The sequence below is a fragment of the Arctopsyche grandis genome, chromosome 3 (genome assembly GCF_051622035.1).
Source record: "Arctopsyche grandis isolate Sample6627 chromosome 3, ASM5162203v2, whole genome shotgun sequence".
In the NCBI taxonomy this organism is placed as follows: Eukaryota; Metazoa; Arthropoda; class Insecta; order Trichoptera; family Hydropsychidae; genus Arctopsyche; species Arctopsyche grandis.
In genome coordinates this window covers 8,574,649-8,863,006 of record NC_135357.1, presented here as the reverse complement: position 1 = coordinate 8,863,006, position 288,358 = coordinate 8,574,649, and the positions used below count along the sequence as shown (strand labels likewise).

Below are 288,358 nucleotides of genomic sequence, written 5' to 3'. Positions count from 1 at the left end.
AAAGTTTGTAATTCCAAGCTAATAAAAAAAAAAGATGAAAGAGAAGGAGAATATATAAAATATTATATAGTTTATTACTCATGATCCGGTCCAGAAATAGTGAGATTTAAAAGTAGGTATTGAATTATGATTCGAAATAAATCAATATTTAAACTTAAATTAACCGATGAAGCCGAAACAATTGAATGGCGAAAATAAAATATTTATTGTTAACAAAAGAAATCAAATTTATTGATTTGAAAAAAAAAAAACGCTTTTCCTCATATTATATTATGTATATTAAAGAGTCGACTGCATATTTGTGAATATACAAGCGTAGCTCTGCATAAACAATCCAAGCCACATGATAAATACAAACATATCAGTTGTAACTATACGAATTGCATAGTTTGCTTCAAGTTTTGGAAAAAGTACAAAATTAGCAATCATATATATAAAGACGGTAATCCGTGTGTGTGTGTGTGTGTCCTAACTCTCGCCGAACATAATGAATGAATCGATAAAAATCGATAAATTCATTTTTCGTCGAGTCGACTTTGCCGCGACTTGAACCACTCATCTCAAATAGCCTGAATATAGGTCTAAATTGAGCTAATGGCCACGAACATCACGCCAAATCCAATTCTTCATTTCGCCTTTTTTTTTTTAAACATTAATTAAAATATTCCTTCTCACCATATAAAAATACGTAATTTTAATAATTTCATTTAGCGAGGTTTTGAACCATTTTTTTATATATTTATTTTTAATTAAATTTAAAATATTTATATTTTGACGATATTCGAGAAAAAAATTGATTTCATTCACCGCGGGCGCCGGGAATCGAACCTCGGACCCTCTGATCCAAACGCGATGTTCTCACGAGCCCGCGCCGAACGCCATATCCTCGCCCAGAATACGTGTTGTAAATACACATCATATGTATGTATATGCACGTAATTTGTTATGTGTAATAATAATATTCAACGTTACGAGGTCAATGACCGTTTGTGTATATTCGGAAAATATTACATTTTGTTATCCTTAATTAACATTTTGTTAACGTTGAATTTAAGAATTGAAAATTATTACAAATAAAGAATTGAAAACTATCTATGAGAGTCTACGAAAATAACGGTTCCGGTTCCGTATTATTTTTTTAGTTTTATACAAGTATATAATAATTTTATACCCATGCGATGATATTTCATCGGGCCATTCACTAGTATAAAAATATTTATCAAATGCTTTGGACTCTTTATGCAAAACTACGTTTCGTTTATGATTTCTATACAAATGAGCGATTAGAATCGCTGTATTTGACACTGCATTCTACCTATAGAATACACAGTGTCGATGTATACGAATACATTCTCATAGTGTTATCAATTTTTTTTACAGTTACTTTATATGAAGTGTAAAAAATTGCACAGATGCATATGTATATGTATCATCAAGATATAAGGGGTTCCAAATTATGCACATGAATTAGATCAGATAGTGTTTTATTATGAGTCTTATTGTCGAGCATGCCATAAGGCAAGTGTCTCCTCTATGGTTACAAGCTAGATCAGTGGTGGCCACGCGAGCTTATTTTGGGCGTAATTCATTTTTTCAGTATTATCCTATTGGATTATTTTTTTCTATAGATGCAGTTAACAGAGTATTATATTTTATAATTTTAATTATAAAATATAATAAAGTATTTTAATAAAATAAATAAACAAGTACTTGGTATTGTAATAAAATAAATCAATAACAATGAAAATATTTTCGTGTTAAATATTACAAATATCCTTCGTTTCCTTTTTCTCTTTGTCGGGGAGGTTCATACCTACTTTTGTATTTAGGCTTGCACTTTCATTTAACGACATCGATCCATCCGTTCATAATTAACACTATTTCCTGTTTTTAACTATTCGGCTCCTTTGAGATTATTATTTTTACAAGGTTTTTAATAGTTTCACTTCATCAATTGGTCTGACAAACTTCCTACACTTTTCTGATCGCTTTGAAGCTTTGCCATTTTGCAAGGTTTGGCCGCCGATAGAGATTTCAATTGGGTCCGCTATGTTGATGGTGATATATAATCGCAATAAACATGTTGAATAATCCAAAAATTTTGGAGATGGGACAGGTAACCCTTTGCCATTAGCCTGTAGCCTTATATGTTTGACTTTCCGCCCCCCACTGTTTTTTTCTGATTTTAATTGTTAAAACGTCTATATCTTTATCTTTTTCACACTTCTATATATATACAATTGAATTTCTGTGTGTGTGTGTCTCGAATAGGCTCCTAAACCATTGAACCGATTGCGATGGAACTTTCAGGATTTGTTGTATGCATGTCCGGGAAGATAACCGAGAAAAAACCTCTTAATAATAATATTCGTAATTACGATTTTACTGACGCGAAAGTAAAGCTATCCCGCCTTCAACGCATCACGCCGCGAGTGTGAAAATAATCGCACCACGCCTACCTCGCACTCAAATGTACTGACTTTTCAGGGCTGCACCACAAACACACAGCGGATGGCCCACGTCAACAAATATATCTACATATGTCTGTGGAACGGGAACGAGAAGGGGAACGGGAACGGGAACGAGAACGGGAGTTGCACGCGTTATTGTGGCATTGAAACGCATGCCGGGTTCAGCTAGTATCTTATAAAATTTGCAATATAGGCTCTCATTATCTCTCATATATATATGTATGTATATATTTTTACTTGAATTTTAGAATTTTAATATAAAAATGTTGATAATTTGATATGCGTGCTATGGCCAATACGGTAACTGTTACTTTTTGACTTTTCTCTGCTCGAACCAGTTGGTCTTTCTTTTCAACTTTCTGATTTCGACTTTTTGGCTTGATTTTAGACTGAGAGCGTCTATTCGGAACTGCAATATTTAAAAAAAAATATTTAATAAAATGAACATCTATGCCGAAAAAAATATTTAGCTAACAGTAATTTCATACAAAAATAGTCTCAATGAACGGGCATAGCAGGTACTAATATACTATAAATATTCACAGAAATTATTTCCATTCAAAATATGCGATAAAATACAACTTCTTGTGTATTCGTCTTTATTAGTCGTAAAAAAAAGTTTCACGCCAAAAATATAAACTACATCCAAAAAAAGTCCGCATACACGAACACTACCCATACACGCTCAGTACTATACACCCTGCACGATCAAAACCAAATCCTACATACTTACATCTAGCAATGCCATGATTCCACAGTATGTACAAAATGGCAACCCCTCCAACAAGTTTAACCAAAATATTAGCAATACTTGTTGCTTGCATGTGTATTCAAATTCAATAATCAAAATTAAACGACAAATTATGTTGGGAAAAATATTTAACGTTTAGATTTAGTACGATAGAATAATTTTGTTTATATCCGATCGCTGTTTCGAGCCATAAATCATTATAGCCTTTTACAATATCTTCAGTGAGCTGGCTGATGGGCAATTGAGTAATCGATACCTGATAGCACTTTGCTTATCTTTGTGTACCTACCTGTGCGGCAGGGGTTCCATTAAGCGGCCCGCGGACCGCACGCAATCGCTAAATATACATACACACACAAACTAATGCACATATCCTATATATCGTGACAAATTTTATCAATATTGCCCTTGTCAAAGGATATACATAAATACATAAATGATTTTGATAAAAATTTCGATTCTGAAAACCTTTAAAACTCGTGTAAGCACTTGACTTACCTGTACGACAGAAATGCACGGTAGGTTAGATACATATGTAAACTTTTGAACAAATATATACATACATATATAGGTTATAAATACACATAAGAGATGTTTTGAAAAATTCAACCAACAATAAGATGGCTCGGTTAATAGTTATATATGTATGTTTTTGACAGTTAAAATACAAACATCTCAAGAGTTTGCTTATATTATACATAAATTTAAATTTGGGTTGAGTTGGAATTCTAGAAATTCATTCAATTCTCTCGACCCTTTTTACTGTTTTCAGGTATTATATAAGTTGCTGGTAAATCTATAGGTTTTTTTAATTTAAAAAGGCTGTTTTCTGGATTATGTTTATGTAAGGATCTTATATAAAGTATTGTCCTTTCCTTTATTCTAAACAAGTCCTTCATAAGTCATTTTCAAGTTTATGAATTCAAGAGTATACTATGTAATTAAAAAAAGCATACATATGTATGTACCTACGTAATATGTAAACATATTTTATTAACAATACAACATAATAATGAATATAATTTTTTTAATAAATAATCAATTATTTAATAAAGTCATTAAAATATCAAGTAATAAAATATGATATTACACAAACGTAGTATTTTTAGTTTACCACTTTCTAGTCCCCATTAAGCAGTTGTGCGTACTTTTATTCATATAATAATACTTTGGTGCTTTTTATTAACTCAATATAGAGCGATATATGTATGTATGTATGTATGAACATTTGATGAGTTTTATTTTCAAATCTATATTACGAATAATCATAGCGATCATTTTCAATTTGTTTTAACGTCTTTTGTTCTGTGTAATTTTGCAGATTTATTCGAATTGTGTAATACGTATTGTACGATAATGGGTATCGTATATTTTTTTCAATAATGGCCGTCGGCCATTATCGGCGAGGCCGTTTTTAATTAAAGTTGCTCTTAATTAGCGCTTAAAATTAACCCTCGTGGCGAAAGTTCTGCGAAGGAGAGACTACCTCTCAATTAACTTTCATTACTGAGAATTGTGTGGAGTCATGGAGAGTCAGAAATTAATGCGGACGGCATTAAATATATAAATTATGGTGAAAGGTGAAAGGTACGCGCGTTCAAAGAGGAAACATTGGCGAACGTTCGGTGATAATATTACGAAAAAAATACTTGGTCGAAATTGAAAATTAAATCGTGTTTTAAAATGTGTAAACGACGATATTTCTTGTCGGATTACATTATAAAATGTTTTAAAAACGGTCTAAAAGTAGTAAATTAAAGCGATTGAGTCTGCGTCTGGCCGTTTTGCGCGCTGTACGCACTCTAACCGCTCGGTTCCTGTTTTCCAGAGTTTTTCCTAAGGCTATATTAAAAGCAAAATGGCCACGGGAGGAAGTCTGATATTAATATCGCCACCCACCCTCTCTCGCATTGTTTACCTTGAGGAGGTTGCCTTTAAAAGCTACCCCTCGTGAAAATTCAGACAAAAAGCAGCGCATATTAAAAGCCAAAAGAGAGTAAGTACGAGCATTTTTCATCAGTCAAACTTTACCTTCGAAGTATTTTTTAATAAAATATTTTAATGTTTTGTACATTTGTATCTATGTATTTTTATATAAACTAAAGCATTATGATGTTTTAAATTACTAATGTATTCATATGTCTGAAAATATCATATGTCCTTTTTATACTAATATATTTAATGGATCAAGACAATGTAAAGCAGCTTTATTTTAATTTAGACTCTTCCTTCAAACTCACAGACCAATGATAACACTAAGAAACAAAAAAAAACTAACTAAGGGAGCGGAGACTAATAAAGCTAATTGATCCACTGAACTCGAATATGACAGTATTTCTTGTTTATGATCGTTTAAAAAAATACGCAATTTTTACAGTTCTTTGGCTTAAACTTAAAAAATTTAGCATGGTTATGCTAAAAATGAGTATTGAAATCAGTATTTGGATGTTTTTTCTATTAACTCTAATTTTTTATTGCATTAAATATTTACTGTCTAGTGAATTTTAAGTCAAAAATATATTTTTTTACAATTTTTTTTCGAGATATCGTGCATTTATTGGGCCAGTTGTAAATTTCACTTAGTTTACAAGGATTGGTTTTTAATCTCGGTATTTTTTTTTATCTGAACGTACTAAAATGTGTAAAAAAATATATTTTTTTGATTATTAAAACTCGTTAAACATAAAATATACGTATTTTTAAGCAATGAAAATTACAATTATTAGACTATCGATTACAGTACTAAATTTTGAGCCAAAAATCTGTAAAAATTGCCCATTCTTATAAATGCTCATATCTCATAAACGAGAGAAAACCTACAAAAATTCATTGTCATATTTGAATTTAATCGGTCAAACTTAGTAAAGATTGATTAGTCTCCGCTCCGGTACGTAAAAACGTGATTTTTGTTACTCAATATACCTACATACATACATAATTATAGTGGATAATTTCATTAAATTTTATATAAATATATAAAACAGTATTAAATTTGATAATATAATATAAACATGCCACCAATGTTTGTATGTATGTATTTTATTATAAAAATTTCAATTTACTCAAAACGAAATGAAATTTTGGAAAGGCCTGAAAATCCCGCATTCAAATTTCATCAAAGTGAAAGAAGCCAAAGCCTCGCTCTTTATTGTATTCATAAAAAAATATTACAAATTTCATAATACGGAATCTCGGATGGATATCATAAAAAATGTTCAACGCGGATTGTTCAGCTGAAGTTAGCAATTTTGAACGCTAAATTAAATTTGACTCGTGTACAAATGAAATTGAATCAATATTCCATTATTTCGAATTGAATTGTCCGCTCTTGTGCACGTACTCCTCTCTCGACGGAAGCTGGGCACGTGTTCCCCGAGTGACACGTGTCCCGAGTTCCGGTGCCATTTTCCGGCCGACTTCCGGAAAAGCAGCGCCGTTTACCTCCCCCTACCCAATTTACTCTCCTACTCTCGATACGGATCGCGCTCTGGAAAAAATGACCATAAAATGAAATACGATCGAGGCTGGACAAAAGCGAACAGCTTATTTAAAAATCAATATGGCGTGATGGGACAGAAGGGCGCTTAATATAATATAATGTGTCGTGTACGTTCACTGGTTAATACTTCAGTCGAAAAAATATACAATTAAAATTTCACTCATTTTTAATTGAAAATGAGTGAAATCTTATTAATTGAAAAATCAACAGACAGGATGTACAGAGATAGGTATAAAAAAAACAAAAAGTAAATAAATAATATATGTAACATCCGAGTCCAATAATAGATTTTTACAAAAATGAAAAAGATAAATATAAGGAAAACAAATTAAAAAGTAAAGAATTAAGGCATGACAAAATATGTAGAACATTGCATAATTAAACTATAGTATTAAAATATTTGGAAAAGGTTATAAAATAGAATATAAGAAGAAGTTGAAATTTACAAATATAAAACAAATGAAAAAGGTAAATACAAAATAAAAAAATGAAAAGGAAAAGAATGAAAGCTATAATATGATTAAATAGCACATTACATAACTAAACTTAAGTATAAAAATAATGGAAATATTGGAAAAATAGAATAGGAGAAAAAATGAATCAATCGGTCAAGATTCTCTTGATGTTAGACCTGAATTGATGTAGGGAAATACCAAACAGATCAACCTCATTCAGCTCTCCGTTAAACATACGATAAACGCGCTGCAGATAAAAATATTTTTGGGAATTAGTATTGAAAGGATCAAGTGAAAAGAGTGCAACGCGTCTAGAGTATCGAACTGGGATTCTGAAATTAACCTTATTCAGTAAATCAGAACAATCAAGGAAACCATTTATGAGCTTAAAGAAGAATATAGCATCAGTATGTCGTCGCCTGACAGAAAGATTGTTAAAAGAAAGGATTTTTAAAATGTCGGAAACAGTAGAATGGGTATAGGTAGGAAAAAGGTAGCGTAAGGATTTAATAAATTTAAGTTGAACTTTCTCAATACAATTAATATGGGATAAATAAAAAGGTGACCAGATAATTGAGGCAAATTCAAGGTGAGACCTTACAAAGGAAAAATAAAGTAATTTTAGTACATAAGGATCATTAAAGGGTTTTGTTGAGCGGAGTAGGAATCCAAGAGATTTAAATGCTTTGTTGGTAATAAAAGAAATATGCTCAGAGAAATCTAGTGTATTATTGAGTATTACACCAAGATCTTTAATAGAAGATGACGTGTTAAGGATTGAATGATTTAATTGATATTGATTAGTAATAATTGACTTATTTCTAGTGAAATTTAAAATAGAGCATTTTTCTAGATTAATAAAAAGATCATTATTTAAACAATATATAGAGAATCTATCTAGATCTTCTTGTATCTTATGACAATCGTCTATGGTGTATATAGGTTTGTAAATTTTTAAATCATCAGCGTAAAGAAGTATAAAGGAATGTTTGAAGATGTATGAGATATCATTAATATAGAGTAAAAAGAATAAGGGACCTAAATGCGACCCTTGTGGGACACCGGAAGGAATATGTCTAAGTGATGATCTAAAACCATTGAGAATTATGATTTGGTGACGATTTAGTATATACGAAGAGATCCAACGAAATAAATTTCCTCGGATTCCGAGGGACCAAAGTTTATTGAGTAATAGGTTGTGATTGATTTTATCAAAAGCTTTAGAGAAATCCGTATAAACGACGTCTATTTGGATTCGTTTGTCATACATATAACACACTTTTTTTGCAAAGGTTGCATTTAAAATCTTAATTTTGAATGGGAGACGATTATTAGAATACCGCGTAGATTTACCTCATTCACTACATTCTTCAAAAAATGAAAAGGGAAGCTATCAATTGAAACATGCAACTATTGCGTATGTCATTGTCGACACTTTTGTACCGATAGTTAATCCTGTGTTGGGTTTTTATTTAATTTAAGACGAATGTATGGCATTTTTGCCGAACGTAAACATCTCTATTGATATGTATTGACGCAAAATCCTTCAATAAACACGCGTATCCTTTTGATTTCTAAGTTGAAATTGAATAGAAAGATTTGTACAAACATTTTTTTGCTCAGTTTATACTATATAAGAAATTTTGAACATAAAGAAAAAAAAAACAATAGAAATTTTATTTAAAAAATATATATAAAACAAAATTTTCAAACACAAGAAATTTAATGAACGTTTGAAAGGTGAAATATTTGATTCGGCTGCGACTTGCAATGTGACTGTTATCTTTTGAGCGATTCTCACTTTTGTGCCGCATATTGCCAATTCTGAACTATGCATAGAATTCGTTCAGAAATAGTCGAAGAAAAAAATGATAGAATGAAGGATTTGGTCGTTTTTCTTTTCGACACGACACAAAAGGGCAAGGCCTCCTTTTTGGCGAGGCGTTGGACCGAACGAACCCATTGTGAACCCCCCGACACAAAGAAAGCGTTTAACTACTAATGTTTGCTTAAACGGATTAAGAAGCACACCCGGTACACAATGGGTTCGATCAAAACGTACCCACTGAAAGAAATATTCAGCTACCGACTAAAAACAACGTAAAACTGGACAAAGAATAATATGTAGGTACATACATAAACACAGTTCAATTTGCAATTTGCAGTATTGCACAAGATTACAAACTATATGTATATGTATATATGTATGTATATATAAAAATGAATGTCTGTCTGTATGTCTCGAATAGACTCCTAAGCCACTTAACCGATTATGATGGAACTTTCAGGATTTGTTGTATGAATGTCCGGGAAGATTACTGTGAAAAAACCTCTTAACAATAATATTCGTAATTACGATTTTACTGACGCGAAAGTAAAGTTATCCTCGCGCCTTCAATGCATCACGCCGTGAGTGTGACAATAATCGCGCCACGCCTACCTCGCACTCGAATGTACTTACCATTCAGGGCTGTACCACAAACACACAGCCCACGTCAACAAATATATCTATACCTATGTACATATATATAAAATTGAATGTCTGCAGAACGGGAACGGGAATGGGAACGTGAACGAGAACGGGAATTGCACTCGTTATTGTGGTATTGCAACGCAAGCCGGGTTCAGCTAGTACAGTATAAATATGTATTATCATGAGTAGTACACATATGTAGATGCACATTTGTTTTTGATTTCATTGTCCATTATAGACATTTGGCTTTGAGGTACTCGGTGATTTATAGCAGCAATGTAGCTCAGTGGTTAGCGTATAATGCTATTATCCGAGGGGTCATATGTTCAATATCTGGCTCAGTGCTGCGAACCAGACCTTGTATATATGTATCAACCATTTCTTATCATAGTTAGCCAATTTATTTGATTAAATTATTGAAACTGGTCCAAACAATTTGGCAACCTATCCTGATTCGTCACAATTATTTGAGCCGTTATATTCGAAAGTGGCGGTAGTGCAATTTTTAGTTCCAAAAATACTATTCTGTTTGACTTCATTCACAACTTGTTATCACTTATTTTAATTCGATATGTTCAGAATCTCGGAAAAGCATAATAATTTATATTTTCAGTTATAATATATTTTGACTAGTTGGCATGTAATTCGCCATATGAATATGTTAAACGGAATATATTTCAACTAGTTAAAATATAGTATAATTGAAAACACACTTCAACTATCATATTACCACATTAAATTCAATTAAGAATCAACTAGTTGGTACCAGATTAGATGGAGTATATTCCAACTAGTCAATATATATTACAACTGGAAGATACACTTCAACCATAATGGTAACACTATTAGATACGTAATATGACATGATAAAAACAAGATTTTTTTTAAAAATAGGTTGGTCTCGAACCCGTTAGCCTCAAACTGATAACATTACCATTGAGCTTATCACGGATTTAAATTAATAATATATGCTGTTTTCGTACATTTGATATTATCAGTAAAACACTTTCCAACTAAAGTATCGGTTCATATGAATAACACCGTTCAATGATATTTCGATGTTTCGATATATTTCGGTTCGATGATATACCCTATCACCATTACATCTAGAACACCATTAGTATTAATTTCAATAAGCCAAATAGATTATCATATACCTACATATATATTTGACATATATATGTATGTACATATATGAAAATTGAATTATGCTTATGGATTTGTTAGCGACAAGGGTGCGCGCATGTGCACGTGTGTTCCGCGTTCTCGATAAGGGCGTGTGTAGGGTGTCCACGCGTCCTAGGAGGGTACCGCGAGCGGGACGGAGTGGTCCCGGGACAAAGGCGAGAAGCTAGAGGTCATAATAACTCATGGCCGGCCATAAATCATGGCTCGTAAATGAGCCGCGCTATCAGAACCTTTGTAAACCACCACCTCGCCATTACTGCCACACATCCACCCCCATTGATGTCCCGTGCCGGCGCATACTGATACTCAAAATAATGTCAAACCAACCACTGGTCTCGTATAATGCAATCTATAAATGTCCCGTCGATCCCGCACACAAAGGATGCTACTTTTAGTATAAACGAATTTCGCTCCGTATAGAATCATTCTGGTATATCGACAATGGATAGGAAAATATTGCTTTTTTTTAAATACAAATTAAAATCAGACCTACATATGTACATACATATACATATAGAGTACTTTTTATTTCGTTGCAGATTGTACGAAATGGGTGATCTTATGGCCTTTGATAATCATATTTATTTATTTATATTTATATTTATTTATTTTACACATATGTATATATTTAACAGTGAAAGCATATTTCAAGTGAAAATATATTTTCACAAAGTCAAGTGAAAATGTATCAAACAATGAATTTACAACGTTTAACCCTAACAACCCAATCTTAAATGAATAGGGCCAACCGTTACTTAACCTAACCTATCTTAACCCTTAAATAATACCAACCCTAACAATCTAATCTTAAATGAATAAAACCAACCCTGAAAATGTAACTGGTTGTGATTTCTGAAACTGAAAATGAAATTTTGTACAACTCGGCGAAATTCAAGATTGTTGAAAATTAAAGATTTACGAGAAAATGGGTAAGGATGCCAATTTTTTGGAACCGTTTCAGTTAAAATCGGATAAATTGGCAAATTCTGATAGGAAACGATCGACCTGTAGTCACAAATCCAAGGTCTGGTCAGCAACAACCAGTGGGACTCAAACCTGTGACCACTATGTTCGAAAGTAAATATGTAAATATTTATATGTAGGTATAATCAAATTCACATATTTTAATTTTAAAGCAAATCCGCAGGGGAAACTTTTTTCAATTAATAGACACTAAAAATGATGAAAACGTGAACTTCTTTCTGATAATTCGCAATATGATTCAACCTCAATATAATAATTCGCAATATGTTTTTCTCCAAAGCCTTTTGGTTTATTGAACTGAAATTTCATATTTAGAAGCTTTAGCTTAATACTAAGTTATGTATAAAATTTGGTAAGCATCCGTCAACCGTAAGTGGTAGTTTACTCTTGTTCGATTTTTCTTCCACTATTTTTTTCGACCCCTTACACATGTGTGCTCTATAGTTATAATTTTTGTATCAATGTCATGAAAATTAAAAAAAATCACTAAATTTAACAAACCGGAAATAGGATAGGAAGTAGAAAAGTCAAAAATATTGTGACCACGATTCTTTCCACAGCCCTAAACATATCAAGTTGAAAATTTACATTTGTATTCTTTATATACTAACTTAGAACTGATAAGATTTTGGTAAGTATTTGTAAACCGAAAGAAGTATTTTTTTTAAAATACGATTTCATTATTTTATTTCGACGTTTTAAATAATTTTTATCTTCTTGATATTTATTGTGTATAATATGTACATGTATAGTGATTTTAAGTAATACATTTTTTTTTAACAAAATCCTACAACCGGAAGTAGAACTTTTGTCTTGTGTACAAGTTTTTCTACATTTGTGTACGGTATGTGTGAAGGTATATGTATGTTTAATTATCGAATTTTGTTTTGGGACCTTATTATCCGAATTTTTTGTTTATACATCCAGGACCTGTATCTAAAATAAGTTCAATTTTTATATTAAAATGTTTCAGATTGGAAAAAATGGGGCTCAGTTACATACTTTTTTATACCAAACGCTACTTTTATGATTGGATTATTTTAATTACTAATCTCTTCTTAGTTCAGAATCGATTTTGTCGTCTGACCAAGTTTGGGCTCTTATCCGATCGGTTTCAAACTTTGCCATTTTGCTCGGTTTGGTCATCAATATAAGTGAAAACGACGTCCGCCACCATGGTGAAAAATAATCGTAATAGGCACGTTTTAAAATACTACATCTTCCTTCACGGTGACGTCTACGGTCCACACTGTTCTGATCGTTTTTTTCCCTTTTCGCCCCTCTCTCGCTATGGCAGACTGAGCACTTTGCCATACTCATGATCAAAGTTTACGGAGAGAATTGGTGATTTCTTAATTAGGTTTTTTATATATTATCTTATGAAGACATCTCAAGACATGAACTATCGAAGGCAACTGGTATGAATTTTGTAAATATATTTCTCACTGTGCTTATGTACATATCTTAAACATCTTTCCACTCACTTAATTCAAATGAAGTGTGAGCGCACGCGAAAGCTTATGTTTCAGAATAACCCCTCCACACGTTGGTGTGCGATGAGAAGGGCACAGCCGGGTGGAAAGAGGGTGGAGGGGCGGGGGTGGGACATTTCCAATATGTAGGGCAATAAGTGGAGTTATGACTTTGCACATTACGAGCGGTGGGGTGGATTTAACCCCGCGTCGCTTCGAAGAGAGTATATTTTTGTGAAACACAAAATATGACGTGTGCTAAGCCCCCGGGGGCTTATCTCTAATGTAATGCCATCTTTCGGTCAGTTCCGGCTCATCCGACCTGAATGAGACCGATAAGACCGTTGGGGTGAAAATCGCCCGCCGCTCAAACGACAAACGCGCGAACTACCGATGATGGGAAAAAACACAAAAAAAAAACTTTAAAACATGCTAATAATTCGTATCGTCATTTTTATACGGAATATCGATATACATATGTATGGGATTAATCGATTTTTTTCTGTCTGATTTATTTAGCATGTTCACGGCTTAATTTGATACAATGGTTATGTATATGTACATATATTCTATATGAATATATAAGGGAAAAATCCATACATGGTGGAAAAAAATTGAAAAATCGTATGGGTTTTTGTAGAAGAATTTTCTTTTGATGGCGTCTAAGTTAGATTTACCGGAAACCACTGATAAAAAGAAAACTATTGTTATGAAACTGTCGTCAACAATAGTTTTCTGTAGACACACTTCCCCTAAAGCGAAAGCTATTTTTTTCAGAAGATACTTATTCTCGTACATATATATATATTTTAATATACAATACATATGTTAATAGCAAAATTGAATATATTTTTTTACTTATTCTAATTTGTAATTGCTTTTTATGCGTATGACTTTGCCCATACGATTCTATCGTATTATATTAAAATTTACCATAAGAAGTGGAATCAAAGCGTATTACATTTTATGTTATTTCTACTAAAATACCACCAATCCAGATTGCATGTAGAAGATGTATTTCGGCACCCCGACATATGAACAAGAACGACAATGCCGCGCAGGACAAAACTTAATTCCAATATGTATATTATATTTTACATCCAAAAAAATTAAAAACATACAATTTGACATTAGATTCATTTGGGCACAACAAAACAGTTTTTATAACAGCTTAATTGGGGGGCTTCATTCTTTTCACAATAATATAAAATAATATTTGTTTTGTGGAAGTTTGCAATGAAAATAATTGAAAATATTTTTTTTCAAAAGTATCAAAAACGCCGAACTTTAACGGAATGCCAACAAAAGGAAAAAATTAAACCGTCATAGCGCTTTATGGTTTTAGTTTTAGACTAGAGCATCCGATGATTTGTTCAATATTTTGAGTCTGTAAACTAGTTACATTTTTGCATGAAGTTAAAGAAAACGAATCTTCAGTACTAGTGCTTATTTTTTAAATAGACTTTATTCCCTTATCCTCTCATCTCCTAAAAAAAACTTCTGTTTCATTCAATTTTGTTCTGCGCGACATTGGAAATTTAACGCGCGGCTTTGTCATGTCACCATATTTTTTCATTATTTTTAACTGTTTTACCGTAATTAATAATTTCATTACATCAAGTTCATATCCCAAAATATGTTACATAATTATAGGATAAAAGTCAAAGTAAATAAAACCGTGTCCGGACATTTCACCGCATGACCATTTCATTGCAGTGACTTTTGACAACTCATTGCCAGATTTCATATATGTAATCTTTAATTTTATGTTGACCGTACTTTTTGAAATGTACATACATTTGAAGCAATGATTTTTTTAATCATATATAAATGTAGTTACTCTACTTTAATAAAATTGATTGAAAATTTTCTAGCTTTCTTTATCAACAAAAAAATAAATTATATATTTTGTTTGCAAATTTTTATTGCCGTATAATATAATTAAAAAATAGTTGCATGAATTCTGTCGGTGAGTTTCCTCGCGGTGAAATAGTTGTGGAATGAAATGTTTTATAATCAAATAAAACAAATATTTAAATTCGATAGTTCTATAATAGAGATTTTACTGTATAATCGATCCAATCTAATTTTCTCCGAGGACCGTTCAAGGAGTCGAGCGTACGAATTTACCATAATAAAAACCCCATAAGGGCGAACGATAAAACGAGGATGAAGGGGTAGTGGGGAAGAGGAGACGGGAAAGGGGAAACAAGAGAGAATATTGTACAAATTGTACGTTCGATGGCCGAAGTTTGTATAAGTAAACAAGTTGTTTTTCGTCGAAAGTGGCGAGCGCAATTGTAGTGGCGTCTCTCTAATGCTATTGCAACCGGAAATCCGCGCCACTTCCGGCAAATAAGGCCGAATGCTCGTTGAAGGGATGGGGAGGGGGTGGTGGCTTTTTTACTATCCGCGTCTATAACTCAAGTTGACAATAGCTCTAGAGTACATACGTAACCCTACCATTGTGATAGAAACGAGGGCCGACTTGGACCTCTAATATATTATTTAAAATTTGTATATATTCCTTCAATTATATATATATATATATATATATATATATATATATATATATATATATATATATATATATATATATTTATATATATTTTTTTTTATTAAATATTTTAAAAAGTATGTCAAAACAAATGGAATAGATTCATACGTACACTCTAATCTTTTGTCACCTTGTTCTACTTACATAGGTCTGAATTTCTATCTTCGACATTCTACATATCTTTCACCGATTGTGGAGTATCAATCGATATGATTTTCAAATTTTCTTCAATAAAACCCTTTAAAGCTTTTGTTTTTTAGTAAAGATGCTAAAATTTATTCGTATGTAAGTTATCTTCGGCCCATCCGTTGAACAAGCCTTAATCAGTCTTATTAAGAAATTTCAAAGTATTTTGTTGCATTACTATTTTGATTACATTTAATATGAAGCTAGCAGTGGCATGCCATCATTGGATTTAGATTTATTGGAGAGATAATTAAAAAAATATCAACAATTCAATTACAATAAATTCAAATCGTTGTCCATATTGATATTTCTCACTCGGACTACAAATACTTCAGGCCCTACCTGAGGTATTGGTAGTGGATTGTTATGGTATGGTCCACCACGTCGTTCGCTTGCACGGACTCGCCGTCTCAATTCTGTTCCCTTCACAGTATTGGGGAGTTATTATGTATAGGCATTCCGTTGAAGGCAAAACACTTTTTTTAATTTACTCGTGACTTCAAGCATTTTTGGAATTTTCACTATGAATATTCTGATTTGTCAACATCATCATTCTGATTTGTCAACAAACATCATTCCGGACTATTTTTTTCTTTGTTAAAATAACACATGTTTACACATATTTTTTTTGAGTACAAATATGGCAAGGGACTCAACTCGCGAAACAATTCCCTCAGATTAAATCAGTGCGGAGCGCGTGGAAAAAAATAATGAGGCCTTGGCCTTGGATCTTGATAAATTATTCAGAAGATTAAGTTTTAAAGACAAACAAGATGTTATTAAGAAAGGTAGGCTACTTAGGATATTTCTCTTCGCATAAAAATGAAAAATTATAATCATCATTGTAAGACAAATTATTATGAATAATAATAAAAATACTTGAAACGTGTCTAGTTCTGGCTCAATCGTATTATACAGATACAAGTAGTAACCATATATCGAGGACAATGTGAGTGCGCATTTTGTCTGTCGATTTTTTTGATTGGTCAGAAATTTATTGCTCGGAAACTCCGAAACGTCCGTAATATTTCCGCTCTTTTATTCGCACTTTTTTCGGTTCGTTTTTTCGTCCCAAAAAATTCCGAGACTCCTCTATTCTCCTCTTTTTAGTCGTCTCCCCTCTTCGGCCGACAGAAGACAACCAGAACCAACTACCCCCTAGAAAACAGGGGACGGGGGGATGACAGTTCGGCATCGTCTACCTTCCGCATTTGTAAAAATATACTGGTGCAATTACATATCTCAGATGTGCGTTCATTGCATTGACATATTTGTATAATATGTGTGTGCAATATGTGGTTTTAGGCATATCGTAAAAATCAAATACGATGTATTATATCGAATCAAACCGGTCAATTTGCTATAGGCGAGTTTCGTTTGCGTACTACATACTACGTATGTATGTGGGTCGCGACAATTACTATACCATATTGATTTTCTGATTGTAACTAAGTACTGCTATTGATAACGATTGATTTACTTTCAGTACTCTCTCCTTCATGATTTTACTTATACATTTGTATAACTATAAATACAGTAGCGCTTCCAAAGTATTTTTTGGATTTTTTTATTACATCATTTCATTTTCATCTAATATATAATTTCGAAAGAGACAATGTATGTGTGTTTGTTTGTTTAGTTCATAGGATCCGTGACGTTCAATTTAATAAAAAATAAATGAATATTAAAATAAATTTAAATAAAATAAAACTATGTTTAAATTAACTAAAAAAATGTTTACTATTAGATTGGCCATGTTTAAGCGGTTTATATTACAAATACCGAGCGATGCCGGGTAAAAACACTAGTATATAATAATAAGTTGTTCTTTATTTGAAAACTAGTGTTTTTAGCCGGCTTCGCTCGGTATTTGTAATATAAACCGCTTAAACATGTCCAAAAGTTTTATTTTATTTAAATTTATTTGAATATTCATTTGTTTTTTTATTAAATCGAACGTCACGGACTCTAAGAACCAAACAAACACACATAGATACATACATTTCAAAGTCTATTTCGAAATTATATGTTAGATAATAGTAACAGATAAAATAAGTTCAATTATATATAATTGAACTTTATTTTAGATAGTATCAATCTATATAATTTGGTTACCTGACAACTCGTTCACAGATTTTCCGTAAACCAAGGATGCGCTCCAGGCATTACGTATACGGCCATCTCTTTCTCACCGCGTCTGTTCACCAAGATCTCGTTTACTATGCCATTACGTATGCAGCCATCTCTTTCACAGACCGTCTGTTATCGGTGAACAGACGGTCTGTGAAAGAGATGGCTGCATACGTAATGGCATAGTAAACGAGATCTTGGTGAACAGACGGGGTGAGAAAGAGATGGCCGGCTCGGTTTACGGAAAATCTGTGAACGAGTTGTCGTGTCACCATATAATTTCACCCAATCTACATACATATGTATGCACATACCATTAAATCCGAGGACTACTCTTTTTGTGATCTATCTACATATGTACATACATATGTACATATTTAGCCAGCAGTATGGCTCGGTGGTTGCATTGATGTTAAGCACCGAAAGGGAACCGGGTTCGATCCCGTGTTAATATTTAATGCTGCTGGTCAGACTCAGATATTTGTGACTCCGAGTCGATCGTTTCCTATCAGAGTTTGCCAATTTATCTAATTTCATCGTTGAAAGTGTTCCTCCATCAAAATTGGCAAAAATCATCCTACTCACTATGTCACCACTACCTGAATTTGATTTATGTACAACATGTAAAAAAATATGTACAAGTCTAAATCCATAGATATCTCTATGGATTAATTCAATAATTAATTAATAGCTAATTTGGTGTTCTTCGGCATCTCGACTCAATTCATCGATTTATGTAATAAAAAATGCTGCAATGATTGCAATTGGCTAGGAAGGCGCATTGGGGTTTACCTATTAGTATATATCTATGTATGTCAAATAAAATATTAGCGGTAACTAACACATGAAAATATGTATACTTATATTATTAAATAGAGCTTAAATGTGGCATTTGGCATCCAAGGAGGTCTCCCCCCACCTCCCGTACCCGAAAAATCATTGTATAAATATTTCATTCTTGTATTATTATACATCAAAAGTATATAAATTCTTTCCAGACAAATTACGTACAATGAACAAATAACACAAGCTGACCACACACACGTCCAGGTGGACCATTAGAGCTTTTGTCGCCGTATTTGAAGTGTGGTTTTCCTCTTGCACTATATTTTCGGTCAAAATATTGATACTGTCACAAAACTTTTGGCAGGAAGCGTTTTGTCCGCTGATTGAGACGTCAACGGGTTCCATTCGTCCGTCCTGCTGTCCTTCTGAGTTATAGCTTCCGGTTATGGCGACTGATGCTGGACACAACACTCGGTCAAAGATGATAATTAATGGCCGACAGAACTGAAATTGTGGTTTTTGTAAATGGACGCGCGTGTGGCATAAAGTTTGGACAATGGCTCTCTAGCACGTGGTGCAAAACCTATTTAGTGTGTGATTCATTGCTACAAAGTTCGCATTCAGCCGCAGAAATTGAAAACGAGCCGTTGTTTAGTTTGTATGTGTGTATTTTAAAATGTATTCTAAACCCTTTTCGCATTGATCAACTGACTAGTAAATAGATTATCTACACAGCTACCTGGTATACATTGTATATACATTAATAGTGTATCGTAAACGTGTTTTGATATTTTTAATTTAAAACTATACAACACAATGGCATTGTATTGTATGTAATTTGATTTGAAAATGTGAAGTGTTAAAGTCAGATAAATAGATATAATTTATTGTTCAATAATTATCTAAGGTTTTAATCGGCGCCATTAGGATTTTTTTATATAAATTATGCATGTAGACTGTAGATAGCGTTGTTAATAATTTCATACGTCGTACTTGTTCTATCAATCTCGAATTAAATGAATAAAATATGTAATAAATCATTGTAAAATGATGTTGAAAAGAATCACGTGTGGTCTTCAGTTTAAATCGCATATTGATTTAATTAAAAATATATATACGTACGTACATTTACAGTACATCGGAATACGACAGTGTTTAAAAAATCATCTTAACAAATTTAATAATAAATGTAAAAATATAAATAGCTATGATATTATAGTGTAATAAAATGGTTACCTATATAATAATACACATGCCAACGAAACTCTGAACAATTGCCAATCGGTGCTCTCAGATCTGTGAATATTTTTACTCGCAGTTTCTAAGAACAATGCAACGATTAAAATTGATGATAAATCAGAATTGGCACTTGTGTGCATTTTTTTTTCAATGAATTGACTTTTCTTTGATGCGAATTGGTATCGTTAATGCTCTGTCATTCGGTAGTTTTATTGAAGATTCGTTGAAAGGCTTAGTCTCTACTCTTTTTGTTTGTTTGTATTATACATAATGCTCTTTTCATGCGTGTTTTCCACTTCTAAATATCGTTTGAATCTAAAAGATCCATCGTGCATTAGAAGGTCAAAATAAAATCATTAAAAAAACACGTAGTCTTTGTTTCTTTTGGAGACGGTATTGAACGCGCTAGCTGGGTGGCTGATTCGACATTAATCTTTCGAAATTGAAAAAAAGGGGTTTAATAAAATCAAAAGTCAGCGTTGTTGTTGGTGTAGCTGCTGGACGATTTTTGATATTTTTTTTTCAAAAGGCTTTTCATGCTTAATGCGTTTTAAAGTGCGCCAGCTCCTTCTTCGCGCCTAAACAACAAGAAAAAGCCTCCTTTCATCGACGAGAAGCAGAAAATCTCGACCGTAATAAATTCAATGAAGCTTTTGATTATTTGATTAATAGTTTACGATCGCTCGAGATTCACAATACAAAACGATTCATACTTTATTATGAGTATCTATCTGTATATACACATTTTTTGTTTAAAATCACGTGAATAAAAACATTAGACTACTCTTCAGGTATAGTATACGTACCATACTTAGCGATTTACTGATTTATTATAGTCCAGTGGCGTAGCTACCTCATAACAAAGTCATGCAAAGCATGAGAACCTAGCTTAACGGTGGTCCAAATATTTCAGGGGGTCAGTGAAATTATGATTATCTTACTGACGTTTCAGTAAAAACATAACCAATTACATTTTGTCTGGATATAGTTCAGTGAAATAATATCCAATTACATTTTCATTGGCCCCTATTAGTGAAATTATAATATTTTACAGTTGGATGATGATATGAATCACACGCCCTCCCCGCAACCCTGCTCCTGTCCATTCCCATTCTCCTCATGGTCCACTATTTGTTTCGATTTGGATTTTTTTGTTGCCGCATATGTGGGACTGGATTCGGAAGCAAAAACATCATAAAAAAATGTAATAAAATAAAATAAAAAATATATCGTAGCAGCCAACACTTATTTATTTAAGGTTAGGTTAGGTTAAATAAGAGTTGATTTTATTTATTTACATAAGTTAGGTTAGGTTGGTTTTATTTATTTAAGATTAGGTTGTTAAGGTTAGTAGTACGTTGTAATTCGAATTCGTATTTTGTAATTCTATTATTATATCCGTACTCACTGCTTGTGGAATTATAATTTCACTGACAATAACAGTTTCACTGTAGCATATATATACATTGGTACACACAATATAATTTAAAATTGTCAAAAATATCAAAATATCGAAATTAATAAATGACTGGAGTCATACACTTGTACGGATATACATACATACATACATATGTATGTACATATGTATGTACATATGTTATATTATTTTGCTTCACTTTTATTTTGCGACGCAGAATTAATGTGAAAAGGTTCAAGCAACTACATATTTTGGTTTGTATCGTGGCAGACCATAACAAACCATTTGGGTTCAAGTGGGATAATTAATCGGGTAACACCACTATAAAAAAGAATTAATTGGAAATATATCTATAAGACTCATCATAAAATTTTAAAAATCGGCGAGTTGGTAAGTTAAATTTTTTTTTTGTGCAATTATTAAACTAATAGTCCTATGTAAATATATATATCAACAAACAATTTAATTTATTTCATCTCATAAAATTAATTATCAGGTTCGGTGGGGGGTGAGGGGGCTTTGGATCAATTTTGTATGAGGGCCCAAAGTTCGTAGCTACGCTACTGATTACATCTGACCTAAACACAAAAAATAACTAAAATTTGGCTATATAAATATATCAGGTTTAATTCAGAAAGTAAACACGTATATACATATGTAGACGTGTTATAAATTTTAAATATTTCGATCAAATCAATTCAGTGGGAGAAAAATGTATTGACTTATCTTTATCGAGGCAAATTTTACTGATATAAATAAATATATATATATATATATATATATATATATATATATATATATATATATATATATATATATATATATATATATATATATATATATATATATATATATATATATATACAATCTGAATGTTTTTAGCCTCTACTATAGAATACATTTCAACTATTTTATATAAAACACCGGAAGCAATTTATTTCATCCGGTTTTTTTCCCTCTCATTTATATATTAAACGCTATCTTTTAAGATTTTCTTCGGATGCACGCTGAGAAGATAATCTCATTTTGTTTCGATTGTCAGACGCGAGGGTGGACAGTTCAATTTATGGACAAACTGAATAGTTTCCGAGTGACCCTTCTTCCAGGTGTTAAAGGGAGGATTTTGTACAGGAAAAAAAACGATATAAAACCCTCACATAAAACGATAATACAGGCATACATACATATATGCGATTTCTTGGATATAAATTGTACGCAAAACGAATAGATACAACCGGTGAACATTTACAAACTCAAAAGTACCTGTAATAATGAAATACAAATTGCGGCTATCAACTTAGCCATGTGACGCGTGAATGAAAGTGTGACTTGAAAGTGCAGCGACGCAGGATTAACCGAATGCACTCACAAATGAGGAAATGCAGGATAACAGGCGTAAAATTGAGGACATGAGGTCTGTTGCACACTGGACCGCCGAGTAGTTTACCTGGAATTTGAAGGATTCATTCACGAAACTGCATAACAATGGGGGATACTTTTCATGCCAATATGCCAGCTTTGTAGGAGATTAGTCGGCTTGACCACCTCTTTCGAAGGTGCACAATTGCATTTTATGCATCGATATGTTTGATGCGAATGTGCAATCAAGATTTCTAGGTATTCATTTTGTGACACAATCCGTGTAGTATGTAGTGTTTAATTTATAAATATAGCGTGCGTTTGATGGAAATTTGCGATAAAGTTTGCGGTAAAGGGTCCGTTTTACTATTGTTGACCACCTGGTGGGTAAATTGGAAAAAAAGGGGACAAAGTTGGATACGTTCTGTTTTCTTTGTTGGTGTATTTTTTTTAACTGTCTTGGACAGTGTCGGCGACAGGCTGTCTGCAATTTCAGAAAATCCACTTTGTGGAAAAGTTTTCGTTTAATCTTACAAGGATTTGAATCATAATTCAAAGCGTTTAGTTCGAATTCCGATCAGATTTTTTCGATTCGAATCAAATTATTAGATACTATGTACAGTTGCTTGCAAGATTTTATTATTAAAATATGCACATTGAAATCTTCTAATAAAATTGTGAAGATTTATCTTGCTTAGTAAATTTTTTGAGACTATTTCATACAAAATTGGTTACTATGTAGTAACTTTTCGTAATTTCATTTTTCCTTTTTCAAAATGAAAGCTATTGGATAATACGTTTCAAGCTAACATACAAAGAAAACGTGCTTGGCATATCCCAAGCATTCACTTTTGTAATGAAAAGTTCAAAAAATAAATAATGTAATAAAAAATAACTATATCATCGACATATTGGATGATCAGAAATTCGAACCTTATGGTCACTAATTGGAAATGGCTATTCATATTATGATTTTATCTTTAAACCTCATTATTATATACCTATGTAAATTGTAAAAATATAAGTTGCGTAAATGATAACCACCGAGAGGTTTCCGAGTTCAAGCCCTGGGTTGACCTCGATTGAATGGAATTTATTCCAAGTATTTCAGCAGTGCTGCTGGTCAGAATTGGAGATTTATGACTCGAAGTCGATCGTTTCCTATCAGTCAGATCATTGAAATGGTTCCTCAGCAAATTGGAATCCAAAAAATAATTTATAATACACCCATATATACTAACTTGAAAAAACTGCATGCCATATATAATATTCCGTTTGTTACAGACAATACTAACTACCTAACCATTAGATTCTATGACAGAATCACTAATAACCATACTAACACACTTGTGAAGAGTCTCGGTGATTACAACAAAAAAACCCTTCAGGTATAAACACAGATTACCTAAACACAATCTGCTTTAGGTCATCGACTTTAGAGAGTCTTTAATTAATATTATGTATTAGATGTATTATGAACATTTATAAGGATTGTAAATAGGTTTTTGAGCTCTTTTTCCTATTATGCTGTAGATTAACATTAGAATAATATAATACTATAATTACTAACCAAATTAAATTAAATTGTAAAATAGAAAATGATCAGTAGATTAGTAGCTATTAAAATAGATATAAGATGTATTGTAAACATAATTTTGTAATAATAAAAAGCATTTAAAAATCAAAAAAAAAAATCATCAAATTGGAAAAACCATCCTACCTATGTATTATTTATCAGCATTTTTTGAATATGATTTTAAATTTATAACCAATTATTTTATATATGTACAAGTTTAATACATTAAGTGTCGCTCAGGGGCAACCCGTATTGGCCTCACGGTAAAAAATATAAATAAAAATGTTTTGTCTAACATGGTTATTTATTCATCGATTTCGATAACATCACTTCAACTTTTTTTCAGAAATTTTCTGCATTTTCGAAAGCTTAGTCGTCCCTTGTTTGGAAGAAACGATTAAATAAAAATTCGTCATTGCAAAATAAAAATGTCTTATCTCATTAATCCTTTTCATTATTTTGCCACCAGAAGACAAATATAAATCTATGTCAAGTGTCTTACTTAATAGCACCGTTACATGTACAAACCTTTACCAGAAAGTGAAGCCAAATAAATAGTCACACCTAAAATAAAATAAATTGCCTAATAAATTCTTGCTTGGAGTTATGCCACGATTGATTTAATTAGATGTAAAATTGTCAAGCAATAAATATTATACCTATATACATGCATTCATATGTAGATACATACGTAAATGACAGATCATTAAATCGCACTCTACATCCATAGTAGCCAGAAGTCAGTACCGCTGCAAAATTAAACGATACAACGGCGACTCCTTAAGCGAAAATAAATTTGTGGAAGCTCATTAGCGCAAAGTGAGGTGCTTTAACCACGAAGGTCCTAAGAAGGCATTACAAGTTCAATGAGCTACCCGGCAATACCCATTCACATCGTTCTGATCTGCTCTTATAGCTGGACAAAAGCTGTGCCCACCCAAGGTGGCTTCGCGAGTATAACAACAACACTTCGCTAATGCTCCACACATTATACTATGTCTAGTAATAATGCGTTGGATATTTGGGTTTGTTCTGTACTTCCTTCCGGTCTACGCTCTTGCATTCTCTGTATAAATAAGGTGACCCGCTTCTGAAAGTAACCCTTTAAATGTTTTCATAGAAGGCTTACACGTTGAGAAGCCGGGACCGTTGATTTGAAGACAATCTTCGAAAATAATGTATCAAATTGAACGTTAGCACTTGCCTTATTGTGCTAGATAAAATTCCGCCTGCTACAGTGTTGGACGCTAAGCGTCCAGTTAAAAATGTGTGTTTTGAGTTAAAAAAATGCAAATAAAAATCATACTATCGTTATTAAACGTCGAATAATATAAAATAAGTGCAATGAAACAAATTTACGTCGTGTCGATAAGAATTTCAGTAACCGATACTAAGTTTCGGTTCGATAGCGGTGTTCAAAAAATCCCCAAAATACACAGAAACACACACATTTTTTCTAGATCATGAAAACGTGATCAGTAATCGATTCTGAGTTCGAATCAGTCAAAATCTCGAGTTCGAATTTTCGCATGATCACAAAACTTCATCTATTGTTACTACGTACATAGATAAAGTAAAAATAAGTCAAGCCATCATTTCAAGGCGGATATCATTTTCATACTCACCGTTGAGTGCGGTGCGTACTGAATTCCCCTTTTCTCTCGCATCTGTGAAGCACTTGCACAAGGGGCTTCTCGCGAAAATAATTATTTTTGTTGATATTGGTCAATGTTTTTACTGACAAAATTCGAATCATAGAGGTTTTAATGAGCAATATATAAAATATGACGACTATGCATTCAGTGTATTTGGAGAAATAAAATAAAATATAAATCCTGGTCAGTCGCTATCCATCACAGTGCAGCAAATTTTAAGTAGAAATAGTATGTTAGATATGTATATCCAGAAGATATGGAAATCGAAACAAGTGGGTGGGGAGTTTGACTCAAATAGTGGATGGAAAGAAGGGGTTGATTTGATTTTTAGCTATAAGATGGGATAGAAGATGAATGAGCGAGATTCTTGAAAGGTATCCAAAAATAAAAAAAAGAAGCAAATGCGTTGGTTTACTGATCTATGTAGATGCAGCCTAGTGATATGTATCTAAATGCAGCCCAGAAATAATAAATAGAAAAATTTTATATTTTAAACATTTTTACTATTTATTATTATTTCCAATGATGCCATTACATATTGCCTCTGAGCGACACGTAAAGTTTTAAATCCGTACATATATATGTACATTTGAAATCATATTCAAATAGTGGTGACATAGTGGGTAGGATGATTTTGCTAATTTGATGAAAAACCGTTTCAACAATGAAAAACATTTAAATTTAGGAAACGATCGATTTGGAGTCGCAAATATTCAAGTCTGACCAGAAGCACTACATACATATTTCTGATTTAATACTTTTCAATCGAAGTCAACCCAGGGTTTGAACCCGGGAACCTCTCGGTGTATAGCAACAACGCAACCAGCGAGCTACGTAAGAGTTTGTCTGTGAAGAATTTTTTTGCGTACAAATCAATATATTATACACTGATGCTGAAACGAAAAAAAATGCACATTCTGCTACTTGGGAGGTATTCATATTGTTGCTGATTCAGAGAATCTTTAAATTGATTGAAATTCGAGGGCTAAAGTGGGTGTGAGCAAGTCTCAAACAACCGACGATATATATTATTGCAAAAATTCGATTTCTAGAGTGGGTGCGAGTATTTTACAAACGATGAGAAGTAGGCATATGATCAATTCGTATGAATGAATGATTTTTACAATGCGTTGGATTTCGGGAACCCCGCCCAAATAGGGGGTATATACGGCATTGTGTTGTGAGTAGCCACGGACATTGTGCTCCTCAAAGGCCATTCAAGACAATTTTGCGGTTTCACAATAACAAATGCCCAATACCCAAATATTTATTGAACACCCGACGGGGCGTATTTGCTTATTTTTCCATTCGGATGAATGCTGGGTATCGAGCGCGTGTATAATAAGTCTCATGTTCGACAAAGTGTCATAAGTGATGAGTAGTATGTATGTACCTGGTTTTGATTGTACCAAGTGCCTTTCAAAATGTTGAACGTGCGATAAAAAAATCGTCTTTGGATTCAATGACTCAAAATCATAGCAATTTAGCAAGTACTATATAGATTTACACCTGAGCTAAGTTATTACATAGGACATTTGTTCGTCAGGTTCCAAAGCTAAGATATTGACAAGCAATGATCTTATATTATATTTGATCTTCACCAAAAATATTGGTAGTTTATGTACGCCACTATGGGCGCTTTGTTATATATGTATTGTCTTTTAAGTATAATCCTGCTATCATGTAATTAAAAAATGGTTTACGAAGTTTGATAAATTGGATTTGGAATATTTTCCTCTAAGAAATTTTAAAATTTTGTTACAACATTATTTTTTCCACACTACTGAACGTGTTTGATCGGAAATTTATATTTTTATTATTTGTGTACATATTTACCATCTTAGTGTTGGTAAGGTTTTGATTAGAATCTGTTAACCAGAAGAAGTATTTTTTTTAAATACAATATTTCATTATTTAATTTTGTCCTTTTAAATTATTTATATCCTCTTGATATTCTGTAATTATAATCTTTATGGCATATATCTAGTGAATAAAATTTATGAACAAAATCCAATTACCGGAGATAGTGCTTTTGACTCACTGAAAATCCAAAATGTTTGAGTTTCCATACATTAGCGCTCAAATCCAGAACGTTCTAATAGTCGGTATTTTTTAACGTCTAGTTTTAATATTAAAATTTTTACTATTATAAATATAATATATATTAACTCATTATGAACAGCCTGAATTTTTCGAAAACTCTCTATGAGAGTTTTGCGTATTAAATGCAAAGTAACGGTAAAAATAGAAGGGTTTTGTAAATTAAACATAACCCATAAACCTTTTCACTAATTAAATTGAAAACTGAAATACAGCTTCTCTACAGTTGTTTTTAACTAATCAGTATTTCTCAAACTGTGGTGATCCTGTATTTAATTTTGTATAAAATGTATATACATTTCAATGTATAATATTTTCACGCAAATAAACGATACCTATGTATGTATCTTATACATAGATTATTGTGTTACTCATTTGAATAAAATATTAAATTTGAGAAGTATGCATGCTATGTGAGAAAAAAACAGTGAAATCCGATACCCGAGAATTTGAAATCATTTCTGAATATTATAATATTATTTTGGAATATATATTATCGACAAATTCTTCGAATCAAACCATATAAATATGAGTTCCTAAAATTAGATTTTTTTTAAATGTAAAGGGTTGCCACAGAAATCAGTATTATTAATAGATAAGACTCCTTCTCATCTGAATGAAACTACATATATTTAAAACAAACCACAGTCTTGTGATGGCTAAATTGAAGTCTAATTCGTCGTAATTCGACCATAATATCATCAACGAAACGGTTTTACATTAATAATTTAACATTAACGGTAATAATTTCTGGAAATTATTAGTGTATTAGATGCTATACACGGAATAGCAAAATTTTGGTCGGATTATCCGTGTTTTTCATTTATCCAGTCACGTACTCTCCAGCATTAGCCCGGATCATTGAGAGAACACTGCATAATCATTTCCAAAACTAACTTGAGGAGCCGATTCTTACCTCTATACATTAAGCAAAGTCGAATATAATCTATAAAAAATTCCATCAAAACATAGAGTGGCAAGAGGAGACACATCGGCGACATAACAATAATGGCGGCGACGGCAGAGACGTTCCATGGAAAAGCTCAGCTTCCAGACAATGGCGTAGGAAGCGACTAGGGCTTTTGTCGTTGTACGCCACCTAATCCACTTAGGTCGGTATGACAAGCGCGTGAATGGGTTTTCGTTCTCCCTCTTCGCCTTCTGGTCCCTATTTGGTCCCGTCAGCGGGGATTCGCTTAATTAGCGAGCCGTGCGCGTCCATATTGCCCTGCCGATGGGGATGAGGCTGAGGGCAAAAAAACGCATCATTTCCACCCCATTCAAGCCGGAGAGGACCGAGACTTTGATTATTCGACCATTCGGGACCTTCGCACCCCGGATTAAGCTGTCCACCTTACACTTCTATTAATTTATACTTTATATACACGAGTATATGTACTCGTACACTCTCTAGTTATACATAATATAGTACAATCTATGAAATTCATTATACATATGTAAATATGTACATACATATGAGCCGTTATATTTGAAAGTGGCAAAAGTCAAATTTTCAGTTCCAAAAACACTATTTCTGTTTGACTTAATTCACAAATTGTTATCACATCTTTTCAACGACGGATCCAGGATTTCTTTCTAGGGGGGGGGGGGGTTCAAAATCCAATGAACATACAACGAAAATATAATAAAAAACTGTAGTAAAAAATGAAAAAAATGTTTTTAAAAACCAGGCTTTTCTATGTTTTGTATATAAAATTTTTAAGACAATATATAAAATTATATAACATATTTATTTATTGTGGACCATTGTGGCATAACAGGGATTCCTAAAGCGCCACAATGGTCAAAAAATATAACACAAAAAAAAAAAAAAAAAATAACAATTAAACATAAACATACATAAATACATCCATACATAAACATAAAAAATAGCATTTAATAATAACAGATAAAGTAAAAATATCAAATAAAATATAGCATAAGGAATGCCTTGCACCTACAGCCAATTTCAATAAATATGTAAGAAACAACTACAAATACAAAACATCCCTGTAAGGCCCAAATGGAAGAGAGTTAATCAAAATTTCACTCATAAATCACAATCAATCATGAAAACAATGATGAGCGCAGACTACCAGATAAATGGGTTAGAGTAATTTCCGACAATTTACGCTCACTAAGGTGGAAAATATCACATTCAGTCTCGGCAGCAACGATTTCATTAAGAAGTCGAATAGCTCTTGGAATAGGAGCCATTCGAAAAAGGACTGTGCGGGCAGGAGGTACAGCCAGCAAATGATGATGTCTACCACGCACATAGTGATTAGGGACATAAAGTCCCAACTGCTCCAGCAACAACGGGCATGACATATTACCACGTAAGAGCAGGAGAACGAAACGAATTAATGAGAAGTTTCTCCGAAGTTCAAGGGAATTATACCCAAGCATGCCCAAAAGGAAAGGAGTGGGGTAGAGATATGGGTAATACCCATATTCTTTTCTATATAGAAAACGAAGAAATGCTTTTTGCACTTTCTCAATCATCAGAGAGTAATTTGCTTCATGCGGATTCCACACAATCGCATTATACTCTAGCTTACTTCTCACAAGCGAATTGAAAAGCAAGCGAGAAGACAAAGGATTGGAGAATAATCTTATAATAATATTAGTGAAGTTAAAATATATATGAGAGATAATGAGAGCCTATAATGCAAATTTTATAAGATAGTGTGAAAAGGATAAAATTATAAGCGTTTAAACAATTAAAATTTGATAAGACGAGTGGGTGGCGGAAAGTCAAACATATAAGGCTACTCGCCATCAATCGTCACCGTCTTTGAAATTTTTGAGTCTTTATTACGATTATTTTTCACCGTCGAACTATCAAAAGCGATTTAAATTTCTATCGGTGACCAAACCGCGCGAAATGGCAAAAGTTTCAAATCAATTCGAAGAATGTAGGAATTTCGACTGAATCACTAGCGAAGTGAAACATAGAAAAGCCTTGTAGAAATAAAAATTAATATTAAAAGCAATATATCGATTCATTTGAACATAAAGTTCCCAAGAATAGACGATAGGACTTTACGGGAATTAATTGTTTGGCACATTGACTGTCCAGCTGTAGGTAACAAAAGGACAACCATTTTGTACGCTGCGACAAAACAATTTAAAATCAATATATAATTTTCAAACGGCTGCCATCGCCCTCCCCCCCCCCCCCTGGACATATTGAATTAAAAGAAATTATTTTAATTCGATATTTCCAGAATCTCGGAAAAGCAGAATAAATGTATTACAGGCCACCAATATTTTTAAAAATTGTAAAACACAAAACATTACATTTATTGTTTTGCAAAATATTTATCTAAATAAAAAAGTGGACTTATGTCACGTTCAATTATAACGGCTCATATATTGAAAAGTATCATTATTTTTTTTCAACATTCATAAAATTATCAATTTTCTAATAGGAATTGTTTCATATTTAAAAAAGATACAATTGTGTATAATATACATACATATATGTAGATATATAATATTGGAAGCGATTCCGAAAAAACGCAACAAACAACACAATTCACCCTTTACATTCGAGGGGTGGGATATCAATTGAAGTCACAAAGCGAACAAAGTAACGACCATTTTTACTGCGAAAGAGGAATAAGAAGAAGCGATGGAAATAAAAAGGAAAAAACTTTCATTTCGGCGAAGTAAATAAGAGAAGAAGAAATATATAATATCGTCGGTGTACGAACGTGCGCGCAGAGGATTTAATAGAAAAGGCAAGATAAAATGGCTTTCTTTCTTTATACCCGTTTTTCTGGCGCGTACTTAAGGGCTGATTCCGTCTTCCAATAAGATTCTGGGAAAGCTTTCACGCTAAAGCTCCCGTATCATCTTGTTAACGTATCCAGAAAAACCCTTGGATCGTATCTTTGTCTCTCTCTTTAGCATTCCGCTTGTAATGCGGCGAAAAGAGACCGCATTAGTGTATCAAAGGCGGTTCAACTTTACGCCAAGAGTCAAGACGCAATATCTTTTCTTCACTGTAATCCTATAGGGGTGGAAAACATTTTGAAAACTTTCATTTTGATAAAAAAAAAAAACTGTCATAACCATATAGAAATTTCATAAAGAGGATCTTAAAAGATTCATAGTTCAAATTATGATCAATAAAACCGATTGCACATTCAATAGAATCTTATATTATTAATGTCGGATCCAACATCGATATTGCAATTTTCCGATTTAATCCGAGTTACTCTTTGTTAATAAGGTTGCGTACAATTTACATGCATATGTATTATCTTCATCGTTTGATAATAGATGAAGCTTTTGGGATTATGCGAAAATTCCACTTAGTTTTACTATTGGACATTATTTTTTAAAATTGTAATCGTTTGATATACCTATAGTAATAAAAACATTTCATTAATCTGGAATGAAAATGCGTGGTTTTCCAACCCTGCTTTAACATAATACAAGACGCCTGGAACTATTTCATTGAACGAGAAATGAGAAAACAAAAAGGACGCGCCGATACGATTTTCCGCGAGTGCGAAAAGGAAGGCTACAGTCGTCGTCAACTCGAGGCGTGAGAGCTCAATAACGAGGCGTCTCAGAAAAGGCGTTTTTCTTACATAAGGACCTCGACTACAGATTCTGAAACTTTTCTCGCCTCTATATAATTAATTAAAATCTATTGTGATTACTCCTTCCAAATTTACATAATAATAATACAGAATGATGAAATTATAATAATACATACATTTATCATAGATGAATATGAAATTAATAATTAGAGGGCGGAGATGTGGGAGAGGGGGGGGGGGTATTTTAAGATAAAAGTCTAGCTATATATGTTTTTTTTTGTGGTAACGTTAGTAATTATTTAAATACATAATATGACATACAACACGATATAAAACCAGAGAAAAAGTTGTTACCATGGGTGGGTCTCGAACCTGTGAGCCTCTTACTGTAAACTCGAACGCGTTAATGTTGGGCTGAACTAATCATAGGTTTCAAATTTGCCATCCACTGTTGGATGAAGGTCTTTCCAACATGGTTTCATTCGTCTTTGTTTTGAGGTAACTCTCATCTATCACATCCTACACTGATATCATCTCCACTGTGGCCTTCCTTGTACCATTCGAGCACTTCTTTCGGTCGATCTTACCATTATATCACACACCTGTGTCACATTTCTCACCCACGTATTCCGTTTTCTATCTTTTCTCATTTCTATAAACATACATATGTAGTATTATACATAATTAGCGACATGACCCACCCATTGCCATTTTCATCTCTTTACCCATATCATTTTATCAATCGCCTTTGTCATACTTAACCCAAATATTTCGTTTTTATCTCTCCTAGTTACGCAAAGCATACAGCGTTCCATACTTCTTTGATTGAATTGGACATTATACAGAATTCTGGCGTTCAATGATCAAGTTTCGCACCCATACGTAATCATTCGCAAGACTGAAGAAAAATTTGCGATTCGTAGGCATGGTTCTATTTTTTTATTTTTTTGATTAATCAAAAAATCAAATTAATCGAAAATCAAAAAATCAATTAATCAAAAAAAAAAAAAAAAAATGGGTATCCATAGCATATTAAAAAATAATTTCTCTAGTGCCATAATTGAGGAAGGGATAAGTCTAATACGTTTGTATGGACAAGGCGCTGGAGTCCAGCCCTCTTAACCTCTACACTAGAGTGGTAAAACCGTGTTGCCAGTATATTTGGCCAGGAAGGCGCATTGGGTTTACCTGTCAGGCCTTCTTGGTGTAAATTAAATAAAAAATAAAAATAAATAAAATAAATTTGCCCTTACACAAACACCTCTCCTATAGGTTTTTGAGCTCTTTTTCCTATTATGCTGTATAGAATAATATAATACTATGATTTCTAACCAAATTAAATTAAATTGTAAAATAGAAAATGATCAGTAGATCAGTAGCTATTAAAATAGATATAAGATGTATTGTGAACATAATTTCGTAATATTAAAAATCATTTAAAAATCAAAAAAACAGCTCTCCTTTGCCTTTCGATGTCACGGTCATCAAAGAGATCGTCCGTCAGCAGGTGTGTGAGGTACTTGACTTCCCTCCCGGTTTCAAGATTACGTCCATCCAAAATTATGAGGACCTTGGCCGTATCGGAAAATCAACACCATGGACTTTTGGTAGGCCCAACTAGAATGGTACCCGGGAGTAGCAGTGAATGGTGAATAGCCATAGGCGTACGGAAATATTCCACATATTGCGAATGGAATATACACGCATTCGTTTGTGGTTCAATACGAATTCATCTGAATATGAATCAAAACGGGCACGCGTTGTGCCAAATTGACGCCTCATCTTTCTTTTCACACGCATCCACATATCTTCCACATTTTGCGTATGTATTTCACTATCATTTGGATCCACGAAATTATAACCGTATTGTTGAAATTGGATCCGTATTGTTGAATCGCGTGGAATCAATGGTCGACTTGGGTATCACTTTTGATCCTCAATTCACCTTTCACAACCACATCAAGACAATCGCTGACGTTTCCTTTCGTCGACTTGGATTTGTCTTGAGATATGCTAGATTATTCTCCAACCCCTTGTCTTCTCGCTTGCTTTTCAACTCGCTTGTTAGAAGTAAGCTAGAGTATAATGCAATTGTGTGGAATCCGCATGAAGCAAACTACTCTCTTATTATAGAAAAAGTGCAAAAAGCATTTCTTCTTTTTCTTTATAAGAAAGAGTATGGGTACTACCCATATCTCTATCCCACTCCTTTCCTTTTGGGCATGCTTGGGTATAATTCCCTTGAACTTCGGAGAAACTTCTCGTTAATTCGTTTCGTTCTCCAGCTATTGCGTGGTAATACGTCATGCCCGATGTTACTGGAACAGTTGGGACTTTATGTCCCTAATAATTATGTGCGTGGTAGACATCATCATTTGATGGTTGTACCTGCTGCTCGCACAGTTCTTTTTCGAATGGCTCCTATTCCAAGAGCTATTCGACTTCTCAATGAAATCGTTGCTGCTGTCCCTGAATGTGATATTTTCCACCTTGGGGAGCGTAGATTGTCGGATATTATCTTAAACATATTTATCTGGTAACCTGCGCTCATCATTACTTTCTTAATTTGAATGTGATGTGTGAGTGGAATCTTAATCTACTCTCTTCCATTTGGGCCTCGCTGTGATTTTATTTTTTATTCATATTTTGTTTTATTTTATTTTACTTTTTCTTTCTCCTTTGTACATTTTTATATACTATTTTAATTTTGCTCAGTGTAAACAAAGAATGGGATTTATGGATTTTATTTTTAATTTTTACACTTTTGTTATTTTTTTTCTCTCTGAATGATGTATTATTTTCCTTTTGTTACTTTTTTTTTATTATTTTATTTTACCATGTTTTCTGCTTTTGCTTTTTTCCTTTATTTACAGTTTACTTGTTTTTATATCTTTTTCAAATGTAGGCCATTGTGGCGCATTAGGTTCTTCCTGTAATGCCACAATGGTCCAAAACTATTAAATAAATAAATAAATAAATAACCACTTTTACCGGAATTCGGAATATTTCCGTACGCTGCCCAACCGTCCGAAACTATATGCGAACCAGGCAGTATATGTATGTCAGAGTATTTCATCAGGTAAAAGTCGAGTTAATTCAGGGCACGGCAACACTATTGGCATCGCAAAGTTATTAAAGCCAATGGTTATTCATTCATCGATTTCGATAAGATCACTTCAGCTTGGTGAAAATAGCAACATGATCCGACACCACTAGACTACTGGATTCTCGCGATTTGAGAAGCACACAAGTGGGTGCTGAAGGGGCCAACCCACCCACCGATCCACCCGCCCACCAGGGGCGGTTAATGGAAACAAACGAGGCGCGTATATTAGCCGGTAACCGGTGGACCGGGGGCCGTCGCTTGCGCACTCCTGCGGCCGCTGAATATCCTGTGATGTTTAATATGGCGCGCGCGTGATTGATGGATCGCGACCACAAAGCGACTCAAATTATAATAAATCGCACCCACGCCGAATATACAAACACACACACACACACACACACATCAGATTATTATAAACACACACGCGATTATTTTACATCAATGTCGACTCTCACACCGGAAGTCGACAATGGAAATCCAAATTTTCGGGAAATTTCACTCGTCGTGTCTGTTTTTCCGCATTGCAGACTCTACATACATACCATTCACCGTTCCCACATATATGTATGATGGAAAACTTTCATAACTGACAAAATTATGATTACATCTCGTCACTGTTACCCCTTTGTATTGACTCGGCAAACACGGTGAGAGTACTGCAGTCGTAGACAAAACTAATTTTATTTATTTTTATTACATTTTATACCAGGAAGGCCTGACAGGTAAACCCCAATGCGCTTTCCTGGCCAATTACAAACAATACAGCATTTTTAATTTATAAGTCGCTGAATTACTTGACACTGAAAACTCACTGACTCAAGCAGTGAGTACGGATATAATAATATAATTACAACGTACGAATTCGAATTACAACGTAATACCAACCCTTACAACCTAATGTTAAATAAATAAAACCAATCCTAACTTAATCAAACCTAACCTAACCTTAAATAAATAAGTATTGGCTGTTAAGATATTATTATTTTTTTATTACATTTTACACCAGGAAGGTCTGACAGGTAAACCCCAATGCGCCTTCCTGGTCAATTACAAACAATACAGCATTTTTAATTTACAAGTCGCTAAATTACTTGACACTGAAAACTCGCAAATTAACCAGATATCTATGAATTGTATATACATTTTATTATACATTAATCACACTCAAATAGTGGGAAAGATTTTTAGCCAATTTTTAATCGGTAACCGTTTCAACAATGAAATCAGAGAAAATTGGCAAACTCTGATAGGAAACTATCGACCTGGAGTCACAAATATCCAGGTCTGACCAGCAGCACTACAGATATACTCAGAAAAATTCTTAACAACCGAGCTATGCTGCTGGCAATAATAAATAATAAACTAACCAGCAGATTATATGAAATAATCATTAACATATACTGATAAACTTGTGAAGATTCTTGGTGATTACAACCCTTAAGGTATAAACACAAATTAATAAAACTGTATTTTTTTTAGATCGTTGACTTATTTAAAAAGAATGTACATATGTATAACATGTCTTATGAACATGTATTTATAAGAATCGAAAATAAGTCTTTGAGCTCTTTTTTTATAATTATTTATTTTACTCTAACATTAAAATAAGACAATATTATATGTAAATACTAACAAAAAAATAATGTGTAAAATAGATAATGATCACTTAATCGGTAGCTATTAAAATATACTTGACATAATATTATACTTGTATGAACAATAAAAAAACTTTAAAAATAATCAAAACTCGATTGATTCGCAATTCCAGTTGCGATTAAAGTTTGATAACACTAAGTAACAAAAAAATTTATGAAGCGGAGACTATTCAATCTTTACTAAATTTGACTAACTGAATTCGAACATGACTGATTTATTTTATTTTATTATACTTTTGAATTTTAAATTCAATAGATTTAAAGTACTTTCAATGATTAATTGTACAAGTTGAGTGATTAATTGTAAGTATTTTAAAGCAATAAAAATTAAAATCAATAGGAAAAATATTTGACTATTTGATTGATACTCATTTTTGGCACAGCAATACTAGATTTTGAATTAAAGACTACAAAAACCAAAAATCCGTAAAAATTGCACATTTTTTAAGCGCTTATATCTCATAAATTAAAATCTCATAAGCGAAACTAACAAAAATTAAATTCAAATTCAGTGGGTCAAAATTGATTAGTCTCTGCTCCCGTAATGAAAACATAGCTGTAATTTTTTTGAAATCCTTTAACTTTATGAATCCAGATAGCTTACATACAAAAATTAGTTTGGTTTCATATTATACGAAAATATTCATGAAGTTACATACATTTTTATGTATACTATAGCTCAATTCTGAATCTGAACGTTTCGTTACCATTTTGAACAAGTCTCAAATTTTATTTCAAACTCAGGATTAATTTTAAATTATTTGTTAAAGTTTGACAAAGATTCTACATATGTATTTTCAGTAAAAAAATCGTTCAAAAGGTTCGCAATTTTATTTAAAAAAAATAATATTAGTATCTAATACAAATTCTGAAACTAAATATTAATTTTAACAATTATACGACTTGTTGGAAATTGTTTTCGAAGTTACAAATGATCAAAACGATCGAATAGCAATCTTTAGATTTTTACAGATTCCAAAAAGTATCTACTCTGAACATATTCAATTCATCTCTGAAACTTTACATGAAACTTATTTATTAGCTCGTACACGTACATATGTACATACGTAGATGTAGCAGTAAGTACTTATAGTTCAAAAGCATCCCCTCCTTAGACGGGTTGGTTTAACGAACCATCTCATAAATACAAATTTATATTCGGCGTTTAGCTCGTTATCAACCACCCCTGTTTTAATAAAAACGGCATTAGAACAACATTATTAAAGGGATGCCCTTATTGTGCGTGCGATTTCTTACCATTCACGCGGGTGGATTAAGAGAGACCATACGTGCCCGTGAAATTTATATCGCAATAATAATGTACGTATGTGCGATTAAGCATACGAGTCAATTGGATTTCGAAGGGCTGGGATGTGTCTAATAAACTTACCACCCTATTATTTAAAATTTTCATTCGGAATTGTCTCGTTATTGCTGTCATCGATCACACGAGCTGTCATCAAATTTACATGAATGTAATACTTCATTGTATCATATGTACATATGTAGATTAAAAGCAGTATCTGGTCTTTTCATTAAACATATGTCACTATATGTATAATATATTAACTTTATCCGAACAACTGAATAAATCAAAATGAAAGTTTTTCAGTAACTTCACAGTTGAGAAATTTTTAATCACATAATTAATTGATCATCAGTTTCCATCTTATAAATATTTCAATACACCAATATGTATATTTATACACTTCAATAAAATTTACATTAAATGTTATTTAATTATTGAAATAATTTATCGTCTAGAAATCAATGATGATACATAAGGTTAGATTACATCTGGTTATCAATAACATTACAAACTTATAATATATTGAAACAATTCATTCCTAAATTGTCGAATGAAAATATATCAAAGAAAAGGTAAAGGTAATCTGGGAGCATAAACCCCGTTTAGGACAGAAATAGGGGTAAATTTCACCCAGTCAGGTCCTCCCTCCCTCACCCGTCCCTCCGCCGCCGTCATGGAATAACTCTATTTGCAGTGCTTTATTAAGATTTATCGCTTTCTGGTTAATGTCCTAATATAGCATGCAGTGTTATTGATTTCTTATTTGTACGCTTACATGCGATTACGTTTTGGCGAGGGTGGCCACACCACTTCCACGAAGAGGGTAGTCCCACCCCGCCGCCGGTACACCCTAACGATTATATGGCACATCCGTTCGAAAAAATGTACACTAACGTTTATTTGTAAGCGGGGTTCGAATGACAGATAGAATATAATCAAGCTCGTCATTAAATTTGACATAAGTTGATGCTACACCCAATACCTACATTAATACAATACATTTAAATTTGTATTTAAGATAATATTTAGCAAATAAAAAGTACAGCAAGATATCAAATTAATGATTGATTAATATAGTACGTATGGATTGAGAGCGTAATTATAAAGCAAAACTTTTCTCAAATTCAAAGATATGAAATCATAATAAAAGTTGATTTTTCAGAAAAAAATCCAATTCTTTTACTTAATGTTCATCTCAGATTAATAATATGTACGAAATGTTATCAATTTTTCGAAATATAAAAAGAGAGGAATACATAGCCATTGATAACGTTTCTTTGTTTAATGAAAGAATAAGGGCGAAAACACACTGAGTGGTATGAGACGTCACGTCCCTGGCTTGTAAACAGTGGGTGTTCCATGACCATAAACAATAGGTGTTGCCCAAACATAATTCGGGTGTAGTTGCACGTGCAAAATGCATATGTTTGGGAGATCACACGTGCATATCCATATGCAACCGACAAGTTTCTCCTACATTTCTCCAAATATGCGATTCATCATTATCGATCACCGGATATATGTAAATGCAAAGATAAAATATCTCCGAAAACACTCCAGGGGCGATTTTTGAGACTGTGTACCATGTATGTATATGGACTAGGGGTGCTGTGTTTTTTTCGCACGTTTAAAATTATCTAAAAGAAAAACGCGTACCACGTACCACTCAGTGCGTTTTTGCCCTAAAGATTATTCAGTATTCATTCTTCGAAGAAAACCGTCAATTTGTCATAATCACGATTTATTTAGCTTCCAAAAACATCTCAAATAATAAAATTACTAATTTTATATTTAAAGCAGGGCTGTGGAGTTGGAGTCGAAGTCACTGAGTTGGAATAGTAGTTGGAGCCGTAAAAAATCAATCGAGCAGATTCCTTTTATTATTTTATTTAATTAATAAAATTTAATCAATAGAAAAATTTGTGTCGACTAGAATCTCCAATTTTAGTATTAAATCCACTAATAAACTGAAATTTAATATTTCATTTAAAAAAAACAATTATAAATAAAATAGAATCGCACGTATTTTGATGTGTTGTGGTCAAAACCGATTGTTTCCTCCGTATCATACTATTTTTTTTATTTATTAACATTTTTACCCTCACTTTTTTATTACATTGATTTTTTTGTGCATGTATGTAATTGATAAACATGCCTTATGAATGTACTTACTTTTTATTTATACCTATTTAAAAACTGTATTTATTTATTTATACGGTCAAAACTTTTTACAAAAATTTTATAAGTTGGCAAGAAAAGTAGATATTACTAAAATCGTCCACAGGAGTTAGAGTCGAATCATAAGATGGGAGTCAGTGAATTTTGAAGCGATTTATAGGACTTTTGACATTTTATTTTAAATTCGATAGTAGATTTAAAACTGTTATAAAATATACCATGTGACTGTTACAAAGCATGTACCAATCTGAGGCTCGAGTATTGTTTAAAAATTCACTATGTACTGCTTTATATATTATTTCAATAATTAAATACACTAAAATATTGTATAATATCAATGCATTTAACAATGAAAATAACTCAATATTTTTGTTTAATTTCAAAGGTGTATCAAAGCAATTTAACAGTCTCAGCGGGATATTAAACGCGTGCACTTATTGAGCGTGAAATAGCCCCACGGGACATCCCCATAAAACGCCCCTGTAATCGAAAAATCCCAACAAAATCGTTCTACAAAATTTCGACACACATCCGAACATGTATTTAAAAATTAATCCACATCAAACTTCAATAGGAAAACAAACACATATGTACATATAAAAGAAAGAACGACGATTGATTTAGCACCGTCTCGATACTCCTTTAGCGCACTGCATTTGCAGATGAAAAAGCATAAAAAACGAACACAAACACACACACACACACACGCACAAAAATAACAAACCATGAAAGTCAATCTTTCGGAAAAACAAAACGTGGGTCGCGACAATTTATCTTATTTATGCTCCGACCCCCCTTTCGGGGTCGTTTGCCCGTGTCGACAATATGTGCTTCGACACACAAGGGTTAATAAAATCCCATCCCTTACATTTTTCGGCGATGCCAGTTTTAAAATTGATCGTTTGCGGCCCAAGGACGACTTTAAAACGACGCAAAAATGAATCCGGAGGGTTCAAATCGGGGTGTTTGAACGTTTGCGAGGTCACATTGCACACATTTGCGTGCCATTATCAAAATATAATCTTTGACATTGATTCGCATTTGAATCGTTGATTTTAACGAGTACAATTAGTATACGTTTACGTTTTAGTGATGTATTCATTTCGTTTCCACTCCATTAATGTTTTGATTCTGTGCAGCAGTTGCGAAATGGCTTTTAGTGGGGATACTTCAGCTATTTTTGCACGTAACCTTAAAACGACCGCACCGGTGAATTTTGTAATCTCGGGTTTAATTTATAGGTATGCCGTTCTTGTGACGCTAAGCAATAATCTTATTTCATTATTGGTGCATATGATACGTTGATGGTTTCAATGCTGACATTTCAAATACATTTAAATACAGTGCAACATTTCTCGTGAAAATTGATAGGTAGTTTCTGATTCTAACAAAATTGTAAGTACATATGTACATATTACGTCTAATATTCTGTACCAAAATTTATGTAAAATTTAAAATAATTTAATTGTATTAAAAATTTAAAATGGCAAAACATATTTTTGGGAGCTTTTGGTTTGACGATGGATGGCTTTTGAAGGATTTTGCAATTATCATATCATCAACACTCCAATTCAACATGTGTATGTACATATGTAGTTTACAATTGCAAGATTGAGAAAAAGTTTTTCCTATGCACTTCACTAAAATGTTTGCCAAATAAGTGAAGAGGCAATACTTGAAATCAAGTAGGTACTGCAATAAAAATTTCAAGCACATAAATTTAGACAGAGCAAAATTCGACTTATTACCAGTCAAGTAAAACAACAATGTCTTTTTATCTATACCGAATATTTTTTTACCAATTATGCCTTCTTATGTTTATTTTTTTGTGAAAAGTAGAAAAGATTCTCAAATTTTAGGCTATGCAAACAATTTGCAACCGAAATGAACACTAAAATTTAATTTATTATTCTAAATAAATTTGTTTATTCATACCAAATAAATATATCTGCATTGAAATATAATATCTAGTCCATCTAGCCACTTCTACATACACACATACATATGTACAAATAGCCACAGCGTAGTGCATTGGTAGAGTTAATGCATTCCATTGATACAGTTAATGCATACCATTGATACAGTTAATGCAAACAGCAGCGTGGACTATTTGTTACCATATTATGATTTCGAGCAGAGTGGTCACAAGTTCGAATCCCACTAGAGTCCCGCTTCTGAATAGACCTAGGTTTGTGATTCCAAGTCAATCTTTTCCTATCAGAGTTTGCCAATTTTTCTGATTTTCATTGAAACGGTTCCTGTAAAATTGGCTTCTCCTTCCTATCACTCTTGCTAATCTCAAGTTATACAGCATCTTGAGGTTCGCCAATTTGATAATAAAATGCTGCAAAAATTTCGCCATTTATGCCACAGTGGACAATATAAGTAGAGGAAAAATACGGCAGTACTGGCAAAATACGCTACTAACGAGATATTGTGGTGATTAAAACATGTATCGGCCATTTCCTGTTAGAATTTTCCAATTTTTCTAGATTATTTGCTTTGACGGATCCAATAAATCAGTATCCTCCCCCTAAATTTCTCACAAATTCAAGTTATTAGCATCTTGAATTTGTTGAATCTTATAAAATGCTACCTACATAATATTTTTCTCGCAAATTTGCTTTGTATTAAAAAATTTGATGATTTTCCATAGATATCTCTATTGCTTTCTACATATGTCCTATTTTGTTGGAAAAATTGTTAGTACTTACGTACAAAAATAGTCTAACCATGTGTCGCCTTGGGGTAATACCTGTCAAGACGCATATGATGTACTTACATATGTATGTAATACAATCAAATATATTATAGATATATTTAATTTCTGTAATACAAGGGTTAGCCTAAATTCCGACGGCCGCGTTGCGGCCAAGTTTCACGAATTGAGTTTTCGAGTCGTGAAAACTCACCGGCTTTTCACTTAGCGTTTCCCATTTCTAATGTCAAAATCAATCTGAAACGCTGAGACGGCAATTTTATTTTCGGAACGTTTGCGCAACGTCAATAAAACAGATTTTCTTTTACGAAATTCACCGCACACACTAACCGCAAATTATACATACATATGTATATCACATAAAATAATCTATGAATCCATAAACAAAAAATGGAAATCGCTACATACTCGTACAACACGACACAAAGTCAAATCCTCAACAATGAGAATATCCGTGTTTCCAGTCAATTCACACAACGACGAATCATTCGAGATGAATTTCGACTTTTAGGGGACTAACAGCACTCACAACAACATCAACCGGATACGACCGGTCATTCAAAGGAAGCCGAATTGCACAAAGGATGCGCCCTTACGATGACACCAACCTTTGGATCAAATTTTAAAACATTCCCGCTGGCACATTCAAACCTGGTCGAATTTCAGCCCCGCGTCTATTTTCGCACGTACGATATTTTCGTAAGAATCGACTTTGTGTTTTTCGACCGTCGCATCCGATCTAGTCGAATTATGCAACTCCGAAATAATGCTCAAAGTGTGGTCACCCTCCTAGTCGGTCTGATGCAATGGTGGGTTTCAAAGGACGCCGTGTAGGATGTTTCCACCCACAAGATCTGTAAACATCCCGATTCGATCTGTGTGCCATTGTGTTCCATTGACTGCATAACGATCTGGACAAGTTTCACATAATGCAACTTCCGTTGCAAGGGCTCGCGCGTGAAGTTATGAATTATTGCATCGAACAATATGCATTTGTGCAACAGTGTTATTGTGAGTTATGCGAACACTCAAATGTATATACATAAGTATTTTGAATTTCAGTTTATGCTAGCTTGAACTTTTAATTACCCTACTTAAGTAACATATAAAACGGTTATATCATACAAAATGTTTATATAATAAGTAGAGTAACGGTCCCAGTCTCCGCCAAGTTAAGGCAAATTCCGTCAAATAAATATCAATTTTATAACATTGTGTTTATGAAAACATCTGAAGAAAATGTCTGGCTATCATGTAATATGTTTGATTTATTTTTAGTAAACCAATTTAATGTATTTTAGATTTTTTGACAAAAAGCGAAGGAATGACCATATATCCGTCATCTAATGCCAAAGTGGTCATCACGTTGTTGTATTTACAAGTATCCAACACGTGCAATATACACATTGAACATAAACGATTCCAAAATACTTACTACATGTTTGAAATCTAGACTATTTTCATCAAAAAATTTGACACATTTATTTCACATGCTGAATAAAATGAAGAGGACTGACTCAATGACAGAGATGCGTGTCGTTACCTTATATACTAACTTTATGATAAAAAATATAATATAATAATAATAACGTTTTATTCCAGACGATAGGGAAAATAGTGCAATCCCCATCGTCCATACAAATAATACATACATATATAGATAATACAAATGAATGATAAAATAAATACATGTAATATAATGATATAATAATAATGAAAATAATAATGAAAATAATAATATTAAATAACAAATAATAATAATAATAATAATTAATTAATCAATTGAAAGTCAATTTATGGCGGTCGGTGAAGTATCACCATCCACCGAACACACATACAGAAATGAGAAAACGCGGCAGCAAGAGCAGAATTTAACAATAAAAATACACGACGACGTAGGGAGACTGCTCTCATCCTGAGAATACTCCTCGGTAGCAGTAGCGAAAACACACTGAGTGGTATGGAACGTCACGTTCTTGGCTCAATGCTGTGACAGTGGGTGTTCCCAAAACCGAATTCGGATGTAGTTGCACGTGTAGAGTGCATATATTTCTCCTTTATTTCTTCAAAAATGGGATTCACCGTTATCACAGAAAACACTCCGGTGATTTTTGGGACTGTATACCATCTATATGGGCTAGGGGTGTTGCGTTTTTTTCACCTGTTAAGTATCTAAAAAAAAACAAGTACCACGTAAGACTCAGTGTGTTTTCGCCCTCTTCATTGTCTCTTGGTTGTAGATAGTTCATCCATTATTCTCCGGAATTGAGGCTAGTACAAAAGGACATAAATAATAATCTCTATATGTACCTATATACTGGAGTGGTAAAACCGTCTTGCGAGCATATTTATTATCTTACATACATTTTTCTTCTTTGCCTTTCAATGTCACGTTCATCAGACAGATTCTGATGTGAGATTATATATGTGCATGCATTATTAAAAAATTTTAACATTCTTGAAAGGTTATAATCATTTATTTTTATTTTAGGCGGCATTTCATACAATTCCGATTGGTATACAGAAATATTTTTTAAGAATAGAAACGTCGCTGCAATCGAAGCATTGCTAAATCAATTTTTTTTCCTCTAAGATCTCTCCATAGCAAATTCACATCTAAAGTAGAACCTAAATAAATACGTATGAGCCGTGAAATCGGCGCGAATGCGAATCACAATCGCTAATCGATTTAGGCGTTTTCCGTCTTGTGCAACGCGATTGTTCGAAATCGCAGACGACACACAGCATCCACCTCTACCCGAGCCGGCACATAATAATAAGAAGAATGAATTTCGGTTGTAAGTTTACACGTGTAAAATGGATTGTGCCCGTCGGGCATTGTCGTGTGTCGGCAACGCAACAGCATGCACTTTAATAGTGCCGAGTGCTTTGAAGCCGCTTCATTGTCCTCAGACGGACGAGAACCGGAAGTTGACATCGAATCGATCAAAAAAAAAAAATCTTTGCCCAGATTGATAATAATGGGGGAAAATGGAGGGTTGCTGTCGTTGTCTATTGAGTCTTCGTGAGGCGTGTCCAGTCGACCGTTTGACTCTTGACAGGATGTTAGCTCGAAAGTGCATACATATTTCTACCAACGTTAGAGTTACGCAAAGCCGACTGACACATTTAAGAATACTCTTCTGTGTGCTGATTCTAGAGATACACATCTTCACGCCTAACTAGATATGATCTCATTCTATTTTAATTATTTTTTCTGTCTCAATGAAAAAAAATCTAAACATAAAATCACTCTTCATTGAAAAATCTTTACGTCGTATTTTGAGCCTAGTTAACCTTGTAATAATTTGTAAAAAAAATGTATCTTATTAAATACAAATAGATGAGACCCGATCAAAGAAACTCGGGACTGCAAGTCGAATTAAAGTAGGTTTAATTTCTAATACATATAACCAGCGGAATAGTGGTTAGCATATTATGCTTTCTAGCAGTTACGATCACGGGTTCGAGCCCCACTAGAGTCCCGTTGCTGGCCAGACCTTGGTTTATGACTCCAGGTCGATCGTTTCTTATCAGATTTTGCCAATTTTCATTGAAACGATTCCCGTAAGATTGGATTTCCATTCCTATGTCTCTTGCTAATTTCAAGTTATTCGGCGTCTTTAGGTTCGCCAATTTGATTTTAAATTGCTGCAAATTTTTTTCCATGATGTACTGTGAACGTTTGTATGAATTCGTATTGTATAAAATGCTTATTTACATACATATATTGATTGATTTTATTTTGTTTAAATGCACTCATAGCTTTGTAGCAATGTTCGGCGGTTCATGTTCTATGAAATAAAATATACATACGTGCATACATATGTACGAATGTATATGCGTCTTGATATACTTAACTTATACGAATGTATATGTACATATTACACTACATGATCTATCCTAGGTATATCTGAAAGAAATTTTGAACAAATACCATTTGATAAAATTAAGAATAACTATTCGTATGGACACTCAAAAATACAATTGGTTTTAAATAAATAAATTCTTTTTACATGCTTTCTTAGCATTGATTCTTGTAACTAGTGTATTTAGATATTACTATATCTAGATAATTTGCCATCTGACAAAGGATTGATACAAGGGGGAAAGGCGAAAGGGGCAATCGCACCACAAGTATGGGAATGAGATTTCGGAACGCGGATAATTAAGAAGATTTACCACCACGTTTTTTAAATCTTTAAGCGTCCAATTTGTTCCCGTGAGGATATACCTGAAAGAGCATGTTCTCAATGGGCAGCTCAAAGAGAAAGTGTGTGCAGAAATTCACACATTAAGGCCTCAAAAACTAACTAATGTTATGAAAAATATGTACAGTCGGAAGAGTTTCGCTTTGGGAGGTGACAACGAGAAATGGACATTATTAAAAAAAAGCCATATTTTATACCTATTGACACAAATCTCAGTAATCGTAGGTTTTCAGAGATTATTTTAATCTATTTGACTGGTAGCCTACGCTCATCATTATTTTCATAATTTGATGTATTTGAATGGCTGCAGGCTTTGGGCCTCACGGGAATGCTTTGTATTCACGACCGGTTGTTGTACATATACATATATGTACATACATACATATTGATGCAAGACATTCACAGTTTGTCTCCTTATATTTACTACTATTATTGTTTGAACTTTTGCTTTGCTATTGTTACATTATCTATGTTTTTATGTAAATAATATAAATATGTATTTAATTTCTGTATAATTAATGTATTTTTTGTTTATTATCTGTTATGTTTCGACCGTTGTGTCGCATTATGAATTTATTCCTGTAATCATTACAGTATAATGCCACAATGGTCCAAACTTTAAATAAATAAATAAACAAAAAATCACCATATGTTCGATATTTATTGAAATTAGTTTAAAAAGTCATCAACATCTACTATGACATTTGGCTCATTCCGTAGTTATAAATTTTTTATTGAATCCGTCGCTGCTTCTGGCAGATATTGCTGGTTTAAATTCACTTACAGATTTTTTCAGTATAATATTTTCCATCCATTCCAAACCAGTAGCAGAATAAAACGTATATAACATTTGACCATTTAAAAAAGATATCATCATCGTTATCATCTACAGCCATTCACCATCCACTGCTGGATGAAGGCCTCTCCAACACGCTTCCACTCGTCTCTGTTTTGCGAAACTCTCGTCCATCTCACCCCACACATTTTCCTAATTTCGTCTACCCATCTTCCCTATGGACTTCCTTTTAACCTTTTGCATTCTCCCGGGTACCATTCTAGCACTTATTTCATCCATTCTTTTAGCCACGTGGCCCGCCCATTTTCCATTTCAATCTCTTTACTCTATCCATTATATCCACTAACCTTCTCATACTTCTCACCAAGTATTCCGTTTCCTATCTTTCCTCGTTAAGCCAGGCCTACAGCGTTCCATACTTTTTGAGAGCATTGGACTTTGTGTAAAAATATTAACATATATAAAAATACGCAAAAAAAAAACTATCACACTTACATCCGGAAAACTCCATTTGAATTTTCCCCCAATACATCCATTCAACGAAGCCTAATCCAATCGCCTAATAAAGCCCTATCGACAAGTGAGAGAGCATCGCTCAAACCTAAATAGATTAAACCGAATATGATAAATTACACACACCTTCCAGCGCTTCTCAAACAGGAAAACCTCGACCGAAAAACACACACACACACACATAAAACTCGAACACAACAAACGAAGACAAAATCTCAGCATACGTAACGAGCGTCGTTCGCGCAACATAACGACGCCGTTATTTACGGTGAGAGCGTCGAGTTGGCCGCAAAGCCGCCATTTTTATTTTATTTTTTTCCCATACATACATACATACAATACGTCTGCTTTTCGCGGCGTCGTCGACGGCCATTTGCGTTGCGGAATCACGAGTTTATACACATTTATAATATAAATACGGGTACCCCCGGCTCTGGGTTTTCCATCGGATGGATGGTTTCCTGGGGCCCCGGGGCCCGGCCAAATGGATCGTTTCCGGTCGACTATTTGTCATCGCTCTTCCACACCACCCAGAATATATTATATTATATTATATTTACGGGACGACCACCCTTTGCCCCACTTGCGAACCCCCTTCTAACCCCCCCCCCTCCACCCAACCCCTTATAAAGGCGGTGTACTCTCGTAGGAAATACGCCGCTGTTGCGGCTACATTAAATAACATATCATATTCAAAGCGCAGACTCGACAAGTATATATTGTGCTGTTATATTCAATGAAACAGGGGTGAATTTTTCAGGATCGTTTATTCAAATTAAATTGTGAAACTTTGGTGAGCTTCGCAGCCAATCCAATCTAAAGAATACACACATACATACATTTGCGTCCTTGACAAGAGAGATGTGGGGAGAAGGAGAGGTACGAGCCAAAGTTGGCTGCCGATTTTGAATTTTCCCGGTGAAATTTTCCAGCGGGGAAAAGCTCGACTCGGGAGCACTCGAGCGAATACAAAAGCGGGCCCCGTCTGGGAGCTGAAAGGAGCTGAAAGGAGCCGAAAGTTCGCCGGGCGATTCTTACTCGTAAAAGCTCGCGAAATGGATAAACTGTTTATTTATTAACGTCCTTTACGAGCTTGTTTACGTCGTAAACGAAAAATATACGCGGCCGTTACTGTTTAATATTTCGCCGTCAATTTTGAAATTTCTACCTTAAATATACAAAAACAACAAATAAATATACAATAATATGTACATATATCAGTAAAAAAATCTTTAATTAATAATTTTATGTTTTAAATTTTGCAATGTACCACAACTATATACATCGTAAAATACTAAATTACTATACTTAGATAGACATATGTTATAGTGCTTCACTCCGGTTCGTTCATGAATATGCCAGTTTGTTCATAAACGAACTATTGGCTTAACTTTAAGTGCCACCAGTCAAAAGCTATCTTCAAATAAAATCACTAGGTGTTTTAGGTGAAATTTGTTAGGTGAAACTTTTAGCTGTCAAAACTTTTGAGATGTTAAATGAAATAAAATTTAAGATCAAGAATTTCCATATACGAATAAATATATTTAAATTTGAATTTATATAAAAACTGTAGTACCAATTCTTAAAAATAAACCGCAACCCAAATTTGATATTTATACATATGTATGTTACGGTTTAAGTGTATCTTCCAGTTGTAATATAATATATGTATTACATCTAATCTGGCACCAACTACAGATATAATTAAAGTGTATTTTCAGTTATAATATATTATGAATAGTTGGAATATATTCCGTCTAACTCAAACGTAATATTAGCGTAATAGTATATTCCATCTAACGTAAGTTGATTCATATGGTGCGAATTACATTTCAACCGGTCAAAATATTATATATTACAATTTAAAATTCAGTTCAACTATAAGTTGGTACCAGGTTAGATGGAATGGTTAGGTTTTCGTGTAAACGTCACTCGATTAGTAAATTGGGTTGGAAAATCACAATTTTTTAACACATTCTTAGAGTTATCGTAATACTTAATTCATTACCTTTATTCGTAATACTAACAAATATTAACGCATTATTGAATTCTACATCAATCGTAAAAATATCAGAACTGTCAAAACTCAACCGTTATATTACAACTGACGTACATATGTATGTATGTACATTATTGAGAGTGTATTTCCGTTCGTGGAAATATAATTTACTAGTTGAATTGTATTCGAATATGAATGACAAAAGCGCCAATTGGAATATATTACAGTTGAAAATACACTTCGGCTGTAATATATACGTACATATAGTTTTAAAAGAGAAAAGTAAATTACCGGGGCCAAAGAAACATCTGGTTGTTGTGTCTGAAAGTAAAATTCTGAAGGAATCCTAGAATATGATTTAATATAAAAATATCACAAAGGCTGTTTTATGATACGAAAATTCATACATATTATATATAAACAATATACCGACATATTTTTTTAATACGAGAGATTTTTAGAGATCTTACATAGATATACAGATATCATTTTTAAAGGCTAATATGTGCCCTGAGCGAATAATCGCAGTGCTACCTACATCAGTTTAGTGATCACCTCCAATTGGATCCAAAATGGAATCTGTCAATTAATGAACGTTCGAACGCTTCCTGTGTGCTTCTGCGATTCAACATGGCCGCCATTGTGTCTCGATCGGCCATTGTGTCATCCGACGGCAACGATTGTGCAATCTTTTGTCGATTTGATGTAATTTGTGTGCAGCTGCTCGACTCGCACTTTGTCACGCCTAGATTTTCACCATCGAGGGTTGGGTTTTAGACATTGATAGCGTGCGTCTCGTCAATAGCAATACTGGCCGGTTCAAAAAACCACCCCTCACCCTGCCATTACAATATACGATATATATAAAACGTCATCAATACGACTCGACAAGAGAGAAAAAAACCCGATGCGGATTCAATTCGAGGGTTATACGATGTCTGAAAGCGGTTTTTCGAAATTTGCTGTTCATATTTATGACGCATTGTTGAGGCGGCTTACAATACTACTCGTGGCTTTATGAGCCAATGGATCGTTTTGTTTGAAAAAAATATATAGATTTCAATCAATCATAGTCTGTTTACGTATATATTATAGCTCACGATAATAAATTACGAAAAATATTATCCTATCATAGAAAGTTTATACAAGTATACGAAAGCGTGTGCAATAAATGTAGTCTTAAAGGCATAATCGTATTTTTCTTACGATTTATCGACTGAAAGTTGCAAGTTATTGCATTGTACGTCTTCGTAACTTTTAACTTTCAAATCAAAAAAAAAAAAAGTTATTCAATAATACAACATTTTGGTTCAAATTTGAATATTTTACACCACAAATTTATATTTTTAATTCAAATTTTAAATGAATACGATGAATTCCATAGCTTTAAGTGAAAAAATAAATCCAAAGTTTTGTTCCCGCCCTGAATGGAACAAAAAATGCACAATTTAGAATATCATTATTCAACTCATTGCCCACGCTTACTTTCGGGGTACTTTTTTTAGCGACTTTCCGAATCGAGTTTTCGACCATAATACTTATATGCAAATTGTAATACAATGATCCAAGTGATTAAATATATCAATTGCCATCTCAAGTATTTTTTTAAATAGTGAATAATCCCTTAAGTATTTTGTTTACACAGTGAATTTTGCCATTAGCGCTACTGGCATTTTAAGCATGACGTCTATAGCGATAATCGGCGAGAAAACGATTCGTAAATTTAATAAGACAAAAATTACATTACTTTAAAAACATTTAAAGAGATCATATGTAATTTTTTTTAATATTCTAGCAAGCTTAATAGCTTGAAGGCTTAATATAAACTTAAAATAGTCAAATATTATTCTTCATAGCTCAAAACAATAAGAATAGCTTGTGTATACTTTCAATTGAAAGCAAAGAAACACAATTATTAGATTGAATATAACTGCACAAAATTGTAATACAGTTTTTTGTGTATTATAGATATATAGAAATAAATCAAATATGATTTTTCAAGGGGTGGTGGGGTGGTGCCAAATTCAAGGTTTTGCCCCGACCGCAACTTTTTCTTCGCACGGCTGTCTTTATATTCATATATTATATAATATTTTATTTAAAATATCAACAAAACTGTTGAGATGATTAAAGATTTATAAATAAATTAGTTTCTGGATGTAGGAAGCGATTCTTACACAGCAATTATACTACGTTTCATTATTGATGATTTGAAGCTGACATACATGTACATATGTATGTATGTATGTTGATTTTGACACATATTGCCTTTGCCAGCTATTTAAAGTAAAAAATTAAAGTAAATATAATAAATTACAAATCACATAAATCATTTAAACATATTATATACATGGTTAGCATGTATATAATGCTTTGAACAGAGTGGTTACAGGTTCAAATCCCACTGGCTTCTACTGGCCAGACCTTGGATTTGTCACTCCAGGTCGATCGTTTCCTATCAGAGTTTGCCAATGTATCTGATTTTCATTGAAAAAATTCCACCAAATTGGCAACCTTAACCGTTTTCTCGCAAAATCTCAAGTTTTCAGCAATCTCGAATTTTGCTAAATTGTATAAAATACTGCAAATTTACAAATTTGACAATCATTTTTATTATGGATGTTAATTGACTGTCCAGGAATGCGCATTGGGGTTACCTGTTACGCCTTCCTGATATTAATTAAAGATAAAATAAATAAATAAAATAATCAGTCACTACTAAAGTATAACATTGACTATTCAAATGAATGATCGTTTTCAAAATTCACTCATATGTTCATATGTATTTTACATTCAATCACTCAATTTTATAACGGATATAAATCATACAAATTCCAAACGTTTCATCACAACAAAATCGCGATAAACATACATATTTTTAGCAAAATTTTTGGAAAAACTTCGGTAACAACACGACGAAACTTTTAAATGCAAACGAGTTGAAGCGAAGCCAATTTTGACACACTGCACTGAACAGCACAATTGCAAGTTGAAAAGCTAACGAGTTAATACTTAATCGATGCGGTCTGAAATACACTTGAATGCGTCAATTGGCAATTCCAGTTGGAAGTTTCGGTCGGAAAAACAAGTCGTTTCCATTACATTTTCAATAACAGTTGTATTTAAGTGAAGCGATAAAATCGACCGGAAACCGTTCATCGACTTGAACACCGATTTAATTTAAGAAACCGACCGCATCGCTACAAATATAAAGCCGATCTTAATTTATAAAACTATTTAATAGGTAAGTGCGCAGTTATACCTATTACATAAATATAATACAATGCATACATAGACGGGAAAAGGCATAGATAAATCATCGGTTAATGGTGATTCGGCGCCCGGGTGATAATGCATTATTCTTGTTTGATCGAAGACAATGGGATTATTGTTAAGGGGTGGCATCCCTAAAACAGTTTGCCTGGGGGGAGGGGGTAGGCATAATCATCATCGCAATTGGCCCCGTTTAACGGCAATAAAACGCGTTTTAAAACACCTGGATTTTCTCAACACCTGTGTGACCGGCGGAAAAAAACGCATCAATTCGATTCCAAATTGAGGGATGAAATCGTTAGAACAAAATGTCTAAATTACCCTATCGATTTGTAATCGAGCGTGATTCATACTTTTTTGAAAAGGTAATAAAAAATTGGGCAAAACAAACGTGAAATTTATCATCTGTTTATTTACATATTCTAGGCATAAATACTTTCCCATAATCGAAAAATCGAATCAAACTTATCGGATTTATTTTACGAGATATGTTTACGCAGATTTTATATTTAAATGCAATACTATTTTTTAGGATGGCTTATTAACCATTTATGTAAATCAGACATGTAAATCTTAAGCTATAAGGTTACGTTTCACAAGAATTTACGTACTAATGCAATGTGATTTCGATAATTTCGAACAAAGGTGTGAAAAAAGAATGTATCTAAATTGTTATGTTACGAAAAGGCACGATGCAAGTTCACGATTTGTGCAAAAATGTTTCAAAAATATAAAGAAAATATTGGACATGTACATATATACATATGTATGTTTAAATGGGTGGTCTGATCCGATCCCATTTCAACCAGTTTAAAAATAATATAAATTTTCTTAATTCATATTCCAAGTAAAAATCTAAAGCGTCATTTCCTAAATATCCCAAAGAATATGCAAGAGAAAGTAATATATTCCTAAAATATTGAAAATACGCATAAATCAGTGCTCTGATCCGATCCAATTTAATACATATCCAACTAGTTTACAAATAATATAAATTTTCTTAATTCATCATAGGTTTATCTTGACTAGACGATTTATAGGTACCTATAATCTAAGTAAAAATCTAAACTTTCAATGTCCCATAGAATATGCAAGAGAAAATAATACATTCCTAATTGGAATTGATGATGTTTTGACATCAAAAAACAATTTGGAAACTTTACATGGAATAGATTCAAATTTTAAGATTTAAGACGCTCACATTAAAAAGAGCATAGGATGATTTAACGTCGAAAACAACCAACAATCTCGCGAATAACATCACTTTAATACCTATTAAACGAGATTTATCTCGAAGACGTGTCGCCCTCATTAATTTTTCAGAATGAATTTTCCCCAATTTTCCGAACGACGCCGCGCGATTCATTCAGAGAGCTTAAATCGCCAACGAAAATAAAAATTAAATAACACGTGAACACACCACTATTGTTATCATTCGAATGTACTTTTCCAGGTGTGTAATTTGGGGGTGGGGCGTCCGCCAGGTTCTCACGGTCGGTCGCCCCCGGGGACTCTGCCCCCCCCCACCCACCCCCACCCACTTTTTGCGGGGTAACAATACCCCGACAATAGACAAAGGTCGACATTTGACCGCGACAATGGCGCCCCCGAACACGAGCACCATCAGCAGGCGCCAATTTGTCCCCAAGACAAATTTTGTTACGCGTCGTTAAATAAAAACACTGGGCTGTCGTCACACTACACCGTCGAAGCGGCTCTCAAAGCGGGGGACGCGCCCTTTGCAATTAACACCGTCTAAGAAAAGAACGACCCTGGACAGACTAATTACTACGGCGGTAATTTACGGGTATTTAAAATTTGAGAATTGCCACTGTTACAGATTTTCACTACTAGAATCGAGTCAGTCCAATTGGAATCTTACGGGAAATTTTCCCTTTTCTAATAGAACTGCATACATTTGTGATTCGCCATTTGATTTATCTGATTTTTAATATTAGAAATATGGGTTTTTGTTTAATTTAAATATGATATACAGATCATAAATCAGGCTCAATAAGGATTGCAGAGCTTTGTTAGAACTGACATTTTATTTCATATTTACTATGGTTCATTTTTACTGCAACGGCAATACAAAATTTAATAACATATAGTATTTCAATTTTGAAAAATCGATAAATTATTAATGAAACTAAAAACTTACGTTGCAGTTTGTACCTATACAATCGAAGGTTGTTCACCAATTAAGAATAAATGAGTACGGATAAATCTAAAATGGTTTCTCTCACCGTTTTTCATTCTACATTCTCTATCTATGTATTTTAAGTGAATAAAAAAAAATTCATATAATATTATATTATTGAGAGTTTTAGGACATATTAGTATGAATTACGTTAATAAGTAAAATATTTTAAAATCACAAATGCATACATGTACATATATAAATGTATTAAAATTATAAGATAAAATAACGTTTCATTGAGAGAGCTGATAATTTTTGTTTAAAGTTCACATTTTAATACATATAAAAGATAAAAATTTGAGTCGGAAAGTGTAGAAACATTTCAAAACTATAATATTATAATTAATTTCTATTCTCAAAATAATAACATATGTATATTTTACAGTAGCAGTGTATTTTCAGTTGTAACATATTCCAACTGGTGTTTTATGTCATTCATGTGCGAATAACATAAATAAACTAGTAAATTATATCTACATACACTTTCAACGATGTGTGCCAGTGTAATATAACAGTTGAGTTTTGACAGCTCTGATGTGTTTACGAATGCTTTAGAATTCAATAATGCGATAATATTTGCTAGGTATTACGAATAAAAGTAATGAGTACCGTATTGCTATAACTACATATACATAAGTATGTGTTCAAAACAAAAATGTAACTCAATTTACTAGTCGAATGACGTTTTCACGAATACCTAAACTTTCCATCTGACTTGGTAGCAACTTATAGTTGAACTGTACTTTCAGTTGTAATATATTTTGACTAGTTGGAATGTAATTCGCGCCATATGAATCAACACGCGTGTTAGAGGGAATATATTACAACCAGTCAAAATATATATCACAACTGAAAATACAATTCAGCTGTATCGGTAATTGGTACCAGGTTAGATGGAATATATTCCAGGTAGTTAAAATATATTACAGCTGGAAAATACATTTCAACTTAAAAAATACACGTATATAAAAATTACCAAAACCAAACCTAATTCAAGCCACAAAGAAACGAACGCATGTACATAATTGCTTGAAACAAACCCGCTTGAAAATTTTCCAATAATTTTCAAACACTCAATTACATCTCAAACCATCCAGTCAGTACACATATGTAATATAATACAATATAACATTTCACATATAAAAACGCCAACAACGATTTCAAAAGTCACCCCCTTGTTTAAAAGGTGCGTGCGTTCGAAACGATTAATTTCAATTAGGGTGGGTACACCTACACCCACCACCACCTACATACATACGTATGTACATCGATAATACACACATACGAGTGTACACGTTTGAGCTAAAGTTTGAGAAGCATTGACACCACGGAAGAGCGAGGATAAACAAAGGGTTGGCGCACGCGGCCTCCCGGAAGGAGGCAACGCACGGCCACCGGAAGTGAGAGGTGCCGACACGTGCCGCCATTAGCAACATCACCACACACAAACACACACACACACACAAACAAATCATTTCTAGAGAAAAACTCTCCACATATATGTATGTACATACAAATACCATACATCAAAGAAGTATGGAACGCTGCATGCTTGGCATAACGAGGAAAGACAGGAAGCGGAACACGTGGGTGAGAAGTATGACAAGGGTATTGGACATAGTGGATAGAGGAAAGAGATTCAATTAGCAATGGGCGGGCCACGTGGCTAGAAGAATGGATGAAAGATAGACAAAAGAAGTGCTAGAATAGTACCCGAAAGAATGCAAAAGAGTAAAAGGAAGACCGCAGCGAAGACGGGTAGACGAAATTAGGAAAATATGTGGGTTGAGATGGATGAGAGTTGCGCAAAACAGAGATGACTGGAAGCGTGTTTGAGAGGCCTTCATCCAGCAGTGCATGGTGAGCGGCTGTAGATGATGATGATGATGATGATATAACATATATACATAAATTTGATCCAGACTGACTACAAGTCACCGGGCCAATTAATTGTGATTTTTCCGCGTCTTCTCGTATGTATTAAAATTTAAATTCGCCCGTGCATCAGTGGTAGCGTATCCCTCCATGCACACAATTGCGTGCGCTAATTGTTGTTGGTGCAGTTGAAATTCTGTTCGAACGATGCACATTACAACGACACAATAGGTGCAGTGTTTAGTCGGAGGGGGGTGTAATTGATAATATCGGGCGTGTGCCCAAAATGCACCATCACCTGACGAAATAACAGGGGAGAAAGTTGCACTTAGTCAAAGTACTTCTCGTATTGACGATAGGATGGGTTGTAAACTCACAAAAATGCTATCCTTTGCCAAAAAACTGTTGCTCAAGGGTATTAAAAAGAGTCATCATTTATTTATTTATTTTATTTTTATTTAATAGTTTTGGACCATTGTGGCATTACAGGAAGAACCTAATGCGCCACAATGGCCTACAATTGAAAAATATATAAAAACATTATATAAAAACAAGTAAACTGTAAATAAAGGAAAAAAGCAAAAGCAGAAAACATGGTAAAATAAAATAATAAAAAAAAAGTAACAAAAGGAAAATAATACATCATTCAGAGAGGAAAAAAAAATAACAAAAGTGTAAAAATCAAAAATAAAATCCATAAATCCCATTCTTTGTTTACACTGAACAAAATTAAAATAGTATATAAAAATGTACAAAGGAGAAAGAAAAAGTAAAATATCAAAGAGATCGGAAGAGTAGAAGTGGTTCAAAATCAGCTCAACAATTTCGAACGGTTAGAAATTTCAGCTAACTAGTCAAGTCAAACTAATAAAAAGCTAGCAATGAAAAAAGACAAAGGCCATTTTACCACATACATACATATGTACATATAATATAATAGTATGCCTTTTTAAACAATTATTTACTCTATTTTACTCTTTGGATCTTTGGCAAAGTTATCAAAAGATCCATAAGTTCAATGTGAAAAAAGGCAGCAGCATAGCCGGTGGTTACGTTAAAGCTAACCACCGAGAGGTTGCCGGGTTCGATCTCACGAGTTGACCTCGATTTAAGAAAATAATTGATACTAAGTACAATCTGTGGTATTGCTGATTAGACTTGGATATTTGTGACTCCAAGTCAATCGTTTTCTATCAGAGTTCAGCAAATTATCTGATTTCATTGCTGAAACGGTTCTTCCATCGAATTGGCAAAAACTATCCTACCCAATATGTCATCACGATTTGAATATGATATCAAAATTTATAATCTATAAATTTACATATGTACAAATTAAATACCATAGATGTCGCTCAGGAGCAACACATAAAGACATCAAGGGGGAATATTAAAAATTAGTAAAAAGTGTTTATCATTTTCTTTATCCTCTCATAGTATTTACATATATAATATAAAGAATTCCGAAATCACAATAATCATCCTCTGTTTCCACATACGTATTTTGTTCTGTGATATTCAAAGTCATGCATCATTAGATATTTTTCAAACCCAACATATAAAAAATTAAGCTTATTAATCTGTACTTTATTTAAGATTCGTAAAGATTCTGAAGTATTTACAAAGGCCAAGATGATCGAAAATTTTAGCTCTGGACAAGTACATATAATAAATTCTTTTAGCACAGAGAAATCTATCAAAAATCCCAACAAAAGACAAGATACAAAATCAAATAAACAGAACAAATAGACAATATGTTGACAGATTCTTTTTTTCCAAATTAATACTTCATATAAACATTGTTTCATTAAATTTTTTGCAAAAAATATCATTTGCCAAATTGAATTAACCATTAAAACTTTCTCACTGCCTCAATTTGTAAGAAAATAGCGTATGAAATAAGAAGCAGAGTAGGAAAAAATACTAGACGAGTGCCAAATCTGTATGGGACCGTCGCAACTGTGTAAGTCAGATAAAATCAGAAAAGACTGCCAGTTTCGATTTAAACTACATACACACATCTAGATGTTTCCCAAGCAACTAATATTATACATACTATCAACCGTTGACAAATCATCCGTTCGATCGAATTATGAATCAGAATCATTCAAGAATCGGCTATACACACAACCGACAATTGGCAATCGTGACGAACACTGATTGCATCCTACACATGTAGATATCGTGAAAATCGGTACGACGCGGAAGATTTGATCCGATACGTGAGAACCCCCATTGTCTTTTTACCCCGCGAAATATAAAATTGGGTAGGTAACATAAATACATTTTTCCCACCATTAGCATCGTCACCATCCCCTGAGGTCAGCGTTAAACTGCGCGTAGTGTGAACCGTGTCGCCCTCGCCACAATAAAGTCACTTTCCCCATTAACTTTGCCAGATTTTATCACTGGTCATAAAGCGGTGTACGCGCGTTCATTCCTACATCGAAATGTATAATTTTATACACACATACATATACATATGTATGTATATCTCGAAAATTGACATTTTTGGCCTCCTTTAAATATTGAGAGGCTTATAATTAGACCCGTTCTTTGATTAGACCATAGAAGAATATAAGGCATCTGTTTACTATATTGTGTATTAACCAGCAACGACAGTGATTAGCGTGTTATGCTTTGAACTGAGTGTTCCTGGGTTAATTTCCTGTCCCGGTGCTGTTGGACAAAACTTGCATATACAGACTCCAGGCAATTGTTTGCCAATTTATCTGATTTTATTTAAACGATTCCACCACTACCCACAATACAAACATCTACACACCTTGTAAAATGTATGTATTTCTCATAATATTAGCATTATCGAATTTTTCCATAGGTGTCTCTATGATGCTATATACATAAGCATAATTGTTTATCGATGTTTTTCATAATACTTCCAATACTTATGTTTGACTATTGATGTAAAAATAAAATAATGGATGTACACCTGTATAAATAAATAAAATATAAAATGTGCTATTTACATGTACGTTGATGTTGAAGATGGAGCGTTCGACGAAAGAGACATTTCGTTTTGTTTTCATGTTTTTTGTTGTTTGCTCTCTATTAATATTGAATAACTAGAAAATATTTGGAAAAATTCCAAGGTTGCAGACAAAATGCAAAGTATAATTCAACGAGGTCACAAAACGTATAATATTAGATAATATTGCGAAAAATTATTGCTCTTTACAATACTGTAATTTTATATCTTTGATGCAGTATATTAACTTTTATTTAAAAAAAATTTCAATACTAGAAAAACAGCTTCATCAAATAATTTAAATATTTTATGTGTATCAATATGACTTGCGTGGAAAATTTTCGAATTTTTCCATGTTGAATATCTCCTGAGATTATTTGAAGAATGAGAATGGAAAGCAACAAAAATGTCTAGCTAAAAATAAAAATGTTGACCTATTTTAAAATCTACACTGTATATGCAAATTTAAAATTAATAATAATGAAATTCTGCGTATATAATTTGTACTTCAATCCAAAACTTAAAAATATAATAAAATAAAATCAGTGTCTTGTCTTTTTATTGAAACGGCGTTTTTTTAATATTTATTTATAAAAAAACATGATTCCTTGTACGCAACAATTTTTAAAGTACAAAAACGTAAATAAGATTAAATTTAAGCGAATAAACGTCTATTCATACTGGCACAGCAAAGACCGGCATGTGTACGTAAACATCAGTACAAATTTATTCTCTAGTACATTATATGTATGTAAATGGTAAAGACGAAACGGCAGTAGCCGACAAAATAATCTATTCATAATATACAGCAGCACATGTCACCGTAATGTATCAAGAAAAACCAGTTTTCTTTGTGGAAATATTCACGCACGACCTGACGCCATAGTAGCGAGTGCACGCGCACTAGCGAAAGTGCGCATGCGCATATGAATACTTTCGGAAACGTCATATCGTGACAATATTAACAAGCAATATTGCGCCGTAACATCGCGCTCTGTAATGTATATTTAAGCCAATTTTGTCTTGCACTCGGCGAAAGCTTGTCTGAACGAGCGCTGCTGTATAGTATGAATACAAGTAGTCTTTTCCGTGCACTGCTATGCTGGGCTGTAGCCTCGCAGTGTTGGATAGTATGAATAGACCTTCAAGAGTATGGTAATGAGTAGACACCGGATAGTCACAGTTCTATCCATTGTTATAAATCCTTTGTAAAAAAGGTTCGGCAAACCTTTAACAATGCATTTACAACCTTTGAACAATACGCGGCACCTTCTGGGTCCGGTGACTAGTAATGAGCATTCATATTGTATGTATGTACATATATAAAACTTAATAGTAAGCTAGACGATTAAAAAGTTTGAGAAATACTGCAATATAATAATTATTTTCAATTGCGTATAATCACGTGGACGTACCCACATACATTTTATATCTATATATTATATTTATATAAAATTTAATGTCTGTTTGTGTGGCTGTCTGTCTGTCTGCCTGTCTCGTATAGACTCCTAAACCACTCAACCGTTTACGATGGAACTTTCAGAATTTGTAGTATGCATATCTGGGTAGCTTACTGTGAAAAAAAACGGGAAAAACCTCAATAATAATATTCGTAATTACAATTTTACCGACGCGAAAGTTTGATGCGCCATTGTGTAGTCAAGGAAATGTATTTGTTGGTAACCACGTTGCCAGTTGGTTTATGACGACACGGCGTTGAAAATCATTTGAAACGGGAACGGGAATTGCATGACTTATTCTGGCATTGCAACGCATACCGGGCTCAGCTAGTACATTATAAAAATTACATTTTTAAAACTTTATTTGAAGAAAAGAAAGATATTTCTTAGGGAAAAAAGATTCGTGAGTATCCCTACAATGAAATATATTTAAAACAAGTCAGTAAATTCTAATTAAAAACGGCTACCTACGTCTACTATGACGATATCTTATGTGACTCATATACATATGTATGTATATGTAGTATCTAAATTTTCTAAAGAATGTCAGTTGAGAATTTTCTAGAAACCGTTTGTGTCATAATAATAGCTTACAATTCGCATTGTAAATTCTATAGTACTAGCTTGAGTTTCAACATTAAAAATAGCCTCAGTACGGCAAATCGATTATGTGTGTAAACATTTGGGTCAAGTTGAGCGAAATTAATGCGCACGTACAAAATCATTTTAAACATTTACTCACGATTTTATTCCGGGGAAGATTTGCACGCACGAGAAAACGTCATTCGAGCATCCGGTGACGTTTCATCACGATTATAACGGCAGATTTACATCGCAGGCTCGTTTGCAATGTCGACGAGACTATAATATACATATTATATTTTAATGTAAAACAAAATAGTGCGTGGAAATAATTCAAATAAAATTTCAAAGAAACAAAAGAACATTTCAGTTCAAATCCAAATAGCGATTGAAACCGGAAACTTCATTCGATTTTATCGATGATTGTGAATATTTCTAGCATCGTCAACAAGTTTTAGATGATCATAAAATCCAGATCAACCATATTTCTGTCGAATTTATAGGTTTCATCTGACAGTAATTGCTGTAATGACTCCATACAAAATCGGAAAATTATCCACCTAAGATTTAATTCATTCCCACTTCCATTAAAAGGTAAATTTTAAAGCATTTAAGATTTAAACTATTTCAATATATTGATGTTTATTTGATCAGTATTTTATTCAAATTTTGGTCAGTATTTAAATACAGACGATTACTATTATTGCAAGAACAATTTTTAACCGCTCAGTATCAAATAAATCATCTAAAAAAACACGCATTTTACTTAACGGAGCGAAGACTATTAAATCTTTACTAAATTTTATTCATTAAATTCTAATTTGAAAATGATTTTTGTTGATTTGCTCTTGTTTATGAGATATGAGATTAAAAAATTGAACAATTTTTACAGATTTTTGGCTTTTGCAGTCTTGAACTCAAAATTAGTTGTGGCAAAAATGAGTATTGAAATAAATAGTCAGATATTTTTTCTATTGAATACAATTTTTATATCTTTAAATTACGTATAATTAATTATCTAGAGAATTTTAAAAGTCAAAAATATTTTTTTCTTGAGCCATAGTGTATGTATTTATTGGGCCAGTTTAATATTTCACAAGGTTTACAAGAAATGGTTTTTATTTTCAATATTTTTTATCAAATCTTCGATCGGTAAATGATTACAAACTGTAAAACTTGCGCGTTTTTTTAAACGTTCATATCTTATAAACGAGATCAAACCAACGCAAATCATTGTCATATTCGAATTCAGTAGGTCAAACTTAGTTAAGTATGTATATTAGTCCGGTATATATATATTTTTGTCGCTCAGTGTAATGAATGATCAGTTATATACCGAAAAGTCAGTATTTTTATTAAATTATCAGAATTTTAATTATATGAAAAGTTTTATTTTAACAAAAGATCAGTTTAAATCAAATCAAATGATTACAATGATTTGCGGCTAGTTTTTTTGTTAGGTATAATATCTGATTGTCGTTAGTCAGATATACTGACCATTTAATTTTTTATACTCATCGTTTTAATATTCATTTCGTGAATAAAATATTATACCTATTGAATAGAATTATTTATTATTATTATTATCATGTGTGTATATTTTTCAACATCAGAAATTGAAATATTAGCGCTTGGTAACTGATTTTAAAAATTGAACCCGAGTAAAAAATAAAACACGTGTAGATCCCACATCAGTGGCCAAAAACAAAAAAAAGCACATAATGAAAAATAAGGTGGTAAAAATTATCCCACGGTTTTCCTGGCAGCGGGGCGGTTAACAAAATTAACTGTTTAGAGGTGACGACGCGCGCCAGGCAAGGTAAATATTTGCTTTAGCAGTTTGGCACACCCCTGACTGCTACGGCAAATACCTGAGTCAACTACTGACTGCACCTAATTGCGGCTGGGGTGACATTCGCGACATTCGGGAACATCGCTCAACTCAATAGACGGGGTGTAATTAATTACACGCGGCAGCGGAAGTGTCGCGTTTGACGCGTGCGAAAATAAAAACAAACAAAAATAGCAAATGTAATGTGTATGAAGTAGTGTCGAGCTTGAAAAGCCCTGGAGCATTCGAGCTTTCGTGTGAAGTGAAGTCGGGAAAAGTGGTTCTCCATAATAGGGGCGTTTCCCGGTTAATACGGGGTTGCGCGCGCATATTTCCTGGACAAATCCATAATGCAGAGCTTCTTAACATTTTTGCATGTGTATTCGATGCATATTATCTTGTCGTGTGTTCTTTGACGGTGTATATTCGGGATGATGCGGTGCCAAAACGTAAACATTACCACGGGATATTTGCGTGTGTTTCGACACATGTGAAAAAATAAATGTTCACACGCCACTAAAAATAAGCGGGAAAGTTCGAACGGCCGTGGGGGCGAGCGACATTGAAACGTTCAGGCTAATTTTAAATTATAAAAAATAAATAAGTGAAAAAAAACGATGAGAAATTGCAATCCGTCTGTCGTTATGCTATTTTTTACTTTATTTTATATTGCATTGCGTTTCTATATTTTTATTTCATTTCATTTTCTAAAAACAAATACTTTAAATTCAAAGTTTGACAAAAAAACCTATTTTCTATTTTTGATACAACCAAAATTCTGGGGAGTGAAAATTATACGAAATAATATAAAGTTTATTTATTTATTTATTAAAGTTTGGACCATTGTGGCATTAGATTAATCCCTAATGCACCACAATCGCCAAAAAACAAAACAGAGATTAGAAAATTAAAAATCTATATATGTATGTATGTATATAATAATCAATGTTTGTCTGTTTGTCTGTCACTATATTCAACCGATTGCGATGAAACTTACAGGAGTTATTGTGTGTATGCCCGCGATAGTTTCTGTAAAAAAATCGCACAAAAACGGGAACGGAAACGGGAAAAACGGGAATGAGTGGCATTGAAACGCAATAATTTCAAATGTTTTCGTGTCGCCACCTGCGTTGTTAGGGTAAAATAAAAAAACAATTGAATAATTTCAAATGTGTTCGCCGCCTGCGTTTTTCCGACAAATGGGAACGGGAACGGGAATTGCATGCGTTATTGTGGCATTGCAATGCATGCCGGGCTTAGCTTGTATAATATATACATAAAAATAATAATTTATATAAGATTAGCCAGCAGTATAGCTCGGTGTTTGCGTGTATCAAATGGTAGTATCAAATTTCGTAAACGTATATAATGACTCATTATTGTAAATATGTAACAAGTTTTCGTCAAAGTATACATATGTACATCATTATATTCCATTTGCAATTGGACGAGATAATGTTTGCATTAATAAGCAAATGAATGTAGATAATTAATACATATGTACATAATAACGTATTTATTTTCATTTAAATCATAATACAATTATGTCTTATTTCAACTTTAAATTATTTTAACGTGTATCAATTACGTTCTCTGTGATTGCCATGTCATATTTAATTTTGAGGAATTTTTAAATATGGCAACTCCAGCGCATGATTCTGGATACTTTGACTGAAACCGAATAATTTTGTGTCTTAATATATACATAGATTAACTAGTCAATTTTTCTTTCGTATATACGGTAACTGGCCAGATTTGGCAGTGCAAATATTGACTAGTTAGTTTAATTACTAACTTAGTTCACACTGTATCAATAACATATATAAATATTATAGTTGATTGTAACCATAACATATGTATGTATAATATTACGACATATTGAAGTGTCGAAATTTCAATGCCAATTTGGCTCGTTTTTGCAAATATATATCTTCTTTATTGAATGTCTCTATGACAGTGAACAATAGTATACGAAAATAGCTGAAAAACAGGTGATTGTTGTTAATCAAAAGAAGTAAAATGAATGTAAAAAAGATCTACAGTTACGTATGTCTATGTTCTATACAAATCTAGAATAGTCTTCCTATTTGTGTTTACAATTTCTTCGTTTTGAAATTGGCATTGTGTCTAATTGGTGCAAAAACTGTTCCGTTTCATTGTATCAAATTTATCATATGGTGATATTACAATATCAATCATCGTTTGATTAACAACGGCACGTCAATATGACATTTCGCATTTTATACTGTCAGTATCCGGCGTCGTTTACTTTTTTTTCTGTCTTTCTTCATATTTAATGTTTCGAAATGTCAGTCGTCCTCGTGCCAAAATGACGGCTTTTCCAGAAATAATCAAAAATACTCCCAGGCCGGGTCGACAACCTTGTTTAAAATACGTTTAAAATAACACCAAGGGTAACGTGTCACCGTGACAATATACTTATCATCGTTGAAAGCTTTTTTTAGATAAAGTATGTAAATGACGTTCGAAGTAACGTTTGCGCAATGCAAATATTAAAACAAAATTTACCCAATACCGATCATTTCAATGTTTATTTATTTTTGAAATGTAAATATGAAGACACATTTTTGGTATGAAAACTTCAAAACGAATTTTATTCTATGTATAGTCCAATCCAAGAGTTCACTCCGGATCGTTCATGAATATACTAGTTTGTTCGTACACGAAGTATTGGTTTTAGGTTAAGAGGGCTGGACACCAGCGCTTTGTCCATAAAAACGTATTACACTTCTCCCTTCCTCAATTATGGCACTAGAGAACTTATTTTTTAATATGCTATGGATATCTACCATGGGCACGTTTCTGTGGTTTTATTTTTTTGGTTAGTTATTTTTTATAGGAGCTAGGAGCCGCCAAACACCTATAAAATCACCTTTTTTTTACACCCACGAAAAGAGTCCAGAGTGCGTATTTAACGGTTGATTTAAAAAAAAAATACGAACACACAAACATAGAAAATATCTTTCTCATACCGATGATGAAATTTTTTTTTAAATTGGTCCAGTTTCAGAGGAGAAAACGGGAGAATACAAAACCTCGATTTTGTCAATTTAAAATAGGTATTATCTGGTCGAAGCGCAACTGTCGTATTCACTCAATATATATTGATATACATACAATGTATATTGTCGCATTCACTCAATATATACATTCACTCAATATATATTTCGAAGAAAGGTCCGGCAACAAAATTAAGGTTTCGGGTATACAGCCCTCTTAAGAGGGCTGGACAGCAGCACCTTGTCCATACAAACGTACTATACTTCTCCCTTCCTCAATTATGGCACTAGAGAAATTATTTTTTAATATGCTATGGATATCCACCATTGGGGTGCATCTATCGTTTTATTTTTTTTAATTAATTATTTTGTATAGGAGCTAGGAGCCGCCAAACATCTATAAAATCGCCTCTTTTTTACACCCACGAAACGGGTCCAGCGTGCTTATTTAACGGTCGATTTTAAAAAAAATACGCCGATAGATGCACAGAAAGTATCTTTCTCATACCGATGATGATTTTTTTTTTAAATTGGTCCAGTTTTGGAGGTGAAAATAGTAGAATACGAAACCTCGATTTTGTCAATTTAAAATACGTTTTATCTGGTCGAAGCGCAACTGTCGCATTCACTCAATATATACATTGATATATATTGTCGCATTCACTCAATATATACATACACTCAATATATATATCGAAGAAAGGAACGGTAACAAAATTAAGGTTTCGGGTGTACAGCCCTCTTAAGTGCTGGTAGTCAAAAGCTATCTTCAAATAGACTCACCGGGTGTCGCATGAAACTTTAGTTGTTAAAATGTTTGGAATTTCAAAACGTATTATTTATTTGAAATAGGAATTCTTATGGAAACCGCATTAGAACGTCTCTACAATTCTCATCACGCTCATTATAAAAATATTGCAATCCAGGTTAAGCATACATACATATATGTACATATGTAGGTACATAGAGTATGGGACAACGAGTGAGCGGAAAAATGCACTCAAGATAGTTGCACTCTCGAGACATCCAAATTTTCAAAGATGCTCAAGGAGAACGAACGCAATATAATTCCTCAAAAAAGCATCAAGGGTTTATTTGTATGTTATCCGAGGGTGCTAACCTTTTTTTGTGAAATTCTATTGTGTAGGTTCTTTTTGAGCGGCTTTGAAAATCATGACTTCTCGAAACTGCGCTACTATTCAGTGCAATTTAGTGCATCTTCCCTAATAGTTTGTGTATGAAAAAAGTAGTTAATTTGTTCTTTTGTGTACACTATAACTGGCCAGATTGGTTCATGTTTGAACAAACTAGTATGTTCATAAACGAACGAAATGTATACTTTAACTTTGAATAAATGTTTATAACATATATACATACATATGTATGAGAAAGATACTTATTGACTTTGTTCATAAATTCAAAGTTCATTTTGCAGGAAATGTTGTAATTTTAATCTCATTTTTCGTACATACATACATACAGTCATTCAATGATAATTATTTGTTAAAATTTTGGAATTAAATATTTGATGTTTCTCAATCTGTGCATAAAGTGCTACATTAAATTTATTATAAATATAAACATAAAGTGCTACATTGAATTTATTGTGTTGAAATTAGTGTAATATTGTGAAAGGATTGACTTTTCATGTAGGAAAATATGTATATATGTTTCCTATATATTATATACATATGTATAATAAAATTCCTTATCAATTTTTATTATTTATTTTAATTTTTAAGTATTACTATATTCATATTCCATGTTTGATATGTCTTAAAAATAAAAATAAAAAATGAATTGCTCCATTCGAAATCTGGGAAATTTCTAGAAAATTCCAAAAGCAACTTTAATTTCCTATGTGTATTTGGTAGTACAAGTTCATATGAAATTTTATAGGTTTTTAAGTTTTTTTTCTAAATAATAAATCCTATTATGCTATAAATACTAACAAGAAAAAATTTTTAAAATAGACAATGATCATTGGATCTGTAGCTATTAGAATCGGCCATAGATGTATTGCGAACATAATTTAAAAATTATAAAATGCATTTAAAAATCACAATAAGGAAAATTCCCAAGTTTTTAAGTAGCTTTTTCGAAAAGATTATATTTGTTAAAAAGTTTCTTTCATCATTTTCAAAATACGCGTTTTATATAAAGCGTGTGATACACGCGTACGCGAAATGCCAAGCTTTCCGTAACATCCAACTGTGATTCAACCAGTTATTTGACTTGCTTCTGGGAAATTTCTCGTAAATATAATCAACGACGCGCTGAAACCCCGGAAAACTGAAAAACCCAGACGTCCGCTTGGCTCTGAAACATGTTTTGGTCAAATCGGAAGATGTGTATGATGTCATGAGTAGACTTCCATACAGCATAACAAAACGAGCCGAGCCGTTTTGGCAGTGCGAAAGCTCGCGAGAAAGCTCTATTTAGCCATTCATCACATCTAATTATACTCGACCTCTGCAAGACCATACATAGAAGACCCCACACGCAATTCCAAGATTCGCGAATCCTATTTCGGATGCAGTGTTCCAGTGGGATGCGATCGGTGACGAATTTTCTCAAAGGTGGACATTGATCCACCTGTCGTGAGCGGTTTTCGGAATTTGGATCGTTTTGCCAAAATATCGTTACTCAGTTTGTTGGCATTCGCGACACGGTGAATCGTGCGAAATTAAAATAGACTCTACAGGTGGGAGAGTTAAGGCCAAATTAGAGTATTGAGTCATGGCGATAGGTGGGTTCCCAGCGTGTGTTTGCCAAATTTGAAATTTTGGTATTTCATTGCCAGATAATTTTCGTGGACCTCGTCTACTTTTCGACACTTTTGTTGACATGGTGATTGATTTTTATTGTAGTGTCATTTTAGAAACATTTATTATATTTCATAACTGAAATACTTTTATTATATAAAAACAAATTTCAGTTGAAAGTATTTGTTTTTAAATAGTACTAGTGGTTTTACTTATTTGTTTATTTTATTAAATTGACTGTCACGAACAAACGAACATGTATACTAAGTTTCTTTCGAAATTGTATGTATACCAGAATCCGGTGCCTGCGCCCCCGGTGGTGCCTGTGCCCTCAGCGCCTTCACCCCCGGGGACTTTGAATCGAAAAAAATACAAATCGAATGTATTGTCTACGAACCAACGAACGAAGGTAACATGTATACATACATACATACATATATACAAAGTCTCTTTCGAAATTAAATATTAGACTAGTGGTAGTACCAGACTTCGCTCGGTATTCATAAAATAAACCGCTTAAACATGGCTAATCTTATAGTAAACTTTTTTGAATAGTTTTATTTTATTTAAATTTGTTTGAATATAATTTTTTTTTATTAAATTTGACGTCATGGATTTTACGAACCAAAACTTACATACATAAAAGTCTCTTTCGAAATTATATATTAGACTAGCTGTATTACCCGGCTTCGCTCAGTGTTTATAATATAAACCGCTTAAACATGACTAAGCTAATTTAAATTAAAAAAAAAAAAAAATTTTAAAATTTTAAAAAAAAATTTTAAAAAAAAATTTAAAAAAAAATAAAAAAAAAATCAAAAAAAAAATCAAAAAAAAAATCAAAAAAAAAATTTTAAAAGATCAAAAAAAAAATCAAATTTTTTTTTTTGCCTTCTAGGGCTTCGCCCTCGGCACCCCCCTTAGCCTTTGCCTTCTAGGGCTTCGCCCCTCCACGCCCCATGAGCAATTGCCGTTTAGGGCTTCGCCCCCATGATCAGTTGCCTTTTAGGGCTTCGCCCCTCCGCGCCCCCATGATTCAAAGCCGTCTAGGGCTTCGCCCCCCTTAGTTAATGCCTTTTAGGGCTTCGCCCCCCGCGCCCCCAAGATTAATTGCCGTTTCGGGCTTCGCCCCCCTTAGTTAATGCCTTTTAGGGCTTCGCCCCTCCGCACCCCCATGATTAAATGCCGTCTAGGGCTTCGCCCCCCCTAGTTAATGCCTTTTAGGGCTTCGCCCCCCGCGCCCCCAAGATTAATTGCCGTTTAGGGCTTCGCCCCCCTTAGTTAATGCCTTTTAGGGCTTCGCCCCTCCGCGCCCCCATGATTAAATGCCGTCTAAGGCTTCGCCCCCATGATCAGTTGCCTTTTAGGGCTTCGCCCCTCCGCGCCCCCATGATTAATTGCCGTCTAGGGCTTCGCCCCCCTTAGTTAATGCCTATTAGGGCTTGCGCCCCATGAGGCTGGGCCCCCCGGGCCCCCTTCGGGGCCCCACGGGGCTGCGCCCCTTGTGGCGCCCCCTTTTGAGCCCCATGGGGCTGCGCCCCATGAGGCTGGGCCCCCCGGGCCCCCTTCGGGGCCCCACGGGGCTGCGCCCCTTGTGGCGCCCCCTTTTGAGCCCCATGGGGCTGCGCCCCATGAGGCTGGGCCCCCCGGGCCCCCTTCGGGGCTTCACGGGGCTGCGCCCCTTGTGGCGCCCCCTTTTGAGCCCCATGGGGCTGCGCCCCATGAGGCTAGGCGCCCCCTTTTGAGCCCCATGGGGCTGCGCCCCATGAGGCTGGGCCCCCCGGGCCCCCTTCGGGGCCCCACGGGGCTGCGCCCCTTGTGGCGCCCCCTTTTGAGCCCCATGGGGCTGCGCCCCATGAGGCTGGGCCCCCCGGGCCCCCTTCGGGGCCCCACGGGGCTGCGCCCCTTGTGGCGCCCCCTTTTGAGCCCCATGGGGCTGCGCCCCATGAGGCTGGGCCCCCCGCGCCCCCTTCGGGGCTTCACGGGGCTGCGCCCCTTGTGGCACCCCCTTTTGAGCCCCATGGGGCTGCGCCCCATGAGGCTGGGCCCCACGGGGCTGCGCCCCTTGTGGCGCCCCCTTTTGATCCCCATGGGGCTGCGCCCCATGAGGCTGGGGCCCCACGGGGCTGCGCCCCTTGTGGCGCCCCTGGCGGGGCCCCATGAAGCTACTCGCCTTGCGCCCCCGCGGGGGTGAATCCATTGAAACGAAAAAAAAAATCGGCGCCCATGGATCGAAAAAAAAAAAAAATCGAATCACGTGTTCGATGACGTCACCGATCTACGGACGACGACGACGAAGACGACGAAGACGACGACGACGACGACCAAGGATATTTACATACAAAGTCTCTTTCCAAATTATAGATTAGACTAGCTGTATTACCCGGCTTCGCTCAGTGTTTATAATATAAACCGCTTAAACATGACTTAGCTAATTTAATTAAAAAAAAAAAAAAAATTTAAAAATTTAAAAAAAAAATAAAAAAAAAAATAAAAAAATAAAAAAAAAATCAAAAAAAAAATAAAAAAAAATCAAAAAAAAAATTTAAAAAAATCAAAAAAAAAAAATCAAATTTTTTTTTTGCCTTCTAGGGCTTCGCCCTCGGCACCCCCCTGAGCCTTTGCCTTCTAGGGCTTCGCCCCTCCACGCCCCATGAGCAATTGCCGTTTAGGGCTTCGCCCCCATGATCAGTTGCCTTTTAGGGCTTCGCCCCTCCGCGCCCCCATGATTCAAAGCCGTCTAGGGCTTCGCCCCCCTTAGTTAATGCCTTTTAGGGCTTCGCCCCCCGCGCCCCCAAGATTAATTGCCGTTTCGGGCTTCGCCCCCCTTAGTTAATGCCTTTTAGGGCTTCGCCCCTCCGCACCCCCATGATTAAATGCCGTCTAGGGCTTCGCCCCCCCTAGTTAATGCCTTTTAGGGCTTCGCCCCCCGCGCCCCCAAGATTAATTGCCGTTTAGGGCTTCGCCCCCCTTAGTTAATGCCTTTTAGGGCTTCGCCCCTCCGCGCCCCCATGATTAAATGCCGTCTAAGGCTTCGCCCCCATGATCAGTTGCCTTTTAGGGCTTCGCCCCTCCGCGCCTCCATGATTAATTGCCGTCTAGAGCTTCGCCCCCCTTAGTTAATGCCTATTAGGGCTTGCGCCCCATGAGGCTGGGCCCCCCGGGCCCCCTTCGGGGCCCCACGGGGCTGCGCCCCTTGTGGCGCCCCCTTTTGAGCCCCATGGGGCTGCGCCCCATGAGGCTGGGCCCCCCGGGCCCCCATTCGGGGCCCCACGGGGCTGCGCCCCTTGTGGCGCCCCCTTTTGAGCCCCATGGGGCTGCGCCCCATGAGGCTGGGCCCCCCGGGCCCCCTTCGGGGCCCCACGGGACTGCGTCCCTTGTGGCGCCCCCTTTTGAGCCCCATGGGGCTGCGCCCCATGAGGCTGGGCCCCCCGGGCCCCCTTCGGGGCCCCACGGGGCTGCGCCCCTTGTGGCGCCCCCTTTTGAGCCCCATGGGGCTGCGCCCCATGAGGCTGGGCCCCCCCGGGGCCCCACGGGGCTGCGCCCCTCGTGGCGCCCCCTTTTGAGCCCCATGGGGTTGCGCCCCATGAGGCTGGGCCCCACGGGGCTGCGCCCCTTGTGGCGCCCCCTTTTGAGCCCCATGGGGCTGCGCCCCATGAGGCTGGGGCCCCACGGGGCTGCGCCCCTTGTGGCGCCCCTGGCGGGGCCCCATGAAGCTACTCGCCTTGCGCCCCCGCGGGGGTGAATCCATTGAAACGAAAAAAACAAATCGGCGCCCATGGATCGAAAAAAAAAAAATCGAATCACGTGTTCGATGACGTCACCGATCTACGGACGACGACGACGACGACGAAGACGACGAAGACGACGACCACGACGACGACGACGAAGACGACGAAGACGACGACCACGACGACCAAGGATATTTACATACATACAAAGTCTCTTTCCAAATTATAGATTAGAAGAGACTAGTGGTATTAAATATTCATTTGTTTTTTTATTAAATTTGTCGTCAAGGATTCTACGAACCAAAACTTACATGCATGCTTACAAAGTCTCTTTGAAATTAAATATTGTATTAATATATTAGATGCAAAACCTGAGATTTTTACCGATGATCTAAGGTTTTTCATCGAAATTCATTCAATCCATCAAATATTTTTGGAAAAAAATTCACCTTCGGCTGATTTTACGTATATATGTATAAAATAGTTTTAAGTGCACAGTATTTTATATATATGTATGTACATATATTACACATTAAAAATAATTCGAGATTTATTACAATTAGGGGAGATTGGAAACTATTGTCACATTTTTTCACAAAAGATTTTCATAGCTGCTGTACGTATGTACATAAGCACATGATCGAATTAGAAATAAAATTTCATAATTTGAATTACGTCACTTTAATCATAATATGTACAGAGAAGTTCCCAATGTCACCGCTGTGTCCAGTGCATTGCATACACATTTGTCATCGTATATTATATTTATCATACTAAATTTGCCAAGTCGAATTTTGTTTTGGTCGCATCGCAGTTATGTACTCTCACATCAGGGCAGTTAAATCTCGACCCGTAACCTGAAATATAAATAGATTGAAAGCGGCCGTGAATCTTTACGTGCCGACACTGGCCTGCGTCACACAAAAACCAATCTTGATACTGCACCCATACACGCTGTAACTTCAGATCGTTCAATTTAAGTTTACCCTTGTCGTTATTCAAATTTCAAACGTTTTGTGGCAGGTCACAGCTCGATTGGCTATCCTTTTAAAAATTTCATGTTCAAATTAATTTTTGAAGTGAAACATCCTTAGTGGTGTTGTGAGTAAATCTTCAATGTCGATGAGAAAAGGTGATCTTACGTGAAAAACGCTATGAAAGTTGTTGAACGATGCTGAAGAGAGAGGAAGAAAGAAAGAGGATGGTTTATCCAAATATTAGAAGAAGTTTTAGACAGAATCTAGATTAATATTTGAGACCCCTAATTCATGGTAAATAATGATCATTAAGAAATACCAAAAGGAACTACAAAATAAAATTTCAAGAAATCAGATCAAATTTCATTTTTCAGTATTGGCACTTTCGTAACCAAAATATTTGTAGCTTTATTCAAGCAATTGGCTAGTAAATATACCAAGGAGATGGTTTTTGTTAAAATCTAAATGAAAAGCTGGCGAATGATGATTTGTACTGTAATAAAATACTAAAGGCTGGCGAGAGAGGGAACAAATTCGCCAGGCCCGTACTATTTGGAGGGCCCTGATTCTGGCAACTTATTAAGGTATTTATGTAGTAGATAGTGTTTATTTTAACATTTAAATAATATGTACGTGTGTACATACATACATTAACGATATTTAAAACAGTTTTTTTGCCTGCGGCGAAGAAAAAGGGAAATATTTTATTTTCGGAATTCATTAATTTTCCCCCTCCCCCTCCACAATAATACCCAGAATTATTGTTTAATAGCCAAAAGCCAAAATTCTGTAAAAATTTTTAAACTTTAATGCCTCATAAACAAGAAAGAAACAAATATCATTGTCATATTCGAATTCTGTGGATCAAACTTAGTAAATCTTGATTGGTCTCCACTCAGGTAAGTAAAAACCATTGATGTATAATACACTAGATCCGCCCTCGCGTCTTATACTGGTCTCCCTTTTGGCGCATGCAAAATACATGGCGCATGCACAGTTTCTCTTAGTAGTGTTATGTGGTAGGATCTTACAACCTATGTATATACTTATGTATAAATACCCTTTAACCTTAAGTTTGAACATCCATTTCATTTTTAACTACTTATGATGTTATCTCTTAAAGCTATCCCTCATTATTTATGAGACTTTCAATATCTTTATTGCTTCCACACTGTACAATCAACTATTCTGTTCAACCCTATCTACTTAACTTTTATCTATTATAATTTATACGAGTTTCTAACACGATTGTTATATAAGACGACATAGCTAATGACCTGTTGAAATCCAAAGTATTACTTTTAATAATCTTTATTGCTATAGCTGCATTTTGTCCCACGACACATGTAAACCCTCAAATATTATTATCACTATTTATCTCTAAGATAAATTGTTTATCTACTCAAAAATGTCTCGATACTCTCAAAGAATACATAAATCAAATATTAAAACTGTCTTACACACGGATGTTGCTCTGTATCTTAATCACTTTGTTATTTACCGAAATTCTGTGATTGGTTAAAGCTTATCATTCTTTTGTGTATAAATGCTCATGTTAAATCTATTGAACCTCACTTGCGATCAAACACTCTAACTAGTAACTTGCGATTGAATAGTGTAACTTGCGATCAAACACTCTAACTGATCACTTGCGATAAACCAGTCTTGTGATTAAACTGCCTTACTAGTAACTTGTGATTACTACATAGTTACTTGCGATCAAACAGTCTCACAAGGCACTTGTGATTAAACTGCCTAACTAGCACTTCGAGACTAGTAACTTGTAATACAAACTTGTACATTAATCTCGTTTATATTTACTGCTAATTAAAAAATATAATCATTTGACAAAATCTGTGACTATAATATTCTACACCATCTCCTACTTGTCCCCGTAACAGTAGGTAGGTACAGGTACCGCTGCGTCGTAGAGAAAAAAAACATTTTTTTCCCCAACTTCCCCGCTAGTTAAACCCCCCGCACCCCTCAGTTAGTGAAGACTAGATCTCCGACCAAAATCACACGTCAGGGGCCATCTATGTGTATTATACATACATCAATGGTAAAAACGTGATTTTTTGTTACTCAGTGCTACCAATGTATTGTTTTAGTTCACATAACCAAAACCAACAACTGCACACGTCAGTACAATTCAACTTTAAGAGGGCTGGACAGCAGCGCCTTGTCCATACAAACGTACTATACTTCTCCCTTCCTCAATTATGGCACTAGAGAAATTATTTTTCAATATGCTATGGATATCCACCATTGGGGTGCATCTATCGTTTTAATTTTTTTGATTAATTATTTCTTATATGAGCTAGGAGCCGCCAAACATCTATAAAATCGCCTCTTTTTTACACCCACGAAACGAGTCCAGCGTGCTTATTTAACGGTCGATTTTAAAAAAAATACGCCGATAGATGCACAGAAAGTATCTTTCTCATACCGATGATGATTTTTTTTTAAAAATTGGTCCAGTTTTGGAGGAGAAAATAGTAGAATACGAAACCTCGATTTTGTCAATTTAAAATACGTTTTATCTGGTCGAAGCGCAACTGTCGCATTCACTCAATATATATATATTGATATATATTGTCGCATTCACTCAATATATACATACACTCAATATATATATCGAAGAAAGGAACGGTAACAAAATTAAGGTTTCAGGTGTACAGCCCTCTTAATATTCGTCAACTTACAACGTAGTGTGTATGATGCAATATCTTGTTTACAGCGTGTTCCATAAACGAATTAAACACCCTTCAAAAATCAACCTCTGCTATTTACGACTAGCAGCCGCCGCGCCACCGGCTGTTTACAATTTCATGAAATAAATTGCGCTTTAATAATATTTTTTATCGATCGTTATTAATACCTACATTTAACGGGTTGTTTTTGAATATTTGCGGTGATTGGCGGGCGGGGCTCTTTCGCGGCGTGCATGGCCGTCATGTGTGGTGTTATTATTGTAAATGAGAATAGCAGCGCGCGAAAATCCCCGCCCACGTGCGGCGCGCGCGGGCAAATTGGCCGAGATCCATTTATGGCACCCGTCTCGTGTTGCCAGCGTGCGCACGCGCACATGCACGCACACACCCTCGCCAGCACGACACAATCCCATGGGATGATGGGGAATTACATATGTCATTGTTACACGGACGACCTTGATAATGGTGTCAAGTGTCTGCGGAGCGGCGCGTTCCTATACGGTCCTATTTTAAGATGCCTTCGTGTTGTTATGTCTTTGTATCTCCTTTCGTATTATGTTTGAATGCATCTGGGCAGTGTTTTGTCTAAGTTTGCTTTTCATCTGATGATCTGAACAATGTAACAAATTGTTAAATGGCGCCACTCAAAGTGTGCTCTCCATTGTCTTATTTTATTTTTATTTTATTTTTATTTTACATATATACCAGGAAGGCCTTACAGGTAAATCCCAATGCGCCTTCCTGGCCAATTACAAATACAAATGCAGCATTTTTTTATTATAAGTCGTTGAATTGCGAGACACTGAAAAAACTCGCAAATTAACGAGACATCTATGAATTGTACATAAATTTTTATTGTACATCCATCAAATTTCAAATAGTGGTGACATAGTAGGTAGGAAGGATTTTTTAGCCAATTTTTTTTCCGGGAACCGTTGCAACAATGAAATCAGAGAAAATTGGCAAACTCTGATAGGAAACGATCAACCTGGAGTCACAAATCCAGGTCTGACCAACAGCATACTCTGAAAAATTCATTTTCATTCAGGGATAGAACCCGGCACCTTCTTGACGGTAAGCAGAAGCTTAACGTCCGAGCTATGATTGCTTATGATTTATTTATTTATTTTATTCTAAGCAGACCATTGTGGCATAACAGGAATTCCTAAAGCGCCACAATGGTCAAAAAATATAACACAAAAAAAAAAACAAAATAACAATAAAACATAAGCCAGCAGTTTGGCTTAATGGTAGCGTATATATTTAGCACCACTGAGGTCGAAGGTTCGTGTCCTCGTCAAACTGCTGGTTAGGTTTGGGGGTTTTGTGACTCCAAATCGATCGTTTCTCTATCAGAGTTTGCCAATTTTATCTGATCATTATTGAAACGGTTCCTGAAAATTGGTATTAGATCATTTCCTGTTGTCACAAAATCTGTGTGTATAATTTGTAAAAATTATGCACAGTAAGAAATCTATAGATATTTCTATAGACATCTCTATAATTTCGTGTTTATTATATGTTTAAAAATTGTACACAAAAATCGAAAAATAATCCATAGATGTCTCTATGATTATTATTTCTGTACTGATTAATTGTTATATGCTATGTATTCTGATTGTATATGTATTATTGTATTTCTGACCGTTATCGTACACTCGTCGCATTGGAGCGATCTGTAATGACGAGTGTATATTGATTGTAACAATAAAATAAAAATAAAATAAAATAAATTAACGAAAATAATATACTCAACAATTATACATAAAAAAATACATTTGAACATAAACATAAATACATCCATACATAAACATAAAAAATAGCATTTAATAATAACAGATAAAGTAAAAATATCAAATAAAATATAGCATAAGGAATGCCTTGCACCTACAGCCAGTTTCAATAAATTTGTAAGAAACAACTACAAATACAAAACCTCCCTGTAAGGCCCAAATGGAAGAGACTACCAGATAAATGGGTTAGAGTAATTTCCGACAATTTACGCTCACTAAGGTGGAAAATATCACATTCAGTCTCGGCAGCAACGATTTCATTAAGAAGTCGAATAGCTCTTGGAATAGGAGCCATTCGAAAAAGGACTGTGCGGGCAGGAGGTACAGCCAGCAAATGATGATGTCTACCACGCACATAGCCAGCAAATGATGATGAACTGTTACTTTAAATTGGGCCCTGGGCATTGATGTATAATACACATAGATGGGCCCTGACGTGTGATTTTGGTCGGAGATCTTGTCTTCACTAACTGAGGGGTGCGGGGGGTTTAACTAGCGGGGAAGTTGGGTTTTTTTCCCTACTACGCAGCGGTACCTACCTACCTACTAAGAGAAACTGTGCATGCGCCATGTATTTTGCATGCGCCAAAAGGGAGACCAGTATAACACGTGAGGGCGGATCTAGTGTATTATACAACAATGGCCCTGGGTAATTAATAATTCTAAGCCATTTGTGAGGGGGGAGGGGCTTAAATATTCTCGTTTTTCAATGGTAATTGGATTATTCGTCACATTGCGGTGGTTTCAAAGACAATTTTTGCTATTAAAATCGCGAATACGCAATATTTGGCACTCAAGTTCTTGTTAGTATGATAGTTATCGTTAGTGTGATGGACTTTTCAGCTGCCAGATGTTCCGTTATAGAGATTTTAGTGACTTTGTGACCAGTAATCACTGAACCTTTTCAATATGTTAAATAATTGTGAAAGAAAAAACTTGTACCGCAGGTAAAAATAATATCCTTTTATCTATGTATGTATGTACCAAATGTAAAAATAATCTATTAGTGAAGTAAAAATATATATGAGAGATAATGAGAGCCTATAATGCAATAATAATAATTTTATAAGATACTAGCTGAATCCGGCATGCGTGGTCATGCCACAATAACGCATGCAATTCCCGTTCCCGTTTCAAGTGATTGTTGGAGCTCAACTAACGTCTCTTCAAAGCATAAGTCATAAACCAACTGGTAACGTGGTTACCAACGAACACATTGACTTGACTACATAATGGCGCTTCAATTTCGCGTCGGTAAAATCGTAATTACGAATATTGTTATTAAGAGGTTTTTTCCCGTTTTTTTTTCTCGGTAATCTTCCCGGACATGCATACAACAAATCCTGAAAGTTCCATCGCAATCGGTTTTAACAATTAATTTTTTTGACATTTTAACAATTAAAAAACAGTGGGGGACGGAAAGTCAAACATATAATGCTACAGGCTAGTGGCAAAGGGTTAGCTGTCATCGTCCAAAATTTTTTAATGCTTAAACGTGTTTATTATGATTATATTTCACTATTGACTTAGCGGACTCAATTGAAATTTCTATCGGGGGCCAAACCCCGCAAAATGGCAAAGTTTCAAAGCGACCGGAAGAGTTTTTCCACACTAACGAACGAAGTGAAACTAATAAAACCTTGTAAATTAAGTTTCACCACAGACAAAAGTTTTAAAATAAGTTGCGTGCATACATATGTATTCTCAATTACCAAAACATCTTAGAAGGAATTGGATATAAATATAAGCCAAAACTGAAACTAGTGGAAGTACCTAGCTCAGCATGACTTCAACTTTGAGTAATTATTATAATAATTATATTATTCCCCCTCATATTGATCTTTTTTGTTGTTCCTTTTCTTGCTTACAATTTTTATTTATTATTATGTTAAAAAAAAGTTTGATTTAGAATTTTGTGTGACACAATCGGAAAGTACATAAATATAGTTTTATCAAGTATTTAACTATCATAATATCATATAATCTTATTAACTATGAGTATGCTATTTTATTTTTGATTTCATTTTTTTAAATTCTTTTTACTATTACGAAATTATGTTCACAATGCATTTTATATCTATTTTAATAGCTACTGATCTACTGATCGTTTTCCATTTTACGATTTTATTTTATTTTTGTTAGTAATCATAGCATTATATTATTCTAATTGTAATATACAGCATAATATGAAAAAGAGCTCAAAAACCTATTTACATGCTATTTTATAAATTTATGTAGTTGTAAGCTTTTCTTGAGGAATGTTGTTTTTGATCATTTTCGTTCCACCATGAAGTAGTTTGAATTATAGTAACACTTTAATGTGTCTAGGTAACAATGTAACACTGTGATCTCAAGCGCGAAAACTATTATGATATTGGCAGAAATAGTTTACGTATATAATCCGTATATCACTTTCACCTGCGATTTGAAATGCTTGTACGTTTGCCAGGTGAAAACGAAATTTGGGCCACTCGAGCGCGCCTTTGGTCCTTCAAACACTACGATATGGACAGGTCGCAGTTCTAAAAATGAACGTGTCAATATTTGGCACTGATCGTCATTATAGACTTAACACTTGTTGTCATTGGCACGGCTGACGTTTGCAGTACGGCCATGCGAAACGAAAATCAAAATGGCCGACTCGGTGACACGGTTAAAGTCAACTTTGTTTGAATATGTATGATGAATTCGAATTTTGTAAAAATCAACCTACTGAAAACCACATCTGCAGACATTACAGAAACACTGACCTCGGATATCTCCGAAAGCGTTGTCAGTTTGACCTAAATATCAACATATTTCAGCACGGGATATGTCCCGGTTGCGAAGCTGGTTCGTACCGGTAATTACCTGCAAAGCAAGTGAAAAATAAATAAACATCATTCATAACGAAAAAGGGTATCGTTTAAGTGAACATTTTTTAGAACAAACATTTGGCAAAATGTTTCATCTGCGCTGCCAATGCTTTTTTGTAATGTTAAATTATGTGTGCCCAAAAAATTAAAACGCTGCTTGGAAAATTGCATTTTCTTTTTTTTTCAAAGCTTTAAATTTTCATAATGTTTCTAATGCTTTAACAAATATAACACGACCAGCGATTTAATGGAACTGAGATTAAATTTGTAATATGATGGGTAAATTTTAAATCTGAAAAAAATTTCAAATGTTTGATTGACCTTTTGCTTGCGAAACCAGTCATTTTAAATACACAAATTAGACAGCGGAGTAAACATTAAAATGAACAAGCAGCTGTCAGATTTTCTATTCAGAATTCTGTCCTTGTTACGTAGTATATGTATTGTTTTCTAGCTATTTTGCGTCGAATTGTATTTAATTTCATTTGACGTATGTAGTTAATATGTTTACAAATTAAATTTGATACACGTTTAAATAATAAAATTTGACATTTTAAAAAGATTCCATGCTAATTCATATGAAAATATAAATTATGTTATTAGATTATCAGTATTTATAAATACATCATTATTGTATTGATGTAAATATACATATATGTATGTACATGTGTATGTTACAGTAAGAGTGTAAAAGTTCGACTCCTTTGGTTTTTAGCTAAAGCTTACGACGCTAGATTCTGCAGATACTCTTACTAGACAAAGTATACACTGAGGCGCAAATTCACGCACTTGCTGCTGTGTACTAGTAAATCTGCTAACGAATGAAATTTGAGTGGTTTGACAGCTGACCAAAGTTTAGCGTTGCTCTTCCGATGAATTTTATACTCAAGAATATAACTGGTAATAATATAATGACAAATAACTAATGTATTGTTGAATTGATACGAAATAGACAATAATTAACAAGGTTAAATCCAATGTGGAAGTTTTACAATTACATACATCCGTATTACCTACGATTACAGATTAGGTTACATTTTATTTTGTTCATTAATAATTGCATTCTTTCGGTTTTTAGTTTAATTTGTCATGGGCTGACAATATACTTGTTAAGAATGTCAACTTGTTATTCCTTTCATAAACATTTACTGCATACGGATAGCTGGTGTATGAATTTACAAGTAAACGTGTTCATTAATTCTCTCGTGTATACTGTTACTGAGTGATTTTGGTGATGCATACACTTACTAGTCAGCGTATACTGATTCGAGCTTTACGCTCTTACTGTAACATATACAAATAAAATGAAATATTGCACAGATAGATTATATAAAATTTTAAATCAAAGCAAAAATATTCCAAAATGATTCCTTTGTCTTTTTATTTAAATAAAAGGAAATACGTTAATTAAAAAAACATTATTTCAAAACAAATTTCTTTTGTTTTTTTATGTATGCACATACATATATAGTTTATTTAAAAACTTTGTTCAAAAATAAGTTCTATTTTTGATTCTGGCCATCTTAATTGAACTTAATCACATCAGCGAAGATGTTCATACGTACACATTTAAATTTTATGATAATTTCTTTATATAGCACTCGCTATTTTACTATTTTATGTTTTTTGGCTGGTCGACATGGTCAATCAGAGTTCGATTCATAAACGATAATTGACGTCACAGACACCACTTTAGCCACTACGCATTTGGCCGACACAATATTTTAGTCTGATAACAATAACAATAATCTTGATCAACGTGCGTCGATGTCAACGCCAATTAATTATACAGGGTGCAGACAAAATTCTCACCCTATTTAATCAAGTGAAAAGATTTGAAACCTTCGAACTCGAGGCACGAGGAGGACGAATAGCTTTGTGAAAAGAATAAATTTGATGTGAATAGAAAAACACATTGAAAAATCGTTTTGCAATGTGGGTCACGGCTACGAAGTATTCTAACCCTTTGATGATAATAGATACAAATAGTTTTCTCCACATAGAAACTTACTGTCGCAATTTGATTTTGTAAATATGAAAACAAACCTTGATCCAATTATAAATGATATTTTTAGTGGCTTTAAAGATTTAATCCACGTATTAAATATTTCAACGTCATTGCGGAATGCTATATTTAGGATAATTATGATAATTTTGACACTTTCAGTATGTGTTATCGTATTAAAAGTGGATTATAGCTTTAAGCTATGTATATTTTCAACGCCGTAGATGCTCGAGCGCGCGTCGTAGACCCCTGATAACCAAGCGCTCGTTCTATAATTACAAATTTTCAATTTTATATTATTTTCAGTGACATTTTTTCAGTTTCATTCAATTTTTTGTTTGTTTTTTTTCTATCTTCGTTGTGTATTTTATGTGTTTGTTGCGCAATGGCGTCAGCATCACCTGGAGACTACGATACACTTGTTCCTCTCGGGGTCGCAAATAGTCGTCCTAGGCTGGGAATAGCCACGGAGAGGGGGCCCAGAGGAACGGTGGGGTGGCCCAGGTCACATGGGGCCCGATGGGGGCTGGAGGGGGCCACCGGGGGGCCCTTGAGCCAAAGGAGAGCTCAGCGCCGGTTAGTAGCCACAGGGGTCTCACTGCGAGCAGCTCGCACATCGCCTGCTCTACAAAATTACACAAATTCGACACTTTAACTTTTCTTAATTTATATATTTGGTAAGCATCTAACATTAATTTCGAATTGAGAAAAAAAATTTTTTTGAACGTACTGCGATCTTACGCTGATTGCCGTTGTTGAACTACATTCGGGGTAGTTTACTATTTGCGAAATGGAACGCAGTGCATGAAATTTACACATATAAACAATTCAAAAGTGAATCAATTCCATCTAGTGTCCTCTCTACAAGTGTCGAATATCCAAACAAGTGTCCCAATACTATTATTTTACAACTGAATTACAGTGTTCAAGTGCCTCATTCAGTGTGTGCTCTACGACTGTCGTATGTATTGTGCTATTGGCTGATGCTATATTGATTGAATTGACATGGAACAATCATACATATGAACAATAAGCTTTATGCACATTATGTTCATTTGTGTGAATGGCCCATTAGATCAAAACATAATAAATACTTGAAGCAGAATTCAAACTGTAGTAGCTTTTATATTTAATTTTTTTTTCAACTTGTAAGATGTTTAACTATTCAAATTTATTTAAACATATTATATTTAAATTTTATATCATTAATATTTGGATACTTTAATGTTTGATGATTGAGTTTAATATTTACCCCCTTTCGGTATTATACGATGTGTGTTTAGGTATGTAGGTATGACCGAGTTTGCTCTAATTCGCAACAGGTGAGCGAATTAATGTCACCGAATTTAGCCGCAATTATTTAACTGACGCGATGACACAACGCAACGCGTCTATTTTCGCTCGTTGCTCTTGTAAACCGGCCAAATAGACGAGCAACAAAACCGGGGGAGAGAGAGAAATAGCCACAGGTGGTCGGATGAATCGCATAGTTGTCGTGCCTCGCATTACGACACTGTCATAATTCGAATCGCGCGCTGAAATGTCAAATGAATTTCATATTATATATGGAAATATTCCTTGTTTAATTTTTTACATATATTTTTTTTAATGCGAGCGATGTAATGCACTGGTCGCAATTGCAGCGCTTACGTTCTGCGTAAACGTCAAATCGAGTTCAATGCCTATAACAATTTACAATACGACCATTAATTAAAGCTTCACCTTTTATATGAATATTCAATTTTTTTTTATGTACACTTTATTTGATTATTTTATTTAAAGATATGTTTGCTTTTATATTCGTACACAATAAATAATTAAATGAAATGCTTATACTTACATATTTAAAATATTATAATATTCAAAAGAAAATTAAAAACAATTGAGTAGTTCCAATTTTTTTATTGTTTTAAATATAGAAATTTATGCTGAACAGATAATTAGATCAAGATAAAATCACATAAATTAAATAATTATTACAGCATTAATTCTAATACATAATTTTGGAAGATGTAAAAAGATCGAATCTCACAAATTCATATCATTTAATTTTACAAGACTCAAAAATTAATATATTGAATAATTAATTGATTTAAATTTGGACCATTTGGAATTCCTAATGCGCCACAATGGTCAAAAATATAACAGAAAAGAAACAAAATAATTGACTATACAGAAATTAAATACATATTTATACATACAATTCATAAAAAACACAACATATTTAGGAGAAAAATTAGGAATGCCTAGTATCAACAGTCAGCCCCGTATTTACATACATACAAGAACCAACCGTGAATAATAATAATACGTTGCTATCAGGATGTATAATACTAAAATATTTGTTACTGACAAGAAGTATATATTGGAAATGATTCTACAGAACGAATAGTCACTAGTAGGAAAACTTCATCGGAAAACTTTTCGTAGCTTGATGCAATCGAATTTCGCTATATATATATTTACGCTTTTTTATAGATTTTAATTTATTATACATAAGTAGATCATAATTTAGTATCGTAATTTGATTCTTGATAAATTAATTTTCGGTTAGTATCACACTTTGAGTGGGACAGTAAATAGTACAGGGATGTCTTGTTGTTTTGTTTTTTTTTTTGAAGATTTCGTCGTCTTTAGATTGGAATTCAGAGTGTTTTTGAATGGAATTAATTGTACACTGTGTGGGTGTTATGACACAACTCGTTTTAAATCCGACACCAGTTGTGGGGCGATCGTCGGGGTCTATTTGTGGCGGCGCCGGGGGCCAAGAGGCCCCACTCGCCCCACCAGCCATAACGGGCTGCTACCTAGTCGACTCGGCCTATATTTAACCCCGAGTGGCCATCGTTACTACACTGAACGTACGCCCTTGACTATTTTGCAAAAAAGAAGAAAGCACACGAATGCACTGCTGAATTAGAGCGTGGAAAACGCACCGATAGAAAGCTTCAATGGCCGCTATGAAGCACAAATTTTCCAAACGTTTACACCGAATTACATTTCAATGCAATAAACAAAAGCTTAAACTTCAAACAATCGAATTATAAAACAATAAAACTATTATCAACACTAGAATTTTCCGCCTTAAGTAGGGTCGTGTGCAAAATTTTCAACATTTTTCTTTTTTCCTAGAACGAACTTGATCTACATATTTTCGACTTCATACATATACATTATTTCTCACCGTGAAAATTGATAGTTAATCATATTCTGAGTATCGAGCAATTAGAACAAAAGGCATGTTGGCAGTTGAACGGTTCCATTGACATTTCTGCATTGTCTCAGCTTCCGCGTCTATTATTGAACTCTGTCGATAATTAACATTTAGACACCGTTGATTTAATTACTTTTCAACGAGGCGTTTGACCTGTATTCTTAATGGTATTGCCGATTGAGTGTTTGCGAAAACATAAGCGAAATTTATTGGAAAGCGTATCTAATTCAAATCTTTTTAGAGGAAGTTTTCCATATCAGATACGAAAATGGAAAGTTTTAAAATTTCATTTTTTGTTTTAATTCAAAATTTTTTTAACTACAACAGTATTAATAAATATGTTGGTTTTGAAAGGCAATGCATCAATTGCTTCAATCTCAAGCGTTCGGAAAACATACAGAATTCAATATTTATATATTAAAATCATTATTGATACAAGGCTCTTCTATATTTCACTTCGCTCATTGATCTGATAATATATGGATATTATATCCTATTGATCGTATTGAAACTTTGCCATTTTGCGCGGTTTGTTCAACAATAGATATTCAAATCAATTCCGCCAGTACTGTGGTGTAAAATAAACGTAATAGACACGTTTAAAAAATACTACAATCTTGACCATCTTGACGTCTTATTTAAATAGTTTTTCACATCCACAAAAACGCTACATCTACTCCGGTACGCCAAATCTTTATTATCGCGTCCCTTCGCAAGCTTCACTCCCTGGAGTGTTTTCAGTGATATTTTTTTCATGTATTAATATATGCATGTATGTATATACAGCCGCGGTTTATCATACATGAAAATAAGCGCTCGCTTGGGGGCCCCCCAAATGGGCCTTTTCTACCAAAATTTTCAACTTACGAATTTTTATCATTGTCCATAATACGTTCGTAAGCCAAGAATAAATGAAATTAATACATAGCATTTTAAAATAGAACTTATTTTATTCCAAAAACTGTTAGTGTTTCAAGTAATATAATAAATAAATAAAAAAATATATGGTTTTGTAAAATCCTAATGAAAAACCATATACTGAAAAGCATGGTAAAAAACAATGATAATATTTTTATACTGAAGTGGAGGGCCTCAAATTTCAAATGTGCTTGGGGCCCCTCATTTGCTTGATCCGCCACAGCATACATACATGTGTAGGTTTGGCAGTGGTCAATAACAGTGATTCCCATATTTTAAATAAATTTACGAGAAACTTGTCGAAATAATATGATCTTACGAATCAATAATGACATGAAGTTACGCCTCTCACAGCTGGAGTACACGTATACGTCCTGTGCCGCACTTTTAAGCGTGTTCTTTCCACAATATATACTAAATACTTTATCATTTTGTATAAATTTTTACCTCAATATTTTTTGAACATTTTTACCTGAACCTAAAGTAGTACTTTTACTCTAGAGAATCGAGGTTTTACATGTTTTTCTCAGAAACCTTTTAGTTTATTGAATTGAAATTTCGTATCTAGAAGTTTAAGCCCAATACCAAGTTATGTATAAAATTTAATCAATCGGTAGTGGCAGCTTACTCTTCCTTCCACTATTTTTTTCGACCCCTTAAACATGTATACTCTTCACGAAAAAATAAATTTAATAAACCGGGAGTAGGACTTTTAATATGTGAGAAAATTCAAACTGTTCTTAATCTTTTCTTTTTGTTTTGTTACAGCGAACGAAAAAAATCAATCAAAATGTTTAAAAATCATTTAGACATGATCGGCAGAAATGAGCCAGTGTCGAAGAAGGCCAAGTTTTGGCAATCTTATGTCAGGTCCCTCAAGGGTAAGTTCATGGTTTTTTTTTATTTTCACTACAAAATTTGTTTCAATAGATTGACTGACAGTTCGATTTATCACATACATATTGTATATACTTGTTAAGAGGGCTGTACACCCAAAACCTTAATTTTGTTGCCGTTCCTTTCTTCGATATATATATATTGAGTGAATGAGACAATATATATCAATATATATATTGAGTGAATGCGACAGTAACGCTTCGACCAGATAAAACGTATTTTAAATTGACAAAATCAATGTTTCGTATTCTCCTATTTTCTCCTCCGAAACTGGACCAATTTTTAAAAAACTTTTAATCATCGGTATGAGAAAGGTATTTTCTGTGCATCTATTGGCGTATTTTTTTTTAAATCGACCGTTAAATAACCACGCTAGACTCTTTTCGTGGGTGTAAAAAAGAGGCGATTTTATAGATGTTTGGCGGCTCCTAGCTCCTATAAAAAATAATTAATTAAAAAAAATAAAACAATAGATGCACCCCAATGGTGGATATCCATAGCATATTAAAAAATAATTTCTCTAGTGCCAAAATTGAGGAAGAGAGAAGTCTAATACGTTTGTATGGACAAGGCGTAGCATATAAAAGCTACGATAACTATTGTACCTATACAAACGGTTATGCCGTTTATGAACTTCTTGACTTTTCCAATCATGATTTTTTGCCTCAGTAGTTTTTCCATTTGTTTTCTATTCTTACTTTGAAACGATTTTACGTTCGAGTAATTTAATGGAGTCCTTATGAATGACGACAACTTTTCATCATACTTTCCAGGATCCGAAGACATCCGCGCTAACGACAGCGTGCACAACCGCCGCAGCGTCCTTCCGGAGTTGACCAGCTCATGGCCTTACACCAAATCCATCTATGATGACCCCATACACGCAGCTGACCGCATCACAGTGCCCGGATACCGTTATCTTCCAATCCACAGGGAGACCTATGGCTACTCTCCCAGGCCCATCTACGCACACAACTACCCATCATCCCTGGACCGGTACAGGCCAAGTACGTACCGGCCGATCAGGGGTTAAAATCACCCCTAAACCGGCGATATTTTCATCCCTAGTCGAACTTTAAGCATCGACGAGGGAAAAGCTTCGCAATTTATATAAATATATATATTTATCATATATAACATTATTATTAACATTTCAAACGTCAACCAACAACTCAATTAACGACAACTTACAAACACATAAAAAATCACATTCATTGTAAATATCTCAAACATTAGATTGCATCAACATTGACAAAGCAATATGCTGAATTGACTCATTTTTTTTCTTCAAAAAATCATTAGCTTTGGCCATACGCATAAAAGTGGGTACAATTTACTTATTTTAATATATGTTTATTTATTTTAACTATTATGATCAACTTACAACGCTTATACGTGAATTTACCAAATCATTACACCTGTTTAAAAATACATAGTTAAGATTTTCAAAAATTTTAATGACATTTGAGGCATTATACATATAAGCGTTTGAATGCCAAAAAATAAATCATATATATTATTATTGATTTGTCTATAGTTGATGCAATTCAAAGACTGGATGATGTCATTAATTTGAAATTTTTTCATTCCTTTATATATTACATTCATATAAAAAATGCTTGAATATTCATCTTTCAGTCTATATAAAGTCATCATGCACTTTTTTTTCATTTAACACTTTCATAGCATAAACATATGATTGAAATTTACTCCACGGCTTTCATTCTATGTTTGTATATAGATTTTTTTTAAATATATGGAGTTTACAAGCTTTGTACTGATTGGCAAAATTATCAAAATTTTAAATCAAATTTGAACAGTGCCGTTATATATGTATATATAATAAGCAATGTGAATCAAGTTAAACCAATATATGCTAGGTTTTTTTGTACTACGGCATCAATCAACGAGCTCCGACTGTGAGTAACAGTAGACTTTGAACATTTTGGCAGTCAATATGTGCAGAGACGATCATCAGTTGTTGTCTTCTTCGTTGGGCTTAGCTCACTTGTTGTTTGGAATGTTTCAGCAAAATAATTTGACACTGCAATCGGGGCAGCAGCCGCTTACCAGTTACATTGAGTTCGATTCCAACGCCGGACTATAAGCCACTGCAGAAACTCACAACCCAAAATTATTCTTATACATATATATATAACATAAGTTTTACAATACAATATAATATAAATTCACCACTATTGAAAACTACACGCATAAAAATTATATGACATGATATTTCACATTCATCGGGTGCATTCGCTTCACATTGTGAATTTTTTCTCACTCGTTTCAGAAACGAATCTGTATATTACATATCATATATATATATATGTACATTTAATGTTTTTACATGAACGGGTGTTTTAGTAATTGATTTTTGTATATATTCATATAATCGGTCTAGTTTATTTGCATATAAATATCTACATCAAGAATTGTTCCATTGTATACAGGTGCATTGTTTATATTCAGTGTAATTTTGTTTGTAAATAATATTTTGATGTGAAAAGGAAAAAAACTTTTTTATGTAAAACCGACAAGGAAGATAATGTGAGTGAGGAAATTATTGTCATATTTTGAATGGATGATGTTTCATTGTTCTCATCTCTTTGTTTTGGTGAATAAATCTTATATGGGACGCGATCTTGTGAATATCAGTCCCTGTCAAAGGCTCGAAGCTCTGCTTGGCTCGCTAGTCAGTGCCTTCAGCTTTTCTTTCTAACTCAGTGGCGTCCAACTACAATAATTCAAATGTATGTCCCAAAAAAGAATACCAAATTTAATCAGCACAATGTAACTCAACAACCAGATTTTGATTTATAAGCTTAGAAAAGTATTTCAATTCAACAGCGATTTTACTTCAAGGATTAAACTCGATTTTTTTTACCACTTCAAAACCACTGATCACAAATATGATATTAAACCACTTAATCGCCACGCGTTTGTAGAAACCGATTCGATTATTTTATTATATGTGTTTAGTGCTAAACGCTTGAATATATTACAAACTAACGAAAAATATTGACAATTTTTAAATTTCATTAGTATCACAGACTTCTTCAGTCACTGTAAAGAAACCAAAATTAATTTCGAGTCATAGTCCTAAATACGAATGAGCACGCACCGGTGCTCTTATGGCGATGGAGTGGTTAAATTTCTTCATTTGGTCCGAGTTTGTAGATAAAGCAAAAATTTAATAAGATTTTTAATATTTTTTTGCTAGAATATTAGCAAATAGAAATTTTTCAATGCGGTGCAAACGGTCGACAAGCGCCAGACAGACTGAACCACAGATTAACGACACGTGTACCTTATGCGTGCGCACTGCTCGCACGAAATCTACCCGAAGTCCCGACATACCTACCGTGTATACGTTCTGTGCTTCTGATGCGTTAGTTCCGAATTTTGCCTTATTAAAATCACCAGAAAGATCCAACTCAATTTTAATAATTACATATGTGCACATCGAAAGGTTACTCGTCATCTGACGTGCAATCTATCATTCGTGAAGTCGAGAATTGCGTTTAAAGCAGCCATCCAGTTAAATTGTGGTTCAGTCTGTCTGGCGCTTTTCGATCGCTTGCACCAAACCCAAATTTTTATATCATATTCATAGCAACGGGTCTGAATTAGTAAAAAAATATGAGTTCTAAATGCTGAGGTGTATTAAAAAAAGGTGAAAATTTGCTGTCCAATATATATTTAATAAATCTCAGATTCTTTTTATACTTTTTTAAGACTTACACATTCATAGATCTTAAATAAAATTGTATTAATTTTTATTTATAAAGCAACCAAACAATGCACTGTTAAATGTTGTTGTTGTTTACTAATTAATTACTATTAATCATGGTATACTTTTATGGTATATTCATTTCGATATGCCGAACTTGTATAACAACGCTTACGCATTAAAAAAATATCTCTGCAATAATCTTAAACACTATTACAATCACGTAGATGTTACGTGTAAGCTTTTAGCTTTGTAATTCATGTAGTCATCAGCGCACATAACCCAGGCTAAGCGAACATTGGCTTGTTGAAATATGCTAACTGATTGATCCAATGTACGCTCAGTCTTGGCACAGGTCATTTATATTATATAGCGATGGCATCATCGGACATTGTCGGTGAAAACCGTTGAACGCCACTGCTCTAACTGCACACTCCTGCATCGTGCTGCAAGTTCAGCTCCTTCAAGCGTTTGTCAGGGAATGATAATTGTTTATTTTTCTATTATTACTCATGATCTCCTAACTCAGAACCCTTCATGAAGCTTGCCAACTTCCTTTTTCAATCTCATCGCAACCAACATAGTCATCTTCAAACTGTTGTAAATTGCACATGCAATCAATTTAAAGTGTATATATGTATGTACGTATGTACACGCATTTACAGTATTGTGAAAAATATTTAATCACAAAAAAAATATCAAAATGCATTCTTCATGACATGTCATACTTCCGATGGAGTCAAAACTAACAAGGTAAGATTGTAAATATACTTATTAACTGATTAACCCACCATTTTCATGATAGTTTTGTATTGCTTTGTACTAACTAGAGCGCATGTCATGCAGAGCGTCATCAGAATATATGTTATATTTATAATGATCAATAGACGATCCGGTTTTACGAGTGCCCGTCGACACGTCCGTCCGTGTGAATTCACTTTTATTGTGTTTTGTATGGAATGTGTAGTATTGTAGGTATTTTGATATGTGAATATTATATTTATATTCGCTAATTATTTATCAATTATAATTCTGTCATACAAAGTCGACATAGAGCTGCAGTGAACATGTATGAGAATTATAATGTTCCGTGTTTTTAAAATATAAAAGAATTGAAAATTTATTGCATGGACATGTTAATAAATAATATGTACTTCAATAGAGTATACTATAAAAGGTGAAATATCAAATTTTTGATTACATCCAAACGAGTGTTTCTTCGGTTAAGTTATGCATAGTGATTTTCTTTGACTAAGATTAAAATAATTTTATTTGAGTTGTATTTTAATGTTGATTTTATTATTTAAAGCTTTTTCAAAATATATCTTATCTTCAAATTCCAAGGTTTAGTAATATAAAATCAATATTAAACCAATGGAACACCTTATTATTGAATAAATCAAATTGGCAACTGCACATATTGAATGGACTCACTCTAATCGAGTTCATAAATTGTGAAATTGTGATAATCCAATCAATCAATCAATACCAAGATTGTTTACTTTATTTTCGTGTGATGTGTGATTTTGATAAATTATTACATAAATCTTGTTACTTATGTGAAGTTCGAATAATATAAATCAGCACTTCCCAAAAAATATAGCAATTAAAAAAGGTTGTGGCTATTTGCAAGTACTATGTATATCTGCAAATTATTGGCTATTTTCAGGTACTATATCTGCGAACTATTGGCTATTTTCAGGTACTATATCTGCAACAAGCGCAAAGCCTTCTGCGCATGCGCGTTAACTGTCACTGTCAGCGTGTTTAGTGTTAAAATTTTGTTTAAACCTCTTAAAATTTAGTTCGAACTCGTAAAGTGACGTAGTATGAACGATTGATTAAACATATTAGATTAAAATAATGAACGATTGATTAAACAAGTCTAGCATACATTAAATGTAAGAAAATATAATCGGATAAGTTCATGCGCATGCGCAGAAGGCTTTTCGCCTGTCGCAGATATAGTGCCTGCAAATAGCCACAACCATTAAAAAATGTTATTCAACTATGAGGTTTTTATTAGATGCATATTATAAACATTTGGTAAATGCTGATTCAGATATACATATTCCCATATAATGATTTCGTGATATTAATTGGGATGTTTTTATTTTTTGGTGTTTAGTTTATCACGTTCCCAAGAGCCGCTTATCTCGTTTGGAGCCGTTCGATACCAATAAGGCCTGGCAGGAACATTTGAACCGTCTGGCTGACATTGACAGGCTGTATCCTTCTCGTTATGGACTTTACTTGAGGGACAGAGCTTGCCCACTTTTCCCCAGCAAAGGAGATGATCTCAAAGGAATCGAATACGACCCCGACACCAAACCTAAATTTGGCTTCAGTGGTAAGTCTTTCGAAATATAAGCAAACAAAAAAAAAAAAGTGTAACCAACTATATAGCTTTAACTATAAAGTTTAACTTTTTTCACAATTTTTTTGAAATTGCCAACATGAAAATACTGCTTGACTAAATAAAAGCGCAAGCTTGAAAAAAAAAAGTAACAAAAAAATATAAATATTATTCTTTATTATCTTAATCGAGTGTATTTTATACTTATACGTTAGGCTCACAGAAGTGAAATAAAAAAAAATGGATTTTAGGGGATTGTGCAAACGTAAAATCAATTTGAATTCAATACATTTTATTGTATTTGTACATAATGAATACACTCTTGATAAATAGCATGGTAATTTTTAAGACACATGCTGTAAATATATGCCAAAAAATTCTATATAATTGTGTATGTCTGTCCAAAAAACAATTTTGTCAACTTATATTACTAAAAATATTTGTTTTTTTTTTGTTTTATTTATGAATATCGTCTGTTATGTTATAAATATAAATTTTTTATATGCTTGCCCACCTGTATGAAAATTGCGTACCTTTTATAAGTGCATTACTGAAAGAGTATTATTAAGCCAAAAAAAAAATATTTTAAAAAACCCTTTGTTATTTTGTAAATATTTACACATATAAGTAATAAACCACAAATACAAAGCCTGTAGTTTTTCTTCTCGGCCGATGCAATTGTAGGACGTAGATTAGACATCGACCGTAGTCTTAATTTCCCCTCTATGCATTTTTACACATTTTATGTGCCTGTATAATTTCTATATTGTCATAAAACAAACACAATAACAAAACTCATACATACAATACATCTTTGCTACAATCAAACGTTGAGTAGAAACAATCGTCTTTTTCATAATTGGCAAACACACAAAACAAATTTTGTTTGGAAAAAGAATTCACACACAATATCAAAAAGATAATTAATTATTGAGATTCATTGGATAAGATGAAGAATCAAAATTTTTAATCATAAATACTTTTAAAATGTTTGTATATTTATTCGATGCGGTGCAAACGATCGAAAAGCGCCAGACAGACTGAACCACAGATTAACGACACGTGTACCTTATGCGTGCGCACTGCTCGCACTTACACTAAGCGAAATCTACCCGAAGGCCCGACATACCTACCCTGTATGCGTTCTGTGCTTCTGATACTTTAGTTCAGAATTTTGTCTTATTAAACTCACCAGAAAGATCCAACTCAATATTAATAATTGCATCTGTGCACAATCGAAAGGTTACTCGTCATCTGATGTGCAATCTATCATTCGTGAAGTCGAGAATTGCGTTTAAAGCAGCCATCCAGTTAATCTGTGGTTCAATCTGTCTGGCGCTTTTCGATCGTTTGCACCAAACCCATATTTATTATATCATGCATATTTTAAAGATGAAACCACTTGAAAGTAATATATTTACAATCCTAATTAATGCAGTGTGTTTTATTAATTTGGCATGTTTTCCTGAAATATTTACTATATACATATATGAGTCGATGTTTACATAATTCGCCAAAGTAATGTTTAAAAATAAAGCAGAAATTATGATTCGATTACAGTGGCATATCCAGGGTCAGTCAAAGAGGCAAGACTCGAATCTATTTATTTCGTATACAGTGAATATTTTATTGAAGCAAAATATGACATGAAAACATTTTTATCACAAATTTCATACACATACATATGTACATATACTATGATAAGATAACTAGTTTCAATAGTGCAGAAAAATGAGAATTTTTCTTTGTCTGGGGTACTTAACGTCTAAGGTTGACCCTGGTTTTAAAGACAATAAGGGAAAGCTGAATGAAAGCTGCTATATTTCAATGAATGATAATCGGGTTAATAGAACTTGCAAATCGTCGATGTCACAAATCACAGTCCTCATCCAGCTTATCCTGTGTACGAGTATGTAATATGCCACTGGAATCATTTATGTAGCTGTAATGATTGTGTTGCGCTTGGAAAGGAAAGAAATTTGATGACTTCGTGAAAGACCCGTTCGCGGAAGCTGACAAATGGCTGAATTTGGACCGAGCGGCACGCGGCCGATCACCAACACCAATTAAAGTGGGAGAATTCGCACCCAGAAGTTCAGAAGTCGCCTTTGATTCAGAGGGTAAGCTGTGTCAAATGGAATCAGTCTCCATAGAGCTTAATAGATATTTCAAAGATTTAATAGTCAATTATCCCCATATTTTATTGAATATTTGCATGGTTTTCTTTTTATTCGTCTGTCATTTTGTCCTAAAATCAAAAAGATTTTGAATATTTTACATACACAGATCCGACTGTGTTGTTTAAATAAAGTAAGTTCAACCTCAACATAAAGTGATGAGGAAGTATTAATAAAAATTGAATGATCACAGTCAACTTCGAGGTGTGCTATTTTTTTTTGTTTTTGGTTTTTTAAAAGTTTTCTCAAATTCTGAAAATATAATCGATTTATAAATTATAGTTAGTATAAACATAAAACCATTTAAATTAGTGAAAATAAAATAACTGCTGATTAAAATAGGAAACTGATTTGCATCAATACTCCTAAAAAAGGTTTGATTGGTTGTAATTTGTATACATAGAAAAAAACAACTATAAATAATCATTTTTATTCAAATTAAAAAAATATTATAATTAAATAAAATTAAATAGTGTTTAAAATTTAAATTTAAAATAAAAAAATCTAGTGCTCAATTGCTGAATAGACGACTGAAACAAATAGGTAAAATTTTATAAAGGTTAGTGTGTCTGAATGGATTATAAATGTTCTGTTACTTTTAATGTTTTAACTTAATTGTATAAATGTAAAATAATTTTAATTATTTCAAGAGGGCACTATTGAATTACTGTATAATATACATACATAGTTGCATGATGCACGTTTTAATGTTAATGTAAATATGCTTATTACATACACGCATAAATACTAACAAATATATTACATAGATTTTGCGAAATCAAACATTTTGAATACCAAAAAGCAGTACATGAAAAAAAAAAAAAAAACATGATACGACATGAAACTTTTAATATGAAAATTATGTTTTGCTGCTCAATTAAGAATACATTTACATATGTATGTGCTCATTTTGAAATTAAAATATTCATATAGTTAAATTTACTTCAAATTATATTTTCAAGTGATAATAATTAACTCTAACAAACAATTTTTATTGATAAATTATTTGGGTTCGGTGATTACTAGTCAAATGTGAACCGATCACAGGACAACCGGTCGCTCTAGATCGGTCACACGTGATCACCCGTCACACTAAAACTGGTCACTGGTAGGGTGTGACCAGTTTTCTCGTGACTAGTTTTAGTGTGACGGGTGATCATGTGTGACCGATCTAGAGCGACCTGTTGTCCTGTGACTAGTTCACATATGACTAGTAGTCCGTTTACCATTATTTGACAGTAGTTTGTGATTATTTTTATAATTGGAATTATTTGAAAGTCGTCTTTCAAATTGGTAGATGTATTGCATTAATTTTTTATGTACTTCATAAATAGTACTTCTCTTTATATGTTCGATAATTAACATCAATTTGCAATTTATAAAAATTTATATGTTTGAGAATGATTTGCTAATATAATCTAACAAAATTGTAACACAGGTATGTTTAATTATTTATTTTCCAATTTCTTTAGGCTTGCCAATCTACAGTCGAGGTGGTCTTGGTCGCAAACCATGGAATAGATTGTTCAATCCCAGTCCCTATCTTCCCATGTCAGCTATCACTAAGGATCCGTTCTGGTGGGATTTCCCAGAATTGAAACCATTCTACCCCTTTAACAGCTGGGGAAAGAGCCCGTTCTATGTAAGAGACTCTTACCTTTCACCTGTTAAGCGCACATACCTGTGGGACAAGCACCCCATGAGGCCGTTGGGTAAGCATACATAGTAATATTTCCCATTAAAATAGTATTACGCTCAACTATAATATATTAAAAAATATTCAAAGAGAATTAGACTCGATAAAAACTACTTGGACAAGTTTGTAAATTATCCTTGGATAAATAAATTGAAACAATTTAAAGGATAATTTTTTATACATATGTACAGCAAAATATGTATACCAAAATATTTTCCCTTAAAAAAAACGTTTTAAAATTGACGTTCATTTTTATAATCTTATTTTTTGTCGTGAATACAATTTCACTGACAGATTTTATGCTGGATAATCTGAGTCTCGGAGATTTCACCAAGATACAACCTTTTCTCCGGAATCTATAGAATAAGTACGATTATAATGCTTCTTAGATTTCCCCCTGCAACAAATTATTTTTAGTTAATAATTAGCCTAGTTAATAGCTAGTGATTCATTTTGCACGTTAGAAGCGATCCAGTAGTACCAACCTGCATATGTTTTAGATTATCTCTGTATTCTTCCCTAGCCCCCCCACCCCCTTTCATCGTTTGAATGCATTCTTTAAACTTATAACTGTAGTATGTAATCTATTTGAAATAACTTATGTAGTGTCATATACTTTCAATATTAATCTAATTTAATTTAACATGTGCATTTAAACAGCCGCTGTGTAAACGGTGCAAAGGATATCTCTTTTATTGTACCCAATCATGGATTAATCTCAAACCACGGTAAGAAATAGAAATCCTTGTGTATTTTAATTATTAATATAATTTAAAAAATACCATAGACCATTAATTAGAATTAATACATAGATAAATAATATTTTGTTAGTTTACCGTAAATATTTATATAATTCAACACTAAATATTTCTGTTTAACAAAATTTTAAACCAGATTTGATATCCAAATTTGCATTGATTTGAATACCCTTTTTGTTATATACATATGTATACTGTAATGAAGCTTAGTATTATAGTATTTTTATGGTGGTTGTATTTTAATAACATGTATGTTTTATTTTTCAGTGTGAAAATGACACCTAATCACGAGAAGAAACACGAATACGTTTGTTTTGTATAAAACTTACGTGTAAATTTATTTATTTATTTATTTGAGACGTTTTTTACACAAAAACATAATTTATCGTATCCACAAAGTGGAGATTAAAAGTTAGTCTCCATCGTTCAAAAATTATCGATAAAATAATAAAAAAATTAATACATCGCACATTTATTTATTTCATCTATTATATCAAACTTTATATATTTAAAAATGTAAAAATCTTATAAAAATAAACATAAATATATAAATGTGGTATTTTTTATTTCTACACAATCAATCTGTATGTAAAAAAAGGTTCGGTGATTATTCCGCACAAAGCAATCTCGCACACGTCACTAAAATTCACCAGTGGCGTGGAGTAATGGTTAGCATCTTATGCTTTCGAGCAGAGTGTCACGGATTCGATTACCACTAGAGTCCCGTTGTTGGCCTGACCTTGGTTTGTGACTTAAGGTCGATCGTTTCTTATCAGAGTTTACCAATTTTTCTGATTTTCATTAAAACCTGTAAATTGATTTCCTGTAAAAAATAAGCATTCCCTCCCCAATTTCCCTCACAAATCTTGAGTTGTTCAGCGTCTATTATATGCAGTAGCGGCTCGTGAGAATTAATAGTGGGGGGGCTGCAGAGATTAATCAGGCTGTAGTAGCTCATTAACCAAACTAGTGGTCGAAGGAAAACAAAAATAACATGCATATGTACTATACTGGGAGGTCTGCAACCCGCAGCCCATGTGGACGAAAAAAGTAGCATGAATTTGTACTGTACTGGGAGGCTGCAGCCCCGCAGCCCATATAGACGAGCCGCCACTGATTATAGGTAATTTGGTGTATTTCTTGATCTGTATAGTACACTCGTTGCTTTGGAGCGATCTGTTAGATGAGTGCACATGTTTAATCGAATAAATAAATAAATAAAATCTTGATTACGGAACATCTGGTACCCGAAAATTTCATCCATCGAGAGTAACCCACGCGAACTATCATACTTGAACTCGAGTGGCAGATATTCCGTATTCACGATTTTCGTGGCAACGATTGTTGTGTGCGCGATCGCAATGAGCGAAATAATTCGTTTTCGGTAAAAAATGAGAATTGACACATGGTCAGAATATGTAGTGTTTGGTGTTTGTTGTCTGGCTGTCATGTTTGAAGTTTGAAACGACAGTTAGTGGCTAGTAGCGACGATGATGCCGGGGTCTGCTGAAGAAGGTTCTCTGGGTGACGGAGCCCCAGAAAAGGGGGCGGTGCCGCATGACCCAGGGCTTCGCAATGCTGTGGTGCAACAACTAGAGTTGATAGCCACGGGAGTCAGGTTGCTACATCTTATATATATAACCTCTTCTATACAATCATATTTTTAAATTACAAATATATGTATGTACCGACCATAAAAATGTATTCAAATATTCAACTAATTGTTTGGTCTCAAGTAACGAATATTAGTAGTTTTGCATGATGGACACATTCCTGTTTTGAATTAGACCCAAGAAATTAACGAAAACTTAAATTAAATCTAATATATAATTTCGAAAGAGACTTTCTTTGTATGTAAATTTTGGTTCGTAGAATCCGTGACGTTAAATTTAATTAAAAAAAAAACAATTGAATATTCAAATAAAATAAAACTTTTCAAATATATTTAATAAAATGTTTACTATTAGATTAGCCATGTTCAAGCCTTTTATATTACAAATACCGAGCGAAGCCGGGTGAAACCACTAATATGTAATAAAATGGCGGATGTTTTTCATTTTAGTGATGAAGAATTTTTCGAGTGGTTGAAATTAAGAGGAGCCAATGTTAATTGGGTGAGAATGTTCGATTTAATCAAAAAGCAACTTTCGATAGACCTCGTCGAAGAATGGAACGATATGTGGGAAACAGAAAACTTAACAGAAAAAATTAACACTCTTAATCAACTAAAAGAAAAATATAAAAATGAAACGAAACAAGCGTGGTAATTAATAATCATTATTATTTTAATTTCTACAATTTGCAGCATTTTTTCTGGATACAATTTGTTTTTTTTACTAATTCATAGGCGACCTGAAACTGGCAACATAAAACCTCAAATCACAAACCTCGACGTCCAATATTTAACACGGTTGAAAAATCATTATTCGAAATTAGTCACAGAGAAAGAAGATAAGCTCAATAAATTAAAAGAAGAATTAACTGATGAATGGGACCAATTGAGAACATATCAAAATCAAATCCGAGAAGCTCAAAAACGCAACTCTCTCATGTGTAAAAGTATAGACAAAAGCTTAAAGGAAAATATTAATACAATTTCAAAAGCATATTCAAAATCTTGATAAAGTGTACTACATATATTTTTTAATATAATTAGTAGATAATACATATATATATAAAGAAAAAAAAACGAAACAAAATTTGAGGTACAATTTTTATTTATATAAGTTTGATAACATAATAAAATAAATAATAAATATATGTCACGACGAATTATAATAAACATTTGAACTTTACAATAAAAACATCGACAATTTCAGTTTGTATCAATTTGTACAATATAACATACAAAACCCTTCAACCTTTTCAGGCTTGGTACATATGTATATTCAAAAAACATTGCTCGACACCGACATTTCAACATGAGAACTGACTCGTCTTTGTGTGATAAAACGTTCATATCTCAAGTGCACAAGAGAGCCAGCCATTATATATTCTCATAAACTATACATAATTAGACTAAAATCTCAAAAATAGTGATACTCATTCGATGTATAACTGGCGGCTTATTACGTAGCGTCTCCATGTGGATTTTGTATGCTTATTGAACTGTCTTGGCTGGTGTAGTCTGGATCGGCCGTTGCCTTCTCGGCTTCTGTTTTGTATGGATGGAAATTTAAGTCGGCGTGCATTATACGTCTTAAAGTCCGGTCTGAAATGTTCAGAGATGCTGCGAGTCGGCGTGCTGAACGCTGTGGATTCTGTTCGATGGCCATCTTCACAGTGGCTATGTTCTCTGGCGTGCGAACGCTCTTTCCTTTGCCGGGTGGTTTCTGTTTAAGGGCTGAGCCGGTGCTTTCGAATTTTTTCACCCAGGTTTTAATGGCATTCGCAGATGGAACTGGTCTGTTTCGTTGGATGTTGAACTGTCGTCGAAATAATCTTTGAGCCACGACTACGCTGTCGTTATTTTTATAGTATGCTTTGATTGCGAACGCACGTTCCTCGCCCGTCCACTGCTCCATTGTTTTTGTTTTGATTCGGATCAAATGATTGATATTACTCGACGCCCATGTTGACAATGTGACAGTTGTCCGGATTGTCAAATTATGGCCATAGCAGCGGCTTAAAACACATCCATTTATAATACAAACTGAACCCAAATCATTAAACTAGTCAGTCATTATTAGTCTGTTGATCGAGTTTATTTTCAAGTTGAAATGTAGTAGGTAGGTATGATATATAAAACCAAAAAAGAAAGAATTGTATTTTAATAACTTGACAACTGATGATTATTTGATATTTTTTATGTTACTATACGTATATGTTAATATGTACGTAGTTTTACCAGTATAGTACTAGTTTTTTCATCATTGTTCTGGTAAATTGTGAGATTTAACTATGGTAAACGGATTATTCCGCAAAAAACGATCTCGCGCAATTCACTAAAATCTCGATCACAACATCTGGCACTCGAGTTCTCGTTAGTACAATATTTGGCATGGATAGTTTTCGATTGATGGAGTTTTTGGGTGCCAGATCTTCCGTGATCGAGAATTTAGTGACTTGCGCGAGATCGTTTTTTGCGGAATAATCCGTTAACCGAAGACCCTACAACAGAGCATCGTAACCTGTGCACCACGGTAATATATGTTCTCTGAACAGCACTTTGACCTAATGCGTGCGAGTGAGATCGCGTGTGAGGGAGAAAACCGATGTTAGTTAGTGTTTTGTCCCTCTGCATATACGGAATAACTAGCGATTGCCGATGAAGTACATATGTATGTACGTAGCTGACAAACTCTACGAGTCGTAAACAATGTGTGCCGCGAATATCCAGAGGTTACGATGCTCTGCCCTACAACATGGTTGAACCTAGGTTGCCATCGTGCGAGTTGGCACCAATTCGATCATGGTAGATCCCACTTTACTTACGATCGCCCAAAAGACAATTTTTGCCATGAAAATCGAGAATACGGAATCCGTATTCGCGAGTTCTTGTTAGTATTATGGACTTTTCGGCTTCCGGATGTTCCGTTATAGAGATTTTAGTGACTTTTGGGTGAGCGCTTTGTGACCAATAATCATCGAACCGTTGCGTCTCATTTCTATTGAAAGATTAAAAATACCACGAAGAAAGTTCCAGAAAGGCGCTCTGCCTCCCTGTATATATGTGCATATCAGTGGCGTGCGCTGAAATTCTCTCTCTTTTTCTTCTCGAACAGGATACAAGAAGAACAGCCTGTTCCTCTTGTATTCTGCTCGTGCACATTAAATAAGGCTGTACGACAAAAAGACAGAGAATTTCAGCGCACGCCACTGGTGCATATGTACATAAATATACATATGTATTCGATATTTTGATTGTGTTATCGGGGACCGTGTTATCAAGGGAGTCTACTATAATATGAATAAAAGAAGTACATTATATTGTATTTTTTCACTTAAAGGAAAATATCTCGTAAAGATAAGCATTTACTGTAATATTTTGCCAACGTAAACAGCAACTATTACTTACGCCGGCCGAGTTTTAACTTTTTTTGAAAAAATGGTCACTTTAGTTCTATGGAGGATGAACGAATGAGACGACTGGCATGTTAATGCACGTGTTTATTATATGACAGCTGAAGACAGAGTCAGTAGTGGCTCTCCGAACCCAGCCGGGTTGGTCCCCACTCGCAGGAAGGCAACCAAACTCGACCATGTCGTATAAGCGAGCCGCCACAGTTCATATAACTTAATTTTTTTTTTAATTTAATACTATTTCAATTATATATTTGTAGAGATATAGCACGACTTGTGATATCACCTATTTCCCCCATCGAACTTAATCTGTACTTAATCGTGTCCTCTTCTCGTACACGAAAGTTAGCCGTGGCCGAAATACTTCGTCCAGCTTACCCATAAAGGCGATTCGACTCGCTCCAGATACGCAATCACGAGTACACGGGAAATCCCAAGGAGCTACGCAACTACGCATCAAACAACGAACACAAAGGAAGACCTCGACCCCGTCGGAATCTTCCAGAACGTGATCTCACCAGCCCAGCTACGCGTTGCTCAAGCAACACCTTTATAAACCAGTGCATCGTCCCCAGATGCCAGTGAGCTTCAGGAACTCGACCTAGCTCGTTCCAGTGAATCCTTTACCTACTTCGCTGTACATACAAATACACCTGTATTAATCGAGTAATAAAGATCCTCTTCAAAATTCAACTGAATTTCCATAGGCTGGGAAACGGTCCAAAACCTCCAACCCCCCTATATATTCTCTAATTTGTATATTATAAAGGCCACGTATAACAGACGTGAAACTTCCGGGTCGAAAATGAAATGTGACCAAATGGACGAGTTGACGGGAATGAAGGAAACGAAACGGCGTACGACAGGAGGGGGGGACAGTGCTGATTGATAAGCGAACGTGCTAGCGTAAATCCACACTCGTTGGAAAGCACCAGCTTATACTCTCGCTACAACTTAAGTAACGGTTTTATGTTGAAGTTTACACTCCAAAAGACGTTTTCTGTCAACACGTTTGCACTTATGCAGGTGACGTTTGATCGCAGATTGTGTGCCGAGTATGGCCGTGAAAGTGAACGTTGAGTTAATTGTTGTGAGGCGACAGGCGGGCGGTTAGTGGTTAGGTGTTGGGTGTTGAGTGTTGGGTTTTCGAACGATCGTGTCTCCAACTGGGGCTGCATGTCTTCAGACGGCACCGCTGATCGGCCCGCCGAAGCGGAAGTGGAAGCGCAAGCGGAAACGGAAGCGAAGTGCAACCGCGAAGCGCAACCGTCCGCAGACGAAGTGGTCGAGAGCTTCTTCGAAGGACTCGATGAGGACAGCTTCATCGCAGACCTGCAGGTAGTCAGCGCCTGGGAAGACCGAAAGGCTCCCGCTGCAGTCTCACTGCCAGACTCGACCGTCCAGTCGGAGACAATATGCTCGCCGAAACCCACATCCGACATTCCTCAAATAGACATTGCAGACTCACCTTCCGAGTCGTGCACATTTAAAGATTACGAACCCGCTTCAGAATCCAATCCGGGCACACCTCTCGATCCAGACGAAGAGTCATCTATGCCTACAGATAATTCACCTAAAAAAATGTCTATGTTACCGAAGAAGTTTCCCACTTTTAAGAATGTTAAAATCAAACAGCAACGAACTTTCAACGAGGAGAGCGCTCTAGATAAGTTCAAATCCTTTCTATCAGGCTCGAATTTGATTCAATCCGTACCGAAATTCCAAACTCAAAATCCCAAGACGGTTAAACGGACGCAGCCCGTTTCGAAAGTAGTCGGCGATCAAGACTGCACTTCGCAGCACATAAAAAAGGAAAATCCTCCGTTGAATATAGGCTCTAGACGCGATCCCGACAAAACCAAACGGGACATAGAGAAAGACAAACTCAATAAAAACAAGGACACCTTAATAAAGAAAATGGAAACCGGACTTATTCCTCCCGGCATGGAAATGGAAAACGACAATTCCACATCGGAAAACAAACAGGCGTCAGCCAAGAAACAAACAGTCGAACCAAAAAAATCAAAATCACCAATTCGTTACAAATCTCCCAGCCGACCCAGATACGTCAAACGTCCTGCACCTAGAGACGGTCCCAAGTTTTCTAAAGAGCGACGCCGAAGAACGCCGACAGTGAGCCGATCGCCAAGTTTCAGTCCTCCGCGCAAATTCAACCAGTCCAAGTACAAACGAAGCCGCTCAAAGTACTTCGAGAGGAGCTCGCGGGAAAGGGATCGAAAATTCCGAGAGCGCTCCAAGCAGGAGCGGGACGGTTCTTACGACCGACGACGCAGATCCAAATTCAGGTCGAAATCGAGAGAGAGAGACAGGTCGCCTCGGTACCGCCGCAGTCGATCCAGCATCGAACGAGAACTCCGTTCCATATATTTGAAGGCGAAAATTCCGACCAGTCCAATAGTCAATAATCAATTCTTGGGTGTTCCGTTGGATAATAATGTTTCGTATCCTCCGTTGCCGGTACCGGCACCTGATACGACATACCCTCCCACTTTTAGCGCTCCGTCTTACTCGACGGATCCTACCAATTTCGACTTGGGTACGGTTCCCATTAGTGTTCCGCCACCCACCGACTTTCAGCCTGATTATTATAATCAGGTCGCTCAGTCCATTTACAATCAGGTTCCGTACACTCCTGATATTCCTCCACCGGTCGACTATTCTAATGGATATTCTCAGGCGACGGCATATCAAGTATTGCCGCCCGAAGCTGTATATACAAATACCAGTATGAACTATGACGGAAGTATGGTAATTGAACAATCTCTCTATGCTAATGTAAATTACAAATTTATTTGATTTTTTTGTTAATGATGTAACTTTTTCGCTTTGGTTTTAGATTACTACTGATAGTATTCTTCCAATGGAACTGTCTACAGGTTTGTAATTCTATCGATGCTTCATATGCTAGGTGTAAAAAAGTCTAGAATATTGCCTGTAAATTTGATATATGAATTTTGACATTGATAATGACCTCTGGTAATTTTTATATTAGTTTTGTTACCAAAATATTGAAAGTGTGCATGTACATATATTTATCTCGGGTTTTATTCTCATGTAAATAATAATCATACATATAAAGACGGTAATCTGTGTGTGTGTGTGTGTCCTAACGCTAGCCGAACATAATGAATCGATAAAATGCCTAAAAACTATATAAATTCATTTGCGTGTCGAACCAGTCACCCCTCACTCAGATACCCTCTTATAGGTGTATTCAAGTCACGGTTCATTTTGAAATTCTCCTTTTTTTTTAAACATTAATTGAAAATTTTCGCTATCGCCATATAAAAATACGTAATTATAATAATTTTATTTTTGATTTTGAACCATTTTTTTCTCTTTTCATATAAAACAGTTAAATACATATTTTTAATTGAAATTATTGAAATTAATTTATATTTTAGCGATATTTGAAAAATAAAATTAATTCCGAATCACGGAGTCGAAGCCTAGGTCCTCGCGCCCAGAACAGGTACGCTAGCCATTAGACTACGGTCTCGATATAAAAAACGCTCTAAAATTACTTAATATTCGATTATCCTTTAGAAGGGTCTACGTGACGAGCCAGAATGTTAAATTACAGAAAACACAAATATCGGAAGGCAAAGATCGAAAATCGAAAGATCTTAAGTCGAAAGATCAAAAAAAAGGGTGCATGGTAAACGGTACATACTCACTTAATTTGCGCGAGCAGGGTACAACAGGAACAAGAGGAACAGGCTTTTCCTCCCGTATTCTGCGCGCGCACATTAATACGGGAAGAAAAGCCTGTTCCTCTTGTTCCAGTTTAGAAGTATGGGGAACCAATCATTCGCGTATCTTCGGCTTTCGTCGACAATTGACTTTCGTTCGAATCGATTCCCGATTTCTTACGATCAACCATCAACTAGTATGGGGAACAATTTTTTTTTTTTCATTTTTTTGTGCCGAAGCCATCGGGGGCGCTGGGGACGAAGGCCCCGGAGCGTCGGAGGCGCCGGGGGCGAAGGCTCCGGGGTACCAAAGGCATTGGAGGCGTCGGCGGGGCGAAGGGCCCGGGGTGCTGGAGGCATCGGGGGCGTTGGCGATGCACAAAACGTAATTCGTAATTTCTAATTCGTGCATCAATTTCTTTCCGAAACCAGTCGATTCAATATCTTTAACTTTATTTTTATTCGAGTTTCAATTCCTTTTCGAAACCACCCGTTGAAATCAACGGGCCCTACACTAGTAATATATATATATATATATATATATACATATATATGCGGATGCGATTTATGTATGTATGTAGCAAGTGCGTGGACAAGTATGGATATTTCAAAAAAAAATTAGAATATCAGGGGTATACTTTATTTTTTATTAGAAAAAGAGGTACCCGAGAGAATGTAAAAGGGTGAAATGATGAGTAGAGGAAATTACTCATGTGGAGTGAAATAGATGCGCAAAACATAGATGATGACTCGTTTGTTCATCCTCATATGTTGGTTCTTAGCCATTTCACAGTAGACTTATTATTATTATTAGACTTATTATTTTTTGTGATATAATTAACTCTTTGTGATATAATTAACTCTTTGTGATATAATTAATTTAATAATTATTTTTGTGATATAATTAATTAATGTATTTTTCCATTTGCAGGTGTTTATCCGAATTATGAAAGTAATTTAGAAAAAGAAGAAGGTAAATATATTTCTTGTAATTTTTCTACAATATCCATTACGTTTACACTATATTTTATAAAAGTATTTGTCACTACTATTCATTGCGAAATTTTGACTCAGATTTGTCTTTCTAATCTGTTTGTTGACAAAATTTTTATTCTATGTATGATTTTGTGTGCAAATGTAAATAAGCTTAGATTTCATTTATATTCATTTTTGATAGGTAAATCTTCTAAGTAATACGTAGCTGACTTTTTAAACTATTTGTGTCACAAATGAAAAGCATAAGTGGCCTTAGGATAATTTTTATTCGATGCTGTTTAGGAATAGCCTTATATTTTGAGACTATTTCTAATTTGTATCAATCCTTAAATTTTTACGAATTCTTTCCTTAAAGGTGCTTGTCGTTATTTTATAGTACATGTCGTTTTTATTGTTTTATTATTGTACTTATCGTTGAAAAAAAATTGTGTTTGATTTATTATATACATATGATGTCTGCATTCAAATTATTTCTGGAAAATGTGACATGAACCTGACTCTGTACTGTTTAATTCTTGATTTTCAAATGTATGATTTAATTTCAATTACAGTCATTAGAAATTGCGAGAAAGTGGTGACAGGCTTGAACATGCCTCAAATGCCGACACACATAACTCTTCAGAATATCGATAGCACCCAACAAACGAATTCTGTTCACCCTATTGCCGTAAACTATTCTTCGCCGTTAAATAGAAACCAAGCAGTGAATTATAAGTTCACCAGCGTTAAAAATAAGAACGAAGTGTTATTAATACCAAGTTTAATCTCCACTATCGAGGGCAAAGCTGGAATAAATCTATCCCCCGTTCCCGCGCCGAACACCGACAAGAAAGACGCCGCGGTTCAGACTATGAGACCACAGTGCGATCAATGCCAGCTCAACGGATCTTTTCGGCAAGAGCACAAAAGCACGCAGACCATCCATAGGACATTTTTGAAGACGGTACACTCGCAGGTGACCGAAGAGGATTTGGCCAGTTCTAAAATGGTGTTCACGCCGAGTCAGAGTGTCGCATCTGAAGTGCCGAAACCGGTGTCTCTGACGCACATGACTCCGGCTCAGATACTCGTCGCTGAACTGAAAGCCAAAACTAAAATTATGCAACGTTCGGCCGTCGATTCGTACCGTCAGTCTGGAGGCAGCTTAGACGAAGCTCAAAGATTCAACTCCCAACAACAAGAGAATTCGAGGAACAACTATTCAAATAGAAATATTCAAACGTTAAACTCTTACCACAAGCCGATGCCAAAAAAGAACAAGAAAAATCAGTGGGCAAATTAAATTGCATGACCAATAGTATTATATTATATTACATAGGGTGAGGCAGAAACAATTACACGGTCTGTATCTTGAAAATTTACAGGTAGATTGCGAAATAAATATTCGTTTGCTAATAAATAAGCAATTTTTTTTAAATTAATGCCACTCAGGTATCCTTAGTATAATCTCCGAAATTCGTTTGAATTTCCATTTGGATGTTTTCTTTAAACTCTTGGATAGTTCCAGATCGGAGAGCATACACTTTCTTCAAATAACTTCAAAGGAAGAAATCTAACACTGATAAATCTTGAAGATCAAATAGCGGTTCTGAAATAAGACACGGCATATCATGAAAACATTTCTCATGGAATTTTCATACCGTTGAAACCGACCCATTTAAAAATTTTCATTGACAGATTATAAAAGAGTTCAAACCCGAGGAAAATATGGATCTAACAACCTTTTGGAATTCACTTGAATTCGGAAGATCTCGGCTGAGTGATATTTTTTTCATAACATTACCGGTACTTGTTCATTAGTTAGGCTCACGTTTCGACTACTTATATGTCAACGGATGTCTCAAGTGCTAAAATCAGTATTCTCGCGCGTTCTTGAAGTTAATACATACGTCTTGTTGCCGAAACGAAGAGTTGTCTTGAGGAATAGTCACGAAGGGTTCGTGTCCAGATACGAGTCCCAGTTCATTCCTCGTCTCCGCTTATTTCCCCATTTGACAGACGCATCTGTTGGATTTTTTCAAGATTCGAAGATGCCATTATTAAATGTAAAAAACTTGAGTATGTACGTATTGAAACGTATGTATGAACGTCAGGAAGGCGCGTGAATACTGATTTTTTTAAATATTTGAGACATCTGTTGACATACAGTCGTAGTGTGATGTCGTAACGAAGCGTAATAATTGGTTTTTGAGCACGAAGCGTGAGCCCAACTAGTGAACAAGTACCGTATTATTCCATGTATGTACATAATTAGCGAATGAATATTTATTTTTTTCAATTAAAGTCAATTTTCAAGTTACCAATTGTTTCCGAATCACTTTGTACATATTGTAAATATGATTTATAATTTTTCACTACGTCGATTTGTTTAACTTTTTACAAAAATGTACTCTGAATCAATTCGATTGCTTTACGGTTGTGGTGAAATCAAGCGCATATTGTGTATATGTAATACTGCTGTTTTAAATACGTACAGATCATTCGTCCGAAAGAGATTGTATTTTGCTTTGTAGATTCGGGTAGTATTTTTGGTAACCGGACTGTTGCGCACTATCCATAAATCGCAGTCGAACGTTGGGCACACGGCGATGCGCAACTGCTAATTGTGATTTATAGTTAATGCGCAATGTAACCAGTATCTTTGTCATCATTTAGCTGTATACACAGGTTGTGATTCGGTCTTTGTTGCAAATGATCTGTATTTATGTAGATTCAGGTTTCGGGTGTATGGATAATATGTAGTCCACGATATGCTCTCAAGTGCGCCATTTTCTGAAAGGGTAAATATAAATACATATATATTTTTTGTATCATTCACGAATCATTTGTTTATTTTTTAATGCACGCTTTTATGTAAGACGTGCGAATACCAAAATCGATTACTTGTTGACAAGTTCGACACGTTTTATTGTTGAAATGTTATATATTATATGTATACTTTTATTCATATTCAAGTTACTTGACTATACTGTATTCTTCTACTATTCCTTTTCCTCGTTTTGGAAATTCGCTTTGTGTCAATATTTTCACTTAATTTTATGTTACGCTATGGGGTATTTTTTTTTATCGATGAACAAGAACATGCTGTATGTAACTTCATTATCCAAAAACTTTAATGTTGTGTTTTTAAGCGGTCTCCGTGACGAGACAGAATGTTAAATGACAGAAAACGCAAAGATCAAAAAAAAATGGTGCATGGTAAACGGAACATACTCACTTAATTTGCTTGAGCATGATACAACAGGAACAGGCTTTTCCTCCTTGCGTTTTGCGTCACGTAGACCCGTTTTTAAGTGATGTCTATATCCATTAATGTGAATGCTTTTTAGTTTATCTTTATTATTTCTTATGTACGATTGATTTGTCTAATTGTTTGATTATTATAGAATCAACATTAAACTTGTTATCGGTTGTTGTTTCACATTGAATTTGCGCTTTAAAATTTTGTGTGGCTGATTAGATTTATTCGAGTGGTATGTTTAAGAGTAAATTTTTAAGTTTCACTTACTAAGAAAAATGTTTCGTTGTGTAATGGATACATTCAATTAGTGTTCTATCGGTAATATCATTGTCATTTAATGTACATTTAATGGTTTTGAATATTGTGGTTGATGTTCAATTAAAAGAAGTTGCCCGATTTTGATATTTTGTGATATATGTTATACAAAAAGCGAATATGTGTTTATTATTTTTTTTTTGTAAACCTTTTCTTGAATGTTAACTGCATAGATTTAATTTTATGTAAAACATTGAAATGTTATGTAATTCTATTCATTAGATACAAATCATTTGTGAAAAATATAAATTTCATGTTTAATTTTGTTTTATTTATTTATCTTGTTTTTGATTGTTGTTTTGCATCTGAAAGATACAGATGCGAAACAAATATTTAATTATATTCCGCTTACGGTGCATTTAAATACTTCCTGTTTTTAACCATATGGTTGATTTTAATACCAAAATTCATGGCATTTGACTATATTATATTATAGTAATTAAAATTTGCACAATGATATTGGTATTTTAATTTGTTTTTCATATTTTATTGAAAATTATCACCAGAAAAAAAATTGTCTTCATAATTTTCTACTTATTCCGTATATAGGTTTTATAGATCCTGTGGAAAACTGACAAGCTTAGGATTCAATATATAAAAAAATAATTATAATGCACTTCTGTTCGCGGTGTACAGTGTGATTATGAATGCAGTTACCATTGTAATTGTACATACGTGAAATTTATTGTAAGTAATTTACCAATTTGGGTATACATACTTAATTGTAATTTTTTAATATCATTGAAATCTTTTTTCACAATTTATTAGCCACACAGCAGAAAATGAACTAATGTAAAATCGTCTATTCGACACGAGATTTCGCCGAAGAAGACTACATTTTGAATGTAAAGGTATTTATTTAATTGAATTAATCGGATGCAAATTGAGATTTAAAAGAATTGGCATTCTATCTTTTATTTGGCGCTTTATTTTATTTTATTTTTAGGATTAGAGATATTAAAAAATAAAGAAAAAATTTTTTTTTCATACAATGGACTTCGTTTTTTTTATTTTTACATTTACCCTTTTTCCCTCCTACTTGTGAAACGTTTGTTGAAAATTTATTTAAAAATTCTATTCAATTACATATGTACACATTGAAACGTAATTATAATATATATGTGTAGTTCCAACCTCTAAGGTTTATTATTCTTTATATACTAGAAAAATTCGTATTTGCACAAGTGTTGTAACCAATAACAGAAGTACTAAATAAATAGACTAGTGGCTATTGACTTAAATTCTTGTACTGATAACAAAATTGATCAAATGGGAAATTAATAAAACATTGCAATATAATATAACTCGAAATAATTCTCGATCGATTTAACTGTGATAATAAATGATAAGTAAGTACATAATTGCATGCAGTATTCGTAAGACGCTGCATAGAAGTTAAAAAAAAGACCGACATACTCGTTCAGATTTTAAATTTTTCGTGTATAGCTTGATAGTATTTTACAAAAATATTCTCCGACTTATGTAATACAGAGTTTAAGTGTCGCTTTAATTGTAAAAACGAGGAATCGAGCGAGTCGTCTAAAATAAAACTTTGACGTGTCCATAGTATATGGCCGCGTTGTAAGATGTTATGGCCGTGAGACGCGCGTCATCTGTCATTTGTCAGTTGTCGGTAGTCGGTAGAAGTGGATAGAGCGGGGCCGAGGAATCGGAGAATCGGCGATGTCCAGCGGGGCAGTGGGGGCCGGGCTGGTGCCGCTGGTGGAGTCCGAGTCGGCCACCTTGGAGGCGGAGCGCCTCCGCTGGGGAATCCCCGCCAACCAGCTCTATCGCCTCGGACTCTCCTTCTACAGAGGTATTCAGGTGTTCAGGTGTTCAGGTGTTCACTCCCTCCTTACTTCCTTCTCCTTGTTCGTACTATACGTATACTTGTTCATTTTCACATTCACATTCGTATGATAAGCTAAAACCAGCAGATTAGACTAGTTTAGTGGTGTTATGTTGTGAATATCTTACAACCTATGTATGTACTTATATTACTCTTGTTCCCGCTTGTTATTTTGATCTTGATTGTTTGAGCGCACGCTTAATTGATATTTTTTATGTTATTTATGAGACTTCCAAAATCTTTATTGTTTTAGTTGCATTACTCCCACGACTCAATGCTATCTGCGTGACAAATTGTGTTTCTCACAAAAATCAAAACCCTCTCAAATCTGCGTGACAAATTGTGTGCATCTACTCAACCATTTCTCGATACATTCAAGGGACACATATATGTAAACACTAAAAATATCGTTTTTAATTAACTTTATTGCTTTTCTGCATTATTCCCACGACTCACGCTATCCTTAAAATCTGCGTGACAAATTGTGTTTTTCTCAAAATATTATTATCCTTCCTCTCGTGTACCCTCTAAGCTGCATAACAAATTGTGCGTATCTACGATGTAATATGTAAACACTGAACACATCGTTTTTAATTAACTTTACTGCTTTTCTACATTTTTCTCACGAGTTATGATTGGTTCAAATTGTTACCCTTATTGAATATATACTGATGTTAAACATATGGAAGATCACTTGCGATCAAACAGTCTTACAAGGCACTTGTGATTAAACTACCTAACTAGTAACTAGTAACGTGTAATACAAACTTGTACATCAATCTCGTGTATACTTACTACTATTAAGAGGGCTGGACAGCAGCGCCTTGTCCATACAAACGTACTATACTTCTCCCTACCTCAATTATGGCACTAGAGAAATTATTTTTTAATATGCTATGGATATCCACCATTGGGGTGCATCTATCGTTTTATTTTTTTTAATTAATTATTTTGTATAGGAGCTAGGAGCCGCCAAACATCTATAAAATCGCCTCTTTTTTTTACACCCACGAAAAGAGTCTAGCGTGGTTATTTAACGGTCGATTTTTAAAAAAATACGCCAATAGATGCACAGAAAATATCTTTCTCATACCGATGATGAAATTTTTTTAAAAATTGGTCCAGTTTTGGAGGAGAAAATAGTAGAATATGAACCCTCGATTTTGTCAATTTAAAACACGTTTTATCTGGTCAAAGCGCAACTGCCGCATTCACTCAATATATATATTGATATATATTGTCGCATTCACTCAATATATACATACACTCAATATATATATCGAAGAAAGGAACGGTAACAAAATTAAGGTTTCGGGTGTACAGCCCTCTTAAAGAAGATAATCGTCTTATAAAAAAAAAACTGTGACTATAATATTTTTACACCATCTCCTACTCGTCCCCGTAACAGTGGTTAGCATATAATGCTTTGAACAGAGTGGTCACGGGTTTAAATCCCACTGGTTTCTGCTGGCCAGACCTTGGATTTGTGACTCCAGGTCGATTGTTTCCAAACAGAGTTTGCCAATTTATCTGATTTTCATTGAAACAGTTCCAACAAATTGGCAACCTTACCTATTTTCTCGCAAAATCTCGAATTTCGCTGAATTGTATATAATGCTGCAAATTTACAAATTTGACCATAAATGCCTCTGTGGATGTTAATTGGTTTGTATTTACTGAATTGTTTAAAATGCTGCAAATTTGACCTTAGATGTCTCTGTGGATATTAATTAATATGTACTTTGTATAATACTGATAATATTTCTATCAAATGTAAAATGTTTCTGGCCAGGAAGGCGCATTGGGGCTACCTGTTAGGCCTTCCTGCTATAAATTAAAGATAAAATAAAAATTGTACGAAGATTTGTATTGATGTGATAATGTAATTTTTTCATTGTAGATAAGGAAGGCAAAGCTTTACACCTAAGCTATGAAGATAAGTTGAAACTTATAGCGTATACACAGCAATCGGCTCACGGTTCCTTCAATGACAAAACGGCGCCTCCGTTAGGAGTTTTGGACGTCATAGGAAGAGATAGACGAGCAGCATGGCTAGAATTAGGAAATATGTCGCAAACACAAGCGATGATCGCTTTTATTCATATGATAGATAGGTAATGTCGTTTGTCAATTATTCAAACAATTCGAACACTCAGTATATAAAACAATGTTTTGTTTTAAAATTTAGATTATGTCCTTTATTCAAACCGTTCGTCGAAGCTAATCGAAAGGATTCAGACGAGCAGAAAAAAATGTAAATATTTTTTGTGAAATATTCAGTTTACATAGTTTACGATTATTTAATTTGTGCAATATGGTATGTGATTCAGATCTTTAAAGCAAGAAGTATCAAAAGAGTTATTAGAGGTTCAAAAGCATGCTGAACAGGAGCAGCGAAGACTTCAACAACAAAAATCAGTGGAAGAGGAACAAATGTAACTTTTTTTGCTTTTGCTTTTTATTATTACGAAATTATGTTCACAATACATCTTATATCTATTTTAATAGCTACTGATCTACTGATCATTTTCTATTTTACAATTTAATTTAATTTGGTTAGTAATCATAGTATTATATTATTCTAATGTTAATGTACAGCATAATAGGAAAAAGAGCTCAAAAACCTATTTACAATCCTTAAAATTGCTCATAATACATCTAATACATAATATCAATTAAAGACTCTCTAAAGTCGATGACCTAAAGCAGATTGTGTTTAGGTAATCTGTGTTTATACCTGAAGGGTATAGACATTTTGTTGTAATCACCGAGACTCTTCACAAGTGTGTTAGTATGGTTATTAGTGATTCTGTCATAGAATCTACTGGTTAGTTTGTTAGTAATGTCTGTAACAAACGGAATATTATATATGGCTTGCAGTTTTTTCAAGTTAGTATATGTATATGGGTGTATTATAAATTATTTTTAGGGAATAACTTTTTTTAAATTCATTTCAATGCTTGCATTTCATTGTGTTTTTTTTTTATGTGACTTTTCTTTCTAGCCGTCGTATAAAAGATGCCTTGAATGAACAAACGTATGATCAATTTTTACAATATGCTTGCCAACAATTTCCCGGAAATCCTGACCAACAAGCAATCTTGGTGCGGCAGTTGCAAGATCAGCACTATCATCAGTACATACAACAACTGGCTCTCAACCGACAGACGGCTGCCAAGGAGCGTCTGTCCGGCAGCGAAAATTATAGCGACATGTGCGCTGAAAAACCGGTTTCGAATGATAAAAGCGTCAGCGTAACCGATATGTGAATAATTTTATTTTATCTAAATTATTTACATACGTATTTACATATGTTAATTGTTTTTTTTTTTTATATATATAGAACTAGTCATATTTCTGAATCGTTACAAAAGCAAGGAAGCGATACTAACGATGATAGCTCACCGGAACAACCGGAAGATAGTCAATCGGACGATGGCGGTGCGCATTTTCGATTCACGAACTTTTAAGTAATGTAACATTTCCTATATAAATGATGCTTTTGGTTTTTTCAGATGGGTTTCCGACAGTGGCTTCGGCTAGTATGTGGACGCGAGGGGGTACATCTCAGTTTAAGCAGACTGTTAGGAATGCAGCAGGTGGTGGTGGAGTCTTACAAGTCGGTCACGGTGAAACCGTCACTATACGAGTGCCGACCCACGTGCAGGGGCGTTGTCTATTCTGGGAATTTGCAACTGATAATTTTGATATTGGTATACAAGCCTGTACCTTTTCATATACGTACTGATAATATAGCATGAGTTATTCGTATGGAAAGATGTTTAAACGATAGCATATGTCATGGAAATGATCTGAAGAGATGATCAATCTCTTAAATGTCTTTCATGTATTACCAGGACTGTGGAGTCGGTTCAAAATGTATGTATTCGGATTTTATTTTATGATGATTCGAATCCAACTCCAAATTTTATGATTCTAGTAAGAGCGACTTTTTTGCCAACGTATAAAATTATAAGTAATAAAAATAATAGCGATTTTCAAAATAAAAAAAATTAAAGATTGACATGTAACCCAATTTAATGAATTATTGGTAATGAAATAGGTATAAATAAAATGTAAGTACATTCACAGTGTATTTGTATGAATTTCATACACAAATAATTCAATTTAATAAAAAATATGAGAATTAACAAAAAGTATGAGACGAAGGAAACTATCGGTTTTGGCCAGAACACATCAAAATATGTGCAATTCAACGATTTTATTTATGACTAGTGTTGTGCCCGATGAAATATCATCGCAAGGGTTATGGCATAGTTATTAAATAAAAAAAATTAAAAGAAATGTGTTGGTCGTGTGTTCGATCCGCACAGTCGAATTTTTTTCAAATACCTTTTAAATGCATTTAATTTATTATTTATATTTAATCGTTTAATATGAAGAAAAAAAATGGTAAAAACTACCTACCTACCTATGTACATATATACAATAGAAAAATTAATTAAATAAATTTTCTTAGAGACTTATTGCCCTAGCGGAAACATTGGTAGCAAACAGTATATATATATAAGTTTTTTGTTGATCTGTTATTATATTCGTACGTATTGTTGGCAGTATTTTAACTGTGACATACATATGTATGTCGAATCGAAACGACTATTATAGTACGGCGAGCGTTATCTCACACAGATACATAGACACACAGAATAGCGCTATTATATATATGATGATGTAATTTAAATTCATTATTGAATTAAAGAAATTATTAAATTTCAATTTATTAGTAGATTTACTTAAATAAAATTAGAGACTAGTTGACGCATACCATAATACTATTAATTAAAAAAATAACAATAAAAAGAGTCTGATTTTGTTGATTGTTTACGACTCTTGACTCCGTTTAAAATGCTCCGACTCTGACTCCACAGCCCTGTATATTGCATTACTTACAAAGATCATTTCTAATACATATGTACATACATACTTATGATGTATGTATACTAAAATATACGTATTGCGGTAAAACATGCATAGCAGTATCGATTTTTAAACGGTTGATTATTTATTTAAGGATTTGGCGTTTACTTTGAATGGACCAAGTCACCGACGACTCAAGTCACTGTTCATGTCGCCGAAAGTGATGACGAGGGCGATATAGAAGGTGAAAATTTCGATGATGATGATGAAGGTACTGAATACTCGATAGAAATAATGGAAAATAATGCAAAACAAGTAATAATGGGGTTGAATTTTTTATTTTAGAAATCATCGAGAGATGCACTGACGATTTAGAGAGTGGCTCCGGTACGGGAAATCAGTCATTAGCTGCATTGAAACCTCCCTTGAGTATTATAATTCCAATATATAGGCGAGATAGTCACTTGGAAGTAATTATTGTTATTTATAATTTGTGTTTTGTTTAATTAATATTTTATTTTTGTTAATATTGTGTTATTTTTTAGGTGTATGCTGGTTCACATGCTTATCCCGGTGAAGGTGTTTACCTGTTGAAATTTGACAATACATTTAGTTTATGGAGATCGAAAACATTATACTATCGAGTGTATTACACCCGCTAGTCTTTTCAAATGTATGTTATTATAAATTCTCAGTATTTATATGAATAATAATTATTCTATGGGATGTATGTTAAAACCAAGTGCCAGTTCGCTGATCCTTTATATATGTAAAAACAAAAAAAAAAAACATTGTAATGCAATCCGATCGGTAGCTAGTTCACAAGTACAGCACAAATTTAATTTAAAATTTCTGCATCGATATGTTTCAGTGTATTGTTTGAGTCGTATAATTATTTATATATTTTATTATTCCGACACATATTTGTTTCTAATTGCTTGTTTAGCAAAATATATTAAATTATATTTTCGGCTTGTAAAAATACATGTAGTATTTTGATTAAAGTGCAATTTTTATGATTTCAATGCGGCAACGGTGTATAATATCATTGTCGCATTTAAAATAGTTTTTAAGTTATTTTAATTGCTATGTTATGTTTATGGAAGTTTATTATAAAAAGAACTGTATACTTGTGATTTCATTTATTATATCAATAACAAAAAAAAATTAAATACATGTTTATATCACTATAAATCAACACATATAGTACTAATCCTACAATTATCAAATGCGACATTCATTTGCTTACACCTGCAGTGTATGGCGAATATTTATATACATATTTATACATATATCAGTGTTAATATTCGAAATGTTAAAATTAAATTGCTGATCTTCTCCTCTAAATAAATCGGAGAAGATCAGTTTTTCTGAATCAAGAGATTTCCTTTGGTGTTGTTTCTGCAGTCGGTTCGGGTGTTTCGGCAGTGATGTTTGCTGCAATTTCTGCATACTTCTTCTGCCGATAATCATATTTGGCGGCATCGATCAGTACATTGTGAATCATATTTCTACTGGACTGAGAGGGTTTCAAATTGGGATACGGGTTACCGCGCAATTCCAAAACTGCTTTCACATAAGGACTGCCCGGATATGATCTTGGCGCTTTATACATCCTTGTGTAGGATACTTTGCAATCTTCGAATCTGGGCGCCAGCACTTTGAACAATTTGTGCACCAGTTCCTTTTGCAACAGCCAAAAGGACGCCAGCTCCATTGTGGGCTCATGAGTGTCACCATGGCGGATGGCTTCCGAAATCAACTGAAAATTATAAAAACACAATTTGAATAAGTAAAAAACTTTTAAATCTGAACGATTGTACATAAGTTATCGATTAGGGACAATAAAAAAATCACATTTGCAACAATTGTGGACTTCATCAATAGGATATGAAAGCTCAAGATGTTTGCCTTTTAAGACGAACGTTATATAGTCTTGGGTTGCCATATTTAAAGCAATGAAAGGTAACATCAGTAAGCAGCTTAAATGAAACTTTTAAATACTCAGAAAGTCTCTCCGAGATGCCAAGACCGGAATAACGGAACGCCCAACAACTCTAGTCTAGTCTTATGATACGAGTATTTTATAAAAAATGTGATTGTATTGGAATGATTCAAAAAGATATCTTAATACTCGGTGGTGTTTCCTTTGGAAATTTAACATACGAGAATAACTGAAAGATGAAAAATAGTACCCTTTCAGCGTATCCTCTGGCTTCATCGGCTCTCGGGTAGTTGAGCTCGAGCCGCTCATGCTGCACCAGAGCGGTGACGGTTTTCCTCAGCTTATTGATTCGTCCTTCGGGTCCGAGGGGGGTTGACAACTTTTTGCGATGATGATGTACGGGAACTCGAAGCGCCGACACCACCGGACCAATCACTGCCTGATTCATTGCGCTCGAATTATCTAATAATCCAATTAAATGTCACTACACACCCCTTCAAATCCGACACATAACCTCAAATGCAGCGAACACTGCTGACGATGTTCACATACCACAAACAACAGCCATGTCAATTTTTAAAGGCTTCTACTACGTTTCACTTCTTTATGTATTGTAAATGATAATATACCCGGAAAGTGTTTAAAAGTATTTAATTTACACAATGTTTACCTAAAAATCATTTTTATATAAATTATAATCATTTAAAAAGTCGATTTTTTACTAGGAAGTGGATATACAGGAGAAGATTGACGTTGATATACATTATACTACATATATGAGGGGTATAAAAGCAAAGCTGCCCATGTCCACTCCGGTAAATGGACTACTAGTCATATGTAAACCAGTCACAGGACAACCGGTCGCTCTAGATCGGTCACACGTGATCACCCGTCACACTAAAACTGGTCACACCCTAAAATCGGTCAATCAGTTTTTCTCGTGACCGATTTTAGGGTGTGACCAGTTTTCTCGGGACCAGTTTTAGTGTGACGGGTGAACATGGTGACCGATCTAGAGCAACCGGTTGTCCTGTGACCGGTTCACATTTGACTAGTAATCACTAATCACCGAACCGTCCACTCCACACACACACAAATGAACTGTGAATGCATTTTTTTCACAATATTTTCTGTTATTGTTTGATAATGGATCTTGGGTTAGTTTTATTCTATTCATAGGTAAAAGCATAAAATACTGGCTTTTATTTTAGTAAGCGTAATCACTTTCACAAGTTCAAAAACGTTTTTCTCGTTTTACTCTAAATGAACTTATGTAGATGGACATAGGCACCTTTGCTTTTATGGGGATCTAGTCTTGTTGTGAAGGTCTTCTTCACCACCAGTCCGCCATGTATTATAGACAGGTTCGTCTGTGTTCGATATTAAATACAGCTATGTTCAATATGGTATTTATTTGGTAGTAACACGTATACACAAGTATGATTAATTGTTGGCAAAAGTTTGTCGTTCAGCGGTCTCTGGATATGGTAGAGTGTCGCTGGCTCGGCATTCAGCTATGTTCAGCAAGTCTCTGGATACGGCAGTGTGTTGCTGGCTCGTTGTTCGGCTATGTTCGGCAAGTCGCTGGATATGGTAGAGTGTCGCTGGCTCGGCGTTCGGCTATGTTCGGCAAGTCGCTGGATATGGTAGAGTGTCGCTGGCTCGGCGTTCGGCTATGTTCAGCAAGTCTCTGGATACGGCAGTGTGTTGCTGGCTGGTTGTTCTTCCAAGTCCGCGTAGTGAAGTGGTGGCTGGTCAGGAGCTGGATGTTGACTGGTCTGCTGCTGTGTGTCGACGCTTGCTGCTCTGGGTCGACTGGCGTGGTTTGGGTTGTACCTCCTTTTATAGTGTTTCTGGAATGCTTGGTGGAAGTGGTTATTGACGCGTACGAAAGGAATTTTGTTTTCGTCGAGGCGTCGAATTTTCTGGAATGCTTGATGGAAGTGGTTATTGACGCGTACGAGAGGAATTTTGTTTTCGTCGAGGCGTCGAATTTTCTGGAATGCTTGATGGAAGTGGTTATTGACGCGTACGAGAGGAATTTTGTTTTCGTCGAGGCGTCGAATTTTCTGGAATGCTTGGCGCCTTTCCGCTCGATGTATTTTAATGGTGGCGGCGTGTTTCGACCGTTTTGGTTCCACTCGACTGGTAGGGGCGTTCCGCCTGAGTTTAGTATAATGACTGCAGGTGCATGTCGTCTGGGTTTCGGGAATGTAGTTTGTTGTTGCGGAATATTCTCGAATGTTTCGATGACGATGACGACGACGAGATTCCTACACTTTTATACCCCTCATATAATATGTAATATGGATAAAAAATAAAATATAATATTTTTCTCTTGTCTATAAAAATAAATACAATGAAAATAACTTACTAAATTCATTATAAAAAGCCAGTAAAACACTTTAATTTGTTAAAAGAGACTTTCAAATTATAAGAAAATCTATACAAACGGAACTATAGGCTTTTAAAATTGTTATAATAGTATTGGTTCGGTGATTATTCAACTGAAAATTCTAAAATCCATCGAGATTTATCCACGTGAAATATCATACTGACGAGAACTCGAGTGCTAGATAATACGTACATATTCGATATTTTCGTGGCAAAGATTGTCGTTTGCGCAATCGAAATATGTGAAATAATCCAATACCAATAATATTCTATGTTAAATTTACGAATTAAAAAATAACAGTAGATAAGAAACCCCGTCAAAAACTTTGGTTCGCTTCGGGATGTGGGGGCCGCGGTCAATTTTATTATGCATAATTAGGTAAATTTCAAATCGTCTATTTTTATATTCAGGCTTTTGACATGGCTGTTATACAAGTTGTTACGATTGCGAAAACTGTCAAAGTTGCGATGTTGTTATTTTGTTGAATGCGTGCTTTGCGTTATAAATTTCTATTTTATTATAGGTAGTTATTTGTTACAAACATGGAGTGTCCCGAGAAGTGGGATTCTCTCAAAGATAAAAGCGTGTACGAGTTGATTACGAGGTTGTGTGAGAAGATAGCAATCGGTGACGATGTAGTGGACGATTTTGCATGTTTGAAACGACCTTTGGTGAGGAAGTTGCGCTCCAAAGCTTATGAAATCCTATTGAAAAAATCCGAAACTGTCGTGCCGAGAGAGCCGTGCGAACCCGCTCTGGATTTGCTCGCTTATTACTTCGATAGAAACTATAAAAAGTGCAACATCGGCGACTATAAAGATCTGATTTATTTGAAAGAAAACATCGATTGGATCGTAGACAGAGACGAAGGGCAAGTTGAGCCGTATTTTGATGAAATACTGAAGTGTGTTACATTGTTGAAAAATATGGTTTCAAACGATGGAGGAAAGTTTATGTTCGAAGTAAGAATTTGAATGTTGTTTACTCATATAATTCGAATCGAATGTATCTACATATATTTGTTATTTTAGAACCCTTTTAGTTTTGGAAAATTGGATGAGATGTTACCAAAGATTGCTGCAATAAGTGGCAACGAACCAAAACCGTATCAACATTTTCCTACGGAAATATTTCAATTACCGTTTGCTATAATCAACGATGTAAACAATATAAAAAATGATGTCACAACTTTATATCCATATTTGATTGAAAGTTTCATCTCCAAACCAGGTAAATAGCGTTTTAATGGAATTGAAATATCTTAGTCTGTAATAAAAATAATCAACGCTTTCTTTTTTAAGGTACGCATCTGTCCCACTTGAACAGATTGGGGATTTATAATACTTATTCAAGTGGAAGTCACACGAGTCAAGATAATAAGCAATCGTCGTTAACGTCTGGAGATTACGTGAATGAATTTATTAATTTTGAAGGACTTTTAGCGTCTCCGAGGCTCACCGGTCCGAGAGATTTGTGCATTCCTTCAGAAGATAACGCAGTATGCTTTTTCTTTTATATAAGAAACACAATATGTATATTTCTTATGAAGTCGTCATATAGTTTTCATTACAGAGCATTAAACATTTGAATATAACAAGCACATACAACTCTTTACAAGAATCTATTATGCACGTGTCATCGAGTAATATTGATTCAAGTGGACCTCCTGCAACTTTGTGGGAATTAGCCAGCATGGATATCAATATTCAACCGGATTTGTGGGAACAAGCTTGTAATTTTAATTTTTTTTTGAAATGCTTCTAAATATGATTATTGAAATTTAATTTAATTTGACATATAATACATGTTTTTTATAGCTAAGTTGCCGCCAATAGAAAAGCGAGGATTTATATCATCGTCTTTAGTACAAATGTCTCATTGGAAGCAAATTTATTCAAACAGAATGGATAAATTGAATGTCATATCCGAGGCCCAGTTTATATTACACTTGAAATATTTGACAAGTGTGTATTTCATTTGTTTTGTATTTTATGATGATACAATGTATAATATTATAGAATTAAAATGGTTTAAATGCAATTTCAGTCGGGATTGCATCAAGTTCATTTTACTTCGATACAAATGCAAAACGCTTTATGATGAAACCGAACTTATGCTTAGAAGGGTTACATCAAAATACGTTACAAACTTATGTATTTGATTTAATCAAGACGGGTACTTGCTATTGGAAGTTGAATAATTTGGTGTCGCATTCAGCGAGTGATAAAGAAATCCTCAAAGAAGGGTTTGTTTACAAGGTGAGTGTAAATTGTTGCAGCGACTTTAACATGTGGGACTTAAGTGCGCCTATGTTAGCGTGCAAATTACTATTTTTTATATTCAATAACTATAAATTCAAAATATTAATTCTAAAAAATTAAAATGCATGAAAAAAGAACTATAAAATAAATAAGAAGGACAATTTACCAAAAGCTCCATTTCTTAAAAATAATATATAGGACAGGATGTTGAGTTTTAACCGTTTCCCTGCCTATTGAAACTTAGTATAACAGAGGATCTTTATTTATGTTCAGTATACAAGTATTATTGTACATATGTACAGCGAAGGAGGTAGTTGCTCAACTTCGGAGGAGTGGGCTGGCTGAACTCCAGATGCTCATTGGCGTCTGGGGTTGGTGCAATAGTTTATAGTGAGATTATGCTCTCGGGATTCCTATGGGGTTGAGGTTATTCTCTATGTAGCTGTGCCTTATGGTTGCTTGATGTGCGGTCGAGTGATGAGATCATGCTTCTGGGGTCTGTGTCTTTGCTCTTGTATGAACGAAGATATTTGAGGCAATGTCGGCTCTGCATGCTCGTACAGGAACGCAATGTCTTGTGACTTGTGTTGCATAGGGAAATAGATTCAGGATCGTACAAGTTGTACTATGTTCCTACAAATCTTAAATAAGATGTAGTTTTGGCATAAAAGTTATCATAGGTATGTAAATTTCTTTAAATGAGCAGTCATCAATACAAATTAAACTTATTTTGCGCGCTATTGTCGACGAGCTTAAGTCCCGCGAGATTAATTTGGGGTTTTACTGCACGTTAATATCCCGTGATGCAGTGCAAATTGATATTATTTAAATAGCTTCTGTCTAATCTTGAAAAAAATTGCAGGCCATGTGTGATAGTGTACGTCAATATCTAGTATGGTTTCGTTTGGAAGTTGACAAAGTATTCGGTGAAGGGTTGGTTACGATCGAACAAGAAGGTAAGCGTTTGCCGTCACTGTTAGAAATCATTCACGAAATGAAACCATTAGCGATGCAGATACAAACGATGGATAAAGTATATCAAGCATGCGAACGAGGTATGTTTTTAATTTGGGCAAAGCTAAGCCAATTTTTAGCTATTTTTAATAATGTTCATTTATTTATGATTTTAGAACATGATGAAAGCTTCATACGAGGAGCTGGGCTTATGGCGTATTTGTATAATGAAATCACAATGATAACTCAAGGGTCCGTTTCGGCTATACTCTATGCAGCATTGCAGGCTACGTGTCGAGTTTATTTCCGGTAAATACATATGTGTTTGTCTTTTACTATATCTTCTTCTTCTTCATTGTTTGCTCAATGCTGAGCGTCGTGGTCATTGATATAATTTAGAATTCGATAGATCCATCTCCACTCCTTCCGGTCCTGTGCCAAGTTGAAAGTAGCGCTTAGGGATGATTTCGTCAGTTCTTAAATTTGGTCTGACCATCTTACGTGAGATCGACGTCTTGCTCGCCTTCTTTCTAGTGTTCAGATGACTACCAGCTTCTCTAGACCCTTCACTTCTTCCTGGCAATATGGCCAAAGTAGGAAAAAATCCTTTTCCTACATGTTGTAGAAAGTCTCTCTGAAACTGTTCGCTCTTCTTGCGGGCCATGAAATGGGCAGAATCTGCTTCCAACGCCACATTTCGAAGCCATCAACATGTCTCTTTCCCTTTTTTAAGCATTCATGTCTCGACTCTATACAATGCAATAGGGATCACCAGAGATCACCCCAGATAGATTTTCGTTCTTCTCATTGAAGAGCGGTTATACTATACATATGTACAGTGCTAAAATTATGACTCATTGATAAATGTAGCCAGCAGTATGGCTCGGTGGTTGCGTTTATGTTTAGCACCGAGAGGTTTCAGGGTTCGATCTCTGGTCAGACTTGGATATTTGAAGTCGATCGTTTATTATCAGAGTTTGCCAATTTATCTGATTTCATTGTTGAAACGGTTCCTCCATCAAATCGGCAAATAGAATCCTACACGTTGTCACAAATATCTGAATTTGATTTATGTACAATATGTAAAATTTTATGTATAAGTCTAAATCCATAGATGTCTCTATGGAGTAATTAATTAATTAATTAATTGTTAGTTTCGTGTTCTTCAGCCTCTCGAAATACAGCGATTTATGTAATGAAAATGCTGCATCGTTTGTAATTAATTGTCTAGGAAAGTCGACTTAAAAAAATTCTATGTAATATGTCGACTTTTTTTTATTAGGTTCATCCAACGGTTCATATTCGAAGGCGAATTGGAAGATTGCTTTGAAGAATTTTTCATTAAAAAAGACAACCGATTTATAAATTCATACACAAAACAGTATTGGAATAAAGGATTTGTAATCAGAAGTAATGAAACCGTTCCAGAATTTTTAAAAGGCATGGCAAAATACATACTTTTATGCGGAAAATCACTACGCTTGCTCAAATTGTGCAATCCAGATGTAAGTTTTCATTCGATGTGTAAATTATTCAGTGTATTATATAAGATTGATATGAATAAATTTGCACTGTTTCAGGATCCGCTGTGTGTGATTTTGTCGACTGATTATCCTCATATTAAATGTTGTTTAACCTTTGAAGAGATACAGGATCAGCAAAGGTTGTACGATCAGTATAGAACTCAGTGTTTGTATGTTTGCGGTGAACCGGTTACGTTTGAGAGTCTCCTGATGCAGAAAGAGGCTGAAAAGAGAGCGTTTAGAGAAATGGTTATACTGAAGCAGGCGGAAACCATGGAAAAGTTGATTGGTATTTATGAAGTCGTTACATTTGTATAGTAATTGAAATTTTCTTACGTAGTTTGTATCAAGATATGTATTGTAATTGCAGAAGAACGTAAAAGATTATCTCGTATGTTGCTTGTCAATAAGCGCAAACAATTCTCGGCTTTGAGAGAAGCTGCCGAAAATGCTAAAGCTCAGCGTGATTTCGAACGTAACAAAACTGTACAACAGGAAAAACTAATGATGGAACATTATAATGCTTCTAATAAATTGCATGCATTAAGAATTGAAGAAGAAAAGTGTGTTTTTTTAAATTGTTTTTATTTATTTGTGTTATATACAATGCTTATTATTTTTTAATGTAATTTTAGGAGGAGAGTCGTAGCTTTTTTCAGCGAAATTGAAAGAGAAGTCAATAAGCGTAAGATGATGGCCGATTGGAAAATAAAACGTTTACAGTTGGACACAAGACGTGTGGAATTATTAACAAGTGAAAAAGTTAACCTTAGCAGGGAGTGTTTAGAATTAAAACGCAAGGATTCCAAAGTTGTTATATCTCAAATTAAAATAGATCAGAAACCGAAAGATGTCAATTACTCACCGATGGTTGACACACCGAGTACTATAAGTGAAGGAATTAATGATATGCCTAGTTTGATAGTTGAAAACAACAAACAAGACATTGCAGAATCTCCTTTAGATGCTTTAGAAATTGAAAATGACATTCATACAGTTCAAATATCAGATATTGAAAATAAGAATGTAAATACTGTTAGTATTGCTGATAGCATACAAATAAACAATAATGGTAATACAATATCAGATGTCAATAGCAATCTAAATGTTGTTACCGAGACATCCAACGGTGCTTATATTGATTTGAGCCCTTCTGATATATTAAATAGCAATATATTACTCTTAGATGAAAAGCAAAATTCTACTGCTGCATATAAAGAACAGAAATTGGAAGCACGTAGAAACAAAGAAAAAGTATTGGCTCACGACTTCGGCACTAAAATTAAAAACGATAGCGAAATTTTGTCTATAATCAATAACAACGTCAGCGAAGCTCAACGCAACAAAATGAAAATACTCGGCTCTGATTGGGATGCCGAAAACAATAATCCATCCATTGAGTATTCGAATGTGCCACAGTATAATACGGAAGCCAGCAGGCAAGCTTTGATCAACAAGCAGAAAGTTTTGGGACACGAATTCGGCATCGATACCAAAATTTGGCAAGCGAAACGGAAAGACAATCTTACTCTGGACCTCAAAAGCTGCAGCAAGTCTCAGAGAGATTGGAACAATCAAAATATTCCAAACTGGGTCACTAGCAATATACCTTTAGGTACAAGTCCCGGAAGTTGTGGCGAAACTCCCAGCGATTTCAACACACGGGTAATTATAATTACTGCATCTATGTACGTGTAAATATTAAAATTTGATTATAAATGAATTATTTTTCAGCTGGATATCGAAACACCATCAACTTTTGACGTTGGTCCATTCGGTTTGCCGTCAGCTGCAACGTTGAGTCCAACATCGGCTCAAGTAGCCGATTTGTCTGAGAATAGCAATGTGACCAAAACAGGTTTCCGCTTTCCAAATATAATCGAAGAACACAATTCCGACGATGACGTTCCTGACTATCCAATAGTACCTGAAGAGATGAAAGCCAACGTCGAAGTCAAACATAAAGAAACTAGTCCTTACAGTGTGAAATCTACAGTGTGGAATTTCAGCGACAACAATCTCGATTTCGGTGATTTCAAACCGTTTGGTATTGAAACTACAGCTGGAGAGACGTTCAAAACTCTCGATATATTCGACAAGCCGTTGGTTTTAGACTGCGTCGAATCACCGTACCCGAATATAAACGATATAATAGAACACGCACAGAAGAGTCCGGCTTCAAATATGTTTAAATTAATAGCTTGCTTGGATGAAAACGAAAATATATTGAAAATGGTTGAAAATGTCGATTTATCAACCATCGCTACTTGCTTGCAAAGGTCTGTTATGATACCTCTGTCGTACCAAATGGAAATGGTCAACAATGCCACATTGAAACACTTTCTCTTCAACTGCGATCTGTACGATCATCTGAAAAATATTTGTGACTTTTTCTTTCTGATGGACGGCGAATTCGCCAGAACGATCTGCACGAATATCTTCGACAAACTCAATACGACGTCGAGTCCTCGGGAACTACTCAACTTTGCCACTCTTCATAGTATTCTCGACAAGTCGTTTGGGTCGTCAGTATGCGGTATATATTCCTTATATTAATATACATATTATGGTTATGCAAAAAGCATCTAATATACACTAGTAATATGTAATTTGACAACCTTTATGAATCTTTTTGTACAACATGAGGGAATTTGGGTATACTATTGCCTACTATATTTTTACTTTATTTTATTTATATACATATGTATATGTATGTAATTACCAGGAAGGCCTAACAGGTAAACCCAATGCCAGTTACAAACATCGAGAAACAAAAAAATTATCAGAGTGGATACTAATGAATCTTTACACTGAAAAAACCCACTGAATTTGAATATGACATTAAATTTGTTGGTTTGCTCTTGTTTAAAAAAATGCGCAATCTCTAATATTCTTTGGCTTTTGCAGTCATGAGTTCAAATCTAGTATTGCTGTGGCAAAAGTGAGTAATGGAATCAATAGTACGATGTTTTTCCTATTGTTTGTGATTTTTTAATGCTTAAAAAATCATTTATCGCTTGAATTTGTACCTACGTTTAGATGAAAAAAATTGAGATAAAAAACCAATCCTTGTTAACACAGAGAAATGCATAATAGAATGAGAAAAAAATGTGTATAAAATATATATTTGAGTTTTAAAATTCGCTAGATAAGTATTTCAAAGCAACCCAAAATCACAATCGATAGAGAAAACATCTGACTATTGATTCCGATACTCATCTATTGCAAACTAATAAATACTATAATACATAGATTTTGAGTTACAGACTACAAAAGCCAAAAAACGCTCATATAACAAAATGCAAAATAACAAAAATCATTGTCATATTTGAATTCAGTGGGTTAAACTTAGTAATAATTGGTTAGTTTCCGCTCTGGTAATTAAAAAACGTGATTTTTTGTCGCTCCGTGCAATTATATTCATACAGTATCATAGAGACGTCGATGGACAAATTCGATATATACATTTTTCTGAGTAGGTAGCATATTTATATAATAATCAACAAATTCGAGATCCTATAAACGATTGATCTGTAGTCACATACATATTCAACACCAGGCCAGGGAATGAATCCATGAACCCTTAGTTGAAAGCATTACACGCTAATCACCAAGCTATGTTGCTGGTTATATTCAATATAATTGTATATTGTATTCTTTTTGCATAATTCCGTTCTTATTAGATCCAATTTAAAACAGAATTGATTTCAGGTGTGAATAAGTATGCTGAAAATTTATCGTTTATCGTTAACGATATGCCGATTAGTTTCCACCACAGTTCGCCCGATGTTTTGGAATGTCTCACACTTTCATATACTGTATCTTGGCCATTGAATATAATATTCTCTCAGGAGGCGATGGATCGTTATGCAAAAGTGTTTCAGTTTCTTTTGAAAATGAGACGGATATCGTGGGCGCTTGAAAATGATTCCGAAGTGAGTTTGTCTCCGACTTGAATCATTCAAATCATAAATATGTAAGCTTTGTTTAATATATCAATGCGTATTATACATATATAGGTATTGAAGATGTCTTTGAAAGAAGAGTTTATGGTTTCGAAAGAGCTGTTACGCTCTCCGCAGTATCATTCCGTCCAGCTTTACCGCTACATGATGTCGTCCCTGATCAGAGCTCTTCACAGCTACATATCGACGACATGTCTACAATCATCATGGAAAGAATTCGAAAAGGACTTGATAGCCGCTCGCACTTTAGACGATCTGTACTCCATACACGTTATATACGTGAAGAAAGTCCTTTTCCGGTGTTTGCTAAACAATAGATCATCATCCATCATGAAAATACTGAACGATATATTCAGTGTCATATTGCAATTTCATCACTACTTAAACGCACGGTATGTGCTATAATAATATATATAGTAAAAGTGATTTAATGTTAATTTGAAATGAGATATGTTATTTTTCAGATGTTGGCACATTGCCGAGAATGAAATTTACTATACACATCCGTTGTTTGCCAAGTTGCGCGAATCTTACATGTCGTTTGACAAATTGGCTAAACGGCTTCACAAAATGGTGACGCATCTCACCGACTGCGGCTATCAGCCCCATCTCGCTGAACTTCTCTCCGTTATGAACATGAACGACTATTATAATAGAGCCGATGCGGCTAAAAAATAACTCCACTGCACATTGCCCAGGCACTGCTTCGTTGATCTATTGTTGCTTGTTGTAAAGTGATCACTGTTCAATGTTGTTATGATTGTTGATTTTTTTCAAGTTTCCATTTAAAATATTATATTTACAATGATGAAGGTAAGTTGTTCTACTGTGAGAATTTATTTAGTGTCTTTTGAAATAGTTCCTGTGATATTAGCGTTTGTTTCGAATCTCATTAGATGATCATTCCTTATGAATCAATGTTTGAAACTAAAGTACGTTAACTCGCATATGTGTGCTGTTTATGCGAGTGCATTATCATTGTTACGATTATGAACGCAAATTCATATAAAAATATTGCATTGTTCGGTGATTTTAATCCTCGCCTTTTTTATTGTTGTTGCAATGCTTAGCATGATGAAAATAGCACTGCTTAATTTTGTTACGCATTTAAAGTTAGCTAAATCTTTCCACTGTTAATATAGAATAATGTATAATTATTTATTTATACAAAATAATATTTAATGATTCATTTTTTTTAATTAACCTGTCCATTCCATACATACATATATCAAGTTGTATTCGGCATGAACTCCAGACTCCCATTTTTGAGATGTTTTTTTTTGTCATCCCAAATTATCCAATGAATTATTATTATTTTTGTATCATATATAGTCGTTTCGATTCGAAACGTACGTTGCAGTTTAAACACTGCCAACAAAATGTACGAATATAATACAAACATAATAACAGATCAACAAAAAACTTCTATATATACTGTTTGCTACCAATGTTTCCTCTAAGACAACAAGTCTCTGAGCGTTCAGCGCCATCTATTGAAAATTTATTTAATTAATTAATAATTTTTCCTTAGGTAGGTAGGTAGTTTTTACCATTTATTTTTCATATTTAATAAATAAAAGTATTAAATTAAATATATTTAAAGAAAAAAATACGACAGCATGCGGATCAAACACAGAACCGACACATTTCTTTTAATTTTTTTAAAATTAATAGCTTAATATGCCATAACCCATGCGATGATATGTCATTGGGCACAACACTAGTTACATACGTATACGTCATAAGTGCTATGACAGGAATTACCCCAAGGCGACACATATGGCTAGATTATTTTTGTACATGAGTATTAACATTTTTTCAAACAACATGACAATACAATAGATACATCAACAAATTTTTTGGTACACAGCAAATTTGCGAGAAATACATATGTATGTAGGTAGCACTTTATAAGATTCAACAAATGCTAATAACTCGAATTTGCGAGAAATTGACGGGGAGGATACCGATTTATTGGATCTGTCACAACAATTAAGCTAGAAAAATTGGAAAATTCTAACAGGTGACAGTCGATCCGTGTTTTAATAACCACAAGATCTTGCCAGCAGCTTATTTGGCCGGGAATTGAACCTCTACAGGTATGCAACAGCTCTACCAGTGCACTATGCTGTTATGAACAGTTCAATATCTAACATAGAATTTAATATATAATTTCGAAAGAGACTTCGTAAGGTTTATAATGTATGTACATATGTAAGGTTTGAGTTTATATACATATATTGTTTTCTATAAATATTTTCTCTTGGAAAATGGTGGCACGAGCATTTAGCGCCATCTACTGAAAATTAATTTTTCTATTTCTGTTTTATATTGTTTGTTTATATTATTTCCTCTTGGAAAATAGTGGCACAAGCATTTAGCGCCATCTACTGAAAATTAATTTTTCTATTTCTGTTTTATATAGTTTGTTTATATTATTTCATTTACCCAATGAAATTTTCATCGGGTCTATCACTAGTATTTTATATTTTTAAATACGCTAGTATTTTCCAAACATGCGCTTCTTTAAAGCGAAATAAAAAACACCGAGTATGTTGAGTGATTAAAAAATTTATTATGTATGATTATTTTCATAATGAAGATTTCACATCATATTTCTTCAGGTTATCTAAAAAAAAAAATAACGGTGTTAATTAATATATCATACAAGAACATATTATCAATATTAAAAAGTAACCTTTGACTGTTTTTATGATGCAATCTAAATAAGTCTTATCGTTCGTATCTTTTTGGTTGCCTTTTACAATTGGCAGCTCATAACCGGGTCCATATTTCAGAAAAAAATCGTTATCAGGTATATCCATTGAAATGAGTTTGTCTTGACCAGTTATAATAGCTGTTAAATAAGTCCACAATCTAGCCGTGTTTGGTAAATTATATCCACCTATAAGCATATAATAATAAATATAAAAAAAATATATAAGATAAATCTTTTGATACAGCGGAAAATCATATATACCTCCTCCGAGGAATAATGTGGGCTTATTCCAATTTAATATACTGCGTATACATTCCCCCAAAGAATCGAGAGTTAAATTGCTCTGTCCCAAAGGATCTTCGTTGAGGCAATCACTGCCGCATTGTACTACTACTACTTCCGGTTGATACGCTTCGTAAATTTGAGGGCATATGCTGATGATAAAAAGAAAATTCCGGTTTACAAGGCGATCAGTGTAAGATATTACTAGGTGTAGTATTATTTGTTTACATTTTAAATAGATAGTTTAAAGAGTAATCCGATACGCCTTCTTTCAATGGTACATTACATGAATAGCCTCTTCCGTTACCTAATCCGACGTCACTCAAAAGGCCAGAGCCTGGATAAAATCCAGGTTCGTGTTTGTGGAATGATAGTGTGAAGACTTTTTTAGAAAATGCAAAAGCATTTTCTACACCGTTGCCTGAATACGTGACAAGTTATTAAAAAAATATATTTTCTATAATTGTCTAAAAATAAATTGCAAATTACCATGATGAATGTCTAAGTCTATATATAAAATTCTTTTGAATTTTTCTCGTAATTTTTCTATACCAATTACTATATCGTTTACATAGCAAAATCCCTCAGCTTCGTCTCTGAAATGTTATTATTATATATTATTCTAATAATTTGCTTCAATCTTAAGAATAAATAATGGACAATGTTTATAATACCGTTGTGCATGGTGCCAACCTCCACACCAATTGATTGCAATTTTAGTATCTTCAGAGACTAATCTAGAGGCTGCTGTTAAAGATCCTCCGGCTATAGTTAATATGGTTTCAAAAATATTTTCAAAAGGTGGACAATCATAACCTAAAATATATGAACAATTTGTTAGAAATATATTTAAAGTAGTCGATCACAGTATTACAAGAAATATGCATACCTAATCCAAACTCGATTTGTTCTTCGTTCACGTCATCTAAATCAAGATCGTTCGATTCTTTCATACATTTAACAAACGAGCTAGAATGAAATAATTGTAAATCTTCCGGTGTGGCTTTTACGCTGGGTATAATGTTCATATATTTCAAAAGCTCGTATGATTCGATGAGTGCATGGACCATAGAAGCCTACAAAGAAACAGATATTTAAATTTATTTGTTATTGCCATTAGTAATAGTGTTCGAAAATAAATTGTATAACCCTTTGTTTGACTGGGGGCAGTTTATCGCAATGTTCCAGAAGTTTATCATCAAAAATGTATGACACTGAATGTTCCATTGTATATTCCCGCGACTATACTGTCAAAACAATCTGACGATAATACTTAAACACTCGATTTTACAACCATCAATAAATATATTTTAATTTTGATAAACATCGTTAATCTTAGAAATCTAGAAATGGATGCGAACCGAAAATTTAAAGAATGTAGCCAAACTCTCAAAACAAGAATGCCAATATGAGGAGTATCTTTTGCGTGAAACATCGGGAGAGTTTGCAAAATGCAAATGGTTTTGAAATATGATTTTTTTTTCTTTTTTTTGTTATACATTTGATTTCCCGGTGCTAACATGAGGGTATACATGAGGTGAGGTTGATACATGAGGGTAGGTAGCGTTCTCGGGGGCTGCAACGAACAAACAAACGGCTTTGTATCATGAACTTGTAGGGATATAGCACGACTTGTACCACACGAAACTAGGTCGATGATATTTCCCTCATCGAACTTAATTTGTACAAATTACATCATTGCGTCCTGTTATCGTACACGAAAGTCAGCCTTGGCCGAAATAGTTCGTCCAGCTTACCCATAAAGGCGATTCGACTCGCTCCAGATACGCAATCACGAGTACACGGGAAATCCCAAGGAGCTATGCGACTACGCATCAAATATAGAATACAAAGGAAGACCTCCACCCCGTTGGAATCTTCCAGAACGTGATCTCACCAGCTCAGCTACACGTTGCTCAAGCAACACCTTTATAAACCAGCGCATCGTCCCCAGATGCCAGTGAGCTTCAGGAGCTCGACCTGGCTCGTTCCAGCGAATCACCTACCTACTTCGCTGTACATACAAATACACCTGTATTAATCGAGTAATAAAGATCCTGTTCAAAATTCAACTGAATTTCTATAGGCCGGGAAACGGTCCAAACCTTAAGCCCGCCCTATAACTGGTGACCCCGACGTGATCTTTAACCCGCCCTATAAACTGAAGGATACATTTATGGATAGAAGATTGCTTTGAGGATATACTTGATGAATTTCTTGCATAATGCTTAAAAAGGTCTAATTTTTTTGTATGGCACGAGAAGTTACGCAATAAATTAAGCAGTAATGGGTGCGTATACAAAAAACATTCAGTATATAAGAGTGCCCTCAAATAAAAAAAAAAAAAAGTGAAAGTTTCCGCATATGTCAAGTGGCTCAAGTAATATGGTCAGGTACTGTATTTTCTTTAGTTCGTTCTTATCCTTTGGCGCCGTCCACACACACGATATCTACTACCGATATTTCTATACCCAGTTCCTAAATAGCAACCACAGGCGGCGCGTGTTAAACGGACGCGTGTTAGTGTGGACGGCGCCTTTGAGTTAAACGGACGATAATGAAAGTACATGTATTGTAAAAATTGTACAAAAAATTTTGCAAAAAAAATTGTGCAAGATTGAACGTACCAGCACCTCAAAATTTAGCACTACACCACTGTTAATATAAATTCAATTAATGTATACATATATATTTTACAGTGAAAATATACTTTCACCGATTCAAGCAGTGAAAATGTATAAAAAAATGAATTTACAAAGTTTAAATCTATACATTTAAACCTAACAACCCAATCCTAAACTAATAGGGCCAACCCTTACTTATTCTAACCTATCCTAACCCTTAAATAATACCAACCCTAATAATCTAATCTTAAATGAATAAAACCAACCCTGAAAATGTAGCTGGCTATGATTTCACTGAAACGTCAAAGAAAATATAATTTCACTGTGTCATATACATATATTCAAATCGCGATGGCGCGCACGATAATCATTATATAAATAAAAATCGCGAATATGGAATATCTGGCACTTGAGTTCTCGTTAGTATAGTATTTCACGCGATAAATCGTGGTATTCAAAGGTAAATTATCATCGATGAAAAATGAATAAATTGAATGGCAGAATATTCTGTTTTTACGACCAAATCTGCAAAACACGATCACATCTGACAGCTGCTTGTGACACATCGTACTGAGCGTAGTGGTCGTCGTTTGGTCTACCTTTCCATATTAGCGCAATTATATGGCTTTAACGGACGGATTGTCGTAAATAGACGATCGAAATTATACCGGTACGGTTCGACATGCGTTACAAATTTCCGAAAATACGCACACATTATTATCGCGCAATTAATTAATCGGCCTTTATCGTCGACTGCCGAACAATGGAGGTGAACCCGTTGAGCATTATTTTGGTAAAATCGGACAGTAAAGGCGATCGGTTGCTGTTTCGATATCCCTACGAGACGGATGTGGCTAACGACATACACGATCCGAATAATGGAAAACGCAACCCTTACGCGCTCAATATCATCGAAGATTTGCTCCAGACTCCAATGCCTCAAACATCTAATATTCATAAAGGTATAAAAAAAATTGATTCAAATTATCTGTCTTTATTTGTATTTTTTTTTTTTTAATATTACTTGTCCTTAGGTCAGCTGACTGGTTTTACTGATGAAGTATTGTCTACTTTGTTTGCTGTGAAGCCGGAGTTGTGTCATAAAAAGTTTGAGTTGAAGGTGAACGATGTACGCTTTGTTGGACATCCTACATTGTTTCGAGCTAACAAAGACGACGGGACGTCCTCAACGATTTTAATCAATATTGTTTTTGCTCTCCAAGCATTAGCGAGTCATTCAGTTGGTATGTTTGTCATTCAATAAAGTGATAATTTAATTATGTACATATTTATTTACATACATCTGATTTGTAGTTAAATGTTATTACGATTTGAGCAAACGATTGGGTAAAGCGTTGCGCTACGAGGAAAAGCGACGTGCCTTTTTATCAGAAGAAATGAAGATTATGGTAATAATATTTACATTATTGTAAAATATTGTTTATGTTTTAATGAATAATATGTAATGTTTAACTTTAGATAACAGTTCATGACGAATTATCGTCGATGGATAGTGACGATGAAGATAATGCTGATACATCTCTTGAATGTTGTTCGATCCCGGATAACCCACCACGATCTGCCTTCCATATTATATTACAGAAAAGCTCTCTAGCGAATAGTCTTAAAATCGTCTTCGAAGAACTTAGCAATTCCGGTATTTTATTGAAACATTCGACTGAGAGATTGATTCAATTGTTCGCCTCTTTATTAATGGTTTTTTTCGTTCAGGTATTATCCAAGTGAGGATAAACAATTGGGTTTTGGTATCGTTTTGTCTGCCGCATAAAGCGCATCAATTTCACAATCGAGGATTGGTAATCGAACCCGAAACGATCGATAGGTGCTTAAGAAGTCTCAGACCGTATCACGGAATGTTATTGCTTGTATGTATATGTATAATTTTTGGTTTATAGTCAAACCCGCGCCGATATAACAGCGCGAGACAAAACCGCGCGAGGGAAAAGAGCGCAGAGACAAAAGCGCGCCACGAATATATGAAAAAAATATAAAAGTAATGATGCATTTTCAAATTTTAGTCATAGCATTCAATTTATTTATGATTTTAAAAATATATTATAACATATGGTGATTGGTGCTCACCAATCACTGGTTTACTATGTAGATCACCTGATCTCACGTTCGCGCCAAAAAGGCCTGGACGTATGAAAAAACTGTGTACAACAGCCAATAAGGTCTCGAGACACATCGACCAATGATCTTTCTGTGTTGAGTGTACACGCTGGGTATAAATATTAGGCGGTTTTGGCCTGTGCTTCATTCAAAACTGGCAGGCCGACGGATCAAGAACAATATATGCTGCGTCTTTCACTCTGATCTCAGAAACCCCTCTACACGTCCACGCTACAATATTATAGTTTTTAAAATGAGTTTAAATAAATATCGTCATATTTTTGATGGTCCTTTTCAATAAACAGTAAATCGCATTGTACTAAATACCGACCATCGCTCTACCTAGGACCATCTTTTCATCAACAGTCAACACTATTTCAAGATCAAATAGCGATCATTGCTTTACTCAGACTTAGACAGAAAAAACAGCACAGTTCATATACAAAAAAAATGTCGTTCAAAATGCATTAGTAGCTGGTTTTTAAGTACATTTTTTATATGTACGTGGCGCGCTTTTGTCGCTGCGCCCTTATTTTTCGCGTGGTTTTGTCGGCGCGCTCTTTTGTCGCTTTAAGGTTTCGACACTGCGCTCTTATGTCTGCATGGTTATGTCGGTGCAGTTTTTTACCGCGCGCTTAAGTCGTGGTACCATTATTTTTATATTGAATTTGTTGTTTTTTTTTGTATGCTTAATTTATTTGAATTATATTTTAGGTCGATCCGAATGAATTGTTGGAAACTATGCCTTTGGATAGTAGCTCTTCTCTTATACGTCTCATAATGCAATACAGTCCTCTCAAAAGCTTACAGACCCTCGCCATCGAAGCTGATCTTCCACTCTCACAAGTACACTTCCACATTAATCCTGGTATAATTTAATTTGTGCCTTTAATTTATTTTTGTTTTTTATTATAGGTTTTTCAATTGACCGGCCACCTTGTCTATTGGGCTAAAGCGACAATAATCTATCCGTTGTGTGAGAGTAATGTTTACGTTATAGCGCCTGATGCTCAAGTGCATTTGAATTCTCCATTAGTTGAAAAATTTGCTCAAGATTTTCCCGGTTTATGTTTGATACAAGTAAGTTCTCATCCTTTCTAGGTTGAAATTCGATATTTAACAGATTCATAGTAATATTTTACTCTGCAGGTGATGTCTATGCTATCATTACCGGCACCGTTATGGTATCCGTCTCGCACTTGGGCTGGTGGTGCTGCTTTATTAGCCCGTTGTGTGGTGTGGTTATTACAAAGACATTTATTGCTACAACTGCATACGTATATACAGTTTCTTCCGACAGCGCTTGGCCCTCCTATCAATGGTAGTAATATAAGATTATTATTTTTTTTGTTGATTTGAATGTCTATTTACATGGCTTGCTTTGCAGGTACCAAAGATTATTATTGCGAGAAACACAATGGTCAAAGGCAAAGTCTCTCCGATTCGATGTTATCACTCAATAACATACCTAACACCTCGGCGACAACGCCGTCTGAAAAGTCAAGCAACGAGTCTTTGAATTTCAAAAGTAGAGACAGTATGGAGATGATTTTTCCTATTAGTAGTAGCCACATTGGAATTAGAAGCAGTGATATTAGCTCCGACATGTCTAAAAGGGACGATGTCAGCTTGCAGATTAAGACTTCAAATCGATCGCCAAATATGAAGAACGGCATTAGCAATCCGAAGAGTGTTTTCCGAGAAAACAGTCTCGTATGTGGTGATATGACATTGGAATCTCTGACTGACTCGCAACCATCTTCGCCGCAAAGCTTGAACAGTCCCGTTGGATGCGTTCAATTATTGAATATTAGCAATAATAACAATGAATCGAAGAAAGACGAGAATTCTACCAAGCATATGAACGGCGAAAATCAGAATTGGATATCTGATTCGTTGGATTCTTCACACGGTCTTGATAATTCTAACGAAGTTGCGAATATGATCAGTAATAATAATTTGAAGAATACATTGATGAATCACAATTTGATCAAAATCAATGACGGCGACAAGAAAGATCCGATTGTGGAAAGCGCAACTAAGATCATTAATGGAGTAAGCAATATTAAAACGGACGATAAAGAAATTAATTTAAAATTAAATTTAAATTTAGTGCAGGATAAAGAGAAATTGTCCGCAAACAATAGCAATTCAAGCTCCGGCAGCAATGTATCTGAAAAGAAATATGTTTCCAATTACAGGCACTCGGACACAAAGTAAATTGATTAATCTTACAATGCCTTTCTAAATTCAGTTCATTATGATGAAATTCATGCTTTATTTTCAGTTTCCAACCGCCGACTGTGATATCTAACTTAACCCATTACATTTCTTGTGATGTTGTGGACACATCGGCGAAGAACTGCATGGTGAATAACGAGCCGTACAACGAGGAAACACTGCTGGCCGAGTTTACCGAAGAGGAAAAAGTTGCACTGTTTAATATACCCGCAGCTCACAATCCCGACGATCTGAATTTGATGGCGACATTATATAAAAAGGGTTAGGTTTATTCTTTGATTGGTTGTTTCGATCGGTTTTATATGTTGAATGGTTATTTTTTGTGTGTCAAAGGTTACTTCCGAGGCGAACAGCATTTGGAGGAAATTATGTATATGGAGAATTTGACGAGATCTCAAGTGCTGCAACTGTTGGATAAGTTCAGAGATGTTCTAATCACTTATGAGACTGAGGATCCGGCTATTGCCATACTTTATTCTAATATATAAATTCATACACGTGTTTGATTGCATGTCGACGTCCTGACCTTTTCGAATTTGTTTGGACTCTTGTTTAATACCAATCTATCTAATCTGTTTTAATTTTTTATTTATTATAACGATATCATTGTATAGTAAATACCTCTAGTGTTTTTTTTCAAGATCTAATGATAATTTTTGCATCTGGGAAATTTATGCTTGTTGATTGATAAATTGCTATGTTAAAATGAACTGCATTTTCCTGGAGCAACTGTAAATAGATTTTATAATATTGTAGAAAGAATTATAATGATATTTAATACAGTTTTTGTAAATATATTCAGTTGTTTTGTAGTATAATTTTTTTTTTATTATGATGTTTTTGATATTAAAGGTTTATTTAGAAGTTTTGAATTTTTTTCATCAGCCTTACTTACATATAATATTGAATGGATTTTATTATTTCTGATGAATGTTAATTATGTCACAGTGAAATTATAATTTTTTTACATTTTCACTGGGCATAGTTCAGTGAAATCATATCCAATTACATTTTCACTGGCCCCTATTAGTGAAATTATAATTTTTGACATATGGGGAGGGAAGGTGTGTTGACCATATTCCGGCCTATAAAAACACGGTTGTGTTTGTAAGGGTTTTTTTATTTATATTCAGTTTATACAATAGTTATTGTATGTACGAAGAAGCTAGTTGCTCACTTCTCAGAAGTGAGCTGGCTGAACTCCATAGGTTCACTCTGACGTCTGGAGCTGGCGCGGTGGTTTATATACGATACGCTGTACGCGGCCATGTGCAAATGTCATCGTCTTTTCTTTGATGATCTTTTCCCGTTTGTTCTCGTATGTGGAATGTTCTCAGCGTCTGCATGTCACGTGTTCTGCTTGAATGGTTTTTAGTACCTATTGTTCTGCGGCGTCTTTTGTTTTGCAGTTGACACGTGGGATTTCGTGCAGTTACAATGTATTCCTACCAGAGAAATGTAATATTTAAAGCCCGGACCCTGAGGGGGCTGTATATTGTTCAAATGTTGTAAATGCATTGTTAAAGCTTTGCCGAACCTTTTTTACAAAGGATTTACAACAATTGAACAATAAAAAGCACGCTTCCGGTCCTACCTCTAGTAATATTAATAGAAGCGGCTTTAAGGTCTGTTCATACTTAAAAGCACTGCACTGCTTCAGCACTGCACAACTCCGTTTCAAATATGTCATTTTATTACATTTCTATTCATATCTACCTACACGTCGCGGTCACGTCACGATTACAGCAATTTGGTCGAGTGCAAGGCAAAATCGGCTTACTTATACATTAGAGGCCATGACGATACGGCGCAATATTGCTTACGTTGTATTGTCGAGCACTTGCAATATGAATGCATACACGTGCATTCGTAGCTACGCGTTAGAATACAAGTCAGAAAAAATATTTCGACGTTTATCGAACGAAAAATGATGTATAATCGCGCTGTTGTTGGAAGAAGAAGCTCAAGAAGGCAATAAAAAAGCACGGAGGCGTTTTGATGTGCATCCCATGTTAAAAAATAGAAAAACCGAAGGAGAGTTTTGGACACTGTATAAGGAGCTTGTGGATGATGGACAAATTTTTTTGAAATATTTCCGTAAAAAAATTTTTTTTTTTTTAATATTTGCGCCAAAACCATGTCGACAGATTGAACAGCTGTCAACTGTCACTATCGATAATTGGTCCAAAACAGCAAAGCGGCAGACTCATGGCACGTAATTCGCGTGTATATTTCCACGATGGCCAAAAAAATGGATACGATGCGTTGACGGATGTTGCTGTAAGGTATGAACAGGAAATGTCGGGTACTGCTGAAAGCCTGCCGTGGCGTAAACGCGACGGTTGGTATGAATATACCCATACAAAATGTACCAAAGAATACTTTTCGTACGGCCGGATACCTACTGAAGTCGGTACGTGCTGACTAGGTATGAACAGACCTTTAAGTGTTCTTTTGTTGTCAAGTGACATTCTGTCCACGGACAGATCTAAATAATTTTAGCATCAGTCGTATTTGACGCTTGGTGCTCGACGTATGTCCGATAAAAACTTCTCTGTTTGTTTATATTACTCGCAAGATGGGCAAGCATCGGTAAAAATTGCACAATACATTCAAAAACACACAATAAACATCATGGGATACATTTTTATAAGTAAATTGATCCGTTTGTATTCCGTGCGATGTAGCGTATTTATAGAGACGTATCGCGTAAAATTGACAACAATTATTTATTCGTAAGGGCCCCTCTATTCTTATTACATCTCTCTGATTCGCCGATACGAATCGCACCACCCCACGTCATAACCCCGCTCTTCTCCATCCCCACTCCGATGCTGAAATCGCGCTCACACGCCTTCCCCGCAACCCCGCTCCTCCCCATTCCCACTCTCCTCATAGTCCACTAACTGTTTCGATTTGGGTTTTTTTTATGCCACATGTGTGGGACTGGATGCGGAAGCAAACACGTCATCATATCTTAGCAGCCAACACTTATTTATTTATGGTTAGGTTAAGTTAGGGTTGGTTTTTTATTTATTTAATACTAGCTGAACCCGGCATGCGTTGCAATGCCACAATAACGCATGCAATTCCCGTTCCCGTTCCCGTTCCCGTTCCCGTTCTCGTTCCCGGTCCCGTTCTCATTTGTCAGAAAAACGCAGGCAGCGAACACGTTGGTCGCGGCGCGAAAACATTTGAAATTATAGCGTTGCAATGACACTCATTCCCGTTTCCGTTCCCGTTTTTGGGCGATTTTTTTTCACAGTAATCTTCCCGGACATGTTAACAACAAATCTAGAAAGTTCCACCGTAGTCGGTTCAGTGGCTTAGGAGCCTATTGGAGACACACAGACAGACATTCATTTTTTTATATGGGTTTGCTACAAATGATTGCAAACCACTCGGCTGCATGCTCATTTCGATTGAATTTTAACTGTTTGAATTTCAGCATGTACGAAAGACGAGATATTCATGGGGTTGCGCAGATGACATTTCGATGTACATTGATGATTGGCAATTCTTAAAATTGAGTTGGATCTTTCTGGCTTAAAGTTTAAAATGGCAAAAGCCAAGACAAAAGTATGAAATGAGCATGCGCCCGCTTGGTTTGCAATCATTTGTAGCGCAGGGTTTTTTTTTTATATATATAGATTAGGTTGTTAGGGTCGGTAGTACGTTGTAATTTGAATTCGTATGTCGTAATTCACTGATAGCGAGAAGTGAATTTGTAATTCTATTGTTATATCCGTAGTCACTGCTTGAGTCAGTGAAACTATGGTGGTAGGGCGAGTGAGACGACTGTGTTGGTAATGCACAACTATTTATTTCGACGGCCGGGAAGGAATTAAATGTCTACCGGCGAAGCATTGGCCGACCAATGGTTTTACGGCCAGTACCTCGGGGTTGCCACAAAATTATAATCTCACTATTGAAATTATCATTTCACTGACAATAACAGTTTCACTATATATTAAACATAGACCCATTACGTGTATGTAAATTCGTTTCTGATTGGCTGTTGTCAAATTCGTTTCTAATTGGCTGTCGTGAAATATTCATTTTTTTCGATTATTATTTTGAATAAAAATACCAATATTTTTTTTTTACTACCGCCATCTATGTATAAAATTAATGACTACCAACTGTCACCGAGATTAAAAATCTTCGGACGTGAAATGCTTCTTATGCTGCGTACGGACCAAACCAACGACGAATTTGGTCCAACGATTTAACCAGCAGGATTAAACCAGTAGCGTACAAAATATCGAAATAAAAATTAAATTTAAAAATTGAAATTAAATATCAAAATTAAAAATATTATTATTTTATTAAAATTAAATTCAAATATCAAAATAAAATTATAATCAATATATTAAAATTAAAATAAAATATTGAAAGTTAAAACAGAACATGCCCAATTTAAATAAATTTTCGAGATTGACCTAAAATTAGATCATCAACAATCACATACAGATAATCCTCGACTTTTGTTTGTCGAAGATGTTTTGACTTACGTAGATACGCCTAAGATCGAAAAAAAAATCAAAGAATTATTATTTTTACTTCCCCGTAATGCGCAGCTACTGAGCATATATCATGTGTAAGTATGGGTGACCGAGTTGATGTTTTCAACCCGAGACGTTGTCGGTTTTATCAAAGGAAATTTTTTTGTCTTCAATTGTTTCTCTCGTCGAAATAAATCAATTAATTAAATCATTTCAGAGGTAAATTTTATCGGATAATGTCTTCAATTGTTTCTCTCGTCGAAATAAATCAAATAATTAAATCCATCTCAGAGGTAAAATTTATCGGATAATGTGTGATTATTAATTTTATTTCGACGAAAGAAAAAAAAACCCTTTGACAAATCACCGACATTTTTTTTGTTAAATATTTCATCGACGGCGAAACACATTGGTGTATCGTGACGACTTATAAGAAACAATAACAAGGTTTTTTTCGCTCGTAATTATAATATTTCTCTGGTTGTAATGCATAATATAAGCATTTTCTATCAAAATGTACGAGGCCTTAAATCTAAACTGGATGAATTAGGTTCTAACTCGGCTATTCAATGTGCTGACATCCTGGTACTAACGGAAACCTGGCTTGACGACTCTGTGCATGATTCTTTTTAATTTACATTAATGACATCTCAAAAATAATTAAGTATTCAGACTATCTTTTATTCGCCGATGACCTTAAGCTTTTTAAGACAGTTAAGTCTCATAGTGACGCAGCCCTTCTCCAATTGGACTTAGATGCGCTGTCAAGTTGGTCTGTCGATAATAAATTATTTTTTAGCATTCAAAAATGCTGTGTTCTCAATGTGACAAGATCTTTAAATCGCTTGATTTATCCATATCGCCTAAGTGGTGTTGAATTAAAGTTTGTAGATGAATATTGTGATTTGGGGGTCTTGTTCTCGAATAATTTTCAATTTAAACGACACATAGACAATATTTGTTTGCGTGCAACAAAAATGCTGGGATTCTTACTAAGAGTTAGCAAACCTTTCCAGAGTACGTTGGTGCTTAAAATTCTTTATGAATCTTTAGTACGTAGTATTCTAGAATTTTCTTCTATTATATGGAATCCTACCCATATAACTCATTCATTGAATATTGAGAGAATCCAAAAACGGTTTCTCAGATATCTTTATTTGAAACAGTGTGGTTATTATCCTTGGCTATATCCTAGTGCATTCCTATTAGGGGCGTTAGGTTTCAACTCATTGGAGTCTCGTCGGAATATGTTACTGGGAAGACACTTTTTTAAGCTGTTGAATGGGATAATACACAATCGTCAGGTTCTAAAGGAATTTAGGTTTAATGCACCTTGTAAATTCAGGGACTTGAGAAATCGTGATTTGTTTGTTCCTCCTGTGGCTGGCACAAATATGTTGTCAACGGCTCCTATATCTAGAGCGATATATCTGCTTAACAGGATTTCTGGTGAAATTGACCTCTTCAATATAAAATATACTAATCTGGTTGAGTGGTTGTTGAGGAATGCCAGTGGTTGATTTTGCCTATTATAAATATTAATGATTGTTATTACTTTATCTATGTTTTTTCTTTTTTTTATGATTTTAATGATGTTGTGTTAATATTGTTATTATTATAAGTTATTATTACTGTTATCATGTTATTATTACTGAATGACCGGCCACAGCGACGCGTTGGAGATCTCTGTAATGTCACTGTGGCTAATATGTTAAATAAATAAATAAAAAATAAAAAAAATATCGTCGTAATTCAAAACATTGTTGTAATTCAAAACATCAACGATGATCTAATTTTAGCTCAATCTCGCTCGTTAGCTTAATTTTGATATTTAATTTAAATTTTTTTTATTTCATTTTTATTTCGATATTTTGTACGCTACTGGTTTTAAAAGTTGGCCCAAAATCTTCGTTGGTTAAATATTTCCGAAGGGGGAAACACAGTAGTGTATCGTGACGACTTATAAGAAACAATAACAAGGTTTTTTTCGCTCGTAATTATAATATTTCTCTGGTTGTAATGCGTTTTGTCGTAATTCAAAACATTGTTGTAATTCAAAACATCAACGATGATCTAATTTTAGCTCAATCTCGCTCGTTAGCTTAATTTTGATATTTAATTTCAATTTTTTTATTCAATTTTTATTTCGATATTTTGTACGCAACTGGTTTTAAAAGTTGGCCCAAAATCGTCGTTGGTTTGGTGCGTACGGACCATTATACGATATTTTATCTCTCCCGTAATGGCGGAGGCTCCATTTACTTATATTGATGACCAAAATGAGCAATATGGCAAAGTATGAAAACGATCGGATAACAGGCAAACTTTTTCCTGAATTGTAATCGTAAGTGAAACGTAAAGGAGGTATGTAAAAAAACAAATGAATGTTTACTATTAGATAAGCCACGTTTAAGCGTTTATATTACAAATACCAAAGTTATTTAGCGTTGAAAACGGATGAATAAATCAATAATGCATAATATCCAATTTTTTATTCTATAAGAATGCACTTTTAGGTAAAAGGTAACATTTGATTTTTTTTTTACACAAATTGACTTCGATCTATATAAGAATTACTCACTTACAATGTTGCTGATCACATTACGAAGCTTGCCCTATTACATTACATAATAATATATTTATAAATATAAAAGCGATATTCATTGAATACGATAAATAAAGTAAGTACAATATCTATGACGAGAATCAATACCAAAAATATATCATAAAAATTTATATTGATTCTTAACAACGAATTCACATAATATGGATGGCATCATATTTTCCCACTCGTATGGTTACGTATGTATAATACGTTAAATTTTAAATACATATATGTATATACATATACATATATACTTCCAGATAAACGGGGGATGTTTTTATATTACAATAATTTACATTTCAAGCATTCTTCAGAAGCGCAAGTATATTTTTGGTACGCAATGGCAATTCGAATAATTCTATACTATATATACATACATATGTATACATATATATATAAAAAAAATCAGAGCTTTTTTGAAATTAATTTACATATTATTTAAACATCGTCTTGTGCAATGATTTATCACACTAATTTGTGCTGTTAAAATACGGGTCTACGTGACGAGACAGAATGTTAAATTACAGAAAACACAAATATCGGAAGGCAAAGATCGAAAATCAAAAGATCTTAAGTCGAAAGATCAAAAAAAAAATGATGCATGGTAAACGGTACATACTCACGTACATACTCACTTAATTTGCGCGAGCAGGATACAACAGGAACAAGAGGAACATGCTTTTCCTCCCGTATTCTGCGCGCGCACATTAATACGGGAGGAAAAGCCTGTTCCTCTTGTTCCTGTTGTATCGTGCTCGCGCAAATTAAGTGAGTATGTACCGTTTACCATGCACCATTTTTTTTTGATCTTTCGACTTAAGATCTTTCGATTTTCGATCTTTGCCTTCCGATATTTGCGTTTTCTGTAATTTAACATTCCGTCTCGTCACGAAGACCGTTAAAATACATACATATATGTATTTAAATGGTTAAAATATAAACACTGATAAAATGTATAAGGGCGAAATCACACAGAAAGGATTATTTTTTTAAATACTTTTAAACATGCGAAAAAATGTTGCATGCTTTGCACATATTCATGGAACGCCCAGCACACACTGTCCCAAAATCACACCCTGGAGTGTTTTCTGTAAAAATTTTTCCTTGTATTTATCCATGCTTGACAGTGATCGATAACGGTGTATCCCATATTTGAAGAAATATAGGAGAACCCTCATAGCGGGGAGCCAAGCAACGACGTGCCGTTCTTCCCTGTGTGATTTCACCCTATTGAATTTATACAAATGAGAAGAGTTCATACGTTTATAATTTTTACTCGAATTTTTGTATTTACTTATTTGTGTAAAAAAAGAGACGGTAAAATGTATATACTAAAAGAAAATATTTAATTTGAATGAAAGAATCTTATTTAAAAGCACATTTTTTTCAAAAAAGTGCTTGGCCCAAAAGATTTCATACAAATTACTCTAGCAATTCCATGAAGTATAATTTAATGTCATGTATGTATGTATATATATTTTTTTATACATTTGTCAACTTAAAATTATTATTTACATTAAATTTCATATACTTTATATCAAAATCATTAAGGCATAATTTATTACAAAAAAAGCATAGTCGACAATTATAAAATGGTACTTTTCAATTTTTGCATGCACATGTATTTGTATGTATGTATTTATTTGTAAATTTATTTGTTGTATTTAATTACATTCGTAATTGATAATATTATAAATTTGGATAGTAAAAACTATAAGATTGCATTACATTATTTAACTTAATTTGAAAAGTATCAATTTATGTTTATCCAACTTATCATTAATTGGTTCATTAATACTTAATATACATACTGCAAGCAGTTCATAAAATATTCAGAATCGATTCTAAATACTTTATAATATCAATCGAGTTCTTTTTAATGCGTTTCATTTTACAGTTACTCTCGAAATTCAAATCTTTAAAATAGTTTGCATTATTTTTGAAGTTTAAAAGCAATTGATTAAAAACAGGACTATATTTACTAAAATTGAACGATTTTTTTTCTAAAAATAATACAATAAAATATAAAAGGATTAGGGTTTTAAAATAAATTCAATATTTCTGTTTTTCATATAAAACTAAAAGCATTTCTTCTCTAAGATTTAAACATCTTTCAGTAACTTGCTTCAAAATTCAATTCTTCCCTCAATTTTTCCATCGTTTTATCTAAAGAAAATATTTAACACTATGTATTTTTATGTACATATGTATATATAAGATTACAAATACAAACATGAATAAGTACTTATTTGCATTTCATCGGAATAAACATAAATATCCTTTCATTTATAACATACATACATATGTATCTGTATATTCATATGTACATACATACATATAGAGACCAATAGCTTTCTTCGTCAATATTGAAGAATCTTTAATAAATTTAAAATGATCTGCATCACCATTCAGCTCAAACCAAAATATATTTTAAAACATAGCACACTATCGAATACCATTTTTCACAAATTGGTTTCTACATCACCATCAGTTTTACCTCTGGTCGACAAACTATTCTCCAACAAACGCACAGCGTCCGTTCCAGACACGACATTGTCAACACACGATCTTCTATTCAGCAAGGTGTCATTGATGAAAGCTCTAGATTGTCCGAAGAGTTCCCCTCGATCAGTCACTGATCTTGTAATACGCCTAAAAACAGGTAGATTAACAGCTACGTCGTAAGGTGGAGGATCTTCAGTAGGTGTAGTCTGGACTCTTCCACCGAAAGGATCAGCAGGGCAGAATTTCATCAAAGGACTTGCGAAGTATAGATTGTTGCCTGGGGCCTCTTGTTCGTCTTCTTCTAGGAGGTTTCTATCTATTGATTCTATTTGAGAAATTGGCAAGGTGCTTTCGACGGCCATCTCTACATCATTTGGTACTGCTGTTTCTGAATTTCTTCTATTCTCTACCAATTCATTCGAGGTCGTAGCTACACCTCCTTGATTCAACAATGAATCCGTTAAAGAATTCTTTCTACAACTCAAAAGTGGTATTGGTCTGATGCGAGCACTACCATGACCTCTACTAGTACCAGAGAAATGATTCGGCTTCGATAAGAAACCAGCCCACGATTTTCTATTTTGCCATTTGTAGTGACTCCCATTCTTATCCCTTTCTAGCAAAATATAGTTGTTATTTGTCTTGAGGCTGTAGTTTGACTGAGTAGCGTGGATTCTGAGAGGAGATCCTGAATTGCTTGGGAAATCTTCATCACTGTCGTCCACCACATTTGAGCAATTGTCCTCAGAGTTGGTCGCGCGGTGTTCCTCGACAATGCGAAGCTTCCTCTTTGGCGTGTTATGCCCTATAATTGCACTTTGGTGGTTAGATTGACACTCAAAGTCTATCCTAGTCTCTGGATTAGAGTTGCTAGTCGAAGGTGCTATCCTCTGATTAGGATCTAAAGACTTTCTCCGGCTGGAAGCGTGTCTAGTGTTCGTTTGGGTATCACTATTCAACACCATGGAGCGTGTCAAAGCATCGTTAGTCTGATTTTTGACTGAAGTCAAGAGTAGAGCTTCCGAATAGGACGGAACTAGTGCACAATTTTCTCGTATAGTGGCGAAGAGCTCCAAGCTGTCAATGGTACTCGTATGGGACATCATCGTAGCTTGATCCAGATTGTTCCTACTCCTAGCTAGAGCTAAGATGTTGATTTGTTGGTTTGAACTATTGTTGCTGCTCATACTGCCGCCATATTGGTTGGCTAAGATGGCCGATTGTGTGTTGAGGATGGACTCAGTTGGCGGAGGAGGCAATGGCGGGGGACGTCGAGTACATTGAGAAGTGTTAATCGATGGTGAATATTGACTCATGGTGTTCTCCATCTCGGAACGTCTGGTATTTTCGATGTCGTAGTTGACTCCGAAGATTTTAGTGACCTGAAACGTCAATTGGATATAATTACAAACTATGAGATATCAAATGTGAGTGAAAATTGTTGGTTTTACTACCGTGTAATGGACGTATGAAGTGTTACATTCTATCAGGATTCGAAGTGGCCAAGAGAGTAGTAAGCAAGATAGTACCCAAAACAGGGCATGACTCGAATACCAAGGAAGACTTTCAGTGTCTCTGAAATTAATTAACATTTTAAATAAGCTAGTAGAAGTAGTTGTATACTATATATGTATGTACATATAATATGTAGGGCAAGTCTTCATCACGTCTGAAAGTAGCTAAGAGGAGATAAAATATATGTATGCAAAATTTTGGCTCTGAATATCAAAATGTTTGCTAAATAGTAGAAATAAATGGATACATTGTTTGATTAGAGTACTTAGTCGATATGGTGAATCAATTGAAGAGATTAAAATGTCAATCAGTGGTCGTTTCTCTTCACTCGAGTGGTACCCAAAAGAGTGTGAAAGGGTGTGAAGAAAACCAAGAACGAGATATGCGTAGAGATATGAGTAAGGAAAATGTGTGAAATTAAGAGGGCTGGACCCCAGCGCCTTTTTCATACAAACGTATTAGACTTCTAGACAAATTAGATGTATGTATATATATATATATATATATATATATATATATATATATATATTTTATTTTATTTTTATTTTATTTAAAAAAAATCAATACCACAGAGACTTGACAGGTTGCCCCAAAGCGTCAATGTGATTATAATACAAATAATAAAAATCATAAAAAAACCTCATAAAAAAAAATAATAAAAATCAAGTAAGAAATATATGTACACAAAATAAAAAGAAATAAGATTGAAAAATTATATCGTGCTATGTATTTAGGATGTGTTCCACCAACTCAACATAACTGGTATCGAAGAGGTCCAAGAATGTGCCAGTAAGTTAAGGAGTCGAACAACTCTCGAGAGGGGGGAGTTCATGAGCACGTTTGATTTAGCCCTAATTGGCAAAAACATATCATGTTTTCGTAAAACTCTATGATTTTCCGGGGCCCAGAATTTTGGTCTCTCCAGGATAGCGGGATTGTGAATCTCTCCTCTAAGTAATTTTACGATATGTTTCCCAAGAAATAAATCTCTTGCCAGGGAGTTGAAACCAGAAACAAGACAAAGGCACTAGGGAACAGATATAGATAAAATCCAAATGTCTTCAGATATAATAAAAACCTAAAGAATTGCCTTTGGACTCGTTCCAACATTAGAGAGTAACGAAGTTGATAGGGAGACCATATAATGGAGCCAAACTCGAGCACACTGCGAACTAATGTACAATATAAGAGACGAATGGCAGTGAGCCCTAGATCGGACGAATTACGGATTACGAATCCAAGGATTTTTGTTGTCCTATCACAGATATTCTCAAGGTGGATTTTGAAAAACTCCAACTATTATCGAAGACTATTCCCAGATCAGATTCTATTCCCAATTCTCTCTGAAGAAGAGAATATATATATATATATATATATATATATATATATATATATATATATATACATATATATATATATATATATATATATATATATATATATATATATATATTTTGTTGTCCTATCACAGATATTCTCAAGGTGGATTTTGAAAAACTCCAACTATTATCGAAGACTATTCCCAGATCAGATTCTATTCCCAATTCTCTCTGAAGAAGAGAATATATATATATATATATATATATAATTTAAACAAATGTGCAATTATGAGCTATGGACGTGCACATTCACTCTATTGTCACGGATATTCCATTAGATCCGTCTTGTTGAAGCGTGTGGAATCTATTGTCGATTTGGGTATCACTTTTGATCCTCAGCTCACCTTTCACAACCATATCAAAAAAGTCGCAGACGTTTCCTTTAGTCGACTTGGATTTGTTTTGAGATATGCAAGATTATTCTCCAATCCTTTGTCTTCTCGCTTGCTTTTCAATTCGCTTGTGAGAAGTAAGCTAGAGTATAATGCGATTGTGTGGAATCCGCATGAAGCAAATTACTCTCTGATGATTGAGAAAGTGCAAAAAGCATTTCTTCGTTTCCTATATAGGAAAGAATATGGGTATTACCCATATCTCTACCCCACTCCTTTCCTTTTGGGCATGCTTGGGTATAATTCCCTTGAACTTCGGAGAAACTTCTCATTAATTCGTTTCGTTCTCCTGCTCTTACGTGGTAATACGTCATGCCCGTTGTTGCTGGAGCAGTTGGGGCTTTATGTCCCTAATCACTATGTGCGTGGTAGACATCATCATTTGCTGGCTGTACCTCCTGCCCGCACAGTCCTTTTTCGAATGGCTCCTATTCCAAGAGCTATCCGACTTCTTAATGAAATCGTTGCTGCCGAGACTGAATGTGATATTTTCCACCTTAGTGAGCGTAAATTGTCGGAAATTACTCTAACCCATTTATCTGGTAGTCTGCGCTCATCATTGTTTTCATGATTGATTGTGATTTATGAGTGAAATTTTGATTAACTCTCTTCCATTTGGGCCTTACAGGGATGTTTTGTATTTGTAGTTGTTTCTTACATATTTATTGAAACTGGCTGTAGGTGCAAGGCATTCCTTATGCTATATTTTACTTTATCTGTTATTATAAATGCTATTTTTAATGTATGTATGGATGTATTTATGTTTATGTTTAATTGTTATTTTGTTTTTTTTTCTTTTTTGTGTTATATTTTTTGACCATTGTGGCGCTTTAGGAATTCCTGTTATGCCACAATGGTCTGTTTAAAAATAAATAAATAAATATATATATATATATATATATATATATATATATATATATACATATATATACATATATAGAAGGTGAATTCAATAGAGTGATAAATTATTTATTATTAGCACAATGAAATATCGGACATATATTGAGTGTCACGAAAGCAATAAACGGTTGCTATGACGGGACCGGTCACCCAGAAGGGCAATACAAGTCGACTACGTGGCGGATCAACGGGTATGATTACAACGTTTGTTGACGTTAATTTGCCGGGGATAAATTGGGTTGCCACATATTGGGAAACGGTGGTTTGTGTGCGTGCGTTGTTTTGTTTATATCCGGGGCGAGTTGTTTGGGTTTTTCCGCGCGTGTTTGTTCTGTCATGATCGCCGCAGGATTTATGCGAAGCCACACAGGATGTTCCGAATGCTGTTGATTGCTCTCATTTTATCACAAGGTTTTTATAAGTTTTAAGCTTGCCTGCTCAAAGTGGTTCATTTTACACACAAATTCGATATGTTTTTGTTCGAGATTACTCTGCGCGGGGGAGAAATTCGATTGGATAACCCGGAACTGAGTGGACACAGACTCGATTCGCAGTTCGATTGCTACTCTCATATATGTATATGCATATATATACATACTATGTATAAGATGAAATAATTAATTTATTTTGCTGTTGAATTAATTTTTATATGCTAAATAGTCTTCTTATAAAAATATGTTGTTTTCGAAATTTAAATTGAATTATAATACCTATAATACAATGTAAATTGTACAAGCTGTGTGAAATTTATTCTGAAACGATTATTAAGAATATTTATAAGAATCTGCATATTTAGATGCTTTTCGTTCGTTAAATATATGATAATATTTTTCTTTAGAATATTAAATAATTTTCAATGTAAATTAAATTGAATTATTTGTGAGAAGCTTAAAATTTTTAATGTAGGTGGTCGTTTTTTGTAGCATTTCGTTTTTTTTCATATTAATTTATGGCAACAATTCTTAAATGGTCTTTTTTTTCGATAAGCGGTCAGTAACTTTGATGAAAATTTGGTACTATAATATGTAGATAAAAATGAACGGTCAGTAAACCATTTATTTTTTGACAGTCAAGCAGTCCATGACTGAGTAACAAATAAAATCACGTTTTTTGCCTACAATTAATCTTTACTAAATTTGACCCACTAAATTCAAATATAACAATGACTTTTGTTGTTTTCAACTCGTTTATGACATACATATGAGCGTTTAAAAAATGCGCAACTTTTTACAGATTTTTGGCTTTTGCAGTCTTTAGCTCCATATCTAGTATTGCTGTGCTAAAAGTAAGTACTGGAATCAGTAGTCATATATGTTTCCTATTGATTGTAATTTTTTATTGTTTTAAAATACGTATAATTAATTATCTAATGAATTTTAAAAGTCAAAAATATGTATTTTTTAGCCATAGCTGCCATACATTGAAAGAGAACATGTTAATAACATATAATAGTTCGTATATATAATGAAAAATTTAAATTTTTTTAATAAAAGCTTTCGACATATTTTAAAAGATTGTGAAGATCATTGTGAAGATGTTGGCCTAAAAGTTTGTATTTAATGGTATATGTACAATCTCTCAATTTACGCGAAAGATATATTATCCCTATTAATTCAATTCAGATTCGTGTAAATACGAGTAAACACTAGTACGAGCATTTTGCTCGCAATTTTACCGATTTAAAGTTCAGCACACTTCCAATTAACCCTTTTAAACGAAAACAAAAAACAGTGTGGTCAGAACACTATCTCAATAAACATGTTTCAATAGAAAAAACTCATTATAAAATAGCAATAACAGTGGGAAAAAATCCCAAGTGAAAATACGTACTTTTGACTTTTGATTTGAACTGGATGACTACTTAAAGAGATTTGAATGCTGAAAAGTACTACAAATAGAAGATAAAATACCCGACTATAGATTCCAATATTCATTTTGAACAGGAAATTGACAGATTTTGAGACATCGACCGAACAACACCAAAATATAGAAAAATCGAGCGATTTAAAAAACACATATGTATATCTCCGAATCTCGAGCCAATCAACATTTTGTAGTACCAGATCTGTGTTCACTGGGCATAGATCTATAAGAAAAGTCATATCTCGTCTCTGAACCAAAAAAAGTCGTCATTTGTCGATCAGTGTTATTGTCTATTTTATACATAATTTTTCTTGTTAGTATTTATAGTACAAATTATCTTTCTTAATGTATTTAATGCAAACAGCAAAATAGGAACAAAAGCTTAAAAACCTATTTACATATTCAAAATTCTTAAGATATACGAGATGAGTCAAAAAAATTGTCCGTACTGAAAAAAAAACATTGAGAGATATATGTATGTATGTATGTAATTACATGTGTATAGTATTTTAAAAATAAGCAAATTTGAAATATGATGTTTGAAGTTATAGATTTTGAAAAGCTTTACTATTTGGAGTCAAAAATGAAAAACTTGCTACAAACTTAAATCTTTTAAAATATTTTCATAATAGAAATCACATGACATTTTTAACAGACGACAGACTTAAAACTTCCCAAAACAAAATCCACCAATCACCCGATGCAAATTTAGCCGTAAACATTTTTTTCAAAAGACTTCCCAGACCAGGAACCACCCTACAGTGCGGTCTACCATATCGAAAAGTTTGGAAAACACGATTCTGGATTGTTTTGTCTGAACGAAACCGGGCGTAACACTTGGCCCGTGCGCTTCGCGTTGACCTCAAAAGGCAAATCAATAACGCACAGGTAAGTCTACACATCAAATAGCTCAGGGAACGTCAGAACACCAGATCGGACCTTCGATTGGCGTTCGAAAACTTCACCACGGTCTCGCCAGCCTTTCAGCAATGTCCGTGTCAAAGCGCCATTTTGCCTACGAATTGCTAAATTCCGGAAATGCTCGACGCGCCACTCGGAAAACCGGAAAATCACTACAGGTGAAGGTATAGCCAAAACCTCGCATAACTATAATATAATATATTTACCTGTAGGCCACCATGTACTCCTTGAACGAGCTGACTCCAACCAGATCGAGACCTTCTCGCATCTCCATGCAGTCGTCGAATCTCTCATGCTCGGCGAAGAACCTTGAACGCTGGTCTTCGAATTCTGCAAATGCGAAAGCATCATCAACAATGGCGGCTGCGGTTTAGTAGGCGAGGTTCGCGATTAATGTTGCGGTCTAATAAAGGATTTGGCAGCGATGTTATGAAACAGATGCTCTACTAAATATGCACATATAAACCAAATTTATACTACACATATACAATATAACTGAAAGCATTTTTGATGTAGACTACGTGTCGAGGTTCGTTTATACCAGTACAGCCCAAATCGGCAACTACACGTTAACAGCATTACGAAAAATATTATGTTGTACAATATATATGGACACATTCATATATTCCGTCAAATTTACGTGGCGTATGCGTAACAGCAGTAACCGACACTATGTATTCGTATTATACAGCAGTATATGTCACCGAAATGTATCTCGACGCAAGCAATATTGCGCCGTATTGTCGTGCTTTGTAATGTATAAGTAAGCCGATTTTGCCTTGCACTCAAGGCAAACTTTCAAAACAAGCATGAACGTGCTGAAAACGGGTGGTGCTGTATAGTATGAATAGAAGTAGTTTTTTCGTGCAGTGTTGTACCGAGCTGTTAACATGCAGTGCCGGATAATATAAACGTACCTTAAATTGATATACATTTCTAATTGTGTTTTATATGGTAATAATTATTAATATCATTGAATAAAGGAAGAATTTTGCGTTGCCCAATAAACTATTTTACTTGCAGTCAAAAAAATGTATAAATATTTAAGTATAAAAAATGTATATATGTACATACATATGTATATGTATGTATACACGAATATTTATTTTTTCAATTTATACGGGTATAAACCCATTTATTTTATTTTACATGACATCTATGGTCAAACATTGTATAGGTATAAGTATTGTAATTATTATTCAAGGCCAATTAAAAAAAATTATTAACAATCATAGAGACATCCATGGACAAATTTGCATAATTTTATAAATCAGCCAATTTTTCAAATTGGCTGAACCACTTCAATGCAATTAGATAAATTGGAAAACTCTGATAGGAAACGATTGACCTTGGAGTTACATATCCAAGGTCTGGTCAGTAGGACAGCTAGGGATTGAACCCATGACCACACAATAGAAAGCATTAAACGCTAACCATTGATCTATTCTGATGGTATACATATATCGTTAATTCTATTGATTTTCACAAAGCAAATGTACAAGACAATAGTAGCAACATTAAAAAATATAAATTTTGAAATGTACAAGTCTGGCATTTTTTATATTAAAATATTACGATTTGGGGCTTCTTATTCTGTAATGATACTTTTAAGTGAACATACCACTGGCAGCCTCGATATTTGAAAAGGCGAATCCTTTGCTGAATCGAATCTTAGTGATGGGTCCACACGAGTCCAGAATTAAATTCCTGGATACGTCCTTGAAGCCGCAGTAAGCATGGGCAAAGGTTGCTGAAGCACTATACGAATTCACCCTTTCATAATATACCTGAAAATTTGAAATACATATATACAATGTATTTATGTAACATGCTATCGTATAAAAATGATGTATATAATAATATAAATGATTTTTTCATACAAATAGGACTGAGGATTTGACGAATTTTACCCAACATTTATATAGAAACATCAAACAAACATCTTTCCTTTGAGTAGAATTAAAAATATACGTATAAATATATTTATTGAAAGGAAGCCTAAGCCTTATTTATAACGATATAAATGAAGGTAAGTACCATTTATATAAGTACCTATAGGTACTATAACTTGTAGTTTTGTGTATTCAAAATTAATAACAGGTTATATAACAAGAATGTGAGAAGATTTATCTTCAACGGTCTTGTTTTAAGAGTAATGATTTTTAAACAAAAACGTTTAAATTTTAAGCAGAGATGAGTTGAAATTAAGCTGTATGAATTAAATTATTAATTTCATTCAATCAATCATGCGCATTTGTCTCAACGGATTTCTCCAATGCGACAAGTGTGATATACAGATTAGGAATTATTAATTATATATTACATTAAACATGACATCTATGGCCAAACATTGTACAGAATTATTGTAAGTGTTATACAAGACAAAAACAAACATCAATTAACATCCGCAGAGATATCTATGGACAAATTTGTAGCATTTTTATACAAATCAACGAAAATCGAGATGTTGAGTTACTCAAATATAGGACAGGGATGCCAATTTGTTGGAACCGTTTCAATGAAATCAGATAAATTGGCAAACTTTGATTGGAAACGATTGACCTTAGAGTCACATAACTAAGGTCTGGCCAGCAGCACACACCTGGATTAGCTCCCGAGAACACATAATTGAAAATATTACATGCTAATATTAATATCACCTATATATTTCCATCTGTTCTTATCGTATAAAGCTATCAAACATTAATATATATATATATATATATAATAGCGCTATTCTGTGTGTGTGTGTGTGTGTATCTGTGTTTCTGCGATAACGCTCACCGTACTTTAATAGTCGTTTCGATTCGACATATGTACGTCACAGTTAAAACACTGTCAACAAAGTATACGATATTATAAAAATCAAGAAAAAACCTGTATATACTGTTTGCTACCAATATTTCCTCTAGAAAAATATTCTCACGACATATTTAGCGCCATCTATTGAAAATTAATTGTTCTATTGGTGTTTTATATTGTTTATATGTAGGTAGGGAGGTAGTTTTTACTTATAATATACTCTATTTTCATCGGGTCTATCACTTTATTACAGGTCTGTTACCGAGAGTTGGCGCGCTCTTATACTCATGCACATGCGCGTGAAAGTGACACAGCGTCTTTCTATCATTGAAAGCAGTGTGACAGCATGCTATGCTCCTATTCACAGACACTGCACGAGCGCATTTGTTCGCGCCAACTTTCGGTAATAGACCTATAATAGAAATTGCTTACGTAACGTCATATAAAAAATACGGGTCTACCTCACGGGCCGGGATGTGAAATTACCGAAAACGCAAATATCTGAAGGCAAAGATCGAAAATCGAAAGATCTTAAGTCGAAAGATAAAAAAAGGGTGCATGGTAAACGGTACATACTTAAGTACATACTCACTTAATTTGCGCGAGCAGGATATAACAGGAACAAGAGGAACAGGCTTTTCCTCCCGTATTCTGCGCGCGCACATTAATACGGGAGGAAAAGCCTGTTTCTCTTGTTCCCGTTGTATCCTGCTCACGCAAATTAAGTGAGTATGTACCGTTTACCATGCACCTTTTTTTTTTTTGATCTTTTGACTTAAGATCTTTCGATTTTCGATCTTTGCCTTCAGATATTTGCGTTTTCGGTAATTTCACATTCCGGCCCGTCACGGAGACCGAAAAAATACATGACTGTGTTTTGAATTAGCGAGGTTTTGAACCATTTTTTTCATATTAAAGAATTAGATATAAATATTAAATTTATTATATTTTAAAGATATTAATAAGATAGAACACATGACCGACATGTTTATTTTAATTTTTTTTATCGAATAACTTAATATGCTATAACCCATTCAATGATATTTCATATTTTATCATATTTTGATAATAATATTTCTAAGTGATAGACATGACTAAAAATGTAGAGAATTGGTGTCATAATTCCTGTATCAACTCCTTTTCCGAAATCACCCGTTGAAATATCAACGGACACAACACTAGTGTATTATATTAATTAAGTTTTTCCAATAACCCTATCGTAGTAAAGCCTGAACAATAGGAGATTCTATTTTCATGTCTGCTAATAAAGTCATATCAGGTTCAACGCCCATTACAATAACCATCGTTTTATTGACGGAAACAAAGCCCGAATTTAATCTGGCCTTTCCAAATATTACACACACGGAATAAAAGGTACCGTAAGATACGTCCACTATAATAGGGGCGATAAGCTCTTAATATCCTTACAGTATGTTACTACATATATATGTGCGTACATGCGTCTATTCAATTTATAATGTTCTCAGGTGGTGATCGAGATTATGAGTCTTGACGCACCCTAGCAGGGGCGCAAATTGAATATCAGACGAGGGTCAGTACAATATAGAGCTGGGGAGGATGAACGGCCTTAATGCAAAACGAAGGGCCTTTCAGACGTGCCGATGTACTCGGCACTAATTGAAATATGACAATTTCAATTTGGAGATAGGGAGGCAGACGTGGCTGAAAGATTTCGGGCCATTTGTTTGCGAACAGTTTTCCTCGGGCGATAATTGAAATTCGATTCGAACGAGCACTTTCTTCTTATGGTTGTATACGATGACGTGCCTCTGCGTCATATTCGCTGAAAGTTGGTCCATAGTATAGGACTAAGCTTCAGGCGATTTTAGGATATTCGCTTGAGATCGTTGATAGCAAGCCAACAGCTCGGAGGACCGGTTTAAATCACTTGAAGACTATTTGATTAGGGTAGGATTTCTGTGATTATTTTTTGGGAAAATGTTCTTCTCATTGAATATACATAATATGTATGTAGGTATGGAATACTAGTCTTATGGAATACAATTAATATCTTGGGGAAAGTTTCTTAGCACATGCTTAATGTGAGTTAAATATTGAAATGGCCATGAGTGCGAGGCGAGTCACACGCCTAGAAGAATGGATGAAAGGACAAAAGAAGTGCTGGAATAGTACTTCTGATAATGTAAAAGTGTGTAAGGAAGGTCGCAAGGGTGATCGGTGAATGGAATTAGAAAAATGTGTAGAGTGAGATGGATGAGAGTTGTGCAAAACAGAGGCGAATGGAAGCATATTGTAGAGGTCTTCATCACTTCACATATTTTCTTAGCTTCCTTGCGGCCTTCTTTTCACCCTTTTTTATTCTCTCGGGTACCAATCTAGCACTTATCTTGTCCATCTTTCGACCCAACCATTGCTTTTTAAATTTCTTCACTCTTTCCATGTATGTACATACATATATCATTGTCATACTTTTCAGCCACGTATTCCGTTACCTATCTCTCCCCGTCATACCAAGCATACAGCATATAAATAATTTTTATCCGACATAACCAGCAGCGTGGTCTAATGGTCAGTATCGAATTCTTTCGTGCTTGGTGTCACGGGTTCGATTCCCACTAAGAGTCTCGTTGTTGGCCAGACCTTGGTTTGTCGAGGTCAATCGTTTCTTATCAGAATTTTCCAATTTTTCTGATTTTCATTGTAACGGTTCCTGTAAAATTGGCTCTTCCTTCCCAATTTTCTGTGTTGCAAACCTTGAGTTATTGTTATATCCCAGGTTTCGCCAGATTCTCACCATAGATATCTCTGTGGTTGTTTATCGAATGTAAAAATTCGTATTGTTACATGAAAAATGTTATTAATCGTATTTATACGATGTTTGTAATATCTGACCATAGATGTCAGGTATTGTTTCGATTTTCATGTGTATGTATGTAATAATTATATATTTAGATTTAGTTTCGTTAATCATGAGTGTTGTCTTGTAATAAATTAGCCATAGTGATGACCTGGAGCTAATCTGTAATATCACTATGGCGAAATTGTAAAAAAAAAAATAAATAAATAACCATTTTACATGAATTGTACATCATATTATTGGATGCGGTGCATCCGCTCTAAAATCGCCAGACAAATTGAACGACAGATTAACGGACGGCTGCTTTAAATGCAATTCTCATCTTCTCGAATGATAGATTGCACGTCAGATGACGGGTAACCTTTCGATGTGCACAGATGCAATTATTAAAATTGAGTTGGATCTTTCAGGCGAGTTAAATAAGGCAAGATTCGATAAGTTCCGAATCTTGCCTTATTAAACTCGCCAGAAAGATCCAACTCAATTTTAATAATTGCATCTGTGCACATCGAAAGGTTACTCGTCATCTGATGTGCAATCTATCATTCGAGAAAACGAGAATTACGTTTAAAGCTGCCGTTCTGTTAATCTGGCGATTTTAGAGCGGATGCACCAAACCCCATATTATTATAATATAAATTTTTGTCCGTCATCTAGACGTGTTGGACTATTATTTCATTCAACATTAATGAATTATTGAGTACAAATTAAACAGCCTTCTTCCATTTATGCACAATACCTTTTCTCAAATTTATTGCAGGAAAATTCGGTCGACTCAAGCGCGGTTCGTTACACTATTATGAAAATAATAAAAGTGCTCGAGGGGAAATTGCTTCACTAAACGAGATCGTTATGTCATTCAACGCATACAAATTACACGCGGTTACACCGAGAAAATATTCATTTTTTCCACGCATAATACGAACATTATCGTAAATAATATTTCCGCTTTTATTTTTACATTGCGAAACGGAACGGTAATTACATTACTCTGAAGTTTTCCGCGGCCGAATTTGCAATATATGTAGGTATTAAAAGTGAGGACGCAGAAGAACATACGCCCGAAGCACCACAATGGTACGCACTTTTCTAATGAAAGGTAATCAAAACGCGTGTTCGTAATGCGATATTGAATTATGCATAAATCATGTTTTCGGGAAAGTACACGCTCGGATAAGCCACAAAATTTGAACATAATGCGAATTATGTGCCCGTTCACGTCGCTTTGGTAAATAATCTCGTCGCAACCGGATGAGAATTCGAGATATTCTCATATGAAATTGAAATGGTGAAATTGAACGACGAATTGGCATTATTAAATACGGAATGTAATTTAAAAATCGATATATTCAAATTAGTCACGTAATTGAATATTACCTACGTATATGCATATGTATTTATATGTGTAATATATTGTTTAATTCCATTACAAAAGTTTCAAGCTTTTGTTAAAATTCATGATTAATCCAAAGAAGTCAGACTGATTAATGATGTATATGGTATTAAACTTGTAAATAAATAAATTTATAGATTATAAATTTGAAATCATATTCAAATAGTGGTAACATAGTCGTTTGGATGTTTTTTTTTATGGGGAACCGTTTCAACAATGAAATCAGATAAATTGGCAAACTCTAATAGGAAATGATCGAAATGTTGAGTCAAAATATCCAAGTCAGCATGGCCAGCATTTCAAATAATACTCCGAATAATTTTTTTTCAATCGAGGTCGGCCCAGTGCTTGAGCCCGGGAACCTCTCGGTGGTTAGCATTAACGCAACCACTGAGCTACATATTCTACTGGCTGTATATGTAGTATATTAAATACTATGTAGGTATGTAAATTAAATTTTCATTAACAAATATTGATCATTGATTGCTATAAACAATTGATCTATTAATTATTTCATTTATTATCTATTTTAGAATTAAAGACGGGTATTTGAAGAGAAATAAATCAGATTTAGAAATATTAATTTATAGTATAATTTTAATACATAAACAAATAGCTGAAGAAAATTTATGAAGTATGTATATAGTATGTGATGATAAATAAATCGAAAACAACATAAAATGAAAACCAATAAGAAAAAAAGTCTAAAAAATACATTCGTAAGCGGATTTATCGTTTTTTATTGCGGATTTATTGTTACCTATTGAACGTTTAATAGTATTTTTTTACAATTTTTGTTTTGATGAAAAATAATAAATGAAAGGAATTTACATATGGAAAAAAAACTAGAATGGTAAAAGCGACTTGTGAAAATATACTGTTTCTTTTTTATTTATATGTATCGTGCGCGGACTTTTGGCTGAATGGACAATTGGTCGAGGGACTCTTGGTCAAATGAACATTTGGTCGAACGAACATTTGGCCGAACGGAAATTTGACCGATTATGAACCGAAATTACTCAGAACTCACTGAAAACAGATACATTATTCAGAAATCATTAAAATTTTATATGTTTGATAAATTTATACAATTATAAATTTCATTCGGTCAAATGTCCATTGGCCTAATTTCGTTTCGGCTTAGTGTACGTTCGACAAAATATCCGTCAGCCTACACCCATTTGGCCAATCATTCGTTGGCCTAGTGTCCATTCGACCAATAGTCCATATGTATATGTAGGTATATAGATTATGTTTCAGTACAAAGGACCTTTTTTAATATGTATTTTTATTTCAAACTGACCTCAAGTAAGGCTCAAAGTTAACTACAAAATTTAATACATTTACATACATATTTAAACACTTGATTATAATAATTTTACAAGAAAATATTACTTTTTTAATACTGTAATATCGTAACCGAATACTAAAGCTTTCAATCTAATTTGCTTTAGTGTAAAATCCAACTTTAATTTAAAGTTTTCCTGTCCATTACGCACGTGCTAATTACATATATTTACGAAAGTGTTAAAGCTTACCTGTAATATAAAACAATTCGTATGAAATATTGAACGAAGCATACATTTTCAAATGTGTTCTGTACGATTATAGATTTTCACTGGAGATAAAAACTTTTTGTTATGGCTTCAAAGCCGCTCAATTAGAGATAATTTTCGCGGTCGGAAAAACGACGAGTCGGCACGCGACGCCCCGGAAAATTCGCATCGCGGTACCGCACACCGCGAAAAAAATCATAATGGAACGATTTCTAAATTATCAGTCTCGCGCGAATGTTTTCGAATAATCTCGTGTATAACGACAGCAAGACGGGCCCGTTTTTATCGTATGTAAAAAGTAAAAAAAATAAAATAAAAACTAAACAAAAACGTTGTAAAACCGCGTGGGAAAAATCGCAAGGCGTCTTACCACCCGCTGCAAAGGAAAATTATGGGGCCGCGGGGACTCATATTGAATTTTCTGTTTTGACGAAAGACGAGACCCAAAAAAGAAATTGAACTGCGGCTCAGGTGGGGTTGGCATGCGCACCCCATTACACAGGGTGTTCACAAAAGGTCATGTGGAATATATTGTCAGGAAAAAAACCCCCATTCAACCTTGCCTATTGTATAATGCATTAATTTATTCGACGTGAAACCGAATACGCACATAAATAAATATATATGTACATATGTATATACATATTTTGAATGAAAAGCATATATACACAAATAAACATTACTTTGTACATAAAGAAGACATTGTACTTATTGTTATCAAACTGTCTTTTAGAATTAGAATTAGACAATCTTTGACAAATACAACTAGAAGATGGATGTTCTGCATTACGATCAATTTATGATAATTTTAAATGGCGTAATAGTATTCTGCTTTTACGTACGAGATAAGAACTAATACGAAAGTGGTTTAGATACAGTGTATCTGATACACAATAGAAGAATAGTATCCTATTTATAGAAAAAAAAGCTTTTGAATAGATTCTTTGTACTAGATATGTTTACTTTATCCCACAAGTAAAGAGAACACATTCTTATGGCCTTTATTGTATTTGTATATACATATGTACATATGTACATATATATATATATATATATATATATATATATATATATATATATATATATATATATATATATATATATATATATATAAATACAGGGTTACCATTACTATCGCCTGATGACGCGTTCGCGACAAAAAGTCCTCAGCGTATGAAAAACGATCGGATAAGAGATAAAAATGACCACTAACACGAAAGCCATGTGAAACGTAAAGGAGGTATGTAAAAAGCTGTATACAACAGTCGATAAGGTCTCGCTACCCATCGACCATTGACCTCTCGATGCTGAGAGTACAATCTGTGTATACATATTCGGCGGATTTGTTCCGTGCTTCATTCGGAGCTGGCAGGTTAACGGATCAACAACAATAAGTCTACCACTACTCCCCGCATCTTTCACTTCGATCTCAGAAGCTCCTCTACACGTCCATGCTATGATATTTAAACTATATATGTATGTATATAATAAAATTAGAACAATCGTTAGAGACATTTTCTAACTTTTACATAGCCACTGCAGGAGTACCGCAGGGAAGCGTGATAGGACCTATAGTGTACCCGATATACACTGCTGACATCCTGACAAGCCAAGAGACATTCATTGGAACATTTGACGATGACAAAGTCATTATTTTATTATTATTTCATTTCATGACAAATGTCATTATTTTCTGGCCACAGTGTCATATTGGGGTGACATGTGAATACACTGTGGTATACTTGTATATTAAAATAAATAAATTATGTCATCGAGTGAGTCGCAAGCGGAAGTGGTTGAACGCTTGCAGCGTGCACTGAATAAAATCAACAAATGGACCAAGGATTGGAAGATAAAACTGAACGAGCTCAAATCAACACAAGTCATATTTACACTGCGACGAAATGATATCAGAATTTCATCAACGGGATACAAATTCCACAAGCTTTCTCATCCAAATATTGAGGACTGCATCTCGACTTAAGGCTTACATGGAGGTATTATATTAAGAAAAAAAATTTAATTCGAATCAAACAGAGAGAGATGTATTGGCTAGTAGGAAGACACCCCAAATTAGACATGCACTGCAAAAGATTAATATACCAGGCAATTGCGAAGCCAATATGAACATATGGCATACAACTGTGGGGGTGCAGTAAGCCATCCAATATCGAATATGTGCAAAGATGTCAAAACCCGTTTCTGAGGATCATTACCGATGTATATAGCTTTGTCACAAACGAAGAGATCCACAAGGACCTCAAAATCCAAACCGTAGGAGAAGTTATCCGAAACTACAAAGCTTCTATGTCACCCTAACATAGAAGCTTTGTAGTTACTGGACACAACTCACCAGCAGAGACGTTTAAAGAAAAAAAAGCCTCACAAATTGATGGTCTGAATGTGAGATATTCAGAAGCCCAATTCACAATTTTGGGGGACGGAGTGGTGATTCCGTAGTGCCCGTACATGACCTGAAGAACAGCGATATCACTGGTGATGATTTATCGGGAATTGATAAGATGGCACTAAATAAAAAATATTAACAAAATAACACAATTTTAGATTATGTATGCATAAATATTGAATATATTCATGAATTTTGATCGCAAATTCCCATCAATAAATTTTAATTTTATGTGTAGGATTTCTCGCGGGGGCCGCGAAAATATTCAATAGAAAGTACAAATATTCATTTATGAATATTTTTCCACATTACATATTTAGGGAATGTATATATTTAAGGAAATATTTCTTAAACTTGAATGAGGATGAAAGGAACAATTGGATAAGAACACTTTTTGCCAAGTCCTTAAAATATGATCATATAACGTGGACAGCCCAAGAAGAGTTGATATATCAGATCAGATAATTTGCTTGAAGTGGAATTTAATGAAAAAAGTATTTCAGAATTTTGGTTAAGGTGACAGCAAGAATATCCTGCTATTGGAAAAGAAGCCCTGGTAACTCTTATTCCTTTCGCGACTACGTACCTATGCGAAACAGCATTTTCGTCATTACTTATTTTAAAAAATAAGCAAAGGTCATGCCTTTCCACGGAGACTTTGAAAGATGATTTGCGAGTTAGCATTTCTGACATTGAACCCGATATCGATTTGTTATGTAAAAACATGCGACCTCATCTATCGCATTAAATTGTTTCATGTGTGTATAGTTTTTATTTAAAAAAAATATGTTTTTAAGCAAGTTTCTATAATTTTGTGCTGAATATAAATATGTGTATTATTATTGTAATAATTACTGCCAAATAAACCTTTTAACCAGAAAAAAAAATTTTTAGGGGCCGGGAATTAATTCTTTCAGATTTAGGGGGTCGTGACATGAAAGTAATTGGGAAGCACTGGTCTAAACAACCGTCAGCCTATATACCGTTCGGCCAAACGTCCGTCAGCCTATATACCGTTCGGCCAAATATCCGTCGGCCTAGTGTCCGTTCAGTCAATAGCACGGGCTATTTATTTATTATTATAATGTATGTAATTTGATTTAAAAAATGATCGAATGATTATATAAGTTCATACTCGATTTTCATACGTTTTTAACGGTAAACTGGTATGAACTCATGCAATCATTTAATATATGTACATTTATTTATATTAGAAAAAAATGCCTTACTATACTTGTATGATTGTATGGATGACACGACTTTTGTAAGACACAATAAATACGTGAATCATAAAATAATAATGAATAAAATTTGTTGGATTTACCTGAGTGGTTGTGTACGAGTCTCCATTCCTGTACCGGGTCACCTGACGTTTTCTTCTCACGTAGTGGTAGCACACGGCCTTCCACCTGAAAATGGCGATAAACCTCTCAGTTTACTGGGTCGTTGGCTCGTCCTGGACCATAAAAAAGGGGACACCTACACGCAGAGGCACCGGGATTATAGTCCGGTACCTGTCATAACGTTAGTAATCCTGGATCACGAGCAAATTCACACGGTGCATGTACACAGCTGACCGCACCTACATATGTACATATGTACATACATACATGGTCTTGTGACGTAATTGTGACGTGCTCTTGGATGTAGGGATTTTAATATCGACAGTACCGGTATTTTACCGAAAATAAGCCTTTTGGTACTACCGGTATCTAATAAAGAAATACGAATAGTATCGATTTTTCAAATTCGTACATTTTATTTGTCGAAAATGATATCTCCATGGCTAAAAACTACAATAAAAAACGACCATTGTTTGAAAGCAGGAATAAAAGGGGAAAATACAATAAACTAAATAAAAGCTTTTAAAAATGCTCATTGTAGGGGATTAAATGTATTATTGGCGTAGGATTTCAATGTAAAATAATTTTATGCAGTATTTACGGATTTATTTTTTGCCATTTCTAGAGAAGTTGCAGTTATAAATCATAGTAGTTTGACCGCTTTTTTTCGCAACCATATGGTGCGGATTACTCTATTTCTAGAACAATTCTAAGCGATTTTATATAAGTATGCCAATAGCGAGTGTATAATCCTCCACGTGCGGATTTGTCAAAATTACGTTTTATTAATTAAAATAGAGATCCTATATAATAATAATAATAATAATAATAATAGCTTTTATTCCAGACGATGAGGAGAATAGTGCAATCCCCAACGCCCATATAAATAATATATAGATAATAAAAAAAAAAAAAAAAGTATTGAAAAATAGTAAACAAAAAATAAATAAATAAATACATAAGTAAATATATAAATATTACTGATAATAAATAATATTAATAATAAATAATAATAATAATAAATAATAATAATAATAATTATAATAAATAAATAATAATAAATAAGTCTAATAATAATAAATAATAATAATTTTATGTCTATTCAAGGCGGTCGGTGTAGCAGTTCCATCCATCGAACATTCAATGAAGAATGCAAATGAGAAGATGCAGCAGCAAGAAGACAATTAGGCGATAAAAATATACGAAGACGTAGAGAGGCCGCTCTCATCCTGAGAATGGCTTCAAAATGAGGCACATGCCCTTCTACAAACATTTGCGACGCGCTACAGCTCCTAGGTAACCCGAAAAGAGCACGGTAACAGTTGTTGTATTGTACCTTTATCTTCCTCATCGTCTCCCGCTTGTATCTGGTCCATAATTCACCAGTATAGAGGCTAGTACAAAAGGACATAAATAATTGTCTCTTAACCTCTACACTGGAGTGGAAAAATCGTCTAGCCAGCATATTTGCCCTTACACAAATGGCTCTTCTTTGTCTTTCGATGTCACGGTCATCAGATAGATCCTCCGTCAGCAAGTGTCCCAGATACTTGACTTCCCTAACAGTTTCAAGATTACGCCCATCTAAAATAATGTTGGGGACGAAATGAGGACCTCGACCGTATCGGAAAATCAGTACCATGGATTTACTCGTATTATACCGCATATTATGTTCTGCAGCATAACTCGAGCAAACTTCCAGGAGGCGATTCAGAGCTGACGGAGAAGGCGCCAAGATCACCATGTCATCCGCATAGCTGATGTGGTTACTGCATATTCCTCCTATGTGGCAACCAACTCCAGTCTGTCGAAGGCGATGTGAAAGTTCATCCATGTAAAGGTTGAATAAGCCAGGAGACATTGACCCACCCTGTCTAACCCCGCACTTCAAAGAAGCGGGATCAGAGTATGAATTCCCCCAGCGTACATGGCTGAACTGATTCCGGTGCCAGGATGCTAAAAACCTCACGATTTGACTTGGAGCTCCCCTTTTTAACAGTTTGGACCAAAGTAGATCATGATCCACTCGATCGAAGGCCTTGGATAAGTCTAGAAAACAGGCGTATACGGAAGTTTTTCGCGATGTATAAAAATCCACTACCTGTTTTAAAGTGTAGATGGCCATGTCCGTCGACGAGTGCTTCTTGAATCCAAACTGCTCATCAGCTGTCAAAAGGTAGCCACTTAATCTGCAACTCAATATCTTCTCTAGAATTTTAGATAAAATGGTGGCTAGAGCAATAGGACGATAGCTGTCAATGACTGAAGCATCAAGCTTTGATGACTTGAGGACAGGAACAATAGTCGTCCTTGAAAACTCTTCAGGTACATGTTCATGCAAAATCATCACATTGAAAAGCCTTGCTAATATGATGAAGAAATTCTTACCACTATGCAGAACATGATCCGTACTAATGCTGTCCCAACCAGTTGCTTTCCCTCCAGACATTGACCTTAACGCAGTTTCAACTTCGTCGCCAGTTATGACGAAAAACGAATCTTCTGAGATAGACATAACCACATCAGCCCTGCCCATCAAATCCGAAACAGACTCTTTGAAATGCTTGCTAAACATATTGGCAATACTCCGATGGTTGTAGATTCCATTAATATGTACCGGGATAGTACTGTTTACTGCTAAAATAGCATTTGTAGCATTCCAAAATTGCTTGAAGTCTTTATTTCTATGATATAGAGCTATCTTGTCCATAACACTTTGATTAGCGTTGCGTTGACATACCTTCAGTGCAATTTTAAAAACATGCCTAGCATGACGACGTCGGTCGGCAATTTCTCCTGTAGAAGGGCGGCCCGCTGCGACCCATTCTATGAATGAGTTCCTCGAATCTAGGTAGCGTGCCGCTACCTGATCGTTCCAACCAGGAACCACCTTAAACCTCTTATCATTATACTGATGCGTTGGTGAAGAAAATGATGTCGAAGCGGCATTTCTCAACACATCTACAATCGAATGATAGAGGTAATTAATGGAAGTCCTATGCTCAGTATCAGTGCATTTTCTCAAATTGCAATTTTGAAGATTATTATCACATACAATACGATCCAAAGAGTTAATTATTTCTAGTGAATATGCAATTATGTCGGAAGGGTTGCGTGGCATCCAAGTTGCAATGTCGCGATGACGATAATTGTGATATGGTCTCGAACGATTCAGACCATTCGAAGCAATTATAACAAAAAGCGGACGATGATCTGACCATACTACGTCAGTATGGACTTTAAAATCTTGAATGGATCCTAAAATTCCTTCAGATGTGATACAGTGATCCAACCACCGTAAGGAGCCGTGTGCGTCACTAACATATGTAAATGTATCAGATGGAAGACACGCATAATCTTGAATCCTCAAATGATTTTCTTCACAGAAGGATAGTAGTTCGTTCCAAAATAAAGAGCCAGGATGAACATTAAAATCACCCATGACAATAAAATTCGAGCGACTATGATCTTCGATAGCGGCATTAACAATGCCCAAGCAAGTAGTAAAATCTTCAAAGTTTTCTGGTTTTGCCGTCGGCATATATACATTAATAATTAACAATTCAATATCACCTTGCTGAAGTTTAATGCAAAGTAATCTCGGATTATGAAGGTCAATTTGGGTGACTGTAAAAGTTTTTTTGTACAATATACCAACACCACCATAGGGACGTCCAACTAAAGGTCCATTACCGCTGTCCACTGCAGATGTACCAGTGCCTTCAAATGATGGATGGAATCTTCTCAGGTATACAGTTTCAAATTCTAAAAACCATGTTTCTTGTAACAAAATAACGTCGGCCTCATTACATAGTTTGGAAATGTAGGATTCAGTACGTCGAAAAGAGCGACAATTATAGCTGACGATTGTTATTGTTTTGTCCCCCATTAATATAGTTTTTTCGGAAACGTCGGAAAACAATTCCGGTCTGCCATAAATCTTGCACGAGCAGTTTTGTTGCATTCGTGGCTTCAGTTGCAACAATGAAAGACTTGAAACCGCATTTTGTTCGAGATGGTAGTTCTTTTAAGGTGAATTTGAAATTTACTTTTTTCTTTAAATATGTACTAATTATTTCGACATTCGTCTCTAACGAGAATCTAGAGATGTAAATTTCAGATTCTGGAATTACAGCTTGCAATTCAGAATCCTTGCAAGTGCCTCTTAAGTTGGCACTTCGTCTAATGTTTTTTTTCGTTTTAACTAATTTGAAATTATCGTTGTTATCATTTTCAGCTAGTGGAGCGCCAGCACTGGTTGACACTCCCTGATTGTTTGCATCGTTCGATGTAACATTTTTCGAAGCGCCGCCACTGGTTGACGCTCCCCGCTTGTTTACATTATTCGATGTAACATTATTCGATGCGTTCGGCACAGGAGGTAGTTTCGATTGGCTATTATTTTTGTTGGTTTTATTAGTCTGCTTACGTACGGCATCCGCAAAGGTTCCGGTTTTTTTTAATATCTCTTCCACCAAGTTAGACGCATTCAAATCGCGATTTGAAACATCGGAAGTGATCTTGTTCATATCTTCGCGCAACTCAGCTATTGCATCCTTAATGAGAGAAATATCATTCGCCCCACCCTGAGACTTCAGTACTCTCACCTCTTCCTTCAAATCTTGAATGGCACTCAGTAGTGATGTAACATCAATCGAATCGAAAGAAACAGGAGGCAAACGTCGCAGGTTGACAGCGCCAAAATTTGGTAGAACAGACACATCTGTCTCTTTAAACATTTTAATAATGTCTTGAATACATCTTAACTTTTTTAGATCACCTTGTCGTCGTGTATCTCGCACATCAGGCAGAAGTGAAATGAGCACGTTTCTCGCCACCATCATTTCATCCTCAGTAAAGAAGTCACATATTTGGACAAGTGATACTTCATCTAGGGTGTCGATCTTGTTGCGTATGAACGCCAGAACTTCGTTTATCACCACTCTACAGGCACAAATCGTGGCCATATCGGTAGAAAGGGATGTAGGTAAACACGTCCGTCTGTGTATACCACACAACGCGAACTCCCAACGCGAAATCAATATATATATATATATATATATATATATATATATATATATATATATATATATATATATATATATATATATATATGGATTCAGGAAACAGATTAAACAGATTAAATTAAGCAAAATTTCAGCGGAAACAAAAAACCTAATTAAGCATAAAAGGAATTTAGATAGGGATAATAATAAGCAAGAATACAATCTAGTAAATAAGGAAATTAAAAAGAGAATAGTCAGGGATGTCAGGGATTTTAACAGCAAGCTAATAGAAAATACCATTAAGAATAACCGTAGCCTGAAAAAGTGCAAACAGGATCTTTTCTTAGGCAAAAACCAAATGATCGCAATCAGATCAGAGAGCGGAGTAATAATTAGGAATAGAGAAGAAATCATAGACAGAGTTTACACGTTCTATGCAAAACTATACGAGAACGACAACGGCCAATTCCCCGCTCTGGAATCGACACACGGCCAAAGGGTTCCTGCAGTATTGCCTAGCGAAGTAGAGGCCGCGCTAAAAACTGCAAAGAACGGTAAAACCCCAGGGGAAGATAATATTCCCATTGACTTACTAAAATGTGGCGGCCCCCCCCTAATTAATATCTTAGCTAGGCTTTTCAGCAAATGCATCCAGAACCAAGCTATACCAGAAGGATGGAATAACGCAACTATCATTTTAATACACAAAAAAGGCGACAAAAGCGATATCAAGAACTACCGACCCATTAGTCTACTTTCAGCGGTCTACAAGCTCTTCACGAAGGTTATTACAGAAAGGCTGAAAAATATCCTCGACGAGAACCAACCTATAGAGCAGGCAGGGTTTAGGGCAAATTTCAGCACAATGGACCACCTCCAAGTAGTTGGCGAACTAATCGAGCGCGCCAACGAATATCAACGGCCATTGTGCCTAGGTTTCGTCGATTATGAGAAAGCCTTCGATACAGTTAGTCATAATGCAGTACTTAACGCTCTAAAAACACAGGGAGTGCCGGAACCCTATGTGGGACTGTTAGCTGCAATATATAAGAATGCCACAGCTTCGGTTAAAATTTTTTCAGGTACAGATAGATTTAGCATAGGAAAAGGAGTAAGACAAGGAGATACAATCTCGCCCAAGTTATTCAATGCGGTGCTTGAGGGAGTTTTCAGGAAATTGGATTGGGATACAGCCGGAGTAAGCATCAATGGTCGCTTTTTGAGTCACCTTCGGTTCGCAGACGATATAGTTTTAGTAGCTCGTGATTCAGCTGACCTACTTATCAGACTAACACAGCTGGACAGGGAAAGTAGAAAAGTAGGATTAAAAATTAACGTAGATAAGACTAAACTAATGTTCAATAGTTATTGCATGCCTGATAGCATCCCCTTAGATGATAAACCAGTAGAAGTAGTAAATAATTATTTATATTTAGGTCAAATAATTGACATGTCTGGTAGTAAAAATGAAGAGATAAAGAGACGTATGAAATTAGGGTGGAGTGCATTTGGACGGATGAATGCTGTTTTTAAATCAAAAATGCCACTCTGCCTGAAGAAAAGGATCTTTGATCAATGCGTTTTGCCAGTGATGACGTATGGATGTGAAACTTGGACACTGAACGCCAAGATGCAAAATAAAATCCAATGCACTCAAAGAAGTATGGAACGCTGTATGCTTGGCATAACGAGGAAAGACAGGAAGCGGAACACGTGGGTGAGAAATATGACAAGGGTAGTGGACATAGTGGATAGAGTGAAGAGATTGAAATGGCAATGGGCGGGTCACGTAGCTAGGAGGATGGACGAAAGGTGGACAAAAGAAGTGCTTGAATGGTACCCGAGAGAAGGCAAAAGAGTAAAAGGAAGACCGCAAGGAAGATGGGTGAACGAAATTAGGAAAATGTGCGGAATGAGATGGATGAGTGTTGCGCAAAACAGAGACGAGTGGAAGCGTGTTGGAGAGGCCTTCATCCAGCAGTGGATGGCGAATGGCTGTAAATGATGATGATGATGATATATACATATATATATATATATATATATATATATTTTTTAACTGGCAATTTTTTTTTACTTTTAATTTTGAAATATAGCCCATATGCGACTTTTTCATAATTTATTCCCCATTTCTCAGCTGACAGTAGACTTTTTTGAATTCGGAATTGCAAAAAAAAAACTAAAAACCTAACAAAAATACACAAATTTCTACGAAACATTATAATTCTTTATACCTGGGACGTACCTACTTCACAGTTTCATACCCGAATTCTCTATATATTAATGTTTGGGTTTGGCGTATTTTTCAAAAAACATGTTGAAACATGGAAGGTGGGGCTCGGGTTATCGGGAGCATTGGTTTTTTTTTTATTAAAAATGAATTAATTAAAAAATAAATAAATACTGAAAGTACCGTTAATTTCGGTATCGTCTTTTTTTCTTTCGATAATACCGATGTCGGAATTTTTGGAATACCTACATGCATTCAAAACCTATCCTTTTCATTTGTAAATTTGTACAGAATTATCGTTCCACATTGTCTAAAGCGCTCCTGAATATATGTAAATATAAATTACATTACGTGTTTAAAGCCAGGTGTGCATATAAAGTAAGTAAAATTTTGACCTCTCGAATGCAATAATTTAAAAGTATGACTTAATATTGAGTGTGTGTTTTCCAAATAGAAGTTTTGTTAGGAAACTTTGTTATGATGATGCAGATCTACGGTAGATTTATTACAATGATTCCGAAAGTTTGTATGGTTACTGAATAATAAAGCGCTCAACAAATTTTGCGTGTCTATTTTCGTATACGTATACTCATTTTGTGTTAAGGACGCCTCTGAAGTCCAATTGAAGGAGTTTTTGATGAATTCCCAGAGGTATAATTCTAAATTAAAAAGTGTAAATAAATTTTAATATTCTTAGCATGACTTCTCTCTCCTTCTTGGAAATTGCATTACATCTGAAGTCCTTTACAGGAATTTAATATAAAACGAGACTTCGTCTCAATTATAGCACATAATTATTCCGGCTAAAGAAAATAACTCAAAATTTTGTGACGTGAATTGAAAAAAACCCCAATATTTTCCAATTTTCATTTATTAGTATTACATAATATGCACTTTCATTTTTTGTTTACATATAAAGGTATGTATGTATGTGCCTGAAGAAAAATATCTTCGAACAATGTGTTTTGCTAGAGAAGACGTACGGATTTGAAATATAGACATCAAACGACAAGATATGAGACAAAAAGATCAATGCACTAAAAAAAATGAAACGCTGTATGCTTGGCATAACGAGGAAAGACCGGAAGTGAAATAATGATATATATATACATATACATATGTATGCATATGTTTAAAAATAAAAATATACAAATGTTTTATAAATATAAACTGAATTATCAATTTTATTAATTTAATTTAACTTATGGAAATGATATTTTTCCAAAGATATTTAAAATAAGATTTCTGTATGACATCTTATACCACTTAACGTAGTACTCGAAACAATACGAAATTAATTTCCAAACACTATAAACCAACATAAGACGAGCACTTAAGTCGTATAAAACAGTTTAAGTCAGTGGCGTGGGTAGATATTTTGGGCGTCACAGAAAAATATTATATATCTTCTTTAAGCAAATTTTGAAAAATATGAGATGAAATAATTCTAATCATTTTTTGATACACGTTTACTTGACTGACTTTAAAAAAAGCTATTTGGGTTCAAGTGAGATGATTAATCACGTAACGCTAATATTAAAAATGAAAACTTGATGGGAAATATATCCATAAGACTCATTACAAAAATTTGCAAACCTAAATTCGAGACAGACGAATTTTTAAAATCGGTGAGTTAAATTAAATTCATTTTTATAGAATTATTATATTAATAGTAATTATTTCATGTAATATTTTTGAAAATCAGGCAATGGCTACATTTACGACGGTCATAATTAAAACTGATAGTCTACATTATACAATATAGGGAAAGGGTTGAAAGAGAGAGTCGTCAAGGAGCACTCCATTATGTTTTGAAAACTTCTCAGATAAACCTACAAGCGATAGAAAAACCCATATAATATACATAAGTATATAAACATGTGCAAATATTCATGAAAGTGCTCAAACATTTCTAGGTTTTCTGCAGCGAGCAAGCCTCAAAGCAAACAATGCACACCGAGTCCTGTAAATACACCCTGTGAAAACAGGATCAGTCACGTTTTATGAGAATTATACTGTTTTGAAAGTAAACAAGCATTCTGTAGGCTTTAACAGCGTCCCTCGGAGTGCATGCCGTACGTGAGTATTGACGAAAATCGAATTGATACGATGTATATACAATTTTATTTGCTCCCGGCTAAATCTAGCAAAGCAAATTACAAATTTTGATATTTTTGGCCTTTAAATATTTTTATATAGATACATACTGCAGCCATATTCACAGTACGCAGCCTTGTTTTTCGATTTAAGGCTTGACAAAACCTTTGAACAATTGAAAGTGAAGCAAAATAGTATACATATGTACATACGTTGCAGTGAATTTGTAATTCCAGTGAAATGTTAATAATTGTGAAACAATAATAATTACCGGTATACACCCAGTTATTTTAAATACCGGTATACACCCATTTATTTTATTTGAAATGGCATCTATGATCAAACGTTGTACATAAGTGTTAGTCAAGGCCAATTACAAACATTATGTATTTAACAATCATAGGGACATCTATGGACAAATTTGCAGCATTACATATATAATTCAGTGAATTCAATATGCTGCTAACTCGAATTTTGTGAGAAAATAGGACAGGGTTGCAAATTCGTTGGAACTGTTTCAATGAAATCAGATAAATTCTTAAACTCTGATAGGAATCGATCGATCGATCGATCTGGAGTCACAAATTCAAGGTTTGGCCAGCAGTTCAAAGTCAGGGATTGAACCCGAGACCATACAATTGAAAGTATTACCCGCTAATCATTGATATATGCTGATGGTTAATCGTATACATATCTTTGAATACAGAAATTAAAATGAGTTATTTGTATCAAAATCCATAAATTGCCGTCAAAATGAAACACGTGTTAAAGAAAACAGATGCAAAAAAATCAATCATACTTACATATGAATTATAAATACATAATTGGGAATATGAGAAAGTATGAAAGCTTCTAATTTTAAGTTTATATGATATGAGAGTGAAAAAATAGCTTTACCACTGTTTCAATGAGTTGCAAAGGGGTGGTAGATAGAGGCGTATGGAAAACGAGCTATCTGACACAATATTCCGATATAAATTTCAACGAGTTCGTTAATGATTAAACTCATTTAGCTTCATGTCGGAGACATAAGCTTATATCCCTGTATGTCAGTAAGATATCAAATTGACCTAAGGAGTGGAAGTGGTTCAAAATCAGAACACAATTTTTGGACGGGCAGGAATATCACTGAACTAACCGAGTGAAGCTAATAAAAAGCAATGTAAAAAATAGGGCATTCTATTCAGGTATTAAGCGGTCTCCATTTGAAGCTGTATTTATAAAGATTATTTATACACTGAAGAATGTATCTGATTCGATAAAAAATGTTATTAACATTAATTGAGTGTATATAAATTTGGGTTATATTGTTTGCATGATTTTGCTATGAGGTAGCTACGCCACTGATGTAAGTATACACATGGGTCTATGTTTGTCGAGACGGGCCTATCAACGGCTATTAATAACCTCTCAAGCAGTTTGTATCGACAACGGGAAGTTGGTGAGGACACGGAAGGATGTTCAAGCTTTTAAAGGGACGACATGAGGTTGACCGGAAATCGGGTTATGTACCTCTCCATCCCCTCACATCGGACCAAAATGACCCGGCCGTCTTAATTCACTTTACGAGGGCCGTGTTTTCACCGCTCTTCGCTTTTCCCCAATGGGAAAATTGTTTTTTCCCCCCGTCGCCATCGTGCGTAATTGCCGAAAGAGGAAAATACGGGGAAATTCCACGGTTAAAGGTGGGCGCGTTTACATGGCGACGCGGAAAATCTGAAGGGTGCTTCGATGATTTCCTTTGAAGTTATTGTCGCAGCAGCGTTTGAAAAGCAGCAGGGGAAAATTGACACTTGTTATACGATGCGAAGTCTGTTTGTTTTCCCGTTTGGCAACTTAATTGAAAACGCGAGCAAATAGTGTACGTATAATAAAAATACGCCCGAGAATGTTTGGAATGTTAAATTAAACAATGGGGTAAGTCCACTTCTGTACAATTTATTCATGTCCTAGTCCGTCTCTCGTGTTGTTTAAAGTCTCGCCTTTTTATTTTACACCTTTTGCCGTTACGAAGGAAACTTTATACTATAACAAAGAAAGGGTTAAAGTGCACTCTAAACATAGCAATGCTTTTAAGGCGAAATTTCGCATGAGGAATAAATGCCTAAGTAAAATTTATATAACAAATTGCTCCGGTCTAAAATTTAATTTCATCAACTCGTAAAATATTCGAAGGCTTCGATTTGTAATCGAAACACTTCGAAAATCATTAGAAAACAATTTAAATTTTCTGATTGAATATTTATTTTTAGACATATTATAATGAGAGTATTCGTATTATAAAATAAATTTTATTATAACGGTACTCTTTGGCCTCCAGAATCGCGCCGGAACAAAAAGATAAACTCGTCAAATCAGAGTTTAATTAAAAGTTTGAATGTTGAGGGTGGTTTTTACCTGTGTGGAAAATTCCCTCTCAGCTTCAATCTATACCGTTTTTCCGGTAAACGCTAATTATTAATTCAATGAATAATTTCGATTAATCTCGTCCAAAATAACAATATAAGTTTGACTTTGTCTCCAAAAAAACATACAAAAATTAATCTAAATACATATGTATTACATATATTTTATAACGCAAAAACAACTTTTCATAAAGATTTGTACTTTTATACGCAAGTATCATACAGTAAAAAGAGTGAATTGGTTGAAATACAATAATGAAATACGTTGGTGAGAAGTATGATAAGAGTAGAGGAAATACATAATGAAGAGAGTGAAGATATTATACAAAGGAAGTGTTAGAATGGTACCAGAGAGACTGTTAAAGTTTGAAAGAAAGATCGGTGGACGAAATTAGAAAAATGTGTGGGTTGATTTGGATGAGAGATGCGCAAAATAGAGACAAATGGAAGCGTGTTGGAGAGGCCTTCATCCAAACAGTGTGTGCTCTAAATGATAATGATACTATATTAAATTGCCAATTTGAAAAACTTTTTATAATAGATGAGTTTTGTTTAAAAACAGCTTGCCATACGTATTCTAATGAGCTTTATATGTAGATTAATAAATAATTGCACAGTAATAAAAGTTAATGTTTATTATTTTCGAAGTGAAGTTACTTATCGTAAACGGAAGTATAATTTGAATGTTTGTCGGTTTGAAATTATTCGAACCGAAAAAAACAGGCATAAATCACCCAGCATATGATTTTTTTATTATCATATCTTCAGGAAACATTATTTTTGCATTAGCAAAAGAAAACTTTCCGCGTCACATTCTAAGGTCACATTTTAGACATTCCATTTTTAGCCGAAGGGTAAAGAATCGAAAAAATAGAATATACTTACGAGAACCCACCATCGGGAAAAACAAAAGGTAATGTATAGGTGAAGCTTGTATACACAATGCTTTCGATAACGTCGTTAGAGTGAGCGTTGTTTTTATTTTTATTTTTATCCAAAACACGCTTTCTACCTTTGCCTTCGATATGTTTGGGACGTGTAGAGGGGGAAGAATAGAGGGTTAGGTGAGTGAGTGGGTAAGGAAAAGAAAATTCACATATTCGACGACACAAAATAACACAAAACGGGTCGCCGCCGGTTCACTAGAAGAAAAATCCGCACAAATAGAATTTCAAATAATGTGGACGAAAATCAAGTGAAAAAACTCTCATATGAAAAAGGATTGTACGCTTTTTTTTATTCGCGATCGTCATCATGGAGAAACGTCACACACAGACATTACCGGGGTGAAAACGTGACGTGTGTATATTGAAGGAAAATTTCGCGTCAACCGGAAAACCATAAAGCGTTTTTGACGTTATTAGAATAAGCTTTTCCGAATCACATTTTGAAATTTGTCAATCCTTTGAGGTTAACATTTTTTTATTAAATAAATTTTGTAATGTTTATTTTATTATACATGCATTTCTATAATAGGTTCCATGACAGGTTGCCTCAAGGCGACACCTATGGTAAAATTTTTGTACATAACTCCTTAAAATTACAATAAAATATGTAGCATCATCTATCGAGAAATCGGTTATCATCAATATATTACTTTAATTAATGTATTAGTGATTTGAAAACGTACGTGAGAAAGTGTAAAAGCTTATATTGTTAAGTTTATATGAGATGACAGTAAATGAGAGTGAAAAAAGTAACTTTTAAGACTGTCAGTTGTGAAGGGGCGGTAGAAAGATGTGTTTGGATAGCTAGCTTTCATTGCTTCAATCTTACGCAAGATTACGATGAAATTTTTAATGAGTTCGTTAATGATTAAACTCCTCTAGCTTCATGTCGGATTCATTAATTTAATTCAATGTTAGCTATGTATGTAGCTCCCCTATGTTCATAAAATATCAAAGTGACCGGAAGAAGTAGTTCAAAATACATGTTACAATTTTTTGACGGGCAGGAATGTCAATAAACTAACAGAGTGAATCTAATAAAAAGCTTTGTAATATAATATGTAAAAAAAAAGTTTTTTAAAAACATACCTCTTGTATAATTTGTATATAAAATTATTATTTTGAATAAAAACACCAATATTTTTTTTTACTACCGCCATCTATGTATAAAATTAATGACTACCAACTGTCGCCGAGATTAAAAATCTTCGGACCTGAAATGCTTCTTATACGATATTTTATCTCTATCGTAATGGCGGAGGCTCCATTTACTTATAAAATGAGCAATATGGCAAAGTATGAAAACGATCGGATAAGGTGCAAACTTTTTCCTGAATTGTATTCATAAGTGAAACGTAAAGGAGGAATGTAAAAATAGATAAGATTATATTTTAGTGTAAAAATATTGTTAAGTATAGTAAAATTCATCAACCCGATAAATAGAGAAGACACGCTATACTAAATATAATGAACCTTCAATATAATAAAGTCGAATTGTAAGAATATGACGAAAATGACAAACTTCAGCTAACAAGTTCGTACTTTATATTATATGATGTTTTTAAAGAACCGCTTGGCCTTTTAGTAATATTTTTCACGTAGAAACCAGTAATTTTCCCTTTCTGAAAGGCGAGAGAAATTTTCCCGGAAAAAATGTCGATGAACAAATTTCGAAGTAAGCAACGAGTATAATTATACTGATTGTTCGCAAAAACTATGGCGGGAGTATATGCGAAAAGAAAAGGAGAAAAATTGGGCTAGGCGAGAAAGGCCAGCCTCTCTAACAAGAAAACGCATTTAGGACGAAAGTTTAAAAATAACTTTTACCATTCGAAGTTAACGACGAGTTTCCGCGGAAAATACGTGACGCGAAATCAAAAACCGACCAACACATTGTTCCCACTGATAACAGGTTTCCCACACAACCGATTCGAGTACTATCAGCTACCTCGATTTAAATGTCAAGTCCAAATATACCCATTCCAAACTAATCCTCTGGAGAGTAAATCTCTCGAGAATACTTCTCACGATGAAGCTGCAACTCTCAGGATAGAGAATTCATTACACCATGATTTACTCGAATGGCCAATTTACTCGAATCGGAATTGGAGCGAGTGTCGAGAATCAATAGATAGATGGCTGCTGCGATCGTTCTGAATTTCCCCACTTACCAAACTTTCGGTTTTGCCATTCTCATGGCTCTGACGTGATCTGCAACCGTATTGACGTCGACCCGATGCGCTAATTGCAGTCTTGCGGTGCAGTGATAGCATTCGACCAGGTACACCAGGTAGAGTAGACCCATGAATGCGACAGGTATGTAAATGTAACCGTCATCGCACGGGGACATCTGACGGGTCCTTTTGATTGGATATCTGTCAACAAATTAACATTGGAACATTAGTTGATATATATGATATAAGTACATTTATACATCGCAGATAAGGGATAATGTGGCATTGTATTGAAAAAAAGTGGATAAATATATAAATACTTAGTAGCATAAGAAGTTGAAAAGTAAGTTGATATTATGCGACATACATACATACGTTTCTTTTTGAGGATACATATAAGCTCCTATAATTCTGAAATTATCTCTTGAATAGCAATAATATTAGTAACAATATTAATTAGTTGACCTGGTGACGTCAAAAAATGTATGAAATTTTGTTTGAAGTTCTAACCAGCAACATGGCTCAGTGGATACCTTATAATTAGAGACCCGTATTTTGGGCATCTATTTTTGTCAATTTTAGCATGTTCATTTTGCATTTTAGCGTTTTAGGGCATTAAAAATGTTTCGATGAATTTTAATAAAATGTATATACATATATGTTTATATACATACACATATGGGTCTAACTCACGAGGTGGAATGTGAAATTACCGAAAACGCAAATATCGGAAGGCAAAGATCGAAAATCGTAAGATCTTAAGTCGAAAGATAAAAAAAGGGTGCATGGTAAACGGTACATACTCACTTAATTTGCGCGAGCAGGATACAACAGGAACAAGAGGAACAGGCTTTTCCTCCCGTATTCTTCGCGCGCACATTAATTCGGGAGTAAAAGCCTGTTCCCCTTGTTCCTGTTGTATCCTGCTCGCGCAAATTAAGTGAGTATGTACGTGAGTATATACCGTTTACCATGAACCCTTTTTTTTATCTTTCGACTTAAGATCTTTCGATTTTCGATCTTTGCCTTCCGATATTTGCGTTTTCGGTAATTTCACATTTCGGCTCGTCAAGGAGACCGATAAAAATATAATAGAAACCGGAGACCGATATACATTTAAAAGACAACACAACAATTAAAATATAATAAAATTCAAAAATGTTTTAGAATTAAAATTACAATGAAAAAAACATGAATATAAAAAAACGAAGACAAAAAACATGAATATAAAAATACAAAGACAAAAAATATGAATATAAAAATATAATACCAATTAAAATTTATTAAAACTCAACATGGCGCATATTTCTAAGATTATTTTTTGAGATTCGTGCGACGATCGGTAACAATTATATTGTATTTACTAAAATACCTTTCAGCATCCACACTATTGACGGGACGCCAAATAGATTTTAGAGCTGCACAACCAAACTCTTCATATTTAATTTTTGTTGTCATCAATAAAAGCAATATATCCGGCGTGGATTCACTTTTTATATTCTGTATTAATTGTCTAAAAAAGTGCTGATATCCTTCCAAACATTGAGTATTAATACATTAAACAATGGCAGGTTTCTAAAAAATAAAACTGTTCCTTTAACATTAATATTAGATTTTGAACCTGCCACAGATGGATTGAATAGTTTACTCAATGCTTGGAGGAATAGATTTGTCTCATTTAGTCTTGAGTGCGAGTCTAGTTTTAAGACGCTTTTTTGAGCAGCCTTTTGGATACACAGCTCCAACTGTCTTATTTTGTTTACAGTAGTAAACAAAAGCAGTTGCTTGGTTTAGACAGGAAAAACAGCGTCTATGGTAAACTACAAGCTCTGTTTTATCCCCTCAGTTTCTTTACATAATAAATGGGCAAATGAATAGGAATACCCTTCTAAATTGTCTATTAATTTTATAAATTTTATGCAAATTTCACTTTTGTTTGTTATTTTAGCATCTATTCGCATATTTTACGAATTTAGCGTAAAATATGCGAATAGATATTAGCATCTATTCCAAATTTTAGCATCAATTAAGCATTTTTAGCAAAATTCCCAAAATACGTGTCTCTACTTATAATGCTATCAACTGCTATGGATTCTGGGTTCAATCCTTAGCCCGATGTTGCTGGACAGATCTTGGATATACATATGTATTTCGATCGTTTCCTATTAGAGTTTGCAAATTTATCTGATTTCATTGTTGAAACGGTTCCAAACAAATTGGCAACCTATCTTCATTTGTCACCATTATTTGAATATAATTTTTAATTTATAATAATAATGTTATAAAATTATTTAAATTGCATACATATATATCTACGAATTCAGCCATAGGTGACGCTTTGAGGCAAAATATGTAATTGCACCATAGTAAATTTCAATAATAAAAGAATCAATGTTTTTTCCCAGTGATACATTGATTGAAAATCGTATGGTTATAAAACTTGGTCATTGCACGACAAGATGCTACGTCAAGTCCAATGCACTTAAAGAAGTATGGAATGCTGTATGATCGGCAGAATGAGGAGAGATAGGAAACGGAATACGTCGGTGAGAAGTATGATAAGAGTAGTGGAAGTAATGAAGAGAGTGAAGATATTACACATATCTATTAACATGGACAAAATAATTGCTAGAATGGTAACCAAGAGACTTTTAAATGGTGAAAGGAAGGCCACAAGGAGGACGGCTAGACAAAATTAGGAAAAAGTGTGGGGTGAGATGGATGAGAGTTGCTCAAAAAAGAGAGGTCTTCATACAGCTATGGATGGTGAGTGGCTGTAGGTGATGATGATGTGATCGTAATGAAGCTAATTTTAATCTAAGCATGTTCTAATATAGCTAATATGCATTACAAACGGCAATACGCTACAGAATCCTCTTTATCTTTATAGTGGAGAATTATGAACCAGATACAAGCAGTAGAAGTTGAGGAATATAAAGGTACAATATAACAACTGCTACCGTGCTCGCTTCAGGCTACCTAGGGGCTGTAGCACGTCGCAAATGTTTGTGTAAGGGCATGTGCCTCACTTTGAGGCCGTTCTCAGGATGAGAGCGGCCTCTCTACGTCTTCGTATATTTTTATCGTCTAATTGTTTTCTTGTGGCTGCATCTTCTCATTTGCATTCTTCACTGTATGTTCGATGGATGGAACTACTCTACCGACCGCTTTAAATAGACATTAAATTGATTAATTAATTAATTATTCTTATTATTATTATTATGTTATTTATTATTATTATTATTATTTATTATTTATTATTATTATTATTGATTATTATTATATTATTATATATTTATTTATGTATTTTTTTTTACTATTTTTCAATAATATTGTCTTTATTATCTATTAGTGATTTACTGGAAAAACGAGAATGAGTGTTATTGAAACGCTATAATTTCAAATGTTTGAGCGTCGCGACCAATGTGTTTGCTACCTGCGTTTTTCCGACAAATGGGAACGGGTACGGGAATTGCATGCGTTATTGTGGCATTGCAACGCATGCCGGGTTCAGCTAGTTTTATATAAAATTATTTGAATATTCATTTGTTTTTTTTTTATTAAATTAACTGTCACGAATAAACAAACATATATACTTTCTCTTTTGAAATTATATGTATACCAGAATCCGGCGCTTGTGCCCCCGGCGACTGCGCCCCCGGCAACTGCGCCCCCAGCGCCTGCGCCCTGGAGCCTTCGGTGCCCCCCGGGGCCGGGGGCGAATTTATTTGAACCGAAAAGAAAATTTATCGTCATAGAAACTTACCTGTTTACAAAGTTCCCAACGACAGTTACATATAAATATACATGCAAAGTCTCTTTCGTAATTATATATTAGATATATTATTTATATGGGCGTTGGGGATTGCACTATTCTCCCTATCGTCTGGAATAAAATTTATTATTATTATTTAATCGTTGTAAATTTTAACTATTTTCACTATAAATGTTCATTTTTAGAAAACTGATATAATATAAAAGAAATAAAATATTTTATGTGTAGTAATATAGAATGGTTAGTTCAAATATGGTGAAATGGTTTAAATTTATGACCTCTGCATTGAAAATGCAGATGCAGCTCTTAGATAAAACGTACCGCAAGCGAAAAATATCACATTAAACTTTCTGTAATAGTTAAGGAAATAAAAATATTTTTAAAAAGGAAATTTTTATTTGAAAATTTTTTTTAAATTGTTTCGATATTTGCTATTGAAGACGGTGTGTATTTTATTTCATTTACGCAAGTAAAAATATAGCCGCAAAAGTTTGTCCGAATGCTAATTTTGACTTGCTCGAATTCCGCACTGAATATTCGAAGCCTGAAATTATGTAAATAGAGCAGCTACAATTTTAATATAAGCAGAGTGATATTCTTTCCAGCACAAGCATTTATGATATAAAATTCCGAAATAAAAACGGGATGTTTTTGAACGCTAGCCAAGATTTTCATACATTTCAATTTCGCCCTGATTTAAAAGCCACACATAATTCGAAAAGTCAATTTATAGAGTCCACATGTATGTACATACATATGTATATACTTTCATACGTACCAGTATATAAACGTGATTGAAGCTAAGGCTAATCGAGTTTTTGAAGCTTTTAAGCTCAATCGAATCGGACGTACATATGTACATACGAATACCAACAGGGAACTAATTTAATAGCATTATTATACTTTCTACTTTATATATGTATGTAGTAAAAATATATGAAGTTTTGTAATTATGCGAAAATTCGAACTCGAGATTTTGACTGATTCCAACTCAGAATCGATCACTGATCTCGTTTTCAATCACTGATCTAGAAGAAAAATGTGTGTGTGTGTGTTTATGTATTTAGGAGATTTTTGGAATACCGTTAGTCCTATCGAACTGAAACTTAGTATCGATTACTAAAATGCCAATCAAAACGACTTATATTTTTGTCACATTTTTAAGATGACCAGAAATGGGGTCTACGTGACGAGACAGAATATTAAACGACAGAAAACGCAAATATCGGAAGGCAAAGATCGAAAGTCGAAAGATCTTAAGTCGAAAGATCAAAAAAAAAAATGGTTCGATTTTTCTTATTTTTTTTCGACCCTTTAAATATGTGTAATCTCCACGAGAAAATTCAAATATAATCATTGTATCATTGTGATGAAGATAAAAAAAATCATCAATAATTTAATAAACTGGAAGTGGGATTTTTTTCTCTTAGAAAAGTCAAATGTGTTGGGACCACACAATTTTTTCCACACCGGTGAAAATTTATATTTGTATTTTTTATGTAATAACTTAGAGTTGATAAGGTTTTGGCTAGAATTCGTAAAGCGGATATTGTAAATTTTTTTAAAACAATATTTCATTATTTTATTTTGACCTTTAAAATCATTTTCATCTTCTTGATATTTAATATTTATAATAAATATAGTGATTTCAAGTATTAATTTTTTTTAACAAAATCCGACAGCCGGATGTAGAACTTTTGCTTGTGTAAGTTTCCCAACATTTACGCTCAATTTTTATCGAAAATGCTCTCATGGCCGGTATGTGTGAACATGTATGTATGTTTAACTATCGATTTTTTTTTTCTTATCCTTCTTATATTCCTCAAATACTTTGATAAAGTCGTAGGTTGGTCACATCCGAATTTTTATGTATAAAACCGTATTTTTTTAAACTGTGTTGTGTGACGTTGAGTGTATTATTCTTCTGTACTTATTGCTGTTGAATAAAAAATTAAATATCAAAATGCATAATTGAGAAGGCAAAGTTGTTGCTTTGTTTCACGAAGTTGGTCTACGTCGGCAAAATATGGAAAAAGTAAATTATAAATTACTCTAGGGATATGGCAAAAGACTGAACACCCATATAAGGTATGTAGAACAAAGAAAACAAGCGTCGAATTGGGAATATTTCATAGTGTATGGGTTGTTTTCGTATAATATCAGTATAAACATCGGCAAAATATATCATTATAATATAGACTCCACTAAAAGCTTTTCGCTTCAACGTACATATTATATTATAATATATCATATAAGTTAAAAATATTTTTTTTGCACGCAATACGTACTAATTTTGAGCATTTCCATTACAAAGTATGCATTAAACTAATTATTTTTTATATTGTATATCAGTTTTATACGCTCCGTTTCACTAGCTTCACGATCGTATAACTTTAAATGGAGAGCTTCTACAGCAGCGATATAGCGTAATAGAGCTTTTTATTGTAGTCGTACTAAATTGCTTCATATGTAATAAAAATGAAAATGGTATCATATTATATAACACAATATACGAGTGCGTTCACTAGCTATAATGCAAAGCGTATGGTTTAAGGGGAAAATACCACGTTAGGATCCGTTGAAATTCAACGAATGGTTTTGGTAATAGCATTCAGATCACATTAAGAGTGAAAGTGGAATCATATTATGCCTAATTACATTATAAGCCGTTAAAATTGAATTGGAACGAATGAAAATGGACCGTATTGAATTTTTTTGGGGTATTATAATGAATGGACAAAAATTAAAGTGAAATTTAAATGCATGTTTAATTTCAATAAATATAAATTTTTATGAATACAATAACAATATTTACTTTAATTGATATATTAACTAAAATAATTCGTATATCTGTATATGTATATCTACAAACATTCGTATATATTGGATTTTAAACGTTTTTTTAACCAAAAATGAGCACTAAGTTATGCAATCATCTAATACATCTATACATACATAGCAACAATTTATTAAACAATGAATATTAAATATTTTGATGAAAGTTGAAAAAAAAAACAACAAATGATTTAAATTGTAAAAAATTTGATAGTCCCAATTTTTATAGAGGAATGTAAATTTTAATTTTCATTAAAAATGCTTCTACGTTTACTTTAATGAATCGAAAAAAGCTTAGAGATTATATGAAATTACGAGAAAATTCCTGGCCGTGAGAAAACGTACACCGCGAATTTTCACAGTAGTGAAAATACACTGAGAGGAATCGAACGAGAATTTTAGAAATTTCCTCGATTACGTTTGATCAAAAAAAAAAAAACAAACAAGAGAGGGTGCAACGAAAAATGCGGTCACCACCTTCGAGTGACCTGGAAAACTGGCTCGGCTCATTCAAAAATTTCCATTGTATTCGAACCAAGTCGAGCGGAAAATGCTCATTGCGGCGACTCTTAGTGGGATTGTAGAGGAAATCATTTTTTTTGGTCGACAATCAAAGCTCATACGAGAAGAAAATAAATCAGGACGATTTCACACGGCAAATGGGGTATGAACGTGTATCTTTTGTATCCTTTATACTGAATTATGTACTGGCGAGGGGACGGCCGACTTTCCCCGAATTTCCCGACGCCTTGGTGTCTAGCCAAGAGCAAAACATCCCCCGTCATGTAAATACTTATGTACATACATATTATATATAATACGCGCACCCGTGTGTAAATTCAGAATACCGCAGAGCGAACGAAAATTGAACGCTTATGTAATATAACGACTGGGGAAAACGATCGAAATTTTAATTTTCAAAGTCGCTCGAGGCAAGCTTTTCCGCAGTACTATGTGACATTGTAACGACCAAAAGCGTTGTATTGGCTGAAATTTTGTACCATTGCGAAATGCCCCTAAGCCGACTACCATTCTTGTAAAAACTGTTTCCAGAGTTTGTATTTGCAGTACACATTACATAGAATGGAGAGGAAAAACACTGTTTCCCAAATATAATTTGGTTCATATTATATATGTACATATATAGAAAGACATCGGGAATTATTAAGGTAAACAGATAAACAATTACATGTGTAACACTGAACATCAAAAAATCACGTTTTATTCTTACCGGAGCGAAGACTAATCAATCTTTACAAAATTTGACGCACTGAATCCAAATAGGACAATGATTTTTGTTAATTTTTTTATCATTTACGCGATATGGGTGTTTGAAAAAATGCACGTTTTTACAGATTGTTTGCGTTTCGCAGTCTTGAAAATCTAGTATTGCTGTGCTAAAATTGAATATTGGAAACAATAAATAGCCCAATGTTTTTTCTATTGATTGTCATTATTTATTAAGTACATATTTGAATTTTTAAAGTCAAATTTGTACTTTTTTGCTTATTTTTTTCATTGAACTTTGAGCGGGTGAGACCGAATGATGCACTCTCTATTCTTCATCTCATTCTTGCATCATGAAAACGGTTATTACCAACATCATTTTTCAACTCAATTTAAAATCATTTGCCGCTCGAATTGTACATATATGTTCAGATAAAATTCGGTTGATAATTAATTATACGTATTTCAAAACAAAAAAATGGCAATCAATATAAAAAGCATATGACCTATAATTCCAATTCTTACTTTTAGCAAGAATATATTTTGACTTAGTTTATGTATCTCATAAACGAGAGGAAACCAACAAAGATCATTGTCATATTCAAATTAAAAGGGTCAAACTTAATAAAGATTGATTAGTTTCCACTCCGGTAATTTTTAATGAATAATCAAATATCATATATTTAAATTAACAATTAAATATCATATCCTGAAAATGTATTTAAATATTGAATAATTACAATAGTTAATCATTTGTTTATTAATGTATTGTTGTAAAAATCAGCATTTCGTTAAATTTAGCCTAAAATTTTACCTTGCACATTCTTCTTAATGAAATTATCGAATTGTTGTAAATTGAATAAAGTTGATTTAGGTGAGGTGTATTAGATTTGGTGAGGATTAGTTAGTTTAGGACGACCCAGCAAAATAAATTGTATTACAAATACGTTCAATATTAAAATTCAATTTTATATTGAATCTAATATAATAACAAATACAAATATTTTAATTAACATTCATTATTAATATTTAATTACTTTCATCAATTACGCATATAAAACGAGCGGAACCAAACAAACAACTAAATGTGTACATAATTTCACAACGTGCATTATTATTTTGACCCAAATAGCAGCTTTACTCAATATAATACCACGAAAATGAATTCTAATATTCCTATGCCGGTAAAAAATACTCTTTTTGTAAACATGTATCGAATCAAATATCTCGATACGTAACTACATTGTTAATAATACAATACGACGGCCGTAATGCGAGGAAAGTCATAATTGAAAATCGAATCGAAAATCGGCGAAAACGAATTGAAAAGATCCTCGTTACAACGTTAATGGGAAATTCGATAGGGAAACAAGCTCAAGAGTGTTTTGCTCTGAGACGACATGTTCGCCGAGATTTATCTCCAGGAGCTTTCCGAGCGAATAACGATTTTTTTTCAAAATTTATTTTCTTTTTCTCTTCTTGCGGCAAAAAAGCACTTCTTTTGATGTTTCGCGAACGTTTCAGGTCCTCGAGTTATTGCTATTCAGCGTTCGTACAACGGAAAACGTCGATTTGTTGATTATACCGGTTATCTCTCGCGCATAACAATCTTGTTCAAACACAGGGTGTATGTAGACGCCGGAAAACATTTATTTATACGATTTTTATTACAGAAGCATACGTCATACGTATTATGACTGGTATTATTTATACGATCGTCTTGAGAACGTTTTCTTTATGGAATAAGTAAGTTACGATCCACTATACATATGTACATTCCTAAATAATTTTAACATCAGTCGTATTTGATGCTTAGTGCTCGACGTATGTCCAATAAAAACATCTTTGTTTGTTTATATTAACGTTCGCATGATGGGCAAGCATCGTTAGAAATTGCACAATGCATTCAAAAACACACAATAAACAACATGGGATACATTTTTATAAGTAAATTGATCTGATTGTATTCCGTGCATTGTAGCGTAGTTATGGAGACGTACGGCGTAATATTGACAAAATGTATTTATTCTTAAGGGCCTTTCTATTATTTTAACATTTCTCTGTGTATATATGACTACGGCTCAATTTTATAGATCTAAAAACACGGCAAAAAATGTACATATTTTATTTATTTTTATTTTATTACATACATACACACATATGTGCCATAACAGAAATTATCCCAAGGCGACGTATGGTTAGATTATTTTTGTACATAAGTACTAATAATTTTTCAAATATAACATGACAGAATACAATAGACATCTATGGATGGTAGCAAAAATCAATAAACAGTGTGTGAAATATATTATGTACGTAGCATTTTATAAGATTCAACTAATTTGAGATGCTTATAACTGGAATTTGTGAGAAACTGAGGTGGAAAGTACCGATTCATTAGATTTGTCACAAAAATTAAACTAGAAAAGTTGGAAAATTTTTTAATCACAAGATCTCGCCAGCAGCGTATTTGGCCGGGACTTGAACCTACGAGCTCTCTACTGGTATGCAATAGCCCTACCTGTACACTGAATTACACTACACTACAAAGTATAATAAAATTGTATAAATGTATTTTGTCTTCCTATTTCCCATGTCACCTTCCTTTGCACCCTTTTACATCTCTCAGGCACGACGATCTATCGTCCATTCTTCTAGGTACATACGAGACCTACACATTGCTATTTCAATTTATTTACTCTCTTCATTATATCAGCATAAACAAAAGCATAGCTTAATGGTTAGCTAATAGTGCTTTCGAACAAAGTGATCACGGGTTCAATCTCACCGGTTGCTGCCGGCCAGACCTTTAATATGTGACTCCAAGGTCAATAGTTTCCTATCAGAGTTTGTCAATTTATCTGATTTTCATTAAAACGGTTCAAACAAATTGGCAACCTTTATCCATTTTCTAGCAAAATTTTGATTATTTCAGCATATCGAATTCCGCTGATTTGTATAAATGCTGCAATTTCGTCCATAGATGTCGTGTTTAATGTAAATATATGGATACATATATACAGGTATTTAATGTAAATACCTGTATATATGTATGTACATATAATAAATAATTCTTAATTTGAAACAACCACCCTTATAATACAACTCACCCACGTATTCAGTTTTTTATCTTTCCTCGTTATGCCAAACATACAGCGTTGTATACTTATTTTGAGTAATCTAGACTTAATGCAGAATTCCCAAGTATCTATATGTATGTATATATTGTATTAAATTAAATTTCAGAACAATAGAAGGATAAATATGCAATAAGAACTCAATTTTATCACATTCAAGCTCATTGTAGCTAGCACGGAATTGAAATGTGTTCATTATCAGGGTATAAAAATGTTTTGCGTAAACCTTTTATATATGTATGTACATAACTATGTACATACATATATAAAACTATGAGTATTAAAATCATCGCTAAGATGAATTTTGAATGCTTTTTGATATGTTTCAATGCAAATTTGATAATAAGTTGAAATGACGATCAAATGGAAATACGAAATTTTCAAAAATAATTATGATTAGGACCCACCGAGCCCTTCACAAGACCGTTATATTCAAATTTGAATACAAAGGTATGCAAATACTAGGCGCATCCTGTGTGAAATAAACGGTCGCTTAATTCTACACATCATAATAATTACACAAACCGTCAAAATGAAGCCTGCTCAAGTTGATTTAAATAATTAACAGTGTAATTGAAATTATACGTTTGGATTAATATAAAATAACAATCCAACAGACATGAGGTATGTTTTTTTTCTACAATTATTAATCAAGTAAAGTGACTGCCGCAAAATTCAACCGAAAGACTAAACGAAAACACTCCCATTTCAATGGTATACCTAAAGTAAATTTGTCATTTTGATAATTGGCGTGAGTTTAATAATATAAAAACACGAATCCTTCTTTAAAAATATACGCATTTCTCCCCTTTTTAAATGCGAAAACGAAAACACTCGAGATTAACGAGAAGACAGAGCCACTTGAGCATAATTGACTTCAGCCCCTTTGAACATTCGCATAAATGATTTTCAAAAACGTTAACCTGCCACCGCCTAATTTGATCTAGAATCGTCTTTTGTCGTATAATTACTGACGTCAAAATTAAAGCGCTCGCAAATCGGCATATCAATTACAACGAAAATTCCCACAAAAAGGGACAAGTTTGGCGCACGGCACAAAAACAACGAATTTAAACGCAAAATGACATCACAGCATTCAATAAACGATAAATAATGCAGAACGATCGTGTTATCAATTCATATAGGTCGTTTTACCGGGGTTCTTTTTTTTACATACATTGTACATAAATGTATGGGTAAATTAGCAGCGCTTAATTTGAATAAAGGGCAAAAGGTTTCGGAGGGGTTTCGTACGTGTGTGTACGTATTTTCGAATACATTACCATATTTTGCAGCGACGATTCACCTACATATTTGAATATCAAAGTGAAAGTATTCGACCTAATTTGTTTATGCGATTTTCCCGTTTCGGGCTAGCAAGTACGTACGATTGCTTCTCGCCGTGGTCAAATCGGATTTTCTGCTGGTTAACTTTCGACCCGGTCATCCCTGCAGGTAAACGAAATAGTTTGTTACCCCTTAATCATGGTTTGAACTGGTTAATCTCGACTACTTCCCCAAGAGCGAGTCGTTAAAATTCTAAGCTGCACGTTCGTTAGATTTGTACTCGACGTTTAATATAATTAACCAAAGAGCGGACCTTTGTTGGATCGGTTATTAAAATTTGGGCCGTAGTTGTATTATATTATACATACAATAATAATAAATATACGGATAGCTACCAAAATTTGAATTAACTATAGATAAATATATACATATGTATATATTTATTGTACACATCGCTACCTTCCACTGGGTTTACAAAGGATTCAAAAATCCTTTGGTTAAAATAAAAATATATTCATAAATGAATTTTCGCTTGCTAGCTGGATATTCTAATTCATTTTATTTAGTTGCTCTATCACTTATTTTAATTCAATATGTCCAGAATTTCGGAAAAGCAGAATAAATGTACTGTAGGCCACCAATATTTTTAATATTTTTTAAATGCAAAACAGCATATTTAATGTTTTGCGAAATATGTCTTGAAATGGAAAAAAATGAACGTATAGAAAAGTGGCCACTTTCAAATATAACGGCTCATATGTTGGAATTTTTTTGTTGGAAACTATTGTTATGGAAAGCGGATGACGTTACTGATTATGGAAAGTATTTTCAACTAGGGATAGTGATTTACCGACAAATTTCAACTACCGGTAAACGGTAAATAATTTCTCCCGTTACTGATATACCGATTTTTACACTGGTAAATGAAAAAAATAAATCAACGTGGATAGATAAATGTAAGTAGTTACTTTTCCTTAAAACATTAACCTAAATTGAACCGTAAATGATTGAAAGTTAATCTCAAGTGAATAATGTCAAAAATATATATAAACCAAAAGTATAGATGGTAAATTATTTTAATTGTGTGGTCACGGGTTCAATCCTTGGCTTTGTACTGCTGGCCAGATCTTGGATTTGTGACTCCAAGGTCAATCATTTCCTATAAGAGTTTGCCAATTTATCTGATTTCATTGAAACGGTTGCAACAAATTGGCAGCGCTGTTCTATTTTTCACAAAATTTGAGTTTACAGCATTTCGAATTTGCTAATCTATAAAAAGGCTGCGAATTTGTCCATAGATATCTCTATTATTGTTAATCGATGTCTGTAATTGGCCTTGAATAATACATATATTAAATTTTTGACCATAGATGTCGTATAAAGTAAAATAAATGAGTGTATAACTGTATAAATAAATAAAGCACATTCTAAATCTAATATATAATTTCGAAAAAGACTTTGTACGCAACTTTGAAAAAAAAAACCAAGTTTCTATGGCGATAATTCAATTGGTTAAATATCATATTTTTTTTATTCAAATAAATTTAATAAAAAAACAAATGAATATTTACTATTAGATTCGCCAGGTTTAAGCTGTTTATATTACAAATACTGAGCAAAGCCGGGTCAAACAACTAGTAATTAATAATCATAATTGAAACAACCTTCTGATCGTATTTATTACGACTTGGATGGTCTCTGTTGCCACTCTTAAGCATGCATCAGTGTGGCCACTCTTATGAACGCATCAGTGGTGCTACAAGAGAACTGTCAAATTGACAAAAGGCTCACTACTTATTAAATTTATTGTAATTAGCTACTATTATGTTGCAACATATCGTATTTGTATTAGAGCGAGCTTCGAAAAATATTTAATTTAAAATTAAAATGCTGAAAATAAACAAATTTCAGACTTCCAAATCCACAATACGCTATTTGGGATGCGGTGCATCCGCTCTAAAATCGCCAGACGAATTGAACGACAGATTAACGGACGGCTGCTTTAAATGCAATTCTCATCTTCTCGAATGATAGATTGCACATCAGATGACGGGTAACTGTTCGATGTGCACAGATGCAATTATTAAAATGGTAATTATTTTATTTTTATTTTATTTATTGAAAAATCAACAGACAGGATATACATAGATATGTATAAAAAAACAAATAGTAAATAAATAAGAAATAGTAAATTGAGTTGGATCTTTCTGGCGAGTTTAATAAGGCAAGATTCGGAACTTATCGAATAATTGCATCTGTGCACATCGAAAGGTTACAAGTCATCTGATGTGCAATCTATCATTCGAGAAAACGAGAATTACGTTTAAAGCTGCCGTTCTGTTAATCTGGCGATTTTAGAGCGGATGCACCAAACCCGCTATTTGCATTGACTTTTGATGCCGGTAGTTATATGTATTTAATGGTATACGGATTATTTCTTACATTGTGATAGAGCACACGACAATCGTTGCCATGAAAATTGCAAATACGAAATATCTGGAACTCGAATTTTCATTAGTATGATAGTTGGCGTGGTTAACTCTCGATGAATGGAATTTTTGGGTGCCAGACGTTCCGTTTTCGAGATTTTAGTGACGTGCGCGATATCGATATGTGCGGAATAATCACAGTACCGTATGTAATTCGCGATAAAATAATTTCCAGTAATTACCGATGGCAAAATTTTGGTAACGCAATCCCTGTGTTCAACACAGTTGGATAAATCTTCAATCGGACTTGCTTAGAATTAGTTCTTAGTACTAAATAAGTTCTGATATTAAATAAACATATCGAATTGAGAAAGCGTGTCTGTCGTAACTAGCGTGTGCGAGCAGCATTCAGTTTCCAGTAAACGTTGAACGTGAGCTTTCCGACAATAAGCTCTCCAGTACGAATTCTGTCCGAATGGGCTCACTGTAGCTCAGGTGAGTGGTTCTCGGGTTACCTCCAGAGTAAACTATAACATTACAGCCTGTCGTCTAATTAGTTATAGTGTAGAATTAGGGGTTGACATGGCGACGCTCATACTACATACGATAAGCCCACATGATATACGACGACTAGAAACCCTCATCCATTTGATAACGGAAAAAATATACAGCACGTACATGGATATATATGCAGTGGTGGCTCGTGGATAAGATATCTGGGGGTGCTGCGGTTGATTAAAAATAAAAAAAAAACGTTTATTTGGATTATATTTTACTATTAACAACAAAATTATCAAAATTAAATATTATATGTATTTTATTAAAAAATTGATTCTTCTGTCTTTTTTCCTTGAAAAAAGGCCTATCACCTTTTCGTTAAATTTTTCACTGTTCATAATCATTTTTTTTTTCAATTGACAGCATAGACAAAGCCGTCAATCTTTCTTGAACCATTGTGTTTTATTATATATGTATGTCTTTATTCTATTTAATGATGAAAAACACCGCTCTGGCTCAGAGGTAGTTTTTAACTTTCTAAATTTTCTATAATTGAAAATGCATCGATATTACTAGATTGCAGCTTCTCTTGATTTTGATACCATCTTAAATACTTAAAGTGACGTGTAGAAGGAAGTGTAGAAACGTAGAAACTGTAAGAGGTGTAGAAGAAAAGACAAAAGGTGCAGAAGAAATGAAGAAAAGTCAGGAGCGTGTCGAGCGCGCGGCGCGCACACGAACGCAATAAGAAATGTGTACTGTTGGCAGTGCAGTACGGACCAAGCTTCTAGCTGCCCCCTCGCCCCTCCTTCGCCCACTCGGCATATTCCATCGAAAACCGTACTGCACAAAATCATAAATGATGCCTCACTTTCTGATATTAGTACCGCGATGTATGATCATTATTGGATGTATCGGTGTGCGGGCGAGCTTAATACACGCTTAAATAATATTGATATTTTCATATAATATACATACATTTATGTATATAATAATATTAAATTTTTCTCAATTTCCTTGGGGGTGCTGCAGTACCGCAGTGCGTATGGACGAGCCGCCACTGTATATATGTATATTTTTCTGATGAAATATTAACAAAGAAATCTACCCACTTTAGCATGTACTTATAAAATTTTCAATATACTTCCGATATATCAATCTGTATGCATATATGGAATTGCTAAAAAATAAATCTATCTACGCAGTATCCATTGTTAAAACAAAGACTTCGATATCGGACCGTTTGATAGTGTCCCGAATGATTGATGAGGGTTTTTCCTAAACGTAAATATTCCGACCTTTGTTATTATATTTCAGCAGTTTCGATCCGAGGGCACCATTTTTATTTTTAGACCTTTGAAAAATTGCAAACACACGTACACACACTAAAACAAAGTAAAACCTTGACGTATACTAACGCGCGCGTCAAACTCGAGCATCGACTTTTATGCGAATTTATTTCAAATACCGACCCGTTCATTACGCCATTTTAATCTCAGTACCCTCGAGTGCCATCGGCGATTTCAAATGTGATTTTGCGATTGGAATTCCTAAGGAAAATTATAATTGAGTCACGTACTATCGGAGCGGGCTAATTCACCAGGCGCGCGTTCGATTCTGCATGTGCCTTGTAATTACATATAGACTAATTAGAACATCTCTCTAGCATCAATATAATAATAAGTAGTCATCGAATGGAATCGGAAATTCGTATTAGACGCTTGTTTATCCGTCAGCGTTGAAAATGTAATTTCGAGACTTTAAGTCATTCGGCAAACTTCAAAATAATATTATTCTGGAACAACGTACAAGTTTGTTGCGAGTATTGTTTCTGAAAAGATGGGTCTCTTTCCCATTTCCCCCCCTCTCGCCTTTCTCGTTCTATTCCTATGAATATTTAATCTGAGATATACGTTTCTATGTGTGATTATAATTGCCTTTCTTTAACTTTCACTGTAATTATTTGTATATTTGAATACAACAGTTATTTGAATAACTGTTGAATTATTTTCGAAGAAACAAGTTGAAGGTTTCTTAATCGAAAAATGAGGCTTTCAGTTTTTCACTTCTTTTAATCGAAAAAAAATATTTTGAAATAAAGCAGATTACAATTTATCTTTTTAATTTATTCTTTTCAGAACAAATAAATTAAAAACGTGTACTTTGAAAACCACACACGAATTTGCGTTTAATCTTATTAAAAGTACGCAACTTCCATACTAAAAACGTGACCAGACAACATTTTCAGTATGTAGTATAATTTCATCAGTAATTTAATTCATTCAACATATGTATGTAAATATACATAAATGAATTTACAAAGCAGAGCAAAAACCATCATCTGGCTTTTCATTTGCTAGTAACCGATTATTTTTTCAAATTTAAATAATACAAAAAAATCAATAGGTTGACACAAAAACATTACATCATACAAATTTTTCAATTATTCTATTATAACTGACAAAGTAAAAGCTTTTCTTTGTTTAACACTAATAAAAATCTTGTTTTCAAAAACTTTTTTTTCCATAATTATTTTATTTCATGTTTTTCATAACCAAAGTTTTGTCACTTAATTCAGAGCAGTCTAATTCTTCAATACGCAGTACATTTAGTAATTTCACTATGCTAATGAAAAATAAAAATTTAAAACCGAAGGATCAATTGCAAATATAATAATATATCCAAATATGTATTTATAGATCTGATATGTTATTCAACGTTTGCTTGAATAGCAAATATGTCATTAGAACTTGTGTTGAATTATCGGGATAATCCTGGATACACAATTTCGCTCGCTTCGCGCTAATCCCGAAGAAACCAATGTTCAACGTTTTCATGTCGGCTTATACGCGGAGATATAGCTTCAATTCACCGATGCAAATACACACTACATAGATATAATTTATACCTACAGAATTTCGGCAATTCATTTATAAATTACGTAATATTCATATAGTATATATATATATACATATACAAATATATATGTATATAGCGAGTCGTTTTTCAGGCCGAATACTTATTTGAAAGTTGTTCAAATTGAGTTTCGGGGAGCGCTTATCGTAATTACTGGGCGTCTGAGTTTGATCGAACTTTGTTTTGTCGTGTCAACCTGGCTTTTGTACAAGTTGCCTTATCTTGTTTGGCTTGTAAATAATATATACGAAATTTAATCGATATTCGAGTAGTTTTCTCTAAAAGTGTCTATCATAACTCGATGATGTATTGTCGCCTATGTTAATTTTCTTATCTAAAATAATACCAATGTACAAACTATATATGTTTGTAGTTACAAAAAATGAAACTTTGTTCAAGTTAGTGCTTATCTATAAATGTATAATGTATCAATTTAAATTCAATGAAATCATATACATATATGTATGTATATGTAGTACATTAGGCCTGAGAGAAAGACGCTAATTTTGGATTTCCGTCAATGAACCTAGTGGAAAAGTTTGATAGTATCAAAGAAACTTTACATAAAAAATTTCATCGATTTAAATAAAATGTCCTATACTTCCAACCAATCGATTTATCTCGACAAAATTTTCGAAAAAGTGGATTTTTTTCATATTTATCTTTTTTGAGAATAAATTTTACTTTCGAAGTATTAACAAAAAAAAAAAATGTATCAATAAGCAATCTATTTCTGTTTAAACGAGTCATTTATGATTAGTTTTGTCTCCATACAAAGCTCGCCGCGCTGGCAATGGGTGTTTTGTTTTTGATTTTTAAATGCTTTTTATTATTACGAAATTATGTTCACAATACATCTTATATCTATTTTAATAGCTACTGATCTACTGATCATTTTCTATTTTACAATTTAATTTAATTTGGTTAGTAATCATAGTATTATATTATTCTAATGTTAATCTACAGCATAATAGGAAAAAGAGCTCAAAAACCTATTTACAATCCTTATAAATGTACATAATACATCTAATACATAATATTAATTAAAGACTCTCTAAAGTCGATGACCTAAAGCAGATTGTGTTTAGGTAATCTGTGTTTATACCTGAAGGGTATAGATATTTTGTTGTAATCACCGAGACTCTTCACAAGTGTGTTAGTATGGTTATTAGTGATTCTGTCATAGAATCTACTGGTTAGTTTGTTAGTAATGTCTGTAACAAACGGAATAACAATGGGTGTTTGAGAGAAGCGTTCTTCTCAGAAAATCGTAATCTTTTTCACGATCCCGTGATTATTTTGAAAATAAAAGTCGTTGAGAGCTTTTTTGCTTATATAAATTTAATCTGAATACAAAAAATTGACAAAAAAATATATGAATTTTATGAAATGTAAGGAGGCCAAAATGACTTGCTTCGACTTAATTTTTGCGTCAAAATAGGTCACACTGGCCTCCTTATATTTTATAAAATTCGTAAATTTCTTGGATTTTTGTATTAAAATAAAAGGTATGTACCCAAGTAAGCTCTTAACGATTTTAATTTTAAAAATAATCATAGAAACAAGAAAGAAATGACAATTTTATTAAAAAAACGTTTTCCGCATACAAAAATCCATTGCGAGCTTTGCATGGTGACTTTTGGGCGAAACGGTGACTTTCACTTCTCTTTAATCAGTCAAAACTTATCATAATTGATCCAAATATACGCCAATATGTAAATATTAAGCGTTTATATTTTTTTAAAATAGTAAAAAGTACGTGACGATTATGAAAAAGTAGATATATGAAAAAAATCCACTTTTTCGAAATGTTCGTTGGGACAAATCGATTGGTTGGAGGCATAGGAAAAATTTTAAAATTCATGATTTTTTATTTAACGTTACCTTGATACGACGGAAGTTTTCCAATAGGTTCATTGATGAAAATCTAAAATTTTCGTTTTTCACTCCGGTCCAATATATGTACATATGTAAAGTATATAATAATGGAGTCAATAAGTCACTACTGTTCATACACATATGTATTATATTGGTATTAAAATCTCATTTACGGGCAACTTAAAATTTAATAAAAGAGATTTCAGACAACAATAATTTCAGTTTACAATATGATTAATATTAGCTATATATTTGGTACTAAAAATTGTAATATTTCATTATCTGCAGAGCATAAACCTATTATAAAAGACAGTACAATTAATTATGAAGCATATTATATTATAATTGTGAGATTTAATATAATAAATCTATCTAAAGCAGTGCTTATTAAAAAGGCGAATATGTATGTATAATAAAAATCATATTAGAGCGTATCAGCCAAAGCGCCTAAATTACTATTAAGCGCATCAAATTTTGATGATTTCATAAGAGTTGATCATTTTTTCCTCATAAATTCTGGAACAATAGAGATCAAGCTCTAATTATAATCGAATTTCGATACCGGCCGTACCATCAAGTGCCCCCTCATCGTCTTAAGTGTAACAGGAGAAAATTCAATAATAATATATGAAGGATTTTCAATACATAATAAAGCTACTATCTAAAAAACAAGCAATATATAAATAAAAATGAATAGAGTAATTTAAGTTCAAAGGAATAATAAGACATGTTTAAGAATACAACATTAGTTGGAAAAAGTGGAGTTTCAAATTACAATCGGAATAATGGGGCATTTCTCAAAAGGGTTTCCCGGTACTCACCTCGTTCGAAATTTTCACAGAAAGATATTCCAAGTGGCCTCGTATTACACAAGGCACTATTGAGAACTCATCTCCATCGTTTTTGCTATTCTCCTTTGTCGCATATTTTACCGCTTTCAATTCCGATTAACTTTGAATCGTTTAATGTCGTTTAGCTTTGCACGTCGCACATTCGAAGGACCAATTCCGCAAAACACGCCCAAATACAAATAAAGATACTTGATACGAATTGAACTTTAGCATACCGAAATTTTCTTTTCATTTACTTTTTTGCAATAGTCGTATACGTGTATGACGGTGGAAGAATTCGGTCCTAAGTACACATAGCTCAAGGGTATTTCAAATAACATTAGACCAACACGCAATATTTCGTGAGGACTGATTTTAGGGTTGTGCTCGTACACGTGATAAATTTTCACACACACATACAGGGAGGATCTAGTTAGGGTTGTGCTTTGAAAAATTCTCAAGGAGTTTCTTCGGAATGGGTTTAGAGAGAAATAGTATATATATATATATGTATAAAGAGAGAGATATAGAGAGATTTGCGCAGGGCTGCAAGCTAGGCTTTATTATAATTTCAATTGAGATATCCTTACCTAAGGGTCGTTACCATTGGGACGCGATAGAGGTCCGATCTGCGATCATAATTAAAAATTAAAATATATCTACTTGATACATAAAATATAATATAATTTAAAAAAATAGCATATGTGTATTATAAATGGGGCGAGGAACTAGCGTAAGTATTTTTTTTATAAGTAATGTAAAATATGATTTATTTTAAATTATAAATTAGAATGTGGTTTTGCTGTTGCATACGACTTAATGTAAATATAAATGTATGTGTAAGAAAGAGTTTTCTGATATAAAATAACGGTATTGCAGATTTTTCCCATGTTGAAAATCACATACTCCTCGTATGTGATTTTTTTTGTATTTCTCTATATGCCACTAAACTATGCTCTTTCAGCATTCCAACAGTCGACTAGAGAGACGTTAGTGTCATTTTCCGATTTAACGGAACGCGTATTTTCTCGTTTTATTGAAATCTCGAGATATTTTCCGAAGGCGCAAAGATTCCGGCAAATACGTCAAATTCAAATATACGTATAATACATTCGTATATAAATATACAGTTTGGCATCAAAGCTTTAAATCATTTTTTATAAAATTATCTCAAAGTGTAAAAATTTGTTGAAAACGACCTATTGAAAGAAAATATAATGAGACTGATATGTAAATGTAAAACACTTTGGGCAGTTTTATATATGTACTTTGTACTTTATTTGTAGAATTTTCATTTGTATAGTAAAACTAGAAAATCCCATTGTCCCTGAGATGTTTAGTAAGCGGAATTTACGAGAAGATTTAGACCTTAATGGAACCAAAAAACCTGAAGAGGATAAGAATTTCACTGCGTACATAAATATATACATACGACTCGTATCGGAATAAATGGGTCTCTTTTCAAAACCAATTAAAATAAAATACATACTAAAGTTTATTCGTTTCGTAAGCACTAGTATATATATTTTATAGTATATGTATATATAATTAAATACACGTGTGTATGAAAAAACGTGCGGCGAAAAATATCACACACAATACTGTCGACCTGTCGAAATATTTTTACGAGCGTATTCGACATAACATTTTTTATTGTCTATGTAGGTTTTTAATGAAAATGTATAAGCTTTGACACGATTCCATTTGGGAATATAATAATTAATTTAGACGTATCGATGCGTTCGGTGTACGCTCGTAACTTTTACGGTATATTTAAAAAAAAAACCATTGAGCGATAAAATCAGAACAAACTTTTTCACTCAGTACACACGCACGCTTTTCCATTCTACCAGAGATTTTATCTGATTTCAGTGCGGTTGAAAACAAACAAATTCAACTTTCTCGACGAAGGGTTGTGTCGCTGCCAAAAGCATGCGAAAACACCAATCCTTTTTTGTAGGGAAAAGTTGAAATTTGTCACTCTCCATTGAAACTAGAACGCGTGAAAAACTATTGAGAAAAACAGAAAACGGCAATTTGCACAGATGCAAATCTATTTGAACAAAACCGACGTAATGTATAATACAAAAGGGTTAAATAAAAAAAATGCGCCTTCGAGGAAAATCTTATCTGTAAAACGACATTTGATACATTCCATTTGACAGGAAATAACCTTAAATTTCTTATATAAATTCGCCCCAAAATTCTTAATACACTTTTTCACTAAATAGAATTATAATCATACAAAAAATAATTACAAAATATTCAGCCAAATGAATTTGCGGGAAACGGATGCTGATTTTATTGAATCCGTCTAACGATTAAGTTATGAAATGCCCAACTCTAACAGGAGATGGTCGATCTGGATTTAATAACCATGCAAATCTTACCAGCAACGATATATATCGAATATAAATCGAATAATTACTCGATTCTGGCCGATATTTGTACCCTCAACCTCTCTACGGATAAAAAAAGCTTAATCAGAGAGCTACTCTGATTAAAAAAATACGGGTTTTAATCAAATATTGAAATAAATATGTACGCTTAAACTTGTATCAGTCATTTAAAAATGATAGATTGGAAAGTATTTTTCACCATCTCCAACTTGTCAACATCTAAAAAGCAAAGTATCTTTATAAATTATCTTTTTTTAATACTTGGGAAATGCGGCAAAGCCGATGGACATATGTACATATGTAATTATATATTTTCTCATGATAAAATTATCGGGTTACTCTTGAGCAAAATTTATGGTATTAAAATTGTACATATTTTCATAAATTTTGAAATCATATTCAATTATGAAAATTATATAATTTATTGAATTAATGAAGTTTATTTTGAAAAAAATAAATAAACCGTTACTTATGTGATGCATATATGTTTTTAAGTGAAAACTTCTTTACGCATGATAGAGTGAATTGGATTAATAAATCTGAATGTGTTGAACCCCCCCCCCCCTCCCCAGCCATTTGCCCAATTTATGTAATACATGAACATGCATTGTATATATATATATATATATATATATATATATATATATATATATATTTATTTACATATATTTGGAAAATGTTGGTTGGCATTTTATAATAAAGGTGGCACTCAATTTTATACTAACCCAAGAAAGAAGAAGAATATATCGAGCTGCTAATGAGTGACATCTATGGTATTAAACTTGTCCATACATATGTACATATATCAATTTATAGATTATAAATTTTGAAATTGTTTGAAATGGTGAGTAGGATGGTTTTTGTTAATTTGATGAGAAACTGTATCAATAATGAAATCAAATAAATTGACAAACTTAAATTGAAAAAAAAAGGGGTAACAAATATACAAGTCCGACCAGCAGCACTACAGAAATACTCGCAATAAATTATGTTCAAGCGAGATCAACCATGGGATCGATCCCGGCAACCATCGTTTTATAGTTAGAATAAACGCAACTATAAACCGATACTGCTGGATAATAGTGATTTTTTTTATAAATTTTCTTAAATATATTATTATTCATTTATTTATTTCAATCAAACATGTACACTGCCCCTTACAGATAGCTGAATGTACTAATACAATTATACAGCTAATGCAAGCATCTTACATATACATATGTACAATGCGAATTCAAACAAAGATCATCCACAGTGACATCTTTGGAGGAATTGGCGAACATCAAGACACTGAATAACTTGCACTGAGATTTGCAAGAGAGTTTGGAAAGGAGATGCCAATTTACAGGAACCGTTTCAATGAAAATCAGTAAAATTGACAAACTCTGAAGGAAACGATCGACCTGGAGTCACAAACCAAGGTCTGGCCAACAGCTACTAGTGAGAATCGAACCGTGACCACTCAGCTCGAAAGCATAATATGCTAACCACTAGTCCAATGTACATACACTATTCAGATGACATTCAAAACTTAACTTTTGGACCAAAGCTCAATTATTTACGTATACATAAAACCATATGTAATTCTGCAAGGCGAATCCAACTCATACGAGTGACTTTTTGAAACTGTATGTATATACAAAGTAATATTAAACTTATATAATTTGAAAGCTGTAGGCAAGTTTCAACAATACAATGTTTGTCTGTAGACAATATGCTACGAAAACTTTACTTTATCTATATACAACATATAAAATATACAATATCTAGCTATTCGAACAATCAAACGGATCGGAAATCTTTATATATGTATCTACAAACGTATATACACTCACATAAATAAATATATTAACTTGTATCCAACTAAGCCGCAACGGCCAAGGGCTTAAATATTAACACATTTACTTCGGGAGCAATTTACGTATTGTAATTCAAAATAGCGGTCGTTAACGAGTAATTCAATAGTGTTCGTTATTGCTCGATAAGCAAACACGAACTGGGCACAATTCGGCTTGCAAATGTATGCATGTATGTAGATTATACCCCACGCTAATTCAATATATTTCGGTAGCAGTGCAGCCCAGTGTGCAAATATCATAATATACTATCATCGGATTCATTTAACATCTCTCATGATCGTATCAAACGTTCTGTTTACACACTAGCTGGTGGCAAATCGGCCCCGAGGCATCTTTACGAGGAGACTGAGCCACAATTTGGGAGCGATTCAATCGAAAATTGACGATCCTGAGACATAGCTTTGGGCCATTAAAGAGGCGAAACCCTTCGCGAAAAGGTCACTTCGGATAATTAGACTGGCAGCGAATATCTCTATGGCGGGGGAGTCTGTAGCTTTTGATCGTCGAAGTTGGCTTATTAGACGTTTGACCGTTAAATTTGCGATACGGCAAGTCAGTCGCCTCGACACTAATTAAATTAAGTGTACGTATATACGTATGTATGTACATATATCGTGCTATGAATTCGTGAAAATGAAATAAATTGTGGACGTCTTACAGATATTGTAATAATCCTCGGTGGTTTTGTGAACGTTGGGGCTATTTTCGACACAATCGCTCTTAATTAATTAATTGAACAAATCAACGGAAGATCCGATCAAAAGTTTTCTAATGGATATTAACTACGAAGACAGTACCTATATTTTTGTTGCTTTATTTTAAATATAGCTTTGTTTAAATTCATTTCGTTTGATGTAATTTCTCTCATTAATTTGCCAAGTTTAATTTATGCTTGCCAAATTAAGGCTCATTTATAATAGCACAGACCGTAGTACATATGTACATACATATGTGCGACAAATATTCTTATCGATGGCTTGGTTGCTCAGATATTGTGAGTCCATTTTTGAATTTGTATCGAATTTTAAGCTTGTAGACGCTGGAATAATTAGATTTTTTTAAATGCTTTTTATTATTACGAAATTATGTTCACAATACATATTATATCTATTTTGATAGCTACTGATCTACTGATCATTTTCTATTTTAAAATTTAATTTAATTTGGTTAGTAATCATAGTATTATATTATTCTAATGTTAATGTACAGCATAATAGGAAAAAGAGCTCAAAACTCTATATTTGAGGTTTTTAATAATTTCAAGTAATTTATGCATACTAAATTAATTACCTTGAATGGCAAAAGCCTGAATTATTCCAGCGTCTACAAACTTAAAATTCGATACAAATTCAAAAATGGAAATACAATATCTGTGCACCAAGCCGTCGATATGTTTCGTAATATATACGTGGCGTACCGTGATAGTGGTAACCGACACGATCTAAGGTCTATCCAGCATATGGCCGAGTGCAAAAAAAATCGGCTTACATATGTATTTATTTCAAATTAAATTTAGACCATAGTGATTTTACAGGTTGCCCCAAAGCGCACTATGGCTGGAAGCATGTAAACAAGATTTATTAAAAAAATAATACAATCACACAAATAAGAAAAAAATAAGAAATCGGATGTGGCCGCTCGCATTAATATTCATGTAATAAATATAAAAAAAAAGTTTTTTAAAAACATACCTCTTCTATAATTTGTATATAAAATTATTATTTTGAATAAAAATACCAATAATTTTATTTTACTACCGCCATCTATGTATGTTTAAAACTAAATTCAAATTTCAAACGCGTCTTACACGATATTTTTGCACCACCGTAATGGAGGAGGATCCATTTACTTATATTGAATGAGCAATATGGCAAAGTATGAAAACGATCGGATAAGAGGCAATCTTTTTCCTGAATTGAAATTGTAAGTGAAACGTAAAGGAGGTATGTAAAAAATAAAAATAATACAATAACATGTAAGAAAATAAATCACAATAAGAAATATATTACAAAAACTTCATATTAGAATACAATTCAACTAGTAAAGTTTGTATCTACAAGTGCAAATACACTTTCAACAATGTGCGCCAGTTGTAATATAACCGTTAAGTTTGGAAAGCTCTGATGTTTTTACGAATGCTTTGGTATTCAATAATGTGTTAATATTTGCTAGGTATTACGAATAAAGGTATTGAGTATCGTATTACGATAGCTCTAAGAATGTGTCTAAACAAAAATGTGACTTTCCAATTCAATTTACCAGTCGAGTGATGTTTTCACGAAAACCTAACTTCTCCATCTAATCCGGTACCAACCTATAATCGAACTCTATTTTCAGTTATAATACATATATATTTTGACCAGTTGGAATGTAATTCGCCATACGAATCAACTTACGTGGGTTAGACGGAATATATTCCAACTAGTCAAAATATATTACAACTGAAAATACACTTAAACTAAAACGGCAGTTGGTACCAGGTGAGTTGGAATGTATTTCAACTCGTCGAAATATATTACAACTGGAAGATACACACTTCAACTGCAACAATAGTACATCAAATTCGGTGGTTCTAAATTGAAAATTGTACTTTGATTCTATTAGCCAAAACTATACATATTATTATTTATTTATTTATTTTAAACAGACCATTGTGGCATAACAGGAATTCCTAAAGCGCCACAATGGTCAAAAAATATAACACAAAAAAGAAAAAAAACAAAATAACAATTAAACACAAACATAAATACATCCATACATACATAAAAAATAGCATTTAATAATAACAGATAAAGTAAAAATATCAAATAAAATATAGCATAAGGAATGCCTTGCACCTACAGCCAATTTCAATAAATATGTAAGAAACAACTACAAATACAAAACATCCCTGTAAGGCCCAAATGGAAGAGAGTTAATCAAAATTTCACTCATAAATCACAATCAATCATGAAAACAATGATGAGCGCAGACTACCAGATAAATGGGTTAGAGTAATTTCCGACAATTTACGCTCACTAAGGTGGAAAATATCACATTCAGTCTCGGCAGCAACGATTTCATTAAGAAGTCGGATAGCTCTTGGAATAGGAGCCATTCGAAAAAGGACTGTGCGGGCAGGAGGTACAGCCAGCAAATGATGATGTCTACCACGCACATAGTGATTAGGGACATAAAGCCCCAACTGCTCCAGCAACAACGGGCATGACGTATTACCACGTAAGAGCAGGAGAACGAAACGAATTAATGAGAAGTTTCTCCGAAGTTCAAGGGAATTATACCCAAGCATGCCCAAAAGGAAAGGAGTGGGGTAGAGATATGGGTAATACCCATATTCTTTCCTATATAGGAAACGAAGAAATGCTTTTTGCACTTTCTCAATCATCAGAGAGTAATTTGCTTCATGCGGATTCCACACAATCGCATTATACTCTAGCTTACTTCTCACAAGCGAATTGAAAAGCAAGCGAGAAGACAAAGGATTGGAGAATAATCTTGCATATCTCAAAACAAATCCAAGTCGACGAAAGGAAACGTCAGCGACTTTTTTGATATGGTTGTGAAAGGTGAGCTGAGGATCAAAAGTGATACCCAAATCGACAATAGATTCCACACGCTTCAACAAGACGGATCTAATGGAATATCCGTGACAATAGAGTGAATGTGCACGTCCATAGCTCATAATTGCACATTTGTTTAAATTATAAACATATAAACATTTTACTAATTAAAGCCGCAAATATCAAACTCCCAAAACGTTCACATTTAAAATACATTACGCAGAATCATTTCAAAGGCGCATAGAAAACTTTCGAGGATTACATATGTATATACATATACATATAATACATCAAAAGAAACCCAACTTTGTATACACCGAGAGTTTCTTATTAGAGACTATTTACCGAACAAAAGACGCACACAAAAAACGACCGTGTTGAATTAGATCGCGCAAATCGAGAGCATGTCTCATTAACGTGCTCAATAGAGCGCTAAGGATTAATTTTTAAGGAGCTTTCACCGAACACACCATACATACATACATATTTGCGATGAATCGATGAAACAACATAAACACACATATAACCTTTTCATAGAAAAGCTCACACGTGAAAAAATAACTAATTATAAACATATATTGCCTCACTCGAAAGCTGCTCGAATGAAATGCCTTTCTGGGGAAAATTAGATGAGTAGTACATATTTGGAACATTTTGAACAGCGTCCAACGTAGACTCTACTCAGATATTATTAGGCTGTATGTATGTATGTATTTATGTAATTTAGCATAATGCGGGTCGTACTAGGTTGTTCGTATAATGAGTTTCGCTCTCGATGTGATCATGACATGGAAACTTTGCCCCTCTACAATGTACACGCTCGTGTGTGTGTGTGTGTAATGATGGATTTTCAAGTTTAAATATTGCGAGTAGCCCTTAATTTCAGTCCCTTTCCGATATGTCGTGGTATTTTGTATTTGTATTCGTAGGGATAAGCTTAAATAGCGAAACTTTAGGGTTATGTATGTATGTATGTTGGAGATTTGTATTACATATGTGTGTGTTTTTCAGATGAGTGCGTCATTAAAGAGCTAGGGATTTGACCAGGATTCGTATACATATGATACTTTTTCGACTTGAAAGGTTTCGACGTGTAAATTTAAATTGTCTTTGTTTACGTTTAATTAAATTTTCGATACATCGTATTGAATTACTTTATATATGTATTATTTGGAGTCCATATTGTGTCTAAAGGTCAAATGATTCCACGTACAAAGAATTTGATATGATTCGATAATGTACTTATTTATTTTAATCAATTATTTTTTTAACCAGCAGCATGGACTAGTGGTTAGGATGTCTTGCTATGGTCAGTATGGTTGTGAGTTCGAATCACACTGGTTACTGCTGGTCAGATCTTGGTTTGTAACCAGGTCAGTCTTTTCTTATCAGAAGTTGCCAATTTTTCTGATTTTTATTGAAACGATTCCTGCAAAATTGGCCTTCCCTCCCTATTTCTCTCGCGAAATATTGAGTTATTGTGTTATGTCTCAGCTTTCGCCAGATTTCTCTCCATAGATGTCTCTGTGGAGGTTTATTGTATATATATATATATATATATATATATATATATATATATATATATATATATATATATATATATATATATATATATATATATATATATATATTCGTATTGTTAAATGAAAATGTTATTGATCGTATTGTATACGATGTTTCAGCTCGTAGATGTCATGTATGGTTTCGATTTATGTAATAATATGTATTGAATATACATATGTACATAATTTCTTGAGTCTTAATCTGTTTAGTACACTCGTCGCTTTGTAGCAATATGTTAAGCGAGTGCGCATGATTAATTGATGTTATAAAAAATAGAATAAAATAAATTATTTGTTTGGTTTATTAACTAGTATATAAATATATACTCAGCATTATCCAAGTCAATGCTAAACAGTCGCGAATTTAGAAAAAAACAGAAATCGAAATGAGCCGCGTGTTTTGCAGCGATTTGTAGCACAGCGTCGAATATTGAATATCGAATAGTAGATTTAAATTATTTAGATTAATTTTTGGAAAGGTAACGACATTATTATTAGCCAGCAGCATAGCTCGGTCGTTAGGCTTCTGCTTAGCGTCGAGAGGCACCGGGTTCAATCCCGTGAGCTGACCTCGATTGAAAATAATGTTTCTGAACATATCTGTAGTGCTGCTGATCAGACCTGGATATTTGTGACTCCAGGTCGATCGTTTCCTATCAGAGTTTGCCAATTTTCTCTGATTTCATTGTTGAAACGGTTCCCGGTAAAATTGGCTAAATATCCTTCCTACCTACTATGTAATCTTTATATGAGATTGATAAATGTACAATAAAAACTATGTACAATTCATAGATGTCTCGTTATTTTGCGAGTTTTTCAGTGTCTCGTAATTCAGCGACTTGTATAATAAATAAAAAAAATGCTACAATGTTTGTAATTGGCCAGGAAGGCGCATTGGGGTTACCTGTAAGGCCTTCCTGGTATATACATACATATGTAAAAAAAATAAAAATAAAAAAGAACCCTAATCTAGATCTTCAGGTAGAAACAAATGTGCTGTAGATTGAAAATAAAATAAATAACTTCATATAAAACGTATTCGAATACACAGATTTGAGATCCCCACGTATTCCGTTTCCTGTCTTTCCTCGTTCATGTACTTCTTGTGTACATATACATGAAGTTACTCTGCATAATTACACACACATATACATTCTAATTATTCATACGAATTGGGACTGTATTATAACATATATAACAAGCAAAACTTAATTTAATTTGACAAAAGAGCGGAAAATGTCGGGCTAAAAACTTACACGGAAAAGTTGATGACAACCTTCTGCACCTGAGCAAGTCTGCACCAGATGGCAGCGGCCAGACAACCAGCAAGAAGGGCGCTCAGAAGTAAACATCTCCAGTTGCCCTCCCTCTTCAGCACACCACCGAGGGATTGCTGTCGTGGACGCTATAATTTAACAAATCAACACATATAATAATCCACATACGAAAACATTTACCACACAGCGGTCGGTGGTGAGCGAGTCCGGGCATGTTAGCGCTGTTTAACAACGCTTTCAGGTGAAAATCGAGTTCCGCTCCGTTGGAGTTCCGGCGGGTTTGAATTTCCACTCGACGGGATTCGAACACACGCGAACAAGCCGTCGCGTCGTTTCGCCAATGCAAATATTACAAAAATAGCGTACGCAACCAGCGTGATTTGTTTATTTTTTAGCTGGGTAGGTGGGGTGAGGGGAGGGGAGGTGTGGGGGGGTGGGGGGGGGGGGCACCCATTGAATTTGCGGAGGTACGTTGTATATTGAATTTGATACATTTCGAATTTTCATTTCCGCGTGCGTTCGCCACCCCGGCGATGAATTCGCACACAGTGGAAATTGGACGCAGATGAGCGAAAATCGTGTCGGAATATTTTCATTGCATTCGATGAAAAATTACGGTGGTTCCGTTTGAAAAGTTTATCAATTTTGAAAATTATCTCGCTTTTTGAATGAGATAATATATAAAATGTTTATTTACGAATGTATTAAAAGTATATGAAAATTTCTGCTGTTAATATTTGGACTATAAATGTATCGTATTTCGATACGGATGTATTTCATTGTAGTATAAATTTAAAGACATTTATCCATTACATATATCCATCTCTCTAAAAGCTTTTAACACATTTTGATATAATTTTATTTATTTCATAGAACATGAATACTCGCCTTTACAGATCGCTCCAAAGCGACGAGTGCACTTATGTATATAGATACAATGAAATCAAACAATACTATCAATATACAAATGTACATAAGCATTTTATACAATGCGAATTCATACAAATATCCACAGTGAAATGTATGGAGAAATTTATGTATGCAGCATTTTATAATTAAATTAGCTGAACCCGGAATGCGTTGCAACGCCACAATAACGCATGCAATTCCCGTTCCCGTTCCCTATCCCGTTCCCGTTCCCGTTCTCGTTTGTTTGTCACAACGCGAAAACATTTGAAATTATAGCGTTGCAATGATACCCATTCCCGTTTTTTCCCGTTTTTTTTCACAGAAATCTTCCCGGACATGCATACAACAAATCCTGAAAGTTCCATCGTAATCGGTTCAGTGGTTTAGAAGCCTATTCGAGACACACACACAGACATTCATTTTTATATATATATACATATATTGGCGAACCTCAAGACGCTGAATAGCTTGAGATTAGCAAGAGAGATAGGAAAGGAGAAGCAAATTTTTTTAGGAACCGCTTTGACTACACTGAAAATGTCACCATTATTTGAGTATGATTAATGTACAATAAAATTTATGTACAATTCATAAATGTCTCCCTAATTACGAGTTTTCAGTGTCCTGTAATTAATTGGCTTGTGTAATAAAAATGATGCATTGTTTGTAATTGGCCAAGAATTGGGGTTAACCTGTAAGGCATTCCTGGTATAAAATGAAAAAAAAATCGCACAAACTAGCACCTACATACATATATAAATATTGTGAATTGTAAGCACTTAACATAAAATGCTAAAAATACGGGTCTCTACTAATGACCCATTAAAGTGACTGAAACCTTATCAAAGCTATCAACAAAATTTTACATATAAAAATACACCAACGAAAAAAAGGGAGTGTTCGCCCGAAAGGTCAAACATAAAAGGCTTAAAATAAAGTAAACTATGTCTGATTTTCACATCCTCCAGACGTTGATTCAACTGAAAATAATAACAGACAAAAAAAAATTTAGCCAAGCTATGTACCTCGATTCGGAGAAAAGCGACCGAAACGCGATCTAAAAAGCCAAGGCCGAAATTTCAGCAAACCAGCATTGAGCGGAAATTCGACGCGTTCGCACCGTCGGACTTCAAAGGGTTAATAATAATACTAATAATAACATGAAATATAATATATATTTAAACGAGATTTGGTTTTTGCGTCAGAGCCGCCGCCGCCCCGCTCCGAATTGAATTAACGTCGAAATGGCCTTCAGGGGCGGGCTTATTAGCACCGAAACTAAAAATACTCACATACATACATATATATGTACACACACATATACACAACGGGAAAATTCGGCTCTGGAGAGGTTCTCTCAGCCCTTTGAGTCGGTCGTGATCTAATTATCTACCCGTTTGATCGCGCGTCTACCTTTGGCGGTCGTCGAAACCCACTTGTTTTCGCCTCGAGGTGAAAACAAACATAATTTAGGTGTCGAAATACAAATAATAATAACCCGGAGGCTGCAGCCGAGTGGATCGATTACTTATCGCACGAAATCAATGCTCGTTTCGGAGATGGGGGAAAGCGTGCGTCTCTTTGGAAAATCTGTACGATTTTCCGGTTTCACGGCCTAGTATTTATCGCCCATCTCCTGTGGGCCCATCCCGGGATCAAAAGGGATAACCGGCCCTGCTGCCACTGCTATAACGATTGCACTCTATTTCCACCAGCCCCTGTACCTATTTGCCAGTTGAGCTATCAAAGAGACTTATGGCCCATAACGGCCATTATCGACTCTATACTTTACCCATACATGCGAAACGCGGCAGATAAACGGGCGACTATAAAGTGACAATAAACCAAACAATCTAAATTAAAACCAAACAACAGTAAGATGGAAAGTATACGTTTATGTATACAATTTTAATACCAAACTAATCTAATATTGCATACGTGACTGCAAAGTTATGAGCTGGCGTCAATTACTTTTCAGCGTGAAAGTTTTTAATGTATATTTTATGTATCGCACTGAAACGACACAGCGTGCTGAAAATAGTGACGAATAAATTGCAAAATGGCATGTATGTAGTTTCAGGGATGCGCTTCACTGGTCCATGCACGCTTAATTCCGTTTAACATTTCCCATTTGTGAATATTGTATGTATGTAGTATCGGTAATACAATAAAGGGAAATTCAATTGAATTGTTTAAATACCTTAATTTATACGTATAATAATAAGTTTCAAAGCATAGCTACTTCATTGTGACAAAGCATTTTTATTGTTTCCTTTTGCCTTATGAGGGGACGGAATTGATAGTGGGACGATAAGTTTGTTTTAATGGGAAAATTGGGCCAATTCGTATATCACCATCACAACAACTGTCATATAAACTTGGCAAATTATTATAGAAGACGGTCGATTAGAACTACTATACCAGTATACATATTATATTTAGGGTGACCATATTCTGCAGGACTCAAAACGGGACGCTCTGCAGAAAAACTGCCTGCCCTATATATGTATGTACATATGCAATATATATATATATATATATATATATATATATATATATATATATATATATATATATATATATATATATATATATATATATACATATATATATATTTTAAATTCTTTTTTACATACATATATATACCAGGAAGGCCAAACAGGTAAACCCCAATGCGCCTTCCCGGTCAATTACAAACATTGATATACTATAATATTTTAAGAATAATTTTAACAAAGCAACATATACACATCTATGGATAATTAAATTTAAATAAATTTTCGATAAACTTACATTTTCGGAGCATTTTTTTTATAGAAATCATCAACTTTCGAAATGCTGAAAACTCGAAAATTGCGAGATATGCCAATTTTTTTGAACCGTTTCAACCGCTTTTATATCATACTTTTCTTCCGTGAGCTAAGGTTTTAAGTAATATATTTAATTACATTAATCCTCTTGTATACATATTATATCTTTATATGAAGTAATATATTGAATTACATTAATATATTTAATCGCGGAAGGAAGATATGATATATGTAAATGCGACCCACATTTTTAGTAATATATTTAATTACATTAACCCTTTAAATGAATCCTCTAGTATACATATTATATATGTATTTATATGAAGTAGCATATTTAATTACATTAATCCTTTAAGTTAATCATATGGTATACATATTATTTTTGATTCATATAAAGAAATTTCTCTTAGATTATCATTTAAGCCGGGACTTATTATATATATATATATATATATATATATATATATATATATATATATATATATATATATATATATATACACTTTTTTATATATTATCTTACCTGATTTCATTGCTGAAATGGTTTGTCATAAAATTGGCAACAAACCTACCTAATGTTTGTCAACACTATTTGAATAAAATTTCAAATTTATAATCTATAAATGTGTATTAAAAAACCATAGATGTCACTTTGGGACAACCTGTAATGGAACTATGGTAAAAAGATAATTATGTATAACTAAAGAAACAAGAAAGGTTTGGTAGTTCTAAAATATAAATTGACTATTAATGTAAGGAATACTTTCAAATCTTTATCCTAAAATATTTTTCATTAAAAGTACATAAAAAGTAACACTTATACCAGTGGAAATAATGTGATGAAAAAAATCGTAGTATACACCGTTGGATGTCAAAGGCTTAATTGTGCATCGAAAACGGCGTTTAATCACATCTTGTTTCCGCTTAAACGTAGTTCGTTAAAGGAAAAGTCTCAACAAAAAATATGAAAAAGAAACAGCTTTCATGATAAGCTTCTAGGAATGCTTTCCCGGGAAAATTGGACGAGCGCACTTGCTCAAAGTAAACGGAAGCGACATTGGAAAGCGCGTTTAATTAGTCTTAACCACTTCATCCCAAAAGAAGACGCCTATTTGTCGTCATAATTAAGTAAACACACTCACAGACAAAGAAAAACACGCAAACAGACGTATCATATTTTAAGTATATTTTGATACCATCAGCGTGTGTAAATACACCATACCATACGTAAACGTTTCTTTGATAAGCCTTATCTCGCGAGCGGATTATCTCATACGAGGTTTTCAAATCAAATACGGCGTGTATATTTAATGCAACGCTGAAGCGCTGTTTGAAACGTTGTAAAATTTTCCGAGGAAAACCGATTACAACTATCCGTCTCGTCGGATTTCCCGTTAAAAACGAGCGTTAAGCTGACTTTCGCTTATCGTCAATCATTTCCGGCGCGAAACGCTGTTTTAATTATTCGAAAGGCCGTAACAAATATTTACGTTTAAAAAGTAAATAAAAATAGCAACAACAAACGCGTTCGAGTCATTTTGGTAATTTTTCAAGCGTTGAGTTCTCATGTCGAACGAATTATGAAAAACGAAGTGCTTTCATACACACATAGGCTTTATTTATAATTCTAGTATACTGGATGCCTAAAGGTTCTGGAATATCACAAAGACATGAATATCTATCATAAGCACAGCTTATATTGGAAAAAGTAATTCGATATATTAAATAAATATGTTATGAATATTAAAACGAAAAGCTTCACTTTACCAATATTTTAATGATACTTTTTTTCCTTGTTGCCTAATGTGTAGCAATATAAATATTTGATTATAAAAGAAAATTTAAATTTATTTACATAAATATTTCAAATGTAATTTTATATTTATTTAAGAATGCTTGGGAAAAGCGGAAAAGCCGATGGACCCAAGGGTTTGTTTGTTTACGTAAAATGTTTTAATAAAGAAATAAAAATATCAAATAAGAAAAAACCGAAAAACAATATATGTATATTGTATGTATGTACCTATATATGTAGAACTCAAAATAGAGGAAAGAAATAAGCAGTTAAAAAAAGAAGAGAAATCAAATTAGCTAGAAAAAGGAGGAACTAAAAAATCCCATTTATTTTAAGGAAATCATCAAGTTAATTTTCAAAAAGATTCAAGTAACTAAAATTTGCTAATTAATTGGATAGACTAATCCAAAATTTAACTACTTTCTTTGAAAAGAAGGATTCTCAAATTCCAAGTAAATATATTTTTGGAGTCTGAGAGTTTGACCTCTCAGATGAGTGTTGCTAGACTTCAATAAGATTACCTCTCATTCTTCTCGCCTCTAAAGTGGAAAGATTCATTCTTTTCAATCTCTCATATTAAAATGTATCATTTTTGCAACTCTTCGTTGAACCTTCTCTAAACAAAGTATGTACCTATGCATATGTAATTAATGTTAAAAAAATTGAATTTAAAGCAATAGAATAACTTTTCGTACGTACGGTATGCTATTGCGAGACCGCTGTAAGTTCAGAAGTATCACTTTATAATGTATTTAATTTCGAATTCGCTTACGCGAAATTTGTTGTTTCGCTTCAAAAATGTATGGAAATATGCGTTGTTTAATTATTTATATTCCGAGGGAGCTTTTTGCAACGTTCGCTGAACTTTTCCAGTTTCGAAATTAATACACGGGGCTACGGTGAGGTATACGGCTACGAAATATACTTTTTATTACTTTGCAACTTTGGCTTAAATGGAGAATGAGAGCCTCAGATTGTGTTATAACAAAAGTAGAAATTTTTGCTTTTATTATTATAGGTATAAAAAAAGCGAGCGCTGCGCGTTGTGTGAGGGCGAAAAGTTCAGATTACTCTCGTACATTTTGCGAGATTTGCTTCTGTCGTAGTTAATACGATCTAAATGTATGAAATATATGTAAATCTGAAAGCGATGACAACACCACCACTTAGTTAAAACTAGATTACGACGTGATTAATAGAATTTTGATCTAAAAACTTTAGGTTACATGTTTATATACATACATACATAAGTCAAGTCCACATATTATAATACAAGGACGAAAGGTTTATATAAATAAACCGAGGGATTTATTAGTATACAAATTTTAAGTCTTCTATTTTACTCAGACCTTATGAATAATATATATTGTAATTAATCTAAGGTTAAAAAAATAAAAATAAATACAAAAAGTCTTTATAATTGATTGATATAAAACTTCGTAAAACAAATTGATAAATATACAAAATATAAAATCATAGATGACGAGAGCTTATATCTAGGGTTAAGCAAAAATTTGCAAAAGTTTACCATTTTGAACTAGCCCTTCTTGAACCTTAAATATACATATTTCAGCCACGTAAAGCCACATATTACAAAGTTTTCCTGACACTTGCCTTACTGTGCTTACAAAAAAATCCACTATCTTATGTGCAGGACGCCAGGCGCCCATTTAAAAATGTGTGTTTTAAGTTAAAATAATGCAAAATCTGCGAAGCTAGTTGTTGTAATTAGCTATAAATATCATTTTATCGTGTATTAAACGTCGAATGATATAAAATAAATTCAAGAAATGAAAAATATAACGGCCCAAGTCGTCATTCCAAGGCTAATATCATTCTCACTTGACGGCTGAGCGCGGTGCGTACTGCATTCCCCTTCTCTATCTCTCGCATTTTTGAGGCAAATGTGCAAAGGTCTTCCCGCGAAAATAATTATTTCTGTTATAAAATATGATGACCCTGCATTCAGTATATTAGTAGAAATAAAATAAAATAGAAGTGAGAAAAGTGACTCATGCTATCCATCAGAGTGCGGCAAGTGTTAAAAAAGTTTAGGAATTAATGAGTGAGAAGAAGTGAGACTGTTTAGCCAGAAGTATAGCTCTGTGGTTGCGTTAGTGCTAACCACCGGGGAGGCTCTCGGATTCAAGCCCTTGGTTAACCACTATTGAAATTAATGTATTCGAAATATTTCTGCAGTGCTGCTGGTCAGATTTGGTTGATCAGGTTGTACCAATTTACATATATGATTTAACTGTTGGAAACGGTTCCTCATCAAATTAGTAAAACTTCCTACCTACTATTTGTCATCCACTATTTGAATATGATTTCAAATATATAATCTATAACTTTTTACACGTACAAGTTTAATAAGCCAGCAGTATGGCTCGGCGTTTATGTTAAGCACCGAGAGTTTCCGGGTTCGATCCCGTACTAATCTTTAATACTGCTTGTCAGACTTGGATATTTGTCCAAGTAATATACATACATACATATGTTGTCAGACCAACGAGCGAAGTGAAATATACATATAAGAGGCTTGTAAAAAGGATTCACTCTACCGAATAGTCAAATACCGAATAGCCGAATAGCCAAATGAACATATGAATGTATTTCTTATTTTTATTTTATTTTATTTTATTTTACATATGTACATACATATATCTACATATATCAGGAAGACCTAACAGGTTGACCACAATGCGCCTTTCTAGACAATTAAATACAAACATCGCACCATTTGTATTACATAAATCGCTATATTTCGAGAGGCGTAAGTACATGAAATTAACAAATAATTAATTAATGAATTAATCCATTGAGACATCGTTTCTTATCAGAGTTTGCCAATTAATCTGATTTTGAAATTTGAAATGCTTCTAAAAAATTGGCAAAAATCATCCTACCCGCTATGTCACAAATATCTGAATTTGATTTACATACAATATGTAAAAAATTATGTACAAGTCTAAATCCATAGATGTCTCAAAGGATTAATTAATTGTTAATTTCGTGTTCTTCAGCCTTTCGAAATACAGTGATTTATATAATAAAAATGCTGCAACGTTTGTTATTAATTATCTAGGAAGGCGCATTGGGGTCTACCTGTCAGGGTTTCCTGGTATATATAAATATATGTAAAAAAATACCATAGGGACGCTTATGGTATTATGTTAAAATATAAATTTTACCATTGTAAAAATGGTATCATGGTAAAATATAAGTTTACATACAGCGTAAGCAAATATATGGAAATTGAATTTAAATGCACAATTTAATAATTGAAGAATGTCTGAATATTTAAAAAAAATAAATTGAAAAAATACATTTTTTATTTCAATGTGATCAAGTCCACAAATTTAGTTGAAGAAACGGTTTGCTTGACATATTTTTACTCAAAAAAATAATATTTTTTATACGAAAATTCAATGTCCAACGAGGCGTATATAATTATCATAAATGAATATGAATACACAGTCTTGAAACAAAGCTGTGAAAAAATGGCTGTAATTTTTAGTTAACGTTCCGCGACGTGTTTACGCGGCACAAATGAAGAGACGCAATTCGCGTCAAGATGACGAAAAACATTTTAATTTTTACGCAAACGACAAAAAGCTCCCACGCTCTATTTTTCCGCGACCATTTGTCACTTTTTCGGCGGCAATTGTTATATTATTTTTCCACCGCGGGTGGATAAATTATGCGCGAACATGGATTTGGAGATAGACAGAGAGAAAGAGAGAGCGTGAGGGAGAGTTCGCTACGGATTCGATTATCCGCGCGTAAATAATCACTTTATCCCCGAACTAGACGCATCGGTTTTTACATCGGGGATGGGTGGCACCGAAAGGGTTAAAACCGATAGGAAACGACGTTGGTGTAATTTACGCGTCGACGTGCGGTCGCGCGGGAAAACCGGAGCCCTGCCGTTAATTTCACTACGGGATTTTCCACAGTGTTTACGTCGTTTCAATTTGCGTCGTTTTTCCCAATTTGCCTCTTATATCTTCCTCCATGGTTGGCGTTTCCCATCCCCTCCACCCTGTCTCCTTCTCTGTCCTGTCTCCGTCGCTCCGGTCACGTGAAGTGTCTGTGAGAAACTCTATTACGTCAATTACGCATCCGAAGAGGATTATGTCAAAATTAATGGCGGGAAAGTACGAAACGGTCGAACGTCACCACTCGTTGTGTGTATATTTAAAGTTTGTTGGGTCGTGTCTACAAAATTTAACTAAAGATAAAATCGCGTTTATACTGTAGGTAAATAACTTCTTATTGAATATTTATCTCGCAGATAACGCTCATTGAAGAGATGTACTGTTATATCTACATAAGTCTTTATTTGTTTTATGTTAGCTGTATTCTATTCCCACGACCTTTAAATCAATCTGCGAGACGAATTATGTTTCCCCCAAAAATATCAAAGCCCTTCTTAAGCCTGCACAACAAATTGCGTGCATCTACTCAGCCATTTCTCGATACATTCAAGACACATATGTTAACACTAAAAATATCGTTTTTCAACTAACTTTATCGCTTTTCTGCATTATTCTCACGACTCTTAATCCGCACAACGAATTGCGTGAAATCTACCCTCAAGGGATACATATGCAAACACTAAAAATATTGTCTTTAATTAGTTTACCAGCATTTTTCACACGACTCGACTCGAATCGTATTCCCTCAAAAACCCTTTTAAAGCTGCGTAACTAATTGTGTGAAAACCATTTCTCGATACACTCAAGGGTCAAAGTATTAAAGTCTTAAGATATTGTTTTACTTAACTCGAGTTCCCCCCTATTTTATCACGAACTATGATTGGTCCAAATTGTTACGTCTATTAAATATATACTGATGTTAAACATATGGAAGGTCACTTGCGATCAAACACTCTAACTTATCACTTGCGATCAAACACTCTAACTGATCACTTGCGATCGAACCGTCTGACTTACAACCGAACCGTCTCTTACTAATCACTGACTTACAATTGAACCGTCTAACTAGTGACTCGCGATTAGACGACTTAACTAGTAACCACTAACTAGTAACGTGTAATACTAACTAATCTCGTGTATACTTACTACTATTAAAGAAGATAATCATCTTATAAAATAAAGTGAGTTTTATTTACGGAGTAGCGTTCCGCAAAAACGCTTGGTGGCAGCGGAAATATTAATAACAACAAAAAACACATCACCCACGAATGTAACAGTACTTTTAGCAGTGAAATGTCAGATTTGACATATTTGGCCAAAAATCAATATATAGTATATATCGTGTATTACATTACACGAAGCTACACGATCGATTCTGAGTTCGAATCAGTCAAAATCTCGTGTTCGAATTTTCGCATGATAGTTACTACGTATTGTTACTACGTACATACATACATACATATATAGATAAAGTAAAAATATAAATATAAAAGACAATATTACATTCCGATTTAAGTAAGCACCGCATGCATGGTTATATAGTAAAAAAAACATAGATATTATAATAATTGTATTAAAAAGAAATTGAATTAAAGAATATTTTTAAACTCAAATAAAAATAACTGAATTATTAAAAAATTAATGTGCTAAAATGGGAAAAATATTTAAATATATTAATACACTAAAATGGAAAATTTCATTCAAACATTATAATATTTCTAGTAATTTGGATTTAATTTAATTTTCTTTCCCTTTAACAAATTTCCTCCAAACAAAGTATTTCTAGTAATTTAATATTTCTTTGTTACGGGGAAAGAAAATAAAATAAAATTAAATTAATAGCAATTAGTAATTAGTAAGTTCTAACAAGAGTGACGAATCGATTTTGATATTAAATGCTTTTTATTATTACGAAATTATGTTCACAATACATCTTATATCTATTTTAATAGCTACTGATCTACTGATCATTTTCTATTTTACAATTTTAATTTAATTTGGTTAGTAATCACAGTATTATATTATTCTAATGTTAATCTAAAGCATAATAGGAAAAAGAGCTCAAAAACCTATTTACAATCCTTATAAATGTTCATAATACATCTAATACATAATATTAATTAAATACTATCTAAAGTCGATGACCTAAAGCAGATTGTGTTTAGGTAATCTGTGTTTATACCTGAAGGGTATAGACATTTTATTGTAATCACCGAGACTCTTCACAAGTGTGTTAGTATGGTTATTAGTGATTCTTTCATAGAATCTACTGGTTAGTTTGTTAGTAATGTCTGTAACAAACGGAATATTATATATAGCATGCAGTTTTTTCAGGTTAGTATATATGGGTGTATTATAAATTATTTTAAGGGATTTATTTTGTATTACTTGGAGCTTGGAAAGGTTAGTATTCGAGGCGTTATTCCATACAGGTGAAGCATAGGTTAATAATGGTAATATGAGCGCGCGATATAATTTTATTTTATTTAGCGTTGATAAAGAACTATGGCGATTAAATATTGGATATATTGAGGATATACACCGCATCGCCTTGCATTTCGCTGCCTCAATGTGAGGTGCCCATCTCATTCTTTTATCAAACGTTACTCCTAAATATTTTATTACTGACTGCCATTTCAGACTTTCTCCAGAGGGGATTTTCAGATCTGAACTTGGCTTATGTTTTCTAACACTAAAGAATATGGCGTCTGTTTTGGTTTGATTAATTTGAATTTTCCACTTAGTGAAGTGTTCAGTCATTGTTTTAATTGCAAATTCAAGATTTTTAAGAATAGTGTCTGGTTTTTTGCTACTTGTGAAGCAAGCTGTATCATCTGCATATAGGGCTATGTGACAGTTTTTTGGAATAGGTATGTCATTTATATATATGGAGAACAAGAGTGGGCCAAGCAAGCTCCCCTGCGGAACGCCAGCTGCGATTATTTTTGGAGACGATAATTCATTATTTACGCTAACCACTAGCTTTCTACGAGTTAAGTACGATTTGATGATGAGAATTAGGTAGTTTGGTATTTTGTTAATAAGGAGCTTATGAATGAGTCCATCGTGCCAAACCGTGTCGAAGGCCTTTTCTATGTCGAGACATACCATTCCGGTACTTCTCTTCATATTAAAGTTCTTCGTCACGTGTTCAGTTAGTCTTGTTAGTTGTTGGGTCGTGGAATGTCCAGTGCGAAATCCGAATTGTTCATTTATTAATTTCTTATTTACGACTTTAAGTAAACGTGTGTAGATTATTTTTTCCAGAATTTTTGAAAGCGTGCAAAGTAAGCTAATGGGTCGATAATTGGCCGGGTTTTTTGAGCTTTTATCGGGCTTAAGTATGGGAATTACGTTGGCTGTTTTCCAGTATTCTGGGAAATACCCGGTGAGTAAACATGCGTTGAATATTTTAGATAGTGAGACTAAAGCTTTAAATGGAAGTTGTTTGATTGTGATGTTATCTATTGAATCTCGCCCAGGTGCCTTTTTATTTTTTAAATTACGTATTATATTTTGGATTTCACACGGATGCACCAATTTTATATTTTTAGTACTGTTAGTGGAAGATTTTGTGATGATTTTAATGGACCGGTTGACTTTATTATGCGTTGGTATGTGATTGTAATGTTGTGTGAGTGTGTGATGTTTTTGGAAGGATTTTGATAATAGTTCTGCTTTGTCGCAATCACGCGTCACTGAGATTCCTGCATCATCGAATGGAGGAATCGAGTTTTTTGTCCTGCGAATCGCTTTAGCTAATTTCCATAGAGAGCCATCAACTGAGCTCAATTTTTCTAATTTTTTAGACCAAGCTTCATTTTTTATTTCTTTGATTCTAATTTTAATTTGATATGTGAGCTTATTAATTAATGTTTTCAATGCTGGATTTTTTGATGTTTGCCAAATTTTACGGAGTTTATTTTTACTTTTAATTAGATTTGCAACAAAGTCAGTTATCTCTAATTTGTGTTCAATGTATTGTGTCTTAGGTATGTGAAGGTGTTTGGATCGAGTTATTGATTCCGTTAGGTGTATTATGGAGCTGTCGATTTCGGTTTTGTTTGTGAGTGTGGTAGAAGTTAGAATGGTTTGGTCATTTATGTACGACTTGAACTCTCGCCAGTTAGCTCTCCCGTAATCCCAACTATGCTTGATGATTTCCTCGGGTTTCCCGTCGATTGAGAAGATTATCGGGAGATGATCAGACGACAGGGTTTGAAGGGCATTTGGTGTCGATATTTTTGGGCAGTTCTTGACGAGGACAAGATCTAGTGTGGATGGTTGTGAGTTATTTGTGGGATAGTGTGTGTATGTATCCGGATGAAGTAAGATTGTATCTGTTAGTTGAATGTATTTAAAAAGAGTTGTGCCTTGTTGGTCAGTGTTTACGCAACTCCATAACGGATGTTTGGCATTTAAGTCACCAGCTACCACTACCGAACTACCAATGTTAAATATTTTGTTAAGATCGGATGCCAATAATCGTTTTTGGGGAGGATTGTAAGCGGATGCTACTATGTGACGGGTGTTGTTAATTGTTAGTTCGATGGCGGTTAGTTCTAAATTTTTTAGTGGCGGAGTTATTACGCGACAATGTTTAATTGACGATTTTATAAAAATGGCAACTCCCCCTCCATGCTGTTCTCGGTCTTCGCGATAGCAGTTAAAGTTAGGTAGGTTAATACGGATATGAGGTTTTAAGAAGGTCTCGGAGATTAAAACTATGTCAACACAGTACTCACCGATCGCCGACTCTAGTTCGTCAATCTTATTCTTAAGTCCACGAGCATTCCAAGCTAGGATGTTCAGGCGCCTCCCGTTAATCAAAGACATCGAGATATTCGACAAGCATGAGTGCCAGCTCTAGTTTGTCGGTGCAACCGCTGGCCTTGGCACGAATCTCCTGGAGGATCTTCAACATCTTCGTCATAGACGCCATGGAAGTTAGGTCTGTTGTTGGTTGAATGTTGGGATTGGTTGGTTGGTGGGGTTTTTTAGGGATATTTGGGGTATTTGGTGAAGAAGTTTTAATGGTCGGTAGCTTTGGGAAGTTATGATCGTTAACGACCGGGATATTTTGTGGCTGCACCACTGGGAGTTTCCAAGGGTTGGCTTTGACAATTGATGCTCGATTCTTCCTCGATTCCAGCATTTTCAGATAGCTCTGTCTTTTTGGACAGTCTTTGAAGTTAGCGGGGTGAGATCCTGAACAGCCTGAGCAGACAGCAGGGGTAACTATTCCTTGATTGCATTGTGCGGTGAGGTGAGTGCCGGCACATTTGACGCACTTGGCCTGCCGATTGCAGTTTTTCGCATCGTGTCCATATTCTTGGCATCTGAAACATTGAGTAATATTTTGTGATTTACTAGTATATTTAACGACACTGACCTTTGTGTAACAGATGTACCGGATTTCTTTAATCTTCTTTGCCGATACCGATGGCTCGAAGAACACCAAGTATAGCTCGGTGGCGTTGCTCCTAGGCTCCTTCGTCTTCATCTGTATGACTTTGGTTACAGGGAATCCCTGTCTGATGATGTCATCTTTAATATCAGCTTCCGGCAATTTCGGCAAGCCACGTACGACACTTTTTATTTCCTTTTCCTCCTTCCTGGAAAAGGTATGGAATTGTCGGTCTGGTGTCAATCCATCCCGAAGTTTTTTAAAGTCTTCAAGACTTTTACATTGTATCTTGACATTATTTTGACCAATGTAAGTCATTGTGAAGTCTTTTATAAACTTCTTGATCGACTCGATCATGCTGCCGTGAGTGCCAGTAGCTGTCATGATGATGGGCGGGATTCTTCCACCGCTTCTGGGGACATCGGAAACTTCCAAGAGCCCTTCAAATTTGTTTTTCTCCTGAATTTTAAATTCAGGAGCAACATCTTTTACGTTCTTTGCCGTATGTTTTGGAAACTGCCACTCGGTCTCCATCTGAGCGGTCTGAGAGCAGCCTGGTTGAGGAGCTTCGGTTGTAGTTATCAGTGTCTTCTTAATTCGTTTTTTCAGGTTGGATCCTCGCATGGTGCCAACATGTGTTCATTTGGTGTTCGTTTTGTGTGGGGTGTTTGTGGTGTATGTTAAAAGGTGTGGGTTTTTTGACGGTATGGCGTATCGCTGTATTATGAGCGCTCGCACAGAGAGTACGTCTTCGGCACGTCCGTTCTCACGGAGCGTCGAGAGACGAGTGATTTTGATATTGAAAATGTCTTAAGCTATGTATAGCAAAATAAAATTTGTGTAATTGAATAAAATGTGACTTTTTTTTAAATCCGATTATAATCCAGGATTGAAATATGGGAAAAATTGTATTACCGGGAGCCCCATCGTTCATTTACGGAACAAAAAGAATTTGACAAAAGGGTCGTAAAATTTACTAGTCAATATTGAAAATGAAAGGCAAACAGCGAAAAAACATGTCTTTTGCAGACAATATAACGTGAAAGAGAACACAAATAGGAAGCAAATAAATATTTTCAATAGACTATATATATGTATATCCCTCTCACACAGAAAGAAAATTCCCTCGTGTCAACACGAGTCCCCTTTTCCTCACTTTATTTTATGTATAGACACACGAACTGTATTTAAACACTCTCAATCGTTTGACTAGAATCGAATTTCCACTTGTTTCGTCGAATTGAACTGATTTGATGAGCGATTTTCATAGATTGACTTTAAAAAAATTTTATGTGAAAACTTAATGTATTTGAGGAATATATGTAAGATGTATAAAAAGCAAAATTCGACAATGACGTACACATATGTACTTATTTATACATATGTTTATACATTCATCCATACAGGCTATGAGATGGCTATGAGTTTGAGAGCTAATGTAGGGAAATTCACACAGGACAAAATTTTTACTTCCGGTTGTCGGATTTTGTTCAAAATATTTTTGTTGCTTAGGATGGCTATTAGTATTATAAGTATGAAATATCAATAACATAGAAATAATTAAAAAGGTTTAAAAATAATTATGTAAATATTCTGGCTTACGAATTCTAACCAAAACTATATCAACCACTCTCGTTCACTTTGAAAATTTGAAAAGAATTAACATCATTTCGATAAGCATTTCAGTAATTGATGCCAACTTTCAGTTCGATAGAACTAACGGTGCTCAAAAAATCTCCAAAATACACATACACACATACTTATATATGTACATACTAACATTTAACATACACATTTTTTCTAGAACATGAAAACATGATCAGTGATCGTTTCTGAGTTCAAATCAGTCAAAATCTCGAGAGCAAATTTTCGCATGATCAAAAAAAATCAATCTATTGTTACTACGTTCATATTTTTATTTTTTATATTATTTTACATAGATATATACCAAGAAGGCCTAAAATTTAGACCCCAATGCGCATTCCTATATAATTAATTACAAACATTGCAGCATTTTTATTACATAAATCGCTGTATTTTGAGAGGCTGAAGTAATAATGAATTAATCCATAGAGAAATCTATGGTTTTAGGCTTTTACATAGTTTTTTTACATATTGTGCATAAATAAAATTCAGATATATGTGACATAGTATGTATTTGTGACATAGCTTGATGGAAGACCCGTTTCAACAATGAAATCAGATAAATTGGCAAACTCTGATAAGAAACGATCGACTTGGAGTCACAAATATCCAAGTCTGACCAGCAGCTTTAAAAATTAGCACAGGATCAAACCCGGCAACCTCTCGGTGTTAAACATAAACGCAACCATCGAACCAGTCTGCTGGCTGTTTGTGTATGTATTTTTGTAGATAAAGTATAAACATTGGCGAAGCGAAGCAAACACTACAAATAAAATAATCTAAAAATTTTATATTCGTGGCATAACCTCTGTAACTTCCAATTATAATTCTCAAAACTCACTTCTAAGAATCGTTTTCCTACTATCAGATTCGCCCACGTAAACTTTCGATGTTTGGATTTCATTCGTGTTTTCCAGATTTTCCCATTTAGCAGCTACTCTAAAATGGCCAACTCCAGTGGCACGCACTTTTTTTTTCTATTTTTTCCACATAAATCCTTTTTATTCCGCCCGGATAAATTTTATCTCGCATTTTACCTCGCGAATCCCATACATTATATCCCCATAGAGAGAGAGAGCGTTATCGTCTACCGGTCCGCCAATAAATATCACCGGCTACGCGATTCGTCTATATATTTTATTAATATACATATTACATAAAAATACATGACGATGATTTTGATATAGTAGATTTGAGCAAATATACCATGTGTATATAAAACAACGCGGGGAAAAAAAGAAAAACAAAATGGAAAATAGTAAGAACTGCGCGAAACGCGGATATATTTAGTGGGGCATTAAGGTTGACGTGTGCTCGTGATATATGAACACGTAAAGTAAAACAAAGTATCAAAGTCGGGTAAATAAAAATAATTTAGGGGTTTCTTTACATAAGATATGTAATCTTCTATATTCTATGCAAACACAAAATCAATTAAAATTTGATTTTTTAAGACTTTAAAAATACTTTTTGTATTTGAAATTAAAATGTTTATTAAATGATTTCTATTTTTTTTTTATAAAATACTTATGATATTATATATAAAAAAAATGAAAGGTATGTATATATATATATATATATATATATATATATATATATATATATATATACATATGTATGTTTTTATGCATGGATAAGGACATTATTATTTATTTTTTATTATTATTTTTACATAGATATATACCGGGAAGGCTTGACAGGAAAGCTCCAATGGGCCTTCCTGAACAATTAATTACAAACAATGCAGTATTTTATGATTACACAAATCACTGTATTTCCAGAAGCTGAAGAACACGAAATAAAAATTAATTAATTAATTAATTAATTACATAATTAATCCATTGAGACATCTATGTATTCAGATTTTGTACGCAATTTTTACAAATTATACACACAATAAATATAGAAGATTTGTGACAACAGGAAAGATGATTTTTCGCCAATTTTGACGAACCGTTTCAACAATGATCAGATAAAATTGGCAAACTCTGATAAGAAACGATCGATCTGGAGTCACAAATACCCCCAAATCTAACCAGCAGTATGGTGGATCGAACCCACTGATCACTTGGAGCTAAAAATACACGCTACCATTAAGTCGTACTGCTGGCTCAATGGTAGTGTATGGCTTAATGGTAACGTAAGGACATGGAGATTTCAAAAAATAAATATTACAATCATAAGAAGTACGTACATACAGTACCCAGACATATTACTTGGTACTCTTGCCATATTCGTAAACTATCACATTTTTTTTCTATTTGAGAACACCCTCGTCAACTGAATGCTTTTTTTTGTATGCACCCATTAGTCCTTAATTTATTTCATTACTTCTGGTGACCATACAAAAAAAATCAGACCCTTTTTTTTCATTATGCAAGAAATGCATCAACTGTATCGTCAAAACAGTGTTCGAGCGTCGGCTGAAGAAAACACATCTTCCTTTTTTTTCCGCGAAATCATAGATAACCAAAACACAATCTGCTTTAGATCTTCGACTTCAGAGAATCTCTAATTAATATTATGTATTATTTAGATGTAATATGAGCATTTATAAGAATTGTAAATAGAATAATATATACTATGATTACTAACAAAATTAAATTAAAATTGTAAAATAGAAAATGATCAATAGATCATTACCTAATAAAATAGATATAAGATGCATTGTGAACATAGTTTAGTAATAATAAAAAGCGTGTAAAAATCAAAATCAAATTTTAAGGAAGCGTTAAATTTTAAATTGCTTGTTTCACACTGTATATGACGGATGTAAAAATCTATATCGAAAAAAGCCGAAGAAAATACGGTGCGGCGTAATAAGTTGACACATTTCAATCTCAATATTGAATTATAAATCTATATAGCATTACATTTCAGCGTATCAAAAATGAAGTGCCAATTTAATTTCCTCGAAGTTTATTACGTTACTTCGATTCAATTTAGCATAATTGTCATGCACGGTTCGTAATCAGTTTATTATGATGCATGAAATATATATATGTATATATATATATATATATATATATATATATATATATATATATATATATATATATATATATATATATATACGTATATAAATTATTCCGCATTGTCTTTTCTCCACTCGAGAGTGGTGACTTATTGATTTTCCCTTCCACTTTTTCGACATAATGTCTGAATCGCCCGCAGCTTGTCAAATGTCATAAAACAGCGTGACTTTATGGCCTTCTAAGAGGACTGGGGACGCGAAAAATAATACAACAAGAGGAAGTGCGTCTTTTTTTACACGAGTTTTTTCTCGGCTTGTGACAGAACAGAAACCGAGGCAGGCGGGCTCAATCAAATATTCAACACCCGAAAGGGGGTCGTGTGTGACTCCAGTAATCCAATGAATAAAATACCAAAATTCGAAGTCGCACCGTGTGATGATATTAGAAGTAATCTAATTTTTCGGCACGCCAGCCGTTCGCAAAACGTACGTGTATATTATTTTTTTTTCTTCACTCCATCTTCAATATATTCGTTTACGAAAGATTCGCTCTCTTCGTTTATTTATAAGGAGCAAAAAAAGGTAGCGAAATGACGAAACATATTTCTTTGTGAAATCGAATAAAGTATTGCACGAGAGTGTCGGGATTGAACTGTAGAGGCGCTTTTGTTGTGCCAAACGAGTTGTGCCAAAAGAGAAGCTCGCTCGACACCATTTTGTTTACACTTTACATTACAAATGGCGTTCGTGCACTTTCAATTACACACAAACAAGATCAACTTCTTTATTCTCGATGGGTGTAAAGAGAGCGAAATTGCGACGTTTCGCAGCTTCGGAGGGATTTTGCATGAAAACTGAATGTTTTCATCGAAGAATCCGGGTCACAGTAATGTCTTTGACACACTTCTGAAGAGATGAAGTTGCATCTCTGCGAATGGCCAATCCGGGAATATGTACATTACTGTATGCATGCATGTTTGTATGTTTGCATAAACAATAGGTATGCAGAGATTACGATTGTGCGCCAGACTTACTGCGGATATTCAGCAAGGTTGTTCTTTATCTTTTTTTTTCGCATCGTAGTTTTTCAGGAATTTTTAGGATAGGGTCTCGCAGTCTTTTATTCGCAAGAGAAAGAGAAAAAGGTACGGGTGAACCGAAAAGAACAGAAAATCCGCGGTTTTCTTCGATTCAAAGAAACAATCCTTTGAACGTGAACGAATTCTTAAAATCTGCGATTCTTTTCGGAAATCCTAGTCGTGTTTTCGTTCCATTTTTTTACATCTACGAAATTCTTTTTATCTTTTTTAATATTGAAAAAAATATATAAAACTTCTATACAGATCGTTATTTTATATCATCAAATAGCACTAAATATATTTTACAACTACTGACTGTTTTCATTTTGATATTTCCTATCATATAAAAATTACCTTTCAAACTCAAGAAAAAAATAATAAAATAGCAATATTTTTTATTCAATCAATCATGCACACTCGTCTTAGCAGATTACTCTAACGTAACGAGTGTATTATAACGATTTGGAATTATTAATTCTATATAAGGTATATAATTACTAATTATATTTTTACATTAAACACGACATCTATGCCATCTAATTCCCGCGAAAATGAAACGCGTGCTAAAATATACTGATTAACATCCACAAAGACATCTATGGACAAATTAGCAGCATTTATATAAATCAGCGAAAATCTATGGTCAAACATTGTACAGAAGTATTGTACAAGGCTAATACAAACAACCATTAACATCCACAGAGACAACCCTAGACAAATTAGTAGCATTTATACAAATCAGCGAAAGTCGAAATGCTGAATAACCAGAATTTTTACGAGGGAGACAAAGCCGGGATGTCCATTTGTTGGAACCGTTTCAATGAAATCAGATAAATTGGCAAACTATGATAGGAAACGATTGACCTTGGAGTCACAAATCCAAGGTCGGGCCAGCAACACACACCAGGGATAGAACCCGTGACCACACAATTGAAAGCATTGCATGCTAACCATTGATCCATGCTGCTGGTAATATATGTATATATCTGTATCGATTTACATAAAAAAAACACTAAAATGTCATTTTTTCATATTTATTATTTAATGAAGTTCCCTTAGAGAACGTTTTCATTGAACTGTATCGAGATTTATAATCGTTTAATTTTAGAGATGGTCCATTTTAATTTTACTATCATTTTGATTTCTAACTAGCCCAGCTGGGCATACATCATCATCATTCACAATCATTCCCCATGCACTGTTGGATGAAGGTTATCTCAATATGCTTCCATTAGTCTCTATTTTAAGCAATTATCGTCCATCTCATTCTACACATTTTTCTGATTCTATCTCCCCCGTGGTCTTCCTTGCACTTTTTATTGACTTTCTCTTGGATACCATTCGAGCAATTCTTTCGTCTATTTTAAATTCGTGACCTACCTTTGTCCTTTTATTTATCATTTTACGAACATATGTACTTCTAACCTTCGTAGTCCATTTTATATCTCTTCTCGTTATACCAAGTATGTATTTGATTTGATTTTTAAATGCTTTTTATTATTACGAAATTATGTTCACAATACATCTTATATCTATTTTAATAGCTACTGATCTACTGATCATTTTCTATTTTACAATTTAATTTAATTTGGTTAGTAATCATAGTATTATATTATTCTAATGTTAACCTACAGCATAATAGGAAAAATAGCTCAAAAACCTATTTACAATCCTTATAAATGCTCATAATACATCTAATACATAATATTAATTAAAGACTCACTAAATTCGATGACCTAAAGCAGATTGTATTTAGGTAATCTGTGTGTTATACCTGAAGGGTATAGACATTTTGTTGTAATCACCGAGACTCTTCACATGTGTGCTAGTATGGTTATTAGTGATTCTGTAATATGTATACTTTTGGCATAATTATCTAGAAAACCAAGGCCTTCCAACCATTTTTTATCCACTGTTCGCAAAAAATACACTACATAAATTGCTGCGAAGCAATCTAATAAATTGAAAAATCTCCAAAATAATAGGTTTCCTCGAAATAAATGGCAATTTCAAATCGAATTTTATTATTTTATCAAATAAACTCGTCGACGACACAGTCTAAGCCGAATGCTAGTACGACAATAACGAGGCGTTTAACTCCCCAGACGCAAGACGAGATGAAAGTTAACGGTACAGTTAACTTTCTCTATAATAGAGGGGCGCGTGTACATAATTTTATTTTATTTCGCAACACTTCTTACCCTTAAATTCAACGTTCGCTGCTAAATTATTATGTTCATTATGCGCGCGTAATTGAAATATTAAGTTTTCCTGAGAGTGCGGAAGGTTTCGCCGTTCTCTTCGTTTTTATTTCGCCTCAAGTGAAGTCAAGTAACCTCGTTTTCCATTTATAAATAACGAGAATACCGGGAAAGGGAAGACGGCATGAAACATCAGTCGTAAGCTGCTTACGTGGAAACTTTTAACTGAGTTATACCCACCAGAAACATATTATTATTGTAGCGAACGTAATCATTTTCAAACCGATGTTTATTATACTATAAAGTATTTAATATACATCGAATTGAAGATCCAATAAAAGAAAACAACATTCAAATCAACCTCAAGTAAATATTTACCTACATACATATATTATGTAATACGTATTTTCCATATACATACATAGTTTGATATAAAAATACCACCGTTTTATTTATGGAAAGTTTTGATCCGCTTAAAGAATCAATTTCCATATATATCGGAAGCACAAACTATTTTCTATTTTAATGTTTTATTTTTTTTAGCTATTGATTGATTTTTAAATGCTTTTTATTATTGCTAAATTATGTTCACAATACAGCTTATATTTATTTTAACAGCTACTGATCTGCTGATCATTTTCTATTTAACAATTTTAATTTAATTTTGTTAGTAATCAAAGTATTATATTATTCTAATGTTAATGTACAGCATAATAGGAAAAATAGCTCAAAAACCTATTTACAATTCTTATAAATGCTCATAATACATCTGATACATAATATTAATTAAAGACTCTTTAAAGTCGACGATCTAAAGCAGAATGTGTTTAGGTAATCTGTGTTTATACTTGAAGGGTATAGACATTTTGTTGTAATCACCGAGACTCTTCACAAGTGTGTTATTAGTAAAGAGCGGACCAACTTTGCGCCGTTCATTGTTCATTGTTCGTCCTACTTAGTTCATTTTTATGATCAACCTTTTTTATGTTCTCTAGCTTTGTACATTGCTCTGTTTCCTGGAAAAAGCACGCTTCCGGTCCTTCCTCTAGTTATTAGTGATTCTGGGATTCAGGGATTCAAAGCAATTGGAAGAATGTAGGAATGTTGTCAGACTTCTGTATTCATATGTACTTTTACGACTCACCCAGCCGATATAGAGATTTTGTTGTAATCACCGAGACTCTTCACAAGTGTGTTAGTATGATTATTAGTGATTCTGTCATAGAATCTACTGGTTAGTTTGTTATTAATGGCATGCAGTTTTTTTAAAGTTAGTGTATATGGGTGTACTATAAATTATTTTTAGGGATTAAGCTATTGATTGAAATTGAAATTTTGTATGAAAATATTGTTCTATAAAAATAATTTACATTTATAATACCGTATTTTTAAACACGTTTTTGCATTTACTCTAAAAGAAAAAGGTAATAAGAGTCAGCTTAATAATATTTTTCATTTTATAATATAAATATTGATACATTTATTTAAGTTTCGGGGAAACCTTTTTGATAACATGATCTTTTCAATTGAGTACGCTTTGATTATTAATTATGAAAAAATGAAGTGAAGAATTTTCTTATAATAATAAGAATAAGAATATTCTTTTAAAGCTTCTTAAAATAAAGCGGAATTTAATTATTCGCCAGAAGAGAATACCTCATATATATACATACATATTTTAATGAAATGTCCGAATTTTGATTGTAATATGTATATCGTCAAGATATCAAAAAGTCGTTTCAGAGACGGCTAAATAACGTCAAAAGCGATAAGGAGTTTTGGCCGAATTCAATGAGAAAAGGATAGAGTATCATTTTTACGTTATTTTGGGCGTAAAAGCACTTTGTTCGACTTATTAATTTTAAAGGAGATGTCTCCGCTCAATTTGGATTAACATTTAGTCCTTAACCCTCTTTTGATTTTGGGGTTTTCTGTCTCTCCTCTTCCACGGCGGGATTAGTCGCTTTACCTTTACCTTTCCCGAAAATTCTTGAGGCTATTTTTTTAATATATTATATGTAGGTATATTTTCAAAAGCAGAGATATCCATCTTTTATACATTAATAAATGTAAAGGATCGACCTTTTTCTTTCTTCCAATAACAAATACAGAATGTAATAGCGAGCTTATTTTTATCATTACTTTTCGAACAAAAAAAAATGATCTAAGAATGAAAAAAATATCAAAACTACGTATGTATATACGTATGTACATACATTTATTGAATTGATTAATAAAAATGCCAGATAAACCCGGTTTTTTTTCTTCTGTTATTATTTAAAGGTTCCATATAAAATAAACATATCGTTATTCAAAAAAAAAAATGACACATTGATAACTGATAACTACTAGATTGACGCACAAAAATGTACACAAATAAAACTGCAAAAATAGACAATTCAAAACAATTCAACTAAACGTCAATAACCAGTGGAGCAGTGAGAATAGTAGAAATATATAATATATATTTTCCTCGACACCTCTGATATGACAATTGATATTTTTAAAGGTATTCATATGTATGCATATACAACGACAGTGAAATAGTGCATCAGCATTTGTTACAGCCAAGTATTCATTCCGGTTCTCTCATGAACATACTAGTTTGTTCAAACACAAACTATAGGTTTTAGTTTAAGTGCAAACAGTCAAAATCTATCCTCAAATAGACCCACCCCCCAGGAGTCGCACAGAACTTTTGGCTGTCAAAACTTTTGAGATGTTAAAACGCTAAGTATTTAAAAAGGAAATCCTATAAAAAACACGTAGCAATCTACAATTTTATTGGAATTACAAATATCAAAAAATAATGTCAGACATGCAATGATCATCCCTTGATCATTGATGGTCTGGTAGCTGCAATGTAAATACATATGTACATATGTACATTAGACCGAAAACCAGCTTTTTAAGGTTTTCTTTGATTAGTGTTTTTTTCCTCAAAACTAACGACGATGAATTTCAAATTTCTATGAAAGATCATAAAAATGTGTATATCCAAACATTCTTAGGGAATTGGCGTATATTTCTTTGAACAAAAAAAAAAAGTACAGCACTTAGCGGTGGCTTTGAGATTAAGTAATAGACGAAGACCCGGTCATAAACCAATAAAATATCATTGAAAGTAGTTTCAATAATCTACACAAGGCCTTTCAGAATTTTGGCAAATTGCTTCGCGTTCTGGTATAAAAGTATAGAAAACGTTATCGTAAGTTGTTATCGAAAATTATAATTGTCCGACAAGTTAAATTTAAAATAAAACAGATGTTTAAAAATAACTTTGAAAGATGGACATATTTCATAAGTTCATTACGTTTTCGAACACAAATTCATCTCAGCAGTGTTCTTATTCACGATTCCACGATTACAGTCTTTCTACGAGGAAAGAAATAATTTTTTTATATATTCTGGATAGCAGCGTATTTAAATCATTTAATTATTTGCGCGTATTCAGGATCTGCCATTTTACGGCTGTGATATACATATATGTAATACAAATTTTATTATTTGTAATAATAATATATAATAATGATCTTGTAGAAGTTTATAATGTTTATTACTCAATTTAATTTATAAGTACCTATTTTTTTTTGCATAATATAATATGTATGTATATTTACAATTTTTTTCGATATAAAAATTTAAAACTTTTTTCAGTAACCGTTGAAAGCCGGTCAACCGACTTTTTATTTGTATAAAAACCGAAAACCTTTTTTTTTCTTTCGTGCGGTTATTTGGAACCCATTGAATGAATGAGGCATAGGCCGTTATTTAAAATCAACGAATTTTTTTTAATTCACGTGCTTTTGATACGAAGAAAATTTTCCACTGGGTTCATCGATGAAAATTTAAAATTTGCTTTTTTCACCAACCGCAACCGAAATGCAACTTTCAATATTAACATCCAATTAAAAATTTTATTTACACAACGACTGTATAACATATGTAAATATGTACAAACACACAGACGTACACTTAAGTACCTCTAAAGCTACAAACGCGTAATTATATTTGCCAAGCGTTCGCACACATATAATATATAAATACCCACCCTTAATTTTATTTACTCGAATAAATGTCTCGCGGTCGAAAACATAAAATAAAACCCCATTGTGTCGGACCCGAAAGCGAAGTGGTCTCGTCGGCGAAATTTACGTTGCGAATTAAAAGAAAATTCCTTATCAAAGTGGTTTCCACTGTTCCGTCCCATATTCTGTCGTATGGGAAAAGAGGGAAAAGTTTTTTCCAAATTTTCTACACACACCCGAGGCGAAACGCTTGCACGTTCGTGCTTTTTCCCGCGCTTTATTGGGAATTTGAATAAATTAAATGTACACAAGCGCACGTGCCCGCATAAGCTTGCTTTACATCGTAATACAGAATACTCGTTACGTAGATATTTTCGCCGCATATGAAAGCTTATTCTATTACTTTATAACGTATCTATATACGTACATAAGTATTATACGATACGTACTAAGCCTACATACGCAATACTTAATATAACATCATATTTCAAATGTGAAATCCCATTGATAACAAATTCAAACGCTTAAAATATATATAGGTTTAATTACACGGTTTAAATTAGTATGTTCTCCGGAGTAAAGATAACATCGGGTGAGTAAAGATTATATATTTACATATGTATAATATATAAGCCAGCAGCATAGCTCGGTGTTTCCGTCGATACTAAGCACCGAGAGGTCACCGGGCTTGATCCCGTGAGCTGACCACGATTGAAAATAATTTATTCCGAGTATAATCTTTAATGCTGATGCTCAGACTTGGATGTTTGAGACTTCAAGTCGATCGTTTCCTATCAGAGTTAGGCAATTTATTTGATTTCATTATTTTTGCGGTTCCACCATCAAATTGGCAATAATCATCATACCTACAATGTCACCACTGTTTGCATATGATTTCAAAAATTTATTATCTATAACATAGAAGTCTCGCTAATTTTCTTATACCTATATAGTATTTGTATTATGCTTATATGTCTGGTCAAATTGACGCATTAGAGTAATCTGTAATGTCACTGTGGCTAATATGTAAATAAATATAAATATAAATATATACATATATAATTAAATATAAATATATACATATATAATTAAATATAAATATATACATATATAATTAAATATAAATATATACATATATAATTAAATATAAATATATACATATATAATTAAATATAAATATATACATATTTAATTAAATATAAATATATACATATATAATTAAATATAAATATATACATATATAATTAAATAAAAATATATACATATATAATTAAATATAAATATATACATATGTATATAATTAAATATAAATATATACATATATAATTAAATATAAATATTTACATATATAATTAAATATAAATATATACATATATAATTAAATATAAATATATACATATATAATTAAAACACTTCCCCGAACAATTGCGTTTAGAATTAAATTTAGCTATGTATATACATACATACATATGTACATATGTTAATTTTAAGCCTACATAGAAAATGAGATAAGATTTTAATGCCATTCAAAAGCTATTTTCATTTGAATTATTTTGCAGACAAACATTTTAGTTTGCACGGTCCAGACGAATCTAAATCAGGCCATTCTACTTTACATTAAGCGCCCTCAAGGCACATTAGCCGCCAGTTGTTTCATTTACTGAGATGTCATCTTAACTTTTTAAATCACATTGAAGACTTTGAGTTTTATATTAATTTTGAACATATTATCATTCCATATTCAATACAAAGCTATGCCTACACTCCTTCATTCATCTAATATTAAATTTCGAAAGAGACTTTGTATGCATGTATGTATGTATGTATGTAGGTTTTGGTTCGTAGAATCCGTGATGTTAAATTTAATAAGATACAAATGGATATTCAAATAAATTTAAATAAAATAAAACTATTCAAATAAATTTAATAAAATGTTAACTATTAGTTAAGTCATGTTTAAGCGGCTTATATTAAAAATACCGAGCGAAGCCGGGTAAAACCACTAGTATTAAATAATAATAAGTATCTGAGATTTTACGAGATCGTGTTTTGTAAGAGATGTAATCCAATTAACCTTCCTCACGCTATATATTAACAGAAGAGCGCTTTGAAATACGTCTTTCGCTTTTGAATCATTCTGTATATTTATGAATGTACATACATATATACTGATATACATACATAAGCATTCTCACTGTCAGTGAAATGGATGGATTAAAACAATAAAATTACAAATTCACTTTTCAATTTTAGAGAAGCGAATGAAATATTTAAAGTTGACAGCTATCAAACGAAATCAGAGACGTATTACTTATACAGAGAAATATTTTCAGGGATACATACATTCATATATTATACAATATTTATTTTATTTTACATTTTAGCCACAGTGACTTTAGCCACAGACATATACGCATAATACAAATACTATATATAAGAAAATTAAAGAGACACCTATGCTATAGATAATAAATATTTAAAATCATGTTTAAATAGTAGTGACATAGTGGGTAGGATGATTTTTGCCAATTTGATGGAGGAACCGCTTCGGAGGAAACGATCGACATGGGGTCACAAAAATGTACATACAATATCTGTGTTGTGAAAGGTTCCGAATTCGAGCCCTAATTTGACCTGAGCTAAAAGTAATTTATTGTGAGTGTCTCTGCAGTGCTGCTGGTCAGACTTGGATATTTGTTGGACTTCAAGTCAATCGTTTCCTATTGGGATTCCCAATTTATCTGATTTCATTGTTGAAAAGTTTCCTCACCTAACTGGCAACCAACCTACCACTATTTTAATATACTTTCAAATTTATAATCCATAAATTTATATATTTACAATTTTAAATCCACATATGTCGCTTTGGGGCCACTGTAATATATTAATAAAAACAATGAATTAATATCATCTAAAATTATAATCAAAAAATTAATTTAGGCTATTTTGGCTATTTCAGGCTATAAAAATACATACATTTCTATATATGAAGTAGAGCTACTGATACATTTAGTATATACTGTACTTTGATAGTAGCAGTACTTGATACCCAACGGTTATTCTGCCTGTTAATTGATCTAGGAATTAGCCTATTTTTTTTTCATCGCTAACAATCATCTGATATACGTAGTATCTGTACAGTACAAGCACAATAAAAAAATAAGTACGTTTCGCTATTCGCGCACGTTGCTCGTTTACATACCGCTCGTAATGAATTGCCTTGTGCCTTATCAGAAAATTCATCACGTACCCCTTCGCCACCCTCACAAAGAGAGTGGCGGGGTTGGAGGGGTCATCTGCACCCGCTTTACAACCGACCAGAGACCATGCATATAAATTCCGACGTTTCATTACGCAATTTTTCACGGCATCGCCTTGTGGTTTCGCTGAAAGACCACCATAAATGTGCGCTCAATTAGATCCATTCACGGCCGAGAAATATCAAAAGGAACGTCGGGAAAACTCGAGAGAGAGCGAGACAGAGAGAGACCTAGTATCACATTACGCGTCGGATCTAAACCAACGGTTCTCAAAATTCAACCTCACAATCTATTTTCATACAAACGCTACAGTGGAACCGATCAAGCACGAGACTTCCGTAAAATGTACATGCTATCGCATTCCTTCAACCCACCATGTCCGCGCTGGCCAATTACATTTCGTTGCAGTTTCGCATTGCATTTTGGTCAAGAAATACAACATTGTTCGTGCTTATAGCGGTCGGTAGAATTTGACTTTTATATTTTGTTAGTTTTGAGTTCCTGTTTCGTATTTTGAAATATTTACATTAAGAAATTTTAATATAAAGTATTGTTGCGTAGGGGTGGGTGGAGGATCCAAGTAAAAGGCCAAAGTCGTGTGACAGCATTTATTGGTGATTAAGGAGATACACGCACTGGCAGTGCTCCGTCCAGAATGTCTTGATATCGCCTAAGTACCACCTTATATCGGGTCGGTCGCTCAAGGCATCCGGTTATTTCCCTATTGTTTAGGCATGTACCCGGATATGTATTCCCACGACACCCAGTCCCACGGTATCGGTCACTTCTGCGAAGGGACCAAATAGCGGCCACTTCGGTCGCCATTGTTTAGCCTACATGCACTTTCTATAGAGTCTATAGATAATCCTTGAAACCAATTATAACGGTCACACAGTCTCCTGCTACTCGACAGGAGACTGTGTGGCCCGATGCTACTCAGCCTAATCCGATTGCACTTACTCGGCCTAATCCGATTGCACTTACTCGGCCTAATCCGAGTGTACGTATTATTAATTTTTAAAAAAAGTTGTTGATATTATTAATTTATTTATAGAATATGTACATATATATGTTATATTAATGGAAATTAATATTTTCTAGTCGGAAAAAGTAATTGTCAACGTCTTGCTATGGATAGCAAAACTAATAGTAATATTATTAAAGATCTTGCATTGAATTATATTGTAATAATATTATGTAGTTAAATAAGTAATAATTAAAAAAAATATATATATTTTACGTCTTTACAATGTTACAACACATTGCACGAATGCGACAGCATGCTTGGTTCTCGTAAGTTTCACGCTACATTGGGTCAACTCTAATAGAAAATGACTTCTGTCTGAGTATATACATACATACATACATACTTGACAAATAAATAAAAAATATTTTTGAAATTAATTATCAATGAATAATAATATTATATTTAAATTAATCAATAAGACAGCAACATAGCTTGGTAGATGCATTATTGCTAACCATCGAGAGGTTGTCGGGTTCGATTCTGTGGGTTGAACTCGATTTAAAAGAGTTTATTCCGAGTATTATTTGCAGTGTTGCTGATCAGACTTCTATACACCGAGAGGTCTCGGGGTTGAGTCTCGGTTTGAACTCAATTAAAAATTATTTATTCGGAGTATTTCTGCAGTCCTGCTATCAGACTGGGATATTTGTGACTCCAAGTCGACCGGTTCTTATAAAAGTTTGCCGATTTATCTCATTTCATTGTTGAAACAGTTCCTCATCAAAATTGGCAAAACCATTCCACCCACTATGTCACCACTTTTTATGTACATCAAATATGATTTCAAAATTCATAATATTTAAATTTTATATGTACAATTTTAATACCACAGATGTCACTCAAAGGCAACCCGATAACGGCATCATGGGAAAATATCAAATTGGGTCCATTGGCAATGCCGTCTTTCTCAAACTATATTCATATCTACATATATTAAATTATAAAGTTATATATTAAGATTTTTTTAATTTGATTTCAAGTCGTTTATTTAATCACAAGAACTATCCTAGTCAAATTTTAATTACGTCAAAGTTTTTTCAATTCAATTTTTTTTCTATAATCACGGCAAAAAAAAACAAAGAAAATTTCCATAAAAATCACATTTTTACAATATAAGCTATAGTACAAAATTGACCCATTTTCATAGTTTATTCATAGTAAACGTCGTCTACAAATCATAAAAGCACAATACAAAAAATAAATAAATCAACTAGTATATGGAAATTTAATTAACTCATTCCCATTACATACGAAATACAAAGTCCACTTCAATTACACAACCTTTTCATTACCATTTTGAATATTATTAGCCTAACATTGTTCTAGGAAACGCTCGCAAAAGGTACGTCGAATGAACACGGAACGAAATCAAAAACAATAACACGCCCATATATATTCAAATAAAAATTAATCAAATGAATATAAAGCAGCAACCATTATTGAAGCATAAATTTCCGTCAAAAAATCTCAACGGGAAAAACGATTCTCGACCTCAAATATAATTTTATCGTCAAGCGTACATCGACGGAATAAAACCGCAATTTATGACACACCCACGTCATTAGAACTCGAAAAATCCGAAAGGTCCGTGCGCATTTAAAGGCCCCTCTTACTCTCCTAATGGCCATTCAAATCCGATTATTCAAAAATGGCATTGTGTGTTTGTGTCCCGATTGGACAATATCCCCTTTAATATATCTACGATCGCATAATTCCCATACCCATCGGTTTTCATACTGAAAACTTGCCATATCAAATCAACGAAGCATATTTGTATTCCACGTTACTCCGACTTTTGCGCGACAGTCAAAAGCACCCCGACATAACCGCGCGGCGACAAAACTGCACGATGAAAAAACCGCGCAAGGACAAAACCACGCCTGAATATTTAAAGCCCGCTTTAAATGTCAAGGAATTTGACTCTTAAAGCCCTCAACATGAGGCCACCACCCCGCAAGAGACCCTTTCGTCGGAGAACGAGACGGTTGTTCATGAATATCGCACATCACTGCTCTAATAAAAAAACCACAATGTACATAACCAAGTACAAAATAAACAACAACGCATGAACACATAAAGCGTACATGCGTTAGGATTTAGGAATTAACGCCAGAATATATGAAAAAAATTCAATATCAATTTCGCCTTCGATTTCGACGGTGGATTTAAACTGTGATCTCAATAAAAATAAATGTTTTTGTATTACACATTTAAAAATATATGGGATTATTCATATTATAGGATTAAGGGTATGTGTATGTATTATACAGGATGTTTGGTAGCTATGTAAGTGCAAAGTCTTAAAGGGTTGATAAGCTCATGTCATTTATGTAGAACATTTTGAGCCATACATACCTCATTCCAAAGTTTTTTTTTATTTAAATTTTTAAAGATTTTTGTGAACACCAAAATCTCACAGTTAATTGCTAACACTGCCCAAGTTAAAAGTGGTATGTTAGTCAATTATTATATTTGTGTTTTTCTAATGTTTATTAAATAAAATACAATACAAACACAGCCATCTGTCAACAGAAAAATATATGGCACAATACATTTTAAAAATTTGTCAAGTTATTATTTTTTTGTATTTAAAAAAATGACTAAATTTTCTTTAAGAGGTAAAACCTTTTTAAAAACATGCCTGATTATCGCACTTTCTTTTAAGGTGTCAAAATGTTCTAAATAATATGAGCTATCAACCATTTAAGGCTTTACACTTAGCTACCAAACATCCTGTATTTCTACAATACTATTTTAATGTAAAGGTTTGAGAAATAAAAACAAATATGGTTTTAGTAAATGTATGGATTTATCAGTGGCGTGCCATGGAAAATTTTCTTTTTCTCTAGGAAACAAGAGCATGCATAATTACGTCATCGCATGCGCCCCGTTGCGTCGCTTAAGTTAAGATTGAAAGTGGGAAATCATTAATGGATTGTGCTTCAGTTATATAAATAAAATTTAAGTCGAGACTGATATTTTAATTTTTTCACACGTTCTGACGCGGTTTTATCGCCGCGCGATAATGTTGGGGCGGTTATGTTTGGGCGTTTATTTACCGAGCGATTTTGACTGGACACCGTATTTCACACATTATATAGCATAAGTTCATGTCCGTTTTCCACTTGAAAAAGTTATAAAAATTGAGCACGAACTTATGCAATCATCTAAAATATTATACGTATTACATACATATGTATATTAGACGAGACGAGTGGGAAAATGACAAGCGAAAATTTCAAATAAACTATGCTTACAAATATGAGTTTGTCACCTTTGTTGTACATATACAGGGATTGAATTTGGCTGGATGGAAAATATGTGTATAATATTCAGCAGTGTTTAGGTAATTGCCTCGGATACCTTTGTTGTCATTGTGACGAGTTGTCATTCCATTCTGGTGAAGCCATTTCAATATTTGATACTAATAAATAAGTCTGTTATTCAGAAAACAAACTCAACCTCGAAACCTTATAACCTTGCCGCACTTATGCAACTTACTATAGGTATATATGTACATAGATACATACATACATACAACATTAAATTCAATGCGAAATATCGACAATTTCCGCATGTGCTTCAAGCTATTCTAGTTAATATAATAGTTAACCTATATAATCAACCTTCATTCATATGCAAATACATACACACATATGTATGTGCATATATGGAAAGGTTCTAAAATATCAAGGTAAAATTTTGAAACAATTATATTGCAGTATACACATAATTATGTTATGTATCCAAATATATATATATATATATATATATATCAGTGGCGGGCGGTGACTTTTCAAACAAGGGATGCTGTCCCTTGTTTGAAAAAAAAAACCGACCAATTTATTTTTTAAAATTTAATTTTATTCTTCGTTCCTTTTTACAAAATTCATCGATAACCGCATCATAGAATTTTTTATTGTTTTTTAAATTTGACATTATTTTCTTTTCGATTGCAATTAAAGCAAGACCAGAGAGTCTTTCTTCACTTTGACTACTTCTGGTGAACGTTTTAATTCTTTTCATAGTCGAAAATGATCGTTCAGCCGATGCGCTCGTGGAAGGTATCGTACAAATTAATTGTATTAAACTAAATACTTGTTCCAAAACGTCTATTAGATCATCTTTCACAATTAATTCCTTTACGTCATTTATAGATTTCAAATGAAAATCTTGCGTTGAGTACATGTAAATTAATTCGCTTTTTAATTTCATAAAATCAAAGTATTTTCCATAAGTTAGGTGGAGTGATTTAAATAGGAAATCTGGAAAATTATTTTCATATTCTTTAAATTTTTTGACGTTAAAAAATTCGAGAAATTTTAAATTTTCGATATCTCGAAATCGATTGGTTGTATTTACTGAAAGAGTTTCTAAAATTTCAGAATAGTGAAGTTTATACGTTGTTTTCACATCTTCTTCACATTCAGCATATTTTCTTTTTCTATTAAAATTTTTAGTTATTACTTTGTTCCACAATGAATCAAAATCGTCTTTTTTGTTATCTAAATATTTTACAAATTTTTTAATTTCACTTACGCAATACGATATGTCAAAGGTTTTTTTATGTAAAATTTCAAATAAAAAATCTGCCGAATTAAATATTGCAGAAAATAAATGCAAATTGAAATTGAATTCAAACTCTTTTAAATAACGATGAAGGACTTCAGCATTTATGACAGCATCAGTATCCCATTCGTCTTCATCATTAATTATTTGATTAAATATTTCCATTAATTCTGTTTGATATTCTAATATCATATTTAAAATTTTGCTATTGTAGTTCCATCGTGTAGGGGCAGCAGTGGGAAATCGTTTTTTTATTTGACAATCGAGAAGGGAAATTCTTCTTGAAGACTTACAAAAAAAAGTTGAAAATGACAACATACGGCTGAAAAAACGTTTGCATCCGGATATATGTTTAACAGATTGCGACAAAACTAAATTCAATCTGTGAGCGTAACAATGGACAAATAAAGAATTAGGACAAATATCTCGAATTTTTCGTTGCACTCCATTATGCTCCCCGGACATTACAGCCGCTCCATCGTACGTTTGTGCAATTAATTTGTCCAAACAACCAAATTCTTCCAAGGTCTCACGTATGTGCTGAAAAAGAGCATTAGCTGTTCTATTGGGACTAACATCGACAAATCCAACAAATCTCTCCTGAATTTCATTGTTTTCATCTACATATCTAAAAATAGTAGATAGCTGAGCTTTGCGACTGATATCTGTAGATTCGTCCACAATTATGGAAACAAATTTTGATGCACGTATTTCAGTTTTAATCTCATCTAGCAAGACTTTTGATATTGCGGATACCAAGTCATTTTGTATATGGTTCGATAGTTCAATAAATGAGTTTTCAATTTTATGTCTGATTCACTCAACAGATACAGCAACTCAATATAATTCCCTCTATTTTCCGATTCCTGGTGTTCAAAATGTCCTCGTAAAGGTTGTTCTTGTTTTGCTAAAAAACAGATCGCGCTTATTAATTTCGACAAAATGTATCTATTTGCAGTAACTTCTTTGTTGTGCATTTCAATATTTGCTTTAAATTGAGCACTTAAAAAATTTTCTATACGAGGTCCCTTTCCAAATTTTTTAAATTGAGCAGCAGAACATATGTGAGCTTGAGAACATTCATGTCTCTTGCGCGATTTACTTAAATTGTTTAGGTCAGAAAATCCAAATTTACTCCAGACATTCACTTCTTGAGAAAATAAAATACATGGCCAACAGAATAATTTCGTTAAGTGAGCACATCCACAAATCCATGAAATTTTTTCGTATGTTTCTGTGTTAAAATACCTTTTAAATGTTTTTGTTTTAGACTGAATATTTAATATTGGTGTGGGTTTGGGGCTCTTAACAATAATCTCCTTTTCATTAAATGGGAGAGAAGCAAATCTTCTTTTCAGCACATTTTCAATTAAACAATTGCAATTATTATTGATCTCGACGACAAGTCCACTCTCATTGTTATTTTCGATATCCATATTAAAGGCAATAATGAAAACTCGTAAGTAGTGGAACAGTAAACTAAAATAAAGTTAGACGAAACTAATTTAAATGAAAACTTAATTCAAAAGTAAAAAATAACCAACTTACAGTATAAATGATTAACTTCGTCTAAAGAAATGAATCGGCTAGCTTTTTGATAAATAACTTGGGGCGTAGCGTGCGGAAATATCGATCAACAGCGGCTTCCAAGTGAAACTCAATAGATAAGCAAACAGAGAAACCGAATCCACCGTAGAGGTTAAACAAGTGTCAACGCGTCCGCGCGAATATGACAGCCTCATAGTGCGCATGCGCAAATGGGATCGGTCCGAACTCCGAATCCATGACGCGCGCGCACTTCACTCAGCGTCTACTCGCCAGCGTCACTCGCCTGTGGCCGGCCTATGCGAATGCGGCCTATGCGAATCCTTAATAAAAATTATCAAAAGATCCTATATAATGCATCATGTAACAAAAAACACGTGATATGTGAAATATATATATATATACTCATATACTACATCATAATCACGTACATCACTAAGAATACATCGAAGCGAAATTCAAATATTTATTAAAAATACTCTTGGCTTTTTAAAGTTATAGGGGATGCGCCGCATCCACCGCATCCATGGACCGCACGCCACTGATATATATATATATATATATATATATATATATATATATATATATATATATATATATATATATATATATATATATATATATATATATATATATATATGTATATATATATATATATATATATATATATATATATATATATATATATATATATATATATATATATATATATATATATATATATGTACATAGACATATAATTCAGTGTTATTGTTGCCTAGGTTTATTAATTAATATTCTATTAGAGATTGTATTACTTGCTTTCCGGTTTACTGATTATTTTATCGCGAACTAAGTACATACATACATACATATGTACATAGGTATATGTACAGGCGTACTATTGCATTAAAAATCGATGCAAATGGCGCATTGTGGATAATGTAGTTTGAAATTTGTTTATTTTAATCGAATGGACTTTATGTATTTACATACATATATGTCATTATTCACCTTTTTTAGAGATTTATTGTTAATTACATACGGTTATATGTAGCTAACATTTTTAAGAAAAGTAACCACATACATACAGTTATCTAGTTGTTACATACAGTTATACAGTTATCTCGCATTACCAGTTTAAAAATCGGTAAACTGGTAATGGGAGAAACTATTTACCGTTTATCAGTAAATGAAATTTTGCAGTGAATTGCAGTCCGTAATTCTTCCGTGTATCATATAACATGGGGGCGAAAAAATATTCAAGGAATTGCAGATGACATTTATGTAAATCTATTATGTCTTTTGATACTGGCATAGGAATGTGCAGATTGAATATAAATATGAATTTTTTACTTTTCATAGGTACGTAGTAACAATAGATGAAGTTTTGTAATCATGTGAAAATTCGAACTCTAGATTTTTTTTATATGCATATTTGAAGAAGTTTGAGATTACGGTATCAAAATGTACGCGTTGTAATTACTATATATTCTACGTATTTATTTATATAATATTATAAACATATTAAATATATGACGCTTTTATATCAATAATCGCAAATAATAATAATAATATATAAAAGGAAAATAAAGAAAGAAAGAAAAAAGACAAAAGAAAAAGGTAAATTAGGTTTTGTAAGTAGACAAACTTGTTATCCGAAGCCAAACAAAAATCCTTCCAGTATTCGACTGCTCGGAGAACTTTATTGTCGAGATTATAATCCAAAACTACCAAAGAACACTTTCGAAATATTATAAATGTATAAAAATATTAATTACGGTATGATTTATTTGTTATGTATTCAACATGATAGTTAATAAATTGAGTCTAGAAGAAAGTTCCACAACGACAAATGTCAAAAATGTTTATTATTCAAAGACAGATCATATTTAGTTCAAATATTGTATTAAAAATATATTATAGCTATGACTCTTTCAAACGATTCTGTAAGTAAAAAAAATAGATCAAGCTTAAAATTCAAATAGAGTTTAATGAAAACTTCAAATTCAAATAGAGTATAATGAAAACTTCAAATTCAAATAAGAGAATGCTTAAACAAAACCTCCTCCATTTGAGTATCTAGCGACGATGCAAATTACTACATAGAGAGCAAATGATGAAGTTTTCCGAGAAACAGCACACACACACACACACGTGCGCGCGCAAAAAGGAAAGTTCATCCCTAGCCATGACTACGTGTACGAAATTTTAAAATTAAATTGAAGCTTTTAGAGCACTTCATGAACGGGAGATAGAAAGTGTATCATAACTTTGATTTTGATGTCGCGTAATTAAGTCGAACGAGTTAATTTTCATGTAAATTTACGGAGAGGTCGCACGGATTTGCATTCATACATAATGCTGCCCAAGATACGGCGAACTCTCGGCGAACTTTTACGATAAAATCGTTCTCAAAATTTTTACCATCTCCGGATATAGATATACATACATACAGATATAAAATTTCAGACGCGCACACGGAGAAATATAAAATCGAAAAAAAAGAAACTCATTTAAAGGAATCCCCCCTTCTACCATAAATACGACCAACATTTTTTTAATAATCAAGAAAAAAGACGTTGTATAATAAGTACAAAAAAAAAAATACGCAGAAATAATCTGTTAAGCACGCACCGTTCGAAAAAGTACGAAACAACTCGTTAACAGTTTGTTCGAAAGAGTGTCACCCGTCAAAAACGAGGCTGTTTTCGCTGAACTTTTATAAGCACACGACTACGTCCTACTTAAGCTTTTTTTCTTCGGTCTTATTACGTACCTAAATACATTTTTTTTCGCCAAAAAAAGTTTCGCATAGACCATAGCCCGACCTTTTCTGCGATATCGAACGATCGCACGAACTCATCGTGCTTAGGTCAAAAAATTCTGCTTACTTTATATAATAACATCATATGAATAGAAATTTTAACACTTCATACCTATGTACATATATATACATACATTACCTATACTTCTATAGTTAACATTTCGTAACCGTTACTAAGTACCACAAAAACATTCCGATTGAAACTGGTGTAATTTAGAACCCCACATATAATACTTATCAACATAAATATACATATATGTACATTTATACATACATGTATACGTTATCGCTTATGAGATAACGAGCATACGAGAAATCTGTGCGCATTTTCGAACGACAACCATCGAATACAAATTGCATATTAATCAGTACGTGCAAGTTTAAATGGAATAGTTTTACTTTTTCCGTTCACAAAATATTATGCATATAAATATTTTCACTATGACAAATGATATCATAATCTTTTCTTAAAATAGCGTACGTAATTTATTTTTATTTACTATTAAAAAATTCTACGTTTTTTTTTAATTTAAGCTTCTATGTACATATCATATCCATATGTATCTATGAAATTTACTACAATTAAGTGGAATTTTTGCGGAAAGCTATTCTACATGTATACATACATACATATAGCCACAGCGTAGTATACTGGTAGAGCTATTGCATACCAATAGAGCTGTCTTGGGTTCAAGCTCCGGTCAAATACGCTGCTGACGAGGTCTCATGGTTATTAAAACATAGATGAAATATCTCCTATTTTTCTAGCTAAATTTTTGTGACACAATTCAAGTTATTCGCATTTTAAATTTGTTGAATCTTAGAAAATGTTACTGACATGATGCATTTCTCGCAAATTTTCTGTGTATCAAAATGTTTATTGACCATCCGTAGATGTTTCTATTGTATTCTATGTCCTGTTATGATTGAAAAACGGTTAGTACTTATGTACAAAAATAATCTAACCATATATGTTGACTTGAGGTAATTCCTATTATGGCACATGTAATTAAATAAAATATTTTTTTCTACATAAATAGTAGTATGTATAATACAACTTATGAGCGGTGAAGAAATACTTATCAAAATATTGTGAAGAAAACAACTGTAACATTTGAACATTATTTGAAATGCCTGCTGTCATCACGTTGATCTTACAGAAGATTTAGATGTAACTTTAAACGATTAAATTGTTCTACTGTTTAACGTGCCGGACACGTTGCCCATTTTATTGTCAAAGTCAAATCAGTTAGTAGTCATCGAGTAGTTCAAAATCAGCTCAAAAATTTCGTACTACTTAAAACTTCACCTAGCTAACCAAGTGAAACCAATTTTATTTTTATTACACAAATACATACATACATCATAATATGTGCCATGACAGAAATTACTCCAAGGCGATGCATATGTTTCTACACGAGTACTAACAATTATCCAAACATAACAGTACATACATTAAATAGAGACACCTATTGAAAATTCAAAAAAAAATTGATACACTGCGAATTTGCTAGAAATAAATTATGTAGGTAACATTTATAAGATTCAAAAAATTCGTGATGCTATAACTCAAAAATTTCAAGAAACTCACGGAGGGGATACCGATTTATTGGATCCGTTACAGAACTTAAACCAGAAAAATAGAAAAATTCTAACAGAAGATGGTCGATCTTTATTTTTCAATAGCCACAAGATCTCACCAGCAGCGTATTTGGCCGGGATTTGAACCCACAACCTCTCTATATTTTATGGTTCCACGACATAAGGTCCAATGCTATAAGATCCAACGACAAGGGCACCACGAAAGAAGATCCACCCGTTAGAATGCCCACCTGCTAAGTGATCCAGACAATAAAAAGCCCAGATGATAAAACGTCCAACCAAAAATCATCCACCCTGTTAAAGGTCCAGCCACAAAAAGTCCGAAAACAAAATATAAAACATAGATAAAGTAATAATGTTTAATAAAACGCTCCATATTTACATAAATCGGATATCGAGTCTTAAATGCGTTTTCGAAAATAATTACTGTATTGAAATTGTCGGCCATATCTACATGATAATTTCATAAATGCGAATAAATTTATTTGATACTCTTTGTGCCTTGAAATATTACGCAAGCAGGGTTTCTCAACTAAGACCGCAAACATTTATTTTTAAGCAGGGTTTCTAAACCGGGCAGCAAGAAACCCTGCTTAAAAATAAATGTTTGCGGTCTTAGTTGAGAAACCCTGCTTACGTTATATTTCAAGGCGCAAAGAGTATCAAATAAATTTATTCGCATTTATGTAAATATGGAGCGTTTTATTAAACAATATTACTTTATCTATGTATGTTTTATATTTTGTTTTCGGACTTTTTGTGGCTGGACCTTTAACAGGGTGGACGATTTTCGGTTGGACGTTTTATCATCTGGGCTTTTTGATGTCTGGATCACTTAGCAGGTGGGCATTCTAACGGGTGGATCTTCTTTCTTGGTGCCCTTGTCGTTGGATCTTATAGCATTGGACCTTATGTCGTGACACGATATTTTATGTATACTACCTCTAAATTATTTTTTTAAACACACGTTGGAGCATTCAATGTGAAATATTATAGATTTTTGAATCTATTGATGAACCTATTCAAATCAAATTCCGACTGAAATATGACGAAGAATACGAACTCAAAAAATATGCATATGTGCACACACAAACAAAAAGAGCACTTACTCTTTTTCCACTACGTTTAGCCCTTTTTTTCCCTTTGAATCGAATCTGCATATGACGACAGACATCCACTCGAAGCCTCTTATTTATGCAATCTCAATGGAAAAACCACCTCCTAGCCTGAATAAAAAACCGAATAAATCATTCGATCACACCGACAACTGAACCACCGACCTACATACATACATACATACATATGTACATATATACAACGAACTTATACACCAAAGCTACATTTCCATGATAAACTACATACTAGGCACTGCAATAAGGATAAATCAACTTAGACTGAAACCTCAGCGCGATATCGAAAGTGCGTGCGTCTCCATATAATATGTCACACCAACCCACCCGCCCACCCCAGACAGAATCCGAATCTCGCGAAAGCAACTCGAGGAGAAGCTGGGAAATGGCCACCGAAAAGGGGTTGAAATTATTGATGCAGGTTATACATCATGCAAAAGTGAAAGGGAGCAAGACGAACATCACCTGTGATTTACGACGGAGATACCACACGACTCGAAGGATGGTTTGGGGGGGTGGGACCACCACGCCTCACCCATATATATACACATATATCTCACTGAGGGATAGGGGGGGGGGGGTGGGTCGAAAAGGGGTGACCGAGACGTGACTAGTGACGGCAGACTCCCATCTCGGATTGGTTATTGATTACCCCTTTATTGACTACTGTTACTGGTTAGTCTTAATGAGCAACTACCGTGGGACGTCTCCAGCACATCCTATCCATTACATACTTTGATTCAAAGGGAATTCTATACTATACAGCACGTGTGTATATATCCGACCATACGTATACGAATTACCTAAATATGTTATTCATAATGTAAAAAATCCATCGGCCATATATGTATGAAAGCCTTGATTTACTTTCGCGTGTACGTACTATTATTTGGTTATATATGTATGTATGTATGTATGTACGTATTTGTAGGAGAAGTTGATGAAAGGGCAGGTGGATTTCGTCGGGATTATACGTATTATGTTATACATGCCTTCCGAGAAAATCGTTAATTTATTAACTCGTTATATCACAATTTTGTACCTAACGCAGTGATCGATCCCTCTTTTCTCATACAACATCATCGCATTTTATAATTGATAGATTAACGAAAATAAACAAACAACCCGTATAAGAGTTGGGTTATTTTATCGCCGCATATGGCGATTTCGAATATAACATAATATATCGCCTTCAATAATAATATATAGCCCGGAGCGATGTTTTAAATAATAAATAATGAAAGTCAAATATAATTTGAAATTAAGTAAGGGGCAGAGGGTTTAGCTCGTGAAAGTATGTAATTTAAATGTAATATTTTAATGATTTAAAAAGGAATCTTCCTAGATTTAAGCAGTAAAGGGTTTAATTTTTAATTATTCCGTATCATGTATTTCATTTAATGAATATTTTTTAGATTGTCGACTTTAAAGTTTTAGAGTTTTTCGTTTAAATATTGTGTTCAAAATGTATTATTTTAAGAATTGTAAACAGGTTTTTGAGCTTTTTTCATAATACGCTTACTAAAATTAAAATAAGATAATACTTTACATATTAACAAGAAAAAAAATTTGTGTAAAAGAGACAATAAGCACTGGATCAGTAGTTATGAGAATCGACTTACATAAATATGTATGTATGTACGTATTGTGAGTAGGGGCTTCAAATATTCGAATATCAAATAGTAGCCTTAAATTATGAAGAGGTCAAGTTTTAAAAAGGTAAAAATTTTAAGAGAAGCTTAATCTGAGACATCAAATAAAACTAAATGTGCGTTGAAAATAAAAAAATAAGTTCTGCAAAGATTGAAAATAAAAAAAATAAGTTCGTATAAAAGTATTTGAATATTCAGATTGGGAATCCCTAATTGTGATTTATGAACATTAAAAAGCATCTGAAAATCAATATCAATGTCGTAAATCGTCTTGTGCATTTCTAATGATCAATTCAGAATGAAATAACAGAAACTTATGATTTTTAACACCGAAATAAACAAAATGCTTTTTTTAAGACATATATTTCACGTTAATTGGTTCTTAAACGTGTTTATTGCAATTGTATTTCACCTTCAACTTAGTGGACCCATTGAAATCTCTATCGGCGGCCAAACCTCGCAAAATGGCAAAGTTTCAAAACAATCGGAAGAATGTAGGAAGTGTGTAGAAACCAAAAATTATAAATATACGTTTCTTTCGTAGTGAAAACTAAAAAAATGTTAAATTATATGTTGATCTACATACATATATTAAAAATGATTTCCCAAGGAAGGAAATAAAAAAACAAGAAAATATTTGACAAATTCTAATTAATCAAAATTTAATAGATTTTGAATCTGAAATGTTATCGAAAATGAATTAAAACCAAAAGCTAATTTTATTACTAAACAAGGATGAGTACATAATTCATCAATAATACATTTTAGTTCAACGGAAAACTTAATTAAATCAACCCATACTTTGTTATAATACATTACATAAATGAAAATTTTATCGAAATCTCCATATGCAAATACGTAGTTATGAAAAATTTATCCAATCTAAAGATGAAACTTTTTTGCATAGTATAAAAACTTCCAAACTTGCCAATAGCAACAATACAAATATTTTTTACTGTATAATTACATTTAATTAGATTAAAAAAAGGTACAAGTGGTCAAAATTTCAATTATGTAGAAATATATACATTTGCATGTACTATGTGGTTTCAATCCTTTTTGTAAATTGAATGAATCTAAACAGTCAATTAAAAAATATATAAAGAGTTTTATTTTTTTGAATGAAATCAATATATGTATATGTATGTATGTTTGTATATAGATTCGTATGAAAGCATGTCATCCAGCATACACATTTTGAAGCTTCAAAATGGATGATTGAAAGTTTGAAAAGCGACGTGTTTCACGGGTTTATCTTTATGGCTTTTTCTTCGGTGAAAAATGAATGATAAAGCTGTATCTTTTATGCACACACATACATATATACATATTTAGACGTCGTTGAAAACCCTTCTGGCTCGAAACCGTCTATCTATGATATATGACGCCAAACGGCACAGAGTTTGATATCCCTTTAAAAAATGCAAATTCTTCGACGAGAAATTGACCCACGGCCCTTCGCCGAAAGTTTCAATGCCATTTTTTCTTTCGGCATTGTTATCAATACTACATAAATATAATATATCGTGTCGTATCTCCGCTTGGCCGCGGGCGCATTTAATAAAAGCCCCGCTATGTTGACACGAGACTAGATCGATATGATTCCGGATGCTGCATAAAGATCGTCAATCTTTTTCTATAATAAAATAATATACATAAATGTAAACAGTATATGTGAGCGTTCTGGGCTTAAAATTTAATCATAACGAAACTGCAATAAAACATTACGGTGTACGGAACTATAATACAGTTTTCATTGCGATTTTGTGGAAATTGTGGCTGTTAAGGAAATGAAAATTTCGAATGAGTTATTCAAAGTGATGTTTCAAGCGCAAAATACTGAACAGTGATAGAGGCATTCAAATTGGTAGTATTAATTAAATTTTACAACAATGACTTTGCGTCGAAAAGGAATTGAATTGAACAGAGAAATATTCTTATTAAATATAACCTAAACAGGAGGAGTACGACTTGAATCGTCTTTATAAATTAAAAAAATATACTATGCAATATTAAAAATATATTATGCAATATTGGAAAGAAAAAAAATTAAATCAAGTTCGATTTATAAAAAAATGCTGCATACTAGCATTTGCATATTGTGGATAAAAAAAATAGAAAAATTGAGATCGATGAATGTATGAGTGGTTATAATTGAAAGTGTCATAAGTCCACTTTTCTTTATTTCGAGAAATATCTCGCAAAATATTTAATATAATGTTTTGCATTTAACAATATCAAAGTGCTGGTGGCCTGTAATACGTTTATTCTGCTTTTCCGAGATTCTGGACACATCGAATCAAAATAAGTGATAACGATTTGTCAATTAAGTCAAACAGAAATTGTGTTTTTGGAACTGAAAATTGAACTTCGACCACTTTCAAATATAACGACTCATATAATATGAATTTATTTTAATATACTTGGGAGAGGCAGCATTGCCGATTGACCCAAAGGGTTTGTCAAAAATCGTAAAAAATGTATACATATATAAATGAAATAAGACTAAAAAAAAGAAACAAAAACTAGAGGGAATAAAAATACAACGAGAAAAAACGAAAAATAAGAAAAACTAGAAAAATCTATTAATTTTCAGGAAATTTTAATGTTTATTTTTAAAGAGGTTTAGTTACTAGACGTTAATAATTTATTTCGTAGACTATTTGTAAAGAAAGAATCTATAATTTATCTGTTTGTCTATAGTAAGACTCTGATAGTAAGACTCTCAGACAAATGCTTTTGTTAAACGTTAGGAGGATATTGTAGTGGTTATTTAAAATTTTTGAACTTCGATTAGATTGCCTCTCATTCCTCTCCTCTCAAATGTCTCGGAGAGATTCTAATATCGAATGAAAGTAATTAATTAAAGTTCGAAAGGCATTTTTGAAATTCTTATTGGAATCCTTTCAATACATTGAATACATACATACATAATATACATCTAAAAAAGCGGCCTATGAATAATACATGCAAATTAACATTTACCAAAGCGTCATATATATTAAACATATATAAATCTTGGCCAAAAGTTTAGCATGTGTATTTCTGCACGAATACTAAAAAAGTTTTCATACCCCTGATTAATTCAAAACGATTTAAGGTATTTAATTCCACAACGAAAAGCATAATTTAATATTAAGATGAATTTTGACTTGCTTAATATATACATACATACATATGTATACACTTACATATAGACAGTAAAATTTAATCAACGTAAATTCGACAAATTTGAAACATAATAAACAAAAGTAAATCATAATGAGAGTAAACAGAATATATAGGCGCAGAGGAATCGAAAATTGAAGTACAAATAGCTTTTACATATTATCTCATATTTCAATATTAATAAATCATTTATGGAAACAAAAATACACTAATATATACATAAATGTATATATGTATATATTAATACAACAGCATCAAGAAAAGGCTACAATCTTTTACATCGCCAAAAAAGTAATGTCGAAGATTAACCTTACGGAATCCCACATAAAACATACACTCGCTGGAAATCTCGGGTTTGGCTGTTTACGGCTTAACATCGAGGGTCCCCCGGTGTAAGATCAACAAGAGAGAAAATCAAAAAGGATATTTTCTATTTAAGAAAAAAATCGCTCGCAAAAGCGTACACAGTATGAGAGCACGAGCGGCATTATCAATTCCGTTATCACTTGTTCCACGATTCTCGGATACCGAATGCCTCTAGTATACTTGTGTTTAAGTTTGTTTTTATTATGCGACTATGTACATACATATATATGCTTTGAGTACCGTAATTCAAATGAAAAGTTAAAATTCACCGGTTGTTTAATTTACATTCAAATAACTTCGTCCATTGCACGGCTTAACTACACATAATATTATGTACATTTTGCTTCAGAGGGGAAAAGTCCAACAACGCAGAGCTGCGGTCGCGTTAAAGAGCTTCACTTGGGGATCATCAAATAAGTAAAAATTAATTATTATAACTTATCATTTAGTCTTGTGAGAATTTTATTTAAAAAATTTAGAAAAAAATTCCATTCAATGACCCGACCCCTAAATCATACATATTCCAAAAATTTCAACCTATAATCACTAACTTACATACAAACCCCCCAAAAAAATACAAAACCTACACTATTTTCAAGAGGCAATGAAATTTGTTTGATCACCTTTTATAATTAGGGTGACCATACGTTGCGTTTTGGCCGGGACAGTCACATTTTTACGTGTTTTGTGTTCGTCCCGTCATGTTCGTAGAATTGTTAGATTTGTTTTTCCGTGTTAAACCGTTTTGTCCTTGTTTTTCCAAATTAATTTGTTTCCCAAAAAAAAAAAGTATTATTATATAAATATAATATACATGTTTATACAATATATTAATTTAATTTTTTTTTTACATGACCTATTTTACATGTTTCTGAAAAAAAGTCGCTTGTTACTATTATTTTCGTCATAGTTATTTTTAAATAACTATAAAATACAACATTATATTATATTCATTTTCGTCTTTTAAAGAACTGTACGTTCTAGTAAAAATTATTAAACTAACAAAATAATAATTGAAAATTAGAGAAATCAAAATTTTCAACTGCACATAATTTTTGTAATTAAAAGAAACCGAGAATATCTTTTTGGAAAATTAGTAGCTAATTTTTAGCTACATATTAGATAGCATGAACATCCAATTTAAAATATACATATTTCTTTATTTTGTTTCTATTTTCCTTGTACAACAGAATTATCATACTGAAATTTTTTGATTTTGAAATATTAATGGATTTTTGAAACTTTTCAACATTTTTTTATATGTATGTTATATAGGGGGGACAAGTTTTTTGTTGAGAATCCTGGGAAATATTGTCACCCTATTTATAATATATCATTTTAATCACGCTTTTCCCACTTTAGATTTTCAGTTATGATTATAAATATTTTGCACAAAGGTGGATTTGGAACTGGTCTAAAAGATAACACAAACACATAATTTTGGACTGCAAGTGAATTTACGATATCTACAGAGTTCGTATAAGGATACGCACATTGTTTTCATCTCATGAAAACATATTTTATATTGAGATTTGCACTAGTAAAAAAGCCCTACTTTCTTCCTTCGAAAAAAGTCTCTACATTCAATATATAAAATATTATGACAATTATTGATCATTATACATATTATACAGAATTCCTATTCAAGTGACCTTTGAAATATATACATAATACCGTACTAAATATAAAAATTCATCAATTTTCAAGTCTTTATATACGTCACATTTTAAATATAAACCTGCCTGACACGTGTCTCTTCATTATTTCGTTTTTTTAGCACTCGACTAATTTGCACCAAATTTTATCACACCACTCGAGTGTTTGCGATGTTTACACGATACAAAGATTTTTTATCGCTTAATATTTAAGTACATATGTATATAGCAAAACGTTATACGTACAAGTATAGAAATATATATACAGGAAGCTTATGAAAAAAATTTGCAAAAGGTCAAACGAGACGGCGAAATCTAAAAATGGCCATCTCGCAAAAAGACGAAAGCGCGAATTATTCCTTTGAGGGTATTTTTCACAACAGTCAGAAGGCTTTTTTTTGTGTGCCACTCTGTACACGGCCATTAATCGCAAAGTTTTCCGAGGCTTTTTACTTGTTCATTAATGGTAGACCGCACTTAAATTAATCCACGCAAAGTTAAAGGATATTTTTTTCCCTATCTAAAATCTCAGCTCTTTATGTTGGAGACGGATCGGACTATTTTTCACGCGCAGAGAATGAGAGATGGACAAATGATTTAATTAAAAATGATACGGAATTCGGAGATACATTGTATTTGGAGCGATCTTTTCCGTATTCGGCGGCGGATTGCGAGACGACAAAAATTGCAAATCTCGGAGAGCTTTCGAATATGAATAAATAAGCCTCGTACGAGATATATGTAGGTTCCGGCGTTCGCTTGCGTATTTTCTCCATTGTGCGACGAAAACCTGAAGCGTTCCATCAAAGGACGCTCTCGTGAATAATACGGGGTGGGGTATAAACGACCCGGGATAATTTCGCTCGTGGGCCGAGAAACGTCCTGTGATCTCGACCGTGACGTCATCGCACTCTGGCAAAAAATACCCCAGACTAGTCGACCGATTTCGCTTTAGTCGCACTCTGGGGAACGGTTGGACGTAGTCGAATCACAGAAGTCGACAACTAACGATAACCGTCATGGGAGAATTGTTCGAAAGCATTGTTTTCAAGTATTCTTTAAAGTATCGACCATGTATTTTTGACTAAACATCACACAAGGGAAACTTTTTATCAAAATCTGCATACATACACACCGGGTAAGACACGGGGTAGGTGTGTGGAATAATAGATAAGCGAGTCGAAAAAGTTGTAAATTTTTGTGACGCGATCATAGATATACATTTTATTTTTTATTTTTTATTTTACAAATATACCAGGAAGGCTTAACAGGTAGACCCCAAATGCGCCTTCCTGGTCCACATAATTATTACATAGATACATGTAAATATAAACAATATCTGACATCTATGGTCAGTATACATATATTACAAATATCGTATTAATACGATAAATAACGATGAATAACTTTCATGTAACAATACGAATTTTATATTCGATAAAAAACCACAGAGACATCTATGGTGAGCAATATGGCGAAACCTAAGATATAACAAATAACTAAAGGTTCGCAACAGAAAATTGGGAAGGAAACGCCAATTTTACAGGAATCGTTTCAATGAAAATCAGAAAAATTGGCAAATTATGATAAGAAACGATCGACCTAGACAAATCAAGGTCTGGCCAACAGCGAGACTTAGCGGGGAATCGAACTCGTAACATCAAGTACGAAATAATTCAACATTCACCACTAGACCACGCTGCTGGTTATATATATATATATATATATATATATATATATATATATATATATATATATATATATATATATATATATATATATATATATATATATATATAATAATATAGATATATAATACACGTAGATCCGCCCTCACGCTTTATACTGGTCTCCCTTTTGGCGCATGCAAAATACATGGCGCATGCACAGTTTCTCTCAGTAGGTAGGGAAAAAAACCTTTTTTTTCCCAACTTCCCCGCTAGTTAAACCTCCCGCACCCATCAGTTAGTGAAGACGAGATCTCCGACCAAAATCACACGTCAGGGCCCATCTAGTGTATTATACATCAATGGACGCGATCAATAGCTTAAAAACGATAGCATAAAAAAAAGTTTTTTAATAGATTTTTGCTGATTTATATAAATGCTGCTAATTTGTCCATATATGTCTCTGTGGATATTAATCCATATTATTATAACACGCGTTTCACTTTGGCGGGAATTAGATGGCATAAATGTCGTGTTTAATGTAAAAATATAATTAGTAATTATGTATCTTATATAGAATTAATCTGACTAAATAATTTATCGTAAATATTAATTATAAATAATTAATAACTAATCATTCATTATAAATAGTTAATCTGTATAGTACACTCGTCACAGTGGAGTAATCTGTTAAGACGAGTGTGCATGATTGATTGAATAAAAAATATTGCTATTTTATTATTTTTCTGATTTTTTTCTTGAGTGTGAAAGGAAATTTTGATATGATAGGAAATCTCAAAATGAATCTCAAAATTAGCTATTTTTGGATCTTTTATATATGTACGAGTATGTATATTCTGTTATGTTCCTCGATTCCCATAATAATCACACTCATACGCGAGTATACAAGTTAATAAACATTCCTGTAATTTGATATTTAGATAGGATAAGAATCCCGGAATTTGCCCAGCCCATAAGATAATAAATCACTTATATAGATCACGATTTGATCGCATGAGTCAGTCCTCACCATCGACTCCGCAGATGACAGTCGTCATCATCAAGACTCCGAGAACGCGTCCGCAAATGACGGTCAGCACAGCAGCAGAACAAAGTTCAAAGTGAACCAAAGTTAAAGTTAAAGTGAAATAGTTCTACGTATCTCATATTAAATTATCATCGTTCCATAATTTATCGTTTTTCGAATATATCTACATATAATATAAGATAAATGTAACATTTTAATAACAATAAATAAAACCTGGTTAGTTAACCAAGTAGTTTTAAAAAATAAATAAATCTTTCATTGGAACGTGACAGTGCGTAGAAATAATTTCAATTAATTTTGATACTTAAATCATGTAAAATATGAACATATTTCATTATTTTAACAAATAATTGAATCAAACTATAGCTCTTAATCATACGTATGGTTTGTAGGGTTTCGGCTAAAATAAGACAGATGTTTTATTTTAACGAGCACGTGCTCAGATGAACTAATTTGATTCTGGGTGTCGAAGCTGTCTCAGATGAGAGCTGGCTTATTTCTATAATAAATAACATGTAACCGTTATATTTGATGAATTGAATTCGAACAATTTTCCGACAACGCGCTGAAACGAGTTAATAGTTTTTGTATTTGTTGGCGAGTTTGCCTGATCTTAAGCTTAAAGGGTCAAACTGCCACAGAAGTAACTCTCTGAAGGTCGACAAGTTAGTTTACATTTGACTAAAGTACACACACACACACACATACATATTTCGACGTACGCGATTAAAATGTTGTCGATTCGCGCCCTCATCACTCCACTTCCGGTTATGTTCGAATTAATCTCGGCCATTGGCGATTCTTGTCCGGTCCGTGACGCGCGTTTTACACAATTTCAAATTAATTGTCAATTTGATGCTCGTAAAGCGAAAAACGGTCGCTAAAGCGGACAAAGGGAGGCTCGATGAATAAATCATGTCGCCATTCGTCGCTCGAGGGTGAAAGGTTTGCAGCCCCCTTAAAACTCACTCGCTGATTGCGTCATTTTTTTCGAATTTTCCCCGATCGAACCTTTGATTTTTACGTTCTGAACGCACTTGTCACCTCTGAAATGGGAACATTACATTCTAAAAATTTATACTATTAGACTCTCCTACGTAAATGATGAAAGTCGTTATCTAAAAAACATCCAGTGACACAAAAATTATGACTACGTTGTGTAATAAAATAAAAAAATATATTTTCAACCTTATTTAAATAAAGTCGATCAATATGAACTCACAAGTTTTGGATTTAAATTATATACACATCATTTTTCGTTTTATGTAGTTGTAGTGATTAACATTGATAAAAAAAGATTATCTTAATTAAAATTTGCCTCACTGTGCTAAAAAAAAATCCGCTAGCTACTGAGCTAAGCTCCAAGCGTCCAGTTAAAAATCTATATTTTATGTTAAAATAATGCGAAATTTGCGGTGTTAATTATTGTAATTCACTATAAAAATTATTTTATCATGTAGTAAACGTCGAAAAAATGAAATGAAAAAGTTACGACTGCAGGAGAGCCGTCATTCAAAGGCGGATATCATTCTCACACGGTGCGTACTGAATTACGCACGGTGCGTACTGAATTACCTATCTCTTTCTAGCATCTGTGAGGCACGTGCACAAGGGGCTTCCCACGAAAATAATTATTTCTGTTGATTTTGATCAATGATTTTGTTTCGTAATTGGCATAATTCGAATCATAGAGGTTTTGATGAGAAATACATAAAATATGAAGACCCTGCATTCAGTACATTTGAGGGAAAAAATAAAATAAAATATAAACCGTGAGCACTCGATGCGGCAAGTGTTAATATGTACATTTTATTGGATGTAGATTTAAATGCGCATATTTTTGACATTCACAATCGAATTTCTCAAATTTATTAGATTATCTTCTATTATACATAATAGTGTATGTGCATATGTATGTACATACAGCTTTAAATAAAATACAGTTTTTAGTTTTATTACTACTTTTTAGTGTCATAAAACTTAATTTCTGCAAGTAATGTACACAACTTTCATCACAGTTTCGCGAGTGGGGATAGGGGGAGGATGTCGTCGACAGAAACGTCAAATGAAGATAGAAAAGATGATTAATTTAGAAGAAAGAAAATAAAATACGATAATAATTTTATTTAATAGAAAATTTATAACAGTAAACTACTTAAATTCCTCGAACAATAAATTCTAACAATAAATTTCGTGGGTATAATAACAAGAATAAGAGACTGCAGACTCAAACAATGCCCATATTAAAAAAAATATATACATATAATAGGAAAACAAGCTGATTCAACAGCCAGAATAGGGCGAAGACGAAAAAAAGCGTGGAAACCTTCACAGTTGAAACGTATTATGAAAGCAATTCAGATCTAAAATTTTTCTTTATTGTCCTAAGCTTTTATTTCATTTCTCGAATTGGGGAGGAAAACAAGATTCTTTCTTTTGTCGTGAGACATCTCCAACAGTAGGCGCCACCCAACAGAGAAGGGGACCGTGTCGACAATGAGCTTTTAATAACACACCCCAATGCCAAAAACAGAAAGAGACATAGAGAGAGCATGGGGAGGAGAGGAGGATCGGAGGTATTCCGTATAAGAAAGAAATGAATTTCTCAACTATCACAAAAACTTTTCCCTCATTCCCCACTGCATTGCTGACGAGAGCGTTCTGGATCTGATGGGTCAATTCACACACACACACACACACACACATACAAACACACAAAAATAAGCATAATCGACGGTTACAACTTATTATATTATAAAATCCTCAGACGCGTACGTATTTACAGAGTCAACACGATAAATCTCCAGGTGTGTTATTCTGAAATTAGACCTCGTTAATACAGCGTCAATAAAACGGTGGGTCGCGTTGGACCAATATTGGCTCGGCAGTGTACTAATTATAATGACCGATGTAATACGGTCGTATTGTCTGAAGAAACCACAAGGGTGTGGTTTCGACTATGAGCTTCGCCGTTGTATATGAATGTATACGAATATATGTACATATGTATGTAGATGAACAAAATACGACAACTAACTTTCCGAACAATGTGATAAATGTTAGCCCGCAATATCGAATTCGATATATATTATTATGTATGTAATAATATAAAGGCGCAATTTAAACGGCGTGTTCGAGGAATGCATGAGAAAATGTTGCGGGGGAAACTTGGAAGTCGTATAAATTCAACGGATACGTATTATCCATTTATTATGTGAAAATTATGGCCTATGTATACGACAGGTATTTGAATTATATGTAGTACAATAATAACGGCTGCTTTTAGTGTAATATACGCGTTTCGGAAAAATTAAAAACGCATCGGTGGTTTTCAAACCATATAAAAGTAAATCGTTTAAAATATAATATACTAGTTGAACCCGGCATGCGTTGCAATGCCACAATAGCACATGCAATTCCCGTTCCCGTTCCCGTTCTCGTTCCCGTTCATATTAGTCGGAAAAACGCAAGCAGCGAACACGTTGGTCGTGACGCGAAAACATTTGAAATTATAACGTTGCAATGACTCTCATTCCCGTTTTTCCCGTTTTTTCCCGTTTTTTTCACAGTAATATTTCCGGACATGCATACAACAAATCCTGAAAGTTCCATCGTAATCGGTTCAGTGGTTTAGGAGCCTATTCGAGACACACAGACAGACAGACATTCATTTTTATATATACATACATATATAAATTAGCCTGTAATATGCAACTCTACTATATATAAAGTCTAAATTTTGATTTATGAATGCGATTGTATTGACTTTTTTTTATTTTCTTAATAAATACATTACAACCAACCCCCCCCCCCCTCCTATAATATGGTAGATCATTTCAGTTAAAAATAATTAAGAAGGGAAAATAAAAATAAATAAAAGAAAACATAAGGTAATTTAATACGGGGTAATACGTTTTCTTACAATTTTCATTAATTACTTTTCTTTTATTTTTTTTACATTTATTGCGTTTTTCTATTTATCCTTGAACGTTCATTATAATTCGCCACTTCATATTAAAATCAACGTTTATGAAAGATGAAACACGAACATACATATGTATGTACATATATGTATATGCAAATAAATGTATCTACATATGTATGTATTCCACATTAGGCCGGAGTGAAAAATGCGAATTTTAGAATTCGCTAGATGTACCTAGTATAAAACTTGCATCGTATCAATGAAAAGTCAAATAAAAAAATCATCGATTTTATACAATGTCCTGTGCCTCTGAGCAATCGATTTATGTATCTCAACGAAAATTTCGAAAAAGTGCGTTTCGTTTTTATTATTTGACAATATTTTCTATTTTCAAAGTCATTTATGAATGGTTTTGACTGATAAACGATAATTCAAAGTCCCCATGCAATTGCGATGGGTATGGGGGAAGCGTTGTTTTTCTAAAATCATCATTTTTTTTATGTTTTCGTCATTATTTTTTAAATATAAGTCATTTAGAGATTGCTTGGGTAAATACCTTTAATCTGAATACAAAAAAAAACGAATTTTATGAAATATAAGCCAACCAAAATGACCTAATTTGACGCGTGTCACATTTTATCAACGCACATCATATATATAAAGACGGTAATCTGTGTGTGTGTGTGTGCGTGTCCTTACTCTCGCCGAACATAATGAACGAATCGATAAAAATCGATAAATTCATTTTTCGACGAGACGACCTTGTCGCGACTCGAACCGATCACCCCAAATAGCTGGAATATAGGTCTAATGGTCACGTACATACATCACGCCAAATCCAATTCTTCATTTCGCCTTTTTTTTTAAACATTAATTGAAAAATTCCTTCTCGCCATATAAAAATACGTAATTTTGATAATTTCATTTAGCGAGGTTTTGAACCATTTTTTTTATAGATTTATTTTTAATTAAATTTAAATTTAAATTTAAATTATTTATATTTTGCCGATATTCGAGAAAAAAATTGATTTCATTCACCGCGGGCGCCGGGAATCGAACCTCGGACCCTCCGATCCAAACGAAATGTTCTCACGAGCCCGCACCGTACGCCATATCCTCGCCCAGAATACGTGTTGTAAATACACATCATATGTATGTATATGCACGTAATTTGTTATGTGTAATAATAATATTCAACGTTACGAGGTCAATGACCTCGTAACGAGGTCAATGAAAATATTACATTTTGTTAACGTTAACTTTAAGAATTGAAAATTATTAAAAAAAAAATTGAAAACTATGTATGAGAGTCTACGAAAATAACGGTTCCGGTTCTGGATTTTTTTTTAGTTTTATACGGGTATATAATAATTTTATACCCATGCGATGATATTTCATCGGGCTATTCACTAATACATATATAACGGGCTTACTATGCAGCTATTTTTAAGCAGATATACATTTTTATTTATTAATTTAAGTTTAAGTTTGAACCATTGTGGCATTGCAGTCCCTAATGCGCCAAAATGGTTGAAACAATACAGAGAGATTAGAAAAATAAAAATACATATATACATATATGTATATATTTTCTAATATTCATATATGTAAAATAATTTAAAAAATACATTTTATAAATATTTTAAATAAATATGATATGTTGATACAAAGCTTGTTGATACAAAGCAAAGTTTTTATCAAAAGCTTGTAATGCAAGTTAGTTTTTTAGTTAAAAATGCTCCAGTGGAATGGAATGAAAATCAATATAAATTTATCGAAATAAATACACGAGGAAAATCAGTAATATATTTTCTCAATAAACATCCCAAGTTTTTTGAAATGAAAAATTAAAACAAATTATTTGTTTTTCGTTTTTGTTATTACATATGTATGTAGGTAGTTTCATTAGCTTATCCTTTATGAAATTTGAAATGAAATGATTGAATTTTATGGTTTATTTAGTCTAATAAGTATATAAATATGAATGTGTATTAAAATACTTCATAATAATTCAAATATAGCAAAAAAAAAACAAACGATTGAACGTTGCTCGTAAAATAATTGAAAATTTTATTTAAAAAGAAAATGTAGCATATTTATATTTGAATTGAAGCGATTTTGAATAGTTTCAAGTGCATTTCGACAGTTGTGTTAAAGCCTCAACAATATGACGTTTCCGATTATTACAGGTGGCTGAATTGACTGTTTTTCTTTATTTTATTTTTCAATACTCCCCTCCCTCTATTTCACCACCTTTCTTCCTCCCCTGATGAATAATGCAAATGTGAACCGCAACGACGACGTTGTGAATAATAAAATAAAAACTCAAAACGCCTTAGGCGTTCATAAAAAATTCGAACGACCAAATCCTTTCAACCCAAATTGCAAAATGTATTATTTATATTGAAAAGTTAATTAAATTCCTTAAGACACTTGCTATTGCACACGCCAGACATGCCACATACTTTATTCAGATACAATTATACAACAAGAACTGCAAAGTTATGAAGTCCTACCTTAAAGTGAGCCTCTTCATCTACATAAGTCGTGGAATTACAATGAAATTAAAATTTCAACAAAACTTCGTAATGTCTTCTTGTAACTAACCAAACAAACAACTTTTCAACCGAAGAAAAGCAACAAATGAATGTTCATTTATTTTTAAATAAATCGATATGAACTGAAAACGAAAGTGTACCAAACCTGCTGAATCATAGATTATATTGCTAAAAACTACAGGAATGCTCGAAATTTCGAGCGTACTTTTCAGTGAAAATATTCGGATGTAAAAGACAAAATTCGATAATAAAACTTATATACACGTTCACACATTTTTATTAGCTGAAGAACACGAAATTAACAATTAATTAATTAATTAATATGGATTTAGATTATTAACATTTTTTTTTTCAAATTGTACGTACATTCAATACAGAGGATTTGTGACAGCAGGTAGGATAATTTTATTTATTTTTTGCCAATTTTGAGGAACCGTTTCAACAATGATCAGATAAAATTGGCAAACTCTGATAAGAAACGATCGACTTGAAGCACAGATATCCAAGTCTAACCAGCAGTATTAAAAATTAGCCCGGGATCGAACCCAATAATCTCTTGGTGCTAAACATTAACGCAACCACTGAGACAACATACCGGCTATGAGAGCATTTTCGATACAAATTGAGCGCAAATGCAGGAAAACTTACACATGACAAAAAATTCTAATTCCGGTTGCCGGATTTTTCAATTTTTTTTATTTACTTAACATTACTATTAATATTGTAGCATATTCTAAAAGGAGCCGTCGTTATAATTGGTTTTCGAGGATTATCTCTAGGCTTAAGTGCTGTCGACTAACAATGGAGATCCCCGAATGGACTTAGTGGTCGGTAATGGCACTCAGCCAATTCCCGCAATTCCCGCTAGAACTGACAGCGCGAAAGCGTGGGACTGCGTGCCGAGACCGTAGGACTGCATATTTAGTGAGCGACCTGCCCTTTATAATCAAGTACTTAGGCCATATGTAGGCATTCCGGATGGAGCACTGGCAATGCGTGGATCTCCTTAATCACCCAATAAATGCTGTGAAGCGACTTCGGCCTTTTATTTGGATCCTCCACCCACCCCTATGCAACAATATTATTAAAATTCAGTTTTTATGAAGATAAAAATAATAAGGTCAAAATAAAAGTATAAATAAGTCAAAGTAAGTACATAAAGTCAAAATAAATAAATCTGTAGTGCTGCTGGTCAGACTTGGATATTTGTGACTCCAGGTCGATCGTTTCCTATCAGAGTTTTCCAATTTTCTCTGATTTCATTGTTGAAACTTTTCCCGTTTAAAAATTGGCTAAAAAAAATCCTTCCTACCTACTATGTCACCTCTATTTGATTAATGTACAATACAATTTTTGTACAATTCATAGATGTCTCGTTAATTTGCGAGTTTTTCAGTGTCGACTTGTAATAAAAATGCTGCATTGTAATTGTAATTTGTAATTGGCCAGGAAGGCCGCAATGGGGTTTACCTGTAAGGCCTTCCTGATTTAAAAAAAAATTACAACTTCCGGTTTACGAATTCTAGCCAAAACCTTATCAACTCTAAGTTAGTACATAAATAATACAAATATAAATTTTCAGCTTGATACTTTCATTGGTGTGGTGATCATAAGGTTTTTGACTTTTCTATGAGGAAAAACTAAAAATAGCTTTGTACAAAATAAGGATCCTGATGATCCTTATAATTGTGAAAAGAAGGCTCTTATCCTTGACGGCTTGTAATAAAAAAAAATGTTCGCAGACCTCTTGTTTGTCTTTACGCTCAAATAAGTGCACTTTTGCCGGAATAAAAGGGGGATTTTTCTGGAATGTTCACGTGCCGTACTTCCCATCTGGCAGGAATCTCTTTATCCCGAAACGCTCTTCGAAAATGGGCGTGCAGCCTTTTCTGAATTGGCAGCATTCGAGAAAGCATAGTCATCTTCTTCGTCCGCTTTGCCGACGTACAATTGTCTTTTTGTTGAAGAAAGTTTCGGTTGAAAGTTGGGTCACGTCCCACGAACGGTTCTCCAAACAAATGGACTATTCCCGGTGGATATATATTGTGCTCGTAAAACAATATTTTCCGAAAGAGTAAAAACCGCCGCTGAAAAAATGTCAGACGTCCAACTTGAAATGATTTACCCTTGAAGTTTCTGTTCGGCTTTTTTTGTGCAAATAAGTTTATCATATTCGCGTCGAGATCGTATATTATCATATACATACATATGTATTATCACCGTGCGATATAAACATATGTATGTAAATTCAATTCCCGATTGCATCGTTATGGAAAAGTTTTCTCCTGCACGCGATAACCCCTCCAATTCGCTAAAGGAAAAGGATTATGCTATTGGAAGATATTTTAATCTTATTTAAAAGTAGGTCAAACAGAAGCTCGTTTAATTTGGATCCACCGTTTATCACAGTATCTGTCGTCTGCAAGGTGCTAATTTTTTTTTTAATTTTGAAAAGTTTGCATTGCTAAAACCCATTATGTAAAAGTTGATGAAGGATAACATCATTTTGGAATGCAGATATAATCCAAACGTAACAAACTTAAACATCACTACGCTATACAAAATATGATAACACAGTTTCTGACAATATTTTGACATGATAATTGGATTAAACAAAACGCTGATTAAATTATTTCAAATTTATTATGTAAAATACATCAATACAAATATACACACATATGTATATGCTTAATTAGTAACACATATGTAATAGAGAATATTCGAGCAACAAACATGTATTGTGGTTTATACATATTTAGGAACTGAAGGTCTAAATATGTATACATGTATAATGCTAAAAACTGAGGGGGTCACGCGTTCGATTCCTGACCGGGTGTTGCTGACCAGACCTTGGATATACGTATGCGACTCATTTCCTTCCAGAGTTTGGCAATTCATCCGATGGTATAGTTGGAACGGTTTCTATTTAATTTCAAATCTTAATTTTAATTTAATTTCAAATGTGAATTTTAATTTAATTTTGAATTTATAATATTATTATATTTTTTTTATTTTTATGAACAAAGTTGGCCATATGTGTTGTCTTGAGACAAATCCTGTAACGACACCATGGTAAAAATAAATTTAAAATATAAATAAAGGAGTATAACTCGGTGATAGCGTTAATGCTAATCACCGAGATGTCCCGGGTTTGAGCCCTGGTTTGATGAAATTTAAAGGAACTTATTCTAAGTATTTCTGCAATGTATTTGGTCAGACTTAGATATTTGTGACTCCTTGTCGATTGTTTCTTATTAAAGTTTGACAGTTAATCTGATTACATTGTTGAAACGGTCCCTTACCAAATTAGCAACCAACCTACCAACTATTTTTCACCACTATTTGAATAAAATTTAAAATTTAAAATCTTTAAATTTATATATGTATGTATGTACAAGTTTGTTAACATATGTGTCACTTTAGGGCAACCTGTAATGACACCAAGGGAAAAAATATAAATTTAAAAATTAGCACTTCAAAATTAACGCTAACACTTGCCACTGTGCTGGACGCCGAGCGTCCAGTTGAAAATGTGTGTTTAAAGTTAAAATAACGCAAAATCCGTGAGTTTAATCACTGTTATTAGCAATAAAATTCATTTTATCATGTATTAAACGATAAATAATATAAAATAAGTGCAATAAATAAAAGAAAATAACGGCTGAAGCAGAGCCGTCATTCCAAGGTGGATATCATTCTCACACTGACCGTTGAGCGCGGTGCGTACTGAATTTCTCCTCTCTTTCTCGTATCTGTGAGGCACATATATGTACATATGTACATACTAGGGGCTTCCCGTGAAAATAATTATTTCTGTTGATATTGATCAATATTTTTATTTCGTAATGACATAATTCGAATCATAAAGCCTTTGATGAGTAATACATAAAATATGAAGAGCCTACATTCAGTATATTTGGTCACTCGCTATAACAGTTCAGCAAGTGTTTAGTAGAAATGTTATGTTAGATATATTGAGAAGAGATTTGTCTCAAATAGTGGACGGAATGAAGGGGTTGATTTGATTTTTAGCTATGGGTTGAAGATGGATGAGCGAGATACTAGAATGGTACCCAAGGCTTATAAAAAGCAAATGCTACACAGTGCGATAATTTAATTTATTTTATACATTTTTTAGCAATATTTGGCTTTCATGTCTATACAACATTCACCCGTATTCGAGAGAAATTTATTGCACGGTGTTACGGAAATTTTTTTCAAGATTGCACCCCGCTGTTCCAGAACAAAATTCAAAAATACATTTAACACAATCTTAATAGCCTGGGAACAAATAATGTAAGCGCCAATATATTTTATCTCGGCATCATTATATAAAACGCCCCGAAAGTCATCAAAAGCCAATTCTTTTTTCCCGATAAAGCCTGACGACAGTATCGACAAAACGCTTAACCTCTTGAACGCCTTCGCTTAACGATTTCGAGAACAAACTCCGATACAGAAAAAGAGAGAGAGAGAGATTTGCCACCAAAACGTACCCTTGTTTGCAACCCTTTCGGTCCTTATTGTCTCTGAGAAATTCCCGTTCCCTCGGCGGCGTCTAATCGTTTAGATTTATTGCGCAACGTGAACTGCTATCTCTTTAACTAATCTGGTAACGAATTGAACCGGCTAGAGATGTAACGAAAGCGTACCACTAATTACAGACTAAGTCCTCGTCAGGGGCCGGAAGCTGCGGAAGCTTTGTGTCGCGGAGTTAAATTGACTATTGACGATTTTCCACGTCGACGAAGACGTGACCGAGTTCACAAACAGCTTCACTTTTCTCTATTTTTTGGTCGAACTTTCGATCGAACCGGAGGGCTTTCGAGCGTCATTCGACCAGAAGAATGGGGAAAAAAGGAACGTTGCGTGAGACATTGAAACGCACGGAATGGGAATCTGGCACGAAATTAAACTATTAATAACGCGAATTCAACGTCGAAGGTTTCCATTTGGCGAATTCGTTCGCGTGTTCAAGTTTTTGAAAGGCCACTCGATACAGAAACGTAATGTAAAACTGCATAACGTATACAGGACATGGCCAAACTGTGGCTGGCGAACTGTACTGTATCCGGTCCTTTGCCATAATAAATCAAATAAAAAGGAAACGATAAAATTTTAAACAGATCTAATCTAAAGAATATTTAGCAATATTTCTAAAATTGTAAAATGCAAATTTATGTACATATACCAATTATTTTTCAAAATAACTAGGTTCAAATTTCAAAGGCAGAAATATGTATATAAAATGGTACCATTTATCGGCTCGGAAAAATAGCTTTATTCCCAGACAAATTAGGAATGTATCACGACATAATATGCAGCTGACCATCTCTAAAACATTTCGCCATGCAAATAAAAAGATTGCTCTTCTCTAAAATAGCTCGCACGACCCAATTGGGGTCTGCCCGGCAAATCAAACGTCTAAGTGTTGGCTGCTAAGATATAACGATGTGTTCGGATGGATATTACGATGTGTGGACCATGAGGAGAGTGGGAATGGACAGGAGCGGGGCGACGCGCTATCATCCAACTGTCAAAAGTTATAATTTCACCTATAAAGGCGAGTGAAAATGTAGTTGGATATGATTTCACTGAAATATACTTAGTGACAATGTAACTGGATATCATTTCACTGAAACGTCAAATTTTATTTTTGTTATTGGCAATCCATTTGACGTTTGATTCGCCGGGCGGACTCTGATTGGGTCGTGCGAGCTATTTTAGAGACATATATCGTGTAATTTATTTTACAGTCGTGCAAGAAATATTATCCCTTTATAAAATACTAATTGGAACGTGATTAGAATCGGCCGTGAAGTTTAAAAACTATAAAGCTAATAAATTGTATATGTATGTATGTATGTATGTACATGTCAACTAATTGAAAAAAAAAACATTTTTGTTTCCACTTTAAGGTTTATTTAACCAGCGGCGTGGATAAGTGGTTAGCATATTATACTTTCGAGCAGAGTGGTTACGGGTTCGAGTCCCACTAGAGTACCATTGTTGGTCAGACTTTGACTCGTGGCTCCAGATTGATCGTTTCTTATCAGAGTTTACCAATTTTCTGATTTTAATTGAAACGGTTCATGTTAAATTGGCTTTTCCTTCCTATCTCTCTTGCTAATCTCAAGCTATTCGGCGTCTTGGGGGCCAATTTGGTTATAAAAATACTGCAAAAATTTCTCCATACATGTCACTGTGGATGTTTGTATGAATTCTTATTGTATATAATGCTTATGTATATTGATTGTATCTGTTTAAGTGCACTCGTTGCTTTGGAGCGATCTGTAAAGGCGTTCGTGTTCTATGAAATGAAATAAAATAAAATAAAATTTATATTATCCAGCACTGCTAGTCAACAACCTACTAGAAAAAACTACTTCTATTGGTACTATACAGTCGATTATGCTTTGGACTCGGTCGAAAGAAGTCTGAATGTGTCAAAACGTGCACTGCTGTATAATATGAATAGAAGTAGTCTTTTCCGTGCAATGTTGTGTATTACCGCTCATTTATTATATTTTACACGACATCTTCGAGTTATTCAGCATCTCGATTTTCGCTGATTTGTATAAATGCTGCAAATTTTTTCATACATATGTAGATGTCTCTGTGGATGTTAATCGATGTTTTTATTTGTCCTTTTTATTACTTAAAAAACTTCTGTACAACATTTGACCATAGATGATTGAATGAATAAAATAAATAAATAAATAAATCTACGGTCAAACATGTCTATATCCTTCAGATATAAACACAGATTGGCTGAACAGAATTTGCTTCAGATATTTTTCATATTATGCTGTTTTCACTTGTAAATCTTCAAACAAGATAATGCTATAAAAACTAACAAGAAAAATAAATAGAAAATGATTACTAGATCAGTAGCTATTAGAGTAGACCTATGATATATTGTGAACATAATTTATGAATAATAAATAAAGATTTAAAATCAAATGAAAAATGTTTACAAATGCTTATTTATTATATCTAAAATATTTTATATCAATATTGAGGGTAAAATTTTGAGTAAGGTTGACAGCCCCTGCTGTATACAATTATATAAAGCTGTTTAAAGTCGATTTTTGGTTGTGGAAATTAGCTAAACATCTAAATGCAATCTTGGCTGGAAATCCCACGAGACTTTTGCAACGTTAATACAAGCTTTATAATTAAACTCTGAGCTCAAAAGCTCAATTCGTTCAAACAACTAACAAATAAAAGTGAATGCGCTAAACAAACTACAGTGAACTACAAAAGTAAAATGACAGGATTAATATTTTTTTTATCATTTTTTACTAAAAATGTAGTATAAAACGTTTCCAACGGCTGAATTATTTACCGGAAGTCTTCAAAGTCACCATAGAATGAAAATTCTCGAGGCTTCCGGCGCTTTAAGGTCGCCAAACCTTGACCTGACGATAGAGGGGCGGTGGTCCGAGCCTTCGGTGTATTATTTATTTATTGCAACCGATTCTGTTAATCGATCCGTAGAAAACTTTTTTTTATATTCGGGTAGGTAATAAAAACCACAAAGACCCAACTTATTCAAAACTAACCTTAACGAGTGCTGAATGGCAAGTAGATCGAGTACGTGGCGTGAATTCTTCAAATTCACTATATATTGAAGTCCTGGTGGGGATTTTCTCAATTTTCCCCCTGACTAAACAATTTATTTTAGGTCCGTGTAAGTAAAATGTTAGAAAGTAATTTTCACCTGAAAGATACGTGATAAATAATACATAAATATACATATACATATAGCGTGAAGAAAAAGAGCTTCGATCAATACGTTTTGCCAGTGATGACATATGGATGTGAAAATTGGACATTGAACGCTAAGATGCTACACAAATCCCAATGCACTCAAATAAGTATGGAACGCTGTATGCTTGGCATAACGAGGAAAGACAGGAAGCGGAACATGTGGGTGATAAGTATGACAAGGGTAGTGGATATAGTGGATAGAGTAAAGAAATTGAAATGGCAATGGATGGGCCACGTGGCAAGAAGAATGGACGAAAGGTGGACAAAATAAGTGCCAGAATGGTATCCGAGAGAATGCAAAAGGGTAAAAGGAAGACCGCGGCGAAGATGAGTAGACGAAACGAGGAAAATGTGTGGGGTGAGAGTTACAAAAAATAGATACGAGTAGAAGCCTTCATCCAGCAGTGGATGATGAGCGGCTGTAGATAATGATGATGATATATGTACATATATGTCACCTTTTTATTTATCCCATATTAATTGTATTGAGAAAGTTCAACTTAAATTTATTAAATCCTTACGCTACATTTTTCCTACCTATACCCATTCTACTGTTTCCGACATTTTAAAAATCCTTTCTTTTGACAATCTTTCTGTCAGGCGACGACATACTGATGCTATATTCTTCTTTAAGCTCATAAATGGTTTCCTTGATTGTTCTGATTTACTGAATAAGGTTAATTTCAGAATCCCAGTTCGTTACTCTAGACGCGTTGCACTCTTTTCACTTGATCCTTTCAATACTAATTCCCAAAAATATTTTTATCTGCAGCGCGTTTATCGTATGTTTAACGGAGAGCTGAATGAGGTTGATCTATTTGGTATTTCCCTACATCAATTCAGGTCTAACATCAAGAGAATCTTGACCGATTGATTCATTTCTTCTCCTATTCTATTTTTCCAATATTTCCAATATTTCTATACTTTAGTTTAGTTATGTAATGTGCTATTTAATCATATTATAGCTTTCATTCTTTTCCTTTTCATTTGTTTATTTTGTATTTACCTTTTTCATTTGTTTTATATTTGTAAATTTCAATTTCTTCTTATATTCTATTTTATAACCTTTTCCAAATATTTTAATACTATAGTTTAATTATGCAATGTTCTACATATTTTGTCATGCCTTTATTCTTTACTTTTTAATTTGTTTTCCTTATATTTATCTTTTTCATAATAATAATTCGATAATATTTGTTCAGACTAATTGTCTGATGGTCGGCTTTCGTGGCAATACGGAACGGGTATTAATACCCTTTACGTTGACTGATAGTTATGTATGTACTTGCGGGAAGGGTATTTTTACCGATTACGTAGTCGGGTAAAGTGTAAATACTCTTTTTTTTTCTTTATTTTGTTCAGTTAATTGGATCTTGATGTTCGGCTGCTCCGAGATTTGGTGAGTTTGATATTGAAAAAAATATTTAAATATATTAAAAACTGAAAGTTATGACATTTTATGTAATTTGCATATAATTGCGGGATTACGCTAATATGTAATTGCCAGCGGTATGTCGCAAGCGATTAGTCACAGCTCCCCGCATACAATGTGTTAAGACCAAGCTCACGAAAGTGCGACTTATCTACTGGCTGATTAAAAGCGCTCGATTTGGATGTTTGACGCGAGCGGAGCTCACCCTTGACATCATCAGCTCTCGCATGATGCAACTCCGGATGATTCCTGGAGACGCAATCTCCATTATCTGGCGGGGCTATATAGTGAGTACGGTTTGGCTAGTCCTCGAAGGACTAGGAAGGACTTCGAAGGACTTTGTTAGGGAAGAACAGACTACACGTGGACTGGTAATGAAACCTCAACCACATGACTCGCCCTACCTTTCCTCTGTCTTTCCCTTTCCACCATTTATAGCAGACCGAATAAATACATAATATAGTAACCTTGCAACCTATTTTCACTGTATTCAAACTATTCCTGCACACCAAACACGATTGAGCACGATTAAAGCAGACATAGCCACCATATATAACCGCTGCGATTGAAATGGAGAAGCCCCAACAAGGAGATCCCCTGAGGATGCTCCAGCACCGCAACCTCTACGCTGAACTACTACACAAGTCTGCTGAGGCGTCCGTACAATATTCCATTTGATAATTTCAAACTACAATTTATATCAAAGGGCCAATTAATGCCTTTTAATGATGACTTCATTTTAATTTTAAATTCATGTCATTTTGACGGCTAAAATGTTGGTATATGAAATGAAGTAAGCTCTTTAGATTGAAAAATTCCAATTGACCTGGTTGGAATACGTATTGAGGATGTTGGAAGATTGTTTCTCGGATAGAATGTTCAATGAAATGCCTAGGGGAAGACGTCCCATTGGAAGATCAAGGAGCAC

At 33.8% G+C, this 288,358-nt stretch overlaps 11 protein-coding genes across 23 annotated transcripts; 6 read left to right on the top strand and 5 right to left on the bottom strand.

Annotated features, from left to right (window-relative positions):
* The first annotated feature begins 85,948 nt into the window (after nucleotides 1-85,948).
* Mf (myofilin) lies at nucleotides 85,949-101,710 on the top strand. 10 transcript variants are annotated; one of them, XR_013260359.1, is made up of 9 exons: nucleotides 85,960-86,081; nucleotides 90,305-90,417; nucleotides 91,207-91,440; nucleotides 96,295-96,516; nucleotides 98,493-98,642; nucleotides 100,172-100,411; nucleotides 100,690-100,762; nucleotides 101,056-101,123; nucleotides 101,421-101,581. XR_013260359.1 is itself a non-coding variant. In XM_077427754.1 (8 exons), exons 2-7 carry the CDS (start codon nucleotides 90,327-90,329, stop codon nucleotides 100,755-100,757), a joined length of 1,005 nt encoding a protein of 334 aa, XP_077283880.1. In that variant the 5' UTR covers nucleotides 85,960-86,081; nucleotides 90,305-90,326; the 3' UTR covers nucleotides 100,758-100,762; nucleotides 101,421-101,594. The 10 variants fall into 10 exon arrangements, 5 of the variants coding, with proteins under 5 accessions (XP_077283884.1, XP_077283881.1, XP_077283880.1 ...); XR_013260360.1 differs by lacking the exon at nucleotides 100,690-100,762 and having other exon boundaries at nucleotides 85,956-86,081; nucleotides 101,421-101,710; XR_013260361.1 differs by lacking the exon at nucleotides 98,493-98,642 and having other exon boundaries at nucleotides 101,421-101,682.
* A 934-nt stretch (nucleotides 101,711-102,644) lies between these two features.
* On the top strand, nucleotides 102,645-103,968 carry LOC143909670 (uncharacterized). The gene is made up of 3 exons (XM_077427759.1): nucleotides 102,645-102,771; nucleotides 103,216-103,416; nucleotides 103,501-103,968. Exons 1-3 carry the CDS (start codon nucleotides 102,647-102,649, stop codon nucleotides 103,772-103,774), a joined length of 600 nt encoding a protein of 199 aa, XP_077283885.1. The 5' UTR covers nucleotides 102,645-102,646; the 3' UTR covers nucleotides 103,775-103,968.
* On the bottom strand, nucleotides 103,855-104,750 carry LOC143909672 (uncharacterized). The gene has a single exon (XM_077427761.1). It carries the CDS (start codon nucleotides 104,675-104,677, stop codon nucleotides 104,222-104,224), a length of 456 nt encoding a protein of 151 aa, XP_077283887.1. The 5' UTR covers nucleotides 104,678-104,750; the 3' UTR covers nucleotides 103,855-104,221.
* Nucleotides 104,751-107,058: 2,308 nt separating this feature from the next.
* On the top strand, nucleotides 107,059-114,700 carry LOC143923216 (uncharacterized). Of its 2 annotated transcripts, XR_013261710.1 has the most exons (5): nucleotides 107,059-108,944; nucleotides 109,033-109,072; nucleotides 110,820-110,861; nucleotides 111,436-112,669; nucleotides 113,107-114,700. XR_013261710.1 is itself a non-coding variant. In XM_077446772.1 (4 exons), exons 1-4 carry the CDS (start codon nucleotides 107,352-107,354, stop codon nucleotides 112,164-112,166), a joined length of 2,406 nt encoding a protein of 801 aa, XP_077302898.1. In that variant the 5' UTR covers nucleotides 107,059-107,351; the 3' UTR covers nucleotides 112,167-114,700. The 2 variants fall into 2 exon arrangements, 1 of the variants encoding a protein (XP_077302898.1); XM_077446772.1 differs by having other exon boundaries at nucleotides 111,436-114,700.
* A 1,271-nt stretch (nucleotides 114,701-115,971) lies between these two features.
* LOC143909667 (Golgi resident protein GCP60) lies at nucleotides 115,972-121,935 on the top strand. Of its 2 annotated transcripts, none has more exons than XM_077427752.1 (10): nucleotides 115,972-116,256; nucleotides 118,190-118,403; nucleotides 118,478-118,543; nucleotides 118,620-118,724; nucleotides 119,294-119,554; nucleotides 119,633-119,730; nucleotides 119,805-120,002; nucleotides 121,322-121,438; nucleotides 121,513-121,637; nucleotides 121,713-121,935. In XM_077427752.1, the coding sequence occupies exons 1-10, from the start codon at nucleotides 116,124-116,126 to the stop codon at nucleotides 121,827-121,829; spliced, it is 1,434 nt and encodes a 477-aa protein (XP_077283878.1). In that variant the 5' UTR covers nucleotides 115,972-116,123; the 3' UTR covers nucleotides 121,830-121,935. The 2 variants fall into 2 exon arrangements, with proteins under 2 accessions (XP_077283878.1, XP_077283879.1); XM_077427753.1 differs by having other exon boundaries at nucleotides 116,040-116,256; nucleotides 121,322-121,411.
* A 358-nt stretch (nucleotides 121,936-122,293) lies between these two features.
* mRpL17 (mitochondrial ribosomal protein L17) lies at nucleotides 122,294-123,753 on the bottom strand. Its single transcript, XM_077427760.1, has 2 exons — nucleotides 123,363-123,753; nucleotides 122,294-122,929 (listed from the first exon to the last, which is right to left on the bottom strand). Exons 1-2 carry the CDS (start codon nucleotides 123,558-123,560, stop codon nucleotides 122,543-122,545), a joined length of 585 nt encoding a protein of 194 aa, XP_077283886.1. The 5' UTR covers nucleotides 123,561-123,753; the 3' UTR covers nucleotides 122,294-122,542.
* Nucleotides 123,754-124,518: 765 nt separating this feature from the next.
* LOC143908985 (uncharacterized) lies at nucleotides 124,519-270,743 on the bottom strand. Its single transcript, XM_077426854.1, has 2 exons — nucleotides 270,435-270,743; nucleotides 124,519-125,390 (listed from the first exon to the last, which is right to left on the bottom strand). Exons 1-2 carry the CDS (start codon nucleotides 270,438-270,440, stop codon nucleotides 124,680-124,682), a joined length of 717 nt encoding a protein of 238 aa, XP_077282980.1. The 5' UTR covers nucleotides 270,441-270,743; the 3' UTR covers nucleotides 124,519-124,679.
* Grip163 (gamma-tubulin complex component 6) lies at nucleotides 125,929-135,394 on the top strand. Its single transcript, XM_077446644.1, has 16 exons — nucleotides 125,929-126,469; nucleotides 126,539-126,737; nucleotides 126,809-127,005; nucleotides 127,080-127,239; nucleotides 127,325-127,471; nucleotides 127,554-127,765; nucleotides 128,631-128,823; nucleotides 128,899-129,031; nucleotides 130,005-130,227; nucleotides 130,303-130,534; nucleotides 130,616-130,808; nucleotides 130,881-131,910; nucleotides 131,980-132,781; nucleotides 133,957-134,180; nucleotides 134,265-134,602; nucleotides 134,675-135,394. The coding sequence occupies exons 1-16, from the start codon at nucleotides 126,050-126,052 to the stop codon at nucleotides 134,886-134,888; spliced, it is 4,917 nt and encodes a 1,638-aa protein (XP_077302770.1). The 5' UTR covers nucleotides 125,929-126,049; the 3' UTR covers nucleotides 134,889-135,394.
* On the bottom strand, nucleotides 136,763-138,494 carry LOC143908949 (histone deacetylase 8-like). Its single transcript, XM_077426810.1, has 8 exons — nucleotides 138,361-138,494; nucleotides 138,101-138,287; nucleotides 137,886-138,027; nucleotides 137,701-137,807; nucleotides 137,440-137,632; nucleotides 137,191-137,363; nucleotides 136,909-137,115; nucleotides 136,763-136,839 (listed from the first exon to the last, which is right to left on the bottom strand). Exons 1-8 carry the CDS (start codon nucleotides 138,436-138,438, stop codon nucleotides 136,802-136,804), a joined length of 1,125 nt encoding a protein of 374 aa, XP_077282936.1. The 5' UTR covers nucleotides 138,439-138,494; the 3' UTR covers nucleotides 136,763-136,801.
* Nucleotides 140,332-145,077, top strand: Nprl3 (GATOR complex protein Nprl3). Of its 2 annotated transcripts, none has more exons than XM_077446529.1 (11): nucleotides 140,332-140,797; nucleotides 140,870-141,079; nucleotides 141,150-141,244; nucleotides 141,315-141,492; nucleotides 141,567-141,721; nucleotides 142,683-142,814; nucleotides 142,884-143,048; nucleotides 143,118-143,289; nucleotides 143,365-144,184; nucleotides 144,256-144,470; nucleotides 144,543-145,077. In XM_077446529.1, exons 1-11 carry the CDS (start codon nucleotides 140,599-140,601, stop codon nucleotides 144,695-144,697), a joined length of 2,496 nt encoding a protein of 831 aa, XP_077302655.1. In that variant the 5' UTR covers nucleotides 140,332-140,598; the 3' UTR covers nucleotides 144,698-145,077. The 2 variants fall into 2 exon arrangements, with proteins under 2 accessions (XP_077302655.1, XP_077302654.1); XM_077446528.1 differs by having other exon boundaries at nucleotides 140,351-140,797; nucleotides 143,356-144,184.
* LOC143909971 (uncharacterized) lies at nucleotides 153,389-226,869 on the bottom strand. Its single transcript, XM_077428295.1, has 8 exons — nucleotides 226,819-226,869; nucleotides 219,442-219,590; nucleotides 187,991-188,194; nucleotides 173,116-173,200; nucleotides 162,416-162,581; nucleotides 161,001-161,124; nucleotides 155,279-155,399; nucleotides 153,389-155,206 (listed from the first exon to the last, which is right to left on the bottom strand). The coding sequence occupies exons 1-8, from the start codon at nucleotides 226,867-226,869 to the stop codon at nucleotides 153,782-153,784; spliced, it is 2,325 nt and encodes a 774-aa protein (XP_077284421.1). The 3' UTR covers nucleotides 153,389-153,781.
* Nucleotides 270,744-288,358: the final 17,615 nt, after the last annotated feature.

Excerpts from the sequence above, each read along its gene's own strand:
- LOC143909971 (XM_077428295.1), bottom strand. The coding sequence starts at position 226,869 with ATGCGAGAGATAGAGAAGGGGAATGCAGTACGCACCGCGCTCAGCCGT. Across the intron at positions 173,201-187,990 it reads ATGGCAAAACCGAAAGTTTG|GTGGAAGGCCGTGTGCTACC; the intron begins GTAAGTGGGGAA and ends CGCCATTTTCAG. Across the intron at positions 155,400-161,000 it reads GAGTACATGGTGGCCTACAG|AGACACTGAAAGTCTTCCTT; the intron begins GTAAATATATTA and ends AATTAATTTCAG.
- LOC143908949 (XM_077426810.1), bottom strand. The coding sequence starts at position 138,438 with ATGGAACATTCAGTGTCATACATTTTTGATGATAAACTTCTGGAACAT. Across the intron at positions 138,288-138,360 it reads TGCCCCCAGTCAAACAAAGG|GCTTCTATGGTCCATGCACT; the intron begins GTTATACAATTT and ends GTTTCTTTGTAG. Across the intron at positions 137,808-137,885 it reads GGTTGGCACCATGCACAACG|AGACGAAGCTGAGGGATTTT; the intron begins GTATTATAAACA and ends ATAACATTTCAG.
- Nprl3 (XM_077446528.1), top strand. The coding sequence starts at position 140,599 with ATGGAGGTGAACCCGTTGAGCATTATTTTGGTAAAATCGGACAGTAAA. Across the intron at positions 141,245-141,314 it reads CAGAAGAAATGAAGATTATG|ATAACAGTTCATGACGAATT; the intron begins GTAATAATATTT and ends GTTTAACTTTAG. Across the intron at positions 144,471-144,542 it reads GGCGACATTATATAAAAAGG|GTTACTTCCGAGGCGAACAG; the intron begins GTTAGGTTTATT and ends TGTGTGTCAAAG.
- Mf (XM_077427754.1), top strand. The coding sequence starts at position 90,327 with ATGTTTAAAAATCATTTAGACATGATCGGCAGAAATGAGCCAGTGTCG. Across the intron at positions 98,643-100,171 it reads AGTCGCCTTTGATTCAGAGG|GCTTGCCAATCTACAGTCGA; the intron begins GTAAGCTGTGTC and ends CAATTTCTTTAG. Across the intron at positions 100,412-100,689 it reads GCACCCCATGAGGCCGTTGG|ATTTTATGCTGGATAATCTG; the intron begins GTAAGCATACAT and ends TTTCACTGACAG.
- LOC143909667 (XM_077427752.1), top strand. The coding sequence starts at position 116,124 with ATGTCCAGCGGGGCAGTGGGGGCCGGGCTGGTGCCGCTGGTGGAGTCC. Across the intron at positions 118,725-119,293 it reads TCAGTGGAAGAGGAACAAAT|CCGTCGTATAAAAGATGCCT; the intron begins GTAACTTTTTTT and ends TTTTCTTTCTAG. Across the intron at positions 120,003-121,321 it reads AACTGATAATTTTGATATTG|GATTTGGCGTTTACTTTGAA; the intron begins GTATACAAGCCT and ends TATTTATTTAAG.
- mRpL17 (XM_077427760.1), bottom strand. The coding sequence starts at position 123,560 with ATGAATCAGGCAGTGATTGGTCCGGTGGTGTCGGCGCTTCGAGTTCCC. Across the intron at positions 122,930-123,362 it reads CCAGAGGATACGCTGAAAGG|TTGATTTCGGAAGCCATCCG; the intron begins GTACTATTTTTC and ends TATAATTTTCAG.
- LOC143909672 (XM_077427761.1), bottom strand. The coding sequence starts at position 104,677 with ATGGAGCAGTGGACGGGCGAGGAACGTGCGTTCGCAATCAAAGCATAC.
- LOC143923216 (XM_077446772.1), top strand. The coding sequence starts at position 107,352 with ATGTCTTCAGACGGCACCGCTGATCGGCCCGCCGAAGCGGAAGTGGAA. Across the intron at positions 109,073-110,819 it reads TCCAATGGAACTGTCTACAG|GTGTTTATCCGAATTATGAA; the intron begins GTTTGTAATTCT and ends TTCCATTTGCAG. Across the intron at positions 110,862-111,435 it reads TAATTTAGAAAAAGAAGAAG|TCATTAGAAATTGCGAGAAA; the intron begins GTAAATATATTT and ends TTTCAATTACAG.
- LOC143909670 (XM_077427759.1), top strand. The coding sequence starts at position 102,647 with ATGCCGGGGTCTGCTGAAGAAGGTTCTCTGGGTGACGGAGCCCCAGAA. Across the intron at positions 102,772-103,215 it reads TTGATAGCCACGGGAGTCAG|TGATGAAGAATTTTTCGAGT; the intron begins GTTGCTACATCT and ends TTTTCATTTTAG. Across the intron at positions 103,417-103,500 it reads AATGAAACGAAACAAGCGTG|GCGACCTGAAACTGGCAACA; the intron begins GTAATTAATAAT and ends ACTAATTCATAG.
- Grip163 (XM_077446644.1), top strand. The coding sequence starts at position 126,050 with ATGGAGTGTCCCGAGAAGTGGGATTCTCTCAAAGATAAAAGCGTGTAC. Across the intron at positions 126,470-126,538 it reads GAGGAAAGTTTATGTTCGAA|AACCCTTTTAGTTTTGGAAA; the intron begins GTAAGAATTTGA and ends TTGTTATTTTAG. Across the intron at positions 126,738-126,808 it reads AAGTTTCATCTCCAAACCAG|GTACGCATCTGTCCCACTTG; the intron begins GTAAATAGCGTT and ends TTCTTTTTTAAG.